General features: G+C 38.8%; 2 protein-coding genes across 3 annotated transcripts; both read left to right on the top strand.

The window, feature by feature from the left end:
* The first annotated feature begins 13,806 nt into the window (after positions 1 to 13,806).
* Positions 13,807 to 15,357, top strand: LOC131048287 (putative UPF0481 protein At3g02645). Its single transcript, XM_057982186.1, has one exon. The coding sequence runs from the start codon at positions 13,807 to 13,809 to the stop codon at positions 15,355 to 15,357; it is 1,551 nt and encodes a 516-aa protein (XP_057838169.1).
* Positions 15,358 to 33,066: 17,709 nt separating this feature from the next.
* Positions 33,067 to 195,199, top strand: LOC131048139 ((6-4)DNA photolyase). 2 transcript variants are annotated; one of them, XM_057982015.2, is made up of 14 exons: positions 33,067 to 33,785; positions 83,220 to 83,291; positions 91,074 to 91,154; positions 114,062 to 114,229; positions 114,391 to 114,462; positions 115,842 to 115,928; positions 116,151 to 116,249; positions 116,330 to 116,413; positions 116,511 to 116,597; positions 116,796 to 116,867; positions 149,182 to 149,295; positions 149,503 to 149,590; positions 149,731 to 149,826; positions 194,828 to 195,199. In XM_057982015.2, exons 1-14 carry the CDS (start codon positions 33,393 to 33,395, stop codon positions 195,019 to 195,021), a joined length of 1,707 nt encoding a protein of 568 aa, XP_057837998.1. In that variant the 5' UTR covers positions 33,067 to 33,392; the 3' UTR covers positions 195,022 to 195,199. The 2 variants fall into 2 exon arrangements, with proteins under 2 accessions (XP_057837998.1, XP_057838005.1); XM_057982022.2 differs by having other exon boundaries at positions 115,845 to 115,928.
* The last annotated feature ends 93,159 nt before the right edge of the window (positions 195,200 to 288,358 follow it).

Raw genomic sequence — 288,358 nt, forward strand, 5'->3', positions numbered from 1 at the left:
GATCAGTACATAACCAAACTCACAAGCAATGACCCAAATTGAAAAACATAATTCTTCTCTTTTGTCATCTTAATGTTTTTCAACAACAATTCTATCAGCAATTTACACAAGTTGAATGATTTGTTCTCTATCACAAGCATATGTGCCATATACACTGCAATTGTCAAGGTGGCACCTTCCCTATGTATGTATGTATGTATGTATGTATGTATGTATGTAAACCCCTAAAGCATGTGTTGGCATTAAATGTCAAACTAAAGATGATGTAATACAAGGCACATTTATCTTGATGAAATTGGATGATATGATAGAAGGCAAATTTATCTTGATGAAATTATTATTTTGGGACAATATGTACTTTGTCATCCATATGTTCATTGGGTCATTAAAAGAGGTGACAACATATTTAAGTCACTTTATGTGACTAGGTACATATATTATTTATATGAGAAAAGTGAACCCACCGAAGTGCACTTGGTATAAGGTAAGCATGACATACTTTTTACTAGGCATCTTGTTCGACATAACTCTCCATGGTTTATAAAGGCATTAACAAAAATGGAAATTAATCCCATAAATATTCCTCTTTGGTTTGTGTGGTATTTGGTAAAAAGGAGAAATCATAATCAAACCTCATTTTGTATTATCACTTTCAGTTCAAATCGTTTTCCTCTTGAGTTAAGGCATGACTCAAACACTTAGGGGATCGACTGTGGAAAGTTTTTTGACCATGATTAACATCCAGACTATGACTGGAAGTTTTCCTCTTCAAATCAAAAGCCATTCAATGATAACTTAGGTTATAGATGATTTGGATCCTTAATCCTTTTTGGTTTCAAAAAGAAATGAGTTAAGGGTTTGTTTTTCTTTTTGTTTGAAACAAGAAGGTTTTGGTTTGGAAATGTTTTGTATCTTTCATTTGTTTGTCTGAGTCCAAATTTGTTAGTTTGAGAAAATATTTGTTATTATTTGTGTTAAATTGTTTTAGTATAACTATTTTTCGTCTTGTTTATGTCAAGAGAAACATTAAAGGGGTTGTGTTCTTGCTTTCAAAAATCTATGAGATTTAGTTTTGCTTTACTCATATAATATGTTATCTTGTTAAAACTTCAATGTTTTCTTATCATAAATCTCTATTAGGGTTTGGTGTAAGTGAAGGGTTAAATGTGATTTTTCTTTGTTTTTTGGGTCTGGTTGTATCTAACCCTTGTAGGGTTTCTTTTTTTATCCAAAGACATTGTAAAGGGTTTTGAGTTTCATTATATTTTTTTATTTGATAAAGACAGTTATGGGTAGATAGTTTATCTTCTTTTCAAAGACATTGAACACTATATGAGATACATTGAAGATCTTCAGAAACAGAGAGTTGTGGTTTATCAAAAGAAAATTTATGTCTTGCTATCAATTATTCTGCAAAGAATTTTCACTGTCACAGTGACATCTTTTCATTTATATATTTGTTTTTGTGAACAGATTTGAGATATATTAGCTTCACTACATTGTATCACTATGTGTATCTTTTATATGCACAATTATGTTCTATAAGTGAGTAATCAGGCTCTTTATATGATATTATTGTGTATGTTTAAGTGTACACTTTGATGTATTGTAAGTGACTTATTTGAGATGTGTTGTACTATTGCTTCTAAATCTCAGTTGATATAAGATTAGAATATGCTTTGTAAATAAAAAGAGATGAAACTTTGTATGTAAAATCAAAACATTTATGTGAAAGTGGTATAAAGTCAGTGAGACACATTCTAATTGCTAGTGAGGCACATTTATATGTTAGTGAGACACATTGTAGCCAATGAGGCATTATAAAAGAACATATTTCAAATAAGTCAGTGAGGAAATTTCAAGTGGTTTTATTCCCAAGGAGGGTTTCCACTCATGACATATCACTATGTCATTTTCTTTTACATGATTTTCTTATTCAGCTATCCATATTATTTGCTCTATATTGCTCAAAAGGTCAAAGTTTTTAAAAATTGTTAAAAAGTGAAAATTTGTGTATGAACATTGATTCACCCCCCCTCAATATTCATTGTACTCCAACAATATATATATATATATATATATATATATGTATGTATGTATGTATGTATACATATATATATATATATATATATATATATATATATATATATATATACATATGTATACATATATGTATATATATGTATATATATATATATATGTATATATATGTATACATACATACATACATATATACATATATATACATATATGTATACATATATATACATATGTATATATATATATGTATATATATGTATACATACATATGTATACATATATATGTATATATATGTATATATATGTATACATATGCATGTGATGCTCTGCAAAAAGGATTAGAAAATCTGTTTGATGGCAACACACACAAGAGCACAAGAAACAAACGTTAGTGTTAGCAACAAAAGATTATCCTAAACAGGCATATCAAGAGAGATATTAAGCATGAAATAGAAAGCATATAAACATAGAATAAAATAGCTAATCAAGATGCTCATAGTTGCTCCTCCCTTGTTCCTCTCCTCTCCAAGTCCCAAATGAGTGTAGCTCTCAGCTTTTAGCACTAGCCATGGATGCCATATGGAGATTCAAGATGGTTGAATATGATAAGCAAATACTATGCAAGAGTAGATAGTGATGCTATGAAAAAGCTCTATGCTAATGCCAGTATAACAACAATACTCTAAATGCTTTTTTTTGCTTGAGGAGAAGGGTTCTATTTATAGAAGAAATGGGGAAATGAAGGGTTAAGATTGAATGGTTTAATCAAGGGCCAAGTTTGAAAGTTGGGGATCCATGTGCACAATTGGCACCAATAAAATGGTGACAAGTGTCAACATAGGATTGGGTTGAGAGAAGAGGTTGGAGGCATTAAAGGCTTGAGAAGACCTCATGGTTATCTAGAGGCTAAGGGTCAAGTCCAAATTAAGATTACCCACTGGATTAAGAGTTAATCCAAGGATAAACCTTTGTGCAAATGTTTAAGAGATAATCATGGTCAAAGCATTAATGGCCTGATGAGACCTTTAGGTTGGGTAGAGGTTGAGTCAAAACAAATGTTTTAACCATGTGGGAGGGTTTGAGGTAACCATTAATGGTTATTGGAGACTTTGGGGATTAAGTGGTTGAAGGTTGAAAGCCTTCAATGGTTATCAAAGACTTTGAGCCATTTAGTGGTTGAAGGTTGAAAGCCTTTAATGGTTATCAAAGACTTTGAGGGTTTGAGAAGTGACTTCCCTTTTGCTTAGGAATGTGACAAAGTTTAGAGAAGGGGTTAGGTTATTTAGAAGTGATTAGAAAATTCTAGAAGGGGTTTAGGCATGCAAGTGGATTTTGTAGGAAAATACAAGTGGGAGAAATTTTGGTATTTTCAATTAAAATAAAATCATTTATTTCAATTAAATGGTGTAATTTGCATTTGGATAAATATTCAAATAAATATTGATTTATTTAAATGAGAAAAATGAAGATAAAGCATTAAAATGCTTGAAGACTTTGAGGGAAACCATTAAAGGCTTGAAGACTTTTAAGGAAAAACCATTAAAGTCTTAAGAAGACTTTAAGGGAAGCCATTAAGTTTGAAGACTTTAAAGCCATCAAGTTTGAAGACTTTAAGGGAAACCATTAAAGGCTTAAGAAGACTATAGAAGGAAGCCATCAAGTTTGAAGACTTTAAAGCCATCAAGTTTTAATACTTTAAGGGAAACCATTAAAGGTTTCAAGTGGGTGAGGCTAAATAGGATTTTAAATAAATAATTTATTTAAAATAGTTGTGCAACTTGCTTTTGTAGGAAAATACAAGTGGGTGGAGGATAAAGGTGATTTAAATAAATTATTTATTTAAAATAATTGTGCAACTTGCATTTGTAGGAAAATGCAAGTGGGTAGAGGATAAAGGTGATTTAAATAAATGTTAATTTATTTAAATGTGAGAGGTGGGATTTTGGGGGATTTAAATAAATATTAATTTATTTAAATGTGAGAGAATATTTAATTAAATAAATATGATTTATTTATTTAATTAATGGTCTGAATTTGGTTAAGTGAATTAAATCAAATAAATTGAATAATTTATTTAATTAATAGGAGAAGAGGGTTAAGATGAATTAATTAAATATTAATTTAATTAATTATTAATTGATGGTTAAATAATCAAATAAATACTAAGTATTCATTTAATTAAGTGGATAGATTTATGTGACTACAGTATGTATACATGTATGTATACATATATATATACATATATATGTATACATATGTATGTATACATATATATACATATATATATATATATATATGTATACATATGTATATATATATGTATACATATATATATGTATATATATATGTATACATATATATATATATATGTACATATACATATATATGTATACATATATATGTGTGTGTGTGTATACATATATATATGTGTGTATATATATATACATATGTATATACATATATATAAGTATATACATATATATGTATATATGTATATACATATGTATATATATATATATATATATATATATATATATATATATATATATATATATATATATATCGATAATCTAAAATATTTATATAAATAGTACCCCTAATTCACTTTCTACTTGATATATAACATTTTTTACAACCTCAAAATTATTTCATAATCTATTTCTCTACCATTCTAAATTAATAATTTTACTTTATTCAAAATACATATAGATAGAGTTCAATCTCTATATGAGTATTAAGACTTTATCTCTAAGTAGACCTAAAAGTAAATAACAGTTGGCATGGGTTTGAAATTTTCACACATTACAACTTGATTTCCAACAATAGAACAGCGTGTGGATTTGTGAGGAAAAGAAATTAGACACTATATCATCTACTTCTAGTTTTATATTCGATAAACGTCATTGATTTTGGGTTGTCTCCTTGTCATTTCAAAAAATACCTGGTATAGGTTAAATACCATCAAATGGATGGCCTCTACCAAAAAATATTGCAGCTATATTTCCTTATTATTCACAAAATCTATCATCTGCAAAACAGTTGTTTCAAGTCTATGATGACAAAACCAAAACCACACAGAACTAAAAAGTTGTCTTAGGTTTCGCAAGTCTCCGACTCACCACACGTTACAACTTAAGTTATGATGAAAGAACAGTGAACATAGTGTGGATTTGTGAGGAAAAAATAATCAGTCACTATCTCATCTACTTTTATTTTTATATTCGATAAACATTATCGATTTTGTGGTCTTTCCTTGTTGTTTTGGAAAATACCTGTCCAGGTTAAAAACCATTGAATGGATGACCTCCAGTGAAAAATATTACAGTAATATTTCCTTATTATTCACGCAATCTATCATCTGCAAAATAGTTGTTTAAAATATATGGTAATAAAACCAAAACCATATAGAATGATGAATTAACGTATGAATTGATAAGCTAACTATGCATTAAGCCATAGTGGATTCCTCATTCTTAGATAATTTACAACAAGTCACCATAGGAGTTCCAACAGTTTTGGAGTCATCTAACCCAAACTTCTTTAGTAACTCCTTCACATACTTAGTTTGAGATATAAATATGCCTTTTCTAGTATGTGAAATTTGCAAACCTAAAAAAAAATGATTTGACCAATCATAGATATCTCAAATTCTTTCTGCATATCACCGGCAAACTTCATGCTCAAGTCATCATCTCCTTCAAAGATAATATCATCAACAAAGACTTCAACAATCAAGATGTTATCATTATCAATTTTAAAGTACAGATTATTATCAGCACCACCTTTATTGAATCCCAATTTCAACAAATATTTATCTAATCTACAATATCAGGCTCTAGGAGCTTGCTTCAATCCATAAAGAGCTTTCTTCAGTTTACATACCATGTCTCCATAATCTGATAAAGAAAATCCATCGGGTTGCTCAATGTAGAGTTCTTCCTCAAGATTGCCATTCAAAAAGGCAAATTTGACATCCATCTGATATAACTTGAAATCATTATAAGCAGCATATGCAAGCAATAGTCTAACAGTTTCAAGTCTGACCACCGGGGAAAAAGTCTCCCCATAATCAATTCCTTCTTTCTGTGAATATCCTTTGCAAACTAATCTAGCTTTATTTCTAACAACTTCATCGACCTCATTCAATTTGTTCCTGAATACCCATTTAGTACCAATTACATTCTTATATTTAGGTCTAGGAACAAGCTCCCATGTGTTGTTATTTTTAATTTGATCTAACTCTTCTTCCATATCTCTCATCCAATTTTCATCTTTGCAAGCTTCAACAACATCCTTAGGTTCAACTTTGGAAATCAAACATACTTCTTCAGCAACTAACCTTCTTCTAGTCATCACACCTTTATTTTTATCACCAATAGTCTAATTTTCTGAATGATTCAATCTTACATACCTTGGAGTCTTATGATTGTTTTAATTCTTAAGATGGACTACACTTCTTCACCAGCAGTAGCAACATCCAGATTAACAATCTCTACTGGATCATTCTACTTTGATTCTTCAGTCTAAATAGGGATGTTGTCCATCATCATATCCACATGCTTTGATATATTTTCCAAGGTTCTCATCCACCTTCACATTTGCACTTTCTACTATTTGTCTCAGTCTCTTATTGTAGCACTGGTAGGCTTTACTCTTTGTTGAATATCCCAAGAAAATTCCTTCATCACTCCTAGCATCAAAATTTGTTATGTCCTCATCTCTCTTGATATAACATTTTCTACCAAATACTCTGAAATATCTCACAGTAGGAACATGACCAAACCATAACTCATAAGGGGTCTTACCAGTATCACCTTTGATATGAACTATGTTGAATGTGTAAATAGCGGTACTAATAGCTTCTCTCTAGTAGATCTTCGAAATATTTCCTTCAATTAGCAAAGTCCTTGCAACATCAAAGATAGTTATATTATTTCTTTCAACAATTCCATTCTATTAAGGGGTTCTAGGAGTAGATAATTGTCTTCTAATTCCATGCTTCTCACAGAATGAGTTAAATTCACCGAAATAAAATTATCCACCTGCATCAGATCTCAGAAATTTCACCTTCAATCCAGACTCAGTCTCCACCTTAGCTTTGAATATTTTGAATTTGTCCAATGCTTCTGATTTCTCCTTCAAAAAGACAACCCACATCATCTTAGAATAATCATCAATTAGAAACATAAAGTATCTATCACCCTACACACTTCTAACATTTGTAGGTCCACACAGGTCAGTATACACAAGATCTAGCAATCCATCAGATGTATACTACTTGCTTTTGAAAGAAATTCCAGTTTGCTCACCCAACTGACATTCCTTAGATACTGAATTAATGAGCTTAACAATCTTAAGAAGATCTCTAACAGCTTATGTAGAAATGATTTTAATCATTAAATCAAAATTAAGATGACACATTCTCCTATGCCACAACCAAATTTCATCAATTTGAGTAGTCAAACAACTTTTCTCACCAGCATTCAAGTGAAAAATTTTACCTTGAGTCTTAGTTCCAGATGAAATCTCTATACCGGAGGCATTTAGGATTTTGCATTTACCATTCTTGAATTGTAAATCATATCCCTTGTCAACCATATGTCAAACACTTAAAATATTATGCTTCAAACCTTCAACATACAAGACATCATCAGTATTGTGCTTACCATCAAAAGAAATAGAACCTCTCCCACGGATCACACAGGCTTTGTCATCTCCAAATCTTACTATTCCACCATCATATCTTTTCATACTCATAAGTTTAATTTTATAACCAGTCAAATGATGTGAACAACCATTGTCTATCACCCATTCATCTCTTTCCTCAACTTCAGCAGCTAAAGCTTTCTCCTCAACAGGTACAACTAGTGGAATTAACAAGTACAGTTCCATCTTCCTTAATGAAAAGAAATACAACTTCATCTCCTTCAGATTCATCATCTCTAACTCCTTCATCAGCAACATAATAATAGTTCTTCCGATTTCTATATCTCTGGTTGGGCTTGTAAGACTTGTCATACTTCTCATGCTTCCCTTTCTTTCATTTCTATCATGCTTATCAAACTTATCATGCATGTCATACTTAGCCATTCTTTCTGGGAATTTAGAAGCAAAATGTCCTATCTTATTGCAAGAGAAATATTTCAAAGGCAATTTTCCATCATACTTACCATCTCCTTTAGGCAATCTTTGGGCAATCAATGCTTCAAGCTCATCTAACTCTCTTTCTTTCTCTTTCATCTCTCTTCTCTCTCTTTCATATCTAGATATTCAACACCCATCATGATCATACTTTTTCTTTCCAGATACAGATGTTGATTCTCAAAATTATATCTCAAAATTTCCAAGTGATTCGCCAAACTTGCTTAGCTCAAAAGCAACAATCTTTCCAGCTAGCATATCTCTTGTCATTGTGGTCACACTTTGGATCTCATCAATAGCTATAACTTTATGTTTATAAGCAGGAGGCAAAGATCTTAGCACCTTAGCAACAATTTCATCTTCTTCAAGGGTTCCACTAGCACATCTCATACCTAGGATGAGATCATTCGCCTTAGCCATAAAAGAGTGTATGTTCTCATATTCTCCCATCTTCAACATCTCATACTTTCCTTTCAAACTCTGTAACTTAATAACTTTCACTTTTTTATCACCTTCATACAGGATTTCAAGTTTCTCCCAGATCTCATGTGTGGTCTAAAGTTCCACTACATTTGTCATTTCAAAATCAATCAGGGCACTAAGAAATGCTTCCTTCGCTTTGATATTATGTTTAGCTTCCTTGATCTCATCAGCAGTAACCGGCCCATTAGGAGTAGAATAGGCATTCTTTGTAATCTTCCAGTAATCTTCTCCAAGGAATTTCAGGTGCACCTCCATCTAGTTCTTCCATATAGCATAGTTACTTCCACCAAATATCAAAATGTCCTTCTTAAAGATAACACCTGCAACTGCCATCCTAGATCTCCTCAAGCGGTTAAGCTTCTTCTGAAGGATCTAGCTTTGATACCAATTGTTGGCAGCAACAATGAAGGAAGACTGAGAGGGGGGATGAATTAGTCTTTACCAGATCTACTAAATCAACCATAAAAATAGATATAATAAACTACAACAATATTAAAGATAAGCAAGTTTAAAGAACAACAGACAACATCAAGATTTTGATGTGGAAAACCTGGTTAAAGGGAAAACCACAGTGAGAACCTACCCACAGTAAGATGATACTCTGAAGTAGTATGTGAAAATTTTATAATGGGGAATGCACATGCATTCAGGCACACTTCCTAGAGCTCATTGCTCAAATATAATGGCTCAGAAGACTACAACCCTCAAGGAAGTCTCATTGACTTACAACAAGATTTGGACTACAATCCGGAAGGAATGAACTAAAAAAAATAACATCTCCAAATGCCTGATTATAGTTCTGGTTAAGACTGCTACACCAATCTCTTCTCAATCACAATACCAAAGGAAGAATCACTTTATCGCACATATACCACTCTCTGATCATGCAGACACAACTTATACCCTAAATACATGAGTATATCACCTATATATACAATTCATCAACCTTAACAACAAGGTTAGCTAAACCCTCAACTCATAAATCCAAGATTACATCACACAATACAAAGATCGAGCATTAGACCAATATAATGATTTACATGGCATAACATGGGCCTAATTCAAAATTCCAAATGCACAACTCCATCAGAAATCACGCCACGATCTACTGCAACACGCTACACCACTAGAAATACCGCATAACATGACAATCATCACTTGCTCATGAAAACCACCAATAACTTGCACAATAATCAATGCAGATAATCAAAAAAAAATAGGACACAATTAGGAAACACCATCAATCACATTAGAATCATCAGTAACAACTGCACCAACACCACTTATAAAATCTTCAGCTGTCAACGTCTGAAAACTCAAGAACACAACCAATCAGTAACTGTCACGAAGAAAGATAACTTGCAGGGCACCAAATCAGGATCCTTGTGAAATGAAGATACACAAGACCATCCCAAACAATCTCCCAAAAACTTAGCACAAGATCTGATCACACTGGAATATACCAAAGGAAATACTGAACTCTACAAAGCACTGATCAGATAAACAAACTGTAAAACCTGATCATAAGATCTTCCCAATCTACAAACACCAGAGCAAATCATAGGAATATGTTGACATCAATGACAACAACATATCCTAGCACCAGCAATGACTAATAAACTCCAACAATATCCAACAAGACTATCTTCTAATAGACATGTCTACAATCCCTCGTGAGATATTATTTATAGATGTTTTATGTTTTTGCAAGTATTTATTTCATTTTATTTATATGATTTGAGTTACTCAGACTATCTACAAGATTTTTGATGAGTGACCTCATTGCCCAAAATCCTACATCCAATATTGTATCTTCTAAGCTCCCTACAAAATACAAGATAAACAATATTGTGATACTTGTTGCTCTCAGTCATGCTTGAGGATAAAGTAACCTAGATATTATGCTTTATAATCATGAGGGGTTGACCACTTATACTATTATTATTCATTCTCTACATTTTTCTTTAGTCATGGATAATGCTATTAACATGAGACTATTTGATCTGCCTGGTTATTCTAGTGTGATTGATTGTGGCCCTACTCAAATTGTTAATTCCAAGGTGCAAGCTCATCTTCTTATCTTGGAAATTCCAAGTCATGAAAATTCCATTAGTAGTAATTAGCCTATAGTTTCACTTATATGGTTAATACTTCTAGTTGATCCCTTGATATTGATTTTAAAATTTATTCTCCTTATAAATAGTTTGCAACCAAATTATTTTTGTTCTTTTTCAACTTGTGTGTGTGTGTGTGCGTGCACGCGTGCGTGCGTGTGCGTGTGTGTGTGCATGTGCGTGTGCGTGTGCGTGTGCGTGTGTGTGTGCATGTGCATGTGCGTGTGTGTATGTATGTATGTATGTGTGTATGTAATCCCCTAAGTCATGTGTTGGCATTAAATGTCAAACTAAAGATGATATGATAAATGGCACAATTATCTTGATGAAATTGGATGATATGATACAAGGTGAATTTATCTTGATGAAATTGTTATTTTGGGACAATATGTGTTTTGTCGTTCATATGTTCATTGGGTCATTAAAAGAGGTGACAACATGTTTGAGTCACTTTATGTGACTAGGTACATATATTGTTTATATGAGAAAAGTGACCCCACCGAAGTGCACTTGGTATAAGGCAAGCATGACATACTTTTTACTAGGCATCTCATTTGGCATAACTCACTATGGTCTATAAAGGCATTATGAAAAATGGAAATTAATCCCATCAATATTCCTCTTTGGTTTGTGTGGTATTTGGTAAAAAGGAGAAATCATAATAAAACCTCATTTTGTATTATCATTTTCAGTTCAAATCATTTTGCTCTCGAGCTAGGGCATGACTCACACAATTAGGGGATCGACTGAGGAAAGTTTTTTAATAATGATTGTTTTTTCTTGGACAAGTAACATGTGGGCTATGACTGGAATTTTTTCTCTTCAGATCAAAAGTATTTCAATGATGACTTATGTTATAGGTTTTTTGGATCCTTAATCATTTTTGGTTTCAAAAAGAAACTAGTTAAGGATTTCTTTTTCTTTTTGTTTGAAACAAGACTATTTTGTTTTGGTTATCCTGGTCTGGAAATGTTTTGTAGCTTTCATTTGTTTGTCTCGGTCCAAATTTGTTAGCTTGAGCAAATATTAGTTATTATTTGTGTTAAATTATTTTAGCAGAACTATTTTTCGTCTTGTTTATGTCAAGAGAAACCTTAAAGGGGTTGTGTTCGTGTTTTCAAAAAGCTATGAGGTTTAATTTTGTTTTGTTCAGATAATATGTTATCTTGTTAAAACTTCAGTGTTTTCTTATCATAAATATGTATTAGGGTTTGGTGTAAGTAAAGGGTTAAATGTGATTTTTCTTTGTCTTTTGGGTCTGGTTGTATCTACCCCTTGTAGGGTTTCTTGTTTTCTCCAAAGATATTATAAAAGGTTTTTAGTTTCATTATAATTTGTTATTTGATAAAGACAGTTACAGGCAGATAGTTTATCTTCTTTTCAAAGACACCAAACACTATATGAGATATATTGAAGATCTTCAGAAACAGAGAGTTGTGGTTTTTCAAAAAAAAAATTATTTCTTGCTATCAGTTATTCTACAAAGAATTTTCACTATCACAGTGACATCTTTTCATTTATATATTTGTTTTTGTGAACAAATTTGAGAGATATTAGCTTCACTGCTATCACTGTGTGTATCTTTTATATGCAAAATTGTGTTCTATAAGTGATCAATTGGGCTCTTTATATGATATTATTGTGTATGTTTAAGTGTACACTTTGATGTATTGTAATTGAATTATTTGAGATGTGTTGTACTATTGCTTCTAAATCTCAGTTGATATTAGATTAGAAGATGCTTTGTAAAGAAAAAGAGATGAAACTTTGTATGTAAAATCAAAACATTTATGTGAAAGTGGTATAAAGCTAGTGAGGCACGTCAGTGAGACACATTGTAGCCAGTGAGGCATTATAAAAGAACATATTTCAAATAAGCCAGTGAGGCAATTTCAAGTGGTTTTATTCCCCAGGGGGGTTTCCACTCAGGACATATCACTGTGTCATTTTCTTGTGCATGTTTTTCTTATTCTGCTATCCATATTATTTGCTCTATATTGCTCAAAAAATCAAAGTTTTTAAAAATTGTTAAAAGGTGAAAATCTGTCTATGAACACTAATTCACCTCCTCTCGGTATTCATTATACTCCAACAATATATATATATAATCTAAAATATCTATATAAATAATACCCCTAATTCAATTTTTACTTGATATATAACAGTTTTTTACAACCTCAAAATTATTTCATAATCTATTTCTCTACCATTCTAAACTACAAATTTTCTTTCATCCAAAATATATAGAGATAGAGATCGATCTCTATACGAGTATTAAAACTTTATCTCTAAGTAGGCCTAAAAGTAAATAAGAGTTGGCATGGGTTTGAAATTTTCACACATTACAACTTATTTCCAACAATAGAACAGCGTGTGGATTTGTGAGGAAAAGAAATTAGGCACTATCCCATCGACTTCTAGTTTGATATTCGATAAACGTCATCGATTTTGGGGTGTCTCCTTGTCATTGTGGAAAATACCCGGTACAGGTTAAATACCATCGAATGGACGGCCTCCACCAAAAAATATTACAGTTATATTTCCTTATTATTCACGAAATCTATCATCTTCAAAACAGTTGTTTCAAGTCTATGGTGACAAAACCAAAACCACACAGAACGACGAGTTGTCTTAGGTTTCGCAAGTCCGGGACTCGCCACACGTTACAACTTGATTTCCGACGATAGAACAGTGAAGAGAGTGTGGATTTGTGAGTTAAAAACAATTAGGCACTAGCTCATCTACTTTTATTTTTATATTCGATAAACATCATCGATTTTGCGGTCTCTCCTTGTCGTTTTGGAAAATACCTGTCCAGGTTAAAAACCATTGAATGGACGGCCTCCACCGAAAAATATTACAGTAATATTTCCTTATTATTCACGCCGTCTATCATCTGCAAAACAGTTGTTTAAAATCTATGGTGATAAAACCAAAGCCATACAGAATGATGAATTGACTTATGAATTGATAAATTGACTATGCATTAAGCCATAGTGGATTTCAGCCCAGAAGCAAACAAATCTAAATGGCCATTAGGAGCAGCTCTGCAATTCGAGTGGGGTATGACCTCACGATAAATGAAGAGGATATAACCGATGTATTCTCTTCTCGAATCTTCCGCGTTCCAAAGCCACTGCGAGACTCCAGCGACCGATTATACAGTCCACATCTTGTTTCCATCGGCCCTTTTCATTATGGGAAGGAGGAGCTGAAAGAAATGGAGAAATCCAAATCTGAGGCAGTTCGGAGGATGCAAAAGAGAATCGAGAGGGAAGATAGACCCATTTCTATTGGGACAATTGTAGAAAAAAGCATGGTGTACAAGGACAGGCAGATTAGGGAGTTCTATGGTGAACACATTCCCTATACTCCGATACAATTAGCCTGGATGGTCACCAGAGATGCCTGTTTTCTTTATGAATTTCTTGTTAATTATGCAAAAATGTATTCCAGTGGTAAGAGTCTTTATAAAGAGGAAGTGACTGAATTTTCGTGGAGGTATGATTCAGTTTTTGATGTGACATATCAGAATCCGACAAGAGAAAGAATCATGGATGATATACTTTTATTTGAAAATCAACTCCCTCTTTGGGTTTTGCAGCATATCCTTCAAGTTCAATTGGGTTCTAGCGATGCAGCCGACCAGAAGTTAGACGCCTTAATGGAATTGTTGCTGAAATCTGCGACACGACATAAAGTTTTTATGTGGTATACTCCATATTCATACAACATGTGTTCTCATGTCCTGGAAGTAGTCTACCACGGCATGGCTGGCGAGGATATTACTTCTTATAGTAGTACAGAAGCCCCAGAATTGCCGGCTTCACCTCGCAATCGCATACAAATCTACTTTGAGAATGGTTTTGATTTAATCAAAGCCATTTGTGAACGTTGGGGTAATCCCTCCTCAGATTCAAGCCATGGCATAGAAGTGAAGCTGGACCTTCTGAAACTGCCATCAGCAGTAGAACTCACACAACAGGGAGTAAAGATCCATCCAGTGTTGGTAGAAGCAGCAACAAAATGGGCATCAGGCTATCCAGCCATTCAGTGGATAAGATTTGATGAGGAAACATCAACGCTTTACTTACCACAATTGAGGGTAACCCCACAATCAGATTTAGTGCTAAAAAGCATTATTGCAATGGAAGTGAGCACAATAGACAGGTACCATCCAAGACCCATGACTCAGTTTGGTATATTTATGGATGAGCTGATTGATAGCGAGGAGGACGTTGCGGTGCTAAGGAAGGCAGATGTGATTAGAAGCTTCCTTGGAAGCAATCAACAAGTGGCGGATCTATTCAACTCTGTAGTTCAAGGGATTACCCCTATTCAGGGCTGCAAAGTAATCGATGATGTGAGAAGGGGATTGCATAGGTATACAAGAAGAAAGTATAAGATCCTGTGGAGTGAGTTCGTAAGTGCTTATTTCTCAAAGCCCTGGTTGGTTGCTGGATCCATAGCTGCCATGGCACAAGTGCTTAGGGAGTTCGTTGGTGGTTATTTTTCACTGCAATGGCTTCTTGTGGTTTTCATGGCTGTCTTAGTGTTATTTCTCCTCACAATGCAATAAAATGTCCTAAATCCCTCTTGTAACTTTTATAATTCCATACTATTGTCTTAGAGGGAAAAGATTCCAAAAAATGTACTGAATGCTTTTCAATGATTAAATTCTCATTGCTGAATTTAGCACATGGTTTCTTTGGGCCTTTATTCATGGTTGTGAACTGAAAAGTTATAATGGTGAAATTTGTATTTCTTATTCAAATTTTAGATTTCTTTTTCTGAATTTATAAATTATATATGATAGTTTTATGTATAATTGAATTTAGTTTTCGATCTATCATTTATTTTTATATGTAGACAATTTTATTTTTTCAATCATATCTTATTTATATCTACATATGAGCGTATACACTTCTCATTATGATTCATTTATTACACATGTTCTTGTACTTAATCTTATTATTCTATTTCTCATCTTCAAATTCACACTTTTTTGTTTTAGGTCAATCTTATGGTATGTAGGTGTGATCACATGACACTAGTCTTGCATTTACTTTTATACATTCATAACTGATTTTTAGATTTACACTTATTTATTTTAGGACGATCTTGCAACATGCAAGAGTGATATCATGCCATGTGCAATTGACCTTATAATTCAAATTTATGAATTGAATTCCTCTGTAATGCACTAGCCATTATGAGTCAACTTGATATATGTTTGTTTGATTAATTACTTTCTCTTGTTCTTAAAAACATTTAATATACACTAATTCATAAGCAAGAAATCAATTATCATTTGCATAATATAAGTACTTCAAGGATAGTCACTTTGGGAGCAATTGCTTTTAGAGCACTAAAAGGGTCTTAATTTGTATGTAATCACATTAAGGAATTCGTATAAGTAAAGAGTTTTTTATCATTTGCATGGCCATCAAGTATGTCCAATAAATAGTGTCAACTGGGATAAAATGACACCTATAATTCAACAATCTCTCTAGGGTATTTCACAATACCATTAGTCATTAATAGTAAGTTAAGAGCAAAGATCATGACAAAACAAGTTACATTTATCAATTGTTGGCAAACTTGTTTCTAATGATTTCAAATTATATACACGTGTCAAGTCATTCATATGAAAGGTCAAACTGATCTTGTAGAATGAAAACTAATTCACAAACGATGCTTTTTCCCTACAATGTTTATTCTTAGCCCAAAACATATTAAAGCAAAAATAATTATGTTCAATATTAAAATAATTAATTTTAACACTATATTACATTTGCTTTTCTACCATTATTCTTTAATAAATACATATATTTCCTAATGTTATATCATTGCATACATATCTTAAAATTCCCATGAGTAAGGAAGTTTCTATAGAAAATTTTATTTTCATTTGAACTTTAATGAAAGGTTTAGGCATGATAATAGTTTATGGGAATGTGTAAGCCACTTAACCGACTTCTAGATGGTGACGTAATACTTCACATGCAAGGTACTTAAGCGATAAAAATATGTGACAACTCATAAAGAAAATTAAAAAAAAAACATTTAAATATCCCTTCGTATGAATGTTTTATTATTACATTACATTAAAATAATGTCACCTAAACCCTCCCCTAGTAACGAGTTTCCCAGGTAAGCCCTGTGTTAGCAACAATTTTCCTTCTTTCCGTTCCCCTTAACATTAAAAAATGGTACGAAGAACATGGGCTTCAAACTTTACAGACATCTACATGCAATGTCGATCAAATTTGACGTTAAAAAACGTGTTTGCGCAACGGTCAGCGCAAGAGACGGAGAACGCATGCAAATTTTGCAGTTTTTTTAATTATGAATGCACCAATTAAAACAATTAACCTACACGACTGAGTAGAAAATTGTAATAACAATTTTTTTATTATTAAGAAGAGAAAACTAGGTGGATTCTTAAATGTTTTAATTATCTAAAACTTTGTATATATTCAAGATTGCACCAAATAAATATAATAATAATATATAATGTTTAGTGTCGATTTTTTAGAGATGTGTATTTAAGAAATCACATTTCAAGTGTCTATTAATTTATTGTTATTTAAATATATTTTGGAGAAATTATTGCATTGCGAAGGTTGACATTCCCGTCTTCAATCTATCTAAGTAGATAGTTTTATGACCTTGGAAAGTGTTGAGAACAAGAAAGTGTGCAAGTGATTTTTAATCCTTATTTCAAATATTCTTAAATATTTTTAGCATGATCATTAATATTTAAATGAATATACTTAAAGACCATAACATAACAAATTATTACATAAATATATAACAAGTCTATTCCAAATAATTAGTAAAAAAATATTATAAATTAACAATTTTAAATCTAGATACAAAGTGTACTTAATAAGATTACTTCTATACATCACAATAATTATCGAAGATATGTCTATTTTAGAAATCACATTTGTTGTCTATTAGTTTATTGTTATTTAAAAATATTTTCGAGAAATAATCGCATTGTGAAGGTTCACATTCTCATCTTTAAGTAGATAGTTTTATGACCTTGGGAGTGTTGACAGAGAACAAGAAAGCATGCTTGAGTGATTTAATTACAAATTTTGTCACAAGTCCAATTCTTTTTAGTCCTCTAATTCCAAATATTCTTGAAGATTTTTGTGATGATTATTAATATTTAAATGAATGTACTTAAAGACCAAAGCATAACAAATTATTACATAAATATATACCAAGTCTATTCCAAATAATTAGTAAAAAATATCATAAATCAATAATTTTAAATTTAGATTCGATGTCTACATAATAAGATTACTTTTATACATCACAATAATTATCTAAGATCGTATTATGGAAATAAGAGTTATTAATAAATTAAATATAAAATAGAATAAATTTAAATATAAAAATATAATTTAAAAACAAAGAGAATGAAAGGGAAAAGTGAATTTTTTTATAAAATAATGGGACATACTAATATACCTAGTATATTGTTAAATTTACCTCAAAAAAAATTAAAATCAAACAAGAACTAACATGGGTAGGGCCTAAATTTGATTATCAATTATTTTAGTCAAATATTTTTTTTCTAGTGACTATTATCTATTTAAAGTTGTCTTTCAAATATTAAGGCCTACTATATTTTTAAAAATTATATTTAATTATATAAAATCACTGAAAACACTTTCCTCTTAATTGTTACAATATTATTAAAATTATTCTTTTAAGTGAAGTCAAAAGATCTTAAATGAGTCCACTATGGGTTAAAAATCTCATTGAATGAAAGGGTTACATACCGTAAGGGATGAGACCAAAATCATGCCTTGAATAATTTTGGTACAATATATACCCCTTAGTCATTGACGTTTTGCTCAATAAATTTTAGCTTAAAGCTCATGATCGTGTATTAGATAGCTACATAATTATGTAGGTTTAATATAAAACTCTCCAAAAATTTATTTTTATAACTCAAATGACTAGATACAACTATACAACCAACAAATTTAACCATTACAATTTTATTTCCGAATTATATTACATTCATTTGAAAGAGATGAGCTCCTTTAAAGTCCATTTGTTTTCATTACATATATTTTGTGCCTACTTTTATTTTAATATTATATAAACATCATCATTTTAGGGGTTTCTCCTTTGAAACTTTGTTGTTTTATAAAATTCTTCTACCTATAAGTTATAAACCATTGAATGGTTGACCTTCACTAAAAAGTGTTGTCTACTAAAAGAATATTCAAATTTCCTTTGATAAAACCATATAGTAAGACTTGGGTTTTGTATAATTTTGAAAGAATGCATTAAATTTTGATTGTAAGCTCCAAAAAAAATTTTGGATAAGTTTTGATGAGGAGACATCAACCCTTTACTTACCACGACTTCAGGTAACACCATAATCAAATTTAGTAATGAGAAGAATTATTGCAATGAAAGTGAGCACAAAACACAGGTACCATCAACAACCAATGTATCAATTTGCCATATTTATGGATAAGTTCATGGATACACTCTAAGTTTTAATCCATCGCCCAAGCATGTGGGCCTTTATTTGTAATAGTTTGTGAAATGTTTGTATTTTTTCTATAATTTCTTAGTGGTGGTTAGTTTAAAGTGCATTATTTGAAATTTGAATAGACAACAATAAATATCTAATCATGTATAACAGTATTTAAAAAATAACAATTAATTATGTAATGACAATAAAGTAATAGGAGATATTTTTCATAGCAAGTCAAATTATGATATTGCTATCAAGATTCAATTGTGTAGTTTTCTTAATCAAACTCATTGACTCATGTTTCATGAGTAGTGGTTCACAAGAACCCATCTCTCATGAGAATGAATGGTCAACTTAGAACTTATTACATCTAGGTAATGTTCACAAAGGTGAAGTATTGGGCCTTCCTAGGAGGTCACCCATCCCAATGCTACTCCAAGTCAAGCGCACTTAACCACAAAGTTTCCTCCAAGGTTAAACCCACTTTATCTTTCAACCCCATTTGTAAAACCTTCAAAAAATGTTTTCCTTGTGAACCATTCATTATAGAGCCCCTTTAACTCATATATTGATAAGTAGGAGATATTTTCCACAGCAAGTCAAATTATGATATTGCTATCAGGATTCAACTATGTAGTTTTTTGAGTCAAACTCATTGACTCGTGTTTCATGAGTAGTAGTTCACAAGAGCCCATCTCTCATGAGAATGAATGGTTCACTTAACACTCATTGCATCTAGGTGATACTAACAAAGGTGAAGCATTGGGCCTTCTCAGGAGGTCACCCATCCCAATACTACTCTAGCTCAAGCTACCTTAACCACAAAGTTTCCTCCAAGGTTTATCCCACTTTAGCTTGCAACCCCATTTGCAAAATCTTCAACAAGTGTTGTGCCTTATGAACTATTCATTATAAATCCCCTTTAGCTCATCTATTAATAATTAGGAGATATTTTCATGAGAGAAGTGTTCTTGTGAACCACTAAGTTCATGCAACATGAGTCAATGAGTTTGACTCAAAAACTACATAGTTGAATCCTGATAAAAATATCACAATTTGACTTGTAGTGGAAAATATCTCCTACTTATCAATAGATAAGCTAAAGGGGATCTATAATGAATGGTTTATAAGGCACAACACTTAATAAAGGTTTCGCAAATGGGGTTGCAAGCTAAAATGGTTTTAACCTTGGAGGAAACTTGTAATGTACCCAACCGCATGGTACCCGAATTTTACCTTTGGCAGGTTTTCACTCTCAGCAAGATTACACTCTTGGCATACTGGATTACACTCTCAGTGTACTACACCTTCGGTGGGTTTCACTCTCGGTGGAACTACACCTTTGATAGGTTTTCACTGTCGATGGGATTACACTCTCGGCATACTACACCTTCGACAAGTTTCACTCTCGACAGGATTACACTCTTGGCATACTAGATTACACTCTCGACGTACTGGATTAGACTCTTAGCGTACTACACCTTTGGGGGGTTTCACTCTCGGTGGGATTACACTCTCAACGTACTACACCTTCGACGGGTTTCACTCTCGACAGGATTACACTCTCGACAGGATTACACTCTCGGTAGGATTACACTCTCAGTGTACTACACCTTCGGCGGGTTTCACTCTCAGCAGGATTATACTCTCGGCGTACTAGATTAAGCTCTCAGCGTACTACACCTTCGACAGGTTTCACTATCGGCAGGATTACTAATTGTAGATATTACCTCCATTGATAAGATTATTGTAGGTACGAGAATGAATTATCAACACAGAGTATACACCAACAACATGGAATGGCCAAGAACTAAATATTTGTAAATATATTTCCACACAATAGAGATAAATTTGATAATGAAGTACAAAGTGAAATATCAGAAATGATATCTCCAATGGCAGACTAGGGTGGTTGTTAACCACCGAAACTGCGATTACAGAATAGGGAGGATCTTTCACCTCTGAAACTGCAACAAAATGAAACTCCAACTAGAATTCACAAATACGAAGAAAACATCAAATTTACCATACCAACAACTATGTCGAACTCGGCCTTATAAAGAGCTCCAAGAAGTTTCTTGAAGGGTTACAAGAAAGCCGACAATAGTTTAGTTTTTTATTAATTTGGGCCCCTTTATTTAATAATTAAATTAATTAATTAAATAAGTCTTTTTGATATTATTTTAAATTTAGGATGACTTAATTAATTAATGTAATTAAGTCACTTTATTAAAATTGGGGACATTACGGTCCTCCCGACCCAAAGATTGCTTGCCCTCAAGCAATCTATAACTATCTACCATCTGACAATCTCTAGGATCCCAGACCATGCATGAATGTTGGTAGCTATATCTACTGACCGCGAGCACCACTTGCAAATCCCTAATCAGCTTGCGTTGCTCCACTCTGATATAAACATTGCCCTGCTTAGAGTTGAGGAATAACTCATCAAAATCCAACTTGCTTTCTTCATAAAGATGCCACTCACAAGGAGAGATGACAATCATGCACGCCTCATGCGCAACCGAAGGGTAAACTTTGTATTCAACCAACTGTAGAGGTTACTCTTGTAAGGGATCATTGCTAGAGTTTGCATCTCCATGAAGTTGATCAACCATTGTTGGCTTGACAAAATTCATACGAACATCTTCATCCTTGCAATTGTCATGAAAGTTTAAGTGTTCTCCACTTGAAGGGACAATTGTTGTCTCTGGCTTGTCCATATCCTCTTGTCGCTGGGGTGAACATGTGAACTTGTCTTCATCTTTCTTTGATTCTGATTGAGTTAATAATTCAGGATCCAACTCCTCTTTTATTTTCCTTGCATAGTACCTTTCAAAGGATTTGGTAGCCTTGATCTCCATAGGTTCACTTGAGTATTCATCAAAGATTCTAATAACCTCCTCATGTACAAGTATACTTTTTCCTATCAAAACTAGGTATTCTTGAAATGTCAAAAGATTCTTCCTCTTTTGATATTTGTTATACCACTTGGTGATTTTATTGGCAGCGATTTCATTATCCCTTTCTTCCATTTCTATAGTCATCCCAAGCATTCCATAGGCTGGCAGGATTTTGGCTCTAATACCACCGTGTTCTTCTTCTTTTGATATTTGTTATACCACTTGGTGATTTCATTAGCAGCGACTTTATTATCCCTTTCTTTCATTTCTATAGTCAATTTTGCATTCTACAGGCTGGCAGAATTTTGGCTCTGATACCACTATAGTGTACCCAACCGCATGGTACCCGAATTTCACCTTCAACGGGTTTTTACTCTCAGCAAGATTACACTCTTGGCATACTGGATTACACTCTCAACGTACTACACCTTCAATAGGTTTCACTATTGGTGGAACTACACCTTCGACAGGTTTTCACTGTCGACAGGATTACACTCTCGACGTACTACACCTTCGGTGGGTTTCACTCTCAGCAAGATTACACTCTCGACGTACTGGATTACACTCTTGGCGTACTACACCTTTAGCGGGTTTCACTCTCGGTAGGATTACACTCTCGACGTACTACACCTTTGGTGGGTTTCACTCTCGGCAGTATTACACTCTCGACGTACTACACCTTCGGCGGGTTTCACTCTTGACAGGATTACACTCTCAGCGTAATGGATTACACTCTCGACGTACTACACCTTCAGTGAGTTTTTCTCTTAGTAGGATTACACTCTCAATGTACTACACCTTCGATGGGTTTCACTCTCGACAATATTACACTCTCAACATACTACACCTTCAACGGGTTTCACTCTCGGCGGGATTACCAATCGTAGATATTACCTCCATTGATAAGATTAGTGCAGGTACAGGAATGAATTACCAACACAGAGTATACACTAACAACATGGAATGGCCAAGAACTAAATATTTGTAATTATATTTCCACATAGTAGAGATAGATCCGACAATGAAGTACAAAGTGAAATATTAGAAATGATATCTCCAATGACAGACTAGGGTGGCTGCTAACCACCGAAACTGCGATTACTGAATAGGTAGGATCTTGCACCTTCGAAACTGCAATAGAACGGAACTCCAACTAGAATTTGCAAATTCAAAAAAAACATCAAATTCACCATACCAACAACTATGTTGAACTCGGCCTTATAAAGAGCTCAGAGAAGTTTCCCGAAGGGTTACAAGTAGGCTGACAATAGTTTATTATTTAATTAATTTGGGCCCCTTTATTTAATAATTTAATTAATTAATTAAATAAGTCCTTATGATATTATTTCAAATTTAGGATGACTTAATTAATTAACTTAATTAAGTCACTTTATTAAAATTGGGGACATTACAAAACTATGTGGTTAAGCACACTTGAGTTGGAGTAGTAATGGGATGGGTGACCTCTCGAGAAAGCCCGATGTTTTACCTCTGTGAGCATCACCTAGATGCAATGAGTGCTACATTGACCATTTATTCTCATGAGATATGGGTTCTTATGAACCACTACTCATGAAACATGAGTCAATGTGTTTGACTCAAAAAACTACATAGTTGAATACTGATAGCAATATCATAATTTGACTTGTTGTAGAAAATATCTCCTACTTATCAACAGATGAGCTAAAGGGACTCTATAATGAATGGTTCATAAGGAACAACATTTCAGTGTGTGCAAGAAGTTTTTTTTCTTTTAGGCAAAAGTGGATAGATTTTTGGCGACTCTGTTGGGGAGTCAAACATCAAGAATAGTCACTTGAGCACGGGATATATAGGGTTGTCATGTGAGTTATCTCTGTTTTGATCAGCTTTACAGATATTGAAACTTGTGAACAGACTAGAGCAAAGAAGATACACTAGGTCTCAGAGGCGTGAGGGGATATTTGACCCAGTCTTCCAGGAATTGCAAAATCTAAACTTTCAAGCTTCCTTTACACCTAGGAGATGAGCCAAAAGAAGACATCCTTCCCCTTTTGCTCCATCTCTTGTGTCCCCTATTTGTCAAGCCCTAATATTGGATGGTGTTGCTTTACCCAGCGTAATTAACCCCAAACCTCTTAATATCATTCTTTCAATGGCCATTAACAATCCTTGGGGACCTGCAGTAGGACCACTAAATCTTGGTCTTCATTTGAATGCTTTACCTAAAGGAGAAAGGGATCATTTGCCCAAGTTTAGTGGTGATGGGAAGGTATCAATTGATGAGAATTTAAATGCATTTAATGTTGCGTGTGGTGTGATAGCAGTCTAGCATGAAGATGTGGCAGTAAGACTATGTGTGCAGACATTAACCGAGACAATTGGTTCTACCACTTGCCTAATGGTGTAATCATAAATTGGCAAGATTTGAAAACTAGGTTTGAGGCTAGGTTTAGGGTTGTTGAAGATGAGTATTCCTTTTTAGCTCAGTTGGCCCAATTAAAGAAATAAATTCCTAAGTCTATGAGAGATTTTGTGGCTAGGTTTGATAAAATTGTCCATAAAATTCTTACAAATCAGAAGCCTTCAGATGACAATCTGAAATGTTTCTTCATTAATTCCATGCCTTCATAAATAAGCTTCTTAATTCCGAGACAAAGAGTAGCAACTCTAGCCAATGTCAAAATAACGGTTGTTGAGTTAGAGGACGACTTAATTACTATTGGAAAATGGAAGAGAGAAGTTCAAGTAGCGGGTATCCAACTCTCTACTTCTTCAGACCCTGTACTACAAAGATTAATGAATGATGTCATAGCTCTCAAAAGATAATTTCCAAAGGCTATTTCTTCCTATCCACAACCTTATCAAGATATTCCAAGAAGAATTACTAATCAAAACAAGGCCTTACAATTGCCTCCAGCTCAGCAGAGATTGGCAATTGAAGCTCCACCACCTAAAGGTATCATGTGTGTTTTCCACCTAACTGATGATCATGATGGTAATTCTTGCCCATAATGGTGCAACATGCACAAATGATGAATACAAGAGGAGTAATAAGTGAGATTGGTCAAGAAGAAGAAATCTTCAAGCAACCTGGAGACTCTGAAATACACTTCCTGGAGTACGAATCAGATTCAGAAAGAGAAGGAGATATATTGGTGACCCTTGAAGATCCTTCTGGTGCAATCCTTACTAGGAATCAACGTCAACCTAAAAAATGCACGTAATCCAACATTTCCTAAAACCCTAGCCAAAGGTAAAGAACTTGTGAACCAAAACTTTGAAAGTGGTTCAAGAGTTCAAGAGGTTCAAGTACTAAAGTGCCCCTATCCCGATACTTCTTTTGATATTGTTGAATTTTTTAAGACTTCCAAAATTCAAATTTCCCCTGTTGAGTACCTTAGGTGGAACCCTAAAGAGTTGGATAAGTTAGTCAAATATGTATAGGGGGAAACCTCTCAGTTGCAACCTAATCAGTCATTGTTGGCCAGTCTTGAGTCCTCACAGGTTAGGAAGTGTACTGAACCTACAAAATCATCTAAAACTATTCCAAAGGTTTTAGCTAATGAAACAGATGAACTGCCTTTAGCATTAGATCAAAAGCCTGGACCTTTCTACATATCTTTGTTTATTAATGGTTATAAACTCAATAATTGTATCATTGATTCAGGGGCATCATTTAACATTATGCCTTCCGCAGTTGCCAAAGAATTAGGTCTTTACCTCACCAAAACTTTTGGGAAGTGTTATTCAATAGACTCAAAGCAGGTCCCTTTGTTAGGCCAAATCAAGGATGCTCAAGTTGCCCTAGCAGTACATCCTAGTAAAAGAGTGAAATTGACTGTTCTGGTAGTCGATATCCTTGCAAGTTATGGTATGCTGCTAAGTAGAACTTTTGTAAAGATATGGGAGGAGAAATCAAGATGGATTGGTCTCAAGAATTAATTCCCATGGGTAAACAAAAAATTGCCCTTCAACCAGAGCCAAAATCCAAATATACAATTTTTCCTTCTAAGGACCCAAAATCCCAAATATTGTATCAAGAATGTGATTTTGGAAATTATTTTCTTTTCTCTGATGGCATGAAGGAGACACCAAAGGATGTAGAGGAAATTTGTCACCTCAAGGATGATAAACCCAAGAGGACAAACCGATCCTCCAATACCTCACTTATACTGGTGCTAGTAAACAATGTAATTTTCCAATATTTTGATTGGTTAGCGAACAAAATGTATTAAACAAATGATAGATGTGAACAAAAAATGCTTTTAAATATATAAATAATAACCAATAACAATCATATTTGAGCATATAAATAAAAAATTATGAAACTCACAAGTCAATTTTATAAAAAAAAATTAGGTTTTTTGTGAATTAGACCTCTAAATTTATGTAATTTAAGTGTATAAGTGATGTATTTCATAAATGATTACAAATGTGAATTAATTAAATGCATACAAATTATATATTTAAAAAAAATCAAAATAATGGAAGCACTATGTTGGGTTCACCAAAAATGTAATGTGTGGAAATAGGTTCACAAGTTTATGCATGTAAAGTAGGAACTAGACCTAGTTTCGCAATGGTTACAATTAAGGATAGGGGTGAATCCACTTGGCTCAATAAAAAATCTAATTGAAAAGGATTGAGAACAATGTGGATTTGAGTCTCCTTGTTTGATTTGAAAATGAACTATGGAAAGATGTGAATTGAATGCAAGATCTAGGGTTAAAGGTATAAAATTGACAAGGATGAGCATGCACAAGTAGTTTCATATTTGACATGTATACATAAGTACAAATAGATAAAATTAGGAAGCTGAGAGGAACATGTGTTTGCAATCTAGGCCTAAAATTATGGGACAATACTTGGAGCGACCTTGTCCCTAGAGTGTTAAAGATGTGGGCAATAGTTATATTTCTAGAATCAAAATGTAGTCTTAAATGTTTCTCTAAAGTTTTGCCAAAAAGTTGTCAAACATAGGTGTGTTGGGTGATCTCATCCTCCAAATTTTGCCTCTACAAAAGCTAGATCTAATTGTCTCTATCTACTTTTCTTGAATCTACAACTACGTCTTCTGAACCTGTCACCTGCATACAATGGATGAAAAATTGTGTTGTTGGTAGGGATTTGCTTAGGTCAAACCCCGAGTTTAACCTAGTTAACCTTATAATTGAATTGAAGTGTAGAGTGTTCCTTTAAAAAGTCATAGAATAGATCTGAATTGAAATGTTGAAATTGGAACGTTATGCCTTGATGAATCTTTCTTTGAAGTCTTCATGCAAAGGTTGATGTTGTTATGTAGGATGTATTCATAATATCTTTATCATGGATGCCATATTGAATGCTTGAAATCTAAATACTTGACCTCTTCTTCACTACCTTGATAATGCTTGATTGGTTGCTCACTTGAATTTGCTTGATAGGAATTGAATTCAGAACTTAAATCATGTGGAGAGGATGTCTTAACTGAGGGGGTAAGGCTTGTTTTTATACCTCACCTCATGAAACATGTTTGAAATTTGAAGAAGGCCAACATGGGAAGGAAATTCTAGCCCGTATTCTTTTTATCGTTGTAGGGTCCAAAATTGGGCCCCTTTGAATTGGACAAGGGCGCTCGAGGTGCCATTATCTAACCTATCAAGACTGAACAAAGGACCATTGACCAAGTGATATGTGAAGATTGCAATTTGAAGCTGGAGTGAGAAAAATCAAACATGATCAAAGCACAAAATGCCACAATGCTAAGTGAGGCCTAAGTGAAGATAAAATTGTATAGGGATACAATTTGCGATGCAATACTACAATATCAAGATAAAATGAAAGTACGATGTGAGAAATATGATCAACATAGTCACACACATGGAGCATGCAAAACACAAAGGGTATGGCATCTAGGACTAGTAAGATTTGTAAAACTTACTAGTAACCATCTCAAAAGCTCAAAGCATGACATTTAGAACTAGTAGAATCTTCATGTTCTTACTAGGATTCATGTTAAAAACACACAAAGCATGGCCTATAGGATTAGTAAGATCCTCATATACTTATTAGGAGGAATTTTTGCAAGGAGTCACAAGGCTAGAAAGTTGTGTTATGTTATGATATCTTCACACTAATAGAGATTACAAGTCTGAATAAAACTCTATGTTTGATGGGTAGTCTTGGATAGGATATTGAAAAGGTTGTTGCAATAGGAAAAACAAGTTCATGGTGTGTGCATTTAGTGAAATGCATAGAGGAATGTATTCTCCCTCCTTAAAGTGATTGTGTATGCCAACCAACAACAATTTATTTAAGGTAGTATGCATTCAAAGACAAGCATACTGTAACAATGAAATTCCCCCACACATAGGTAGGTCAAGGTGACACTCACATACAAAACAAGAGCACATAAGGGATCCACATATATGGGGTTAGTATGCGCATAAGTTAAGTAATCTATATCAATATGATTGTTTTGAATTTATACCATCCCAAAAATAAAATGGAACTACAAGTACAAAGGAGGAAGAGCCCATAAGAAGGGACAAAGGGTCCTTTTAGGTCAACATGGAAGAGACCAAAAAGCTTCACTCTTTGCATCATACCCAATAGATAATACAAAATTGTATTTATGATATAAGATTCATACAACAAATAGAATAATTAAGATACAAATAAAGGAATGTCACAACAAGATCAATCTCTTTGTATCCTTGTGCCAATGGATCATCAAGGGTCATCCAAAGAGAACCTATCAAACAAAAGACATGCCAAGAAAAATATTACAATAATAGAAATTCTCGAATTGACAAATATTACATTAAATATGAAACCCTTAGCATGAAGTCTCGCAAAAGTATTGATGTTTCTTGGAAGATGCTAATGCATTCCTTCATCATGAAGAAACACATTATGATTGATCTTGAAGATGTATTCTTGAATGCTTCTTGCTCATTGAATGTAGATTTGTGCTCAATTGACCCAAATATATGCTTGATCAAATGCTCATAGGATATATTAAGAAGACTTAGAGTTTAAGTGGGAGGAGTTGTATTTATATCAAAATTTAACATTTTTGAATTTAATTTTTGGGGAGTGTCGACATCGGATAGCAATTTCCTACTACTTACAAAGCTAACGTTTATATTTTAAATTTTGGGGCCGAATCGCCTAACAGGGGCATTGGGCTCCTTGGCCCTTGCAATTCGAGCTTAGAAAATGGTTGTGAATAGAGGAACACACCAAGTTAATGAAAATGGTCCCAAAATTGAACATAATCAAACATAAATTAAGTACACATTAGGCATAGGCACCAAAGTGGGTCCAAACTAAGTGTGAAATAGTAAAGGGGTACAATTCAGTACACTACACCTTCAAAATATTTTTCCTCTCCATTTCAGCCCTTTCCTCAAACTTAATCATTATTTTTTTTGAATTTTTCCCTTATCACATCCTATCACTCTAGCCACTTTCAAATTACCTAAAACAACCATTATTGTCTTATTTGACCTTGTAGCTACCAAAATTTCCTTTCTCACTCACAAAATTTTACTTATCTAAAGGGTGCAATTTTTTTCCAAGTTCACTAGTAGATAATGAATGTTGGTGTAAATAGTATCATTTCATATATATTTAATAGTTAACCACTTCCCAATATGACCTATTAACATTGACTTAAGTTTACTTAGAGGTCATTTTGAGATGCATCTCACCTCATGTGGTTGAGACATGTGTACTCACCTAGTGAGACACCTCTAACAAAAGCTTATGCCAAGTTTCCTATACACTTGTCAAGTTTGTTCATAAGTGTCATCTATATGTAGGGGTAGTTAGTCATTGTTTTCTACCTTCTCCCTTTAGTTTCTTGCCTACATAAGCAAGCCTTCTATGTACATTTGAATCAACTCTTGCATAATATTATTTGGGTTGGTTTTTCTCGTTGTTTGTGGAAGCAATTTTAGTTTTTGCTTGAATATTTTGAGAACACTAACATGGTATCAGAGAAATCAAGCAAAACCCTTCCCCTATTTTGAGCTAATTACCCACCTAGCCTAATCAAGAGTTCCAAATAGAGTCATATTTTAGTTCATTGCTGGTTAGATATATATTATGTTAATATTCCATTATAAATTCTACCATATATTCATTGATAAAATTTACGATCCTTTTTGAAAGAAAATTCACATTTGAATCAACACATTAGAATGTGCAAGAATAATTGAGAGAGTAGAAGCTAAAGTTTGATATGTCGTGAGTCATGCATGGAAGAGTACCATTCCATTATAATGAAGTGATCACCATCCCACACCATTAATACCATCTACTTTTTAAACTTGGACACTTCTACATTGAATCTTTGATCATTAAACCTATAAGGCCTCCTTACAACCAATATTACAAATTGTTAATCTTTATTAGTGCTATAGCCTAGACTAAAAGGCTTGATTTATAGATAATGACCTTTGTTTTTCTACTTGTCCTTTTGAAACCATTATTTTTGGGTTACATCATACTAAGGGCCTTGACATTTATATTCCAAAGCAACACATAGCTGATTCAAATGTTCCTCACACTAGTATAAATAGTTCTGTTAGACCTAACTATGTTGCTCCCCTTCCCATACCTCATCCCTAGCGTAAACCTACACATATACCTAAGCCTCATCATAATTCTCAACCTCTTCTCTAAACCCAACCACAACCCAAACCCCAAAACAACCCTCAAAGGCTTAAGGCTAAAACAAAAGGACCTCCTCCACCTAGAATCATATTATGATTCGTCTTCCTTCCACACCGCCTCCCTTACTTTTCACTCCCAAAATTACTCTTCTATAACCTTCCACCTACCAAAATCATCCTCCCCTTAACCAAAACTCTCTAAGTAGTATTTTCTATAAATTATCTTACCATCCTTATGACCAAAACACAAGATTGTTACTTTTGATGGACTCTTAGTCACTAGGCTTTCTTTTCTCACCCTCATAGTTTCCTTTTAATACTATTATAACAAAACACATAGTTGTTTCTAAGGAATCACATATTGTTGTTCCTAACCTATCTAGTTCTTACTACCATGCCTTTTCTTGCAATGGTTGATTCATTTCTCCTCTCTTTTAAAGACATGATATTTCTTTTTACTACATACATGCCTTCTATTTATAGAAAGAAGTGAAATTATGTTTCAAATTTAAAGTATTTTGTACATAACTTGTGATAAATCATAAACGAAAAATGAAAATAATCTTAAGAGATGTAGACCATAAGATAAGATATATGTCGAGAAACCTTTGTGAGGAAAAAACCACACTCAAAAAGATCCAAAGCTTGTGCTAATCCTTAAAATGGGTTACATTAAGACAACTTCTCTCTTTGAATTCTTAAATAACAATTCATTATTACTACACCACATAAAATATCTTGGCCAACTTCCTAGACCAAGCTCCAACTAATAGTTCAGAATCATAAGATGAAACCATGTGATGATTTTGGAAACCATGTACAAGCCCAATAGAGGTATGCTGCCCAAATTGATTGGACTCAAAACACAATGCTTTATTCCTTACACATTGCTATTATTAGAACATAAAATATTTTACTACCTAAAACTTGGGCATCCAATTTGTCCTTATTCTTCCATACAATAGATGTTTCATGATAAGTTTTCTACACTATCCTCATGTTAGTCATGATTTGAATGAAACCTCCCTCTAACATGCTCTCACACGTAATAGTAGTCTATCATATGTAAATCCTATGGAGACTAGTCAAGATGCTCTTACACAGGTGAAATTGAAGATGATTGCCCAATTAAGTGTTGGGTCACATCACCTTAGATAGGTTGATAGGTATTACTTAAGAAAAAATGGGAAATAAGAACATGTCTATTTTGCAACAAAAAGATGATGTAGATTAAATGTCAAGTTACATTATGGAGTGCAAAATGTATATTGATGTCTCTATCAAGTATAAAGCAACTTGAAAACATACAACCTAATAACCTTACGAAAAGACAAAACTAACAAAAGAACAATTTTGTTAATCAAAACCCATAAAAAAATTAAACATAGAAAGGCTTCAATTTTTTTAGAGAACTTTTAAACATCCTTTATAGCTCATTGTTTTTTTATATTGAAGGAATGCAAATAATTACAATAAAAGATAGTCAAAAGATTGTCAAAGAAAGGAGAACATAGCAACCATTACTAGACACCCAAATAACTCTAGATATGTAGCCAATATAAACAACAACTACAAAAGGTACATAGCTATTACAAACAACCAATACAATGGTAAAACAACTCTAGTTTTGTAGCAAATACAAAAGACACTCAGCGATTACAAACAACCACTACATAATTAGAACAAACTAGAATTGCAGCCACAAAATAACTCTTGGAATGATAAAATCAAACTTGAAGAGTGCTCCTTAGGCCTTGGGCAATAGTGACCTTCCTTGTGTTGAGAAAAGTGCTAGCTTGAAGTTTGATTCTCTGAATTTGGAAGTCGATCTGTAAGTTCTTCTCAGCGTTAGCTTGTAGTTGAAAAAAATAGATGTCAGACAATAAAAAATGTTTGAATAAAGCCTAAGATATGCACCTTCCAAATGAACAGTTAGTTAAATTTGAATCTCCAAATATGAAACAAAATAATACGCTGACACCCTTTATAACTCATTTAGTAGGACTCTTCATTGGGTGAAATCTCTCTTTGCCTTTCAAAAATGAATTTCATCCCCATTTGAGAAAACAACGTCAAAGCAACATACCCTTCAAGATCGTGTGAAAATGACCTTATCCAAACGTCAATAAAATGAAAAATAAAAAATGAAAAATAAAGAAACAATTACATTACAAATTTTTGATTTTGAAAATTCTCTAGTTCCATTTGCTTTTTCAACGATCACAGTTTGCGGTTTCAACGATCACATCTATGCTGACATGTTTTCATCAAAAAAATTCTCTAGTTCCGTTTGCTTTTTTCAACGATCATATACCCATGTTATTTACTCCCTCGATCACAACTCGGAGTTCATTTATGGCTTTCACCCTCTTCCTGGTTCTCCACAGCCCACGTACCACAAATATCCACACCACAAATGGTGACAAATGCAATTCAGTTACTCTTCACATGCATTTACCCAGGGAAAACCTATTGTGGTGCGATCATTCCATTGTCCTCTGTCTTCCCACATTTTGATCCTCCCTAGAAAAGACTAACACTATTGTAAGTTGGGCGCATGCTCAACTCCGCACTGCTCAGACCCACAATAGCATACAAGCTTCCTTGGCTCCTTCATACCTGTGGGCATTCCGGTTTTGCTAAACAGAGACCAATGGAAGGTAATACTTTGATATGGTTTAGAAAGGGGCTGAGAATCCATGACAATCCTGCTCTGGAATATGCATGCCAGAATGCTAAAAATGTATACCCTGTGTTTGTTTTGGATCCATGGTTTTTGGAACCCGACCCCAGTGCTCCTTCTCTTGGGTCTACTCGCGTGGGTATCAATAGAATTCGGTTTTTATTAGAGTGCCTTGATGATTTAGATGGTAATCTCAAAAGAAGAGGATCTCGTCTGCTCCTGTTTAAGGGAAACCCAACTGATGTCATTCCACAGCTTTTGGAACAAGTAAGTTTACATGGTGATCAACTTTTGAAGTTCAAATCAGCAATGCGGAAATGCATTTTGTTTTGAGTGATGTCATTATTTATTTTCCAGTTTATATTACTTTACACCGAAGAATATTATTCTTAATTCTCCATGTTTTAAATTTTATCTATAAATAGTTTCTTGGTACTTTTCTGCGCTTCAGAGTTCTATTTGCTTTTTAGCTGTGCAATTTATAGTTGAGGTTATGGACAGCCTTTTAAGGTTTTTGGGTTAGCTTAAACCAAACTTCTATGATTTCTAAAAATTTATCACTCTCAAATATATCTTCTGATTATTGCACCATAATCTGGCATCATGTCCGCTAGAGTTTTAGGCTTTCCTATTGTGGCGAGAGGGATATAAACATGGGTGATGCTCTTTTGAAGTCCCTATCACCGATAGTCACAACTGTTTGGATAAAAGGACTTAATTCATAATGGTTTCTTTGCTTCCGAATTTTGTCACAAGGTGAAGAGCTAAAGTACTTTTCATGGTTTCAGATATCAGGATCTCAAGAACATGGGTACAGATAGTGTTCATTTTGAACATATTATCGCTTGATCACATGCGTGTTGCAGTCTACCTGGAAAGCAAGTTTTTATAATTGTTAAGAAATTTTGTCTGGTCTGAGAATGGTAGTTTTAAGAGTTGAAGGTCCATAGAGTCACTACTTGTAGGCACATCACAGCATCTACTCTAACAGTGAAGCCACTTAAGTCTCATTTAAAAATTCCCGCCCGGCAAGCACTATGTGAGGTAAACAGTCAGTGCCCAATTTTTGCAGGGTAATGTAAGCTCTACTTTTGGGAAGAGAACCATTTCATCTGGTAACTGGGGTAAATTGGAAATATATTATCACACAGATCGTATTGAATTTGCATTCAGCGTACTCAGTTGGCAATATTGGATTTAAAACAAAAAATACGAGAATGAAGGCCTTTCAGCCTATTCAACAGGTTCAGGGGTATGGAAGTACCACCGTTACGTTACCTCTTGCTTAACTCTTTAGAGTTAGGGGTACGGAAGCACCTCCGTCAGTCAGCCCTGATTAACCCAGAATGGATCTTTTGGCTGCTTGGCCTCCTTGTATGTAACGTATCATCCCCTCGACAACAGGATGTCTGATTGTTCGAAGTTCTATAGATCCTATTTATTCTATTTCATGCAGATTTAAGAATATATAGCAGATTGAATACTAATTTAGAAATATACATGTACAGACTTAATACTGTTTAGAAATGCAGTCTTAATACTGATCGAAATGCAGACGTAATGCTGGTTAGAAACGCAGACTCAATGCTGATTACAAATGCAGATTTAATACTGATTGGAAATCGTAGATTTAAAGAGTGTCATTCTAAGATCCATACAAGTATTATTTACATATAAAGCATCATGATCCTTAGTACACAACATACCACCAAAATAATAAAATACTCAGATTGCTGAATGGATGATATCTATGTTTCAGACTTAAGGTACGGAATGCCTTCTATCTCTTTTCCAGATACTTCCATCTATATCCCTCTGCATTGTTGGATATTGTCCTTAATATCTTCCCATCGGTGGTGTCTCCTCCAAATGGAACCTGTTTGTAAAGCATGTGCTACTTGGTCATCGGATTTCTTTTCATAGCTAATCTGTCCCTTCAAGATGTTGTTAGTCGTGCTAACTAATGGTAATCTGCTGTCTTGAATTAAAGAGTGGAATCGCACATCATTGGGGAAAGAAATCGCATATCTTAGGGAGTGATCAACTAACCAATGTCAGATTTCATTCTATAGTTCTGTCCTTCAAGTAGTCGATAGTAATCGTGCTCACTGATTGATGAAATTGTTATTCATGGTGCCGGGTAAGAGCAGACAATGGATTCGCTGTAGGGGGCATGACAGAATTCCATGTGAAGATCAATAAGAGGCTTCTTGCCTTGAAGGTTAGCAAGGGGGGACTTACTATGCTTTTTACATCCAGCATGTTGTCTCTAATAGTCAAGACACAATGCAATTTCCATGCGGGGTCCTCGTCCATCCCCAAGCGTCTCTAGTTTGAAAGGGGTGAAAGTGCAGTTTCAAAATTTCCTTGTCCATCTTTCCTTTGTTGTGGGTGGGTGTACATTTGTTGTAGCACTAGTGGTGGGTGTCTTACATCCTTTTTGGCACCTTCCTTTTATGGAAATTCTTTGTAAATAGTTTAAGAGAGGTCGTTGTTTAACTAAAGCTCACCCTCTCCATCATTAACAATATGCCTGGATTTGCCAGATTCTATTAAGGCCAAATAGTTGTCCTTCATCACAAGATACTTCTCTGTTGCCAAAATCCTAGCAATTAACGTTTGCTTCTTCGGCTCTCTTGATCTCCTTATCGCCACTAATCACATTCTTTGGATTTGCTATTCCCTTGTTAGAACTAGCATGACCATTGTATGTATGTGCACTTCCTTCACAAGGACAAGATACTTTATTTTTCATTGATAGTGCTTCATCAAGAAAGAGTTCCATCTAAACATAAGGATCATCATCTAATATTTGGCCGGCTAGATTGAAAACAGATTTGTCTACTACAGAGGATTTTGTTCTCATATTTTGCTAGGGGGTCCATTTATCCTCTACTAGCAAACTCTTCACAAGCTCTATGTTTGAATTCTCCACAATGGAGAAAATCAAGCATAGCTACTTTACAAACAATGGCCTATCTAAGGAGTCTCACCTGTCATTCCTCATTAATTCCTTGTGGCTCCCATTAGTTGATGCCTCACTTCTTTGTGCCAAATAGCAGTTGCCATCCTTGCATACAAAGGTCCACAATAAAAGAGAGCCTTATAATATTTTTGGTGAATGATATAATCTCCTTTCTTTTCTTTATAAATGGGAAAGCTATGCTATCATTTTGTTGTATAGGTGAGGAAATTATCAATTTTTAGAGTTTCTTGATAGTGGCTTTTCCTTAAGCAGTAAGTTCTCCAATTGTAGCTATTCATTTGTTGAGGTGCATGAGACACTTGAAAAAGCCTTTAAATCTGCTCTTATGTTAGCTAGTATGCCTGCAGGTTTGTTTGCTTCCCAAAAGCTATGTAGGAAGGAGTTAGTGTTCAAGGAACAGGCTACCCTTTGTGTCTCCTAAAGAATATAATTTGATTCCAGTTGACAGTTTATTCTTTGATCATTGCCTTGATCATCGGTAAATAATCACCTTCAAAAATAATGCTTGAGATATTGTGAAAATGTTCTAGCTTAGGCCTTTAATAAGCACTAAAGCTTCTACTTGATCATTAGAGCACAAGTCTACATGCAGTGCCGGGAACATAAAATTTTACCCTCTTTGCTAGTGACTTGACTTCTAATCCCATCTTTACTGGGATTCCCTCGAATGGCACCATAGAAATTGATTTACAATAACCCCTTAGAGGAGCAGACCATTGAGAGTTTCTCTTCCTATCCGAGGTTTTGTGTTTCCAATGGGAGATGATCATATTGAAAGATTATTTATAATTTTATACCACATTTTTAGGACATTTCAAATTTATCCTTGCTTGATTTGCATGGTGAATACTGGGAGTTTATAATTATTGTCCTTAATACTGATATAACAATGTTATAAGTGGTTAGATGCAAGGAATAAAATCAAATGTAGTCCATGTAATATGCTCTGTGGTATAGCTTTTTTGGCTTATTTGTTGTCCTTAGTAAATACTATCAAGTCCTACCAAAAAATTTACCTCACGCAGAGCAAACCATCTTGGTCTGTTGTTACAGTTGTGATAGCATGTGTAAGATCTATCTATATTAATGGTTGTATTTTGCAAGGAAAACTTTCATTGAAAAATTCATAAATTCAAGCAAACGATCGCACAGTTAAATAATAAGACAGATAAACAAGTATGCATTCCTCCATGCCCATAAGTGCAACAAAGACATGAGATTCTGCAGAGCTTCAGTTCCAAGAAACTCTTCAAATTACTTTCAAAGGGATTGAAATTATTCCTCATTTGCCATTTGGTAACAATAATCACCCAAATTCTCCCTCCTCTCCGTGTTTCATGCAGTGTACTGATAGTTCAGTGTAATGGCCCCAACTCAAATCAAAATGATTAGCAGCAGATTGGTTGTCCTTTACTTGGATTACCCAAGAGGAAAAAGGAGGAAGAGCATCATTGGGTAAGATATGGAACCTTTGGCTTGCTCGAAATTCTATTCTTCTGTTGTGTACACGTCTTTTAATGCAACTTAAGAGAACTTAAGTTATTTTAAGTCATGGGTATGCCTTTTTAGGCAACTAAAGTGACTCTAAGCCAAAGGACTTAAGTTGTCCCCTTTTTATGTACTTAAAGTGACTTTTTTAAAACATGTGACAAATTGCCAAAAAAGGGTGTACATCTGTTAGGAGCTGATAAGAGCATATTTTAGGGTTTTATTTTGGGCCATTGGATGAAGAGATGGAATTTCAAAGGTGGAGATTAATTCATCTTTTTAGGAGTTGTTATATAACTCCCTAGGGTTCATTTTGAGCTCATTATGTGATGAAGATTTTTGTTTATTGCTGCTGCATCTTGGCTTGAGGATTGAAATCCTTAAGTATCCCTTATTTCGGTGAGACATATGGGCTCTCCATAGTTAGAAGAGTGTGTTTCGGTGGAAGAACTTTGGATTGTGAAACCCTAGTGCATTATTATTTTTGGGCTGTAAGCATTCATTAGGTTTGGAGACTGTTGATGCGCTATTTAGGAAATCTCTAACACAGAATAAAATACTAAGTATTCTATACTCTCTTGAACAAAGAAACCTCATATGCTAAATAATTTGATCAAATGAGACAACTCCAAGGTTTACAATGCAAAAAATCGACTTTAAGTTGTGGATAGACTTAGTGATGTATGATGTGATATTGCTGGAATCACAAAGGGACTTACGTTTATGAACACTACCGGGATGTGGAATCTATGGTAACTCACTTGGAAAATAAAAGATAAAAAAGATAAAGGGTTGGAAAATCTAATCTAATTCTAAGGACAATGACAATAAACGATGATGCTTTGATAGACAGATTGCATAAAATTTGAATTCTAGGATTTGGAAATCAACTTAAATCTTCAATCTGGATTAGGAAGATTGTTCCAAGTTTAAGAACAAATCAAGAATTATTTAAGGATTTGAAATAATATCATCAAAACTTGAATCCATGAAATCTCAAAAACAATCTTCCATCTCACAAAAGCTTTGCATTCTTAATTGAAATCCATAAATCAGGAATTCCATGACAAGAATCCCATTATACATCATAAACTAGGGAATCCCAAAAAATTTCCAACCACGAATCTTGAACTCCACTCTCAAATGAGGATTTTGACTTGGATTTCCAAAATTCGAAACAGTACTTAGCATTTTTCACAATTCACCCGACCTGACCATACCTATTTGACTCAAGACTCCCTATCCTAGACTGACAAGACATATCCCTCTCATAAGCAAAAGGCTAAAACTGTCACCAAGCTATGACAACTAAACAAAAGCACTAAGATAACCAGTGAAAAAGACGGGTCCCCATTTGCAATGAGGCGATGTGTGAAAACGTCACAACAGAGACCAGTTTGGAAGAGAATCTCAGTGCGGAAGATTTAGATCTGGAATCATCTACAGCTGCAAACCATCAATTTCTGAGCACTTTGTAGATAGCTACTGAGAAGCACATTAAACAGACCTAGCATTGACCATTCTGGGAGCCTAGAGCCACTTTGAGGGTCAGCTAGGGTTTGGAAATCATTCTGATCCGGAGTTATTTTTGGCATTAAAATCTGCATATTTATCTCTTCTTTTTTCTCAGAAGTTTAAGGAAAAACATTGTCTTTCAGTTTTGAAAATTCTGGGCAGTAATGAGGGTTTTTGTTGTATTTTCCTAAGCTCAGAAATAATCTGATATCGATATCTTTTAGCTGCACAAATCAGATCTGAATTCTGATTAGAATTCTGGGTTTGAAATGAAAATATTTATATGCAATTAATTTCCAGATTTTGTACTCTAGTTTGCAGAAATTTTTTTGTTTTCTCTTAGCACCCCTATTTTGGGATATCACATTCAGTCTGCAACAAAGGATTTTTCTAACAAATAGGTATTGACACAAGCTTAGTGCAATCGTCTAAGGTATACTCAAGGATTTTCAGACTATCACCATCAAACGTTGACACCATCCAAGTTGATACTTGTCAAGGGACGCATAATAGTTGAAGTTAAGCCTACTCAAATTTCTAGTCGACCACACAAGGCACACTTACCAGCGGAAAGAGACTAGTGGTATGGATTAAGGATTCCACACAAATATATTCAACAAATCTTTCACTCAATCTAATAAACATGAACACAAATTCTAATCTAAAATTCTAATCTAACGTGGAGGAATTGAGAACCATGAATGCAAAGACAACATTTGAAGAGCAAAATCACCAACAATTGAACAATGATTTAGATTTAAGTAGCTACAACATATACCAACAATTCTACAAAAACTCTCTCTTACAAAATGGATGGCCAAGATTAAAACTAAATCAAGGGCCAAGATCATGCCAACAAAACCCTAGAATTGCCCTAATTAGGGTTTACATAAAAAATGGTGCCACCAACATATGGCCCAATAAAAAGATACCTAGTTATCAAATAGGGAATCGGGAATCTTCTAGAAGATTCCTCCCTACATCTCTCTCTCTCTCCTAGCAAACTCCAAGAATCTAGCCAATATAGAATCTAACTCCTCCATGGAAATGCTAGGTAAGGTATCTTGTTGCAAATCAATCATGTCCAATGAATCCAAGCAAGCGTCCAAAGTGTTCTCCCAATCTGGCATGAGCTTTTGCGAACTATGAACATGAATCAACAAAGAGACCAAATCATCTATTTGACTCTTCTTCAAAGAGTCCAACTGACAAAAATACATAAGTTTCATCTTGTCTCTTAATTTGGCTAAGTGTAAACCACTAGCATCACTAACATCAACACCCAACAACTCCTCAATTGAGGCAAGGATCTTCATCTGAATGTCCTGAATCAATCCTTCCATCTCTGTACAACTCAATTGGGCATTCTCATAAGTTGATTTCTTCAGGGCTAATGAACAATACCAGCCATGGAAATCGTATCTGTCTCCACTGTGCACAATGTTCTCGCTGATCAACGTGGACTTAGGAATCCTCTTCAAAGCTCTGAGGTGTGGAATAGTCTTCTCCTGAATAGGCCGAAATTCTTCCCAAACTCCCTCCAAATACTGGATTCTAAACATGAGCCTGTTGTCCTATCATATGCCTGGACAAATTGAGTAAGGAAATCATCTGCCTGTTTTCTTGTACTCTCAATCCACTTCTCCACCTCCGAGAGTGCATCTCTTGCTGCCACATAGTGTGAATGTAGTCCATGATCAACCACAATAGGGGAAATAAGGGTGGGATTCTCACGCCGTATCCCCCCAATATACTCTCTAAGTCTGATTTTCTCTTCTCTGTACTTTTCCTTCTCTTCAATTTCTCTATCTAATCTTGCACTGATCGCTCTAAGGTTATCACCAACCTCTTGAAACTCTTGCTCTCTTGTAGTACGACCAAGGGCAACTGAAGTAATCTTGAAATCCATAGGAGTAGCAATGTCCGTTGTCACACCTCCAATAGGAATAGCCACCTGCGCAATCCGCATTCCTGTCTCATCTCTAGCTACGTGCAACAAAATCTCAGCTCTCTTGGGTTCTTTCTCCTTATTGCTCCTAGCTAGGTAGTCATCAATGTTATCAATAGGCTGTACGTCTATCATTTTCTTACTTTTTTTCCATACTTTTCATCAGCTAATCAGGAATAGCGACCATCTTCATACCATCATCAAGACACATCTCAATCAAGTCCTCTCAGTGCCGAGATAACATCATTATCATCATCAGGATTACTCCTGGTCAAATCATATATCTCATTTCCCAAACTAACCTCCAAAAGGACAGTAGGGGATCCCGACTGATCATCATTCTCATTTGGTGGAGCAGATATCACTGTGGCATGTAACTCCTGAATATTCTTTGGTAGTATCACTGTGTTGGAACATTGCTGGGTTTCCTTATTCTGTTTTGTTATTTCAATTTTCTTAATTGATGAGACACTGAGAGGTGGTGAAGGAATGATAGTCTTTTGTTTCTTCTTCTTGACCTCCTCAATCTTCTTCCCTCTGGCCTTGACTCCTCCTGGCGTGTTTTTCCTTCTCTTGGGAGCTTGACTCTCTTCATCTACATGAATCCTGACATCACTGATAGTCCTCTGATCATCTTCGGAAGTAGATTCTTCCAAGTTCATCTTTTCATAAGTGAAGGAAACACCCATATCAACTAACTTATTCATCTGAATATCTACCCATGTACAGGAGAAACTCAAGACCTCTCTCATCAATACATTCAAATCAATCTCTTCTGATTCTGACCAATTAGGCAATAAGATTGCCTTCTTCATTTCATTTACATACTGTGGATGCGTATGATCCCTATCATCTAACACCTGATTAGGAATGAGGACAAGTCCACACTTCCTCATGAAATCCATTGACATTCTGGACCACATTTGTCTCTTTACTGCCTGCTTGTCCACTAGGTTGGACCACATTTGTCTCTTTACTTCTCTCCCCTGATCCTTCCAACTTTCTTATTTGGATCAAATCTTTCTCTTTCCGTGAAGGTTGCAAATCGATAGAATGCAAGCTCCTCACTCGCAATGCTGGCAGCTAAGGCAGACTGGCAAACCTCCAACATCTTCCCAACTGAAATAGGGAATGTCATCCCTGTCCTATGCTTCTCTCTCTGAATGGAATCAAACTCTAGAAGTTGTCTCACCACTTCCAACAAGATCATTTTGTCGGAAGGATACCTAGGAAGCCTGCAGGGTTCGGATTGAAACCCATGAATCCTAAGGTACGTGAAAATGGGAAACTGAATATACCACAATCCATATTTCTCTATTAGCTCTATTGTCTCCTTGGACAACCTCCTGTGGATTCCGCCTTGTAGCATTCGCGTGATGTACATTGTGAATACGTCATTCACTCTCTTATAGTCTTCAATTCTATACATGTTCAGCTGGGGATAACTCATGACTCTTGAATTGTCCTTGTCCATTCCCGACTTCACCTCTGCATATCAATCCTTTGTATGAAACAAACCGTGCAAGCAGGTATACCAAGTAGGAAGTCATGGCGAATGACTTGGACCGCTCAACATTCCTCAGCTGAAAACATAGTTTTAAGACTCGTGGACTCGGCACGGACTCACCACGAACTTGCGAGTCCATGGGACTCGCCAAGGACTCACGAGGCAAGTCCTGGCGAGTCCATCTGAAAGACTCGCGAGTCCTTTGCAAGGACTCGTGCGTCTTTGCTTGGACTCGCGAGTCTTTGATATGGACTCGCGTAGTCCAGAAAACACACCATTCAAGCAATAAAACTCAGTTTTTAAAATTTTTTTCCCCTCATTTGGCATTTTTGCTTGGTTATAACAGGTTTGTAGGGTTTGAAGGAGGAGAGGAAAGAAGATAAAATCAGAAAAATTGAGCTATATCAGGAGAAATACAAAGAGGAAGATGTAGTCCTCTCTTTAGTTTGTTCATTATTGTTTTTCACATTTGGAGTTGGACATATCATTATATGTAATTTTATAAACTTATGCTGCTATTATACATTTTAGAGTTGAAACTATGAGTATGAATGATGAAATTTCAAATATTGCGTGTTCATAGATCATATGACATGTGTATTGTTTCAATTATGGCTCTTATGTTCTCTAAATGCATTAATTTCTTTATGTTTTTTGTAAAACTACGGTTTTTTTTTTGCCGAGTCTTTCACGAGTCTTTCATGAATCCGAGTCCGAGTTCAAATTTTTGGTTTGTTGAGTCCGTGGCGAGTCTGAGTTTTAAAACTTTGGCTGAAAGTCCAGATTGTCACTTATGATTCTAGACCAATTTATCAACGTCCCTCTAAGACAATCCTGGATGAAGTAGAACATCCATCCATCGTATATTGTACCCTGCGACATCCCCATCACTCTGTTAAGCAGGAATACTAAGTCACTATATTCCTCTTTGAAGTCTGTGCACATGAGTGTCTTGGGAGCCTTGGAATGATGAAGCCTAGGCTTGATCATCCACTCTTTGTTTATTATATTCTTACACGCATCCATCTTCTTCGTTTACCGCTCTTCATATTCATCCTTAGTTGTATTCTTCATATCTGCTCCGCGTGGGATTCCAAACACTTCGGCAATTGCATCCTCAACAAGGTAGGCAATGACAACGCCCTTAGGAGTCTTGATCATTCGCGAGCGAGGATCATAACATTGTGTACACTCCAGGAGAAGCTCACTACATTGTATGGACTGTGGAAATCCAATGGCTTGAAAAATACCACTCTTCATAACGTTTACATATGCTAAGGAAAAAATCTGATTTCCGACTCCGAACATCCGCTGTCGCATCAGGTTCAGGCTTAGGAAATGCATGTTGGTATCCGTAATCTCCTTCCATTTGGATGACATCTTGGATTCTGGATAGAATCCAGTCTCTAGTATCTTCTGTTGTTCTCTTCTTTCCTTAAATCCGGACTTTGACATACCTGTACAAAGCTTGAAGTTAGAACTTAGGAAAAATATAATATTCTTAATAGAATTTCTGACTTCTTAATGATTTTAGGCTAATTAGGGTATGAAGTTAGAACTTAAGAAAAATATAATATTCTTAATAGAATTTCTGACTTCTTAATGATTTTAGGCTAATTAGGGTATGAAGTTAGGAAAATAGTCCACACTCTAGGTAGATCTTAACAATTTAAAATACAAAATGTGACAAGATTAGGGTACGAAACCCTCATGAAATCAACACCTCCTTATACTTAGAAATTTCGTGCAAATCATAGTGCAAAGGAGTATACCGGATCAAGAGTGACTAGGGAAAGGTGTGAAAGGTTGTGTTTTCACAAAAAATTATGTCTGAAGACACCTTCCGCAGTCAACAATGGAGATCGCAATTCTGAAGACAACCTGCAACTAAATAAATTAACCTCTCAAAACAAGTTGCAATCATTAAAAAATATGCACAAACTTGATAAAAATCAGTCTTGATGACGAAAATAATCAATCTTGGGAGCATAGGTATGGCCGGTAAAAGATAAGTTTCTGAGGACAAGCAGCCAATAACACAGTTGCAGACCTGAGACAGCCTTCCAATGGTCTGAAAATGATCCCAAAATGCCTCAAAAATGTCTCTAAATGCAAATCTCTATAGCTGTGGTTGGCTGGGCAATAAAAGTTAGGTCTGAAAATTGATGGACAGCCAACAATGGAGGTCGAACTAGCTGGAGCAATGGTGTCAAAATTCAGATCTGCAGTAACCTCAGCAAGTAGGAACAATGGCAGCCACCAAGTGTGAAGGGATCCACCAAAATATGGCATCAAACTAAAATCGAAATTTTCCAGCTATGGCGTCACCTCACACAAGTCTGAAAATGTCATCAATGGCCTTCAAATCTGTCAACTTAGGTCTGAGAACAGCAAGCAAGAATGGCGGCATCAACAAAAATCACCCAAGTTGGAGAAAGAAACTCCAAACACAAAAAATCGCCCTCCTTAGCAAAATCGCTACCTCACCAAAAATGGTGAACTTCACCAAAAATCGTGGCACTTGATCAACAATGGCAGCAACCAAATCATGTCGTCTAGTTGGAAAATGGAATGGCAATGGGAAAAAAATGGCAACAAGAAGAGTCTTCAACCAATCACTTTTCTTGAACACTTGCTCCAAAATCGCCAACTATGGAGAAAATCGCCCTTTGCACAAACACACTTGGCAAACTCAAATAATAAAATAATGTTGGACTCATCCCTTTAAACTTGCTTTCATCATCAAATCTCACCACACAAGCAATGTGGGATAAAACACTTGTTCTTATACTTGCTTGGGTAAAACTGATTTGCTTCTAGAAGATTGAAAACATTAAATGCTTATTGCAAATCATTTTTTAAATAATTATCGCCTTTTATTAAAAAACAATTAAATGGGGCTCATTATTTAAAATATTTCAATTTAAATCCAAAATGGGCCAATTGGGAAAATCGATGGTAAGGATAAAAATCCTCACAAAAATCACTTTAAAAATCATCAAATATCCCCTTAGGGGAAAATCGATATAAGTTAGGATGAAAATCCGGACTCAAAATTATCAAACGTGCATAAAAATGGGGCTAGGGAAAAATCGATCTCAGTGTGGAATGAAAAATTCCACTTAAAATTAAGTCATCTCACAAAAATACCCCTCTGGTGGAAAAACAACCTCAGTTTGGATGAAAATCCGGACTCAAAAAATCATGAAAAGTACTCTTAGTGGAAAATCAATGTGAGTCTGGATGAAAATCCGAACAAAAATCCTCAAAACTTGTCACAAAAGACCTGGTGGAAAATCGACCCAGGTGTGAAATGAATGCAAATGTCATCCGCAACCTTGTCCATATCTCCTTGGTGGAAAAACGTGGGTAGTCAGGATAAATCTTGACACTTAGTCAAAATTTAGTGCTTCCAGGGGAAAAATGACCCTAGAATGGATTCATAGTGGTGGAAAAATGGAGCAAGCATGGATTTCAGGGGAAATCCATGTCCAGTTTGGATTCTGAGAGGGGAAAACCATGAGTAGTCAGGAATATGAGGGGAAAAGCACCTCTAGTATGAAATTTTGACCTTTTAACCCTTAGAATATGGATTTTACTTCGGAAAATGATGATTTTTCCACTCAGAATCATTTAGAAACTTCAAAACTTAATAAAACTCAAGTGGACTTAGGCAAGTTCATCAGAAATTGGAGCGTAACACAAGGGAATTCATCGGAACAAAGTGCGAAATCAACTTGAATAATTCTCTAGGAGTGAAACAACTCCAAAAGGTCTGAAAACACCTTAGCACTTAAAATCACCAATGAGGACATTTAAAAACACATTAACGCTCCAAAAGGGTCAACACTTAGTGTTGCCGGGAATAATCATTATGTTATGTTGTCATATTATGTTTATGTTGTCATTGGTAATAATGAATTACGGCGGTCAGTTAGTTAGCCGACGGGTAGGTAGTTGGAGTCGCAACGGTTGTGTCGCACCCCTTCGACTGTTATATATTGCACTACCTTTCCTTCTTAGTAAGGGATCATCATGTTAGTCGTGTCAGATGTAATGTTATAAGCACTTGATGTACATGGACTGTTGAATTAATATAGAGACTGATTATTTAATATATTTCCATTATGTTCTGTGCATTTACTTTCTGCATTTAATCGTCACCCGAGAGGGCAAACATTTGGCATAGTTGCCTAGACGTACTCGGGAACGGAAGACGCGAATGGCGTACGGACACGATGGGCCTACCCATTGGTGAGGTAAACCCAGAGGCCGACAACGCCCGAACAGAACTTTACACAGGAGAAGACAGCGCAATGAGAGAATTCTCAATTCTGCTCCGGTAGCCATCAAACCTACGTCCGACGAGAGGTGGAAATCCCACCAAGTGCTGTGTGGACAGCGTTGGAGGTGCGGGATGGCACCAGACTAAGAAGGAATTGAACCTTGAATCTTCTATATTCAAATAAAAGTGTCATTGACACGAGTTGTATCTGAGGAAATGTATTGGGAATTATGGAAATGTATGGCAATTAATGCCCAATCTATTGAATAAAGATAGAAATAAAAAAGCAGAAACGAACGAGTGGGAGGCCGCGCAGAGGGCCTTGATTTTGGAGCAGCGAGTAGAACGGAGACGGAGGTTGAGGCAACTTGCCGAAGGACGACTTGTCGAAGGGTGGCCCGAAGGGAACCACGGAGGTGTCACGAAGGGTGCAGAGGCTGATGGAAATTTCTACGCGTCGCCAGAACACCGTAGGGCGCGGAGCCATTAAGAGTTTTTGGAGGAAACGAGGTTACGACGGAATCTAGTTGAGGAGACTCGGGATCAGTTTAGAAACTTATCCCTTACACCACAGAGTGAGGATCACCAAGGAGAGCCAGGAGTGGGTGCGGGCGACAACGGAGGGGAGGACAACTGTACGGGTGTAGGTGCCACACACGACAGGCAAAACACCGTACCTCCAGTCGCCCACACAGGACACACCATTGGTGCCACCAGAGGAAGCAGCGCAGGGTCACAGACACAGGCACAACCGCCCCCAGGAAGACGACCGGGGATGGCGAGTAAACAAAAATTGCCAAAGTTCACAGGGGATGGCAAGGAAGACCCCTTACGGCACTGCCGTACATGTGAAACCATTTGGTCCGCCAACGGAGTGACAAATCAGGATGATTGGGTACAGTAGTTCCCAGCCACGTTACGTGGAGTTGCCATAGATTGGTACTTCGATGTGGACAAGCAAAAAGTGGCCACGTGGGCCAATCTACAAAAGGAATTCACGGAGGAGTTTCGGTTGCTCCGTGATAACAATGAAATTGTAACGGAGATATACAGTACCAAACAAGGTACCAAGGAGACAATACGGGCATCCGGCAGGAGGCTGAAGGAATTGCTGGGAAAAATGGAGAGTCAACCAGTAGATGGGTTGAAAAAGCGATGGTTCATGGAGGGACTAAAGCATTCCCTCCGAAGGAAGATGAAAATCGTTCCACCTACATCATATGACGACGCCTATAATAGGGCGATGGACATAGAGAGCGAATACAAAACGTCAAAGAAGAAGAAAAGTAATAAATATTCATCTGACAATGATGAAGACTCTGATGAGGAAAGCAGCAGCAGTGGCGAATCGAGTATAAAGGTGCACGCTCTCCAAAAGGACATGGAACGAATGTTGAAAGAATTCAAAGCTATGAAGGGGAGTACAAGTAAGATTGAAGAAAACGACGTGTGGTGTACCGACTGTAGGAGTGACGGTTACACCAAGGGGTCCTGTCCCAAGAAGGCTTTCTGCGACATTTGTCAGATTGCGGGACATTTGACAAAGGAATGTCCCTACAATATGAAAACCAGGAGCCAACAAGTTCTCTTCATGCAAGAGTAGCCGGCCATCGGAACTTTGCAAACCAACAAAACGGCATCATCTGGAGGTTATCGGGACAACAGACGCGGCGGCAGAAGGAATAGCAACAATAACAATAACGGAAGCCGTATCCAGTATGATGCCAAGGGCCGGCCAATTATCCAATGTAGGGCTTGTAATCAGTGGGGGCACTTCGCCCGTGATTGCGCGAAGGAAGCCACCCCTCAGCACCTCTGCCGATGGTGTGGGCCAGGCGACCATGAGGACACAAATTGCCCACAGTCAGGGGTTAATCTCCTCAACATTGAGAAGGTTGAGAAGACTGGTGAGAAAGAAGTACTGGCGATCACCCACGCCTAGACGAAAAAAACCACTTATCCCGACCCCCGTACGAAGAAGGAGAGATTACGGGAGGCAAAGGCCAATATTGAACATGAGATGACAGCCGAACGACAGGACAACAAGGTGGCGAGTACATCATCCCGTATGGAATCGGAAAATAACATCATTGGCAAATCTTGCAGATGGAGGTGCCGATAAAGGTAAAAGACCTTCTAGACTCTATACCACAATTGAGGACTGCCATCCTCACCAATGTGCAAAGCACCGCATCGTCGAGTGCACCATAGGTAGGGGTTCTCGCCACCGCTTCGAAGAGTGCACCACAGATAGGGGTTCCCGCCACCGCTTCGAAGAGTACACCACAGGTGGAGGTTTCCGTTAGCCCTTCGACTGACCCGATGTTTCTAGCCTTGAGCAGTGGTAGACACCCAGCTATGGTAGAAATGGGCATCCTGGGAACCGTTCTAAAGGACACCATTGTGGACGAAGGTGCTGGGGTGAATGTACTACCAGAAGAGACATGGAAGAGGTTGGGGAAACCCACCCTGTGGCCATCCACATTTAATTTGGTAGGAGCCGACCAAAACGACATCAAGCCACTTGGCATATTGATGGCTCAGCAAGTGACAATTGGTACGCAGCCTTTCCTGTTAGATTTTGTAGTTATTCCCTTGACAAAGAAGGGCTATGACGCCATCTTGGGGAGAGCGTGGTTGATCACCGCGAGGGTAAACCACAATTGGAAGAAAAATACACTTTCCATGGAGAAGGGAGGGCGGAAATATACCATTGACCTACACACCCAAGATGTCGGCGAAGAGCTCGCTTCTTCCGACTCAGACTCAGAGGACTCTAATAAAGGGGAAGGGGGTCCCGATGAAAGCAAGGGCAAGAACGCGATGGAGCCGAATAGTGAAGGGGTGCTCGAATTGGAGGGATGTTTTGAAGATGAGGTATGCTCACTTAACGGGCTCTTCCATTGGCAAATGGAGGACTACAAACTTTTTCACTGCAACATATTGTAGATAGAGGAGCCTGCCGATTCGAAGGTCTTCCCTACCGTATATAGAGAATATAAGGAGGGGGAAGCTTGTGTGAGTGACACCATCGCACACCAGGAAGAACCCATCAAGTATCATGAGGTAAATTTGAATTTGAAGGAGACAAATCTGGGAAAGGCAAATGATCCCAAGGTCATCCTTGCTAGAGATGACTCGAACCCTGTGTGGAAGGCCGCAGCCTTCAAAATCTTTATTATTCTTCTTCTTATATACGGGAAGGAGACCGTGGTCCCTGTAGAATTTGTGGTTCCAGGTCTTCGGATGGACATTGAAAATAGATTGGCCACCAACGGGTACAAATTGAAACCCTACCACGCGAAGCGCGCAGGGGACCCGAGAGGCCGGACGGACACCCGAGAGGTTGGAGGGGGACCTGAGAGGATGGAAGGGGACTCGAGAGGCCGGGCAAGCGACTCAAGAGGCACAGGACCACAGCAGGAGACTCTCGAGCGAGGAAAACCGAGAAGGATGAAGGGTGATCCCAGCAGCATGGGACTCGAGCCGAAGACTCGACAATTAGATTATATATTAAAAAAGAAAAAAGAAAAAAAAGAAGGGCCGTACGGGTCCATACAGAAGTTGACCGTACGGCTGCAAAAAACAAACAAACTTACTCGTACGCCAAGTGACCGTACAACATGGAATTAAAAAAAAAAGGAAAAAAAGAAGAGAAAGAAGTCGTGGGGCCACCGTACAGTGACCACACCAAAGGTGGGACCACCGATGGTGGAATCACCGAAGGTGGAACCACCGTACGATGGTCACATCGACGGTGGATGCCACCGTGCGGTGGACACCCGCACGCCGCACTTGAAACCCCCACACCACGTAGCCAACGCAAGGAAAAAGGAGGCGGCCCGCGGAGGTGTCAGTGCTGTTGTTGACCGTTTGCATGGCCGGGGTGACATTACAGAGGAAACAAAAAAAAAAGAAAAAGAGGAAAAAAAAAAGACGACGACCAGGTTGAAAAATTATTCAATGACATCTGGAGCCTGGACACTAAAAATATTGGAGTGTAGAAGAAGGGTTTTGACATCATAAAACATCACAGAAATGCTGCGCGCCATGGACTTTCGTGTGGTTCTGGAGGTTGTAAATTGGTGTTGGCGGCGGGGGTGCTGCCCCTCGACCCCGCCCTGTACTGCTCGCACCTGGGGTGCTGCCCCCAAACCCCGCGAGGAGTGCTGCCCTAGACCCCGTGGGGGCGTTGCCCCTCGACCTCGTTGGGGGCGTTGCCCCTAGACCCCCAATTTATTTTTGAGCTACAATACACTTGTTGGAGTTGGGCAAAGGGCATTAGAGATGTCACGGTAAGTGTTGTGGTTGTCCGTACTGTGAGAAGGAAGCCTGAAGCTAAGCATTGGTGAGGGAAGGCGTTGCGGGTCCGCGCAATTGTATGACAACAGAGAGTTATTAAGTTCAGTTAGCAGCCTTTGGGGAGTGTGATGGAGGATTTGAGGTGTCTCCTAGCCTTTGTGCCAGCGGGTTGTGGCCACCTCTAGGCAGGATAGGTACGCTTTGAGGAACTTGGAGTATGTCTCGGCTAGACGTGAGGTTACCTTGGTGGATGCACAGAGGGCTCTGGAGGAGCTGACCACCAGGTTGGAGGCAGTAGTCGCATGAGATTTAGTTCAGCGTACCCAGGAGTTGGATGCCGAGAGGGCAGCGCGGGTGGCTATTGAGGACAAATTGGCTAGGGAGACAATATCATTTGAGTAGCAGTTGGTGGAAGTTGAGACTAAAAAGCGTGTTTTGCAAACAAGTTTGGTTTAGGCACAGGAGGCCTGTGATGTCAAAGGAAGCACTAATGGTGAAATCCGCACTTGACCATCGGATGGTAGCACTAAGGGTTTTCAGGTGAGGACGCAGCAGGTATATGAGTTCCACGCTCGACTAGCATTAGCAGTTCCTGTAGTTTTCTACCTTGGTTCTGTTTAATATCATCTCTATTTTGTATTAAGTCGTCCGGAGTTGACTTCTTTTCTTGGGGGGGATGATGTTGCCGGGAATAATCATTATGTTATGTTGTCATATTATGTTTATGTTGTCGTCGGTAATAATGAGTTACGGCGGTCAGTTAGTTAGTCGACGGGTAGGTAGTTGGAGTTGTGACGGTTGTGTCGCACCCCTTCGGCTGTTATATATTGCACTACCTTTCCTTCTTAGTAAGGGATCATCATGTTAGTCGTGTCAGATGTAATTGTAAAGCGGAAAATCACTGTCGAACCCTAGTTGGTCTCCCCTCTTCCAACTCCGAGGGGAGAGAAGGGAGGTTCGCTAGGATTCGATGGGTTTTCACTTAGGGGGAAGACTTTACATTCAAAAGAGGGGTTGAAACTCATAAGATCCAATCCCACACAATGTAAGATTGGATGCTAAATGAATTTCAAGGGTTAGGAAAGCAAGGCTACCCTCTTTTGTAAAGAATATTGATTAAGGAAATTAAGCTAAGAATGCATAGAAAGTCATAAAGATTCGCTTATAAACTGAGTTTAGGTTATAGGATGAAGCTGCGGACCTGGAATTAGCAGTAAAATGTCGATACGGCGCTGTCTTGCAAATTTGAGAAAAAGTTGTCGGGACGATGGCGCCCGGCGCCATGGTCCTCCGAAAAATCCGCGAAACGAAGGGGGATCGGTTCGTCTCTGCACAAGGATTCCAAATCTTCAATCTCAGCCGCGTACCTGCAACCTACACACAGAAAAGCGAAGACGATTGGGGGGTTAGGGATTAGGGGTTTGCCTTTAGGTCAAACCCCGGTTTTGGAATTAACCAAGAAATGAGCAAGAGCTGTAAATGTAAATGACTGTAATGTAAAACAAGTACTAATACCTTGTTCTAAGGATGTTTGTATCCTTATGTGCGAAGGTTTAGATGTTGTATGTTGTAGTATGTAGCATGTAATAAGTGATCTCCTCTTCAATGGTTGAATCCTTGACTTGAATGCAACACTTAGCCTTGAATGGAGACTTGAAATGATCAATTGCTTGAATGCTTGAATGCTTGAGTATAGTTTCCACGCCTTTTCCCTCATATCGAATGAAAGAGGAAAATGTAGTTTATATACTTGTCAATTAGGGCTGATAGACTGATTTTCCCGACCTTAGGCCGACCAGGGAAGTATATTTCCAAATTGCAATCAAAAAGACCCGATATCACTTAGGAAACCGGGCCCAAAATAGGACCCAGGGACCAGGGCGCTGGGTGCCATGGTCCTGGAGGACCAGGGCGCTGGGCGCCTTGGTCCTGAGGGACCAGGGCGCTGGGCGCTCTGGTCCCACCTCTGGGACAGCGGGGTGCAAAGGAGGTTCAGGCCAGGGTGCATGAAAAATGCAGTTTTCAGTGTCGTGAGCAAGTTTTGGGGTCTCCATTCAGGTTGCGTGTTGCGTCGCCATCGTGAAGACCGAAATGCAGTCGAAATTGCAAGTGTCGCAATTTTAGGACGCTACAGTAATGTTATAAGCACTTGATGTACATGGACTGTTGAATTAATACAGAGACTGATTATTTAATATATTTCCATTATGTTCTGTGTATTTACATTCTGCATTTAATCGTCACCCGAGAGGGCAAACACTTAGACAAAACTAGGGTCATTAAAATCTCAATTTTCACGTGCCTGATCCTATAACTTCAAAACCCCAAACGACACTAGACATGACCAAAACTCCGAGACTCGGGCATGAGAAACACAAAATTGCCCACTAAGCAGTCAAAATCCTAACCTAACAACGCAGAAAGCAGGAAAAGAGGGGGTCCCCGTTAGCAATGGGGCGATGTGTGAAAAGGTCACAACAACTCCCCAAGCCTAAATTCCTGTTCTGGATGTTCTGGGCACGGGATATCCCTCTCCCCACTCCCCCTGCTCTCCCCTCCACTCCCCCTACTTTATTAAATGAAACTTGGACACCCACTAAAATGGAGACGTCCTATATTTTTTTCCTAAAATTGGGGGCACCTTTGGTCGCAGTGACTTAGGTGTCTCCCCATGCCTGCACCTTTCAAACAGCAACAGAAATGTGGAAAGCTTTACATGAAATTTGTCAGACTAAGATCAAGCTTTCTCATGGGGAGCATAGGGCAGAGTGAGGAACCTTTTGATGTGTTTTTATGCAGTTCATACACAGAATAAAATACCAAGGTATCTTATCCTCTCTTGAACAAAATCTCTTCAAATGCTGAACTAAGTGATCACTTGAGGTGAGTCCAAGGTTTCTACTGTGGTGTCTTGATGTGTAGATAATCTCAATGGTTGATGTGATTGTTGGAACTTAGATCATCTGATATTGTAATTTTGTGACGCTTTTCTCCTAACTTGAACGCAAATAAAAAAAAAGGATAAAAAGGAGGGAGGGTTTAGAGAGACTAATCTATTCCTAGAATGTAAGAGACTATGAATGACTTAGTGAAATTCTACTAGACTTTGCTTTGCTATGCATACAGCACCTCTACAAAGCTAGTGCGATCTCCTAAGGCAAACAAATGATGTTCAAATTACCACCAACAACATAGACACCATCAATGTAAAGCATATCAATGAGTGAGTAGCAATTGAAGTTAAGCTCATAGAAAGAGTTCAGTTGACCATGCAAAGTATTTAGCAATCAGCAAAATACAAGTAGTATGAACATTCAAATTTCACCATTAATCATCCACAATAACTTCCATCTATATAATCAACATCAAAATAAATGTGAAGTCGAGACCATGCAAAATGTTGAATCAACACATGAAATTCACCATATCTTCAATGAAAATAATATGTTTCTTGCACCAAAGTCCTGGCAACAATCTCCTTTTCTTCTACTCTATTTATTTGCTATCTCCCTACTAACTATTAACCTTTACAAATGAGGAGAGCAAGCCTTTTATAGTGCTCTTAATACAAATGAATGGCCAAGATCAAATCCAAATCAATGGCCGAGATTGAAAGATAGAAACCTGTTGACGTGTATTTTGTACACCATCATACACAGAATAAAATACCTTAAGGCATCTTATCCTCTCCTGAAAAAAGTCTCTAACTGCTGAAGATTCGCATGAAGGATCAGTTAGGATGACTCCAATGTTCTGGTTAGTAGGGTCTCTACGTGTGGATAAGCACCAGTTGGTATGATGTGATTTGTTGTGTCCTCAAAGGGATCTTACACTCCGAAATTCCGAAATCTTACTAAACTAAGAAGCTTTTCAAAAAATAACAAAAGGGATAGGGTTTTGAAAGAATTTTAATCTAGTCTAACCCTAAGAATGACTTCGTGTGAACAAGACTTGGCAAGATTCAACCAATTTCAATTTTGCCATAAGATAACAACTCAATTGAAATTGATGCGATCTTCTAAGGTAACAAAATGATTTTCAATGCATCAAAGATCAAAGACACTACCACGAAGGTACATATCCAAGACACGATAATGATTGAAGGTTAAGTGATTCAAGGTATTCTCCAGTCGACCACGCAAGGCGTTCCTACAATCAGCAAGAAGCTAGTGGTTTGGATTACGAATCCTACCAAAGATCAAGTCTCACACTATGTCCTTCAAATTAACACACTACTTTGATTGAGCATGATTCAAGTAAATTTAACAACCATGAAGATAACCAAGAAAGTTGCAACAAAACACCATAACTTCAATATTTCATTGATTTCAAAGTCATCATGTACAACAATTGCTTGAATTCCTCTCCTCAAACTCAATCTTGCTACAAAAGTAAAATTGCTTCTAATTTTAATCTCTCTAATCTCTCAACTATCTCTATCCTCTATTACTCTAGTTACAAATGAAAATGAAAAATGAGGGTATAAATAGCATCCTCAATTACAATGAATGGTCCAGATTGAAAGTAGATCAACGGTCAAGATCATGACACCTAAACCCTAATTAGGGTTTGTTACAAATGGCCTCTTTTTTACTGAACAATATTAAATGCATAGCCAAATATTAAATTTGGCACAAAAACCTAGGAGACATAAACCAATGACAAATAAGATGCCATGTCATCTATAACAACCTCTCATCTAGAATCTTATTCCCTTTCCAATTCTCTTTTTTAGCATATGCAATGAATCTTGATACGATTCCTTCGACCTCTGCAATTGGAATCTCGAGAAGATTCTTCATACTTTCTTCCAAATGGATGACTTGATCGAATGCATCTAGAAGAGCTGCGTCCCATGAAGATTCAAGTTCCTTTGTTCTTTCAATCAGGAGCAAGGTGGCAAACATCTGATCATATTGCTCATCTGTAACATTAGCGTCCTTGCAAAAGATGACCTTGATTCTATCCTCTAATTCCTGCATATCCACATCTGTCTCGACCTCGATCCTTCTGCCAAGAATGGTACGAAGTACCTCAAATACTCTGTCCTGGATAGGATTGATCACCTCCTCAACTTGGCTACATTTAGTACTGATGTCCTCGAAGAGAACACTCTTCATATGGAGTAAGGTTGACCACTGAAGCAAACTGTGAGGTCCTCCATCCATGATCTTTTCTTGCGCTAAGACCTTCCTTGATGTGTGTTTAATTACTTTCAAGACAGGAATGATAACATCTTTGGTATGGGCAAATGCGGCTAATGTTATCATCAAATTGTGGATTATCTCAAGAACCTGGATAGCCTGATGAATAATCTTCATCATCCTTGTTACAAACTCTATGGCCATTGTATGAGATTTATCCATCCAAGTACTTGTACGCTGGACCATATTCCTGAATCTTTCTACCTCATTGATTGATTGAAGTGGAAGGGCCTGCATTGGTGATCTAGCTGGATCCTGACATCCTAAAGGTTCATTGATGTGACTGAAATATGTCCTCCATGCACCTCTCTCTCTCTCAAGCTTTCTATTCTTCTCCATTTCTTCTCTAAGCTTGTCCTTCAATGCTTCAAATGAATCGGTGGCATCATCCAACGTCTGCTCTGCTGTGGATGGTCCTAGCTCAAAAGTCTGTATATCATATTCCTCTGCTAGGATCTCACCTTCATATTTGTCTACTGCCGGTGTAGCTATCTGCAGTTTTCTGGATCCAGTCTCATCTCGAATCATCTTGGACATCTTGGTAGCCTTTCTCTTCTCTGTTACTTCGTGAGAACGTCCAACAAGGCTCTCTAAATCAATTGCATTGTCCTCGTCCTCTACTACAATCACCTTGGTTAATCTTTCCTCCAACCAATCTGGGATAGCCGATCTTGTCTCTTGAACTTGAATTTTCTTATGTATTATTTCTTCTTGTCTGGGAGGAGATGTCATTTCATTGTCTTCTTTATCTTCATCAAACTCATAATCTTGGAGAGATCCATCTGGTGACCCTTGCTGTGCCTGTCCTTCCTCCTGCCTGTCGTTCTGTACCATCGACTCCATGGATTCTTCCACTTGAAGTATCCTTTTCTCTTGTTGAGAAGATGTGCCGGATGAACGATCTCGGTTGGCCTCTTGTTTCTTCTTGGAAGATTCTCTCTTTCCAGGTCTCTCTTTCCTCTTCGAACCTCTTGGATGGAGATTGCCCTCACTGGCACATCGAAGGTTACCTTCACCTGAATTTCTAGGATTAGGATTGCCTTCACTCACACTAGCTCCACCTTCGGCTGGTTTCTCTTCCAAAGTGAAAGTCATAGCTATGCCTTGCTCTCTCAACTTCTGATGCTGTACGTCAACCCATCTGCGAGTACAAGACAAGACTGGAGCCATTAAAGCATCTAAATCCACGACCTCAGGCTCATTCCAATCTAACCTTATTGATTTGCTTTCTCGATCATAGGATGACTGGATATGTCTGCCACTGTCTTGTGCTTGGTCGGCCACTCTGTAAATCCTACATTTCCTGATGAAATCCAAAGGCAATCTAGAATGCATCTTTCGTTTCACTTCAAGATCATCTAAGAGATTCATCATGAAATCCTCAATTTGGTACTCATGCTTGAATTTCCTACCGACTGTCTCCTCTAAATGTCCATGTGGATCAAAGCTTTCCCTCAAAGCAAAGGTTGAAAAAGAATACAAGGCTAATTCCTTCTCTGCGTCATCCATGGCTAAAGCATTAGGACATACCTCAACTGAATTGCCCAAAATGATAGGTACTGGAACTCCATTCCCATGTCTGTGTCTGAATGCCTTCGCATACGCTGCCAACTGTCTTGTTACTTCAAGTAACACAATTCTGTCTGTCGGATATCTCGGCAACATGTATGGAGGTAAAGGACATCCATGCACTCTAATATAAGTAAACTTCGGAAATTGGATAAACCATGCACCGTACCTCTTGATTAATTCCTGTGCATCTTGAGATAATCTGTTGTGAATCCCACCTTGCAACGTCCTTGTGATGTTCATCGTGAAGGTATCATTAACTAACTTGTAGTGGCTCCCTGGCGGATGATGCAAGTAGGCATAGGAATCACAAGCTCTGACCTCACCGGGTCCTCTTCCAATCACTCCTCTGTGAGGTAGTCCTGCGTACTCAAAACTCTTGATCAATGCATAGATGACGTATGAACTCATGTGGAAGGACTTGGTAGCCTTGAGTCTCCTCAACTGTACGTCCAAGCAATGGCTAATCATTCTAGCCCAATGTATCGTACCTTTCCCTTGAACAATCACCTGGATGAAGTAGAACATCCACTTCTCAAAGTAGAAGGCCTGAGGGGCTCCTATAACTCGGTTGAGCATTGTGATCAAATCTCTGTACTCCTCCTGGAAATCAATCCTGTGCGGTGTGTTCGGGATCTTGCTTAGACGGGGACGGCTCTTGAGTAACCAGTTCTTATTAATTATGCTTAGACAAGCATCTGGATCATCTTCGTACATTGACCTGGCTCCTTCTATGCTCTTATATATCATGTCCCTGTGCTCTGGAAGATGGAAAGCTTCACTTATAGCTTCCTCTGAAAGGTACGCCAAAGTGTTTCCCTCATTGGACACGATCGTTCTGGACTGTGGATCATAGTGACGAGCACACTCGATCATCAACTCATGGCACCGAACAGCTGGAGGAAAGCCGACCGCCTTAATGATGCCACTCTCGATTATTCTCCGGGCGACAGGTGATGGCTTGCCAATGTAAGGGACCTCTCGAAACTTCTTCGTGCTGAAGTTACCCAAGTTAGTATCTCCAATGTTGCTCCACTTCGACACGATCTTAGTCTCCACTTCTTCGGTCTTCTGATCTTCTTTCATGAGAGCTGAACGTCTGGTGGATGCTCCCGCCTTCGAGGTCCCCATACCTACACAACATTTCACAATGAGAAACTAGATCTTGCAATATATAACATAGATTAGAGAATATTTTAGGAAACTTCATGATAAGTCTTAGAGTTATCATTTCCTAAAAAACGATTGAGCTAGGAATTCAAAATTCAAAATTCAAAATTTAAGCTATGACGATCTAAAACTTAAAACAATAAAACCAAATCGCCATACCTCACGAGAGAGCTAACTCTAGAATGCAAATGAATAAAATCGCCTAGGCAAAATTGAAGTTATATAGTCTTCAATGTGATCTCTCGTTCAAAATAGCAACTTCGCCACCTTTGATATGTCCTTGACGTAGTCTCCAATATCTTCTTCAAGTTCGCACAATATGAAACTTTAGATTTTCACCACCTTGGATAATCTTGGCGCCACCTTGCTTGAAATGAAATTCGCACTTGAACACAATTTCGCACTTCTCCCTTTGTCTTCCAAATCGCATGTGAAATGGCAAAAAAAAATGATAATGTGAAAATGAAGATTTTCACCCTCCTTTTATAGCGCTCACCTCATATTCTCCTTGAGGCCGACTTGGTAATTAAATAAGGCAATTTAAATGATTTATAAATAAATACAAGGGCCGACCTCCATAAAACAATAAAATACCAGCGCTCCCTTTGATTTTTTTATTAAATTAATACTTAATTATTAAATGCCTTCATTTTAATTAATAAACTTCGATTTTTTTTTTTTTACAAGGCAAAATAATTAATTAATACCAAGCGCAATATTTAAATGCTAATCAATTGAATTTTTTAATTTATCGAATTTTAGCATTTAAAATAAATTCAAAGAAATGTGTTTGAGCGCCAAAATTTTGAAGATGGGAAATACAAACCTCATCGCCCTGGTCCTTGACTGAGGGACAGGAGCGATTTTTGCATTTTGGGTCATTCTTCTTCACGACGGCACTTCAAGTTATATTCATTTGATAAAACACATCTCCTTGGACCTCTTCAAATCGTCAAGCCGTAAAAATCTTGCAAGGACAAAGCAATATTTGATTTTAAGCTCCGGTCCTTCACTGAGGGACAGGAGCGATTTTCTTCCTGAGGCATTTCCGTGTTCGTGAAATTCTTCAATTTATATTCAACGGAAAGATCACGCCTTTCTCTATCACTTCCATTTCAAAATTTATCTTGACCCTGCAGAGACAGTAAGATTTTTGAAAACGAGCTTCGGTCCTTCACTGAGGGACAAGAGCGATTTTGCTCCTACAGGCCAAAATATCAAGATTTCACAAATTTAATCACTTCACAAGGCGAAAACAAATCATTTCAAATGCCTAGGGTCAAAAATCAAAAAGGTCAAAATTTGGTCAAAATTAGTCAATTGGACAAAAATTCACATTTCATCTTCAACACTTAGACAAATTTAAGCTCTGCACTCAAAATTTCCAATTGAAAATAGACCATTTTGGCGAATTCATTGCATTCAAAATTGCATCCTACGAAAGGAGGCTCAAAAAGCTCTCAAAACTGACTGGATTCTGGCCTGAAAAGACGGCAATTAAAACCCTAAGGCTTGACCCTAAATCCAGACAATTGACTGACTAACAAAACCCTAAAAAACGAAGCGAAAGGCGAGCGAAAAACGAGCAAAAAGAGGGGGTCCCCATTTCAAATGGGGCGATGTGTGAAATGGTCGCAACATCTGGCGACACCACTGAGAAATGTTGAAAAACATTTGGGAATCAATCTTTCTAGAAGAAAACTCAAAAATCTCCCTCAACAAAACCAGGAGTTAAGAAACACTTACAAGAAGAGACCATCATATTGAGACAAAGTATCAAGTCCACAGTTACCCATGTGTGTGCAAATGCATTAATTCCCCTCAACAAGACAATCATGATCTTCAGGTTCCCCTGTGATAAGCTACGTAGTTTGTCTAGACCCCAAAAGCATCCTGGATAGAGCCTCGCTGCCAGTCAGACGTCTATAGTCCCGACGAGGTTATCGCCGCAAGCTCACGAACATTGCTCCATTACCAACCAGGCGTCTATAGCCCCGATGGAGTTACTCGTAAATTCCCTTTAGCCAATTTGATATTTCTTTTAGCTCATCTTTTTCTTTTGATCTTCTTTTTTTTTTATGTTTTCTTTTGATACTGCTTTTCAGTTCCGTCAATTCTTTTGGCTTGTGAGTAGTGAAACTCACTAGGGTTTGAGGATTGCGGTGGCGCTGAAGTTAGACTTTAGATTTTTCACTGATCACAGCTTCGCCTGGAAACCATAATGACTCGGAGATTATAAGTGTGTAAAGATATAATAACTGGAGGACAAAAATACGAGAGTTCAATAAGCTAATCTACTTCAATGCAAATACGTCCTGACTCAAAGCTTTATTAAAAGAAACTCCCTTCGTAATTCCAAAAGACCTCATGATTTTCCAAATGCAACCAACTACCTAGCAGGAAGTCAGAGCGTTACATAACAAAATCACCCAATTAAAAATGGATACCCCTCAGGAAAAAACAACTAACCTAAAACAAAACACCTAAACTAAAAACGAAAAAAGGCAAACCAAAACGAAAGAAAAGCAAACAAACGGAAAACAACAAAAGCAAACTAAACTAACTATGTACAAGGGAAGGCCTTGGGCATCTTAGGACTGGAAATAATGTTTGAGATACCTCCCATTGACAGGCAATGGGATGTCCTCTCCAGTTAAAGTCTGTAACCTGAATGCATTTTCTCCCAATATCTCTGAAATTTGATAAGGGCCTTTCCAAAGCTTATCAAACTTATCATGTTCTCCTCGTTTCTCATGCGCTTTGTCCCAATACAAGACAAGATCTGAGATCCGGAATGCTTTGACTCTTGCTTGTCGATCAAACCATCTTTTCACCACTCCTTGGTGTTTTGCAAAGTTTTCTAACGCTTGATCTCTCTTTTCTTCCAGGTTCATTAACTGCGTCAGTCGGGCTTGTACTGCATCAGTGTCTTCCATGTACTCCTGAATAAATTTCAAAGTCGGGATCCTGAGTTGCATGGGGAAGACTGGATCTTGACCATAAACCAGAAAATAAGGTGAAATGCCTAATGCGTTCTTGGTCCTGATTCTGTCTGCCCATAAGGCGAACCTTAACTGGGTGTGCCATTCTCTCGGACTTCTTTCTAGCAATTTCTTGATAACACTGAACAAATTCTTGTTGGTAGATTCTGCTAACCCATTACCCTGAGGATAATAATTTGATGAAAACTTAAGGGTTATTCCATATTCAAAAGCCCAATTTGAGAATCTCAATGATGTGAATGCCGATCCATTGTCGCAAACCAGCGCATAGGGACATCCAAACCTTGTGATTATATTTTCCTCCAGAAATTTGATTACAACTTCAGTAGAGCAAACTTTAAGTGCTTGTGCCTTTGACCATCTGGTACAATAATCTGTAGCTGTGATGATGTACTTGTGTTGTGCCGAAGATGCGGGGTTAATAACACCAATAAAATCCATTCCCCATTTGGCAAATGGTCTGGCTTCAATCACCGGATTCAGTGGCATAGCAGGATTTCTTTCTCTAAAAGCTGTGACTTGGCACGTGTGGCAAGTCCTGATGTGATTAAATGTATCTTTGAAAAGCGTAGGCCAGTAATATCCTGCCCTTAGGATCTGGTGAGCTGTAGTGAGGTTGGCTCCATGTCCGGTTCCAAACTTGGAATGGAAATGTTCAATTATCTGTTTTGCTTCATCTTTGCCAACACACCTCAGATATACTCCTTCGTGATTTCTGCGATATAAAACAGATCCTTGAAGCATGTAATGTTGACACTTTAACCTTAGTGCTCTCTTCTGCGTAGGTGTCATGCGAGCAGGACATCTGTGATTAAGCAGGTATGTCACAATATCTTTGTACCATTCATCATGTGTGACATCTTCTAATTCATAAACCTGCTGGACTAATCCTGGTCCATCAATTGCCAATGTCTGCGCCAAAGCTTGTCCTCGGACAAGTTTCATGGGCTGTATTTCAATATCAAATTCTTGGATAATGGCGACCCACTTACCTCTTCTTTCTCCTAATTCATTTTGCATGAGAAGAGTCTTGACTGCCGCATCAGGTACTATTGCATAAATCTTGGCCCTCAGGAGGTAATGTCTGAATTTCTTCACTGCTTTTACTAATGCGTATGCTTGCTTTTCAACATTGGGATATCTAAGCTCTGCATCTTTCAGCGGGGTACTCATAAATGCAATTGGATTCTCATCCCTTTCTTCACTTCTCTGGGTGAGAATAGCGGCACAAGTGTAATCAGAAGCGAAGGAATATAAATAGAAGGGCTTGAAATAATCAGGACTGATTAATACTGGTGCCTCTGTGATGGCTGTCTTTATTTCCTCAAACGCCCTTTTGGCTTGTGGAGTCCATTCAATCTTTGCGTCTTTCTTTAACATTTCATTCAAAGGTCTGACAATCTCGGCAAATCCGGTGATGAATTTTCTAACGAAGTTAATCTTGCCGAAAAATGACTTGAGTTCCTTCTTGCTTGCTGGCAAATTGATAGTGGATATGGCCTTCACTCTTTCAGGATCGATGGATATTCCTTTTTCTGAAATGACATGTCCTAAAAGCTTTCCTTCTGTGACTCCAAATATGCATTTCTTTGGATTAAGGGAGACACCGTATCTTCTGCACCTTTGGAAGACTCTTCTTAAGTCGTCCACATGATCTTCTCTTTGCCTAGAGAAAACTGTGATGTCATCCATATATATAACAATGCATTTACCAATTAAATCTCTGAAAGTGATATCCATAGCTCTCTGGAATGTGGCCCCAGCATTTATAAGTCCAAAAGGCATTCTCTTGTATGCAAATGTTCCCCACTTGGTGGTGAAAGCAGTCTTTAGTCGATCTTCGGGTTCGACTAGAACTTGGTTGTATCCTAAATAACCATCTAGAAAGGACATCATCTGCGATCCATTGACAACCTGCAACACTTCATCTAATGATGGTAGCGGATAATTATCTTTCTCTGATGCTCGGTTGAGATTTCTGAAATCAACACACAATCTGATCTCTCCATTTTTCTTTCTAACAGGTACCAGGTTGGCGACCCACGTCGAGTGTCTTACTGGGAAGATGATCTTGGCTGTGAGTAACTTCTTCACTTCTTGGTATATCAGGGGTTCCAATAAAGGATTAACCGGTCTTTGTCTCTGCCTGAATGGCTTGCTTCCTGGCTTCAACGAGATCGTGTGAGTGATAATTGCAGTGTCATAAGTCTTGAGATCTTCATAGCTCCATGCAATGACATCTGGGAAGTCCCTCATATTTTTCAAGATTCCATTTCTTTCAGTCGCTGAGCAGGACTTACCAATGAATATATTTTTAACTTGTTTATCATCACCTAGATTGATCGTGTCGCACATGTTTCCTTCCATGCTGTGGTTCTTCTTTTCTTTCAATTTGTCAGGATAAAAAATTCTCTCCAATTCTACCATTCCTTTTGGAATAGTGTTTGTCTTTAAATTCAGGACACCTTCGGCATCAAATTCCGCTTCTCCCACTTCATCTTCATCAATGATCTGTGTTAAGAAGACATCTGTGTTGGTTAAGAAGTCTAGAATGTGCTTGTCGTCTTCGAAAACTTGGAAGTTGGTAATGTTGTCTGGGACTGAGGGAACTGATACTAACTCGACTGTGAACTTCTTCAATCCTTCCATTGCTAATGGTATCAAAGAACTGGCAGCCTGTGCAAGGGAATTAGCCACTTGATTTTGATGTCTGTATATAGAATTGATATTGAAAGCTTCAAAACTTTCAATGAGATCCCAGACTCGATTTCTGTATCTAGTCAATCTTTTGTCATGGCAAACATACTGCTTCCTGATTTGCCTTATAGCTATCTCTGAATCTCCATATACTTGTAGTATTTTTGCCCCCTTTTTGATGGCTAATAATAGTCCATGAATCAAGGATTCATATTCGGCTACATTGTTGGTGCAAGGAAATTGTAATCTGTGAGCGGCAAGGTAGGTTTCTCCCGTTGGGCTAATCAATTCGAAGCCGGCTCCAGATCCTTGTTTAGATTTAGATCCATCGAACCTTAATGTCCAAATTTGATTTTCTTGATTTTCTATTTCTTGGCCTTCTTGTCTTTCAGTTGATGTATCGGATAAGGTTTCCTCTTCCATAGAACTCTCGGTCTCTGTAGAGCTTTCATTCTCTGGATCTTGAATTTCTTCCAGAATTAGTGTTTGCGGGGCTCTTTTATATACTTGCTCCAATGCAGTCTGGCATAAAGCACAAGATAATTCCGAGTGGATGGCATTGTGTATTCTACACCAATTTGGAAGAAGCAAATCTCAGACGGATGTTAGGTTGCCAAGTTGCACACTTTGCTGGATGTTTCTATGTACGAATCTCCTGAAATTTTCGAACATGCCTTCATCCTCTTGATCGGATCCTTGATCACTTTCGATGACCATCTCTGTGGACTCTATTACCCTTTGCTGGGTATCTTCATTTTGTACGTTTTGTATCATCAGGACTTCCTCCACTTTGGGCTTGTACGTCCCTAGGTCGGATTCTAAGAACAGAACTTCATTGTCTTCCCCATATTCAGTTATCATCAATCTCAACCTTGGAGTGCTATCGATCTTGATCTGGTTCGAGACTCCTCTCCATGGTAGCCACATGTGTGCGAAATCAGTTGACACATACCCATTCAATTTTCGTGACCAATCTCGACTTAGGAGCATCCCATATGAATCTGGAATATCCACTACTGATATATCTATGAAATTTTGGACTCTTGGGTCTGCGGCCAATTGCATATGTATGTTGTTTAATTCACCCATGACTGGAACTTCTGTCTTGTCAAGCTGAGTGACTTTTCTTTTGGTAGGAGCGGGAGTTATACCTAGTCTTTGACAAACAGCCAGGGGCATCACGTTACTTGAAGCTCCGAAATCATAAAGGCAATTGTGTAGTAATTTTCCAAATATTCTAACTGATAGCAGGAACGGTGCCGGTTCATCTTTTGCTTGGGAAGGGACTGAGGTCTCCTCGCTAGGTTCTTGATGTTTGACTTCATTAATCTTTGAATGATCGTCCTTTGCTAGACTCTCCTCTTTTGAGTGATCTGTTTTGTTTGAAGATTTTCCTTTCTTGACCACATTTTTCTTGATCGCTACTTCCTTTTCTGGAAGAACCAGGTTAGTGGTGAGGTTTTCTTTGACAGTAGGCTGAGTCCTCTTAGTCTCGCCCCTTTTAAGTAATACTTTTCCTTCCAACATATCTTCCTTTTTAGCTGGGAAGGTTATGGTTTGGACCATGCATTCATTTTGTTCGGAATGTCCTTGTGGATCGGCCTCCTCTTGGGTCACATTGATAGTGGCTTGAACATTTGACCTAGATTCACTCAAACTGTTGATTACTGCATCTTTGATTTCTGACACTTTTAGCAACTCGTAGAGTGGTAGACTCACTTTGACTTTCTTGAGTTCATCCAACACCAGTGCGGCCAATCTTTTCATTTCATTTCCCGTGGGAGGTGCAATATTCCTTTGTCTGTATTCTTGAGTATTCTGCGGGTACTCTGGAATGTTGCTGGCTTGGGGATCCGACGGAGTAGAGAAATTGTTTGGAGGGATCGATGTAGTTAAAGGTTCTTGGTTCCTTTGATTTCTGTGATAAACTCTTTGATTCACACCTCTTGATGATTGATGAAATACCTCTTTTATGCCTTCTACTAGGACACTGTCATTCAATGGTGGAAAATAATACTCTGAATCTTCTATAGGTCCATTTGCAGATGCAGGTGGGAACTGGGATCCCGGTGGTACCATTGGTCCATTAGCAGATTCTGGTGGAAATCTTCCATTTTGTGTTTGACCAATTTCTTCTTGTGAATATCTGCAGGTTTCAACAATCATGGCTTGACCGTACTGCGTGGTTGGAACAATTTCGTATCCTGTCGTGGGAGGATTTTTAGGTGGATTAGTGGTGCGCATCTCTTGTTGGAAAATGTCAGCTGCAATCTTGAATTCAGGACACTGCAACTCAGAATGTTGGTTCGTATTGTGGAGTCTGCACCAACTGGACAGGGCCGCCTCTGCTAGAAACACTTTGCTTGCAGGAGGATTTTCTTGACTCTGTGAATTTGGTGGGTTATCTAGTGGCGTCACCACATTTCCGTTATTGGGAGCTGTATTCCATGGTCTCCTCTGGAAACCTTGATTGTTATTTCCTTGATAGTTATTTCTAAATCCTTGATTATTGTTATTTCCTTGGAAATTTTGGTTGTGATTTATCCTTTGCATGCTTTGGAGTTGATTATTCTGGTTCCTCAAATGAGTCACCTCAGTTGATAGCCTCTTGACTTGCTCAATCAACTCTTTCATTTCGTCCTTTTCTTCTTGTGTCCTTGACGAACTTGTGGCATTTTGCAGTTACACAGGTTGTGCGGGTGGAGCTTGAGAAATTGGAGCTCCAGGGTGAAGGACCAACTGATTTGCCGGCTGTATATTCGGATATGTTGCTTGCGGAATTGGATTCATGACTCGAGTTTGGTTGGCCAATGCCGTACCAACTGCCTGCATCTGGTTAGGTGCTGCGACAGGTCCCATATGTAGTAGTGGCCCAGTGATATTTTGTCCCATGTGCTTACTTACTTCAATAGCTTTTGCATAGGCCGCATTTAGATCATTCGGAGTCGGGTGCGTCCTTACGAACATAGCAGTGAGATGATCTAAGGCTCCATAGTAAATTTCTCTCGGATCTGCAATGAGATAAGGAGGACGTAGCATCGTGTATTTGCGGTGAAATCTGTTGTTGAAAGAAGTGATAGGTTCATGTTCTCTCCTTCGGACCTCTACAAATTGTCTATATAACTCAGCTGGTGTAGTTGGGATACCAAATTTGGCAATGAATGCGTCTTTCATCGCGTCCCAAGTCCTGATGGACCCTGTAGGCAAATGAATGAACCAAAAGTATGCCTCTTCTCCTAATGAGTAGGGAAAAAGCCTACATGCCACATCTCCATATTCAATTTGTCTGTTGCGAAGAAGGTCCTCAAACATCTTGATATGATCTTCAGCCGTGCGATGGAAATCACTGACATTGAACTTGGAACAAAAATGCTCTAGATTCTTTGGCATATCATGATAAACTGCAAATTCCAATGGTGATGGATTGTTGACTAGCCAACCATTAAGTATATGAGGAGGAGGAGGAGGCGGCGGAGCTCGTTGAGCCATTGTACTCTTTGAAGCTGAACTTGATGAACTGGCTTGGCCCTTCGTTTGAGAAATTGCCTGGATACTGGATTGGATTGCCGCTTGTACTTGTTCTTGAAGAACTTGTGATGACTCAGGAGATTCTTCCAATCTTAGTTCGAATTCTTTGGGAGTGCCTTCCCTTTTAACTCGCTTTGCCTTTGAAGTAAACTGAAGTTCACTTAGATTCTTGATGCCTGGTGTCGACCTCAACAACCTTTGATGTTTCTCGGGCGAGAAAGAACCAATGCGATCCAGCGTGAAATCTTGCGAGGATTATTGCGGGTTCCTTTGATTGCGAAGTTCTCTAGCTACGACCCTTTGATGTTCTTCAGCTCTATCTTCCTCTTGTTCCAAGATAATTCTGACTCTGTTATACTCAACTTCACTTCTCCTTGCGTTCCACGCTACTTGATCCAATTCTGAAATGATATCTTCTTGAGTGTTACCTATCTGCAAATTCGGTTGCACTACTTGATTCAATCCTTCATGTGGCAACACCATTGTACTTCATGATTATGTTTGCAATGTATTCCTTTTCAAAATCTTCGGACTTTCGGACTTTCGGAAGTTCAGGCCCTCCTTCTAGCGCCAATTCTGTTGAGCGCAGGAGGAGGGACAAAAGTCCTGCACAACTCCTTGCGAATGTGATTATCTATGAACAACTTGATAATGATCGAGGCATGATAGTACAAGCCCTCCTTCTAGCGCCAATTTTGTTGACGTGTATTTTGTACACCATCATACACAGAATAAAATACCTTAAGGCATCTTATCCTCTCTTGAAAAAAGTCTCTAACTGCTGAAGATTCGCATGAAGGATCAGTTAGGATGACTCCAATGTTCTGGTTAGTAGGGTCTCTACGTGTGGATAAGCACCAGTTGGTATGATGTGATTTGCTGTGTCCTCAAGGGGATCTTACACTCCGAAATTCCGAAATCTTACTAAACTAAGAAGCTTTTCAAAAAATAACAAAAGGGATAGGGTTTTGAAAGAATTTTAATCTAGTCTAACCCTAAGAATGACTTCGTGTGAACAAGACTTGGCAAGATTCAACCAACTTCAATTTTGCCATAAGATAACAACTCAATTGAAATTGATGCGATCTTCTAAGGTAACAAAATGATTTTCAATGCATCAAAGATCAAAGACACTACCACGAAGGTACATATCCAAGACACGATAATGATTGAAGGTTAAGTGATTCAAGGTATTCTCCAGTCGACCACGCAAGGCATTCCTACAATCAGCAAGAAGCTAGTGGTTTGGATTACGAATCCTACCAAAGATCAAGTTTCACACTATGTCCTTCAAATTAACACACTACTTTGATTGAGCATGATTCAAGTAAATTTAACAACCATGAAGATAACCAAGAAAGTTGCAACAAAACACCATAACTTCAATATTTCATTGATTTCAAAGTCATCATGTACAACAATTGCTTGAATTCCTCTCCTCAAACTCAATCTTGCTACAAAAGTAAAATTGCTTCTAATTTTAATCTCTCTAATCTCTCAACTATCTCTATCCTCTATTACTCTAGTTACAAATGAAAATGAAAAATGAGGGTATAAATAGCATCCTCAATTACAATGAATGGTCCAGATTGAAAGTAGATCAACGGTCAAGATCATGACACCTAAACCCTAATTAGGGTTTGTTACAAATGGCCTCCTTTTTACTGAACAATATTAAATGCATAGCCAAATATTAAATTTGGCACAAAAACCTAGGAGACATAAACCAATGACAAATAAGATGCCATGTCATCTATAACAACCTCTCATCTAGAATCTTATTCCCTTTCCAATTCTCTTTTTTAGCATATGCAATGAATCTTGATACGATTCCTTCGACCTCTGCAATTGGAATCTCGGGAAGATTCTTCATACTTTCTTCCAAATGGATGACTTGATCGAATGCATCTAGAAGAGCTGCGTCCCATGAAGATTCAAGTTCCTTTGTTCTTTCAATCAGGAGCAAGGTGGCAAACATCTGATCATATTGCTCATCTATAACATTAGCGTCCTTGCAAAAGATGACCTTGATTCTATCCTCTAATACCTGCATATCCACATCTGTCTCGACCTCGATCCTTCTGCCAAGAATGGTACGAAGTACCTCAAATACTCTGTCCTGGATAGGATTGATCACCTCCTCAACTTGGCTACATTTAGTACTGATGTCCTCGAAGAGAACACTCTTCATATGGAGTAAGGTTGACCACTGAAGCAAACTGTGAGGTCCTCCATCCATGATCTTTTCTTGCGCTAAGACCTTCCTTGATGTGTGTTTAATTACTTTCAAGACAGGAATGATAACATCTTTGGTATGGGCAAATGCGGCTACTGTTATCATCAAATTGTGGATTATCTCAAGAACCTGGATAGCCTGATGAATAATCTTCATCATCCTTGTTACAAACTATATGGCCATTGTATGAGATTTATCCATCTAAGTACTTGTACGCTGGACCATATTCCTGAATCTTTCTACCTCATTGATTGATTGAAGTGGAAGGGCCTGCATTGGTGATCTAGCTGGATCCTGATGTCCTAAAGGTTCATTGATGTGATTGAAATATGTCCTCCATGCACCTCTCTCTCTCTCAAGCTTTCTATTCTTCTCCATTTCTTCTCTAAGCTTGTCCTTCAATGCTTCAAATGAATCGGTGGCATCATCCAACGTCTGCTCTGCTGTGGATGGTCCTAGCTCAAAAGTCTGTATATCATATTCCTCTGCTAGGATCTCACCTTCATATTTGTCTACTGCCGGTGTAGCTATCTGCAGTTTTCTGGATCCAGTCTCATCTCGAATCATCTTGGACATCTTGGTAGCCTTTCTCTTCTTTGTTACTTCGTGAGAACGTCCAACAAGGCTCTCTAAATCAATTGCATTGTCCTCGTCCTCTACTACGATCACCTTGGTTAATCTTTCCTCCAACCAATCTGGGATAGCCGATCTTGTCTCTTGAACTTGAATTTCCTTATGTATTATTTCTTCTTGTCTGGGAGGAGATGTCATTTCATTGTCTTCTTTATCTTCATCAAACTCATAATCTTGGAGAGATCCATCTCGTGACCCTTGCTGTGCCTGTCCTTCCTCCTGCCTGTCGTTCTGTACCATCGACTCCATGGATTCTTCCACTTGAAGTGTCCTTTTCTCTTGTTGAGAAGATGTGCCGGATGAACGATCTCGGTTGGCCTCTTGTTTCTTCTTGGAAGATTCTCTCTTTCCAGGTCTCTCTTTCCTCTTCGAACCTCTTGGATGGAGATTGCCCTCACTGGCACATCGAAGGTTACCTTCACCTGAATTTCTAGGATTAGGATTGCCTTCACTCACACTAGCTCCACCTTCGGCTGGTTTCTCTTCCAAAGTGAAAGTCATAGTTATGCCTTGCTCTCTCAACTTCTGATGCTGTACGTCAACCCATCTGCGAGTACAAGACAAGACTGGAGCCATTAAAGCATCTAAATCCACGACCTCAGGCTCATTCCAATCTAACCTTATTGATATGCTTTCTCGATCATAGGATGACTGGATATGTCTGCCACTGTCCTGTGCTTGGTCGGCCACTCTGTAAATCCTACATTTCCTGATGAAATCCAAAGGCAATCTAGAATGCATCTTTCGTTTCACTTCAAGATCATCTAAGAGATTCATCATGAAATCCTCAATTTGGTACTCATGCTTGAATTTCCTACCGACTGTCTCCTCTAAATGTCCATGTGGATCAAAGCTTTCCCTCAAAGCAAAGGTTGAAAAAGAATACAAGGCTAATTCCTTCTCTGCGTCATCCATGGCTAAAGCATTAGGACATACCTCAACTGAATTGCCCAAAATGATAGGTACTGGAACTCCATTCCCATGTCTGTGTCTGAATGCCTTCGCATACGCTGCCAACTGTCTTGTTACTTCAAGTAACACAATTCTGTCTGTCGGATATCTCGGCAACATGTATGGAGGTAAAGGACATCCATGCACTCTAATATAAGTAAACTTCGGAAATTGGATAAACCATGCACCGTACCTCTTGATTAATTCCTGTGCATCTTGAGATAATCTGTTGTGAATCCCACCTTGCAACGTCCTTGTGATGTTCATCGTGAAGGTATCATTAACTAACTTGTAGTGGCTCCCTGGCGGATGATGCAAGTAGGCATAGGAATCACAAGCTCTGACCTCACCGGGTCCTCTTCCAATCACTCCTCTGTGAGGTAGTCCTGCGTACTCAAAACTCCTGATCAATGCATAGATGACGTATGAACTCATGTGGAAGGACTTGGTAGCCTTGAGTCTCCTCAACTGTACGTCCAAGCAATAGCTAATCATTCTAGCCCAATGTATCGTACCTTTCCCTTGAACAATCACCTGGATGAAGTAGAACATCCACTTCTCAAAGTAGAAGGCCTGAGGGGCTCCTGTAACTCGGTTGAGCATTGTGATCAAATCTCTGTACTCCTCCTGGAAATCAATCCTGTGCGGTGTGTTCGGGATCTTGCTTAGACGGGGACGGCTCTTGAGTAACCAGTTCTTATTAATTATGCTTAGACAAGCATCTGGATCATCTTCGTACATTGACCTGGCTCCTTCTATGCTCTTATATATCATGTCCCTGTGCTCTGGAAGATGGAACGCTTCACTTATAGCTTCCTCTGAAAGGTACGCCAAAGTGTTTCCCTCATTGGACACGATCGTTCTGGACTGTGGATCATAGTGACGAGCACACTCGATCATCAACTCATGGCACCGAACAGCTGGAGGAAAGCCGGCCGCCTTAATGATGCCACTCTCGATTATTCTCCGGGCGACAGGTGATGGCTTGCCAATGTAAGGGACCTCTCAAAACTTCTTCGTGCTGAAGTTACCCAAGTTAGTATCTCCAATGTTGCTCCACTTCGACACGATCTTAGTCTCCACTTCTTCGGTCTTCTGATCTTCTTTCATGAGAGCTGAACGACTGGTGGATGCTTCCGCCTTCGGGGTCGCCATACCTACACAACATTTCACAATGAGAAACTAGATCTTGCAATATATAACATAGATTAGAGAATATTTTAGGAAACTTCATGATAAGTCTTAGAGTTATCATTTCCTAAAAAACGATTGAGCTAGGAATTCAAAATTCAAAATTCAAAATTTAAGCTATGACGATCTAAAACTTAAAACAATAAAACCAAATCGCCATACCTCACGAGAGAGCTAACTCTAGAATGCAAATGAATAAAATCGCCTAGGCAAAATTGAAGTTATATAGTCTTCAACGTGATCTCTCCTTCAAAATAGCAACTTCGCCACCTTTGATATGTCCTTGACGTAGTCTCCAATATCTTCTTCAAGTTCGCACAATATGAAACTTTAGATTCGCACCACCTTGGATAATATTGGCGCCACCTTGCTTGAAATGAAATTCGCACTTGAACACAATTTCGCACTTCTCCCTTTGTCTTCCAAATCGCATGTGAAATGGCAAAAAAAAATGATAATGTGAAAATGAAGATTTTCACCCTCCTTTTATAGCGCTCACCTCATATTCTCCTTGAGGCCGACTTGGTAATTAAATAAGGCAATTTAAACGATTTTTAAATAAATACAAGGGCCGACCTCCATAAAACAATAAAATACCAAGCGCTCCCTTTGATTTTTTTATTAAATTAATACTTAATTATTAAATGCCTTCATTTTAATTAATAAACTTGAATTTTTTTTTTTTTACAAGGCAAAATAATTAATTAATACCAAGCGCAATATTTAAATGCTAATCAATTGAATTTTTTAATTTATCGAATTTTAGCATTTAAAATAAATTCAAAGAAATGTGTTTGAGCGCCAAAATTTTTAAGATGGGAAATACAAACCTCATCGCCCTGGTCCCTGACTGAGGGACAGGAGCATTTTTTGCATTTTGGGTCATTCTTCTTCACGATGGCACTTCAAGTTATATTCATTTGATAAAACACATCTCCTTGGACCTCTTCAAATCGTCAAGCCGTAAAAATCTTGCAAGGACAAAGCAATATTTGATTTTAAGCTCCGGTCCTTCACTGAGGGACAGGAGCGATTTTCTTCCTGAGGCATTTCCGTGTTCGTGAAATTCTTCAATTTATATTCAACGGAAAGATCACGCCTTTCTCTATCACTTGCATTTCGAAATTTATCTTGACCCTGCAGAGACAGTAAGATTTTTGAAAACGAGCTCCGGTTCTTCACTGAGGGACAGGAGCGATTTTGCTCCTACAGGCCAAAATATCAAGATTTCACAAATTTAATCACTTCACAAGGCGAAAACAAATCATTTCAAATGCCTAGGGTCAAAAATCAAAAAGGTCAAAATTTGGTCAAAATTAGTCAATTGGACAAAAATTCACATTTCATCTTCAACACTTAGACAAATTTAAGCTCTGCACTCAAAATTTCCAATTGAAAATAGACCATTTTGGCGAATTCATTGCATTCAAAATTGCATCCTACGAAAGGAGGCTCAAAAAGCTCTCAAAACTGACTGGATTTTGGCCTGAAAAGACGGCAATTAAAACCCTAAGGCTTGACCCTAAATCCAGACAATTGACTGACTAACAAAACCCTAAAAAACGAAGCGAAAGGCGAGCGAAAAACGAGCAAAAAGAGGGGGTCCCCATTTCAAATGGGGCGATGTGTGAAATGGTCACAACAAAACCCTAATTAGGGTTTGTTACAGCAATTACATAACATTTAATGCTTGACCAATGATAAAATTATATTTTAGGACACATGTCCAACATTGAATTCTAACCAATAAAAATTAAGGTTAGGTGAGATAAATAATATTTGATGAATTGACACGTGTCACTTGCTCCACTCTTGGATGTATCAGGTTCAATGTATTTGGACGTGTTGATGAATGAAGGTGAGTTGTCACCACCTCAGCTACTTGCACGCCTTGTAACTCATCACAAGTGTGTGGTTGACTGCTCTTGACCTTGATCATTGTATTGAGGATTGATCTCCCATGCTCGCTGATGAAATTTTCCTCCTAAGTTCATCATCCTTGTAGTAGTTGCAATGCTTGATGTCATGATGTAAGGCGACCCCTATGTATTGCTACATAATGCGTAGAAGCCCTGGCCCTAATCATGATTTGCATTGGAATTGATGCCTTGACTTTCATCCCTGATGTTGCAACTTCCTCCTCCATGCCTTCTAGCCTTGCTGAAGTGTTGTGGAGAGCTTTCCTTCTTTGTTGCAATGTTTCCTTGAAATTCTTGCAGCTTGCTCCTTCACCCTCTTTTATAGTCGCCTGTAAAACAAACAAGGATAGCATCAAACACACGATATAGGCAGATTTGACCAACCTCTAATCTAATATGCATTCTAAATGATGGTAAAATGGTGACTTGATCTCTGATTTCCACATCTGATTCTGTAATGTTTTAAGGTCTGAGGCCTGATTTGAGTTTCTGATTTTTTTATGTTTTATGTCTGATCTGCCAAAGTCGTGGATTTGCCTTGGGCGTGGATTTTGGAGGGTCGTTTGAGTCCATGAATAGTCATCATCATTCAAGCTTGTAAACTCCAAGACTTAGTCAATTGATTCACCCTCATCATGTTGTTGATCTTCATTCTCCAAGTCAAGGATAAAGTGAGTGCATTGTTTCTCTTTCATTTCATGGATCAATCTTGCCATTTTCATGCTTGAGTTGTGGATTTTAGCACCTCATGGATGTGCTTAAGTCATGGGTGGATCTTCATCACTCACCTTCATCATGTTGATTTATCCATCCAACTCACTTCAAGGCATGTTTGTTATCACTCATCACGACATTGGGACCTTGCAACTTACCTTCATCTCTGCTTCCCATGATCCCTAAGTTATGGATTTCCTTAGGTCATGGATTTCCATAGGTCATAGATTTCCATGAGTCGTGGATTTTGGTGACTCAAGGACAAACTCATTGACCTCTACTTCAAGTTGATTGCTTCATTGTTTGTCTAAGTTGATCATTTCAATGCCTTTGTTTGCAAACTTGGAGGATTCTAAGGCTGAATTCAATTAAGTGCAACCTTTTCTCACCATCAACTCAATGTCACCAAGTTGTGGATTCTACCTAGGTGTGGATTTTGCTTGGATGTGGATTTCTGGAGGTGGTGGACAAACTCACTGTCACCTCTTAAGTTCAATGTTTTCACCAAGTGGGAGATAACATCGTTGTGCGGTTGACTTTGTGTTGCATTGCTTCTCATAATCATTCTAAGTATTGAATCATCTTCATCAAGCACTTCACCCTATGGTCGTGGATTCATGGACAAACTTGATCACATCTCTCCAACTCATCGATTTTGCCAAGTGAAGGATAACACTGCTGCAAGGGTTACTTGATGTTAACTTTCCTTGTCATAGCCACTCTAAGCATTAAGTCACTCAAATTATATGCCTCTTATTCCTTGAAAGATCGATCACCTCCTCTTAGGCATCAAGCCACTGAATTTGTGGATTTATGAAGATCATGGATAGATTGATCATCCCACCTCTCACTTGTCTTGAGCATTGAGCCTTTCAAGTTGTCGATTTGAGCAAGTTGTGGACAAATTGTGTCACCTCACCTCAAGGTCGGGGATTCCACCAATTCGTGGATTTCATGAGGTCATGGATTTGAGCAAGTTGTGGATTCCACCACTTCATGGAATTTTCAGTTTCATCCACGCTTATCTTTTTCTTGAAATCCACCTCTAGGAATACCTCACATTCCTTGATTGATTGCTCCACTTAAGTTCTATGTGATCATGACTTCATTGAGTTCATTCTTTGACATCCTCGCAACATGACACCGTTGACAACTTTCCTAACTTGACAACAACATTTTGCACTTCTCCACCACCTCATCTGTAAAAGTCAATTCCATTGCTCTACCATGTACTCCAAACACGAAACATGACTCCCTGACTTGACCACCTTCTGACAATCAAGGCACTGCATCCTCTCACAAGCAAAAGGTTAATGATTAAAGAAACTACTGCCAAGCTAAGCAACCTAAGCAAAAGAACTAACCTACGAGCAAAAAAGTCGGGGTCCTCATTTGCAATGGGGCGATGTGTGAAAATGTCACAACAAAACCTAGGTAGCCTTCCAAATTTAGTGAAGCTAAATTGATAGTGCCCAGCTGCTGAAATTTGTCACATGTGATTCCAATATATTCTCTTAGAAATTGAGAAGGCTCATTTCTTTGACAAATTTGAGTTGAACAAAAATTCATTCACAAACAAGTTGGTAAATTAAATCTTTGCTATACATTTTGCCATACAAAAGAATGTACATAGGAGGGCATCACTTATTAGAAGGAAGGAATAAGTTAAAAACTACATAGCCTTAATGAATGTGGTGACTTGTTGAAGGAAAAAGAAACTCGTGATATCATTTTATTGATTGTGGTGAAAGGCTCATTTGAATGCTACCTAGGAGCCTTGTTCTAAATGGATGTTTATGCAGAACACAGTCCTACTACTGAGAGGGGGGGCGGGGGGAGGAGTGAATCAGTAGTCGATACAATATTTAAACCTTAGCGACTCTTATAAAAACTTTAATGCTCAACTTGTGTGCAACTAAAACTGTTTAATCTTCAAACTGAAATCTGAAAGAGAATGTAATTGGAACATGAAAGCAAAGCATCCACACAAGGACAAAGCACAATATTTTACATGGAAACCCAGGATGGGAAAACCACGGTGAGATATGCTGCTAGGATCTACTGTCCTAATCCAGCCTCACAGTCAAGAAAGTTTACAAACTTTTAGGGCACCGACCCAAGGAATCACCAAATCCCTTATTCAAAGCACCAACTTCTTAGAGTCACAATTCAACATTCTGAGCAACAACTCAGTACATCTAAAATACGACTTTTATGAATGTAATATGTTCAAAACTACTACTGATTTCAACTTCGGTAGCACCACATTTTAAATATTTGAGACATCAGAACAGACTTTGAAAGTCTGATTATTAATAACCTCCACATATGCTATGTAATGTTGCTTTTAAAACTGAGACATGCAAACAAAATGTCTCCAGATAGAACACTGTCAACAATCACATTAATCTGCAAATTCAATCTGAAACGGTTTTGAAGAGAATGTACTGTTGAAAACAATGCTGTGATAAACCCCAATCTGTATTATACCTGATTCCAAAACTCCACACTATTTGTTTTCACACGAACCACAAGGACTTCAAAAACTTCTTATTACTCTTAAATCAATTTATATTGTGTACATGTATTTTATTGTAATTTTAGGAGCTTCTATTTTTACTTCTGTTATCGCTTGTTTCTTTTTAGAAACATTGATCTTTGTAATTCTATTTAATGATCTTCTCGATCATTTGTAAATCAATCTGTTTTTACTGAATACCATTGTATTATGGCATCAAGAGCCAACTCACTACACCATACACCCCGCAGCAAAACGGTGTTGTTGAGTGGAGAAACTGCACGATTACCGAAATGGCCTGGTCTATGCTTGAACACAAGAGTATTCTGAAGAAATTTTGGGTTGAAGCAGTTAATACTGCAGCCTATCTTTTGGATCGGTCTCCTACTGTGGCCGTGAAGAAGAAGACTCTGGAAGAGGCCTGGTCAGGCCACAAGCCCATAATAAGTCACCTCAAGGTTTTTGGCTCCACTGCCTTTGTTTGGATCCCTGATGCGAAACGCACCAAGTTGGATGCCAAGAGTCAGAAACTCATGCTCACTGGCTATAGTGATAATCACAAGGCCTATCGACTGATTGACATTGAGACAGATCGTCTCATCTTTAGTCGTGATGTGGTTTTTGATGAGGATCGAGGGCCATTTCAGCTCTATTCTCCAGTTGTGGATTCTGCAGATCAACCTTTGAAGGCTTCAGACTTGGGTGTTCGTCTTCCATTAGGTCCACCTGATGGGAGGGCTCCAACTGTTCTAACTCCTGCACCTTCACTAGTTCCTTCTCCTGCAGGATCACCTAGACATGCAGCTGCACCACCTGATTTTCCACAAGATATATCCGATCTTCTGTAAGATGACCCTGATCTTGTTGCACCTCTTGCATCTGATGTTGGCACTTCTACTCTCCGGCCTAAATGGTGGGCTAAGACACTTGCTGATCCTCATGATGATGAGCTCATCGAGGGTAGAACTACTCATAAAAAGAGCAAGCAACTTGATTATGTCAATTTTGCTCTCATGGCCAACATTCACAGTGTGTATGAACCTCAAACATACATAGAGGCGAAAGGGATACTTGAGTGGGAGCAAGCTATGGCGACTGAGCACCAGAGCTTGCTAAAAAATAACACTTGGGTTCTGTTAGATCTTCCTCCAGGGAAGAAACCCATTGGGTGCAAATGGGTCTATAAGGTAAAATACAAGGCTGATGGCACTTTAGATAAGTACAAGGCTCGTCTTGTTGCCAAAGGCTTCTCTCAGCGTGAAGGCACTGATTACGTGGAAACCTTTGCTCCGACTGCAAAGATGAGCACCATCAGATTAGTCCTAGCCATGGCAACTTAGTATGGCTGGAAGGTCCATCAAATGGACGTCAAGAGTGCCTTCCTAAATGGTGAGTTATAGGAAGAGGTCTACATGACACCTCCTGGATTCAAGGTTGCCGGTAAAGAACACCATTTGCTCACACTGGTGAAAGCACTCTATGGCCTGAAGCAGGCTCCTCGGGCATGGTACATGAAAATTGATAAGTACCTCACAGATCAGGGTTTCCAGAGGAGTCCATCTGACTCAAATCTGCATGTCAGGACTATTGGCTGTGATATCATCATTCTTTTTTATTTATGTTGATGATATGATCATCACTGGCAGCTCAGCATCTTTGGTTCACGGAATCAAACAGAATTTATGCCAGTCTTTTAACATGACCGACCTTGGGCTTCTGCACTACTACCTAGGTGTTGAGGTTTGCCAATAGTCTCATGGCATCTTCATTTCTCAGTCCAAATATGCTAGGGCTCTGCTAGACAAGTTCAGAATGCAGGACTGGAAACCTGCATCTACACCTATGGAGAGAGGCCTGAAGTTGTCGACCAAATCTGGTTCTCCAGTTGAGAATGCATCCAATTTTAGGCAACTAGTGGGTAGTTTAATATATCTCACCTCCACTAGACCTGATCTGAGCTATGCAGTCAGCCACATATCCCGCTTCATGACAACTCCTACATCAGAACATTGGGCTGCAGCGAGGCGGATCCTACGCTATGTCAAGGGCACTTCAGACTTTGGTATCCTTTATGGACGAACCAAAGATCCCAGACTCATCGGTTACACAAATTCGGACTGGGCAGGCTCTGTCGATGACAAAAAGTCTACATCCGGATATGTCTTCAGTTTGGGCACAGGTGCTATCACTTGGATAAGTAAGAAGTAGCAGGCTGTAGCTCTTTCCTTGACTGAAGTTGAATATTGAGGAACAGTCAAAGCAGCTTCTGAGGCAGTTTGGCTTCGCCGGATGCTTTCAGACATCCAATTGTCTCAAGCCAATGCTACACCCCTCTTCTGTGACAATCAAGGGGTGTTGAAACTCGCAAAGAATCCAGTCTTCCATGAGAGAACCAAGCATGTTGAGCTTCACTGTCACTTCATCTGCAAGCTGGTTGACGATGGATCCGTGGATTTGCAGTATATTCCTACAGAGGACTAGACTGCAGATATCCTCACCAAGTCCCTACTTCCGGATAAGTTTGCTAAGTTTAGAGGGCTCCTTGGTGTAGTAGACAGATTAACCATTAAGGGAGGGTACTAAGATATTATCCTTATTTGTTTATTTAATGGTTAATCATGTATTTTATTGTAATTTTAGGAGTTTCTATTTTTACTTCTGTTATCGCTTGTTTCTTTTTAGAAACATCGATCTTTGTAATTCTAGTTAATGATCTTCTCGATCATTTGTTAATCAATCTGTTTTTACTGAATACCATTGTATTATGTACAGCACTTGAAAATCAAACTTTTAAAAACAACTTCTTTCTTTCATGTGTTTCAGGCACACTCACTCATATGCATCTTTGAAATAGACACCAGTATATAAGATAAGTTTGTACATCAGACCTTAACCGAGTTAGTTGACAGTTTTAACATCAGTTATAACTGTTGTCTTAGTTAAGACAAATAGCCTCTTATTTACATTCGATATTCTTCTCAAACAAGAAAGAAAAGCCTTAACTGTCGAAGACAGTTAGGATCTGATATATCTGTCTTAACTGCTTTTCTCCTTAATTAGTCAACATTCACAGGTCTGCATTCACACTGATTTGAAGAGACTAAACAAGAAATCATGTACAGGAGACGTGTTCATGAAAGATTGCGTTCTCAAAACAGAGTAAGATACTGTGACAATTTGTTTGTGTTGTGATACACAATCAGTAGTTCAGTTTTGTTCATCATACTAACATTCTTTATTGTTTGTATTTGCTTAGTGGGTCCAGATCAAAGAACAACAAATCTGCAACAACAGACCTGCAAAAAAATGGGAGACAAACAGCAAAACCCCACAATCGATAGTATGTACTTTGCCAAGTAAAAAACCTTTCGAACTGATTCAAACTAATTCCAAACTAATTCTCTGCAAGTATATGAATGGAAACATAATTGACATCAATGACAAACAATACTGTCAACAATTTAGTCAATATAAACCACTGAAGTGTGAGATGCTGCCGATAAGAACAAATCCTTATTCTACTCTTTTTGGAGGAGAGAGATTAAACCATTCAATAATAACTTTCTGTTTAATGATGTCTTCATTGTGTCCATGACACTAGACAAACTTACAACATGTGATTTAAATTAACTGATATCATAATTGAATCTGTTTTAGACTGACTTTGCACAGGCTCATGTTAAATTTTTAGTAGATATATTCAAATGTTCACATTTTTAACCAGCTTCTTTTAGTTTGTTTAAGTTATTTTAAATTTATTTGTCTTTGTATGAATATCTAAAAAATGGCTTAAAATTAAAATATGTTAAAAAATAACTTAACCAAATTAGAAGAAGCTGGTTAAAAATGTGAACATTTAAATATATCTACTAAAAATTTATCACGAGTCTGTACAATGTCAGTCTAAAACAGATTCAAATATGATATTGGTGAATTTAATTGCTTGGTGTAAGCCATCTTCCTGCCATCCCCAAAATCTGGGAAAAATTTGCCGCACATGAAATCCGTCTTCCTGAAAATTGGAGAAATACTGGAGTTTTCTGAATAATGTGTTGCACATGTTAAGAATTCTCTTGTAGCAAGGTTCAATTCAGGATTTCTAATATTACAAGAGGAATGGACAAACTTTAATGTGATTAAACACAATTGAAACAAAAGATTTTGAGGGATGGTTACATCTATTGCCTTTTGTTGTGTGATTTTCCAACAGGATTTTAGAGTTAGTCCTTGAATCCATTGAGTTTATATGATTCACTTATTTTTTCTCTAAAAAGGTATGCTCCATTTTTTTTTGAAAATGCCATCTAATATCTAATTTACCTTTATTTTTGTTTGCAGTGGAGCATCCAGAAGTTGTGTTTTGAATTTGACATAGAGCCGTATGCACAAAAAAGGGACAACTGTGTTAAGGTGTGTGTACTCTTGGTTTTTATCTTTTCATTTTATGTCTTTTAGGAAGCCTCATAATCTATTATTCTATTCCTGCTAAGCCATGTGTTAATTTATACAAACTGTTAGCCTGCAATGCATAATATTCTTTTAGCTTTCTTGTTTGTCATGTATAGTGTACCTACAGGATATCTTGTACTTTGGAGAAATGCTTGACATGGTAAAAGCAAAGTGTTGATCAATATTATAATGTTTTAACTAGGCTAAGCAGTTGAAATAGAAAATATTAAAATAAAACAAATAAGAAAATGATGAAGCAAAGTGTTGATCTCTTCAAAAATTGATGGAAATTTGGGATAGGAAAGAAATCCTAGGATAATTATTTGAGGCAGTCAAATAGCTCTACATTTGGTCAATGGAACTTATGGTGGGAAAGGAATGCTAAATTTTCTAGGAAAAATAGCTAGATATTTTGGCCATGAGGTTCGAAATTTGGTGAACTTCAAAAAATTGTAAAAAAATTGCTGAAATTTGCCTGTTGTTCGTCTGATGAAGGGTGTAATTTTTGAAAAGCACACAGAAAATACTAAGAAGGGGACGCGGTGGGGGGGGTGGTGGTGGTGGTTAATCAGTATTTTAAACATTTTTAAAAACAAGAAACCACATAGAGAGAGCAAACATCAAGATGCAAACACTGAATTTCACGTGGAAAACCCTTTTGGGTAAAAAACCACGACACACAATAGCTTTCATTAACAAAATGGGCACCAACCGAGATTACACAAGTGAGCACCAACCCTCCTAGAAGCACCAACTCCGTTCAGATTTTTACTACAGATAGTAGATTGAAATTAACAGCATTAATAGCATACATTAATCCTCCACCAGTTTTGACTCCAAGGTCAAGCTTTAGCAGCAAAGTAAGTGATAATCCATATGAAGCACTTCAAGTATCCAAGACCCCCAAGAATGTAGTTCGGTTTTCTTCAGCACAGAAAGAAAAACAAATGTTTGATCAGCTAGACTCCCATTATTGCATTCGACTTCATTACCATACCTGACTCAAAACCATGATACAATAATTTTCTGTCTTCTTTGCTAAATACAGTCACTTAACATCATAAAACAAACAAACTTCAGAGCTTTTTAGCTGAAAAAAAAATAGTTATGATTTGCCTTCTTTTTACATGCCTCAGAAGCATTGCATCAAAACAAAAACGAACTCAGCTGAATTAATAGAAACTTATTTTCTTATTTTTTAAAACCAGACTGTGCGAACATAGAATGAAATAATCGCATGTGCCAATTGACGCACATTCTCCTAGCATAATCTCCAATAAGTATCAGAAAAAAAATGATAGTAAAAAAAACCTATAATATCCACAATAGAAAAACACTATAGGCAAAAAGAAATTCATCCTATCACCACTGCAGCAAGAATCCAAACATACACAAAAAATGTATATTCCAAAAGGAATCTCTGTTCGATTCATCAAGGCAGAAGGGCATACAAAGACTTGAAGCAGCCCCACTCACGCCATTGCACAAAAAATGGGGATAAATTAATTTCCGACTCCGTCCAGATGATGGCATACCAAATATAACGCCATGTTGAAAAGACCATTGCAGCCCATTAATAAGTTAAACGTGCTTCTTTTTATCAGCTGATTTGAATATTTAACCTTCAAAAATGATGTGGCAGATACTGCTGACTAAGCAAGTGAAGTGGACAAGTAGCGAGCTCAAGTTGGCACCCAAGCAACTCAAGCACACAACCAAGTAGCTCAAGTAGGTAACCAAATAGCTCAAGTAGGCAACCAAGTAGTTCAAGCACACAACCAAGTAGCTCAACCAGGTAGCCAAGTAGCTCAAGCACACAACCAAGTAGCTGATGAAAATTTGATGGATAATTAGTAGCTTGACTAGTATTTCATTCCAATTCTCTTTTCAACAAAGCTTTGACATCAATGACAAAATAATCAATAATTTTTTCTATAAATAAATTTAAAGAGAACAATTTTTAGGGTTTTTTCTTCATGTTTTTAATGGTTTGTGATTCACCAAGGGTTTCAAATGAATCTGAATTCCCCCGTAAAGAACCAAATTAAAAAATTGTGAGCCCTTCTTGACCCCTTTCCAAATTGCAATTAAAATTAAATTTTTTTTTTGATAAACGTCATGCAAATGTCAACCCTATGCCCTATCCGACAGACTAGTGGCATCATCAAATGTATTGTTAAAGCATTCCCATCATTTGCAACAGCCAACTCAGGTTTGTGATTTCTTTCCTGCCCGCAAATGAGTAATTCATTAGAATGAACTTTATTATTTTAATATTTAATAAAAATCATTCTTAAATTTATTAATATTATATCATATGTTCAAAATTTATTTGATATATATGTATATAATTTAATTTTGGTAGTTATTTTTTTATTAATATATATATATATGTTATGTCTTTGATATTTTAAATTAATTTATAATTTTAAACTATAAATATGGATATATGTATAATCTAATATGTTCTTGTATAAGTGAGCCTAAATAGAAATATTAAACTATTTGAACAATTTTGTGGATATATTATTTATATTTAAAAAAAAATTAAGTTTATATAAAGCAAATTTGATGATGAATTTTTTGTCGATTTTTTTTCCTTTGTCAAACTTAAGCCAAATTTTATTGTTGTCAGACATGAACTTGAACTTGAACCTTGTGACATAGGAACACATCATGGGCAAAAATAGAAGCTTTCATTCTTGAAATAATCAATTTATGGGAGGAGACATATGAGAAGGAGGGCAAAGATCATATGGAAACTAGCAAAGGAAAAGTTGCCTCAGATTCATTAGAAGGGAGATCTCCTTGATAATTGGATAATGCAGAATGGAACTAAAAAGCCAAAGTAAAATGGACAACACTGCCTTAGAAATTAATCAAGCTCAACTTTGATGGGGTGGCAAAATTCATGACTTGTAAGGAGGCATATTTTGAGATCATGAAGGCCAATATTGCTTATGCTTTTGATCTAGGAGAAGAGACAACAATACTACAGATGCTTTGATACATTTGTTTGGCATCATGATTTCCAAGTAGAAAGGTTGGAAGAATATAAATGTGGAAAGATATCCCAAAATAATCATTAAAGTGGTCAAGAAAGTGGTACCAAAGTCATCAAAATTCGACAAAATTAATAAGGAGCTTAAAAAAATTGGTGAAGTTGTAAGAGAAGTTTTAAATGCGAGAAGAAAATGCAGTGGCATATTTAACAACCAATAGAAGTCTTATTCAATATGAACGAGAAAAAATGGTAATGAATTTTTGGCCTTGTAATTGCTTCAAATTATTAATGATTGGAGATTGTCAAAGATCATGAAGTAATTCAAGATGAATAATGGAAAGAGATTAAAAAAAGGTGACAAGTGTTGTTATGTAGCTAGGTCGGATCCCTTCTAGGGCCGACCTAGTTCACCTAAGTGCTAAGTGGCCTTTGGCCTTAGCAATTTGGGATATGTTTAACTGGGCCTATTTGGGCGATTGTGTAATATATTATAATAGGGTAGGCCCTATTTGGGCACACCTAATATGTAACTTGTAAAGTGTTATTGGTCAAGTCCTAACCGATGTAACTTGTGATATTGGTTTGACCCTATAATGTAACTTGTGAATTTGTAATTTGGTGCCAAAGCCGACCTAGGCATAAGGGTTAAGGGCATGTATATAAAAGAAAGGTGACTTGTAGTCACAAGTGCATTAAGTTGTAAGGAAAATTCATCTCAGAATCTGCGAGTTCCTCTAGCAGTGATTAGCATTTGCAAGTCATCTCTAAGGCAGCGAATTAGATCTTCCAGTCAACAATCTGTTTCCAGGCTGAGCGAATATCTTGCTAGGTCAGCTGAAGTCATTCTAGGCTGCCTAACCTGCTATAGGCTACCGAATCTACTGCAGGACATTGAATCCTTGAGTTAGCTGTGCGACATCTTCCAAGTGCAAGCTCAATCCATCAACAAATCATATTTTGGGCATCATTATTGGATTGAGATCAGAATCAAGGTTCAGATAAGTAGGGTTTCGTTGCTTATGTTTTGTGCCCTAGTTGGGCAAGGTTGTAATCTGGCTCTACCTTATTCTAATCAAATATGAGATTCTTTGTTGTTGGGTTTTTCCTCCAAGAGGGAAGTTTTCCTAGGGTATCATCGTGTTATGTGTTTACTTTACTTTGCATTCTTATTTTCTGTTAATTTTAGCAATCAGATGCTAATCGCTCCTGGAGGAACTCGCAGAATCAGAGATGAATTTTCGTTACAATTTAATGCACTTGTGACTAGAAGTCACCTTTCTTTTATATACATGCCCTTAACCTTTATGCTTAGGTCATCTTTGTCACCAAATTACAAATTCACAAGTTACATTATAGGGTCATACCAATGTCACAAGTTACATCGGTTAGGACCTGGCCAATAACACTTTACAAGTTACATATTAGGTGTGCCCAAATAGGGCCTGCCCTATTATAATATATTACACAATCGCCCAAATAGGCCCAGTTAAACATATGCCAAATTGCTAAGGCCAAAGGCCACTTAGCACTTAGGTGAACTAGGTTAGCCCTAGAAGGGATCCGACCTAGCTACATAACAACACTCCCTCTTAGCTAGGAAGGATTCCTTCTAAATGACGAAGTCACACAGTGACTACTACCATGGCTACTCCCATGGATGAGACACACCATAGCTACTCCCAGAGGGTGAACAAACTCATCATGGAACGTCTTCCATGATACCCACCATACCTACTCGCAGAGGGTGAACAAGTACACCATGATACCCGCCATACCTACTCGCAGAGGGTGGGTCCACCATGACTATTCGCAGAGGGTGGAATGAGGGCTCTAATCTTAGACTTCTCCCAGAGAAGAATGCAATACCACCATGCTTACTTGCAGAGGGTGGAATGAGGGCTTTCACCTCAACCTTCTCCCGGAAGATTGCCTTAACCGGGGGCTTTCACCTCAATCTTCTCCTGGAAGATTGTCTTAACCGAGGGCTTTCACCTCAATCTTCTCTCGGAAGATTGCCTTAACCAAGGATATGGCTTCCTCTGAAGCTGAAACAACAAACAAGATCTCTCTGAAGCTGAATACAACAAGCTCCCTCTGAAGCTGAAAACAACAAGTTCCCTCTGAAGCTGAACCTGATCATAGTATCACCAACTAAGCTATGTCTCTTAGTCTTCAGCCTATGATGCTTCCTCACAGGATGTCTCAAAACCTTCCTCTCTTGAATACAATCATCATCTTTATGCTCCTCAGTTCGTCTTGAAAGCATTTAAGCGAGGTCACTAATAGTTCAAGACTATCATACATGATTCACTATCCAATGAATTGATAACAGCATGAAAAATTCAAAAAATACTTATCTCTTATAAGTTAGTTTCTAACATAACCATCCACTTAGATCACACTGAATCATCTGATGATGGCTGTGTGGCCCTCGCCATCACTCAGAATCCATTCTCATCCATAAGCACTTCATAAATACCCTCGCCACAAGAGTGTGAATTTAGTTTGAAGTCTGGACATTGCATGAAATTAGCAATCAATAGTTGTTCATCGTTTCCCAGTTTGTATGAGTAGAGCGATAAGCCTGATAGAATTGCATTCATGCTAGACTTTTTCAACACTTCTCTGTGCTACCTGCTCTGATTTCTCAGTCTGCAAAAAAAAGGATACAGGATCTACCTTCAAGCTGTTAGGCTTTATAGAAGGAACCCGCTTTGATACCATCTTAAGACATGGACCAGCTAGGACTCGAACCTAGGACCTTCCATACACTGCTGGAGTGCTCTACCATTGAGCTACTGGCCCCTCTTGGACCAGTCCATCGTCGGTCCGGGTGTGGCTTATTTCCAACACCAACAACAGGATGAGCACCCATAAATGGTAATGAGGACATATGATTGACATAATAAGAGATACATGAAAAAGATTACAAAAGTTAATTCACAAAAGCAGTAAAAGTGCTAACATATGAATGGATGATAAAACTTCAAAAACATTATTTAGTAAGATAGTAGATAGTACTGTTTTATGGTATAGTACCGTTGAATGGATGAGAACATTATGTTTCAAGTAGCTGATTTCACTAACTTAACTGATCCATTTCTGGATCAAGTAATACATGCTAATGTACTGTGTGTTGGCCATTTTGTATTTTGGCCTCATCGCTGCTGTTTTCTGATTTTACTGAATTGCATTTTGACAGTTCAAACAAAATTATAGATGGTAGTATTATTAGACATAATGTATATACATTAGACATAAGGCACTCAGTGTTTATAAAGTTGAAAAGATATATATGTTAATATGTCTAATAAAGTGACACTATTTAAGCTACAGCTGATGTAATTTCCTCCCTCAATAATAAATAAATGCACACACATTCCAATATGTGCCTCATGGAGTATTCACTCATTAACTCATTATATTTTGTTTTTTTTTATAAATATTTTTCTAAGTTACCGGTTCGAGTTCGGATTTGGGTACGGATTCAGCAAAAAAAATAATTTCTTGGGTACGGGTACGGGTTCGTCCGCACACACACACACACACACACACACACACACACACACACACATATATATACACATATATTATATATATGTTCAATATATACAATCCATACAAAATTAAAATATACAATGTGACTTTCCATACATAAATGATAAATGATAAATGATAAATCCATAATTGCCAATGCCAATAAATATTCATATATCGCAAATGTAATCAGTAAACTAATATCTAAAGTCTAATATCATATTGATAATTTGCAAAAAAGATAATATTCAAGTTTCAAGTCTTTTTTAAAAAGTCATAAAGGGGCGAATTAGGGTTTTATTATTAAAAAACTATTTTAAAAAGTCTTTTTTTATTGTTTTTTTGACCTGTGGGCCCCGTTTTTGGGAACCCACAGGCCTAGGTTCACGTGGGTCCTCCTAGGTTCCCTGTGGGTCTTGCCCGACCACCTGGGAAGGACTCGGGTCGAACCCAGGTCGAACCCGGGCCGAACCAGGACCGGGCACGAACTAGGACCTGGACCTGGTGCATTTTCAGGAGAACCTGTAGCTTAGATATTTTTTATTGAATGGTCAATCCACATTAGTCAAATGTTTATATGAACTTTATTTATCTGAAAAAAAAATCTCGTTATATAATAGTGATGTGGGGAGAAGTTTAGCCTCTTGATAACTATAGGTAGTATTGTAAGTTAGGTTATTTGTTGAGAGTTAAAAAAAAACATTCATCAAATTGAATGCATTCATGTAGTAAAGAAAAGAAAAGAAATCTTATAAATATCTTTTCAATATTCACCCATGACCCAGGAAAGGTTAATAGGATCCAGAATAGGTTTCATAGAAATCAATAAATAAGGAATCTGTGATGCAATTTGTATTGTAGGCATGCTAATTGAAGTTCTTTGCATTGTGGTCTAGTAGTTAGTTGGAGCTCTTACTGCATTATTTATCCTTGGAAGGCATGCTCCTAGCAACACCTTTGTACTTTTTAAAAGTAGTTTACTAACCCATGGTAAATTTTGATTTGATGTTTCTTGGTTATGTCATTGTGGAAATTCACCTAACATTGTTTAATTGTAATCTAAAAAAGCTTTTCTAATGTCAGGATATATGGTTTTCCTAGTTTTTTAAAATGTAAAAGTACTTGAAATTGCTTTCTATTGTCTCGTAGTGCATGCCTCATTTTATTTGTTTCACAATCAAGTTGAGCTATTGTTTTGACAGGAATATGCATCAAAGCTTGGAGTGGATGTGTTCTGTCCTGTAAGCCACACAATATTTAGTCCAGAGGAAATTATCAAAAAGGTAGGAAACTATATACGTGCAACAATCAGGGCAAAAACTCAACTCTCCTTCCGAATGTTTTTAGAGGTTTAAATGGTATGAATGAGTATGATGTTTCCTTCTAAGACCTTAAAGTAGTATGGAAACTTCCTTTGAGGCATGTGATTGCTTGTTCAGACTTGTATGGTCTCTTGTAGAATTGATGTGTAAACAACAAAGCAATAGATAGGTTTGTATATCCATAATTTTATTGAAATGCATTGAAAGTAGCCTAGATAAACTTTGGTTAGTCTTCTGAATTAAGTATGAAATTATCTTATACTTTGAATTCATTGTAAGTTACACATGTTGCTTAATCTCATTGTTTTTGATGAGCTGATCTTTCCATGATTTTTCGGAGGATATGAAAGCTGGGAGAAATTTTCAAGACAAGTTGAACATCTGTTTGTGGTGAAAATTAATCTTCTTTTGCATTCGAAAACAACTTTTGTGCTCTCAAAGTCACCAGACTTGTTAAAAGTTGGTGAATGTCTTACTTTTTTTTGGTATTTAGAGGCAGAAGATGAATTGGTAGAAATCTGGTTGAACTTTTCTCATGAAGACTGACATATGAAATGGCAATAAGTGCCAAGTATAAGCTTAATTAGTTCAAATTTCTGAGAAACATTCCATGTTTAGTAGATTGAGAAAACTGAATTCCTCAAATACCACAGTGGCTTGTTTCCATTTACTTAGATAGCTTGTGATTGTTGAATGTAAAGACAATGGGAGAGCCTTTGTGATATGGGAGTTTTTGAAGAATTTTTTTAATTTGAGTGGAGAAATTTTCAAAGGAAACACATTTGAGAAAATTTCATCTTCCAAAAATCAATATTGAGTGTGTTCTTCAATATTCTGTCTGACACTGCACCTCTGTAGGTTGAATCTCGCAGAGAGCTTTCTTCTATACTCAATTAGTGATGATTGATCGTCTCAGCTAGCATAGGTTAAGAGATTTCAGTAGTGCCAAAGTATCTTAAAAATTCTGTCTAGGTGTAATAGAATTCATTATTTTTCATAAATAAGACGGTAAGATTTAAGAGATAATGTGATCAGATATAATGAACAAGGAGTAATAGATATCTTAATGCCATGTTTTATAGCCAATCCAGCCATTGTTGACACTCTAAGATAAAATGCTGAAATTATTCACTCTAAGATTGTTTAATGGAGTATAAAATGATTTACTTAAATGCTGAAATGATTCACAATAATTATTGAGATGATGTATGGATGTTCATTATTTTCGGGTAACAATATATATGCATCGGGTGCTTATCAATAATCATGTGACATTTGTCATTATATGTCACATGCCGCTTAATGCTTTTCATATACTGAGATACTTTGGATCAAGTTACCTCATCCTATAGGAAAGACAGTTGCATTTTGCAAGTCGTAAAAATATATTCATTTGGCACCAAAACTTGAATATGATTATATGTTCACATTCCTAGTGAAATTTTATGCAATTTTAAAGAAACGACATTTTGTTTCAAGTTTGTATGTAAAAGATATGATCTTTGGCAGGACCTAGAATTGTCAACAATGGCATTTTCATAATTAACATCGATGAAAGTGTAATCGCAAGGGCAGTTTTTTAATGAAATGGGTGGAGTTGTATGCAAAGATTTGGCCTTTAAAAGTAGGAACTAGAAGTTGCAAAAATGGGGATTTCATAATTGACATTGGCAAAAAACGTAATTTCAGGGGTGGTTTTATAATGAAATGGGTGATTTCATACATGATGAAAGCATAATTGACATAGCTTTCTGTTGTGACGTATTCACACATCGCCCCATTGCAAATGGGGACCCCTACTTTTTGCTTTCTAGGGTTTGTTTTCAGGTCTTTTAGGGTTTTGTCTGTTAGCCTTCACATTCTGAGTGTTGCCAGAGGGATCACTAAGATAGAAGGCTCTATTTTAGCTAAAGGTGAGTCAGTGGATGCTTTGGGTTAGGGTCATCTTTGAAAGTCTTCCTTAGGACAAGGTTTTGCTCTTGTTGCTAATTGTGTCTTGTTTGAGTTTGAGGAGGTCAATGAAGCTTGGTGAGTGAATATCATCTTTGAAGATCCGAGTTAGGTCAAATTGGTGAGTGATGAAGTCTGGAATGTCATCCAGATCTTCAAATGTCCTGAAATTTGGCTAAGTCTGGAATGTCATCTTGATCCTGAAATTTGACTAAGTTTGGAAAATTGAAGAATCCTCCAAAAACTAGATTTTGCATTATAACTCCTGGAGGTTCGAAACCACTCTCAAACATCCTGACAGTATATACATCCTGACAGTATATATGGAATATAACTTAAAGTATAAGAAAGAAGAAAGATAAATGTTATATTCCATATATGAATCCTGACGGAGAGACCAAAATGTCAAATTTCGCTCCTGACCCTTCCAAACGGTCCAGAGAGAATTCCTTTATAGGACATTCTACTTTGGTCCAAACTTAGAACTAACTCATTCCTAGGCATTATTGAGGGCAAAACACTTATTTGGAGTGAAGAAATATGAAAATGAAGTCAGGATTTGAGCATAAGGAGGAATTTCGCTCCTGACCCTTCCAAAGGGTCCAGAGCGAAATTCATATGAGACACTTTTTTCTTCACAAAGCCTTGAAGTGAATGCTAACTTGGATTGGAGGATGATCAGGAGAAGCCTAATAAGTTATATCCAAGCCAAAGAAGGGAGGAAAAAGGTGAAAATGAGCCTAAAATGAGAATTTCGCTCCTGACCCTTCCAAAGGGTCTAGAGCGAAATTCACTTTTCCTCTATTTTGCTCTTTGATATGACCACGTTTTGGATTTTTTAGGCATGGTTGAGGAGGCTTTGATGCATATTTGCCTTTGAGAAGAGGTTTGAGGCGATGAAGTGGTAGAAATCAACCCAAAAGGAGAATTTTACTCCTAACCCTTCCAAAGGGTCCAAAGTGAAATTCCCTATAGGTCCTGTCCTTGGCCTAGGTCCAGAGCGAAATCCTTAGTTTGACCCCCTATCTTGCCTAAAATGATGAAAACGACCTTGTCTTGAGCTAGTTTGATGGTGGACTCGCTTAAATGTGGAGAAAGGAGCTTGAATTTGATCAAGTTTGAAGGAGAATTGGATGGAGGAAGTGGAAAAATCAACCAAGAATGAGGATTTCGCTTTTGACCCTTCCAAAGGGTCCAGAGCGAAAATCCCCACAGCTCTCATTTCCTTCCTAGTTTTGGCCAAGTATTGGTTTCTAAGGCATGTTGGAAGGTGGATCGATATGTTCTTGCCTTGAGAAGTGGTGGAAAGCATTGAAAGATGAAGATTTTGCCTAAAGGATGAATTTCGCTCCTAACCCTTCCAAAGGGTCCAAAGTGAAATTCTTTATAAACCTCATTTGCTCCCTTGCTTAGGCTACAAACCTTGTTCCTTGGGTGGAGAGTGATGTATTTTTGCCTTCCAGAGAAGATTGGAGTTGAAAAGATGAAGAGTCGAGCCTAGAGTAGGAATTTTGCTCCCGACCCTTCCAAAGGGTCCATAGCGAAATTCCTCAAAACCACTCTTTTCTCTCAGTTTTGTGCCAAGTCTAGTGTGGATCAAGGTGAATTAGCATTGAAGATGTCCTTGGGCATAACTTTGGGTTGCTAATAATCAACAAACGTGAAGGAATTAAGCAAAAACTAGGATTTCGCTCCTGACCCTTCCAAAGGGTCCAGAGTGAAAATCCTAAAACCTATTCTATCTTCCAAAATTTGTGCCAAGCCAAGCCTAGACCAAGGTGAGAAAAGTTGGGAGATGCCCTTAGGATTGCCCTTGGATGGATTTTGACCACAAAAAATGAAGATTTTGAGCTAGGACAAGAATTTCGCTCCTGACCCTTCCAAGGGGTCCAGAGTGAAATCCTAAATAGGTCATGTCCCTTGCCATGATTTTTAGCGAAATTCTCCTTTCTAGCCATTTTGAGGGTCAAGCAAGTGTTGTCATGTTGAGAGTAGGATCCAAATGGAGAGTCAAGGTAGAACAAAGTGAGAGCAATAGAGCTAAGTAAGGGAAATCAACCTAAAAGGCAAATTTCGCTCCTGACCCTTCCAAAGGGTCCAAAGCGAAATTCCTCAAACTACCTATTTTCTCCTTGTGTGAAGCCAAAACATTGATTCCTATGGTGTGGTTGAAGGTGGAGTGAGGTATTCTTGCCTTGTAAGGTGAATTGGAATGAAGAAAATGAAGGATCAAGTCTAAAAGTTGAATTTCGCTCCCGACCCTTCCAAAGGGTCCAGAGCGAAATTCTCAATTTCACCTAATTTGCTCATAATGAAGGTCAAGTTGTGGATTCCTAAGCTTTGGTGAAGAGGAGGATAGCGTATGCTTGCCTTGGAAGGCATTCTAGAGTAGAGACATGATGGAATTTGTCCTAAAATGCAAATTTCGCTCCTGACCCTTCCAAAGGGTCCAGAGCGAAATCCTTAAAAACTCCATTTTGCTCCAATTTTGCATCAAGCTTGGTGTTAGTTGAGATTGAGGGCATCCTTGGGCATGCATCTAAGCAAGTATGGTCACAAAGTGAGAAGAATTTGAGCCAAGAATGCAAATTTCGCTCCTAACCCTTCCAAAGGGTCTAGAGTGAAATCCCTAAGTGGTCTAGTATTTTGCCTAGGTCCTTGAGTAAAACCTTGCCCTGGGCAATTTTGGAGGTGAATGACTTGATCTTGGTGGAGTAATGTTGAAAATGAGGTCCGATTGAGCAACTTTGTCAAAATTCGCTCCTGACCCTTCCAAAGGGTCCAGAGCGAAATTTTTATAGGGCCTGCCCTTGGAGAGGATATTGAGCGAAATTCCATTTTGATGTCTTCTCATTAATGATTTAAGGTAGAAAATGCTATATTGAAATGAATATGTCATTTGTGTTTAATCATCCTTTGGTTTTTTTTGCAGATGGGAGGAGACCAAGCCAAGACAAGGATGACCTATTCCAATCCATCCTCATCAAGGACATTCCAAAAGCATAAAGGTGGACTCAAGGTGTTTTGAAGCATTGAAAGACTACAAGTGTTCAAGAAATTGCCCAAAACTTTCACTTCACCACACTAAGGAACCACATGATGACAAAGAAAGGAGTTGCCAGCACTTTAGGGCGAGATATGCTACTCGAGAAGGAACACTTGACAATGAGGAAGCCTCATCAAGCATATGGGAGTCAAGGAGGTACGCTTTTCATCAAAGTACATCAAGGACGAAGGAAGATCAACCAAGGCACAAACGTTAGACAAGGTGGCATCCTAGTCATTTTGCCTCCAGTTGGTTTGGTCCACCTGAGCATGTCCAGATTCAATGTACCTCATTTAAAGGGGACGACACAAACTTCGAGGCATCTACCCCTGGATCCTGTTAGTTCTCAAATATTGAATGTAATTTTCTCATTGGCTAAGGAAGTTTGTTGTAACAAACCCTAATTAGGGTTTCTATCTTGTAATCCTAGCCATTGATTCTAAGTCAATCTGAGCAGTCAATTTGTAAAGGGCTCTCTATATAAAGCCTTGGCTCCTCATTTGTAAAGGATAATAGTTAATAGTCGGTGAATAGTTAGCTAATAGTGAATAGTCAGAGAGTAAGAAATAGTTAGAGTAGAGTAGAAAGAGAAGGCAAAGATTGTTGCCAAGATATTGTTGCAAAAGACTTGTAAACTTCATTGAAGGAATGGTGAATTCTATGGGTCGATTCAACAATTTGCATGGTCTCTATACTTCTCAAATTTGATTTCATGTTATTAGGTGAATGGAAGAAATTTGTATGATCAACGGTGAAATTCGTATATCCATACTACTAGCGGTTTGTTGATTGCAGACTTGCCTTGCGTAGTCAATTGGAATCATTCAGCTTAAGCTTAACTTCAATTATCGCTTCTTCATTGATATGCATCAACCTGACGGTGTCCATGCTTGTAGCGGTGATCTAAACATCATAAAGCTTTCCTCAGAAGATTGCACTAATCTTGTGGAGATGATCCTAGGATGTCAAAGCAAGACTTAGTTAGAATTTCATCAAAGGTCATTCATTGCTCTTACGTTCTTAGTTTTAGAAATAGATCCCGTTCCAACCCTTACCCTTTTTCCTTTTTTTCAAAATCAAGGGCCAGTGAAATTCCACGTTCTAGTAATATCCAAAGCAAATCAGATGTTCAGGTCGTCGATAAGTCCCCTTGTGATTCCAGCAAAATCACATCGTATCGCAAAAAGCTTATCCACACGTAGAGAACCTACATATCAGAACCTTGGAGTTACTTCGATTGATCCTTCGGCGAGATCTTCAGCAGTCGGGAAACTTTTTTCAAGAGAGGATAAGGTACCTTTAGGTATTTTATTCTGTGTTTGGTCATGTACAAAAGACACATCAACACTTTCATAATCAATACTTGTTGAAATGTGTGATTTTGCCTAAGTTAAAAAATGTAGATTTTGTAATGAATAGTCATTCCTACCTCTGAATCCTAATTTGAAAACATAGAAAATATATTGGAAGTCTTTGAGGACTTTTTAAAGATCATTGAGGATCTAGAATAAGCAAGGCAATAAGAAAATTGGTTGTTGTACAATTCTGGAATCAGCAGAGAGGAGGTAATTGTATGTTGTTGTCGGGAATAATCATTATGTTATGTTGTTGTGTTATGTTATGTTGTCGTCGGTAATTATGGGTTACGGCAGTCAGTTAGTCTTCTCGAAGGGCAGTTGGACACGACGGTTGGTCGCACCCCTTAGGGTATTATATATTGTATACCTTTCCTCCTTAGTAGCATTAGGATAGTCAATCTGGGTGTGATGTTATAAGCACTTGATGTACATAGACGATTGAATTAATACAAAGACTAGTTATTAAATATATTCTCATTATGTTCTGTGCATTTACTTTCTGCATTTAAACTTTTACCCGTATGTGGCAAACATCTGGCGCCGTTGCCTAGACATACTCGGGAAAGGAAGGAGCGGATGGTGTACAGACACGATGGGCCTACCCGTCGGTGAGATTAACCCAGAGGTTGACGATGTGCAAATAGAGCTCTACGACGGAGAAGACACTGCAATAAGGGAATTCTCAATCTTGCTTCAGGTGGCCATCGAGACCTACGTCCAAAGAGAGGCCATGGAGGTTGATGTCCCAACAAGTGCCATGTGGACCGCACTGGAAGTTAGCCCCGCAGCGAATCGGTTGATAAACCACCTCCCCCGGTTGCTTGCACAGACATCACTGGCACAACGAACTCGCCTGGAGGAGATTGCTCGTGAGGAGCGACACCAACAAGTCCTCCAATAGTACGAAGAAAATAGTCGTCGCTTGGAAGCGGAGCGTGATGGCAAGAGGCCAAAGGGAAATTGAACCCTGAACCTCCAGGAGGAATAAAGAACACTCGACACTTTCATGATGGTGTTGTACTACTGACAAAAATTGTATTTGACGGGATGAATTAATAAAGAAGTGTTCTATTTTTTATGTGTTGTTATTTATGAAGATGTACGGGAATTAATGCCTAACTTATTAAATAAGGATAGAAATAAGAAGGCACAAAGTGAGGAGTGGGAGGCCGCACAGAGGGCCTTGATTTTGGAACAAGTAGAATGTAGACGGAGGTTGAGGCAACTTGCCAAAGGACGACCCACCGAAGGGTTGCCCAAAGGGAACCAAGGAGGTGTCACGAGGGGTGTAGAAGCCGAAGGAGATTTCTACGCGTCGCCAGAACACTGTAGGGTGAGAAGTCACAAAGAGTTTTTGGAGGAAACTAGGCTACGAAGAAATCTGGTCGAAGAGACTCGGGATCAATTCAGGAACTTATCCCTTACGCCGCGCACGAAGGACCACCGAAGGGAGCGAACAGAGGATGAGGGTGAGAATGAAGGAGAGGGCAACCGTACGACTGTAGGTGCAGAGGAGGCACAGGCACACGACAGACAAGACCCCCTCTTGGGACCCATCACACCAAGCATGTGGGTACAAAACACCGTACCCCCATTTACTCTAACAGGCAACATCGTCGGTGTGGGAGGGAGTGGTGCGTGTGCACGACAGACACAACCACCTCTGGGGACACGACCCCAATCAATGGCCAATAGGCAGAAGCTGCTGAAATTCACTGGCGACGGGAAGGAGGATCCCGTAAGGCACTGCAGAACCTGCGAAACCATATGGGCGGCCAATGGTGTCACGAACCAGGTCGAATGGACGACGCAATTCCAAGTGACATTATGGGGAGTTGCCATCGACTGGTACTCGGATATTGATAAAACTGCAGTGGCCACATGGGACACGTTGCGGAAAGCCTTCGACAAGGAGTTCCGCCTACTCCAGGATGATAATGAAATAGTGGCAAAGATATATAGTACAAAACAAGGACAAAAGGAATCAGTTTGTGCCTACGGAAGGCACTTAAAGGAGCTAATTGGGAAAATGGAGAGTTAGCCGGCCGACGGACTCAAGAAGAGGTGGTTCGTTGAAGGCCTGTTGACGTGTATTTTGTACACAGCCTAACACAGAATAAAATACCTAAGGGTATCTTATCCTCTCTTGAGAAAAAGTCTCTAACTGCTGAAGATTCGCATAAAGGATCAGTTAGGATGACTCCAAGGTTCCTTTTAGTAGGGTCTCTACATGTGGATAAGCTCGCCGTGGTATGATGTGATTTGGTGGAATCACAAGGGGACTTACATTTGGTGATTGAATTTCCGATCTACTTTGCTAGAACACAAGCTCTTACTAACTTAGATTAAAAAAGGAAAAAAAGGAAGGGGGGTGAAGAGAGGATCTAATCCTAATACTAAGAATGTAAGAGCAATGATTTGATTTTTGATGAAACTCTAACTAGGTCTTGTTTTGACATCAATGGAACATCTACACAAGGCTAGTGCGATCTTCTAAGGGAAGCTTTATGATGTTCAAATCATCACCGCAGGCATAGATACCATCCAAGTTGATGCATATCAATGAAGAAGCGACAAATTGAAATTGAGCTTAAGCTGAACGACTCCAGTTGACTACACAAGGCAAGTCTGCAATCAACAAACTGCTAGTAGTATGGATATACGAATTCCATCATCAATCAATCACATTTCCTCCATTCATCTAATCATCTACCATCTAAGATTGAAGACTCAACAAGAAACCATGCAAATTGCAAGAAAACGACATATTTCACCATTACTTCAATGAAAATGGAGTTTGTTTACAATCAATGGCAACAATTTCTTGCCTTGTCCTCCTATTCTACTCTAATTGCTATTCTATTTCTATCTTCTAACTATTCCAACTATCTCCTAACTCTCTAGCTATTGCTAATTAGCCTTTACAAATGAAATGCCTGGGCTTATATAGTGCCCACAATACAATTTGATGGCTTAGATCAATTCAAGATCAATGGCCAAGATTTTACAATGAAAATCCTAATTAGGGTTTGTTACAACCATTACATAACATTTAATGCTCGACCAATGATAAAATTGTATTGCTTGGACACATGTCCCTTCTAGAAAAATCAACCAATGGATAGCCGGGGTAGGTACATCGGAGTTTGTGCCACCTTCCATGAGTTAAGTACATTGAATCTGGACATGCTGAGATGGACCTCACTGATTGGAGACGTGATGACTAGGATGCCACCTCATCTGACACTTGTAACTTTGGTAAATATTCAACTTGATGTTGTTGAGAAGCTTGCTTTAATTAATTCATCTGGAATTATTTGCTTCTTCAACGAGCCCTTGTTCTAACTCCCTGTGTCCTTGATGTGCAGGATGATGATGTACCTCGTCTTGGAACGCTGGATTGAAAAAGGTCGCCCTTGTCCTTACTTGATCGTCCTGGCGAAGGCTTGATTTTCCTTGAAGAGATCTTCATTTGATGCCTACACAACATTTCAAAATTAGTACCATGATTTTGCAATACATAACATAAATTAGAGAGCAAATTTTAGGAAACTTAATGATAAGTCCTTTATTAATCATTTCCTAAAAATAACGATTGAGCTAAGAAAATTCAAAATTCAAGCTTAAGGCAATGATGATCAAAATTCGAAATTAAAACAAGAGATCTTGCCATACCTTACTTAAGAGCTAACTCTAGAATGCAAAACAAGGAATTTGCCTAGGCAAAATCAAAATTAGATGGCTTCAACGTGATCTCCTGTGATAAGGAACGTCCTCTTTGTTAATTCGCCACCCTTGGGGATATCTTTGATGTGTTCTTCAATGTCCTTGGCAAGTTTGCTCAAGTGGAAACTCGAACTCCTTTGATAATGCTTGTACCTTCCCTTTGAAATTCGCTCCTCCCCCTTGAATGATCTTGGCGCCTTCCTTTGCTTGAAATGACTCTAACACACAACTCGCACTTCTCCTTCCAAGATCGCATGTAAGATGGTGAAATGATAATGTGAAAATAATGATTTTCACTTCTCCTTTATAAGCGCTCTCATCATAATTACCATATAGGCCGACTTTGGAAAAAAATTAAGCAATTAAAACGATTTTTACATCAATAACAAGGCCGACCTCATAACCTTAGCGCTCCTTTTGTTTTTTTTAATTAATTAATAAATAATTAATTAAATGCCTTTATTATTTAAATTAATAAATTTCGATTTTTATAAAGGCAAAAAATAATTAATAAATATCAAGCGCAAATTTTAAATGCCATTTTTAATTAAATTTGCAATCCATCGATTTTAGCATTTAAAATAAATTTAAAGAAATGTGTTTGAGCGCCAAGTTTTTGAAAATGAAATAATACGTACCTCATCGCCCTGGTCCCTGATTGAGGGACAGGAGCGATTCACCATTTTTGTCGTGATCCTTGCAATTTCCACATTCAACCTCTTCATTTCTACGTTGGATTTGCCATGTTCGTTGAGTCCTTCGAGCTAGATCGACTTGCATGTGTGAATGAGTGCCTTAGGATGTATTATCGCCCTGGTCCCTTGGAGAGGGACAGGAGCGATCCTCATAATTTCTCCTTAATCTTTGTGACTTCGAACTTTAATCTTTGTTGTGATGGACAAACAATGCTATTCTTTCGTTCCCCTTTCGTTCCACTTGAATTCTACAAGGCATTTAGACATTGAAAGGATCATCGCCCTTGTCCCTTGGAGAGGGACAGGAGCGATCCATGTGTCTTGGCTCAAATTACTTCGTTCTTGATCTTAACTCTACGTTCATCATCTTCCTAATAGCATCTTTGACGTTGCCTATCCTTGCCTTGTCATGATTTTGATGGAACATGAAAGATTTTATGCAAATCGCTCTGGTCCCTTCCTGAGGGACAGGAGCGATATGAGTTCCTTGGCTTAATTGATAGCATTTTGACGTTTGGAACTTTTGTAAATCACCTTCAAATGACACCTTAGACCTCTTAAGACCTTGCAAAACCTTGACCCCACGTGATTTTGGCATGAATTGGCCAATATAATAAACATCGCTCTGGTCCCTTGGAGAGGGACAGGAGCGAACTTCAACGTTTGAGCTTGTCCTTGTTTCGACCAACTTGCAATCACTTTCATATTGTAAGATGAAGTCCCTTGACCCTTCTTAGCCACTTGGTACTTGGTAAATTTTCAAAATTTAGAGCCTCACAAGGATTTCGCTCTGGTCCCTTGGAGAGGGACAGGAGCGAACTGGGGTATTTCATTGCAAATCCTTCGATGTTGGCGACCTTTGTAACTTCGTGCTTGATTGAAATGTCTTGAAATGTCCTTGCCACCTTGTTCTCCGTCTTGGAATGTCTTGAACTTGAATAAGAAGCAATATACTCATTACATCGCCCTGGTCCCTTGGAGAGGGACAGGAGCGATCTTGCTCTTGTAGGCTTCACTTGACTTCATATCCTTCAAAAATTATATTCAACGGATTCGCAATGTTCCATTCCATTCATCTATGCCTTGGGATCCATCCAAATTGGGCAAGAAAATCATCTAAAACAAAAATCGCTCTGGTCCCTTCCTGAGGGACAGGAGCGAACTAGGACGTTTTGGTCCCTTGTTGGCGTTTCATAATCTTCAATTTGTCTTAAACGCGTTCATCTCGCCTCCTTTCTTGCCTTCAAACATAAAACTTGCTTGATCTTTGCCCAGATTGTACCTTATGAAGAATTTCGCTCTGGTCCTTCAGTGAGGGACAGGAGCGAATTTGACCCTCTAGGCAAAAACTTCATCATTTCATTGTTTTTGATCAAGTCTGGATGCTCTATCATGCTCATTTCGTCCTTCACCATGCCTTTGATGTCTCGATTCGTCCAAACAAGGTCAGGAATGGCTCAACTTAGCATTTTCGCTCTGGTCCCTTGGTGAGGGACATGAGCGATTCGCCTTGGTCCCTTGGAGAGGGACAGGAGCGCTTTTCGCTCTGGACCCTTGGAGAAGGATACGAGTGAAATTTGACTTTTCGCACTCTCTATCAGGATAATTTTTATGGAATATAACATTTAAGTATAATACTTTAAGTTATATTCCATATATACTTTCAGGATGTTTGAGAGTGGTTTCAGACCTCCAGGAGTTATATTGCAAAATCTAGTTTTTGGAGGTTTTTTCAGTTTCCAGACTTAGTCAAATTTCAGGATCAGGACATTCCAGACTTAGCCAAAATTCAGGATCAGGACCTCACTCAAGCCGGACTTGCTATCCTATTGATCTCCCCGACAGCACTCAAAATGCAAAGGCCAACTAACAAAACCCTAAAAGACCTAAAAAGACAAACCCTAAAAAGCAAAAAAAAACATGGGTCCCCATTTGCAATGGGGCGATGTGTGAAAACGTCACAACAAGGCCTAAAACCCAGTTTGAAGAAGAAAATGAAGATAGTCCCTCCGTCATACGATGACGCATACAATAGGGCTATGGACTTAGAAAGTGAACAAAACGTCCAAGAAAAAGGGGAAGTCCTCTGAGGAAAATGACTCTTCCTCTGATGAGAGTGGTAACGAGGGTCGAAAAAGAAAGTGACGGCCCTGCAGAGGGACATGGAGCGTATGATGAGGGAATTTAAAGCGATGAAAGGCTCTACTAGCTAGACCGACGCAAATGTGTGGTGCACGGAGTGCAAGGAGGAAGGACATACGAAGGGTACATGCTCGAGGAAGGCCTTTTGCAAAATTTGCCAAGTAATGGGACACTCCATCAAGGAGTGCCCATACAATATGAAGACCCAAAATACGCAAGTGCTGTTCACTGAGCAGGCCACAACATCTGCACCAGCGGGTATGACCCAACAAACCAACACAATGACATCATCTGGAGGTTACCGGGACAACAGACGTGGAAGTGGAAGGAATAACAACGACAATAACAATACTCGAAGCCGTGTCCAGTATGACGCCAAGGGCCGACTAATGATCCAATGTAGGGCTTGCAATCAGTGGGGGCACTTCGCCCGGGATTGCACGAAGGAAGCCACCTCTCAGCACCTCTGCCACTGGTGTGGGCCAGGCGACCATGAGGATGCAAATTGTTGGAAGCGAAGAGTAAACCTTTTGAACATCGAACCCACGAAGGTAGAAGTGTTGGCAATCACAAGGGCATAGGCCAAAAATGCCACATATCTCGATCCTTGCACGGAGACCGAGAGAGTGCGGGAAGCAAGGGTTGAGATCACAATGGAAATGGCCGCACAAGGACAAAGTAGCCAGGAGGCCACAAGCCCATCACGGACGAAGGGAGAAGAGAGAATCCTACGGCAAATATTGCAAATAGAGGTACTCGTGAAGATTCAAGACCTCCTTGAAACCATGCCGCAGTTGAAAACGGCTATCTTAAACTCCATACTATTGTGACCGTTTCACACATCGCCCCATTAAAATGGGGACCCCCTCTTTTTGCTTTTGTTTTGCCTGTTCTTCTCTCTGCTTTTAGGGTTTTGAGTGAGTGAGTTGTCTGGGCTAGGGCTAAGCCTTAGGGATTTCTTTTGGATATTTTTCAAGCCAAGTCCAATCAAATTTTGAAAGTTATTAAGCGTCCTTCTAAAGGTTGATTATTGAAGTAAGATAAGTCTTGTCAGGAAAGTCAGATGGGTCTCAGGTTAATCAGGGTTTTTTTTGGGTAAAATCCAAATTTTATCTAAGTGTTGGCATTTTGAAGGGGGAAATTGTGTTTTTGCCTAGGTAAATTTTGATCAAATTTTGGAGACAAGATGATGCTTGAAACTAACTGATTCCTGGCCTTGTGGATGACCTAACTCTGCCTTGTGAAATGATTGGAGACCTAAATTTTGAATATTTTAGCCAGAAAGGACAAAAGCGCTCCTGTCCCTCGCCAAGGGACCAGAGCACAAATGTTATTTTATGCATATTTGTCACTGACTTTTCTATTTTGTTTTGGGTAGGGTCTCCCGGAATGATAATTGGACATGACTTGATACTTTTGAAGATTTTTGAAGGCACAAGAATGTTGAATTCTAAAGGTTAAAGGAAAAAGTGCTCCTGTCCCTCTCCAAGGGACCAAGGCGAAGTGCTCCCGTCCCTCACTGAGGGACCAGGGCGAAAAGACTTATTTGAGCCATTCCTGGCCTTGTTTGGTTAAATTGAGACATCAAAGGCATGGTGAAGGACGAAATGAACATGATAAAGCATCCAGACTTGATTGAAAACAATGAAATGATGAAGTTTTTGCCTAGAAGGTCAAAAGCACTCCCGTCCCTCACTGAAGGACCAGAGCACTTTTCTTTATATGCACAATTTTAGACCTTTATTGGACGCTAACTTCTATTCATAGCATGAAGTAAGATGAAATCTTCTCTAGCAAAGGAATTTCGAGGTGGAAAGTGAGACAATTTGGCTTAGAGGGCAAAAAGTGCTCCCGTCCCTCACTAAAGGACCGGAGCTTGAATTTCAAATTTGCACTGCCTTTACAAGATTAAAGTGATTTTATGGTTTGAAGAGGTTAAGGGAAGCATGTTTTGTCCATTGAATATAATTTAAGCAGATCACAAAGGAGTAAATCAACCCAAATGTGAAAAAGTGCTCCTGTCCCTCTCTAAGGGACCAGAGCGATTTTCCAAAAAGTGTAAATTTCCTGCAAGGCTAAGGCAAGTTTGTGATTGAAATGAATGGAAGAGGACATGATTAGCCCATTGAAGATAATTTGGAAAGCTAGCAAAGGACGGATAGGCTTGAAATTGAAAAAGTGCTCCTGTCCCTCACCAAGGGACCAGAGCGCAAAACATGTTATCTTGCCTTTCTCACCAATTTTGGACAAATTGAGGCCAAGGCGCAAGTTTGAAAAAGTGTTTAAAATGCTTCGAGGTGGAATTGAGATGCAAGAGTTGTAAATTTTGATGACAATTGACAAAAGTGCTCCTGTCCCTCACTGAACGACCAGAGCGATTTTCAAAAAGTGCTCCCGTCCCTCTCCAAGGGACCAAGGCGAAATTTCCAAATATGCCCATTTACCTTACATTTTTTAAATGCTATTTTTGTTTCCAGGACTCAAGAAGGAGTGGGGAATGATGTTCTACGCCTTGAGGGTAATTTGAGGTTGATATGATCAAGAATTTGCGCAATGGACTCAAAAGTGCTCCTGTCCCTCACTGAAGGACCAGGGTGATTTTTATAAAATTAACAATTTCCCTCCGAGATTATGCTAAGGCAAAGTTGAGCAAGATTGGAAAGGTCTTCTAAATCATGATGAACAAAGGTTTGACTCCAAAAACTTGATGATCCTAGGCCAAATGCAAAAAGCGCTCCTGTCCCTCACTGAAGGACCAGGGCGAAAATCTCTAGAACATCAATTTTGCCTTGAAAAAACGAGTTAAGCATGCGTGGATTGAACGAAAGGGATCATTGCTAACCCCACAATGCAAATTGACAATTAAAAGATGAAGGATAAAGGGAAAAAGTGAAAAAGTGCTCCTGTCCCTCTCCAAGGGACCAGGGCGAAAATGTCCTAAGGCACGTTCCTTCCAAAGGTCAAGTAAAATTAAACTCAAGACTCCAATTAAAAATGCCATTTTAAAATGCCTAGATGAAGTTTTGAACGTAAAAAGTGAGGAATGCAAGGTTTAAAATGCAAAAGTGCTCCTGTCCCTCTCCAAGGGACCAGAGCGAAGTTATTGGCATTCACTTTTTTACCATGCTTGGGCGTTAACATTTTCCAAATCGCATTAGAGGCTAAATTTGCCAACTTCGAAATTTTTGAAAAAAGAAAATTAGTTAAATTGGCATTTAATAAAAAACGCATTGATATTTAATAATTAATTTTAAGCCTTAGAAAATCGATTTTTTTATTTGGTATTTCACCTCCAAAAAGAAGCTCACCATGCAGCTGAAAAACACATTATATGGATATGATATTGTAAGACTAAGAATATCTTATAATCTTAACAAACTTAATGGTTGGCAAAATAAAGAGATTGTCAAAAGTTTATAGAGTCTACCTGGTTGAATTGTCTTTCTGCTTTGTATAGCAGCCCTAGAAGAGAGAAAGCCCTTAGCATGCTTGTACATTTCCAGCTCTATCGTAGCCGCATCAAATTTTTCCAAGTCAGGAAACATTTTTTCCATGCACTTGAAGAAGCCTTGTTTGATCTCAGCATCAATTTCCAGGAAGTCAGTCTTATAGAATAACAGAGGATTGAGAAAGTATCCTGCAGCATGGAGAGGAGTGTGCATTTGTCCATCCCATCTCCTATCAATTATGTCCCACAATGGCATATACTTATCCCTGTTATTTTCCAACTTACTCCTTATCACCTCCTTGGCCCTATCCATGGCCTCATACACATATCCCATGGGGGGTTTATCTCCATCCACTAGTCTCAAGACTTTTACTAAAGGCTCTGAAAATTCTACAATTTGTTCAATAGATTCCCAAAATGTGGTAGAATACATATACTCTGCCACTGCTATTTCATTTGCTTGAGTTGTGAAATCAGACTCCATCCACTCAGCTGAAACAAACATTCGCCTCAAATTACCTTTTTGTTCACATGATGTTTGTAATGCAAGGAAATATGTTGCAAATCTTGTCACTCTTGGTCGAACTAGCTCCTTGCCTCCTGTGAAAGAGCGCATTATAGCCAAAACCCTTGTGTGATTATAAACAAATTTGGTAACCTTGTGAGCTTTTTGAAATGCCGCCTTAACCCATTCAATTTTTCCAATGTCCTCTAGGGTTAGAACAAGGCAATGTGCTGCACATGGTGTAAAAAACATGGAAAGATATTTATCTGTCAGAAGTCTCTCTGCAGCAACACAAGCAGCAGCATTGTTTGTGATAAATTGAACCACATTTTGTGGCCCTACATTCGTAACTACCACGTCATACATCTCAAACAATGCATTTGTGGATTTCATCATATGAGATGCATCCACAGATTTCAAAAAAACAGTGCCAATCTCACAAGAGACAAGGAAGTTAATGAGAGTTCGGTTCCTTCTATCTGTCCAACCATCAGACATGATGCTGCAACCAGTTCTAGCCCACTGCAATCGATGTTGTTTAACAACATCTTGAACATCCTCTACTGCATCTTTCAGCATACCAACCCTCAATGATTCATAAGATGGGGCTTGAAACCCAGGACCTACAGCTGCAATAGCATCTACCATGGGTTGCCAATATGGATTTTTGGAAGCATGGAATGCCGTGTGAGAGGAGTACCAATAATTAGCAATTGCCTTCTTTGCTTGTTCAGTGACAGTTTTCCTCCATCCTATACTCTCCAAAGTGGTTTGTGATCCTGGTGTGGTACAAGGTTGGAAGAAAGCATTAGTGTTTCCTCCACTTGTGTTTGGTCCACGTGCTATAGAATTATGTGTCGACCCAGATTCCTTGAAACTCTCATCTTCACCATCCTCACCCAAATCGTGCATCCTAGGATTTGTAGAAGTAGAACCTAGTTCAACCCCAATTCTTGCCTTTTTGGCCTTATTCTTAGCAATCCCTTCAAGAGATTGCTCTGCTTGATACGAGACATCTGCAGGGCATTTTTTGCATATCTCGGTGTTATTTCCTCGTTCTTTTGACAAATGCCATTTGAAACGATAAATTCCACCACCGATCTCATCTTGACACCAATTGCACTTGACCTTCGTGCTACCAGGAATTGTTGTGCAATGTGTCCACGCAAAGTCTTTTAGACGTGGCATTGTGATGAAGAATCAATTCTGCAAAGACATTACACTCGGTCTTTAATTCTTTGGGATCTAGGGTTAGGTTTGTGTATATTAATTGCATTTGTATTTCATTGACATGTGAAATTGGAAATCTAAATGTAATTGAATTTCAAGATTGCAACAACTTAAGATATGTAATTGAATTTCAAATCCCAAACTGAATTCAAAGAGATATACCCATATGAAAGAAAAAAATGTTAATATTGTTATATAGGAGTAACTCTTTTCTAACTTGCTGACCTAAAAAAATCCATAATCCATAATCCAAGACCTCCAAAAATCCCTAACTAGCCTCAGAAAACAATACAATTAGATGTCCAATACAAAGCTAAACTAGTCTCTTAAGTGCAACAAACGAAGAGAAGACAAATAGTTGCAAGCATAGACTTAGCGAATAGCCATTAAGGAAGATAGCACTGTTGCCATAATGATATTTGGTTTTCAGACAATGGATGCAGTAATCATAAGATAGGAAATAGAGATATGTTTGCTCCTCTAGATAATTCTGAGTCGGAAGTTAAATTGGGAAATGATAATAAAGTGTTTGTAATGGGCAAGGGTGTCATTAATCTTTTTAAAAAACATGTTGAAACAAGATTTATACAGTATACTGTATTTTTAATCAACATTAGAAATCAACTCTAGTTGGTTTTGGATGCCTACATTGGAAGCATTAGTTTTTACTTGTTATGCAAAGGAATTAGTGTTTTGCCATGGGCCATTTTCAAGTATAAGCTGGATACCATACCGCAGTTAGGGTGAAGAAGGAAGAATGTGGGTGTTCCTTACCAGCTTGGTGATCTTGTATGTGGGGTCTGCTTTGAGTAGTTTTGTGTGGCAACAAGGATATAAGCTATGACGACTTACTTTAAAGACAAGCATATTCAAAGGTTTGGGTGTCTCAAATAATTATTCCAGGTGTGGTATTTTGCCTTTATTTCACACCTTCCCTTGCTCATTAATTCTGAAATGAAAGGGATTGCCCTGGTCTTTGGAGTCTATGAGTTGAGCAAATCTTGCAATGTGGATAGGCATTGAAGATTGGTAAGCTAAAGCAATAAGGAAAGGTCTGTTCGAATCTTTTGGAGGCATTTTTTCAGTCTGCAACATCATTTTTCTGGCTGCTACAGAAATAGGGAAACTCACTAAAACCTCTGTAGACATGAACAGCACGGAGCACTTCCATGGTACTTGTTTGGTCATTGATAATAGGCATATTGTTAATGGATAAATATCTTCAAAATTGAATGTGTTTGAGTTTTCCTTTGTCTGAGTAAAGTGGCAAGTTTACAAGGGGTTCGTGTTTATAAGCTTAATTGCAAACGATACAATAGTAAAGTGGATACAAATCTTGAAAAACAAGCATCATCATCTTGAAAAACTCAGTCACTCACAAGAAGACAATGGATAAAAATCTTCCAAAATTGAATGTATTTGAGTTTTCCTTTGCCCGAGTAAAGTGGCAGTATTAAATTTAATACTGTATTTTTAATGCATACTGTGTAGCTAAAGTATTTTTATGTCGTATTTTAAAGTCTTTTTAAGATAATGAGCTACAGATTTTAATGTTAATAAAAATACTGTAAAATACACAGTATTCATTAAGTTTATTTTTAATGTATACTGTGTATTTTACTGTATTTTTATTAACATTAAAATACGACTTAAAAATACTATAAAATACATTAAAATACTATAAAATACATTAAAATACATTAAAAGAACTATAAAATACGTTAAAAATACTATAAAATACATTAAAAGAATTTTACAGTATACAATAAAAATATTGTAAAATACATTAAAAATTAAAATACTGTGTTGCTCGGTAAATACCAAATAATTTATGAGCTACACAGCATAAAAATATTGTGTACCAATACGATAGGGTGGCCCGGTAAATACCTGGCTCCAAGAAAATGCGGCTCTACTAACTCGCGTTGACCAAAGAAGCGTCGACCAAAGAAGCTTTGCATGGAATACACTTTCGCGTCGATTAACTTATAACATTTCCTGGCAGATTTGCGCACCTGTTTTCGCGGTTTTAGGGTTTTTCGTGCGGGATTTTCTATCGTGGGGTTAGTCATCGAATAGTTGCCGGTTTTCATCGTTTTTTTGCTCATTAATCGTGGCAAAAAATTGTTGAAAATTGCGAATTTAGTCAACAATTTTTACATCGTGATTTTTTGGAATAAATCGCCCAGACAGCCGATTCCCGATTAATCAGGTATAATCAGGTTTTTTTCCCGATTACTGTTTCTATGATTTGAATAAACACATGATCCTACCAAATTAATACTGCTAGAAATAGCCACTGAGTTGAGTTGTAGAATCCCTGCCAAAAATAGCACTACCAAAAATAGTACTTACTATAAATAGCATACTGCTCAAAATAGTAAGTATTTCCAAAGTGATTTTTACCACATTCTGAGCAGCTGCCAAACTTACTAAAATAGTAAGTCTCGAAAAGGTCCTCAGATTGGTTTGCATGTTATACCATTGTAAAGCTCACAGAAAACCCAGAAAAACTCAGAGAACTCAACTGCTTCTGCCTCCACTTACTAAAAATAGTAAGTCAATCAAACTCCATAAGTTGCTATGCATGTACCCTCACTGCGAAGCTTTCTGAAAATCCAGAAGGAATCCATAACCCAAACTGACAAATTCCAACATGCAAGCCTTCGAAAATGCAGAAACATCCTCCCAGAGGTAAGAAATCCTAATTTTTGCGTTTGACTAGTCTACAGGTCTCCAGAATAGGCTAATGGTCCCCAAATCAAACTAGAGCGGAAAAGGGGACATTACAAATTCTCAATTTTAGGAAGTAAATGAGCCAATTCTCCTCAAAAACTATACAAACATTTGGAATGTTGGCAAATAGGTATTTAGCTAAGTTACCGGATTCTTCTAGTTTAGCTTGGGTCCTGGTATTGGTATTGTTCGGGTATTGGTATAGTTCAAGTTCTTCCTAGGTACATCTTGGATTCTTCCTGGGTACTTGGGTTCTCTATGGGTCCTGTGAAGAACCCACAGAGAACCCAGGCATGTAGGAAGTACCAAGGCCCGTACCCAAGCATAGTTTCACAAACTAAAACCTCAGTTTCACTCCCACAACTTTGTGACAACATTTTTTATCAGAATATGCCAATAGCCAAGCAATTAAATATCATTTCAGTTGCTTTTGCGAGCTATACATATGAAGACAGGGTTAGTAAACTTTTTATCAGCAATACTGAGATTGATTTTAGTTGATTTACATTATGCATACGTAGTAGTTGTTTGCTTATGTTTTGTGAAATCACTTTCCTTGTGTTGTTAATGATTTGGCATTCTATCAAATGTTTGAAAAATGAAATTAAACCAGCTTCTACACTTGACACAGCTAGTGTTAGTGGCAATCCAATTGATTGTGGTTCAAATGAAATTGAAACAAATGTTGATATTGACCTTGACCCTTCTGATGAAGAAAATGAATATTAAAATCAATTATAATTTGAATTTTCATTGTGTAATGACATTTTGAAACTTGAGTATTTTCGTTTTTGCAAATTATGAATGAGATATCAAAATATTCTTTTTTTTGATATTTATTGCCAATTATGGATTTATCACTCCTTGTAGTTACACAATGATATAGTCTATAATGTTTGAACATACATACATACCCATATCCGTACTCATACCCAAAGAAATTTTTTTTGCCATATCCACGAATCCGTACCCGTACCCGTACCCGAATTGGTAACTTAGGTATTTAGAGACAGCTTGTGAATTGAAGAGACGTATGATATAATGGTTCAAAGTCTTTTATGGCTGATTACTGTTTCCATGTGGTTAGGTCTATTTGGAGAGAAAGGGATAATTAATTCTCACTTTTATAAATATTCTAATCTTATTATGGAACAAATGCACTTCGTCACCCAAAATTATAGAGCTATATAATACTTGATGGATGAGTAAATTGGGATAGAAATATTTGACTTCTTTTTTGAAAATTCTATATTATTTCTTCTCTTTTTCATTTCAAATGTTTATAATTTTTTATCGACACAAAGCATGCAGGGATCAGGTAGCAGTAGTTTATATACATTGACTATGTTCATTTGATTCAAGGCTTGACTTTTGTTTACTCTTAATGGGTTCAATGGTATTTACTATTTACGTATGTCCCCAATTAGATGATTTCTATTTTCTCTCAATTAGTGCATTTTGTTTTGAACGTTTGGTCACTTTCTTTTGCTTTGTAACAACCATTTATTTCATCAAAGAATGGCGGAAAACCACCATTGACATACCAGTCATTTATAATGTTTCAAAGTCTTCTATGGCTGATTACTGTTTCCATGTGGTGAGGCCTATTTGGAGAGAAAGGGATAATTAATTCTCCCTTTTATAAATATTCTAATCTTATTATGGAACAAATGTACTTCGTCACCCAAAATTATAGAGCTATATAATACTAGATGGATGAGTAAATTGGAATAGAAATATTTGACTTCTTTTTTTAAAATTCTATATTATTTCTTCTCTTTTTCATTTCAAATGCTTATAGTTTTTTATCGACACAAAGCATGCAGGGATCAGGTAGCAGTAGTTTATATACATTGACTATGTTCATTTGATTCAAGGCTTGACTTTTGTTTACTCTTAATGGGTTCAATGGTATTTACTATTTATGTATGTCCCCAATTAGATGATTTCTATTTTCTCTCAATTAGTGCATTTTGTTTTGAACGTTTGATCACTTTCTTTTGCTTTGTAACAACCATTTATTTCATCAAAGAATGGCGGAAAACCACCATTGACATACCAGTCATTTATTAAGCTGATTAGTGGGGCACCACATCCCCTTGGTGATGGGCCTTCATCACTTCCTCCTATTGATATTGATGATTCAAAGGCACTGACACTACCAACACTCACAACCCTTGGTTTCAAAGACATTTCTCAGGTTCTCTTTTTTTCCCTTAAGTTTAATTTCATGCTTCAATTTAAGCACATATCTTTTCATCAAGTTTTATTCATTTTTGTGAGACATTTTCAAATTATGAACCCTGAAATCATAAAACTTATAATTAACTTTGAAGTTTTTTCTTTTCGTTGAGGTAATAGGAAGATTTTACTCCTTTCCATGGTGGTGAAACAGAAGCATTGAGGAGGTTGAATGAATCTCTACATGATAAGGTAATGACCATTTAGTTGAATATGCCTTGTTTAATCTTGTTTTATATAACGTTTAAGCTTTATGAGGTATGGTTGTAACTAGGTTCAAGTGTTTTGATGTTAGAGTCACAAGATTATACACTACTTTAAGACTGCATGGAATTGATAAACTATTTCAATAATGTAAAGTTTGGTTTAGAAAAAGGATAGGTTGAAACAAATATTCCTTTTTTATTTAATTCTGGTTCTCTTTCATTTCTTGAGGTCTTCTTCATAGTGCTTTATCTGACTATTTAGTTGCTGGAACCAAAAAATTGTAGATATTTCTTGTAGAGATTACTCAAAGAGTCTTTGATGTATAATTGCCAACTTGATTTTGCATTCAGTCAGTTCATCACATAGATATTGAATTGACACTATTGTTTTCTTGATGACATTCTGCAATGATTTATTAGACTTGTTCACGAAGTTCAAAAACCACAAGTTGCAAAAATACACAAAATGTTACAATACATTTGCAAGAAATTCTACACAAGTGTTGTGACAAAACATTCTAGGGATAATAGAAACCCACTGGAAAATGTCTAAATGTTGATTCTTGGGAATGGGCATCCATCATAGAGTACATCGGTTGGTAATGACGATGACAAAGATGATGACTATGATGAAAGCAACTTTTAACATCCATTAGGCCAAATTCGTATCTAAAACAAGCCAAGTTTGAAGACAAGACCCATTCATTCCGAGTGATCTCCACAAAATGTGATTTTGTAGCTTTCTTTGTTAATGCCAACCTTTACAAGATTTATTACTGTTCACTTTGAATACTAGAGGTAACCTGCCAAGAAAACAAATGACATTAGATTGGCTGGTTGAGTCCTTTGCTCGAAACTAGCAGGGAGATTAAGTTTTATGATGGCAATTATACCAGTTATTTAATTTTTTTTCAAGGAATGATTCAGTTTGTCCTTGCTTTCAATTTTGGGGACTAGGCCATTTGATGATGATATTCTTCTAACTTATATCACATGCTTTGCTTAGGGTATATGAGGCTATTTTCTCAGTTTTGATATTACTTAGAGACAAATATATGTCTTTTGATTCATAGACAAATTAAAATGATAAGATCTAAGATGTTTGTCCAATCATTACTCCAACATAGTGAAGAATCTTACAAAAATAAAAGTTTAAAAAATGTTATGTTCTTTTATCTTTGTTTCTAGCGAATGAAATTATAATATTATATCCAAAACTGCTTTGTTATAAAATGGAAGATATTTATATTGTATTTTCCTAGAATGAAATCATATTTAAAGTTAAAGTCCACTTTTTAGGTATCCTTTTGGTAGATTTTAAGTGAATTATTTATCCCATGTTCGATTTGTTCCTGTTTTATGAAGAAGTGGGTAGCAGAGTTTGAAAAACCTAAAGGAGATCCAACTGCCTTCTTGAAGCCAGCAACAACTGTTTTGTCACCATACTTGAAAGTGAGTTCCAGTTACAAGTTTCTACAAATATATTCCTTTCAAATTAAGTAGAATAGTTGAATATGTTATTGTAATTTAAAGTTCTTTGAAATATTGTCTTGATAACAACAAGATATATGGTTGATTCTTCTGCTGTGGAGTGATCAGTATTTGGTATTGGATCTCCATATGAATATGCTAGAGGATGTTTTTAATCAGTACGAAAAATTGAATATTTTGCAGTTTGGTTGTCTTTCTTCAAGGCTATTTTATCAACGCCTACAAGAAGTGTATGGAAAAGTGAAGAACCATACACGACCTCCAGTTTCCCTGGAAGGACAGGTCAGGATTTCTCCCTTAAGTACTTTATTCAAAAATGAATTCTGGTTCATCTTTGCAATAAAAAAGAACTAGTCTTGTAGTTGCTATGGAGAGAGTTCTTTTACACAGTGGCGTATGGTACACCCAACTTTGAGCATATGAAGGGGAATCCAATTTGCAAACAGGTAATTTTACTAATGCTTCTTGGTATTCTTCATAGATTTTTGTTTCACATCGTTATAGCAAAAAGAAACAACTGCATAATTACAATGATTTGGCTAGATTCCTTGGAATGATGATGATCACCTTCTTGCTACTTGGAGGGATGCTCAAACTGGTTATCCATGGATTGATGCGGTCATGGTCCAGGTAAAACAAGCTGGGATTTCTATTATGCATTAAGTTGAATCCATGCTGTTCTTTTTTTTACTAAGTGTATGGAGAAGAAAACATAAAAATAATAATGAATTGAGACTAAAGAAAAATCTTATTATAATTTTAGTTCTTCATGCCATCTATTTTCCGAAGTTCTTGAATTTAAGAGATGCACTTTTATGTTTTCTACAGCTTCGGAAATGGGGATGGATGCATCATCTTGCTCGTCATGCAGTTGCATGCTTTTTAACTCGTGGTGATTTGGTAAATTGTTAACGCAATTGGCATCACAAAATCATTTAGTTTATAGTTAATATTCTCCAAAATTCGAATTAGCTGTATTTTAATTTCTAAAATTTTTTTAATGAAAGTTTTCGCCAAATATTTTATGTTTCTCAATGACTGAACCTGTCAAATTATTTCTATGACTCTGAAAAGCTATGTTACACATAAAAGTGTTTCCTGTCTCAAAAGCATCCCCATCTCCTTTTTCCCATCTCGGATATATGTGAAGGATAGGAATCATTTTCTAGCTGTCACTTCATAAGTTTTGTTCTATACGTGTTTCGATGTTGAATGTACATGCTTGTAGATTCTTAATACATTATATATTTTTTGTTCATATATATGTGGAAAGCTTAAAACTTCTATATCTATTTTATAAGCAAATTAATTATATTCTATTTAATTATTATCATACAAGTATATGTGTGGAAAGCTTGAAACATCTACTATAGGTATCTTATAATAAAAAAAGTTATATTTTACTGAATTAAGAGCTCACAAGTATAAACATTCAAAGTTTAATTGTAATGGAAACCTATCCCACCATCTCCATCTCCCAAACTCTTTTTAAGATAGGCTTAAGTTATGTGTAACATTTTCTGTTGGGAGTTTGAGAAACCAAAGATGGGTCGGGAAAATGTGTCATATCCCCTTTTCTAATAACTTCCTTTGAGGTTTCGTAAGCCCCTTTCCCACTTCCTCTGGGCTTAGGGAAGTAATGCTAGGGAAATGATTTTATAACCTTTGAGTTATGCTCTTTATGCCTTTATAAAGGGACTACTTAAAGTGTTTTATTAGAGTGGGTTCTTTGTGATGAAGTTTTTTACAAAGTGGTGCCTGGAGATGGGGTATTTTATAATTAAAACAAAAGTATATTAATCCTTTAAAGTTGTGGTAAAAGAGGTATTTTGAGAATTTGAAAAGACTTCTTTCGGATGGAAAAGCTAGATGCACAAGGGGTTATATAAGCAAGGATTTTGGTTAAAGGATGTATGCTCTAAGTTACTGAAAGGATGTATGCTCTTTGTAAGATAGGCTTAAGTTATGTTTAACATTTTTTGTTGGGAGTATGAGAAACCAAAGATGGGTAGGGAAAATGTGTCATATCAGCTTTTCTAGTAAGTTCCTTTGAGGTTTCGTAAGCCCCTTTCCCACATCTTGTGGCCTTAGGGAAGTAATTGTAGAACACAGGGGTACCACTGAGAAGGGGGGAGGGGTGAATCAGTAGTACACAAAAACTTCAATCTTTCTTAAACAACTTAAATTTTTAACAAGCTTCAATCTAAAAATTGAAAAACATAAAAGAGATGCACAATAATAACAATATGCAAAATTTACGTGGAAACCCAGGATGGGAAAAACACGGTGAGAATGCTGCTAGGATATACTGTCCTAATCCAGCCTCACAATCTATACTCCAGTTACAATGTTTAAGGGCACCAACCCTAAGGAGTCACCAAACCCGTCTATAAGTGCACCAACACTTTCAATCCAAAACCTTTGAGCACCAACTCAAGTTTTTGTGGCACCAACCACACAGTACATTACAGAAGTTCAACTTCACAACAATTACAGATTACAAATAGCAATCTTTAAAGCTTTCAACAATATTGATATTGTATGGAAAATTTATCAATCTTCTAACTTCTGAGTTCCTGTATATTTAGAAAGCATCAAATATAAATGGCATTCTGTGATTAACATATCATATAGAGGTCTGTTTGGTGTTGTTCTTAATCAGTACATAGCCTCAATTATTCCTCTTCCTGTGATTCAACTTAGAACAGTGATTAAACAAACTGCATTTCATATGTGAACAATAACAATATCTGTGCTTTGACAGAAAATAAACATATACTTCTGAATTCAAACCTGTATACGATTCCTTAAATAAAACAGTTCAATGATACAGCAATCTGAATACTATCTTTTCTTCTATGAGAAGTAAAGATACCTGGATCACAACTTTGAATAATACTCACAGTGCTAATACAAACATAGATTCGACTAGCTATCCACGACCTTGATCACAGCCTTTGAATGATACTCACTGTGTATATATAGACAAAAAAACACAGAGCTGATCGACTGTCCACAACCTTGTTTACAGCATATGTTTTTCGAACTTTGAACATGTGAAAATCAGATTCACTGGTAAAATATCTTAGTTCATATTAACTGGTAAAGATTACAATTTATAGAAACACAAAACATTGTAGAAATTAATGATATTACCTACCTCTATCTACCTAATACTGTAGATACATTAATGAAATCTAACAACCTAAGTTGACCATTAACAATATAAGAAATTATTATTCTAACACCCTCCCTTAATGGTCAATCTATCAAAAACACCAAGTTGCCCCCTGAATTTTACAAATTTATCCGGACTCAGAGACTTGGTGAGAATATCTGCAGTCGGAACATACTGCATTGAACTGATCTATCTTCTACCAGCTTGCAGATGTAGTGACAATGAAGTTCGACATGCTTGGTACGTTCATGGAAGACTGGATTTTTGGCCAGTTGGAGCACCCCTTGATTATCAGTATACAAGGGAGAAGGACCTGTTTGTGGCATCTGCATGTCAGAGAGCATCCTTCGGAGCCAAACTGCCTCACATGCGGCCTTGACTGTTCCCCGTTATTCGGCTTCGATCGAGTAAAGAGCCACAACTTGTTGATTCTTGCTGCTCCAAGTGACGACACCAGTACCCAAATTGAATACGTACCCAAAAGCGGATTTTTTGTCATCCATTGATCCTGCCCAATCTGAGTCAGTATAACTAATCAGCTTTGGATCGTTGCACTTGCCATACAAAATGCCATAGTCTGAAGTGCCTTTCACATATCGCAGCACTCGCTTCGTTGCAATCCAATTATAAGCTTTTGGGGCTGTCATGAAGCGAGAGATGTAGCTGACAGCAAAACAAATGTTAGGTCTAGTGGTAGTGAGGTAGATGAGGCTGCCTACTAGTTGCCTGAATTCGGTTTCATGTACTGCAGGTGAATCAGACTTGGTTGATAACTTCAACCCTTTATCCATAGGTGTGGAAGCAGGTTTACAACCTTGCATTTGAAACTTGCCAAGCAAACTGCGGGCATACTTGGACTGTGAAATAAAGATATTGTCACCAGTCTACCACACTTGGACACCTAAGTAATAATGGAGAAGCCCCAAATCTGTCATGTCAAAAGCTTGGCACAAGTCTTGTTGGATGGCTGTGATCAAATGTGCCTAATTGCCAGTAATGATCAAGTCATCCACGTAGACAACAATAAAAAGGATATCATCACTGAAGAGTTTGACATACAGATTAGTGTTAGAGGGACTGCGCTGGAAACCATGTTCAACCAAATACTGATCAATCTTAAAATACCAAGCCCGAGGGGCTTGCTTCAAGCCATAGAGGGCTTTTACCAGTCTGCAAACCTGATGTTCCTTACCAGGAACCTTGAAGCCAGGAGGTTGAGTCATATAAACTTCTTCTTGCAACTCTCCGTTGAGGAATGCACTCTTAACATCCATCTGGTGAAGTTTCCATCCAAACTGAGCTGCAATGGCGAGAAGAAGACGAATGGTACTCACCTTGGTAGTAGGAGCAAAAGTCTCCTCGTAGTCAATGCCCTCCTGTTGTGTAAAGCCCCGAGCAACCAATCTGGCCTTGTACTTATCCAAAGTACCATGTGCATGATACTTGACTTTGTAAACCCATTTACAACTGATAGGTTTCTTCCCAAGAGGCAAATCAGAAAGAATCCAAGTGTTATTCTTCAGAAGACTATGGTATTCGGACTTCATTGCCTTTTCCCACTCAGGAATGCCTTTAGCCTTGGAATATGTCTGGGGCTCATGGATGCTGTGAATGTTGGCCATAAGTGCAAAGTTGACTGTATTCTGTTGCTTTCTCTTTCTGCGAGTGGATTTGCCCTCAATAAGCTCATCATCATGAAGATCTCCGATAGTCTTGGCCCACCACTTAGGCCTGAGGGTAGAAGTACCAACATCTGGCATTGGAGGAACAACATCCCCTGGAGTTTTTGGAACAAAGTCATCTGGATGCGAATCCTGTGGAAAATCAGGTGGTGCTGGATCAGTAGATTCCTCATCATGGGAACCAAGAGGAAGACAAACACCAACATCAGGAGTCTTCACAGATTGAGTCGCATGACTAGGAGTAGTAGAAGGCATAAATGGACTAGTAGTCTCATCAACCACAACATCACGACTGAAAATGAGACGATCTGTCTCTACATCAATCAACCTGTAGGCCCTTGTGGTTGTCGCTGTAACCAGTAAACATAAGTGTTTGGCTCTTTGAATCCAGCTTAGCACGCTTAGTGTTTGGAATCCATACATGAGCCATAGAACCAAAGACTTTCAAATGGCCCACTTTAGGCTTGCGTCCTGACCAAGCTTCTTCAGGAGTCATCTTCTTAACGACATGTGTAGGTGACCGATTTAGCAATGTAAATTGCTTCAGCCCAGTATTTCTTTGGAACATTTCTATGTTCTATCATAGAATGAGCCATTTCAGTAATGGTGCGATTTCTACGTTCAACTACACCATTCTGCTGAGGGGTGTATAGTGTGGTGAGTTGGTGTTTAATGCCATGTGTAGCACAAAATGTAGAGAAGTCATTGGAACGAAACTCCCCCCCATTATGTGACCTTAAAGTGACAATCTGAGAACCAGATTCTTTCTCAACTAAGGCCTTAAACTGCTGAAATGTACTGAACACATCTGATTTATTTTTCAGAAAATACACCCACATTTTACGACTGAAATCGTCAACAAATAACAAGAAGTACCTCCAACCAGTTATAGATGGAGTATTCATTGGCCCACATACATCAGCGTGAACCAATTGAAGGATCTTGGAGGCTCGCCAAGAATCACCATCCGAGAATGGTGTCCAATGCTGCTTCCCAGCTTGATAGGCTGCACAAACTCCATGATTTTGTGGTTGGATCTCAGGTAGACCAGCAACCAAACCCTCCCGATATAACTGAGATAGATAGTGCACGTTGAAGTGCCCATAATGCTGATGCCAAAGTGTTCTGATGGATGTACTCCTAGCAACCAATGCATGCTCTTGAAAATCACCAGAATCAACAAGTCTATACAAACCATGATCTTCAAGTCCCATAGCGATTGTAGTACAAGTCTCCCTATCAACATTGTTGATGGAGGAATTGAAGACAATATCTAATAGAGGAGAATGCCTCATGATCTGACTGATGGAGAGGAGATTATGTTCCATGCCTGGAACATAGTAGACATCAAGAAAAATTAAATTTCTACCTCCTGAGTGAATCTGGACAGTGCCCTTACTAGCAATTGTGTACTCTTCTCCTCCTCCGAAGATTATTGAATTCGAAAATGGTTCAAATTTCGTGAACCAATCTCGACGATGAGTGAAATGCCGCGAAGCTCCTGAATCAATATACCAGGCAGAAGAGTGTACTAGATCTGCTGTTCTCTTGGCCATAAAAGCATAAAAAGCAGATTCTTTCTGCTCAGAGTGTTCGACGACATTTGCTTTCTGTTGAGACCCTCCTTACTTCTTTTGTTCAAAAGCCAATCGAATTCGATACTCGGCCTTCATGTGACCAAACTTGTGACTGTCCTGAGAAGAACCAGAGCCTTTCGACTGAGAAGATTGAGCCTTACCTTTGTTCTTAGCAGAAGATTTAGCAGAGAACGCTTGCTCCGTGGAGGGAGAACTTGTACTGCTTTCAAACTGTTGTCACCACTGATCTTGCTATAAAAGCTTGTTACAAAGATCAGAAAACTTCAAATCGACGTCAGTGAAAGTGATATTGATTATTTCAATGAAATGCTCATACAAGCATGGGAGACTTTTCAGAGTAATGACCACCATATCTTCTTCCTCCATTTTTCGACCAATAGCTTCCAGTTGGTCACAAATATCCTTGATCTTCGTTAGATGCTCCTGAAGAGATGTTTTCTCATCCATCATGATCGTGAAGAGCATATTCTTAAGAAGGAATGCTCTGCTCTTGTCAGAGGTTTCATGAAGACTCTTCAAATGATCCCATATTTCTTTCGCAGTTTTGCTGGACGGTACCTGAGGTAGCTGCTCATCAGTAACAAAGAGTTTGATGAGCATGACGGCTTCCCGGTTGCGCTCATCCCATTTGTCCTCATCTTTTCCGGCAGTGTTTGGACGTTGAGACGTGCCTAGAACAATTGCATCAAGACATCGGTACTAAAAAATCGTCATATTCGTCAAAGATCCCATCACGTACCTCGAGGTCGAAGTGGTGAAGGCACTAATTCCAAGGCACAAAAACTAGCAGATGAAAACAGAGGGTTTTTAAAAATTCTGCAAGTCGGATTCAAAGGTAGAAACTGAAACCCTAACACGGTTTTCGAGGCAAAATTTTTTCAGAAGATCCGGAAAAATTTGATAACCTAGTTTAGATCTCAAAAAACCCATAAAGAGTCTGCAAATAAATTTTTTTTCTGATTTGAAACGAAGGAGAGAATCTCAAAACCCTAGCACAGTTTTCTAGGTAAAATTTTTGACTGACCCAGAAATCCTTGCGAAAAACCTAGAAAGAATCTGCAATCAGAATAATTTTTCTGAAAATGAAGGGTCAAATCTGTGGGCTCAAAAAACAAGGCATGGAAAACGATGCACCCAAAAAAATCCGACGACAAACCAATTGAGCTCTCGAAAAACCCACAACAATTCAAAAAATTTCTCCTTGAAATAGAGGGTCAAAACCCTAGGCGAAAAAAATCTGCAGACCTTGAAAAATCTTACGGTGACCCAGTTGAGGTTTCGAAAAACCCACCAAGAATTTGCGATTGAAAAAAACTTTCGCCTTGAAACAGAGGGTCAAAACCCTAGGCGAAGTTGTAGAAACCTGTTGTGACGTATTCACACATCGCCCCATTACAAATGGGGATCCCTACTTTTTGCTTTCTAGGGTTTGTTTTCTGGGTCTTTTAGGGTTTTGTCTGTTAGCGTTTGCATGATGAGTGCTGTCAGGGGGATCACTGGATAGCAGGCTTTGCTTAAGTCAGGGTGAGTCCGCGATGCTCCAAAATTAGGGTTTATTTGAAAGTCTCCCTTAAGCTTAGTTTCTGCTCTTGTTGCTTATGGTGTTAGGAGGTCATTGAATCTTGATGAGGGAATTTTGTCTTTTGAGGGTCTGAGTTGAGCAAATTTGGCTAGGACATGTAAGGAAATGGATCGAGAATCTAGCCTAGGGCAAAGTCGAGTGGAAAAGGAGGTGAATTAAGCCTAAAGGAGGAATTTCGCTCCTGACCCTTCCAAAGGGTCCAAGGCAAATTTCTCCACAAGACACTCCACCTCGACCCGAGCTTTGAGCTAACCCTTTCTAGGTTTGAATGAAGGAAAAAGCACTTGTTTGAATGAGGAGATGTGAAAATGGAGTCACGATTTGAGCTCAAACATGATTTTCGCTCCTGACCCTTCCAAAGGGTCCAGAGCGAAATTCATGTAAAACCCTATTTTCTACAAAAATTGGAGCTATATGTTGACCTAAAGGATAAATTGGCATGGTCATGATGGAAGGAAGCCTAGCAAAGTGTGTCCAAGGTGTGAAAAGGAGGAAGCAAGTGAAAAATGTGCTCAAGATTAGAATTTCGCTCTTGACCCTTCCAAAGGGTCCAGAGCGAAATTCATATTTCCTCTATTTTGCTCCTTAGCTTGACCAATTTTGTAGACTTTTGAGACATAATTGAGAAGGTTTTATGCAACTTTGCCTTAGAGAGGAGATTTTAGACCTTGGGATGATGGATTCTAGCCTGAAGGGTGAATTTCGCTCCTGACCCTTCCAAATGGTCCAGAGCGAAATCCTCCATTTTGCCTTCCTTTGGCCTAAAACCAATTTTGACTTTGCCTGGGGCCAGTTGAGTGATGGGTTGCCTTGATTAGGGTGGAAGGAAGTTGGTTTGATCAAGCTTGAGGGAGGATTGGATGAATAAAGTGCTAAATCAACCTGGAAAGAGGATTTCGCTCCTGAGCCTTCCAAAGGGTCCAGAGCGAAAATCCTTATAACACTCATTTCCTTCCTTGTTTTGGATAGGTGTTGGTTTCTTAGGCATGTTGTGTGAGTCTTGATATGTTCTTGCCTTGAGAAGTGTGATTGAAAGTGTTGAAAAGTGAGGATCTTGTCCAAGAATGTGAATTTCGCTCCTGACCTTTCCAAAGGGTCCAGAGCGAAATTCTTCTTAAGCCTCATTTGCTTCCTTGTTTAAACTACCAACCTTGTTCCTTGGGCGTATTTGGAAAGGAAATGACATGTATTTGCCTCTTGAGGTGGTTTTGAGATGAAAGGAGGTGAGAAACTAGCCAAGAACATGATTTTCGCTCCTGACCCTTCCAAAGGGTCCAAAGCAAAAATCCTTATACACCTCAATTTCTTCTTTGTCCAAAACAATTTCCTAGTTTCTAAGGCATGTTTGGGGGTGTCTTGACATGTTCTAACCTTAGGAGGTGAGTAAAGGTGGATGATATTAAGATTTTAGCCAAAAACATGATTTTCGCTCCTGACCCTTCCAAAGGGTCCAGAGCGAAATTCTTGAAGGCACTCATTTCTCCCTTAGCCAAAGTCAGGATCTTGGTGGAGATGCAAGAAGAATGACCTATGTTTGCCTCCCAAAGAAGATTAGGGTTTGAAAAATCAAGAATCAGGGTCAAAACATGATTTTCGCTCCTGACCCTTCCAAAGGGTCCAGAGCAAAAATCCTTATAGCTCTTGTTTTCTTCCTTGTTTTGGCTAGGCGTTGGCATGATGGGGGATGAATTGGTATGTTCTTGCCTTGAGAGGGAGTTGGATGATTTTGAAGATCAAGATTTTAGCCTAAAAGAGAAATTCGCTCTTGACCCTTCCAAAGGGTCCAGAGCAAAATTCATCATAAACCTCATTTGCTACCTTGTTTGGGTTTAAGACTTTGTTCCTTAGGTGGAAAATGATCTATGTTTGCATCCAAGAGAAGATTGAAGTTGGAAAAGTGAGCAATCTAACCCAAATCATGATTTTCGCTCCTAACCCTTCCAAAGGGTCCAGAGTGAAAATCTACCTAGAACTCATTTCCTTCTTTGTTTGACCAAATTTTGATATCCAAGGCATGTTGAAAGGAAGAATGGACATGTTGTTGCCTATGGGAAGGTTTGAAAGCGATGAAAGGTAGAGATTTTGTCCTAGAAATGGAAATTCGCTCCTGACCCTTCCAAAGGGTCCAGGGTGAAATTTCACTAAAACCACCCTTTTTTCACAATTTTGGGCCAAGCCTAGTGCAGACTAAGGTAAGTTCAAGAAGGAGAAGTCCTTAGGAATGACTTCAAGTTGCTAAGAAATCATTGAAATTGAAGGAATTGAGCTAAACCAAGATTTTCGCTCCTGACCCTTCCAAAGGGTCCAGAGCGAAAATCCTACAATCACCTACTTTCCTTGCAAGACAAGTCAAACTTTGGGTTTTTATAGCTTGGATGAGTGAGGAGTATTTTCTTGCCTTTTGATGTTGATTCAAGTTGAAAAGATGGAGGAAGAAGCCTAAAACAAGATTTTCAACCCTGACCCTTCCAAAGGGTCCAGAGCAGAGAAACGAGACTTGCCCGAAATCGCCCAAACTCGGCGAGTCCGAGTCCGAGTCAGGCCAAACGAGTCCCAAGGGCTCGGACTCGGACTCGGCCGAGTCTGGAGAGTAAACTCGCCAGACTCGCCGAGTTGGCGATTTTGGCTCAAAATCGCCAAACTCGGCGAGTCCTGAGCCCCAGACTCGGCTACTGGCTGGGTTAATAAAATGACCAAAAAAAAAACATTTTAAAAAGTTTTTTTGGAAGGGCGAAATTTGACATTTTGGTCTCTCCGTCAGGATTATTTTATGGATTACTTTAAGTTATATTCCATATATACTGTCAGGATGTTTGAGAGTGGTTTCGGGCCTCCAGGAGTTATATTGCAAAATCTAGTTTTTGGAGGATTCTTTAGTTTTCCAGACTTAGTCAAATTTCAGGATCAGGACATTCCAGACTTAGCCAAATTTCAGGGCATTTGAAGATCAGGATGACATTCCAGACTTTATCACTCACCAACTTGACCTAGCTTGGACCTTCAAGAATGATACTCACTCACCAAGCAAGACCCAATTAGCAACAAGAGCAAAACCAGGCCCTAAGGAAGACTCTCAAAGAAACCCTAATTCAGACTTGTAATAAGTTTTTTTGGCCTCACGGGGCGCTGCCCCTCGACCTCGCCCTGTATCGCGACAGGGAGTGTGCACCCACCTTGGGGGCGCTGCCCCCAAACCCCCGTCGAAAAATATGGGGGAAACTGCGTCGATAGAAGTAGAGAAAATTTAACCTCCGAGTGACATTGATTGGATCGACTAGGTAGATATAGAGGTTGAGACTGTAGCCATGGCAAAGGAGGAGCGGAGAGCACGAGCACAGACAGGAGATTCAGAGGCAGATAGTGACACGGATGTTCCTGATGTTGGTGAGCATGGCATGGTGTCACGGGGAGCGGCTATGGCAGTCGAATCATCCAGGACCTACCTTAGACGCCTTCGTAGGGGGCTGGGGCCGGAGAGTGCAGGCTCCTCTGAGCCATAGACTTGTAGTTGTATTTACCTTTGGTATTTGTATGAAACATTTGATGATGATCATATGATGACATGGATTTTTTATTCCATGAGTTTTGTAATATTGTATACATTTGACAATATTTATATATCTATGTTTGTTATTTTCTTCAGCTATAATTTGCGTTTATGCTTATGTGGTTGATGTATACTTGTGTATGTAATCAAATGAGCCTAGTTTGATGATGTTATTGTGTCTTTAAGGTGTATTCAATAAAGGGTGTCTGAAACAAGTTTTAAATATTTAAAAATCTCTAAATTTCTTGAGTTTTTCACTATCTCGAGTCCAGTCGAGTCTGGAGCCGAGTCTGACGCCGAGTCCCGAGTCTGAGTCCGAGTTGGCCTTGCCGAGTCCGAGCCGAGTCTGAGTCCCGTTTCTTTGGTCCAGAGCGAAAACCCTAAAACCATCTTTTTCTCCAAAATTTGTGAGGTCAGGCCTAGACCAAGGTGAGAAAAGCTCTATGGATTGCCTTGGACAGATTTTTGATCACCAAAAATGCAAATTTTGAGCTTAAACATGAATTTCGCTTCTGACCCTTCCAAAGGGTCTAGAGCGAAATTCTGGATAGGTCCTATCGCTGGCTAGGTTTTTGAGCAAATTTTCCTTTTTAGGCCTTGTGAGAATCAAACAAATGTTGCCAAGTTGAGAAGTGGATTCAAAATGAGGGAGTCTAGATGAGTTGAAATGAAGAAAATGAAGTTGAGTGTGAATAAGCAAGTAAAAGGTGAATTTCGCTCCTGACCCTTCCAAAGGGTCCAGAGCGAAATTCTTCAAAACCACTATTTCCCCCTTGTGTCAAGACAGGATTTTGATCCCTAAGGCATGAAAAGATTGGAGTGAGGTTATTTAAGCCTTGCAAGATAAGTTGAAAGTGAAGGAGATGGAAAATTAAGCCTAAAAGGTGAATTTCGCTCCTGACCCTTCCAAAGGGTCCAGAGTGAAATTCACAAAATGTCATGTTTTCCTCCAAGATAATGTTGAGCCAAGTCAGTGATCAGGGTGGATTTGCCTTAGAAGAGATTGTGAGTGAGAGAAGGGTGAATTTTGACCTAAAAAGTGAATTTCGCTCCTGACCCTTCCAAAGGGTCTAGAGCGAAATTCCCAAAATCACCTAGTTTGTCCATGATGAAGGTCAAGTTGTGGATTCCTAGCCTTTGGTGAGGAGAAGGATAGCGTATGCTTGCCTTGGAAGGCATTTTGGAGTAGAGACATGATGGAATTTGTCCTAAAATGCAAATTTCGCTCTTGACCCTTCCAAAGGGTCCAAGGCGAAATCCTTTGAAATTCCTATTTTTTCACCTTGTTTGAGCCAGGCAAAGGGCTAGTTGTGAGATTATGATGAAAAGAGGTCTAAATTGGGCAAAATAGCAAGTTTCGCTCGCGACCCTTCCAAAGGGTCCAGGGCGAAATTCTTATAGAGCCTGTCCGTGGAAAGAATCTTGAGCAAACTTCATTTTGATGTCTTCTTGTTGATGATTTAAGGTAGAAAATGCTATGTTAGAATAAATATATTATGTGTCCTTAATCATCTTTTGGTTTGTTTTGCAGATAAAAGAAGACCAAGCCAGGACAGGGACGACCTCTTCCAGTCTAGCATCACCAAGGACGACCTCTTCCAGTCCAGCATCATCAAGGACATTCCATAGGCAGAAGGGAAGACTTAAGGTGTTCAAGGAATTGCCAGCTGCCTCCAAGACCTTCACTTTGCCACACTAAGGAACCACAAGATGACAAAGGAAGGTGATGCCAGCATTTCAAGGAAAGGTACACCATCCATCTAGCTCATCAAAGACAAAGGAGGTCAAAGCAAAGGTCTGTTGAAGAAGCAGATAGTTTCAGAAGAGTTAATTAAAGTTAGCTTCTCAGCATCATCAAATTGAACATCAACCAAGTTACAAGTGTCAGACAAGGTGGCATCCCAGTCATCACTCCTCCAGTCGGATTGGTCCACCTCAGCGTGTCCAGATTCAATTTACCTGACTCATCAAAGATGACACTAACTTCGATGTACCTACCCCGGTTATCTATTGGTCGAATATTCCAGAGAAGACATGTGTCCAAATAATGCAATTATTTCATTGGCCAGAATTGAGTTTGTTGTAACAAACCCTAATTAGGGTTTTCATTGTAAAATCTCGGCCATTGATCTCAAACTGATCTGAGCCATTGAATTGTATTGAGAGCATTATAAAAGGCTCAAGCTCTTCATTTTGTAAGGGTTAATAGTTAGTTCATAGAGGTTAGAATAGCTAATGATTAATAGCAAATAGAATAGCAATTAGAGTAGATTAGGAGGAGAAGGCAAGAAATTGTTGCCTAGATTGTAAATGAACTCCATTTTCATTGAAGTTAAGGTGAAATGTGTTCTTTCTTGCAATATGCATAGTTTCTTGTTGAATCTTCAATTTTAGATGGTAGATAATTAGATTGAATGGAGAAAAATTGTTGAATGCACTCGCGTGGAGGCCGCCTAGTCCAAACCACTAGCCTCTTGCTGATGGTAAGTGTGCCTTGTGTGGTCAATTGGCATGAATGAGTTTAATCTCGAGTCGCTACGCGTCTATTGTTCATGCATTAACTTGAATAGTGATCAGTGTCCGATGGTGTAACGATTTGAACATCTTCGAATTCCCTTAGAAGATCGCACTGAGTTGGTGTCGAATTGTTCAACCTAATGGTGAGACCCAGCCCAGTAGGACTCCACCTAGTCATTCATCCATCTTCTTGCATTCTAGGTAGTAGAGTAGACTTCCTGAACCCTGCATCTTTTGCCATTTGTTTGTCTTCCAGTTAGTAAATAGGACTTGTGATTCCAGCAAATCAGACGTTCAGGTCATCGAGTGTAAGTCCCCTTGTGATTCCAGCAAAATCACATCGTATCGCGAAGAGCTTATCCACACGTAGAGAAGCTACATTTCAGAACCTTGGAGTTACTCCGATTGATGTTTACCCTCTCGGGTGAATAACTTAAGACATAAAGAACATAACGCAGAATAATGCCGTAAATATCAGACAAGTGTAACAGATGTTCTATTCATAATAAGTTTGTTTTACAAGTTACATTCCGGAGTATAAAAGGGTACCGAGGGGGTGCGAGCGCCAACCGTCGCACCGCAACTTCCACCCCTCGGTTGCCAACTAACCAAAACAATTACACATAATTAACTAATATTATTTACTAATGTTATTCCCGTGTACAAATAATGCCGCCAACATCATCCCCCCCAAAAAGAAAAGTCGTCTCCAGGCGACTTACAAAAATGGGGATAATGCAACCTATACAAGATATCGGAAAGACTGAGGGGGCTGAGAAAGCGTCCCTGAAGTAGAAGTGTGAGATGGCGGTGTCTGGGCTGCCAAGCGGGAACGAAGCTCGTACACCTGCTGAGTGCGTGCAGCCACATCCCGTTCCGCCACGAGGACCTTCTCTAGAGCTGTCTTCACCATGTGTGCTGCCTCCAGTAACTCCTTCTCCTTGGTATCCACTGCCGCCGTCGCGCAGGCCAATCGTGTCTGCTCGGCTGCCAGGCGAGTCTCTACCTCTGCCTTCGCTGACCGGATCTCAGCCGTCTCTGTGCGGGCCGCCTCTAGCTGTGCCAACAACTGCGCCCTCTCGGCTGCCCATGAGGCCTGCTGACTGGCCACCTCGCTCTCCAATGCTACTCGGGAAGCCTCCCTGACTGCAGACTCCTGCTGTGTGCGCCTCAATGTATAATAGGCATCCCGATAGATCTGCTCAATCTCGCGGACGACTGCCGTCACCCGACTCTCCACAATGGGCTGACGTAGCCTCCAGGCCTGGAGCATCTCCGCTGTCTCCGTAGTTGGCCACCCCTGGGACTCAAAGCAGGTAGCGAAGGCTGTCGGGCAGTCCACCCGCATAAACTGTAGGACCTGCTCTAGCTCCACCGCCACCTGCTGCAATGCTTGCGTCTGCGCCGCGACCATCACCCGCCGACCCCTTGTAACCATATCAGCCATGTCCGCGAGATAAGTCTCAACATCCTCTCCCACCTGTGCCGAAGACTGGGAAATCCTTGGTGGAACGGTCACTACTGTAGCCTGCTGCGAAGGTATCGCCTCCGCCACCGAAGGTGCACCATCTCCTGGTGCCTGCCCAGAGGCGACCTCCCCTGCCTCGTGCCCAACGGTGAGTCCATGTGCCTCCCCTGACGAGTCATCCAAGTGGACTACCTCCGCTCCCGTCTCGCGATGCGGTGAAAATACAACAGCTCCCTCCGGCTGTGCCAGTGTCATCTGAAACCGCTGTGTGAGCCAGCTTTGCATAGCCTCGAGGTCAGCACGCATCTCTGTGACTGGGGGAGGGGTCGTTGTGGTCGGCTCCTCCAACAACGAAGCAGAAACAGTCACCACGGCGTCACCACCCACGACCTCCAACCGCACGGGAGGCTCGGTAGCCTCCACCTCCGTCGGCCCCTGCTCGACCACTACCCGGTGCGGTGACTCCTCCGTCCCTGACTCTGCCATGTCCTCGGTAAGTGCCGCTGTGGCTGGGCCCGACGGTGCTCCTTGCTGCTCGTGCTGGAGGGGACCCAATGTAACAGGCGTATGGCTCTGCTCGAAGGCCAGAATACAAGTGCCGCCTACTCTAGATGCTGGCACAGTCGTGCCCATCGGTAAAAGAGGTGGGGCAAACCGGACGCGTACAGGCTCCTCCGTTGCCTGATTGCTGTCGTCCTCCTCATCTTCCTCCTCCGAATCCTCCGTGCTGCTGGACTCCCTCCCGCTGTCGGGCTCCCTTGAGGCCGAGGCCGTATCCACCGCTCGTTTCCGCTTCGCGGAAGAGTGCTCAATGTCCAAGTGCTTCCAATACATTATTGGAGGCTCTCCCGCTGCCGTACCTCCAACTCATCCTCTGGCACGACTTCCCGCATGGCCTCCAGGAATAACCCTATAGCATAATGAGGCATGTAGAATGTGCGATGCTGGAGCGTCAGAAACTCATACATACGCTCTGCCAGTAACGCTGCCCAGTCATACACGATGCCATTCATCAGCATAATCTGCGGGAGAGCAATGTCCGACGCCCTGCCCGACCTTGTTAATCTGCTCTTGATAACATCCATGATGCACCTCCAGTGGCCCTCTGCAACAAAAGTCTTGCGGATTCCCCAACTCTTCGTGGCTCTAACCACGCTGTCCAACTCCGTTGTGGTCAAATTTCGGGAGACTAATTTAATCCACCGCTCCTTCTCCTCCTGTGTCATCTTCTTGGCCTTTAGGTCTATTTTCTTGCCCTGGCTGCCTGGAATGCCAAATACCCTCGTAAAATCCCTCGCTTTGAAGGATATAGTGACATCCCTCTGGAGGTATTCAAATGTGCTGGTGCATGTATGTCTGTCGAAGGTGTCCACCATGAAGCGTAGGGCACCCTCGTACTCCCGGATAGGGAACACAGGCATCCGGATAGCCCACTCTACCTGTGCCTTCCGGAGGTTTTGCTTTACCAGGTCATTATCGGGGGTATCCTGCCACCATTTGCGGCATTCCAATCCATTCAGGCCCTCGAAAGTAATATTTTGTGGCGTCACTGTGTTTTTCGCACTTGCGGCAACCTGTGGTGTTTTCTGTTTTTGTTTTTGCCGAGCGCTGGCATCCATGGTGCCGCCTGCAACACGCACTCCTGAAGCTAAAATCCTGATATTGCTACCTTTATTCTTCTGGCTACTGCTGGAAGAAGCGTGCAGCTGTTTCTTCCAACTCCTCTTCCCGGTTGAATCCATCGATCTCCCGGTAACTGATTTGTTTAGAAAAAATCCACCCTCCGTAACGACCCTTCTCTTTTTGGCTGCTGCCATGCGGCTGGTCTACCTGTGGCTCTTATTCTTCCCTTTGTGGCTGCTGCGCAAACCCTTGCTGTGGCTGCATGGAATTGTGCGGACTTGGTGTGGCCGTGCGGTGGTAACTACCTCCAGAAAAAAACGCACGACACTCCTCCCGTTTTCTATGTTGGCCAGCGTCTTCTTTCCTTTTCCCTTCGGCGTGGTGTCTCCCTCGGTGTGCAGCGTTTCAATCTTGCGTGGCCTTTTATGTGTTTCGCGGCCTTCGGTGGTGTGCGGCGTTTACCACCTTGGTTCTCTTCGTGCGCTGCGCGGGGTGTCTCCTGTTTCCCTTCGGTTGCATTTCCTTCTTTTCCCTTTGTGCGGCGTTGTAATGAAAAACCTTTCGTTTGGGCGGCCTTTATATTCACGCGGCCTTCGGTGGCTTCCACCGTCGGTGGTTCCACCGCACGGTGGATTCCACCTTCGGTGGTGCCACTTGCGTGTCCACCGTACGGTGGTCATTTTTTCTTCTTCGTTTTTTTTTTTTTTTTAATATATATTTTTTTCAAATTTTCGTATATATATATATATTTTCAAATTTGCTAATTTTTTGGAGCGGCTGACTGATTGGGGGTTCCCGAGTCCCTCCGTTCGTGATAGATTTTCAGTTTCGACCCGTTGTTCGCGTCTGGTATCTCCTTCCCATCCAGCGTCCATAACTTTATCGCCCCGTTCGTGTTGACCTCACGTATTCGGAAGGGCCCTAACCATCGGACTTTGAATTTCCCCGGTTTAATTTCGTTCCTCCCGTTGAATTTTAACACCAGCTATCCGGGAGTAAAATTCATTCGCCGGAGGTGCTTGTCGTGCCACACCTTCCGTCTTTGCTGGGCTGTTTCTGTCACCCACTGAGCCATCATCCTTCGCTCGTCCAATTTGTTCAACGCGTATAGCCTCTCCCTCAGGCTTTCCATGTCGCCAAGGCGATTATCGATGGCAATCCGCAGACTTGGTACCATGAATTCAACTGGCATCACGGCTTCTTGTCCATACATCAGCTGGAAAGGAGTTTGTCCAGTAGTTACTTTGTAGGTCGTTCGGTATGCCCAAAGTACTGACGGCAGGTGCTCCTCCCAGTCATCCTTCTCGACCCCGCAAGACTTATATATCACTGACATTATTGCCTGGCCATTGGCACGTGGGTAGTACGGACTTGAAAATGAGTGAAAAATCTTGAAGTCTGATGTCAACCGGTGTATGACATGGTTCACGAAGTGGCCTCCCCGGTCACTGGTCAACTGAATAGGTATACCGTATTGCGTAATGATCTGTTCATAAATAAACTTCACTGTGCTTACTGCCGAATTATCCTGGAGGGCCCTTGCCTCCACCCACTTGGTCAAGTATTCTGTCGCAACTATAATGTATCGGCACCGTCGTGCGCGACTGGCCTTAAGAGGGCCCACAAAGTCGAGTCCCCATCGCTCAAAGAGTTCTTGTGCATGCGACGGGTTGAGGGGCATGAAGTCCCGCTTCAGAGGTTTGCCCGCTCGCTAGCAAGTGTCACACCGCACGACCCACTCCCTAGCGTCGTGATATACCGTTGGCCACCATAGTCCTGCGAGAAGCACCTTTCGGGCTGTGGTGTCTGGACCCATGTGTCCACTTGCGGGCCCTTTGTGTGCCTCCCTTAGTACACTCGAGACTTCTTCCTCCATGACACAACGCCTTAATATCTGGTCCGGCCCCATCTTGTAAAGTAACCCGTTTATGAGTGAAAAAGTCCTGCTCCTTAATGCGAGTTTTCTTCGTTCCCCTGGAGGCATGCCCTCCGAAAATCGGGACGTCGATAGGTACTCTCCAATTGTCTTGTACCACGAAGGGAGCACGGCTATTTGGAACAAGTGTGCATCCGGAAAATCATCATTTACTCCCTCTGGAGGTTCCCTCGACTTAATCCGCGACAGCTGGTCGGCTATGACATGGCTTCGCCCTGGTCTCACCACAATTAAAAATGTGAACTCCTGTAGTAGCAATAGCCAACGACTTATCCTCCCCTGGATAATGGGCTTGTTTACTAAATACATGAGTGCCTGGTGGTCTACGTAAAATGTGAATGGTGTGGCCAGGAGATAATGACGGAATTTTTGTACTGCATAGACCATACCGAGGGCTTCACGTTCTGTGGTACTATAGTTTTTCTCCGCCTTCGAGAGCAATCTGCTGGCAAAATAAATGGGGTGGTCTAGCCCGTGTCCTCCTAATTGGGCTAAGGTAGCCCCGATGGCATAGTTTGAGGCATCTACGTGAACATGGAATTCCTTATCCCAGTTCGGGTATGCCAGTATGGGCGCTGCCATCAACCTTGTCTTCAGCTCTTCGAAGGCCTTTCTCTGTGGCTCTGCCCAACTGTATGGTTCCCCTTTCCTTGTCAATTGATCCAACGGGTGGGACACCTCCGCGAAGTTCTTGATAAACCTCCTGTAGTACCCCACATGACCCAGGAAGGACTTTACCCCTATGACGTCCGTCGGAGGCTCCATTTCTACTATTACCCGAATCTTGTCCGGGTCTGTTTTCAATCCTTCTTTACACACAATGTGTCCCAGCAATCTCCCCTGTGGTACCATGAATCTACATTTCTTCGGGTTGAGGGCCAATCGTGCCCTCCGACACCTCTCTAAGCACTCTCCCAGAGTTTTTAAGTGGATGTCTTGTTCACTGTAAATAGACCAATCATCTAGGAATGCTTTGAAGTTCCCCACCGACATCCTTTCGAAAATGTGCAGGATGATGCGCTGAAAGGTGGCAGGCGCATTGCATAGACCGAAGGGCATTCGGTTGTATGCGTACACACCGTCCTCCACCACAAAGGTTGTTTTCAGCTTATCTTCCTCCGTGATGGATATCTGGTTGTAACCAGAGAACCCATCCATGAAGGAATAGATTTCGTGTCCAGCTACTTCCTCCAAGATGCTGTCTGTGAAGGGTATGGGAAAGGGGTCTTTAACGGTGACAGCGTTTAGGCATCGGAAATCTACACAGATCCGGATCTGATTGGCCTCTTTCTTGAGGGAAATCACAATGGGGGACACCCATTCGCTTGTTTGCACTCTGAAGATTATGCCCACTTCCAACATCCGCTCAATCTCGTCGTTCATCCGTACAGCATAATTTTTGTTCATTCGGTACGGCCGCTTCCTCACTAGCTGGGCTCCTGGTACTAATGTTATTCGGTGCACACATAGCTCTGGGGGCACGCCCTTCAAGTCCTTGTATGTCCATGCAAAGACATCCTTGTATTCCAGGAAAATTTTGAAGGCTGCGGCCTTCAACACTGGATTCCAATCATCTCCGACCAGGATGATCTTGGGGTCACTTGTCTCCCCGAGATTCATTTCCTTTAACGTGGCTTCCTGATACTTAATAGGCTCCTCTTCTGGAAATTGGTGTGCCGGCGCCTCATTCACTGCTGCCTCCCCTTCCTTATACTCGCCATATTCTGGGGGAAATATCTCTGGTTCTTCTTCGATGCTCAAGACATTGCACGATGGTGTAAATAGTTCATAATCTCCCATTTGCCAATGGAAGAGGCCATTCAAGGAGTCCCCATCGTCCCCTGAGTAGGCCTCCAGTTCTAATACCCCTTCATCACTGGGCTCCATGCGGCCTCTACTTCCACCCTCCGCTAACTGGTGTCCCTCGGACTCCGAGTCGAAGGAAGAGGCTAACTCCTCGCTCACCATCTGCGTACGAAGATTGATTACATACTTCCTCTTGACATTTTCCAAAGAAAGGGTATTCCTCTTCCAGTTATGGTTCGCTTTCGCTGCGATGAGCCACCCCCGCCCTAGGATGGCGTCATATCCCTTCTGCTTTAAGGGGATTACGACAAAGTCTAGCACAAATGGCTGCGTGCCGACCATCACCTGCTGGCCCATGAGGGTACCAATGGGTTTAATCCCATGTTGGTCTGCCCCTAGTAGGTTGAACGTAGGGGGCCATAACGTAGGCTTTCCCAACTTTTTCCATGTCGCTTCTGGGAGTACATTTACTCCTGACCCTCCGTCCACAATCGTGTCTGTTAGGGTGGTCCCTAGTATACCCATTTCTACCACCGTCGGGTGGTGTTCGCTGTTGACTACCAACAACATGGGATCAATCGCGGGACTAGCGACTTCTTTAAACGCGGGGTTGGTTGTGGGGCGTACGACCTCCTTCGTTTGTACTTGTGGGGGTACAGAGTTTAAAATAGCCGTTTTTAGCTGCGGCATACTCTCCAAGAGGTCTTGAATTTTCACCGGTACCTCTACCTGCAAGATCTGCCGTAAGATTTCCTCTTCGCCCTTCGTCCGTGGTGGACTCGTTGTCTGGTGACTGTTTTGTCCTTGTGCGGCCATCTCTTTCGTGATCTCGTCTCTGGCCTCCCGCACTCTCTCGGTCTCCATGTGGGGATTTGGGTAGGCAATCTTTTTAGCCTATGCCCTTGTGATTGCCAATACTTCTGCCTTCGTAGGTTCTATGTTTAGAAGGTGTACGCCAGGCTTTGGGCAATTTGAGTCCTCATGGTAGCCTGACCCGCACCATCGGCAGAGGTGCTGAGTGTTGGCTTCCTTCGTGCAATCGGGGGCGAAGTGTCCCCACTGATTGCAGGCCCTACATTGAATCATCGACCGGCCCTTGGCATCGTACTGGATTCGGTTTTTGTTGTTGTTTCTTCCGCTGCCGCCGCGTCTATTATCCCGGTATCCTCTAGATGATGCCGTCGTGTTAGTCTGCTGGCCTGTACCCGCTGGTGCGGATGTTGTGGCCTGCTGTGTGAACAACACCTGGTTTGGGCTTCGGGTTTTCATATTGTATGGGCACTCCTTGGTGGAGTGTCCCATCATTTGGCAAATCTCACAGAATGCCTTCTTTGGGCAAGTACCCTTTGTGTGTCCATCACTCCTGGAGTCTGTACACCATACTTCAGTTTCTTCCGTCTTACTTGTACTCCCTTTCATGGCCTTGAATTCTCTCAACATTCGTTCCATGTCCTTTTGGAGCGCGTGTACTTTTTTACCTGATCCGCTACTGCTACTGCTCTCCCCGTCAGAATCTTCGTCATCGTCCGATGAATATCTATTACTCTTCTTCTTTCTTGATGTTTTGTACTCGCTTTCCAGATCCATTGCCCTGTTATAGGCGTCGTCATATGACGTCGGAGGTACAATCTTCATTTTTTTCCATAGAGAGGATTTTAATCCTTCCACGAACCATCGTTTTTTTAAGCCCTCAGCCGGCTGGCTCTCCATTTTACCCAAGAGTTCTTTCAGCCTCTGACTGTATGCCCGTATTGTCTCCTTAGTACCTTGCTTGGTACTATATATCTCTGTCACAATTTCGTTGTCATCACGAAGCAACCGGAACTCCGTGAATTCCTTCTGTAGGGTAGCCCATGTGGCCACTTTTTGCTTATCTATAGCGGAGTACCAATCTATGGCGACTCCTCGTAACGTGGCTGGGAACTGCTGTACCCAGTCATCCTGGTCTGTTACTCCGTTGGCAGACCAAATGGTCTCACATGTACGGCAGTGCCGTAAGGGGTCTTCCTTGCCGTCCCCTGTGAACTTTGGTAACTTTTGTTTGCTCGCCATCCTTGGTCGTCTTCCTGGAGGCGGTTGTGTCTGTGTCTGTGGCTGTGTTTGTGGCCCTGCGTTGCTACCTCCGGTAGTGTTGGTGGTGTGTCCTGGAGGTACGGTGTTTTGCCTGTCGCGTGTGGCACCTACACCCGTACTATTGCCCTCCCCTTCGCTCGGACACGCTCCTACTCCTGCCTCCCGTTGGTGATCTTCACTCCGTGGTGTGAGGGATAAGTTCCTAAACTGATCCTGCGTCTCCTCGACTAGATTTCGCCTTAACCTTGTTTCTTCTAGAATTTCTTCGTGGCTCCGCGTCCTACGATGATCTGGCGACGGGTAGAAATTTTCATCGGCCTCTGCACCTTCCGTGACACCTCCTTGGTTCCCCTCGGGCCCCCCTTCGGCAGGTCGTCCTTCAGCAAGTTGCCTCAGCCTCCGTCTACGTTCTACTTGCTGTTCCAGAATCAAAGCCCTCTGTGCGGCCTCCCACTCGTTCATTTCCGGTTTTCTATTTCTATCCTTATTCAACAAGTTTGGCATTAATTGTAACACATCTCCTTAACTCTCACTTCTTTAAATCAAAACATGTCTTTATTAATTCATCTGCTTAAGTACAACTCGTGTCAATGACACTTTTATTTGAAAATAAGAGGTTCACATTTCAATTCCCTCCTGGCCTGTCGCCATCTCTTTCCGTGTCTTGTCGGTTGTTCTCTTCGTATCGTTGCAGGATTTGTTGTTGTCGCTCTTCCTGGGCAATCTCCTCCAGGCGGGCCTGTTGCGCCAGCGATGCCTGTGCAAGCAACCGGGGGAGGTGGTTCATTAACCGGTTCACTGCCGGGCTAACCTCCAGCGCTGTCCACACGGCACTTGGTGGGATTTCTGCCTCCGTTGCTTCTCGTCGAACGTATGTCTAAATGGCCACCTGGAGCAAAATTGAAAACTCTCGCGTTGCCGCGTCCTCCCCTGTGTACAGTTCTATTCGGGCGTCGTCGGCCTCCGGGTTTACTTCACCAACGGGTAGGCCCATTGTGCTCCATCCGTGTCTTCCGTTCCCGAGTTCGTCTAGGCAACGACGCCAAATGTTTACCCTCTCGGGTGAATAACTTAAGACATAAAGAACATACCGCAGAATAATGCCGTAAATATCAGACAAGTGTAATAGATGTTCTATTCATAATAAGTGTGTTTTACAAGTTACATTCCGGAGTATAAAAGGGTACCGAGGGGGTGCGAGCGCCAACCGTCGCACTGCAACTTCCACCCCTCGGTTGCCAACTAACCAAAACAATTACACATAATTAACTAATATTATTCACTAATGTTATTCCCGTGTACAAATAATGCTGCCAACAACTGATCCTTTGGCGAGATCTTCAGCAGTCGGGAACTTTGTTCAAGAGAGGATAAGGTACCTTTAGGTATTTTATTTTGTGTTTGGTCGTGTACAAAAGACACATCAACAAAACCCTAGGTTGTTAAAAAACATGCAGATTTTCTGAGAAAAACAGGTTCCATGCCCTAGCTCTGATACCATGTAAAAATCAGATTCACTAGTAAAATAAATATCTTAGTTCATATTAACTGGTAAAGATTACAATTTATATAAATACAAAACACTGTAGAAATTAATGATATTACCTACCTCTATCTATCTAATACTGTAGATACATTAATGAAATCTAACAACCTAAGTTGACCATTAACAATATAAGAAATTATTATTCTAACACAACACAGTAACTTTCTTTTTGAATTTTGAACTCGTAAACTTTTCATCTAAGTCATTCACCTTATCATTCTTAACATCGAACTCCAAATCATATATATAGAGTGAAAGCAGTTTGAAGAAGTTAGAACCAACCATAACAATCAAAACTGCTTCCAAATGATCATAACTGGCAATCATAACTATTTCAAACTATCAAAACTGTGATCTCTTTTATGTATCAAATATAGAAGATTAATTTTGTTCAAACTTGGAAGAGAAGAAAATAATGTTGTTCACACATAACTAATAACTGATAACCACCACTTCAGGTATAACCCAACAAGAGAAGTCTTAATACAATTTTAGTTTGAAGTTAACACAGTTATAACAGACTTCCAACTCCCTAACTGCTTTCTTCATCATGTCTTTTTATTCTTCATAACCGATGAATCCAATAAACAAACAAGAATCGCTGTTACCAGAAAACATAAATGTCTGTGCAAGATTCAGATTAGTCTTCATTATTCTTCATGCTAGTCGTATTGATGCCATACAGATGTGATGATTATACTTTCATTCTTCCAATCTCCTATAATAATCTTCACTGCATATCATTCAAGAGTCTCCCAGATTTCTCCATAATCTCCAGTTGACATTGTTTGGCCTGATATTTAGCAGAGGTCCATATTACACGACTATCCATTTTGTAAGTAATATATACTTCAGAAATACGAGATTACATCAGTAGGATATTTCTGAAAATATAAAATCTTGTATGTTCATTCAAAACCTAAATATCAAAACATTTGTTCAAACATTATGTGGTCTTTCTTTGTGCAAACCGTGTATGCAGTCTGCAATCTTTTGACATCAATGCCAAGCAATCTAGCTGTAAGGCTAGGGAAATGATTTTATTAGAGTGGGCTCTTTATGATGAATTTTTTTACAATGTGGGTGCCTAGAGATGGGGTATTTTATAATTAAAACAAAAGTTTATTCAATCCTCCAAGTTGTGTTGGAAGAGGTATTTTGAGAATTTAAAAGAATTCTTTTGGATGGAAAAGCTAGATGCAAGGGGTTATATAAGCATGGATTTTGGCTAAAGGATGTATGCTCTAAGTTACTGGTCTGATTTTAGGTTTAAGGGTTTGGTTGTGGTTGCGGTCAAAGTTTTTTTGGGGTTGCGTTCATTTTGGGTTTGCCCATACAAACACACACATAAAATTAATTTATTAATTTTTATATATAAATATAAAATATGAAATATATAAAGTATAAATATAATATGTATTAATATATTACCTCTCACGAAATTCTTACTCTTGCTCTTCATTAACTCCCCCTTTCGAGGACTTAGATGAAATTAGAAGCAAGGATAGGGTGGTTCCCTGACCCACTTGAATGCAATTATTTGTTGTGCTTGCTCATCGGCCTATCTCACCACACTCGCTTCTCACTTCTTTTGGAGAATTTAATTGCATTTGGTGACAAGGTGTTTGTGGAAGGCTGGCTAAGAAAATCCCTCTATTGTGTTCACATTTAGACTATGGAAAATGGGATATCTATGGAAGTTTGTGAGAGTATTTCAATACATCCTTGGTCGTCACAGATTTCAATCCACCTTAACCTAACAGGAGAAGATTATCATATGGAGTGTAGAAAATAGAGAGCTGCATAAGCAATTATTGGCAAAACTAGAGTGGAAGTTAATGATGGTTTTAATAAAATGTTGATTGATAGGTGTTGGCCAAGCATTCGATTTTGCCATCTGGATGGTGGATTTCATGGTTAGTCTTAGCACAAGTAATGTTCATAATTGCGCAAGACTTCTATCAAACATGATAAGGGGATTCCTATCCCTGAAGAAAAAGGTTTTCTACATAACTCAGCATATCATTGCTTTCTTCTTCGATGCCCTCTTCACATAGGTTCTTGCTGATAAATGAGGTAAGCTTTAGCCAATCCCTTGGTATGATCCTTCATGGCCGATTGCATCCTATTGGATCACAAGAGATATTTAGGGCCCAACAAGGGAAGAGGTACAACTCGCAATAAAGAAAAGGGAGTACAAGGACGTGTTAGGAGAAGGTGAAGATAACTCTAAAGATAATTATGAGTCCATCAAGTTGTTCTGATCCACATCCGTGACCATACCTAGGGACACTTCCATGACATACCATGTTTATCTAGCTATTAATGCTCTATCCTTTGTTCCACTTGATATTTGATCTAGTGGAGGGCATTCTTGTTGGTGACACTACTACTTCCTCCACTCTAGTCACATTGTCTATAGAAGTCACTTTGCCTAGGGAAGTCTCCTTTCCTTGGAGAAGACAACTTGCCCGTAGAAGCCACCTTGCATGTGGATTAGATTGATAGCTGGTTGAAGCTACTTGGACTTTCAGTTGATGTTCAAACATTCACTTCACTTGGTTCTCCAAGGGACATGGCCGAGGGATTGAGTAGCAAGGGACAAAGCAGCTAGTGATGGTTTAGTTGCCCATTGAAACTGCTTAGCCTTGCCCTACATAGGCAACTCCACCTAGTGTCAATTGCATCCAAGAGGAAGGTGATCCTTTCCATGCACAAGAACCAACTTTTGCTACATAGGAGTTACCCATGGTCGTTCTAGCCGACTCGCCTTTATAGGAATATAATTCTAACAATTCAAAGGTTATCATCATTGGTATTTCGAAACTTAACAAAGAGGGTCCCTTGGGAATGCTTTAGAAGTACATCTAGGACTTGAAGCTCATGGAAATTATCACATCCCCAAATTTTACATAGAATTTCCTTTCAATTTTGGGAAGTTTACTTTTAACTATCATAGAAAATGGTTAGTGAATTTACAATGAGTGTGAACATAAGTTTGTCTATGACAAGATGAGATGTCAATTCATATTCATATGGTCTAATCAGGTGTTTGTATTGACCAAGTGTTATCCAAGAGAAAGGGTCATCGAGACAGCATCTTCGAAGGAACAGAGAGAGTATCGTTTGGGAGAGGATTATAGATGAGTGGGAATTGTGTCGATGCCATCTTGAATCTTTTTGAACACTGAACTGATAAAGGATTGAGTAAGTACTTTGGCCTTTAGTTTTGAGTCTTATCCTTGTTTTGGGTTATCACAGAACCCTAATGTCGGGCTAGCGTTGAGTCATAATGCATGGTCTAGAGATCATCTTTGTTGGTATGATCATTCCGTCAAATGATCATACCTATTATAAGAGTAAAATGTGTACGTTCATGTGTAGATTAAATACACCTATTGTTGTGTCTATATGTTTTGTGATTATGTCATTTCGAACATATATATGTGTGTGTGTGTGTGTGTGTGTGTGTGTGTGTTTCTGAGGCAGGATTAGACAAGGGAGGGACCTCTGTTCTTCTTATCAGTCCATTCATGCTGTTGGTGGGTCACTGATGGGTGGGTTGTGGGAATAGAGGCGAATGAATGGATTGGGATCTGGGAGAAGGAAACGACGATGAAGGCATGGTTCATCGAACCCGTTACGAATAAAGGTCGGGGACTATGAGCCCGATAGTGAACCATCAATCGAGTCATCGGTCAATTCCTCCCCCCCCACCCCTACTATTCTAAGGCAAGATAGAGAAAGATTCTATACATTACATGCCCACCCTTATTAATTAGTGCCTACTGTTCTAAGGCCTTTCCAAATAGTAGGGGCCCTCAGCTGCCCATAGAATTTTAGGGGGAACCCCCCCATTATATGTTACATAGAGAATCTCCTAATAGATAGAGAGGGGCCCACCCAACCTACATTGCTGCAGGGCCGGATTGGAATATAAGGGTCAGGTTGGGTTTAGAACAGTAGTTCCCGGGATTATTGTAAAGGGGGGGCTGTTTCAAATTGTTTGAAGGAGCCTATAGATAGCTGGGGAACCAATAACTTGATTTAGGGGCTACATTGGAATTTATGGAGGGGGATTAATAAACAAAAACACAATGAAAAAAATTGGTTTGTTAATCATGTTGACCAAATAACCAAAATATGGGTTCCAATATTCCATAAAAGGAAAATAAATGTATAATTTTGATTAACATCTACCCTATTAAATAGGTATTGAAAGTGGATTATACTAATATCCACATGACTTACTTTAACTATCACAGATCCCCTTGCATAAATTTGTTTGCAAATAAATTCCACTTAAAAAGTGGTTATCACATATCATGTATATTAATTTGATGTTTACAATCCAAGTCCAGTTCCAATTTTGGTACTGGTCCTTGTTTACAATATCCTCATCAATTTGGAAAGTCTTCCCTATTGTAACTTGATGTTTACTTGTCATCTAGAAGATGACTTTTTCTTTTGGGCGGATGATGTAGTTAACATACAATGTCTATCATTCTGTTTCGATAATATTGGTTATCTGAATATGTAATAATTGTTCATATTAAGTGTTTGTTGACTTTAGATAGTTATAAGTGTAAGTTGGTTGATGGTTGTGTTAGGAAAACCGGTGGACAACTGAGAGGGGGGGGGGGGGTGAATCGGTTGTCAACAAGATTATGAAATTTTAAGCACTTAAAACCTTTTATCGGAATGCATAAACCAAATACCAGAGTATCAGATATATCAATTAAGCACAACCATAAATCATATAACATTTACCATGCATCCACAACACATAACACCAAGATTTGTACATGGAAAACCTGGTAAAGGGAAAAACCATGGTGGGAAACCCTACCCACAGTCAGATGATACTTTTGCAGTAAGTATGTGATTACAATAAGGGGCCTGCACATGCAGGAAGGCACACTGCCTAGAGCGCACTGCTCATCACTAAGGAGCCTCACTGACTACAAGAAATCTTCAGACTACAATCCGGAAGGAAGATTGAACTGCAAGAATAGCATCTCTTATGCCTGAGTACAGTTCCAGTTAAGCTCAATACTAGAGGTCTTAAATCTCTTACACAAACCCAATTCGATCACCTATGATCAACTAAAACCTCTGCATATGATTACAACTTTATTTGCAGACAGATAATCCCATAACCATAACCATCCTATGATCCACAAAGATATCTTACATCATATTTATACAAACCCTGGACCTAAACAATTAGGTCGGCCACCTAAAAGATAATACAATAAATCCATTACATAAATCCACAACCCAAGTCGGCCTAAGGCCGAAACAACATTATCCAATCAATAAATCCAACCAGTAACGCATCGGGAGCATCCACCAACACGTTACACAAACCGGTCCATAACCTAGAAGTCAATAGCACAAAATAGCACCGGACCTAAAATAGATCGCCACAAGCCAACTGCAACACCACCGATCAATTGGAACAGGAACAAGATAACCATCAGCATCCTGAGAACCTTCTAGAAGCCGCACTAACACCACTTATCAAATCCATCAAAAGATCTTCAACAAAGCTCTGCCGGTAAAACCTTTATCGGTAACCAAAAGGCTTACTAGAACATATGATAGCTTCCAGATCACCGAATCCCGAACCAACTGAATGTGATATGCACATGAATGACCGAACCAAACTATATACCGGAGACCAATCTCCTGATCATCACCATAATCTAACGATTCTACCGGAACCCGGTAGACAACCAAATAAGATAGTGTTGACATCAATGACAAACATCAATGAAACACATAATCAATTCCTTTATATTGCCAACATGTTGTGTTCTCCTTGGCAACCGCAGATCCTTTAAGTAGATTGTTTATTGTCAACAAAAGTAGTATTATCTAGTTGGATCAAGTCTAGTCCTAGCTGACCATCTCCAGTTTTCTTCTATATCATTGCCATATCTTTTATTAATTCATAGATTTATTTTATCTGATAGAGCAGTAGACAAGACCTTGGTAAGAGTTGTGGGATATTTATCTTGTGATTGAAAGTTTATGTTGACCACCATATTGTCCTTCCTACTTGGGATGATAGATTGGCTAGTAATTCCTCTTAAGTTTAAATTCATCATCCATAAAAAGGTAACTTATTGTTGGTCAACAAAACCGCAATTGCAAGTGGCTATCTTTGTAATACATACTTTTCTGCTGCCTTTTGCTGAGGTTGATTATTAAGCTTCTTACAAAAGGTATTAGTTTATATTAGTATTTATAGATTGTTGGAGAACCCTGAGGATTCTCTTACTGAGAGAGAAGCACATTTAACATGGGAAGAAACTCTATGAAGTCCATATGCCATATTGCCAATAATTGATATCAGAAGGAAGGAAATGCACGTTATTTTTAAGGTCTTTCTTTATGATATTAGCAAGCCACATGGCAACCATGAGTATGGGTCAATGCTTAGGGGAATCGTTGATTTATTTTCCTTTACAATCCATGTGTAAGACTTCATAATGCTTAAATTGAAACAAAGAATCTCAATGTTTGATGATTGATGTGAAGAAGTATGGCGGTATTGGGTGAAGCAATGAGTTGGCCTTGCTGAGTACCAATGTGGAAAGTCTTTTCTCTTCTTGGCCACAACCACTATTCTTGGTAGACGGAAGTGTTTGGTTCAAATCATTGGGAATAGGAGGTGAGAGGATGCCATTGACTGCAATGTGTTTGAACTTTGGAGCCATCCAAAGTGACATCTATAACTCTATTTTTTTTTGTGTGTGAATCTGCATGGGTTGCAAGGTTGTAGTCTGCACTGTGTCATTGGAGTATCCCTTTTCACTAATTTTAAGAAGAGAAAATTCACGGTGTTAATGTTATTGGGAATCTAGAAAGCTTGAGAGGTGGTACATGCATGTTTCTATTTAAATGCATCAAGATTTATGTAAGAGTGATGGATCATAGTATTATAATGTTTAGTTTCTAATATCAAAGAATCTGAAAAAAGGTATATTTTTCTTGTTGCATCTATCAAGTTATGGGTTGGTTTAGTGTTTTTGAAGTAGTGCTTGTGTTTGTAAGGGTTAAAACGTCCAATACTATGTTTAGTGTTGAATGTTCTTGACATCTCTTTGCCTATTGTTAAACAACAAGAATACATGCTTTGATTTGATCTCTACTGATTAGTAATTATGTGTTCTTTGTAATTTGGATATATGTTTTGTTGTTTAATGTGCAATTGAAGATGCATTTTCATGTCTGAGGTGGGTTATTGTGGTGTTATTAGGATAATTTCAATGTAACTATTTATGGTGGTACAAACCAATTGGGAAGTTTTTTAAATCAATACCAATGGAGACAAAATCAATAAGAGATTAACTAACATGAAAATCTGCTCAGCATTCAAATAAGTAATTTGCATCCCCACAGTGGATATGATTCTTCTGTGGTAGGACAAAACATTCTGACTGAAATTGTATAAATGGTTAGCCAAGGCTTGAGAAAACAGTTGTAGAAGTAGAGTGGATTGTTAGGGAGGATGACCTATGTAGTCTACCTGAGTGCCTATCCTTAAAATTCCCTGCAAATGTTGAGGCCTTTGTTGTGTATGGAGTCTCTTGTGTCTTCTGTAGAGAGTCTTAGTAAAGAGATACTTGTGTGCATGTATGTTTGTCAAGTCTGGTAGGAGTATACTCAGAGGCTGTAGTTGACTCTACAACTTTCTCCACAAAATTGCTCTCACATCTATGTCTTCCTCTGCGGTTCTCCTTCCAGCTTACCAAGTTTATCAACTTGACCTTGTTACCGTATTATACTAATAGGGGTTCATAGATCTGCACAGAACATTACACATATGGTTAGCTCGACTGTACACAACAGTGACATCAGTCTTGCAGTACATAATAATGGCAACACGTATGGTTATGTTGATCTCACTTCTTAAATGCTTAAATTTTTATGTTAGTGCATATATGTATGCCATCAAATGTGACTCTATTGTTGTTTTCATGTTACATTACAAACATACTTGATGTGGGTGAAATACATCACCAGCAATGGATAAAGGGCAACCAGACAAATATGCCATGGTCGGTAAGGATTGAGATGCTCTATTAAGGGAGAGGGCTTTTCAGTCTTGACATAACATTTCAATTGAGTTTAATAAAGTTCACTGTTTCTTATCATATTATGCATTTGAAAGAATTATCAGACAGAGCAAGAGAGATACGTGGCTGTTATGTACTCATAGTTTGTTGTTCAGACTCTGATTGACTCCTCCTAGCTGGGAGTAAACCAGTGTTTGCCAGCATCCTCTGCTTATGAATATCTATCAATGGTTAAGATTTTTTGTTGGGACTTGAAAGCTTTCTGTGGTAGCACAAAGGGGATAATCTTACACATATACTGCCAGAAAAAGGGGTTACACATTGTTTTGATGCAAGCACTCCCTTCTTGTTAAACTTTGGTGCTGTATCTTTACTTCCCAAACATGTTTTTCAGTAGTCTGACCTCTGATATTCATTCCAAAGGCTTGAAAATAAAAACATTCTTCAAGTACATTAGAGGAGCAGATTTCTAAGACCAGGGAGGGATGCCTGTTCAAGGTTTTATTTCCACACATTTGAGTCAAAATTTTGAAGTTCAAGACAGGCACTGATTTGTTTTTTTTGCTTTCAGTTTGTGCACTGGGAGAAGGGACGAGATGTCTTTGACAGACTACTTATAGACTCAGATTGGGCAATAAATAATAGCAACTGGATGTGGCTGTCCTGTTCAGCATTCTTTTCTCAGGTTTGTTCAACATGCATGTGAAACTAAATTTGATTAAAGTTATTTCCAAATATAAATCTCTATGTATCTCATAAACTCAATTTTGAGCTGTATTTTTATGTTTCTTAAAACAAACTTATTAACTGTATTATAATAAGGATCTATCTTGCTTAAAAAATTGACACATTATTTTCTTTTTCCTGATAACATTGATTTGTAATCCTGCAGTACTATCGCATATATTCTCCAATTTCTTTTGGAAAGAAGTATGATCCCAATGGTGAATATATACGACATTTTCTTCCTGTCTTGAAAGGTGAGGCTTTAGTCCCTTATTTTATTGAAATTGCACATTTTGTTGTCTTATTTATTAGTACATCACATTCTCAAGGCATATACTTTAATGCTAGGTACTGGTTTGAGATGTCTGATTTGAATTTTAAAATGTTGTGGCAGATATGCCGAAAGAGTATATATATGAACCCTGGTCTGCACCACTTGAAGTTCAAAGGAAAGCAAAATGCATCATTGGCAGAGACTATCCTGAACCTGGTAAGTGTTTCTATTTGAAGCTAAATTAGTCAGATCTGAAATACTGCAATGAAATCAATGAAAACATTCATATAAAATGCTTAAATCTTGTAATTCCAATAGCTGGGATATTGGCTTACTTTTCAAAATTTAAAAGAAAAATTCAAACCTGAGCATTTTTGGATCAACTAGATTCTGCTGTCAGCAAGGTTAGAACAAACGATAGTTTGGATATGAACGATTAACAATTAAATTCATTTACTGGTAGCAAGCTGAACAATTTACAATTTATGCAAAATTCGAAAATAAATAAGTTTACTCCGGTGGCAGGTCTTACAATTTACAGTTTATGCAAAACTGGAAGAAAAATATGCTGACTCTATTGGCATAAGAAAATTATGTTGATTCTAGTGGTATCAGAAAAATATGTTAACTCTAGGTGGCATGCCTTCTAGAGCAATGCATAGAATTATCCAATTGGAAATAAGAAGTGCAGATCTTGGTGCCACCCAATCTTTGTTACAATGTCAATGCAATTATGAATGGGGAATTTGACCATAAACTTTCCAAAATCCACTTTTAATATCAATGTAAAACTATCATGTCCGTTTCTCTAGCGTAATGGTTGTAGTTTGAGAAATCTACATATTTGTTATATTTTATTTGTATTGTAGTCGGCAAGATTAGTTTGTCTTCATTGGTTGTATATAGTTACTCTTGGTAGTTGCCAACATTTGGAAGTTCTGAGCACCCATTGGCTAGTTTATATACATTTATTGTATGAAAATTCCTTGAACTACAGTTGTATAAGTGCATATGAATAAAATACATTGTGATATTTTTCGGCTATTATTGTTATGAATTTATTATAGTAGTTGGTATTCACCTATCTTATTTACTCTTATAGCCATTGGGATAGAAACCATTTGGCGTATTGCCTACAAGAAGTTGAGTTGACTTACGAATTTAGGTTGGTGAAAGTGGCTGGATAAATGGGGCAGCTAGGAGAACTAGTGCAATCTGATGAAGAAAGAGTAGACGACCTTAGACAAGATCTCGTACATATGTGGGACATCCATCAAGAAACATGTAAAGAAGGAAGCTGAGAGGAGACAAATACCATAGGATGAAATTTGGGATAATTTGAAAGTAAATGAAGTAGGAAACTCCGTGATTCACTGTCGAAAAATAAACAGCACCATGTAGCTCATCTAATAGCTCATCAATCTTGGGAATGGTGTATTTGTTCTTGATTGTTTTCTTTTTCAAGGCATGGTAGTCAATGCACATTCTCAAGATCCCATCCTTCACCAAGACAACAAAAGAAGCAAAGGGACTCGAACTAAGTTTGATGTGCCCCATGTTTAGTAACTCCTTTATGGCCTTCTTAATCTCATCCTTGAACTTCTTAGGGTATCGGTAAGGAGTAGTGGTAACTGGCTTAGACCCTTCCTCCAACTCAATCATATGCTCAAATCCTCTATTTGGGGGTCTCCTTTGAGGGATCTCATTGAAAATCAAATTTGTCTATCCAATATTTTCTGACTATCATCCTGATAGTGCTTAGGATTGTCGCTAGAAGCCTTGGTAGATATCAAACATGAGGCTGCCCAAGCAACATCACCATATCTAAAAATGCTTTCCATCCTCTTAGCTGAAATGATCCTGGGAGTGCTATTGGACATTCCTCTTAAGACTATCTTTTTGCCATTGACGTTGAACTTGAACTCCATTTTTTTTTGAAACTCTGAGAATAGTTTCCAAGGGAATACAACCATTGAATGTCCCAAATAGCATTAGTATCTCGTTAGTCATCCATGTAGAAATCATCAGTAATAGTTTAGTTACCTCGAGTGATGCTCAACAGTGGGACCCTTTGTAAACGTGCAATTTGATATCCATCTGCCACCAGAACATTAAATCCCTCATGATCCTTAGTTGGAAGACCTCTCCTCGCAACCAATGCAGAGTATGAAATTGTGAGTAGCTCCACTATCAATTAACATTGACACATTGTCCTTGCAAGACTCCATGCATTCTGAAAGAGTTGAATTTAGGTGTCCCAGACATAGTGGCAATTGTTGGAACAATAGAAAAGATGAAGTTTGCTATAATCAATGTCAAGAAAGCAAGCAAGACAATTTTTGTCATTGATGTCAAAGGTTTGATGATCAAATTGTCATTACTATCAGAGTCATGTCAAGAAGATATATTAATGAGATTGTCCGTTTAATCATCATTAATGCCAAAGGAAAAGTGATATATATCTTGTTAAGGCCAAAGGCCACTAAATCATGAAACAAGTCAGAAAGACAAGAAAAGATCTAGAAATGGCATTTGAAGTCTACAAAGAAGTTAGACAACATAAAGGAGAGAAGAAGAGAACAAGGATAGATTGACACTCTTTAAAGTGTTTGATCAAAGGCATTAACGAATATGATAAAGTAAAGCGATACTATCAAGGCAATGTCTATTCTACAATGAGTCAAGCTCCTCCAGTATATGTATATACTTCACACCGAATGTTTGATAGAAAAATTAAAAGTTGCGATTGGCTGATCCTCATCTTAACAACAATGTGGGAAATAGAAGTGATTTATTTTGAAGTTTAAGGCAGCAATGGAGACATAGAGCAATAGTGAAGTGATCGATGCTTGTTAATGTAATCATTATATTGGTCAATTCCCATACAGCCATAATGTTTATAGAATGGTGAATTCGATTTGTTCTATGAAGTGCTTGTCCTTGTTTGAACAAGATCATTAAAATTACAACAATTTGAAAGAAGAATTATCTACTTTGGAAACGGTTAAGGCAAGGGGCAATAATCTATTATGGTCGACTTATTTAAGAGCAGCAAAAGAAAGACTCATCACAATAGGCAAGTGCGGAGGATTTAAGTTGTCAATTTGTTTAAGAGATAACAGTCGATTTCATGTATGCAATAATTTAATATGCTTTGCAACATATATAATTTGTTGACTGACTAATATATAGTCTATCAAATTCTTTACATAGTGAGTTGACCACCTTTTGACGTCCAGAAAGAAATCCACACAGCAACTATATTACGGAGGACAAAAGAGCAGCAAATCTTTGAGAAGGAATGTGATGTCCCCAAACTGAACCTCATCAAATATTTTTGATATTGAGAAAGCTCCTTGTATTATCTTTATAATGAAGTTGATGCAATTGAAACCAAAGATTTGAGGACAATGTATTACTATTAATAATGGTCAAGATTATTATCACATTGGTCAGCTTAACCAATAAGGGATTCATATTAAAACAGTATGATCATACAAGGAGATCATTTCTTCATTACAGTTATGGGGCCACCAAACCCCTAGGGAGTAATTGTGGGAATTTGGAATTGCTTGGAGCGATAGTGAAATAGGAAAAGGTTATCAATGTATGGTGAATCGATAAGAATGATTAAAGTTATTGGTTACACAAAAGATAATAAACAATAATTTTAAACACAGCAATTTCAATGATGTTAGGGGTAAAAACGTATGTTAGTATGAATAATAATTATAAGTGTGTTATGTGTGTTTATGTTTTGCTGTTGCCGAGAGGTTCCCATCGGGTAGTTGGGAGTTGGTGACGGTTGGCATCTTGGCCAACCATTGGGTCTATATATTGTTAGGATGGAACCTCGGCAGGAGAGCATGTATAGACAATTCTGGACATTGGAATAAAGATATAACTTTCTGGTCTAATTATCACCATTTGTCATTTATGTTATGATATGCAATTGTTCTATTCCATGAATACTTGGTACGTGTAGGGAATACTGTGTTATCTGATTATTCACCAACTATACATTTAGGACTAAACATTTTGGCGCCGTTGCCTGAATAAACCTGGAGATAACTATGGTGGCAGGCGGAAGCGATTGATGGGCCGACCGTTTAACCAGCAATTAATTGTCGTGGACAACGACACGCACGAAGAGAGTATTGCGGAAGAAGAATGAGAGGATCGGTTGACAGCGGACTTGCTGGAGTTGTGGGACGTGTCGGTCACGCAGTACGTGCAGCGAGAGGCTTAGGATAGAGCCGTCTCGAAAGGCATGGTACGTGGTGAACTCACAGTCAGCACCCCCGTCTTTGACTTACTCGGGAGCATTCCAAGGTTACTCGCCAAAAATTTGATTGCACGTCAAGACCAAAGAGAGGAAACGGCAAAAGAACTTCGGTGGCAACAAGTCCTCTGACGGTACGAGGAACGGAGTCGTAGGGAGGAAGAGGAGAGAGAGGCCAGTCGGCGCCGTACCTCTGGCACTTGATGCCCCTACGGCCCAACAAAGACAAACGTACCACTGCTACCGAAGGAGTAAACGAGGGAACTGTATGGTGATCCCTCCGCATAAAAGAACAGGCCAACAGGAGACGGCGACTAGAGAAGTTGCCAACTCAAGGAGTCCGGAGAAACACGACAAAAGTCGGAGTGTGAGTCGGAGTCGTAGTCGGGAGAGGCAAAAATCGTGTACGTGGAAGGAGTTGGCCGAGGTCGCCAGGAACCTGCCACTTCCAGACGTAGCGGAGGAAGATCTTGCTGACCAGGCCCCACACTCGACATCAAGTGAAGAGGACTTCGGAACCAAATCACAAAGCACCCAACCGGAATCTTCCAAACAAAGAGAGGAGGCGGTACGAGACCTGCGCGAGGAAATCGCCACGATTTTTGAAGCAACGCTGTTCGGCATAAAAAACTTGTCCTTGTCAGAGGGCATCAAAATAGGAAGATCGGATCTGCAAACTCCGGGAAGGAGGGACTATAGAAGTGAAGGGGACCAAAGCCCGGTTGGCAGGGGCCCAACTAGACTAGGAATGCACGGCACCGTCCGGACACATAGTATCTTCCCGGCATATAGCCAATTCCAGGCACTGCATAAAACCGCTCAGAAAAGAACGATGGCAAACACCCTGGAGAAACAAAAACTTCCAAAATTCATGGGCGACGCGTCAGAGGACCCCGTACGGCATTCCAAGACATGCGTCACTATCTGGGAAGCAAACGGTCAGGACGACCAGGACTACTAGGTGAAGGCATTTCCAGCCACCTTGCGAGGAATAGCTATTAACTGGTACACAGACCTTGATGCTTAGTATAAAACATCCTGGAGCAATCTGAAGAAGGCTTTCGAGGAAGAATTCAAACTCCTACGAGACGACAACGAGATTGTGGCAGAAATTTACAACACTAAACAAGGAAAAAACGAAAGCGTACGCGCATATAACAGACGGCTGAGGTAACTACTAAACAAAATGGAGAACCAGCCGACAGATGGCCTCAAGAAGAGGTGGTTCGTGGAAGGATTGGTACCATCCCTTAGAAGGACGATGAAAGTAGTTTCTCCGCCATCATACAATGAAGCATACAATCGCGCCATGGATATCGAAAGTGAAAACAAGACATCCTGGGGAAAGCGACGGACCAGCGATGGTGACAGTATGGACGACGACAGCGACGGAGGATCAAAAACAGTGCAATCACTCAGCAAAGATATGATGAGGATGATGAAGGAGTTAAAAGGTGACAAAGAAAGTAGTAGGGAAGGGAAAGAACTATGGTGTATTAACTGCAAGACCGAAGGGCACACTAAAGGAGGTTGTCCTCGTAAAGTCTTCTGTGACATTTGCCAAATAATGGGACATTCCACCAAGGAATGCCCATACAACTTGAAGGCACGGAGCACACAAGTGCTCTACGCCCAACCCGACCAAACCACACCACCAGCAACACCTCCAAGGCCAACAACAAACCCTGACGCCTCACCCGGAGGGTACAGAAACAATCGGTGGGGGAACAACAGGTCCAATAATAACACACCAAGGAGCAGAATTCAATATGACGGGAAGGGACGACCCATGATTCAATGCATGGGGTCACTTTGCCTGAGAATGCCAAAATGGAGGTGATGGAGGAAGTTTGTTGTGTAGATGGTGCGGTCCAGGGAATCACAAGGACATAGATTGTCCAAAGCAAAAAGGGGTGAACATGCTTGATGTAGAGGGATCAAAGGAAGACGTACTGGCAATCACAAGGTTACAGAGCAAGAAAGCCATGTACCCTGACCCTCGCACAGAAAAAGAGAGACTTCAGGAGGCAAGGGCGGATATCCAGCGGGCGATGGCTGAGGAGCGGAGGGCCTCGCACCTGGCCGCCGATACGCCGGTCTGGTAGGAACCAGGAAAAACTATCCTCAAGTAGATGTTACAAACCACAGTACCCGTACGGGTGTACAACCTTTTGCAGATCGTGCCACAGATAAGGATGGCTTTGACGAATATAACCACGGACACTACCCCTGGACAGGAACACCAAACGGTGGCGGATCCATGTAGTATAGGCCCAGTGAAGGAACCTGGTACGGATGCCATGAATCCTATGCTACTCGCGGTGGGCGCTGGGTGGAAACTAGCAGTAGTAGAGATGGATATAATGGGCCAGAAGCTTACTAACACCATTGTTGATGGCGGATCCGGAGTCAACGTACTACCGGAGGATACCTGGCGAAGCCTGGGCAAGCCTACCCTCTGGCCACCAACCTTCCACCTGGTCGGGGCCGACGAACATGGTATCAAACCCCTCAGCACCCTCATGGCACAAAAGGTGGTAATCGAGACGCAGTAGTTCCTCCTAGATTTTGTAGTCATTCCGTTGGAAAGGAAAGCGTACGACGCTCTTCTAGGAAGGGGGTGGTTGATCATGGCTAAAGCTAACCATAACTGGAAAAGAAATACGCTTTCAATCGAGAGTGACGGCCAAAAGTATGTAATTGATCTCAGGAATGAGTCCGTCAGCGAAGGGCTCGCATCATCAGACTCCAATTCAGAAGATTCCAATCGATGGGAGTGGGGCTCTGAAAGAGGCAGAGGTAGAAAAGAGCCCGATGAAGGAGTGCTGGAATTAGATGAGTGTTCGGAGGATGGAGCCAGTTCGATGGCAGGTCTTTTCCATTGGCAAATGGAGGACTATGAGGTTTTCCACCCGGAATGTCATATGCTACAAATATGTGAGTTAGGAGAAGCAAGCGGGGGGACGGAGGAACAATCATTCCCCCCAGAGTATGGTAGATATCAAGAAGGAATGGCAAGAGTGGATGACACGCTAGCACACCAGTTTGAAAGGGATAAACCCATCAAGTACGAGGAACGAGATGTGGAGAAGATTAATCTACTCAGGATTCACAAACATCTCACGAATGCGTATTTCAGAGACCCAGTTGTGTGGGTACGGGTCTCAGGATATTGGAAAAAATGAGCGTCGTATGAAGGGGCTCGGGAAGGGTACGTTGCATATGACATCGACGAAGAAGCAGAAGCCCGGAGGAAAACTGAGAACCCGCCTAAAGAAGGGGAGCCGAGAGACCTAGAGGAGGAACTCAACCTGGAAGAATATGGGGCAACCCTAGGACCATGTTTAAAAATGGTACTGAAGACAGAGGATCTATTTGTCATCGCGTCCAGGGCAGGCGAGATGGAGGCCGGACCTAACTCATTATATCGGGTGATTCCCAACCCGGCTGGACCACCGGAGATCAACAGAGAGAGTAAAATGGTACCACCAATACGGGGACTGATACATTGACGACCGCTACAAGGGTGTGGGACCCGCGCCACTTGTGGACAAAATATGGGATCTGGAATACATAGGGACCTACTGCGCCCAAGAATGCTACAGAAGATTACCGCATGTGTGTACATGGTTGCACGACTCAGAAATAAAAGTGAGGACACCCAACAATACACCAGGAGTGAAAAGAGGAACAATGAGGAAAGAGACCCGGAACTAAACAAGAAATGGAAGGAGGATAAGACGAGGAATGTCGAACCAAGGAAGGAAGGGAGGAAAGAGCAAAGTAATAGGCCAACCAGAAGGAAACAAAGGAGACAGGGGAACTTTGCAACAGGAAAAACAAATATAGTAAACTGGCTAGGGACTTGCAGGAGGTCAGCCAGAGAGCACAATCAGGCCAAAAGGTACTTGGGCAAATTAAAGGCGCGGAAGCTAATATTGAAAAAGCCGTACCAGATGAAAGAAACAAGACGACTAGAAAAACTAGGGGCTTGGAAGGGTGAGGAAGAGAGGTACTGGAAGAAAGCAAGTAAGTTCGGAACTCAATCAGCAGGTAGGAACAAATTAAAAAACCAGGCAAGTAGAAGTAAAAATAATAGGGAAAAAGTAAGACTGCTGAAGAAACAATTATTTTATATTAAATTGATAAGGCATTTTTACCTAACCCTAATTCTGGCAAAGGGAAAAGCTTATAAAAACCCCCACAAAGCCTCATTAGACACAACGCAGGATGATGGACCTGACAGACAGACAAGACTGGGCATACGAAGGGAAGTAGTGCACCGTACGGATTAGGGAAATGCTGCAAGGACAGAGACAACAGTTAGGAGTACGTGTACAGATGCACAAGGGGGGACAATTCCGCATAGTGCACGGAGTGAACGATCAAGAGGGCACAAAAATCTGAAGGCTATATCGTACGATGTACGGTGTGCAGGAAGGAGTCCACAGCGCAACGCAGAGGTCATACCATACGGTATACAAAACTCATCGGAAGGGGAGCACAAGCATGACACAGGCTCCGTACGGTGTACGACATACAGGGACTGGAACTGGACCAGGAAAAGCAGACCAACTATCGTATGAGTACGGCTTAGGAGAAGCAAGGCATTGCCAACTGGTATTACCGTACGGCGTATGGAGCTACTGTACGTCCATAACCTTCGAAGACAACCCCCACCGTACGGTGTACGACCCATTTCCACCAGCACGTACAGAGCAAAGATATCCGTACGGCAACAAGCAGTGATAGTTGCCAGACAGACATAGGTATCTGTACGGCCAATAGCATCCGTATGACAATTAGCATCAACCCCACCCATAAGGCAAAATCCATACGGCGTATGACATCAGTCAGGCACGCAGGGAGATCCGTACAGCGTAAGGTACTAGGTGGACAGGCAGAGATATCGGTATGGTAGGCATTCAATAGGACAAATAAGGAGGCCGTACAACAAGGAAGCGAAAAGTGACATAATGGGCCGCACCAACTGGCGAGACAATCTGTCAGGCGGTTATAATACCGACTCAGGAAGGGGTATGGGCAGAAGAGCAGAGAAAGGTAGTTGCCGTACAACCATGACTGCCACAGAGCCGGCCAGCAGCAGGAAAACCAGGAGCAGACTGAAGGCAACGAAGGACTCAGAGGAACTCATAGCCGCAAACGTAGCATTCGAGAGTGTGATTGGCAGTGAATGCCGTACCTGGTGGGAGGAAAACCCTCCAGACCATGTGATGAAGGAATCGCTTAAAAAAGCACAGGTCGACCACACTGTGCAGATGCCCATATTTAACATTAAAGAGTTTGAGCCAGTCCTACGGACCATGGTATCTAGGTATAACCCTCACGAACGAGCTTCGGTCATCCAGTTTCAAGGGCATACAGTGCGGGTTTCATTCAAACCTGAGGATTTCAAGTGTGTATTTGGCATACCGGATAGAGGAGCCGATGCTGCCAATGCAACCAAAAACCTTACCAAAGAAAAGAAAAAATGGTTGATACACCTGGTGTGCAAAGACGACCTTACAGAAGAACAGTGGAAGAGCGCCTGGGTCGATAGCAGAGGGATGAAGCGTAGTTTTATCGCACCAGGAGAGTGGAGGATGTTGATGGACCTGGTTAAAAGCTGCCTGACAGGGGCCAGTCGGGCTTCAGATATTGCCATATGGATGATTGGGTTGATGAACGGGATTAGATGCAGGAAAGTGTACAACTGGGGGCAACTCCTGATAGAACGCATTCACGACTTCCTGGGATTAGAGCACAAAGCATTCTACATGTGCCATCATGCCATCAGTTTGTTCCTAGATGCAGTACGCCTACAAGTACCGCCAGAGGATTGGGGGATGTTTGAGCCTCAGGGACGGGTAGAACCAAATAAACCCACTATGTACTACTACATTCACCTCGACATCCTCGGCGACACAACGCAGCCCACACAGAAGAGGAGGAAGCTAGACACTTCTGTGGAAGTGGAAGAGGTTAGCAGTGCTGAGGAGTCCGAGGAAGTGGAAGAAACGGAAGAACTGGAAAGTGGGGATGAAGGGTTCCATTTGTCGGAACACACCACCGTAGAGGAGGAGGAAGCAGAGTCGTGCCAGCAGGAAGAAGATGAAGAAGAAGAGCAACAGGGGGGATTGCGGGCACAATGGAAGAGCACGAGGGTAAAGTTTACGCCCTCAAAATTAGCCTCGGCACACCTGGTACCTTTAGGAGGCGCTTGCAGTCGCTAGCCTCGTAGGAGATGTACGACCCATGGGGGTACTATTCCAGAAGATTGGGGAAGGGGAGCCGCCGGCACAATGACAAGTATCCTTGCCACAGATCAGTTTAGCCGTATTGGCAGCAGAAACTAGTACAAAAACTGGTACGGCAGCAATAGAAACTGGTACCGCAAAAACTAGTACGATGGAAGCAGGAACTGGTACAATGGCAGTAGAGACCGGTACGACGGTAGCAGGAACTAGTACGGCAGTAACGGGGACTGGTACGATGGCAGCAGAGACTGGTACGACATCAACTAACTTAGAGGCAGCCTTGGATACTATGACAGATGAGGATATAGACGCTTCGCTGGATGGATGGCTAGGACAATTTGCGCTCGCCCCACACCTTCCCCCCTCCCCCGCACCACATAACATGACCATCAGGCCAGGCGTGACTCCAGATAGAGAGGTTATTGTCCCAGATGAGGGAAGACCTACGGATCAAGAGCAGCAGGGAAAGGACGAGCAGAGCAGTGGTGTGGAGGGGACTCTCATTGGACTCCATATCACACCACCTGACCGAAATGACCCAACAGGCTCACTCAGCTGATTCCTGGCGGAGCTACAAGGACTCTCGGATGTTGCACGCGGCATGGCTCAACTTACTGGACAGATGGAGGCCGGTAATTCAGTGGACGCTACACAGCTGTGTCATTTTATGGCCCAGGGGTGCAAAGATGAGTTCACGCAGCATCTTGAGCAGTAGGGATGGCCGGATAAGAGTACACTTGAGATGATTCAAAGATGCACCCACAGGCACTTGATAGAAGGCTCAGGCACCTTAGGCACCACCTTCCGCAGTATGGAGGAAACTTTCCGAGAGGTGTACTTACAGATGCGGCAACATCAAGCGGAGAAAGAGGCCCAATAGATGTACATAGTAACCTTGGAAAAAGAGAGCAGGAAGCAGACGGAGTTGGCCACAGTTGAAAAGAGCTTGAGGAAGGAGATGGAAATGCAAATGACTACATGTGAGGCCCACTGCAGCATACAGGCAGCATGCAGGAGAAGGCGGCACAGGCATTGGCAGCCCAGGTGGCGGTGCTCACTTCACAGCTGGAGCAGAAAGATAAAAAGCTGATGGAAGCTGCTCACATGGTAAAGAAAGCTCGGGAACGACAGTTAGTGGCAGAAAAGAACCTGAAACTCCAGGCTGGACAACAACTTCCTACCGTGACCACTACAGGGACGCCTCCTCCCTCTTCTTGGTCTTAGCTATGTTTTATTTTCTCTTGTCTGAGTCATCTGGAAGACGACTACGTTTTTGGGGGGGCTAATGTTAGGGGTAAAAATGTATGTTAGTATGAATAATAATTATAAGTGTGTTATGTGTGTTTATGTTTTGCTGTTGCCGAGAGGTTGCCGTCGGGTAGTTGGGAGTTGGTGACGGTTGGCATCTTGGCCAACCGTCGGATCTATATATTGTTAGGATGGAACCTCGGCAGGAGAGCATGTATAGACAATTCTGGACATTGGAATAAAGATATAACTTTCTGGTCTAATTATCACCATTTGTCATTTATGTTATGATATGCAATTGTTCTATTCCATGAATACTTGGTACGTGTAGGGAATACTGTGTTATCTGATTATTCACCAACTATACATTTAGGACTAAACAAATGATAAATTCATTCTGCAGAGATGAAAATATAATCGTGCAAGTAATGAAGTAAACCGACACCCTTTATCACAGATGTGATCTGCATACCAAAGCAATCTGTATATACAGCAAATAATGTCTCATGGTGCGATACTGTTGGTCACAATCCAAACAATCATATTATTGCCAATGATAATCAGCGATTATCATAAAGAAGCAAGCAGTAGAGATCTGGATTGATTAACAATAAATTTTGAAGAGGTGCGATATTAGGAAATATTAATTAATCATTGACAAAGGGTATGTCTATTCCCTAAAGATACAACCATTCGATACCAAGGATATTTAATGAGGATTGATATCATTTCCAATTGGGGACATATTCAGAAACCTTTATCTCTTATTTTGCATCACCAGCCTTTGGCATGTTCCGGTTGCATGGTTTGGAGGTAATAATCAGAGACCACACTATCGATCATATCAGATTAGATCAGAACTGTTGTTAAGATACAAGCAGTAACGTCTGTGTTCTTGATGGTATGCATCAATCCATGAAGGCAAATGACAGAATCTATATGGTAGCGGATTCTATATATGAGGGTTAATGATAAGTGTAAAAGCAACAATACAAACATCAGCTATTAAGGAGTTTAATATTTAAGGCAGCATTTAACATCAACATTTATTAAAAGAAACACGATTAATCTAATATGAAGGTGACAAACAAATCTAAATGCTGATCGATGTGCATCTCCAAAAGGTACGATTAGGGAGATAATGTAGTTTGACTTGTTAAGAGAGAGATATTATTAAGAAATGCAATATGTAATGCTTTCAAGAGGTACGATTTAGAAGGGATGCAATTGAATAAGAAGTAATATCTTCTATTCAAAGAATGTGACGGTTTGATTAAAAAGGCATATATATAGAGATTGGGACATATATTCCAATAGAGGAATATGAAGAAAATATAGGGAAGACTGATAAAGGGTGGCGTGTAAATAAATAAAAGGGAAATCAAATACATACACGAGATTTAGAAGAAAGATATATCTGAGAAGTTTGCATCAGACCTGCGAACAAATATACGAGGAAGCGTGTAACAGAATGTTAAGAGAGATAGAGAGAGGTAGAGATTGTAATTATATTGTGGCAGATTTGTGATCAGACTTATATTATATTTGGGAAGGAATGATTGCAGATTGAGAAGAGATTTTGTGGCAGACTTATAACCAATTTGAGAAGGTTGCTGTACGGCTAGGGTGCCGTCGGGTTCATTTCAGTAGTAGGGTTGTCGTACGGCTGGGGTGCTGTCGGGTACTTACAGTGGTATTAGAGCCAGGTCTAGGCTAGGAGCCTCAAGCACACAAGAGGTGTGGCTTAAGGGGGGGTGTTGGTGTTGGAAATAAGCCACACCCGGACCGACGATGGATTGGTCCAAGAGGGTCCAGTAGCTTAGTGGTAGAGCACTCCAGCAGTGTATGGAAGGTCCTAGGTTTGAGTCCTAGCTGGTCTATGTCCAAGATAAAGGAGACGATTCTGAAGGAAATGCATGATTCTCCCTTGGCCGGACACCTGGGATACTTGTAAACCTACAGACAGGTCTGGGAGAGGTTTTCTTGGAAGGCACTTAAGAACGACATTCTGCAATACGTGCGGGAATGCTCCACCTGTCAGGAAAACAAATCTGAGTACACCTTATCCGCTGGACTGCTACAACCATTGCCAATCCTCGACTAGAAATGGGATAGCATCTTGATGGATTTCATTACCGGGATTCCCCTAGTGCAAAGAAACGATTGCATCTTCATTGTGGTAGATCGTTTGACCAAGTATGCCCACTTCTTTGCTATCTCCACCGGATACCAGGCAGCTCAAGTGGTTCTTTTGTGAGATATTCTGCCTACATAGTCTTCCGTAGAACATAGCGAGTGACAGGGATCCCGGAACATCACAGTGGTATGAAGAACATGCGACTAACATGAGCATTGTTTTTCAGGAAGAGCGGCATCTACATAAGAAGAACCTATTGCAGATGAGTTTTGAGATTCCAGACTATCATTGGGAAAGGACTGATTGGCATGATAGCTTGGGATCCGAGCATCGATGTGTTTGATGATTGGCTTCAGAGGGATCTTGGCGACTCCGAGCATGTCAACTTTTATATCAGAGTGGAGCAGAGGACGTTGGAGGGAGATTTACTCTTCTCGCTTACTTCCATGTATGTACACATGGTCATGTTGCGGCATGGAGATTTCAGATATGGCTATTGGTGTTCGCGCTTGGTTTGGGACCTTGGATCTCCGCAGCGGGCAAACTGTTTGATGACGGATTGCTTGAGAGCAAGCAATCTTTGGGCAACGAGGATTTGTAATGTCCCCAATATAATTAAATAATATTAATTATTGTATGGCCCTAAATTTAATAATAAAATCTTTCGGGCCCCCTTTTTATTTTTTAGTTAAGTTTATGTTTGCCGCGTCGGCTCGTTTGTATCCCTTTGGGATCTTGGAGCCCATATATATGGCCGAGTTAGTCTTTGTCGTAGGTATGCGAATTTTGGTATTGTTCATTATATGTGCGAATTCCAGTAGGAGTTTAGCTTGTCTGTCATTTCAGAGGTAAGAGATCCTCCCTACTCGGCATCCACAGTTTCGGTGGGAGTTCCTCCTCACCCTATTCTGCTTCTGTCCGGAATCTGTGTAATCTGTTGTAAGATCATTATCAATATAATTTCTCTTGCATGTGCGGATCCTCAGATTATTTCTTCAGCAAGTGAAATCTCTTGCGACTGGAATATTTAAATTCTTTCCCCTTTCTCTGTACTATCACTTGTGTTGGGCGTATGGAAGGAGGGTCGTACTGTGCCGGGTGTACGGTGTATTGGTCGTACGGTGGATGTTGGTTGTGTTGTTCGTATGGGGTGGGCCGTACGGTGGAGGGGTGTCCGTACGGTGAGGAGGGTGTCGACCATACGGGGAGGTTGTGGTACGATTGGGGTGTCAGGGGTCCAATTCAGTGCTCTCTGCTGTTGACCGTATGGGTGGGTTACCGTACGGTTGGGTGTTGTCGGTTTCTTTTCAGTAGTAGGGTTGTTGTATGGCTAGGGTGTCGTCGGGTACATTACAAGGACTTGGTAGGAAGACAAGGAAATTCTTCCTAAGGAAAGGTGGACTTCATTGTGTCCAAGGAATTCCTCGTGTTTAGAGCTAACTTCATCTTCAATTGGAAATTTTTCGTCTTTGCCTAGGCAAACTTGGTGTTGGGGCAAGGAATTGCTTTTGTGGATAGGCGATTGCAGTGATTTGAATAGGGAATTCCTTGATCCAAGTTCCAAACTTAGTCAATTTTCATGATATTTTGGAAATTTTCAAGGTTGCATGGGTACGGGGGTTCTTGGAGACGTCGGGTACTGGTACTGGTACTGGTACGGCTATTTTTTCAAAATAGGAGACGTGGGTACTTGGAGACGCCAAATTTTTTTTTTTAATATAATTTAATAATTTATAGAAAATCTGAAAATCTGATGACATTGGACTTTCAAAACAAGAAATAACATTAAGTATTAACTATTAACTATGAAGTTTAGGATCAAAATGCCATACAATCATTGTGTCATAGTTTCAAACTGATTAGTGATAGTGATTACATATTGAAGATAGCTTGATAAACAGCAAGCTGATACGCAAACCAAAAACTGAAAGCAAAAATCAGAAATTTTATATTTATAATCTACTCTTCTTCACCATGATCATCCATATCAAGGTCATCAGCTATGAGGCTCTCCAAATAGTCATCACTCTCGAATTCGGGTTCCTCTGATGGTAGAATAACAGGGGGTAAATCAGCTAGTCCATCTGCTTCAACCACTTCATCTACAATGGCTGCAACGTCTCCATCAGGTGAAATTTGATCCCATTTTGCCAAAGGACCCTCATTGTATCCAGGATCTACACGAGAGAGAAGACGAAGTGAGCTATGAATGTACACCAAGTTCTCTGCTTTCTTTGATCCTAATCGGTTCCTCTTCAGTGAATGAATGAACCCATAAGTGCTCCAATTTCTCTCACAAGATGAAGAGCTAGCCACTTGTGAGAGTAATCGTATTGCAAATGATTGCAATTCAGGGGCTTCACTTCCACGATTCCACCACCACTCTATAGGGTCTTTCTTTACTTTCATATCATATATAGCTTCCACAGAAGCAAAATCACCTTGCCCACGTGAAAACTTATTCCATTGAGTCCTCATAACTGAAGCTTCCTCACCTCGGCCATAAATCTTTTTAACTGCAGCCCAAAAGCCCTTCATTACCTCTCTATCCTGATGTGGAGCTCTCTTTTTGGTCACTTCTATATCATACCATTTAGGATTAAGGGCATAGGTAGCACAATGAAGAGGTGTGTTAAGTTTGTTCCACCTTCCATGTAACTTTTCTTCTATCAAAGGATATAGAGAAATATCTTTTGCATCAGTTATCTTCTTTACTTTTTCACACATGGAATCTATTGCTTCATAAACCTCTCCCAAACATGCCTTATCTGAATCTGCAAATTTGATCACCTCACATATGGGCTTAATAAAGTCCACAACAAACTTAACATCAGCCCAAAAATGCTCATCAAGGACCATAGCTCTCACCTCAACTGCAATATCTGATGTAGATTGTTTCCAAGCTGCCCATGCATCACTAACAACCGTGGAACACAAAGCTCCTTTGACTTCACAAAGACGGTCAAGAAGAATGAAGTAAGAAGCAAAACGTGTGTCAGCAGGTTTGAGAAGTTCCACCTTGGCAAACTTACGATAAATGGCTTGTGTATGGTGATGGTTACATATGAACATTTGTATCTTTCTGCCCTTCTCTATGAGATCTGAAATCCATTGGAACTTGCCAATATCCTTGAGAGCATTATTTAATGAATGCACACAACATGGTGTCCAAAATATCTGCCTGTACCTCTTTTGCACCAACATGCCTGCTGCTTTACAAACAGGGGCAGCATCAGTAACAACTTGGACTACATGTGATGCCCCCACCTCCTCAATGCTATCACATAGCTGGCTATGAAGAAATTCTGCATTTTTTTCTTGCCCTGAACAATCTATTGCCTTCAAAAAATAAGGCCCTTTGCTACATGTTACCATGATATTAAGTAGTGGACGATTCCTAGCATCTGTCCACCCATCCATCACAATACTACATCCTTCTTGAGCCCACACTCTTTTCAATGGTGCAGTTTGTTCCTCTAATCGACTTTTTTCTTTATCAACAAGAGTAGTGCGAAGCTTCTCATACCCAAGTGGTTTATAGCCTGCTGGTGCATTATTGATAGCACGAACCATCTCTTCATAGAATGGAGAGCGAGCCACATTGAATGATATTCCATTTGCATAAAAGAATCGTCCAATGGTTGCATCAACTGCTTCTCGTCCTTGCACATCAAACAATCTTCCAATGGGGTTTGCGCTGCCAATGTGTGGTCTTTTGGGAGCCGGTTCAGTTGCTAAACCTCTAGAAGTCACATCCACCTCTGACTCTCTATCATGACTGTAAGTTGTAGTAGCTGCCCCTGTTGTTGAAGCATGAGAGCTTCGCATAACAACTTTCCCATCAGCCCTTTCCTGTTCTCTCACAGCATCATATCTTTCACACTCATTTGGACAGCCTTCAACACCATTACATGGCAAGTGGAGGAAATGAGCCTTCACCCTCGTGTAGGTACCTTTCCATCCCAAATTACAAAGTTTGCATTTGATAGTGGCTGTTCCACCTGATCCTTTCGGCCCTGGAACACGATCAACATACTTCCATAGTGGGTACAACCCTTGTCTTCCTCCACCTGACATTTTGAATGCTCAATCTGAATAAAAAATTAAAGTTTAAAATTAAAACAAAAGAATAATATGATTATAATTTTTTTTCTTACTGCTCAATGTTCATACTTAATATACTTGAAAATAAAAAATGAAAAATATTATTATTGCACTAAAAAATGAAAACAAAATTGCACTCACAGTATATAGTATATACTTGAAAATAAAAAATGAAAAATAATAAAATAATAAAATATACTGCATCCAATGGCGACTCACATTCACATTCAGTAAAATTGAAAACAAAATTGCACTCACAGTATATTAAGATTGGACATTCATAGTTAATAAATTAATAATATTAATTGTGAATGTTCGATACAGATACAAATACACTCACATTCACAGCATATAAAATTATAAATTTAATATTGCCTTCCACAATAACACAGTATTCAGTAGCCTTGTGTTACCAGGATTCTGAAAATCTTCAGCTTTGTAAAGCATGTATTTAAAAATATTTAATGGTGGGAAAGCTGTTTTTATGCTTTTTCTTTGTAAAATTCGTGCCAAATTTCCTGTAGTCCCTAGTATTTAAGGGTGGTTCACCTATTATTTCCTTCAGTTAATACAAGGACTCTGTTTTGGTTATTGGTTTGCCTCTTGCTTTGTCAAATGTCCCTATAACTAGTTACCTTCAATAACCCAGAGGGGCATTTCATGTCTTTTTTTAAACGCTCATTGCCTCAAAATATACCCCACCTGCCAGTGGTGTGTTTAGTGTTGCCATCTTTTTAAAAGGATGATGATACAGTGTTCTCTAAAGGTAGAGGTTTGCGTGCAATAATTTCCCATAACCCAATAAAGAGGGATACATCTCTTCTCCTTGCAAATAAAGCATCTCTGGTGAATCCATCTCTCTGACCTCAATTTGTTAAAAAATTTCACCCTTGAGAATGAAAAACATGGGCCTCAAGTAAAGTTCTACCATCTTCTCTGTTTCATTGTCTGTGACATTTCTAATATTTTTATGGTGTTATTTGGAATTCAGAACCCGTATGAATGGTTGAACTACATTGCTGATTGCTTTAATAAACAGCTAGATTGTATTTCAGTGAGCCTCTAGTGTTGACAAGATGTTTCAAAGGAACCCTTTCCTCGTGAATTTTTGTAGAGATTTAATAAATTTATAATACATTAATAATTTAATAATTTAATTATTAATAATTTAATATTATAAATATAAATGTAATTGATATAATTAATAATATATTAATAATTTAATAATAAATAATAAATATTAAATATATTAATATTATATTATAAAATAAAAATCTAAAGTTTAAAAATGGCAAAAACACAGACTGAAACCAGAAAAATAAAATTCGAAATTTTTTAGACAATACTGTGAAAAATATAAAATCGACGAAACCCAGCAAAATGCCAAAAATGGAGACGAAACCCACAAAAAAGGGTAAAAAATTGACTGTTTTAACGCCAAAATGGAAGGCAAAATGAAAAAAACCTGTTGTTTTTGTGGTAAACGCTAAACCCTACTTGCAAATCGATGAAACCCGTGGCTGCAAACCGACGAAATCCGGAAATCGGAAACGAAAAAAACCTGTTGTTTTTGTTCGCCGCGACGCTGCAAACCGACAAAAATCTGTTCGCGTTGTCTTTGACTTTTTCGTTGTCGTATGTGTTATGATGCGCGATGTTTAGGGTTTTTTTTAAGTTTTTTTTTTGCGTTTTTTAATTTTTTAATTATTTTCGGCCTGGAGACGTCGGGAGACGCCTTGCCGGCTCCCGCCCACGTCTCCTGTAACCGGAAATGCCTCCAATGGCGACTCCCACACGGGATACGCGAACTCGTATCCGGTTTGGGTCTCCAACGGTTTAGGGTGCGTTTCCCTGCAACCCTGGAAATTTTCCTTTGGATTCAAAAGTTTATTTTGGATTAATTCTCCTGACTTGACATTTCTCTTGACTCACTGACCACCTGTGACCCTAAAAAAGAAAAAAAAAGCAACTTTCTATTTTTTAGGAAAAAGAAGACCGAAAAAGTAGGTTCCCGGATTGGCCCCAAAATGGCAGAAACAAAACTTTCTAAATTTGAAAAAAAGCCAAAAAGGAAAATTTCCTAAAAATAGGAAGTTATCAGAATTGACCTCGAGAAATTTCGATTCTACTCCTTCGACTTATTTGGGCACATCTGTAGCATCAAAATGCTCTTTTGACCGTCTCTTCACATCACTGATTTTGGTGACTCCAAATTTCAAAAAATTGACTCATTTATGAGGTTAGAGACCTGAGACGAAACCTTAAGATGCCAAAACACTACCCTAAAAAGTGAAAACAAAGGGGTTCCCATTTGCAATGGGGCTATGTGTGAAAACATCACAACATCTAGTGCTACCTCGAACAAATGTTCCTAAACATTTCAAAGATGAAGACTCAATCCACACTTACAACGTTTGGAAAAGTCAACCCAACCTATCTAATGACTAGGAGACATACTTAAAAGGGAAGAAGAATCCCGCATTGGATCAAGGCACTTAGTCTTTGATTACCCAGGTGTGTGCAAATGATTCATTCCAACTCATAAGAACATTATGATACTTAGAATCCACTGTGACAAGCTACGTTAGTTGCCCATACTCCAAAAGCATCCTGGATAGAGCCTCGCTGCCAGCAAGCGCCCATAGCTACGGCGAGTTTATTGCTGTAATCTCATGAATATTGCTCCACTGCCAACCAAGCGTCCATAGCCCCCTATGGAGTTACTTGCATGTTCCCAAAGCCAAGTGTTTTGATATTTCATTTCTCTTCTTGATTTTCTTTTTTCTTCCTCTTTCTTTTTTATTTCCACATATTTCCCACACCTTGGCTTGTAAGAAATGAAGCTCACTTGGGTTTGAGAATTACAGTGGTGTTGAAGCAGAATTTTAGATCTTTTCACTAGTCACGACTTCACCTAAGAAACCACAATAACTTTGAGTAATTCATTAAGTATGTAAAATATAGTAATTAGAAGGTTTTAGTATTGAGACACAATAGGTGATTCTCTTCCGAGTCAAGTACAAATCCTAACCAAATGATAAAGCTAGAAAAGAACCACCTCAGATTCTAATAACTTTATGAATAGATATCTAAGAAACAGACCAAACATAAGATCCAAGATGTGCTAGCGTGTGAGAAAACAACACAAATGCCTTTCTCACAAACAAAGAATCCCACGAGGACACCTAAACTAAGCAAACCAAATAACCAAAGCAAACTAAACTAAGGCAAAGCAAATTAAGCTGAAGCAGATCAAACCAAACTGAACCCCTGAGCCACCTAAGAACTTTGAGCGAAATGACTCAAGGCAAATCAAGAGCAAGGCTCGACAAAACCACTAAACTAAAACACACAAAAAGAAAGCCTATTCTAAAACTAAACTATGTACAAGACTTCTAAGATGGACACAACTCAAAAAGACTTAAGTATATACATGATTTCTCAAACTGTGCAAGAGTAACAAGGCATCGGTCACAGTTTGAAGCCTTGCAAACTTGTCCTTAAATTCGGAGAGACAATCTCTCACTTTGCAACTCTCATATTCAATCAAGACCTCATGCAAAATTATCAATTGTGGCAGTTCATTGGGACCGTGATCAATCCAAATGCAAGTTGTTCTTCCTAAATCTCCATAATCAAATTCACAACAACTTTCAAAATTAGGATTCTTTCAAAATTAGGATTAAGAGTAGGGAAAGAGATAACCTAGTGTTTTTTGCATTCAAATGGGGACTCTTGCTCGTTCTCCACTATCACATCATAAGTGAGAACATCAGTTGCTTTAGGAGGTTGCCATTAGTGGTGTACAACTCCTCGAGCATTTATGACATGTTGATTCTCGCTCACTTTAAATAGTAAGTGTGTGAAACTAAGTCAAACAAAGGCCAATTCTAAACGAAACTGAGTTCCGGAGAAGAGATCGCTCTGCCAACTACCCACGAGGACCCTCTAACCATCGGCTTTAGCCTACAAGGGCCAAAATAATAGGCTAAACCATCAAAAACAGGAAAGAGCTAAGAGGGGACATTACAGTCTTCCCTCCCTAAAATTGCTTGTCCCTAAGCAATCTCCACTGCTCATAAAGAAAACCCTTTGAGGGATCACTCCATCTGGGTCCCAAGGAAGGTACTGCGTAATGTCCCTGATATCACGAACCAACTCCTGTAACACCAACACCAATGGCACTAATGATACCTGCCGAACCAAATCATTCCCAATTGCCGGTGTCACTAGAACATAAATCTCATGAGGAAGCAACTTGGAGTGCTGACAAGGTTTGCTTCTGAACTCTGCACCATGCAAGTTGTCATACACACTGTCTAGCACATGCACCGCTGAACTGTACATCTGAAATAGTTCATGTACATGAGGATCAAATGTAAAATTGTACACACTCCTCACTATGAACACTTTGCAATACTCATTAGCGAACTCTGACCGGAACCCTGATGTCCAAGAAGGATCCCACAAAACACTGTAGAGTTTCCAACAACATATTCCTGGATCCCAAACCCAGAATGGAAGTTTGCCATGCCTAATATCGTTATACTTCCACTGCGCTCTTCTGTTTCCAACCTCAGCATGCCTTAAATTTTGTCTGCACCTTGAAGTTAACCATTTTATCCTCTGAATGTGCAATTGTCTTACTAAAAATAGAAAGGGTCCCACTCTATGTAACTCTAACTTACTATAAATAGTAAGTAATGCATACGGAGTCCTGGAGACCTCAAACGAAAGCCAAAACTGCTAACCACTGAACATTGGAGATGATACAAGCCTCAAAAGACCTTCTAACCATCCTCATTATCCTATGAGGGTCAGAATAATAGGCTAATCATCAAAAAATCCATGTCTGCTAAAATGGGGACATTATAGTCCACCCCTCCTAAAATTGCTTGTCCCCAAACAATCTCGTATGCAAATAAACTCCACCCGGATCCCACGTGAAGACTTGTGCAATGTCCCTACCGTCACCAAACAACTCCCGTAACACTGGCACATCAAGCTGTTCCTGCTGAATCAACTCATCCTCGCCATCAGGTGTCACTGGAGTAAGAGTCTCGAGTGGAGGCAACTCATAACACTGATCTTGGTTGCTACCAAACTTGGCACACGATATGCGGTCATTCAAACTGTCCATCACACGTGTCACTAAACCTTGCATCTAATATAAATCATGTACATGAGGATCAAATGTGAAGCTGTATGCACTCCTCACCATGTACACTACTGAAAACTCCTCTACGAGTCCTGTTTGAAATCCCAATGCACTGCTAGGATCCCAAACACTACGGTCATTGCTCACCTCAGGATTGGGGTCGTGAGAGTGATCAGCATCTATCTCGAAGAGTGGATTATCACATGACCATGTAGTGTCTATCTCAAACAAGGGATTGTTCACAAACTGAACAACTCCTCCATGCTGATCCAAATCATACCATTCCGAATCCCTAGAGCCATGAGCAAACGGGAACCCCTTCTGAGTCTCGAGTGGAGGCAACTCATAACACTGATCTTGGTTGCTACCAAACTTGGCACAAGATATGCGGTCATTCAAACTGTCCATCACACGTGTCACTAAACCATGTATTTGAAATAAATCATGTACATGAGGATCAAATGTGAAGTTGTATGCACTTCTCACCATGTACACTGCTGAAAACTCCTCTGTGAGTCCTATCTGAAATCCCGATGCATTGCTAGGATCCCAAACACTACGATCATTGCTCACCTCAAGACTAGGGTCGTGAGAGTGATCAACATCTATATCGAAGAGTGGATTACCACATGACCAAGTAGCGTTTATCTCAAACAAGGGATTGTTCACAAACTAAACAACACCTCCATGCTGATCCAAATCATACCATTCTGAATCCCTAGAGCCATGAGCAAACGAGAACCCCTCCTGAATGATCTCATGCTTTATCTTCTTGCTCTCTTCTTTATAGAGAGAGATAGAATGCAAGCTCCCATCCGCAATTCCCCTCAACACATAAGTCCTGTTATTCATTTCAAACTCCATTTTCAATTTAGGTACGTTGAGGATAAATATACCTATGTCTTGGAGCCATTTCATGCCCAAGACTACATCTGCTGCACCCATATTGACCACATAAAAATCAGCTTCTAGCTCATAATCATTCAGCCGTAAGGTCAAATTACCTATCCGTCTGGTGCACATGAGGGTATATCCATCTGCAACTTTGACTCTAAATCCATTGAAATCCTCTGTCTACAAACTACATTTGGTCACAAATTCCTCATCAATAAAATTACACGTTGCTCCAGTATCAAGCAAAGCAATGCAACGCTATCCACTAACTGTTCTTCTGAATCAGAAAGTAACCTCATCTTGCTCGTCAACAAATAATGCCATAGGAGATAGATTCCCATTAGGCTCTAACTCTGTTGAAGCTTTTCCACCCTGATCATCCCCCAAAGTAGCTTGTTGATCTAAGATTTCAGCATCTGAATCCTCATAATAAGCCCACAGTACGCGATTTGCCTTACCCTTAGGCCTCAAAGGGCAGTCATGCTATCTGTTGTAAGGCTCTGTAATGTCCCCACTTTAGTAGTTGACCAAGTGTGTGTGCGTTAGCCTTGTTCTACATGGTCCCGAGGGCTAACGAAGGGTTTAAGGGGATCCTGGAGTGTTTTGGCCTAGTCATTTCCAGTTTGGGCCAAAACGAAGTTGATTTACTCAGTTTTAGGCATACTTACTATTTTTAGTAAGTCAGCAGGACATAGTGGAGGCCAGTTTTGGTGTTTGGATTTGATACTCCTTGGTGAGAGTTTTCCGACGAGCTATCACTCGCATTATTCGGAGTCCGATTGCTAATACATTTTAATGCCTGAAGTTTTATTAAAGTAACATTTAATTTAATTGTAAAATATTAAAGTGTTACTCTAATATTTATTTTATGGGGATCTGTTGACGTGTATTTTATACACAATCATACACAGAATAAAATACCTAAAGGCATCTTATCCTCTCTTGAGAAAATAGTCTCTAACTGCTGAAGATTCGCATAAAGGATCAGTTAGGTAGACTCCAAGGTTCTTTGATGTAGGGTCGCTACGTGTGGACAAGCTCCAGTGGTATGATGTGATTTGCTGGGATCACAAGGGGACTTACATGTGATGATTGAACTTCCGATCTACTTTGCTGGACACCAGCTCTTACTAACTTAGATTAAAAAAGGAAAAAAGGAAAGGGGAAAGAGAGGATCCAATCCTAATACTAAGAATGTAGGAGCAATGACTTGATTTTTGATGAAACTCTAACTAGGTCTTGTTTTGACATCAATGGAACATCTACACAAGACTAGTGCGATCTTCTAAGCGGATCTTTATGATGTTCAAATTATCACCGCAGGCATAGATACCATCCAAGTTGATGCATATCAATGAAGAGGCAACAAATTGAAATTGAGCTTAGGCTGAATGATTCCAGTTGACTACACAAGGCAAGTCTGCAATCAACAAACTGCTAGTAGTATGGATGTACGAATTCCACCATCAATCAATCACATTTCCTCCATTCATCTAATCATCTACCATCTAAGATTGAAGACTCAACAAGAAACCATGCAAATTGCAAGAAAAACGACATATTTCACCATTACTTCAATGAAAATGGAGTTTGTTTACAATCAATGGCAACAATTTCTTGCCTTGTCCTCCTATTCTACTCTAATTGCTTCCAACTATTCTCTAACTATTCTAACTATTTACAACTCTCTCTAATTGCTAATTATTAGCCTTTACAAATGAAATGCCTGGGCTTATATAGTGCCCACAATACAATTTGATGGCTTAGATCAATTCAAGATCAATGGCCAAGATTTTACAATGAAAACCCTAATTAGGGTTTGTTACAACCATTACATAACATTTAATGCTTGACCAATGATAAAATTGTATTGCTTGGACACATGTCCCTTCTAGAAAAATCGACCAATGGATAGCCGGGGTAGGTACATCGGAGTTTGTGCCACCTTCCATGAGTTAAGTACATTGAATCTGGACATGCTGAGATGGACCTCACTGATTGGAGACGTGATGACTAGGATGCCACCTCATCTGACACTTGTAACTTTGGTAAATATTCAACTTGATGTTGTTGAGAAGCTTGCTTTAATTAATTCATCTGGAATTATTTGCTTCTTCAACGAGCCCTTGTTCTAACTCCTTGCGTCATTGATGTGCAGGAAGATGATGTACCTCGCCTTGGAACGCTGGATTGAAAGAGGTCGCCCATGTCTTGGCTTGATCGTCCTGGCGAAGACCGTCCTTGATCCGGCTTGATTTTCCTTGATGAGATCTCCATTTGATGCCTCTTTGAGAGCTTAACTCTAAAATGCAAAATGAGGAATTTGCCTAGGCAAAAATCAAAATTTGAAGCCTTTGACTTGATCTTGAAGGATAATGAACGTCCTCTTTATTAATTCGCCACCCTTGGAATCTTTGATGTGTTCTTCAATGTCCTTGGCAAGTTCGCCTAACTTGAAACTTCAAGTTCGCCTCTCCTTTGGATAGTAGTTTCGCACCACCTTTGATTGAATTCACTCCTCTTCTTGAATGATAATTTCGCCCTTCCTTTGTATGAAATTCGCTCCTCTTTTGCCTTCTCCAAGTTGCATATGAGAGATGATAAATGATGATGTGAAAATGAAATAAACACCTTCCTTTATAGGCGCTCACCTTCATATTGACCTTAGGCCGACTTTTTGCAAAAATAAAGCAATTAAAATGATTTTTGAATAAATAACAAGGGCCGACCTTCATAAAATAAACTCAAGCGCTTCATTTGATTTTTTATTAAATTAATAATTAATTATTAAATGCCTTTATTTTTAATTAATAAATTTCGATTTTTTACAAAGGCAAAAATAATTAATAAATACATACCATGCGCTATTTAAATGCTTTTAATTAAATATCGATTTTTTTCTAGCATTTAAATAAATTCAAAAAATGTGTTTGAGCGCCAAATTTTGAAGATGAAATAATACATACCTCATCGCCCTGGTCCCTGGCTGAGGGACAGGAGCGATTCATTACCTTGGTCATGATCCTTGCATATTTTACGTCCAAGGTCTTCATTTCTACGTTGAATTTGCCATTTTCCTTGGGATCTTCGAACTTGATTGACTTATCCTTGCGATTGAATGTCCTTTTGTAGTGATATCGCCCTGGTCCCTTGAAGAGGGACAGGAGCGATCCATGTCTTTCTTCATAATCTTAACAACTTTGAACTTCAATCTTCGTTGTGATGTCTTCCAAACGTCGTCCTTTACCATGTCCATCCTCGCCTTGCCTCGACTTTGAAGTAGTATGAGTGTTTTTGATGGGATCGCTTTGGTCCTTGTCCAAAGGACAGGAGCAATATGAGCTCTATGTTCATTTTGGTGATTATTTTACGTTTGAAATCTTCGTGTATCACCTTCCTATCATACCATGGATCCTTCAAGACGTTGCGAAACCTTGACCTTACGTAAATCTCGCATGAATTGGCCAATATATCCAATATCGCTCTGGTCCCTTGGAGAGGGACAGGAGCGAACTGGGTCTTAGAGTGCAAATCCTTTCATTGTGACGACCTTGGTAACTTGTGCTCGATTGAAAATGCCTTGAGACGTCCTTTGCCTCCTTGTTCCTGACTTGGATCGGTTTTGAACTTGAGTGAGAAGCAATATATTCACTGTATCGCCCTGGTCCCTTGGAGAGGGACAGGAGCGAACTTGTTCTTGTGGTCTTCATTTCACTTTGCTAGCTTCCAAATTTATATTCAACGGGTTCATAATGCGTCCTTCCATTCATCCATGCCTTGAAATCGGTCGTAACTTGGCGAGAAAATCATCTATAACAAAAATCGCTCTGGTCCCTTCCTGAGGGACAGGAGCGAACTTAAGCATTTTATTGTTTTTGATCAAGTCTGGATGCTCTATCATGCTCATTTCGTCCTTCACCATGCCTTTGATGTCTCGATTCGTCCGAACAAGGTCAGGAATGGCTCAACTAATCATTTTCGCTCTGGACCCTTGGTGAGGGACACGAGCGATTCGCCTTGGTCCCTTGGAGAGGGACAGGAGCGCTTTTCGCTCTGGACCCTTGGAGAAGGACACGAGCGAAATTTGACTTTTCGCACTGTTTATCAGGATAATTTTAATGGAATTTAACATTTAAGTATAAGTGACATTTCTTATACTTTAAGTTATATTCCATATATACTTTCAGGATGTTTGAGAGTGGTTTCAGACCTCCAGGAGTTATATTGCAAAATCTAGTTTTTGGAGGTTTTTTCAGTTTCCAGACTTAGTCAAATTTCAGGGTCAGGACATTCCAGACTTAGCCAAATTTCAGGATCAGGACCTCACTCAAGCCGGACTTGGTTATCCATGTGATCTCCCCGACAGCACTTCAAGTTATATTCATTTGATAAAATGTACCTCTTTGGACCCTTTCACATCGTCAAGACGTTAAAATCCTGCAAGGACAAAGCAAAATTGGATTTGTAGCTCCGGTCCTTCACTGAGGGACAGGAGCGATTTTTCCCCTGGGGGCATTTCTGTGCTCATGAAAATCTTCAATTTATATTCAATGGAAAGATCTCGCCTTTCTCCATCACTTCCAATTCGTAATTCATCTTGACCCTGCAGGAATAGTAAGATATTTGAAAACGAGCTCCCGTCCTTCACTGAGGGACAGGAGCGATTTTGCTCCTACAGGCCAAAATATCATGATTTTACACATTTTATCATTTTACAAGGCGAAAACAAATCATTTCCAATGCCCAGGATCAAATATCAAAAATGTCAAAATTTGGTCAAAAATATCCAATTGGACAAAAATTCACATTTCATCTTCAACACTTAGACAAATTTAAGCTCTGCATCAACATTCCAATTGAAAATTAGACCATTCTGGCGAATTCATTGCATTCAAAATTTGCATTCTAGAAAAGGAAATTCAAAAAGCTCCCAAAACCGACTGGATTCAAACCAAAACCCTAAAAAAGCAAAGCGAAAACGAACAAAACGAGCAAAAAAAACATGGGTCCCCATTTGCAATGGGGCGATGTGTGAAAACGTCACAACAGGATCTATACCCAAGGGAGACATAAGTGAATATTTTAATATATGTTTTATATTGCTCATCTTTTATCCCACATTGCCGATGAGAGTTGAGTCGACCCTTGGAAAAAGAATAAAAGAAAGCGTTTTTGGCTTCATTAGATATGTTGAATATGAGAAGAAATTGATGCATGAGTTGTAGACCCGTTCTTGGCATCAGAGGACGTCTATCCTCTCTTGTGACATTCTAGACGTCATTCCCCTGGGGTTTGGCCTTTGGAATCCATTGCTACCAGCTTCATTATCAGGCAGTTTGGGCACGTTTCTAGCTACAGGCAGATTGGATGTCTTGCTCATAACTTCTTCTCCATTTGGCCGATGCTTATGCCACTTTGAGGGGATGATATATGAAGACATTGGACTGACTGAAGATAAAATATTACTGTAGCAGCCGCGTCACTGTAGCAGCAATGCACTGTAGCAGCCGCGTCACTGTAGCAACCGCGTACTGTAGCAACGTCACTGTAGCATCTTGTTAGCAGCAGCCTAATGCTATGGCTCAGGCCATCACTCTTTGAAAACAATATTCATGCCATTCTATTGCTGGAGTATTTAGTGAGTTGTTTCATTGCCAATATTGCACTTAATCTGAAAATCATTATAAATACAGTGTGCTGGTTATTTCAGTGGTGTGTTTATGCTTTCATTTTCATATTCATGTTACATGCATAGATCTTTGTTAAAAGGGCACAAAAAAAAAACAATACAACAAACCATTCCGGAGTCATAAGGGTTGTAACACAAAAACAGAGAAATTAGGGATTGCAAGCAAAGTGTTTGACGGAATTACTTTATAGCTGTGATTTCATTTAGAAGTGGATTTTGGGGTAACCATTACAGTGGTATCAGAGCTATAAGTCCTGCCATTCTGTGGAGGTCTTACAGAGACTTTGGAACAGCCAGATAGAGGGAAAAGTGTTTGACAAAATATCAAAACACTAAAATCAGAAATTAATGAATTAAAAAACATGCTAAGCATGTATGTTTAAGCATGCAACAAGGGCCTTATAACTTCCGCCATACCAAAGCAAGACAAAATAGAAATTTGAACTCACAGAGCGAGCAGTCTAGTTCATCCGTGCAGGTGGACATAGAATCCAGTCATACAGACATAGAGGAGATATTCTTTGATCAGGACAACAGTATGGGTGACCGAGATGATAGGAATATCGGTCCAGATTAGGGAGAGGTAATGTTCAAACAGGGTACATTAGAGCAAGGGCAGCGTATGCAACAGGAGCAGAATAGGCGAATGGACATGATGTTGCAGCTTATGGCTAGACAGATGGGCGTCAATATTAATCCAGGTGATGCCAACAATGGAAACAATAACAATGGGGGAAACGATAACAATAGGGGTGATGATAATAATGGAGGCCGAGGCAACAACAATGGCCCTGAGAATAACATTAATGGTAATAATGGACATGGCAACAATGGGAATGAGGCGGATAACTTTAGACACATTGCACGCCCAGCTCGAACAGCGAGCTCGAGACCTCTTCTACCCACCTTCCCACCTAGGGATCCGGTTCAACCAGTGAACGAACCGCAGATTACTGAGTTACAGGGTCAGTTCAGGAGGGACTGGGAGGCCAGTGGACTCGAGTTTCAGACAGATATTTCCCTCAGAGATTATATGGACTTGAGGATGAGACATATGCCTAGAGTAGGAGGGAGGAATCAAAATTTTGAGCTGAGAAAGAAAGTTGGAAAACTTTCCTTGCCTTATTATGATGCTTCAGGGAAGATGACCACACGAGCTTGGGTGCAGAAGGTAGATACATACTTGCAGCTAAATCCTATGCCTGAGGATGAGGCTATCAAGTATGCGGCTATGCATTTGGACGGCGTTGCGCATGAATGGTGGCATCATGGCATGGTGACTCTGGGGCATAATCAGATTACATCCTATGAGGAATTCATAGAAAGATTGATTGAGAGATTTGACACTAGGGATCCCGAGTTACATTTCAAGGAGCTAGCATAGTTAAAATAGTCAGGTTCTGTGGATGCTTACATCGCTAAGTTTTAGCGTTTGTCTGTACTTGTTACTGATATCTCTCCTAGGAGATTGGTGGTGTTATTTTGTGATGGGCTTGCTGATCCATTACGTGGTTGGGTGAAGGGACATGATCCACTCACCTTAGCAGAAGCAACTAAAAAGGCACGAGATTTAGCCCCTTCGGTATACAAAGGAAAATACCATTCAACAGATTCTTCCTACTGCAAGGACAAGACAAAAAACCATTTCAGAAAGAGTATAACAAACCCAAAGAAGGATCAAAAGGACTAGACAGTGAAACCTTGAATGAACTTCGAAAGAAGAAACTGTGCTTCCAGTGTAGAGAGCCTTGGGACTTATCTCATAAATGCCCTTTCAAGGCTAAGGCAAATCAAATGGAGTATTTTTCAGCAGAGGAGTCAGAGTCAGAGGGGGAGGATCAGCACTCCGATTCAGATGAGGATAACACGATAGAGGAGAGCAGCATTCCTAAGGATGATAGATCGTTGGCACGCTTGATTGGGGCCCAAAAGGCAATCACATTTAAGGTCAGGGGTACTATTCAGGGGCAGAAAGTGATATCTCTCATTGACACTGGGGCTACGCATAACTTTATAGATACACAGTTGGTAGCCAGGAGAGGCTTATAGACAGAGGAGCATGATGGTTTTAGAGTCATGGTGGCTAATGGCCAAAAGCTATTATGTACTCAGAAGGTTTCAAATCTTCACATTAGATTTGGAGATGGCTATGAGTTGGAGGATGATTTCTATGTCGTGGACATGGGAGATTACGACGTCATCCTCAGTATGACATGGATGACATCACTGGTTGAGTTCACTTTCAACCTAGCGAAGTTGGAAATGAGGTTTCAGCATGAGGGTAGGACTATTGTTCTCAGGGGACTTTCAGATGGGAGTTGCAGGGTAGTCTCTTTGAGGAGAATAGAGAGACTTTTTCGGCATAATGACATAGAGTGGGCAACAGAGTGCTTAGTTATGCCATCTTCACCGGAGCCTCGGGTGAAGAGTCATCCACCAGATATACAGGAGATTCTTGACAGACATGCCAAGGTATTCAGTGATATTCCTCACGGGGTTCCTCCTGACAGGGGTGCAGAGCATGTTATTGAGCTCGAGGAGGGAGCCAAACCAGTGATGATCACTCCCTATCGTCATCCTAAGAAACATAAAGATGAGATAGAGAAGGCAATTAAGGAATTGTTGGAAATGGGGCACATCAGGCCTAGCAAAAGCCCCCTTTGCTTCAGCTGTAGTTCTGGTAAAGAAGAAGGATGGGACAATGCGCATGTGCATCGATTATAGGGCATTGAATAAGAAAACAATAAAAAACAGATATCCCATTCCTCGGATTGATGAGTTGATTGATGAATTGCATGGAGCATGCTTTTTCACCAAAATAGACTTACGGTCTGGATACCTGTTGTGACCATTTCACACATCGCCCCATCGCAAATGGGGACCCCCTCTTTTTGCTTGTTTTTCGCTCGTTTTCGCTTTCGTTTTTAGGGTTTTGTTAGTCAGTTAGTTGTCTGGATTTAGGGCCAAGCCTTAGGGTTTTAAATTTTGCCTTTTCAAGCCAAAATCCAGTCATTTTTGAGAGCTTCTGAGCTTCTTTTCTAGAATGCAAATTTTGAATGCAATGATTTCGCCAAAATGGTCTAATTTTCAATTGGAATGTTTATGCAGAGCTTAAATTTGTCTAAGTGTTGACCGTCAATATGAATTTTTGTCTGATTGAATATTTTGACCAAATTTTGACTTTTTTGAATTTTGATCCTGGGCGTTGGAATTGATTTGTTTTCGCCTCGTGAAGTGTTAAAATGTGAAAAATCTTGTTATTTTGGCCTGTAGGAGCAAAATCGCTCCTGTCCCTCAGTGAAGGACGGGAGCTCAATCTCAAATATCTCATCATCCTTGCAGAGTCCAGACAAATTTTACGTTTGAAGTGATGGAGAACGGCAAGATCTTTCCATTGAATATAAATTGAAGATTTTCATGAGCACAGAAAGGCCTCCAGGAGGAAAATCGCTCCTGTCCCTCAGTGAAGGACCGGAGCTACAAATCAAATTTCGCCTCGTCCTTGCAAGATTTCGACAACTTGATGATTTGAGGACGTCCAAGAGAAGATGTTTTGCCAAATGAATATAATTTGAGATGCAAAAACGAAGGAGAATGACCTATATTGACCAAATCGCTCCTGTCCCTCTCCAAGGGACCAGGGCGAAGTACCTTGTAGCTCTCGTCCCTCTCCCAGGGACCAGAGCGATTTCCTTCATTTTGCAAAATCCAGACAAGGGTCAAGGCAAGTTTACGTTCAAAAACAAAGGAGAACATGAGGTGAACGCATTGAATATAATTTGAAGATTTTTTTGGACGTCCATACCAGTGTTAAATGCGTAGTTAGCTCCTGTCCCTCAGGAAGGGACCAGAGCGATTTTTGATATAATTGTTTTTCTTGCAAAGTTACAAATGATGTCAAGGCATGAACGAATAGAGGGAAGAAGGACGAGTCCGTTGAATATAAACTTGGAACCAGGCAAAGCGAGATAGTGGCCACAAGGGAAGGATCGCTCCTGTCCCTCTCCAAGGGACCAGGGCGATGATGATGATAATACTCTCTACGCAAGTTCAAGGTCGTTCCTCCAAAGTTCAAGGCCGATCCAAGTCAAGACGAAGGGTGGCGAAGACATTTTAAAGCATTTCCATCAAGCGCAAGGTTGTAAAGGTCATCACATGGAAGGAACGTGCACTCTAAGACCCAGATCGCTCCTGTCCCATGAGAAGGGACCAGAGCGATACCTACATAATGGCATAAATTTCAAAAGGCGAACAAGTTTCGAGCAACCAAGAAGGTCGAAAGGACATCATTTCACGTAATGAAGATGATGGCAAGTTGATAAAAACAAGAACAAGCACATAATAATGAACTTCGCTCCTGTCCCTCAGGAAGGGACCAGAGCGATGTTAGATGTATTGATCATTTTCAGGCAAAATTTATGTAAGGACAAGATTTCGCAAAGTCTTAGATGGTCCACGGAAGGGTAGAAAGGTGATGCATGAAGATTTCAAACGTTAGATAATCACCAAAATGGACCTAGGGATCATATCGCTCCTGTCCCTCTCCAAGGGACCAGGGCGATTTGCTTTGGATTCCTTGTTTCGCTTCAAGTTTAAGCTAAGTTAAAGATTCACAAGGTTATGCAAGGTCCATGACATCGTTTGAAGATAATTTGCAAGGGTTTGAACGTCTAAACATCGCCAATTAGTGTAAAAGCCCCATATCGCTCCTGTCCTTTGGACAAGGACCAAGGCGATACTATCAAAACACTCGCGTTCCTTCAAAGATCAAGGCAAAGCAAGGTTAGGAAGTGTAAGGGACATCGTTGGGAAGACGTTGCAAAGGAGATCGAAGTTTAAAAGTCACCAAGATCAAGGAGAAATAATGGATCGCTCCTGTCCCTCTCCAAAGGACAAGGGCGATGATCCTTATAACATCGAAGGTACCTTGCAAAAGCGAGTGGGACGTGCGTGGAATGGACAAGCGATGATATTATTCGCCTTACAATGGAAGTTCGAAGGTCAAAGATACAGGGTGAACGTGAAGACATGGAGATCGCTCCTGTCCCTCTCCAAGGGACAAGGGCGATGTTAGACAAAACACATGACATTCTTTGAAAGTCACGTTAAGACAAGGACGCACAGGATTTTAAATGGCATTTGGAAGATGATACAAGGAGAGGATCGTACGAAAATGGAGAATTTCAAGCCAAAAACTTAGGATCGCTCCTGTCCCTCTCCAAGGGACCAGGGTGATAATGGTCATAAAATGCATTTGCTCGCACGAGAAAGAAATTCAAATTCGAAGGACCACCAGATGATCGATTTGGAACGTGGAAATGAAGGAGTTGAACGTTGAAAACGCAAGAATCATGCCAAAGATGGTGAATCGCTCCTGTCCCTCTCCAAGGGACCAGAGCGATGAGGTACGTCCCTTTATTTTCATATTTTTGGCGCCAAATTAAAACAATTCGAATTTGCTTTAAATGCTAAATCAATTTAAAAAATTGAAAATTCATTTCTATTTGGCATTTAATATGGCGTTAATCTTTATTAATTATTTTTTGCCTTTATTTAAAATCGAAATTTGCAAATAAAAAACGCAAGGCATTAATAATTAATTATTTAATTAATAAAAAATCGAATTGGAGCGCTCATTTATGAAGGTCGGCCTTGTTATGTCATTGCAAATCATTTAAAAATCGTTTATATTTTACCAAGTCGGCCTTAGTAAATGGAGAGATGCAAGCGCTATATATAGGGGGGTGAAAACTATTATTTTCACATCATTATTTTATCCTTCTACATGCGAATTGAGGAAAGCGAAGATAGTGCGAATATTATCCAAGGTGGCGTAGACACTTCAAAGGTGGTGCGAGTTTCATTCATCCAAGGGTGGCGCGTTTAGTGCGATTTCAAACCAAAGGTGGTGCTAATATCATCTTGTGTGGAGTGCGAAGTGTGTTTGAAGAGGTGTGAATTCCATCCAAGGTGGCGTAAGCAATCAAAAGGTGGTGCGAACTTGAAGACCACGCCAAAGTACGAATTTGAAGATCCATTTGAGACCACGTCCAAGGCGATAATTGAAGATCACGTCCTGTCCAGAGGTGGCGAAGTCAATTTTGAGGAGATCATATTGAAGATTACTTTATACCTCAATTTTGCCTAGGCAAATTTTGTTTTTGCATTCTAGAGTTAGCTCTCTATCGAGGTATGGCGATTTAATTGTTATTGTTTTATTCATCTATCGTCATATTTCAAGTTTTGAAATTTTGAATTTTGAATCTCTTGGCTCAATCGTTGTATTTTAGGAAATGATAACTCTAGAGACTTATCATGAGATTTCCTAAAATTTATCTCTCTTATTTACGTTATTTATTGCAAAATCTAGTTCTTATAATGAAATGTTGTGTAGGTATGGCGACCCCAAAGGCGGGAGCATCCACCAGTCGCTCGGCTCTCATGAAAGAAGATCAGAAGACCGAAGAAGTGGAGACCAAGATCGTGTCCAAGTGGAGCAACATTGGAGATACAAACTTGGGGAACTTTAGCACGAAGAAGTTCCGAGAAGTCCCTTACATCGGCAAGCCATCACCTGTCGCCCGGAGAATAATAGAGAGTGGCATCATTAAGGCGGCCGGTTTTCCTCCAGCCATTCAGTGCCACGAGTTGATGATCGAGTGTGCCCGTCATTACAATCCGCAGTCCAGGACAATTGTGTCCAACGAAGGAAACACTTTGGCGTACCTTTCAGAGGAAGCCATAAGTGAAGCCTTCCATCTTCCAGAGCACAGGGACATGATATACAAGAGCATTGAAGGAGCCAGATCAGTGTATGATGATGATCCAGATGCTTGCCTAAGCATAATCAACAAGAACTGGCTACTTAAGAGTCGTCCCCGTCTGAGCAAAGTACCGAACACACCGCACAGGATTGATTTCCAAGAGGAGTACAGAGATTTGATCACCATGCTCAACAGAGTCACAGGAGCACCTCATGCCTTCTATTTTGAGAAATGGATGTTTTACTTCATCCAGGTGATTGTACAAGGAAAGGGTACAATACATTGGGCTAGGATAATTAGCCATTGCTTAGACGTACAGTTGAGAAGACTCAGGGCTACTAAGTCCTTCCACATGAGTTCATATGTCATCTATGCCTTAATCAGGAGCGTTGAGTACGCAGGACTACCTCACAGAGGAGTGATTGGAAGAGGACCCGGTGAGGTCAGAGTTTGTGAATCCTATACCTACCTGCATCATCCACCAGGGAAGAACTACAAGTTAATCAATGATACTTTCATGATGAATATCACAAGGACGTTGCAAGGAGGGATTCACAACAGATTATCTCAGGATGCCCAGGAGTTCATGAAGAGGTACGGTGCTTGGTTCATTCAGTTTCCCAAGTTCACTTACATTAGAGTGTATGGATGTCCTTTACCTCCATACATGTTGCCGAGGTACCTGACAGACAGAATTGTGTTACTTGAAGTAACAAGGCAGTTGGCAGCATATGTGAAGGCATTCAGACACAGACATCAGAATGGAGTTCAAGTACCTATTATTTTGGGTAATTCAGTTGAGGTATGTCCTAATGTCTTAGCCATGGATGACGCAGAGAAGGAGTTAGCCTTGTATCCTTTTTCATCTTTTGCTTGGAGGAATAGTTTTGATCCACATGGACATTTAGAGGAGACGGTCGGTAGAAGATTTAGACATGAGTACCAGATTGAAGATTTTATGATGAATCTCCTAGATGATCTCGAAGTGAAACGAAAGATACATTCTAGATTGCCTTTGGATTTCATCAGGAAATGTAAGATTTACAGAGTAGCCGACCAAGCTCAGGACAACGGCAGGCACATCCAATCTTCATATGATAGAGAAAGCAAGACAATAAGTTTGAATTGGAATGAGCCCGAGGCCGTGGATTTAGATGATTTGATGGCACCAGTCTTGTCTTGTACTCGCAGATGGGTAGACGTTCAGCATCAGAAGTTGAGAGAACAAGGCATAGCCATGTCTTTTACTTTGGAAGAAAGGCCAGCCGAAGGTGGAGCCAGTGTTAGTGAGGGCAATCCTAATCCTAGGAATTCAGGTGAAGGTAACCTTCGATGTGCCAGTGAGGGCAATCTCCATTCGAGAGGTTCGAAGAGAAAGGAAAGATCAGAAAAGAAAGAGCCTTCCAAGAAAAAGCAAGGTGCCAACAAAGATCAAACACCAGGTACTTCTTCCAGACCAGAGGATAGAACAATTCGAGTGGAAGAATCCATGGAATCGATGGTACAGAATGATAGGCAGGAGGAAGGACAGATGCAGCATGTTTCATCCGATGGATCTCTCCAAGACTATGATTTAGACAATGATAATGAAGTGACATCTCCTCCCAGACAAGAAGAAATGGTACATAAAGAAATTCAAGTTCAAGAGACAAGATCGAATATCCCAGATTGGTTGAAGGAAAGATTGACTAAGGTGATCGTAATTGAGGACGAGGACAGTGCAATTGATTTAGAGAGCCTTGTTGGACGTTCACATATGACAACAGAGAAGAAGAAGGCTACAAAGATGTCCAAGATGATTCGAGATGAGACTGGATCTAGAAAACTGCAGATAGCTACACCGGCAGCAGACAAATATGAGGGTGAGATCCTAGCAGAGGACTATCATATACAGACTATTGAGTTAGGACCATCCACAGTAGAGCAGACTTTAGATGATGCCACCGACACATTTGAGGCATTGAAGGACAAGTTTAGAGAAGAAGTAGAAAAGAATAGAAAGCTTGAGAGAGAGGTCGGTGCATGGAGGACTTATTTCAGTCACATCAATGAACCTTTGGGACGTCAGGATCCAGTTAGATCACCATTGCAGGCATTACCCCTTCAATCAATCAATGAAGCAGAAAGATTCAGGAATATGGTCCAGCGTACATGTAGTTGGATGGATAGATCTCACACGGTGGCCATTGAGTTTGTTACAAGGATGTTGAAGATCACCCATCAGGCTATCCAAGTTCTTGAGATTATTCACAGATTGATGGCAACAGTAGCTGCATTTGCCCATACCAAGGACGTTGTCATCCCTGTCTTGAAAGTTATAAGACACACATCCAGAAGAATTTTAGCACAAGAGAGGATCTTAGAAGGTGATTCTCACAGTTTGTTTCAGTGGTCAACCTTACTCCATATAAAGAGTGTTCTCTTTGAGGACATCAGTGTTAGATGTGGTCAAGTTGAGGAGGTGATCAATCCGATCCAGGACAGAGTATTTGAGGTACTTCGTACCATTCTTGGCAGAAGGATCGAGGTCGAGACAGATGTGGATATACAAGAATTTGAGGATAGAATCAAGATCATCTTTCGCAAGGACGCAGATGTTACAGATGAGCAGTATGATCAAATGTATGCCACCATGCTCCTGATTGATAGAACAAAGGAACTTGAACCTACTTGGGACACAGCTCTTCTAGATGCATTTGATCAGGTTATCCACTTAGAAGAGAGTATCAAGAATCTTCCCGAGATTCCAAGCACAGAAATCGAAGAAATCGTGACAAAATTCATTGCATATGCTAAGAAAGAGAATTGGAAAGGGAATAAGATTCTAGATGAAAGGTTGTTACAGATGACATGACATCTTATTTCTCATTGGTTGATACCTCCTAGATTTTTGTGCCAAATTTAATATTTGGCTATGTATTTAATATTGTTCAGTAAAAAGGAGGTCATTTGTAACAAACCCTAATTAGGGTTTAGGTGTCATGATCTTGTCCATTGATTTGCTTTCAATCTGGACCTTTCATTGTAACTGGGGATGCTATTTATACCCCCATTTTTCATTTCATTTGGAGTGAGTTAATAGTCGAATAGTCAGATAAGAGTGAAATAGAGAGATTAGAGTTGTAAGCAATTTTTATTTTGTAGCAAGATTGAGTCTTGAAGAGAGAAATTCAGGCAATTGTTGTATATGATGACTTGGAAATCAATAAAATATTGAAGTTATGGTGTTTTGTTGCAAATTTCTTAAGTTATCTTCATGGTTGTTGGATGTACTTGAATCACGCTCAATCAAAGTAGTTTGTTAATTTGAAAGACTAAGTGTGAGATTTGATATTTGGTAGGATTCGCAATCCAAACCACTAGCTTCCTGCTGATTGTAGGAACGCCTTGTGTGGTCGACTGGAAAACATTTTGAGTCCTTAATCTTCAAGCATTTTCGCATCTAGGATATGTACCTTCGTAGTAATGTCCTTGGTCTTTGATGCATTGAAAACCATTATTACCCTAGAAGATCGCACTAATTTCAATTGAGTTGTTATCTTATGGCAAAATTGAAGTTGGTTGAGTCTTGCCAAATCTCATTCATGCTAAGTCATTCATAGGGTTAGGCTAGATTAGACTTTCTTAAACCCTGTCCTTTTTTCATTTTTTGAAAGTTCCTTTTAGTCTAGTAAAATCTTCGAGCTTTGAATACGTAAGACGCCTTGGAGGAAACAGCAAATCACATCATACCACTAAAAAAGCTTGTCCACACGTGGAGACCCCACTAAAAGAACCTTGGAGTCCATCTAACTGATCCTTTTTGCAGATCTTCAGCAGTTAGAGACTATTTTCTCAAGAGAGGATAAGATGCCTGTCGGTATTTTATTCTGTGTATGATTGTGTACAAAATACACGTCAACAATACCATCAGGTCAGGATGAGGGCAGAGGACATTGAGAAAACTGCCTTCCGATGTCACTATGGCCACTTTGAGTTTATGGTTATGCCATTTGGACTAACCAATGCACCCGCAACATTTCAGAGTTGTATGAACCAGGTATTCAGGGAGCAGTTGAGGAGATTTGTCTTGATCTTCTTTGATGACATCTTGGTCTTCAGTAAGACCTGGGAGGAACATTCACAGCATTTGGAGGAGGTATTATCTATCCTAGAGAGAGAGTCTTTTTATGCCAAGGAGTCTAAGTGTGAGTCTTTTTATGACAGAATTACTATACCTTGGGCATATTATTAGTGCAGATGGAGTTCGAGTAGACCCCGAAAAGATTAGAGCTATAGTTGATTGGTCTACTCCTACGAACCTCACACAGCTTAAGGGATTCTTTGGTCTTTGTGGATTCTACAAAAGGTTTGTTAAGGGTTTTTCACAGACGGCAGCGCCTTTGACAGATCTCACCAAGAAAGGGGCCTTCGTGTGGACAGGGGCAGCACAGAGGTGTTTTGAGCATTTCAAGCAGGTAATGTCTTCATGTCCAGTTCTAGCTCTACCAGATTTCACGAAGCCTTTTGAGCTTCATTGTGATGCATCGGGTGATGGGATTGGAGCAGTATTGATGCAAGAGAAGCATCCCATTGCATTCGAGAGTAGGAAGCGCCGGGGAGTTGAGAGGAGTTATTCTGTCTATGACCGGGAGATGTTGGCCATAATGCATGCATTGGCCAAATTCCGATCATATTTGGTAGGTGGGCGTTTTGTGATCAAAACTGATCACAACAGTATTAAATACTTCATGAACCAGCGTGATCTTAATGACCGGCAACAAAAATGGGTTACTAAATTGCAAGCTTATGACTTTGACATAGAGTTTGTCAAAGGTAAGAAAAACGTGGTGGCTGATGCCTTATCTCGGAGACCTCACTTATGTGCTTTGGCAGAGATTTCAGGAGATTGGAGATTTCTTAACTCCTCGTGTGTCTCCTCATCCACCATGGTCGCTGATTTCTTTTTCTTATCAGCAAATTGTTGAGGACTCTCATTGTTTGTGGAAGGTACATCTTTATGTAAGCTCTTGCTTTTTGGGGCTGCAAGTTCCATGCTCCTAGCCTTTTTCATGGCTTCCTGCAGTGATGGAGGGTCAAAAGCTTTAACCCAACCTCTCAAAGGTTCTAGAAGACCCTCAATGAACAACACAATCAGTCTTTGCTTAGAGATATTGGTAACTATGACAGATAATCGTTGAAAGTCCCCAATTTAGCTCTCTAAGCTCCCAACCTGCTTAAGCTGAGCAAGCTCTCTGAAATATGATTCTGGATCCTTTTTATCAAAACGTTCAACCAACCGATCAACAAACTCTTGATATGAAGTGATGAGGTTATGGTGCAAGGTGATGATTCCATTATGCCACCAATCATTTGGCACTCCATCAAGATGCAATGTAGCGAATTTGATTGCATCTCCTTCTGTCATAGGCTATAAATGGAAATAGGTATCTAACTTGTGTATCCAGGATCAAGCTGTGACCTTCCCACTTCCATCGAACAATGGTAAAGTCAACTTGCTAGTAGCATATTCCAGATCCTTGTTTTGATTTTGTGGCCTCCTGTCTTGCCTGGCTCTAGCATGTTCCCTTTTCTGAGTCAAGAACCTGTCAAAGTTCAAATGTTCCCTTACATCTGGTGGTAATAGGCTCCACTCGTCATGCACTATCATGACGTTGTCTACAAACACTGCATCATCATCCTCCCCTACACCTCCTTCTTCAAGCTCATCTCTCAAGAAAGTTGGCCTAATAGGCCACTCAACTGTGTGTGTAGGAGTTCTATGAGCCCTGCGAGTACCCACCACACTCTTGTTATCGTCTTGTTCTTGATTCTGCCTCCTAGGATTAGCCAACTGCTGTATGGCTGTTGTGAGCTGCTGCAATGTATCTGCTATAAGCTGCTGCCCATCTTGTAATCCTCTCATGGTTGCCCTCGCTTTTGCAGCCTCATCACGTGGTGAACTATTGTCTCTTCTGTCACCCATTCTGGCAACCTATTCAAGAGGTCCTGAGGATGACCCTTGATGAACACCAATCTAGCTAGAGGTTGTTTCCCCTTCAAGGTATCTGTGGTGGATGCCAATTTTTTCTGTATCCCCTTTGATAGTACCTTCTTTCTCTGTCACTCGGTTGCATTAACAAACCGATTCAATCCCACAAGATGGTAGGAGACCTCTCTGATACCACTGTGAAGACCCCTTTGTCCTCTGAGCTAATATTCTGTTGTTTGGTTTGCAATTGGGGTTTGATTTGGTTTTGTAATTTCTGATTTTATTTGCTTTTTGAGAATTTTCAGATATGATGAATGTAGAATATAGACAAATGCTCATACACAACTAACTTCAATTCAATTGCATATATAATTACATTAAGTTTATAGAAATAGCATATTTCTAACACTCGAAACCCTTGAACTATTTATAATGAAAAAAAGCAATTACAAATGGAATGATTGGAACCTGAAATTCTGATTCGAACTGCTGCATAGATTTTTCCTTCACTCCAAAAGGCTGCAATTGATTTCCTATAGCAGGCCGCTGCCCCCAAGATTATTTTCAGAATTTTTGAATGCCTCTAATGCAAAATTGCCCAAGCCCTGGATGGTACAACTGGGTGAGGAGTGTAGCTGGGCTGAGAAGAAAAATTATACGGCCTGTAGCAGCTGTAAATGTTGACAATCCTTATATAGTGAATCTGCTATTGATTCAATTCTTTCTCCTCCTTCAATTGATGAAAACTTGAAGAAATACTTTGCAGTTTAAGCACAATTTGGACTCCTGATGTGAAGTCCTCGTGTAGACCAAATTCAGAAGATATTTCACTTCCTCAAATGGTCACACACTGAAGATTATCCATTCTCCAATGGGCGATTGCACATTGAAAACCCTACTTTCACTTGCAGAGAGAAATTCATGAAGACAAAATGCAATAATGATGCCTTGGTTCGATTTCCAAAGATTTTTATATATCCGCCATGAAGGGGGTCGAATTTCTCCTAAAAAACACAATTTCAACTCATTAAACATTTTTAATGTTGGCATAATAATTTAATTTCAACCCCTTGGCCTAGGCACCTCACTTAAATAATCAATTGGCCCCTTTTTAATGATGCAAAGACCCTTTCTTTATGAAATATTAATAACTTTATAATATAATATTAAATTCTTTTTTATAATTAATTATTAATAAAGTGTTCACTTTATTAATAATTAAATAATCATAACTCTCCAAATAATCATTATTTCTTAATTTTGTCTGCACTCGGAAGTTAACCATTTTATCCTTTGAATGTGCAACTGCCTTAACTAAAAATAGAAAGCCCCCCTCTATGTAACTCTGACTTACTATAAATAGTAAGTACTGCATACGGAGTCCTGGAGACCTCAAACGAAAGCCAAAACTGCTAACCACTGAACAATGGAGATGATACAAGCCTCAAAAGACCCTCTAACCATCCTCATTAGCTTATGAGGGTCAGAATAATAGGCTAATCATCCAAAAATCCATGTCTGCTAAAATGGGGACATTACACTTGGCCTTAGATCAGTGATGAATGTGAATTACCATTTAAAGATGTTGTACTGTGATTCCTTAGTATAGGAGCTGGTTGGTCTGGTATGGATTTTTGTTAAGCAAGAATCTTCCTCTATAAGGGTGACAACAATTTGATGGGGCATTCAAAGGGCATGATATAGATAAGATTCTAATTGAACAATACATACGTGGTATTGACAACCTTGATAAAAGTTGTAAAGATGGTACATATTCCAAATTTTGGAGTTGAGTACTGATCTAAGACCAAGGTTTAAAATTTGATTAATTTGTTTTTTCCATTTATAGGGCGGAGGTTGTTTTAGTTTGGCATGGTGAGGGATGCAGTTAATATTGTAGATTTATTCTGTTAGTAGAGGGAGGTACTAGTAGTAGACCTGAATAATTTTGTATTATAGAGGCCACCTAGCTTGTACCTAAACTATTTTGATCTTTTCTTAGGACCAAAGTTCTAAATGTACAGTATGTATTAAATCAGCTAATGTTGAGCTCTTGAGCTGATATTTAAAAATGCAATTTTTGCTTGCACCTGAATTTCTCACGAATAATATATATAACAAAGTTGTAGCTTTTGAATCTTAAATATGTACTCTTAACATTCAGTCAAATTATTCCCAGTCTTCTTTATCTGTAGGTATCTGCACCCATATTCAAATTTGTGTGCAATAACATGCATGCATACTCTGTGCCCACATGTATGGATATATACATCCACGCCCAATCATGTATAGATTGATTGCAAATTACACATGGACACAATATTTACATGGGTATATGCTTACGTGAGATGAATAGCTTTCTCATGTGCATTTCTAATGTGGTCTTTATGTCAACTTCCAAAAATTATACTCTATTTTTTTGAAAACGCTTAAATTGAAGCTTTCTTGGGTTCATAAGCTAATATTTCTAATGGAAATTTTTTATATCCAGGCTAGTTTCAGTTTTTTTAATTTTGCATGCTTTTGAGATATTTTGTTCTTCCTAAGATAATTCTAGTTGTACTTATGAGAGGTTAAAATCTTGTGGCCTCGAGCTAAATTATCTAACAAGATTATTTTTCTGCGTGTTCTCCATTTTTTTTTTCCTTATTTTTGCATACTTCTGAGCTATATGGAATTAGCTAACGTTGATAAATCTTCTTCCTTTCTATAGTGGTTGCCCATGTTGAAGCAAGCAAAAACTGTAAAAAGAGGATTGCAACAGCATATGCAAAAAGTAAAAGCATTGATGGGAAGTTAAATCATGTCGAATCACTGTATATGAAACAAAGTTCAGTTAGGGAAAACGATGACGCAAATAAAAGGTCTTCAAAGAAGCAGAGACAAAAGAAGCTGACAGATTATTGATAATTGTATAAGTGCATGGTTTAGTATATTGTAATGCTTATGGTGCATTGTATAATACATGTACTAGGTTGCTTATTTTCAATTTTTTATGATTACCTTAAGCACGTTGTCATTACGTATAAGTTATAGCTTTATTTAAGCTTCGTCCTTGAATTCTAATGATAGTTCACATTCAAAATTCTTTTTCTTTAAATAAAGAATGCAGATGTCGTCAAATATGGAAAAATGTGATTGTTTATCTTCGCTAATCTGTTCAAATTTGTTAATCTAAAATTCGCTCCATTTTTGTTGGACTTAGTAGTATTAATTTGACTTGTCCCGAAAACATATTTGTCCTCTTTATTTCGATTTTTTTTAAAAGGGGGGTAAAAATTTATTCAACACAGAGAAGTACAGGGAAGCAAGAACAGAACATTACACAACTCTATCGTCATCAACTAACTGCTCCAACATATGAGACAATTTCAGTGATAATTCCCCTCTATCCACAAGATTCCAACCTTCACTTTGATTAGAAGCCCATTTGGCCAGGCAGTCTGCTACTCTATTCCACTCCCTAAGAATGTGAGTAAAAGCAACAGGTTCCAAAGAACTACACAACTTTAAAATCTGTCTAATAACCAGGGCCAAGTGCCAATTAACATCATTGAACTGTTGTTCATTCAACAGAGTCACCACCACTTGTGAATCAGATTCACAAATAATCCTTTTCCAGTCAAGAACACAACTTCTGTCCATGGCATACAAAATGACAAGAGCCTCCATATGATTATTTGTATAAAGACCTTTATAAATTGAAAAGATAAATTGAACAACACTAGAGCTATCACACCCTACACCATCCCCTCGAAGAACCATCAATATTTATCTTTAAAACCCCCCGAGGAGGAGGGTGCCATCAACCCATCCAATTAATCTTCCGCAAAGGTTGCCTGCACCTATTCCTCTGAGCCTATCTATAGCCCACTCCAACAGAAGGATCATCTCTCTGAACAGAGTAATTGAACCGATTGTAAATAGCAGCATCTCCAGGGTCCACATCTCCAACAATATCACACTTTACCGAAACAGTCTCACGAAGAATATGAATAATTTTCCACCTCAAATGTTGAACAACCATTCTAGTTTTATAGTTAGACTGTTGGCTGTTTATAGTACAATGTTACATTATTTGTCTCTGACTATAGCAATCAGTTGTGGCTATTTTCTTGTATTGAAACTTTGCAAACAAAAAATAAATAACTTAAAATTTTGTCTAATTTTTATCATCAGCTGAGAGTAATTTGATTTTCCTGGGTCTGGCTGGAAAACGAATTAAAAATTAAAAAATAGATATCTGCCTTCAATCTTGGTAATTGCTAGGAAAAATAAATGCCACTTGACTATCATAGGTGTCAACCGGTGATACAGGTGTATTGCAAGCGAAGGCCAAGTGGCCATGCCTTCAATCTTGGTAATTGCTAGGAAAAATAAATGCCACTTGACTATCATAGGTGTCAACCGGTGATACAGTTGTATTGCAAGTGAAGGCCAAGTGGCCATCTGTCTCAACCTGATGGAAAACTATAAAAAAATACAAGAGTTGCACTTCAAATAAGGCTGTTATGAGTATGAAATGCTGGGGAAGTAGATTGATGATGTCAATTCTTCGGCAAGTTGTAGAATAAGAAGGTATTTGTCGCTCTGGTTGAGCATGTTATCAGATCCAGATATCTGTTGCTGGTGTTAATATTAGCAGTTGAAGTTCAATTGGGTTTTGCTAGTGCTACTCAAATGCAAATGGGTTTAAATTTGAGTAGCTAAAATCCAAATGGGTTTACCTTTTCAGTCAAAATGCTCGAGTTTGTAATGTTCCCTACTAGGTTTAGGTATGTTTCAACCATAATTAATCTATTTCAATATACTTAAATTAGATATATTAAGAGAAAATTCCACCCTAGCAGTTGAAGTTCAATTGGGTTTTGCTAGTGCTACTCAAATGCAAATGGGTTTAAATTTGAGTAGCTAAAATCCAAATGGGTTTACCTTTTTAGTCAAAATGCCCGGGTTTGTAATGTCCCCTACTAGGTTTAGGTATGTTTCAACCATAATTAATCTATTTCAATATACTTAAATTAGATATATTAAGAGAAAATTCCACCTTAGCATGAATCAAATCAGTGATATTCTGCAGTTCAATCAATTAACTATCAATTAAGAAATTGTTCATCTATCATACATCCATAGTTCTTAATGCAACCCCTAATTGGGAATGCCCTAATTTAACCCTAAATTGTAATGTCCCCTTTTGAAATTTATGTAATTTAATCTTGAGATAACAATTCTAACTTAAAGTGAGAGTTATAAATCTTGCCGTAATAATCTAACAGGCTTTCAATTTTAACAGTGAAAATTCATATAGTTTTCCATTTTACTTATAAAAATTAAAATGGTTTGCACTTTTAGTTGTTAAAATCCGAATGGTTATTAACTATAGCAAGCAAGATTCAAATAGTTTTTAATTTTAACAGTGAAAATTCAAATAGGTTTTGCTTGATTCGCAACATTATTTTGGGTTCCTGCGTTTTAATACAAATAGGTTTTGTAATTGGGAATCCCTTTTCTCTGAAGCATATATTTGTAATTACCATTATTTGCTCTTTTAGAGTCAAAATTTCCAGTCATGGTTATGCTTTCTTTGAGCAGTGGAATGTTATTTTTTCCCATTAAAAAATAGGATACAAATCAGGGCATTCGGTCAGTTAATTAAATCCATACTAGTGGCTTTTTTTGGCTTGAAATTTCAGGCTTAAGCAAAAAAACTAGGGAATTCATATAAGCCAGTCAAGAATATTTCATTGCTCATAGAAATGAACAACTTAGGTTGGCGTTCATGGAGGCTTCTTAAAAACAGAGCTGAAGTTGCTAATATTTTTAAGGAATATTTTTTAAGTTGATCGTCTTATGAATTTTGTATTGCAATTCAGCTTAAAAGTTTAAACTCCTTAATGTAAGTTTAAGGAATTGGTGATACCATGAAATTTGTAGTGCACTTCATGTAAGTTTAAGGAATTGGTGATCACATGAAATTTGTAGTGCACTTCAGTTTATGAACACTCAAAAAGTAATTAAATAAATTTTATTTTTATTTTCATTCTAATTTTTTGGGGGGAGATAACTATGATTGCAAACAATATTCCTAAATTTGTGGGCAAATTGTCCCATCCCATTTTCACTTCCTCAAATATGTAGGCCTAAAATGTAGGAGTTTCTATTTTCTAAGAAAAGATTCCAAATAATCCTGTAGCCCAAAAAAATTTCTTCATTAGACTTCCTCTTCCTTAAAAATAGTAAGCCTAAACCCCCATATGACCCTTGTTTTATTGTCTAAAACAATAAATAAAATAACTACACTGAAAGCGTGTCTTTTATGAAGTTTACCAACTCATTTTGAATATCAATGGTTCAAATGATTTAAAATGCAGTGCAGGACGTTAAATTTTCCGTTTCTCATTTTTATTTTTCATTTACTATTTTATTTGTTTTTGTTCCTGGTTTTTCCATGTCCGCTCTTCAATGTGGAACCGGTTTTCTTTAAAGCACATAATTCATATGGTAGTGGTTGTCATTTGTTATTCCATGGTACCATGTGGATGCAGCTATTTTGGCTCCAAAATGTTATATTCGTATGTCGTGTTATAACATTATCGACAATCAATCGCGCGAATGTTATATAACACGACATACAAATATAACATTTTGGAACCAGAATAACTATAGCCATACCATGTAGCCCCTCCATCTAATGGTGGACATTCTCTCCCAGTCAAAACTTCTCATTGACGACTCCTCTTTCTATGTGTCGGCCATCAATGGTTGAAATTAATTTAAAAATACAAAATCCTTGTGTTCAAATCTGATCGGATAATAGGTTATCTACATTGATCTAGCTAAGTTATCGATTTTATTTTTCTTTTCGGAGAGGATTCAATTCACTTGTACAAAACTCAATACATTAGACAGTTTTCTCATTACAAATGACTGCTTTTAATTAAAATTTATTTAATAATCCTTATATATACTTAAATGATTCAACTTGCGCTAATGTCAATACCGACGCATAATTTTTTTTTTTTTTTTAAATGCTACATGCCATAAGCTAAAGATGATCTAAGCATTTTAAGATATATTAAGTTGAATTATTATTAGTATTAAGTTATAGGTGGTAGAATAAAGTTAGTCTCCCATTAATTATACAAATACTCTTAATAACATGCTTTCACATTAAAATGTGTTATTTCCCAAAAGTTAATAGTCCTATTCACTAGAAAACGGGCTTAGACTATTTCTATGCTTGTTTGAACCTATTTTGATTTAGTTTTGTAATGCCCCGCTAGGAACCTCGAAGGAAAACCCACAACAAGGGTGAAACAATTTTTTTTTAAAAGTATAAACATCATAAGTGCATTTACACAATATGCACGATAACACAAGTGAAAGATTTACACCAGAATTCTTTAAGGGTTACCAATGAAGAATTAACTTCAAGAATAAATTCAACAAAATCGTAAATCCACATATGCATCATTAACTCAATGATCACAAGAAGCCATAAACAAATAAAGATTCATCATAGCAAGATTGAAAGGATACAACATAATTTCCACTTCAATAAGCATTTACTAACATCATCAAGGAAACTGATAAAAACATCCAAACATAAGATGACATTGCTCTTCCAATACATAGCTTCTCAATAAACATTAAAGATAGATCTCATCCAATTACAAGGTTACATAAGATCAATATTACAATGATACAATGACCACATAGGTCTACAATTACCAATAATCTTCAAAACATGGGATGACGCATGAGTCACGAACCATAGGGACACCTGCGATGCCAATCCTCGCATGAAGGTACAAATCCGAACATCCGATGGGAAGTGGCACTACCACCCGACCATGTAATTCCCAAATGGAATCACCCTACCATGCTAGGAGATAGCTGGGGACCCTCAAACAAGCATAAGTATGACATGGTTGACAAAACAATATGACTCCATGACAACACAATAAAACTCCACAAGAATCTAGGTGACTCAACTTCACAAACACAAGTGAACTGACATCCCAAAACACAAGTGAACCAAATGAGAGAGTGTCATCGCATAACTTAAGATGGTTACCCTAGTACAGCCTCCATAGGTCTCGACTCACTGTCCTGGTAATCTCTCCCAACCGTCCGGTTCCAACTAAGTCTCATGCGGATCCTACCAGCCTTTCGTGAAAACAAGGTGGTTGGTTTGCCATTCCAGGCCTTTTTGTAACATTATGAGCCCTGTACTAGCACTCACCTATGCACGTGGAACAATTATCTTTATTAATGTTATGATACTACTCACCTAATCATTTCATTAGATTATCACTTATTATCTGACTTTCGCAAGGGTAACTTGCTCAAAAGCCACTCTCTCAAAGGACACTAAATAGACAAGGTCACTCCCCGAGGACCCTATGGCGAAGCAGACAACCATAACACCACTTTCAGAAACAAGTGGTCAAACAAGGACATACTGACTCTTGGCTAACCATAAGGCAAAGACACTACATGGTTACGACAACGAAGCCAACACACACACACACACACACACACACACACACATATATATCACTTGGTCAAAGGTACCAATTACACCACCATAGGATGATTGAACCATAGACCAAAATATCACAATAAACACTTACAAGGACAACTAAATACATCAAATCCACACTCAGACAATCTTTGAAAATATCAGCATCATAAACATTTGCAACATCATTGATTGAAAATTAAATAAAACACTCATTTCCAGCAATCACATCTAATCAATTTCCAAATCAATATTCTAAATATATACCCATTTGAATCTCTAATTCATGCCTTAATTTTCATTGATAAATTTATTAACCACATAATAAAAATCACATGAAAATCACATTACATCACACAAAACCACTTCAAACATTCCATTTATAAAATTTAAGTTCTTAGCATTAACCGGTTTGGATACTTGTGAGGGCTCAAAACCAAGCGGGGGTCAAACCAACCCGCGGTTGTGCTGCTGCCAGGGCAATAGACACCACTTACCGGTAGTGCTGCTACCAACTGGTAACACTGCCACTACCAACCGGTAACACTTACCACTTCGAACCGGTGACACTTACCTCTTCGAACATTCCATTTTTAGAATTATTTCACGGGCACACACATACAGTGCCAATTTCCAAAATTTCAAGGAAGAGTTTACCAGCAAGGTAAATGGTGAAATTAAACACACTGGAAAGAATGACTAACCAAAACTTGACAATTTAGAAACAAGGAAGCACCCAACCAACCCAATCTAAAGTTCATTTTTTCAAAAGAAGAGGTAAAGCAAGAAATTGATTTCCAAGAACAAAACACACATCAGATAGAGAAATGAACCATTTCTTTCCTATAAGCAACCATATGATTTAGGATTCACAAAATCAACAACCATAGGCATTCTTTCTTCCATTTCAACATTCCAAAAAGAATCTACAGATAGAATACATAAATTTCCATACATAGGAAGCAAACTGAAAATTTCAAAATAAATTCAAACCAGAAGGGAACCTCCAACCTTGAAGCAATTAGTAAGCAAAAGGTATGAAGCAAATACAGTCTTGCAACCAGTACGAATTTCCAGCTCCTCCAAGGAGTTTTTTCAGAATTTTCTCTCCAAAAATCTTCTTCTTCTTCTGCCGTGAATCTCTAGAATGGATGCCCAAAAAATATCTTTTAACCCAAGCTTCTAGGTTAAAGTTTTTCATCCAATCACATTTAATTATTTTAAAACTAAAAGGCAATCAGATTTATTTCTTTCTCAAAAATAATAATTCTTTCAAATGATTAAATTAAAAGTCCAAATGGAAAAATACAAAAGAAAGCTTTTATTTATTTCTTTTTCCCTAAATACTTCCTTCAACATAAGCATTTAACCTTTTGAAATGGCTAGGCAATTTATTTATTCCACAAAAATATTAATGCAACTTTACACAATAAATTAATCCATTTAACCATTTAATCTAGCAATTCATCAATTTAAATAAATCAATAATCATCTATTTAAATTAAATAACCATTTAAATAAACAGAAACACGCAAAACCAAGACAGATCAAATGACAACTCTCAAATGACCAAACCAAGGCACCATGACACACAGAACAGCCAGACGGAGAAACACAACCGACTGACAACACTCACACGAGTGTAACTGTGGTCAAGCTAAGGTACAACAACTATCTCTTCCACTCCCATCGGATATATAAGGCATGCTCAAACCTGTAAAACCAAGTGGAGTCAATACCCCGTACCTACCCAGTACTAGTACCTGCAATGTCTTGCACCAAAGAACCACATGTGCATATAGACCAATATATATATATATATATATATATATATATATATATATATATATATATATATATATATATATATATATATATATATATATATATTCAGACACGACACGCACACCGATGAAGAAGAATTGTGACATTCCCTGTCTCACCAGAGTGAGTGAAGGAAAATCATCCATTTGCATCCCAATACACTTGCAAACACACAAGAAATAAATAACGCATCACAATATAAAGGAAAAGTGTCAGTCCATGATAATGATCCATAAAAATAACATTACTCATAAGCACTAAAATACTGCATAAAATCATACACCATAAATCTAGATAAATCATGAAATAACATCGCATGAAATCCGAATCAATATACAATAATGTTCCATAGAACAGTCACTGAAGTAACTCAAAACATACAAAAGAGGCTGATCGAGGATGGGTACTACAAGTTTTTTCCCAATATAATATTTAGTATTTAAATGGTGTATTTTTATACTGGAGTTGGGTTTTTATCTTATATGGATTTGACTTAATATCTTAAGAATTTTTATTTATTTATTTTGTGATTTTTAATTTAATTCAAGATTGTGTTTGTAGTATTCATTTATTTTTTCAAAAGTAAATTCAATTATAGATTTTAGTTGATTCAATATTAATTTGTTCTTATACTTTGATTTAACCATTAAAATTAAAATTTGAATTGTTAATGTGTATTTTAAAATGATACATGCCTAGGTTTTTTTAGTCATCTAAGGATCATATTGCAAAAAATATTTACAATCATGCACCTACATTGTTGCTTCAATTTATGTATTCATAAGAATAGATAGATAATAATTTATATATTTTTTGGTATACCTTTAATCACATCAAACATTATAGAATTGGTCTAAAGAGGTTTAATAAGACACAAAATGGGAAGATGGTTAACTTCCCTTCCTAGAATAACAATCTATAGGGGTTCTTTTAGTAATAACTTATTGATATTATCATACACACACACATTTCTAAAGAAAATATTGATCCGGATTATGGATTTAGATGACAACACCTAAGTGAGAACCTGCGGTGTTGTGGATGAACAAGATAATACAAAATTGAAGCAAGCCAAAAAGTAATCTATTCCATTCGAAAATCCAACATATAGAAGTTCATGAGATTCCAAGGGTCACAAAAACCCCTTGAGAATCGAAGTCCAACAATCACATTTGTTTATTACATAATAAAATCTAAAACTATGTAATTTTTCAAAAAACTATATAAAATTTGTCCTAACTTTAACTAGGCATAACTTTCTGCACGAGACTCGAAATTACGATCCGTTTAACTCATTGGAAAGGTCTCCAAGAGTTGTAGACAAATTTTTGAAAGAGCATGCCTATCCATGTTTTTTATGCCGCTTTCAAGGGCTAAAAATGCCTTGAAGGCCTTCAAAAATGCCAATTACTAACATATAGACAAACTAAGAAAATATATAATAATATTTTTAAATTTTATTCTGATCAAATATGCATAGAATTCAAGACCATAAATATAAGTATAAACAAAATTAAACAACAATATATCTAAATATATAATTTATTCTTATAAAAATATATTTAATAAAAAAATTAAAACAAAAATATAACATAGTAGTTAGTAGCACTTCCGGCACGGACATGATAAACAAATAAAATAATACCAGGTTAAAGTTTTAAATGCAAATAACACGTGTAAATGGAACAAATATTAAGACATTAAAAACATCATTACACAAAAAGCATCGGGTTTATCGGTATCTTCTGCGATAATATTTTCCTTCGTTATTGTATTTTTATGTTGTTAATTATTATGTTTCATTGAAAATCGATAATAGTTTCCTTCGTTTTTGTATTTTTATGTTGTTAATTATTATGTTTCATTGAAAACCAATGACAACCGGTTCCAAATTCACGGCTGGTGAAAAACAAGGGATGAAAAACTACAGAATGGCATCAATTTCAAATCCGACTCCATTATTCTATGATGCTTATTATCTTTTTCTCTATGGCGCTTCGAAGAGGAACCCTAATATTGTTAGGGGAGTTATGTTTCTTAGTGATAGTCCTTGTGTCAAATTTGTATTCTTCGACCAATAAATATGTTGAAGCTAAAGGTTTGATATTGGGGATGTCTCTTGCATATGAAGGGAGATGCAATAATTTGAAAGATTTTGGAGATTCCAATCTAATTATAAAACAAAAATGGTTTACCTCATTGTTTCTATCTATCCCTTCTCACTTTCAATATATATATATATATATATATATATCTATTTGTCTTTATCTCTCTACCTCTATATATCTCTATCTCAATCTCTCTAATTCTTGAACCTTCTTCTTTATCTCTTTCTACCTCCCCCTCTCCTTTTGCTTCTCCATCTCCATCTCTATCTTTATCTCTTTACCCCCTTCTCTCTCTCTCTCTCTCTATCACATTCTCTTTCCTCTCTATCTCTCTCATTCTCTTTCCTCTCTATCTCTCCCCCTTTCTATTCATATATCTTCCTCTCCCTTCCTCTCTCTATTGCAAATATTTTATTTTAGTTGCTTTGAAGCTATCGTTTTTCCATTGACACATTTATTGCACAAACAACATAATTTTTTAAAATGGTCTACCAGTTGACCTCATGTATTACACAAATGTATGCAAAAAACATACCATTTTTTTTAATTAACCTTCTATACCTCTTCGGCATACCCATTGCACACCAAGGTGCAATTGCTAGTTTATAATTTAATTGGGTGCAAATCAATGGCTAAATTGATATTTTATTCCTATTATAAGGCATAATATATGTATGATTTAATTAAGATGTCTAGCTTTGAAAGGTGTTGAAGTATATAATTTGAATTTATTAAGAATTATTTCTTATTAAGACAACAATAATGAATCTTTTGGCGATTGTTTGAAATGATTGAAAGTGTAGATTCTTCCAAAGATTTATCTATCACTGTAACACTATTTTTTGTAGGTTTGATTAAGTTTGTAGGTTTTGACTAAGTTTTCTGGCCCTAATCATAGTTTAGGAGCTTTACAACAAGTGGCAACTCTACAAATCTAGCTTCTTAATCACCTTTTCATCACACTCCACACTTTTACTCTCCATTTCTAACAAATATTGATCATGTCAATCGGGAAAAAGCTTCAAGAAGGAAGAAACGAGAACGATGAATAACAGTGTGCAAACCCTATCTCATTTGGATTCTTTGCAGGCGGAAGTGGTTGCCAATCTGGCAAGCTCTACTGACGTTGAAAGTCTATTTCAATTGGTCAATGTTTCTTTAGGAGATCTCTAGGAAAACAATTCAAGAAAAACGGGGTATATGAAGAACGGTGATCTTGTTGCTTGCAGGGAACTGCTTACTTCGATGTCTCCTCCTGCAATGACACCAAATGATTTAGTCCAAAGCCATAACTGAGAAAGATAATGGGAGTCAAAACAAAAATGAGATTAAAGTCTGAGGCAAGGTTAGCAAATAAGAGTCAAGCGTTGGAGTCCAAAGCTAAGATGGTTGCTAAAGCTAAGGCGTTTGCGACTAGGCAAGGTGGAGGACTTTCTGATGCAAAAGCTGAAGGAAAAGCCCAAGCCTACGATACAAAACTTGAAGATCTAGACATTGGTGCCCCTATTGACATGAATATGGAGAAAGAAAGTTTTGCAACATGTGCTGATCCAGATGAAATAATGTCAGATGACCCTCTAGGTAAAACCCTAGAAATTCAGCTCCTTGATGACATTGTTGAGGTTATTCCAGAATATCAAATTAAAATTGTTATTTTATTTTTTCTACGGGGAGTCCCCTATGAAAATGAATTTTAGAAATGGGCTCAACAAAACTGGGAAAGTAGGGGACGAGAGATTGAAACACTACGAGGTCTTGGAAAAGGGTATGCGTCATGCATGTTTAAGTCAACAAATCATGCTCAAGTTGTTTTGGAATATGACACTTGGCTCATCTGTGGGCAAATCTGCTACCTACAAGCCTGGACCTTTAATATTCATCCCGAAGGTCCTTCTCATTCTCATTATCCTATGTGGATTGAGTTGCCTTTCCTCAATTTAGCTTTCAAACCATTCTTAAAAGATATTGTGGCCCAGTTGGGGAGGGTAATCTGGTACAAACATAGTGCTGATAAATTTTCAAGCCTGCAAGTTCACCCAAGGGCTTGTGTGGAGGTAGATTTAAACAAACCTTTGCAGAGAACATTAAACTTTTCGACCTAGGTTTCATATTGGATCAACCACTAGCATACTTGAACAAGCGGGATGCTTGTTTTTACTATCAAAAGGAAGGTCATTTGATCTGCAAATGTCTTATTAGGAAGAATAAGTCAGCTCAGCCGTCCTTTAACTCTGTTTCGACCAATGGTCATTTATCCTCCAACAATGCTTAGTCTATTGTACAACCATCTGTTCATCCCATTTCTTCCCTAGCTTTAGTCATGGCTAAGTCTCCTATTTCCTCTTTCCCTCACATTTCTTTTGTTGCTCTTGGTCATGTCAAATGGATGGACTTTTGTTAGGAAGAGAAAAAAGTCACCTGTCTCTTACACTTCTTTACCTTTGCCTTCTTCTCCTAAGGCTCAAGTCACTTGCCCTTCTGCGCATTGACCATCTCCCAAGCTATGTTCTAATTCTCCTCGCTTTTCATCCCCTCAACCACGCTCTCCTGACTCCACCCCTTCCTCTTGCTCTTGTCAACGTTCTAGATCTCCTTCTAAAGAGAGTGCAACCAAGGTTTCAGAATTGAATCTTGATAACAATTTCAGTGCGCTAGCCCAAGCTGAGGACTCTTCTTATCCCCATCATGAACTTTAAGATCCTTTGTGGAATGTTTGAGGGATTTCTCTCCCTCCTCATAAGTATAAGGTGAAGGATATGGTTACAAAAAGGAACCTAGATGTTATTTTTATCCAAGAAGTTAGAATCTATAGTGTAAGGCTCGATGCTTCATTATTGAATGTGTGGAAGAATGCTAGTTTTTGCACACATCCCATAATGATTTTTTTTTTTTTTTTTGGGGGAGGGTGAGGATGGGGGTGGGATTTCAATATGGTTGAACACTCTTATGATCATATTTGGACTAAACAACTCTTTCTCCGTCATGAAGAATTTGATAGCCAATTATTATGTTGTAATTCTTTGGGGGTGATAGACCCTATTCATGATAAGTTTACTAGTCAATCAATAAGCTGGTTTACTTGGTCTAATTGTAAAATGGGAGAGGACAAGAAATTGAGCAGCTTGGATAGATTTTACATTTCTCCTACCTTACCATTGATTCGAGATTCTGAGGGGTTGTGTGTTCAAGTGTATTTTTATGCCACTCTTTCTAATCATTATCCTACAATTTGTAACATTTGTTCATCTCAAACCTCACATATTGACCAATCTCTTTCCTTCAAGATAAATGTTTCCCATTTTAAAAACCTTACTTGTTTAGCTTCTCTTAAGGGGATTTGGAATTCCTTTCCTCAGCTAGTTGAAATGGAGTCTTGGATTGACTGACGGTTTGCTGTCATTACTCAATGCAAAAACTTTTTATGTTCATTTGGTAAAAAAATGTCTTGGCAACACAAATGTAAGGAGAAATATCTTCAAGGAAAACTCCTTAATGATGATCCTTGCAACATTAGAATCCAAACTGCTATTTTTGTTACAGAAGATCAATTGCGTAAACATGACAATTATAAAGGACAAGGGGCTAAAATCAGATCTTCATTGGATAAAAGAAAGGAACAAAGACACTAAATAATTTTTTAAATATCTCAATTATAAACACAAAAATAAAAGAATTGGAGGGATAAGGGATGAATTTGATACTTTTCAGACTAATTCTTCTCACATATGCAATGCTTTTAAACATTTTTATTAAAATCTTTATAAAGATAATCAATGGAAAGATATTCAACAAGCCCTGGAGGATATGGTTAAAAAGTATATCCTTAATAGAATACATGCTGATTACAGTCAATATATGGATAAAATCTTGACATTAGATGAGTTGGAAAAGGCTCTTTTCTCTATGGCCCCTTATAAATGTCCAGGTAGCGATGGGCTTTTGATGAAGTTCTATCAAGCTGTGTGGCAACACATGAAGGAAGACTTTTATTGTTTATACTTAAAGGCTTTTAAAAATGGTTTGTTGGGCCCTGTTATCAATGGTGGTATAATCAAGCCCCTTCCTAAAGGAAAATAGGAAGACTCTCTCCAATTAGTGCCCCATAAACTTGCTTATCACTTCTTCTAAAATTATCACAAAAGCCCTAGCTATTAGGATCAAACTAGTGGCAAATGAATTGTTAGATCTAAACAAACAGGTTTTATTGCTGGCATATTTATTTCATATAATCTTATGTTAGCATGGGAGACTTGTGAATGGGCTCAACGAATAGGACGAAATGCCATTCTGATAAAACTTGATTTTGATGAAGCTTATGATATAATTAGCTGGAGTTTTATTCTTTAAATGCTTCAATGGTTGGGTTTTGGTCCTAAATTTTCAAGCTCATATTCAAATGCTCTTTCAAGATCCTAATGCTCGAATTATCATGAATAATATTATGGTAGATCCATTTCCTTTACAAAGATCTATTCGACAAGGTTTTCCCCTAGCCCCATACCTCTATGTCCTTACAGTTGATGCTCTGGGATATTTACTTTAAAGTGCTAATAACATGAAGTTTATCTTTACTCTTGGTAATGTAGTTGTTACTAATTCTCATTATGCTGATGATAGACCATTATTTTTACAAAATTCTGAAAAAAAAGTATTTCCAATTTGATGGAAATATTGGAGTTGTATTGCACTATTTCAGGTTCTAAATTTGCACTTGCAAAAACATAACTTCTGATGGTTCAAAATGACCCTATCCCTCATTGGATTCCTTGAGAATGAAAGCAAATTAAACATGGGGAAATTATGGGGTATCTTGGTATACCATTTGGCATTGGGTTGTCTCTCTCAAACATGTGGAATTGGTACCTTAATAGGTTCAAGAATAAGCTCTTCAATTGGGCAATACATTTCTATCATTGGCTGGAAAAATACAAGTGACCAATAAAATTTTTCTTACAACACACATTTACTACTCTTCATGCTGGATGCCTTCAAAGAAGGGGTATGAGGATTTAATCAAAATTATTCATCATTTTATTTGGGCTAAATGTGACGATAATTTATATCCACTTCATGGATTCGGTGTATCCAACCTAAACACAAAGGAGGCTTGGGACTCATAGATCCAAGAATACGATGGTTTTGTTTGGCTACCAAATGGATTATAAGAGTTGTCCATGGGGATGAACCATGGAATATTCTTATACAAAATCACATTAATCTTGCTACTATTAAGGGCAAATGGCAACATGAGGGATGGTTAGATAAAGTTCTTCATGCCTCCTCAATTAAGGCCTCTCCTCCCCTCCAATCTATTTGGAGGGCTTGACAACATACCTATCACCTTTTAAAATGGAGGAATAACTTACTTCAACATGGATTCAGTTTGTCCACTTCATCTATTTGGTGGAATAAGCATATTCTTTATCAAAATCAACCCCTTGCTTTATGCTTTCCAAAACAGTCTTATGCCCTCTTTGTTTATTGCTATATCTAATAAATCAAATAAAATAAATAATATACATGACACACATACTAGACACAATAGTAAAATCTCTTTATTCACACATGAAATTAATATAGAGAAGGAGACCATAGATGGTCAACCAAGGATTACAATTACCCTGACTATTCCATACTACCTTCCTTGGTGGTACACAACATATTTAAAGGACTCGATGGTTGTCAAGAGGAACACAACAATTGACCAACTAACACATTAACTATCAAGAGACAACCCACTTAATACGAACAATTAATACATTGGCAGATAACAAATATTATCACATGTAACAATAGGCATTTTATGCCAACTGCATCATCCCCTCCAAAAGAAAAAGTCATCTTCTAGAAAAGAAGTAGGCATCAAGTAATATCCAGGAAGACTAATGACAAGAGTGTAGACAATGACTTAGACTGGAGAACCTTGACTTGTAGTGCACCTACCAAATCAAATGGGGGTTTGCAGGCAATGCCCCTTGTGGGTGTCTGGAGCAACTCGGCGAACGAGGTCAAGGGGTAGCGCCCTCGTGAGATCACGAGGCAACATGGAACTCCATGACACACATCATTTTTTTGATTTTTTAAGATGCCGAGAATAATGTTCAAGAAGCCAAAAAATAGAGATTTCATGCCAAACTTATGATGTAGAAGTTGTTGAAGCCCTAGAGGATTGAACTTATGATGATGTAATTGCCACACCCAATGGCATGACCACACTACATTCCTGCCAAGATGTCGTCGTGCTACTGCCAAGTGACACACAATTTACCAGACCCCTTACTTGTATGAACCACTTGATGCAGGGTAACTAAATACTGTACGGTAAAACCAAAATTGTCTTTCATATACTATACAACAAAACTAATGGGTTTGCCATTGAGTGCTTCCATATGTCGTATAGTAGAGTTGAAGGGAATCATACGATGCATCTAGTTTGGATGCCATATGGTAGAGTTAAAGAATATCGTATGTGTGGTCAATGTCGTATGTCGTACGACAAGGATGCTACCAATGTCCATATGTCGGTTGGGAGGGTCTATACACCATACGACAAAATTGAATTCTGTTGTGCATTTTGTACAATGTACGATAAAGACAAAGATCGCTGTGAAGAGAGTCGTACATTGTATAATAGAAGTACGAATTGATGTGTGAGCTCAAGCCACTATACAGAAAATGTTGTATATGATGAATCTCATACGAAATAATTATTCATACGGGACAAATGCCAAGGGGATGTTGTACATTTAGATGCTAAGGGGCCAAGATGCCAGACTTCGGTACGAGTTTTGGAATAATGAGCTTTGTGTTGAAACAACCACCTTGTCGTACGTGAAAACAATACCAATGAAGCCATACAAAATTCAATGGACATGATTGTACGGTTGCATTCCATCACTATGCGGTGTGGAATGAAACAAACTGCTATTGTATGGAATAGTAGGGAGTTTGTATGGGTGCAAGATGAGACTGTTGTATAGGTGCAAAATGAAACTGTCGTATAGGTTCAACCTGAAATTGCCATATGAGGAAGTTGGGAGTATGATAGTTAATCTTCTTAGAAGTTTCCTCGTAAATTTCCTATAATGTTGATTTTCCTTGACAACTACTTATACACTCCACATTACATATTTTACACTTCATATTCTTAGATTTATCCTTCATAACTTTACATGATTTCATCAATTTCTCTTCACCAAGAGTTGCAGCTTTAAGAAAATTATATGTTAGCAAAAATACCGTGTAGACCTCCTTTTGCCAATGGAATAATCCATTGAAGGAATGTGTTTCATCCTCAACAATCTTCCAATTCTAGTACCCCTTCATCATTCAGTTCCATCCTCTTCCTTCCTTCCTTCCTTCCTTCATACTCCACTCTTAGTCTTCAGACACTGAGTTTGAAGATGTCAATTCTTCACTCACCACCCGATTCCTCACATCAATGACACGCTTCCTTCCTTGATTCTCAATAGAGAATGTCTTTTGCTTCCAATTGTGATTTGCCTTATTTGTAATCAACCATCCCCTTCCAAGGAGTGTGTCGTATGCCTTTTTTTGCAACTATATGACTACAAACTCCAAGAAAAAATGTTGCATTTGAATCATTACTTTTTGTGCCATCAATGTTCCCATTGGCTTGATGCCATGTTGGTTGGCACCTACTAAGTTGAAGCTTGGCGACCAAAGTGTTGGCTTCTCCAAACATTTCCGAGTGTCCTTTGGCAACACATTAACTCTCGAGCCCTTGTTGACAATGGTATTTGCTAAGTTTATGCCCATTATCTCCATCTCGACAACAACCACATTCCTCTCGATGCTCACCATCAACAACATTGGATCACTGGCCTCATTCCCTTCAGGTGGTGGTTTTCTCATCAGTTCCTCCTCTTGTGGATTACATTGTTTCTGGATGACTGTGTCGTCATTGACTGTGTTGGCAATTGCCATTCTCAATTGTGACATAGTTTGAAGAAGGTCTTCCACCTTGTTGGGTATGGTTGTTTGTAGCACCCGCCGAGCTATGTTCTTCTCTAACTTCCTTAATAATGTACCTACAATTCTATTGGAGGTTACTTATTCCTTTGCAAACACTTCTACTTTGTCTTCAACTTCTTAGAGTCATTCCTTCTTCGTACAAGCATCTCAGTACATTGCCTTCTTCGTCTGTGTTCTCATGATTGCCAAAGATACCTCGTCTTGTTCCTATACATCCAACACATTAATATCCTTGTTCTTTAGGCAGTTGGTGTCTTCATGATTCTGGGGTCTTGTTGTGACCATTTCACACATCGCCCCATCGCAACTGGGGACCCCCTCTTTTTGCTCGTTTTTCCCTCGTTTTTCGCCTTCGTTTTTAGGATTTTGTTAGTCAGTCAGTTGTCTGGATTTAGGGTCAAGCCTTAGGGTTTTTATTTTTGTCTTTTCAGGCCAAAATCCAGTCGTTTTTGAGAGCTTTTGAGCTTCCTTTTCTAGGATGCAAATTTTGAATGCAATAAGTTCGCCAGAATGGTCTAATGTTCAATTGGAATGTTGATGCAAAGCTTAAATTTGTCTAAGTGTTGAGAGTGAAGTGTGAATTTTTTTGTCCGATTGAATATTTTGACTAAATTTTGACCTTTTTGATTTTTGATCCTGGGCATTGGAAATGATTTGTTTTTGCCTTGTGAAGTGATTAAAATGTGAAAAATCATGTTATTTTGGCCTGTAGGAGCAAAATCGCTCCTGTCCCTCAGTGAAGGACGAGAGCTCATTTTCAAATATCTCACTATTCCTGCAGAGTCAAGACGAATTTCAAATTGGAAGTGATGGAGAACGGCGAAATCTTTCCATTGAATATAAATTGAAGATTTTCATGAGCACAGAAATGCCTCCAGGAGTAAAATCGCTCCTGTCCCTCAGTGAAGGACCGGAGCTACAAATCAAATTTTGCCTTGTCCTTGTCAAGTTTCGACGACTTGATGATTTGAAGAGGTCCAAAGGAGGATGCTTTACCAAATGAATATAATTTGAAGTGCTAACACAAAGGAGAATGGTCCAGAATGCAAAGTTCGCTCCTGTCCCTCTCCAAGGGACCAGGGCGAAGTACCTTATAGCTCCCGTCCCTCTCCCAGGGACCAGAGCGATGTCCTTCATTGGGCAAAATCCAGGCAAAAATCAAGACAAGTTTACATCCAAAGGCAAGGAAGAGCGTGAGATGAACTCATTGAATGCAAATTGAAGATTTTTAAACGTCCACAAGGGTCCCAAAATGCCCAGTTCGCTCCTATCCCTCAGGAAGGGACCAGAGTGATTTTTTGTTATAATTAATTTTCTTGCCAAGTTGCGGACGATATCAAGGCATGGATGAATGGAGTAGAGCATGACGAATCCGTTGAATATAAATTTGGAGCCCGACAAAATGAAATGAAGGCCACAAGAGATGGATCGCTCCTGTCCCTCTCCAAGGGACCAGGGCGACACAATGGTTATATTGCCTTTTACTTAAGTTTGAAATCGATCTAAGTCAAGACGAAGGGTGGCAAGGGCATTTTAAGGCATCTTCATCGAGCACAAGCACTTAAAGGTCATCACAATGAAGAGATTTGCACTCTAAGACCCAGATCGCTCCTGTCCCTCAGGAAGGGACCAGAGCGATATCTCTATAATGGCATAAATTTCAAAAGACAAACAAGTTTTGAGCAACCAAGAGGGTCGAAAGGACATCATTTCACGTAATGAAGATAATTGCAAGTTGGTAAAAACAAGAACAAGCACATAATGATGAACTTCGCTCCTGTCCCTCAGGAAGGGACTAGGGCGATGTTGGATATATTGGCCATTTCATGCAAGATTTACGTAAGATCAAGGGTTTGCAAGGTCTTAGAGGGTCCATGGTGCCTTTTGAAGGTGATACACAAAGATTTTGAACGTAAAATGATCACCAAGATGTACATAGGGACCATATCGCTCCTGTCCCTCTCCAAGGGACCAGGGCGATTTGCCTTGGACTCTTCATTTTGTTTCGAGTTCATGCCAAGTCAAATACTCCACAAGATCATACAAGGTTCGAGACATCGTTTGAAGATCACATGCAAGAGTCTTGAACGTCCAAACATCGTCAAACATACTAAAATGCTCACATCGCTCCTGTCCTTTGAACAAGGACCAAGGCGATCCCATCAAAAGCACTCATAATCCTTCACAGTCAAGGCAAGGCGAGGATAGACAAGGTAAAGGATGGCGTTTGGAAGACATCACAACGAAGATTGAAGTTTAAAGTTGCTAAGATTATGAAAAAAGACATGGATCGCTCCTGTCCCTCTCCAAGGGACAAGGGCGATGATCCCTCTAAATGCCCAAACACCACATGCAAACAAATGGAACGAGCATAGAAGGAACGAACAAAGATGTTATTCGCTCTACAATGAAGGATCGAAGATCAAAAATGCGAGGTCTACGTGAAAACATGGAGATCGCTCCTGTCCTTTGGGCAAGGATCGGGGCGATGAACACCCAAAGGCACTTATGCGCACATGCAAGGCAATCAAATTCGAAGGACCCATCAAAATGATCGATATTGAACGTGGAAAGGAAGGAGATGAACGTTGAGAACATGGCAAAATCATGGATCGCTCCTGTCCCTCTCTAAGGGACCAGGGCGATGAGGTACATCCCTTTCATTTTCATAATTTTGGCGCCAAATAAACATTTCAAATTTTCCTTAAATGCTAAGTTCGATAAAATTGAAAATCCTATTTAAATTAGCATTTAATATGGCGTTGATCATTTATTAATTATTTTGCCTTTATTAAAAATCAAAATTTATAAATTAAAACGAAAGGCATTTAATTAATCATTAATTAATTAATAAAAAATCGAATTGGAGCGCTCATATATGGAGGTCGGCCTTGCTATTTAATTAAAAAATCATTTTAAAAAATTGTTTTATCTCCAAGTCGGCCTAAGGGCATGGAGAGGTGCAAGCGCTATATATAGAGGGTGAAAACTATTGTTTTCACATCATTATTTTTATCCCTCTACATGCGAACTAAGGAGAAGGAAGGAAGTGCGAAGTGTGGGGTGTGAATTCCATTCAAATCCAAGGTGGCGTAAGCAATCAAGGGTGGTGCGATATTTGAGGACCTTCATTTGAGCAAATTTGAAGATCACACCAGAGGTGAACTTGAAGGTCACATTGAAGACAAAGGTGGCGAAATTGATTTCTTGAGGAGATAACGTTGAAGATCATTCATACCCCAATTTTGCCTAGGCAAATTTTGTCTTTTTGCATTCTAGAGTTAGCTCTCTATCGAGGTATGGCGATTTGATTTTTATTGCTTTATTTATTCATTGTCATATTTTAAATTTTGAAGTTTTGAATTTTGTATTTCATTGCTCAATCTTTTTGTTTTTAGGAAATGATAACTCTAGAGACTTATCATGAGGTTTCCTAAAAACTTTATCTCTCTAATCAACGTTATTTATTGCAAAATCTAGTCCTTATAATGAAATGTTGTGTAGGTATGGTGACCCCGAAGGCGGGAGCATCCACCAGCCGCTCAGCTCTCATGAAAGAAGATCAGAAGACCGAAGAAGTGGAGACCAAGATCGTGTCGAAGTGGAGCAACATTGGAGATACAAACTTGGGGAACTTTAGCACGAAGAAGTTTCGAGAGGTCCCTTACATTGGCAAGCCATCACCTGTCGCCCGGAGAATAATAGAGAGTGGCATCACCAAGGCGGCCGGTTTTTCTCCAGCTATTCAGTGCCACGAGTTGATGATCGAGTGTGCCCGTCACTACAATCCACAGTCCAGGACAATTGTGTCCAATGAGGGAAACACTTTGGTGTACCTTTCAGAGGAAGCTATAAGTGAAGCTTTCCATCTTCCAGAGCACAGGGACATGATATATAAGAGTATTGAAGGAGCCAGATCAGTGTACGATGATGATCCAGATGCTTGCCTAAGCATAATCAACAAGAACTGGCTACTCAAGAGTCGTCCCCATCTAAGCAAGGTACTGAACACACCGCACCGGATTGATTTCCAGGAGGAGTACAGAGATTTGATTACTATGCTCAACCGAGTTACAGGAGCACCTCATGCCTTCTATTTTGAGAAGTGGATGTTTTACTTCATCCAGGTGATTGTTCAAGGAAAGGGTACGATACATTGGGCTAGGATGATTAGCCATTGCTTAGACATACAGTTGAGGAGATTCAGGGCTACTAAGTCCTTCCACATGAGTTCATACGTCATCTATGCTTTGATCAGGAGTGTTGAGTACGCAGGACTACCTCACAGAGGAGTGATTGGAAGAGGACCCGGTGAGGTCAGAGCTTGTGAATCCTATGCCTACTTGCACCATCCGCCAGGGAAAAACTACAAGTTAGTTAATGATACTTTCACGATGAACATCACAAGGACGTTGCAAGGTGGAATTCACAACAGGCTATCTCAGGATGCCCAGGAATTCATAAAGAGGTACGGTGCTTGGTTCATTCAGTTTCCCAAGTTCACTTACATTAGAGTGCATGGATGTCCTTTACCTCCATACATGTTGCCGAGGTATCCGACAGACAGAATTGTGTTACTTGAGGTAACAAGGCAGTTGGCAGCATATGTGAAGCCATTCAGACACAGACATCAGAATGGAGTTCAGGTACCTATTATTTTGGGTAATTCAGTTGAGGTATGTCCTAATGTCTTAGCCATGGATGACGCAGAGAAGGAGTTAGCCTTGTATTCTTTTTCATCTTTTGCTTGGAGAAATAGTTTTGATCCACATGGACATTTATAGGAGACGGTCGGTAGAAGATTTAAACATGAGCACCAAATTGAAGATTTTATGATGAACCTCCTAGATGATCTTGAAGTGAAACGAAAGATACATTCTAGATTGCCTTTGGATTTCATCAGGAAATGCAGGATTTACAGAGTGGCCGACCAAGCTCAGGACAATGGCAGGCACATTTAGTCTTCCTATGATAGAGAAAGCAAAACAATAAGGTTGGATTGGAATGAGCCCGAGGTCCTGGATTTAGATGCTTTGATGGCACTAGTCTTGTCTTGTACTCGCAGATGGGTAGACGTTCAGCATCAGAAGTTGAGAGAACAAGGCATAGCTATGTCTTTTACTTTGGAAGAGAAACCAGCCGAAGGTGGAGCAAGTGTGAGTGAAGGCAATCCTAATCCTAGGAATTCAGGTGAAGGTAACCTTCGATGTGCCAGTGAGGGCAATCTCCATCCAAGAGGTTCAAAGAGAAAAGAAAGGTCAGAAAAGAAAGAATCTTCCAAGAAAAAGCAAGGTGCCAACAAAGATCAAACACAAGGTACTTCTTCCAGACCAGAGAATAGAACAATTCGAGTGGAAGAGTCCATGGAGTCGATGGTACAGAATGACAGGCAGGAGGAAGGACAGGCACAACATGTTTCATCAGATGGATCTCTCCAAGACTATGATTTAGAAGAAGATAATGAAATGACATCTCCTCCGAGACAAGAAGAAATAGTACATAAAGAAATTCAAGTTCAAGAGACAAGATCGAATATTCCAGATTGGTTGAAGGAAAGATTGACCAAGGTGATCGTAGTTGAGGACGAGGACAATGCAATTGATTTAGAGAGCCTTGTTGGACGTTCACATGAAGTAACAGAGAAGAAGAAGGCTACCAAGATGTCCAAGATGATTCGAGATGAGACTGGATCTAGGAAATTGCAGATAGCTACACCGACAGTAGATAAATATGAGGGTGAGATCCTAGCAGAGGATTATGATATACAGACTATTGAGTTAGGACCATCCACAGCAGAGCAGACAATGGATGATGCTACCGACACATTTGAGGCATTGAAGGACAAGCTTAGAGAAGAAGTGGAAAAGAATAGAAAGCTTGAGAGAGAGGTCGGTGCATGGAGGACATATTTCAGTCACATCAATGAACCTTTGGGACGTCAGGATCCAGTTAGATCACCAGTGCAGGCATTGCCCCTTCAATCGATCAATGAAGCAGAAAGATTCAGGAACCTGGTCCAGCGTACATGTAGTTGGATGGATAGATCTCATACAGTGGCCATAGAGTTTGTTACAAGGATGACGAAGATTATTCATCAGGCTATCCAAGTTCTTGAGATAATCCACAAATTGATGGCAACAGTAGCTGCATTTGCCCATACCAAGGACGTTGTCATCCCTGTCTTGAAAGTAATAAGACATACATCTAGAAGAATTTTAGCGCAGGAGAGGATCTTGGAGGGTGATTCTCACAGTTTGTTCCAGTGGTCAACCTTACTCCATATAAAGAGTGTTCTCTTCGAGGACATCAGTGTTAGATGTGGTCAAGTTGAGGAGGTGATCAATCCGATCCAGGACAGAGTATTTGAGGTACTTCGTACCATTCTTGGCAGAAGGATCGAGGTCGAGACAGATGTGGATATGCAGGAATTTGAGGATAGAATCAAGATCATCTTTCGCAAGGACGCAGATGTTACAGATGAGTAGTATGATCAGATGTTTGCCACCATGCTCCTGATTGATAGAACGAAGGAACTTGAACCTACTTGGGACGCAGCTCTTCTAGATGCATTCGATCAGGTCATCCACTTAGAAGAGAGTATCAAGAATCTTCCCAAGATTCCAATCGTAGAAATCGAAGGAATTGTGACAAAATTCATTGCATATGCTAAGAAAGAGAATTGGAGAGGGAATAAGATTCTAGATGAAAGGTTGTTACAGATGACATGACATCTTATTTCTCATTGGTTGATACCTCCTAGGTTTTTGTGCCAAATTTAATATTTGGCTATGTATTTAATATTGTTCAGTAAAAAGGAGGTCATTTGTAACAAACCCTAATTAGGGTTTAGGTGTCATGATCTTGTCCGTTGATTTACTTTCAATCTGGACCTTTCATTGTAAATGGGGATGCTATATATACCCCCATTTTTCATTTCATTGAGTAATAGATAATAGTGTAATAGAGGAATAGAGTAAGAGTCAATAGTTGATTGTAAGAGAGATTAGAGTTAGAAGCAATTTTATTTTGTAGCAAGATTGAGTCTTGAAGAGAGAAATTCAAGCAATTGTTGTACATGATGACTTGGAAATCAATAAAATATTGAAGTTATGGTGTTTTGTTGCAAATTTCTTGAGTTATCTTCATGGTTGTTTGATACACTTGAATCGTGCTCAATCGAAGTAGTTTGTTAATTTGAAAGACTAAGTGTGAGATTTGATATTTGGTAGGATTCGTAATCCAAACCACTAGCTTCTTGCTGATTGTAGGAACGCCTTGTGTGGTCGACTAGAGAACACTTTGAGTCCTTAATCTTCAATTATCATTGTGTCTTGGATATGTACCTTCGTAGTAGTGTCCTTGATCTTTGATGCATTGAATACCATTATATTACCTTAGAAGATCGCACTAATTTCAATTGAGTTGTTATCTTATGGCAAAATTGAAGTTGGTTGAGTCTTGCCAAATCTCGTCCATACTAAGTCATTCATAGGGTTAGGCTAGATTAGACCTCTTTAAACCCTATCTTTTTGTTATTGTTTGAAAGTTCCTTTTAGTTTAGTAAAATCTTCGAGCTTTAGAATGCGTAAGACCCCTTGGAGGAAACAACAAATCACATCATACCACTAAAAAAGCTTGTCCACACGTAGAGACCCTACTAAAAGAACCTTGGAGTCTACCTAACTGATCCTTTACGCGAATCTTCAGCAGTTAGAGACTATTTTCTCAAGAGAGGATAAGATGCCTATTGGTATTTTATTCTGTGTATGATTGTGTACAAAATACACGTCAACAGGTCCACACCATTTTCACAATAGTTGTATGTTGTCTTTCTTATTTTGGTAGTCTTTCACAAAGTGTCCCCATTCACTACATTGTCGATATTGTATAATAGGATGTCCTCTAGAGTCATACTATATTTGATTTCACCCTCATTGATTTCCATTGCCATTAGGCGATACACTCTATGGTTTCAATGGGCTAGACTCTCCATGTGTGAAGAGTACTTGCGTACTTATAGTCTTCCAATTATATGGATAGTCCTTTATTGAATTACCCATCACTTGACAAATCTCACAAAACATCTTTTTATGACAATTACCTTTCAGGTGCCCCTCAATTTTTCATTCAATACACCATGGTTCAATACTTTCTTTATTTGTTCCTTTCTTGACCTCCAATTCTTTCATCATTTTCAACATATCCCATCAAAGGGCTTATACGATTTTGGATTCTTTATCACTGCTAGCTTTGGTGCTCTAGTCATTGTTGGTCTTCCTCTTCTCTCGGGAGGATGTTTTTGTTAATTCTATGAGGATCCAGTTAATACTGAGAGGAGGGGGGGTGAATCAGTATTAAGATCAATTTGATTCTTTAAACCCAAATCAAACTTACAACAAATCCAACTTCATTTACCACATATGCCAATTCATTAAACAATACCGGTAATCACTGATAAATCTCTGATAAACTGCTATAACCAGTGTATTCAGAAATAATGAATAAACTAAAGATAATCAATAACATCACATGGAAATCATTCCACACATGAACACCATATTTTTGAAGTGGAAACCCAAATAGGGAAAACAACATGGTGGGAGTTAGTACCCACAAATATTTGTACTCTTTTGAAGTACGCCCTATTAGGAGCTTACAATACGTCCTGTTAAGAGCAGACCCTGTTAGGAGTCACCCAGTTAAGGGTTTTAGATGTGCAACTCGGTTAGGAGCTTAATGATCTATTAGGATCAACCTCATGAGAGGATTTACCACTCTTTTTGAGAGCTACCTTGTTAGGGGATTTACAAGATTAAGGCCTATCAGGCCCTACCCGGTTAAGGGATTTAATCTACTGTAATTGTTAAAGAACAACAGTGAAAAAGTGATGTGTTACTTGCACTTCTCAACTTGCTAAATCAGATCCAGTTATGCTCCACTATCTGCAACTCTCAGGTAGATCTCACTCTTCTTTGGTATGACTTCACACTCTTCTCTAAGACCACTGACACAATAAACATCAACTAAGCCAACATAAATAATGCTCTCCACTAGGTCGGCCACTAAACCCTAAATTACATCATAGATCATCACAAATCTTTACAAATCATTACAAATCATCATATGGATCAATACAATCGATTACAAATTAATATCAACCATTGAATGATCATAAGTCATCACGACAAGTTGATCTAGTACAAATTCAAACCCTTAGCTCATTCCGCTAAGCACTTTGCACATTCCCAAGAAATTTGCTCTCCAAATATGCCAAAACATCTTTCAAACATTTCATGCGGTTTGTGTCACGTTATCATCAACATGTAGAATTGATGTTGATCACCGCCATACCAAAAATCACTACTGGTTTTATGATTCCTTCATGGTTCTAAAACCCTACTAAAACTCTAGCAAAAATTCATTAGGAATTAGAAACATGCCTTCCGATAGTAATCACAAGATGCGGTTCCAGTCAGATACACATTACCATGATAAAAGCTTACATTCCAAACCAAAAATTACCAATAATCACCAATCATCCGCTTCAAGTAAAACATCTTTTCATATACCGGTTAAAGTTCTATTTCATAGTCTTATTTATATTGTCGGTAAACTTTGTCTCCGGTAGACTAAATCACTTAGATGACAAACCAAACATTAGATAACATCATTAATCATTAGTTGCCATCAATGACAACACAAATAACTGATCGAGTCATCTAATCACAAAATCTCAATCTCTTCATCATAAATAGTCTTCTATCCTCTACTGGTTTAGTCATCAATCTTTAACTGCATCACCTCATCTGCATCAGTTATGCCAGTCATGCCAATAATTTTGTTTTCACTGTCGATGTCCATCGCCCAATTGTAAGCATTGATGTATGAGGATGGAGGAACAAATTTCATTTTCCTCCTGATAGATGGAACAATCCCTCCATGAACCACCTCTTCAATCCATCAACTGGCTCATGTTCCATCTTGTTCAACAATTTTTTGAGCCTCTGATTGTAAGCACGTACACTCTCATTTTTCCCCCATTGTGTATAACAGATTTCAGCTAAAATCTTGTTGTCATCCCTCAAGAGTCTAAACTCCTCCTCAAATGCCTCGGTTAGTTCACTCCACCCAGCCTTGTCCTTAACGTCTAGATCTGTGTACCAGTCAATAGCAATTCCTCAAAGGGTGGTGGGAAATGCCTTTAGCAAGTAATCGTGGTCATCTTGTCCATTCACCTCCCATATCATTATAGATGTTTTACAATGTCATACGGGTCCTCTCATCCATCTCTTGTGAACTTTGGGAGTTTTTGCCTCTTCTGGGTATTTTGGTTCTGTAACATTTTCCTCTCTTGGAAGGTACCATGCGTGTTCGACCAGATTGGACCATCTTTCTTTCCATGTTCCCATGCCTCTCTTACACTCTCAGCCACACACAAGCTCTCTACGCATCCACCTGCGTATTATACACATTGGTCACCTTCATTTTTATTCTCTCTCTTCCTTGGACTCTTTGGATCAGGCCCCCTATTCTTGGTTCCTCGATGAGGGGCAAGTTCGTGCAATTTGGTTTCTCACCTATTTACTCCCTTGTCTGCCAAACCTGGGTGGACTGTTCCAACAGTTACATTTTGGTGCTTTCCCTGCACTCTCAGCCACACATATGTCCTCTACATGTCTACCTCTAGTGTTCCCAACACTCTAGGTACTTCCAGGTGTGTCAAACTTGGGTGGACTATTCCGACTGCTACGTTCCAATGCTTTCCCTACACTCTCAACCACACACACATCCTCCACATGTCCACCTCCAACATCCCAACACTCTATGTACTTCCAAGCTTTGACTCGTTCTTATGCTTCCTCCAGCCAAGGGTTGAAAAATCACCTAATCACTTGGTCTTGACCACCCTGTGGCCTCTTCTCACCTTTAGTGGGGTCTACGAGCATGAATCACTCAAGGCTGACCTGCTTTCATTTAAGGCAATGATGCCAAAATTTTTACTACCATATCGAATAAATCAAATAAAGGAAATAATAAACATGGCGTGCATACCAAACACAATAGTAAAATATCTCTTTATTCACACATGAAATTATTATAGAGAAGAAGACCAAAGATGGTCGGCCAAGGATTACGATTAACCCAACTATTCCATACTACCTTCCTTGGTGGTACACAACATATTTAAAGGACTTGGCGATTGTCGAGATGAACACAATCGTCAACCAAATGACACATTAACTACTCGAGAGAGAAAACCCACTAAATATGAGTAATTAATACAATGACAGATAACAAATATTATCAAACATAACAATAGGCATTTTATGTTGACTACACTCTTTTAAAAAGGAGTCTATATGCTAGAGATCTTTGGAATTTTCATTCTATGACATGGTGGTTATGGTATTTTGTTAAAGATCAATACAATCTTAACAATAAATACAATTTTTTCTTGATCTTTGTGCAATCCTTGGTTTCGCTAGAGTTGATTATGAAATTATTCACCTCGTCTCATTGAAACTTGATTGGTTAAGGATGTCGTCTTATCCTTTTCTTTTTTTTCCACTATAGAAGGTTTACTTGCAATTGCTTCCAAATTTTCCCTTGAATTCCAAATGGAATTGCAGGTTCAATAAAATAATTTGGTCTAAATTATTTGCTCAGATATGGAAATCATAAGCCCATTTAGATGCTCAATTAATTGCTTGGAAGATTCTACATTCCAAATTGCCTATTGTAGACAGGCTGAAATGTATGATGGTCCAAATAGTTAATTGTCCATTTTGTCAAATGCAAGAGAGTGTAAGACATGTATTTTGGGATTGTCAATTTGTGAAAAATAGTCGAACATGGTTTTTAAGGACTCACTAGGTGTTTTTTTATCATAAATTAAACTAGAAAGAAGCACCTCTTGGTAGGGAGCTCCATACTAATACTTTTGTTGATGTTGTCAGACATGTTATATTGGTTCATATATGAAAATACAAGTGTAAATCTATTTCTAATGATCAAAGTGTTCACCAAGAAGCTGTCTTTCTAGGGATTTTCTCAAACATTTTTTAATTCTCTAACGTCTCATTTTTCTCAACTATAGGCTGAGGCTGAGGAGAATTTAAGGATTGATTTCCAAATTCAACATATCAAGCTTCAGGTCAAACTTTTGCTCAATACAAGGAAGGTTGCCATGACACTAGGCTTAAAGTCTTCTTTACATGATGATTGCTAATGGATCAAGTTATTATTTCTTCAACTTCTATGTTGTTCTTGTTTTTCTAGATTTTATGCTTCCATTACATTATCCTTATTGTTATAGATATGATGTTTTGTGTTGCTACACTTTTAGCTACTAGTATTCTTATTGTAGTTTCATTTGACAGTATTTCAATAGTTTTTCTATTGTAACTTTTTGGGTTTTTTCAATATAAAAAAATACTAATAATGCCAGATGTACTTATGTCCTCATTATGATTCTCTTAAGCTGTTTGGTTGATTTGACATTATTTTTATAGAAATACTTGTCAATTTTTTTGGGCCTGATCATTGGTTGGTATCTTTGCAACATCTTGTTGTAGACCTACACCTATTTCAATGACTCTATATTGGTAATCTCATTTTATCATCTTATTGGGATTTCATCTTTCTTAAACCCCATGCTCTAATAATTTCTTTGATGTGCCTTGTCACCCAACATCTTATACAAGAACTAAATATTTGAGATTGATACATAATAACTAATAAGTTACTAGTATATTATGTTGGCCATTTGGATGAATTGATTATGTGTTACATTGATGTCAACACTAGCTATTTAGATGCTTTACCGACACCCTTTTGGTCTCGGTAGGTTGAGTAGTTTCTAGTTGGTTTGGATCCGACATGATCTGATAGGCTCCGATATGGTTTGGTTATTGAATTAGCTTATTCATAATACTCATGTTCATATTCAGTCAGTTGGTTTTGGTCTGGTGATTGGATACTATCCTGTTTTGCTTGGAAGCTTGGCTTGCGGTTTCGTAGAGGGTTTCACCGGCAGAGATTTTGATGAAGATCTTTGATGATATTCATAAGTGGTGCTGGTGCAACTTCTGGTGGAGATTCAGGATGCTGTTGATTATCATATTCGAGACTTGGCGGATGGAGATCATTGCTTTAGCATGTGGACCTATATTGGGTCCCGGTTGATGTAGGTTATGGACCGATTTAATGAAACGTGTGGATTGGACCTCTCGACGTGTTTCCAGGATGTCTTATGTGTTGGATATTATTTGTTTGGTCGAAGGTCGATATGTTTTGTAATTATGTAATTGGTTTATTGTCTCATAGCCGACCTGATTGTTTATGGTCGAGGGTTTGTATATATAGATGTAAGATCTCATTGTAGATCATATATGAGAATGAGATATGGAGATGTGATGTGCGAATAATGTAATATCATTCAGGTAGAGGATTTGGTCGATCATTAGAGATAGAATTGGGTTTATGTAAGAGGATTTAGTCCTCCAGTATTGAGCTTAACCGAAACTGTACTCAGGTATAGGAGATGCTATCTTTACAGTTCAATAACTTGTTCGGATCGTAGTTTGGATTTCTATGTAGTTAGTGAGACTCCTTTTGTGACAAGCAGTGCGCTCTAGGATGTTGGCCTTCTTGCAAGTGCAGGCCCTTCAATTGTAATTCACATACTTACTGCAGAAGTACTATATGACTATGGGTAGGCTTCCCACTATGGTTTTTCCCTTTACTGGGTTTTCCACATACAAATCTTGGTGTAATGTGGATGGTATTTATTCTTTGATTATTATTTATGCTTAATTGGTTTAATTGATATTCTGGTATTTGGTTTAAGAATTCTGGTATTAATGTTTTGGGTTCCAGTATTAAAGTTTTAATTGCTAAATGTTCTGGTAATCTGTGACAATTGATTCAACCCCCTCTCTCAATTGTCTTCCAGCTATTTGAACTATCTAACAATTGGTATCAGAGCTTTGGTCCTCTCTGCAAAAAGCTTAACTGCTTGAGGAAGATCCTATGGCATCTAAAAGTTCAAGTTCATCTAGATCATCTAGATCTATCTTTCAGAGAGATATCCCTAGGCTTGATGGAACAAATTACACAATATGAAAGATTCAGATGGAGACTCATTTGAGATATCTTGGCAAGGAAATTTGGGAGATCACATAGAATGGTGTCACACCTTATAATCTGACATCTGGCAATCCTCCTTCAGCAAACTTGGTTAAGGAAATTGAGAATGATTGTAGAGCAAGAGAATCCCTCTTGTGTGCACTTTCTGATCAGCAAATAATGGGATTAACCGACAAATAATCTGGAAAGGCTATATGGGATAAGTTGGAGACTCTTAATGAAGGTGACCCTATAGTGAATATTGCAAAACTTGATGGTTACCGGGTGGGATATGAAAACCTGAAGATGGAAGAAGATGAAAGGATTATTGCATTCATGGAAAGGGTAAATGAGATTGTTATGGAAATTCAATGTTGTGGTGGAACTCTGAGTGAAGATGAAATTGTTTCTAAAGTTTTGAGAGCCCTACCACCGACTTACAAGATGAAGGCTACTGCTATTAATGAATTCAGAACAATGGCTAATACATCTCTCAACAAAGATACCTTGGTTGGAAAACTATCTTCTTTTGAGCTTGAAGAATTTGGACCTTCTGGAGCTATGAAGTCTGAACTTGCTTTTCATCCATCTGCATTATCAACCAGTAAGAAAGATTGGAAAGCTTTATATGAAAAGGAATTGGATGATATGAAGAGAGAATATGAAGAATTTGAGCAACTTGAAGCACTATTTGCTAGAAGAGTACCTAAAGGACCGGTAGGAAGTAAGAACAATACGAATAATGTTTATTATGTTGAAGTTATAAGACATAATCTTTTGAGTGTAGGAAAATTGGTGGATAAGGGATTTCAATTACAATTCAAGGATGGAAAATGCAAAATCATTACTAGATCTGGTTTGGAGATTGCAACCGGTACACAGATAAAAGGTAATATATTTCATTTGAATTCCGGTGAGAAAACACGTTTGATCACACAAATTAATGAGAGTTGTCTATGACATAAAAGGCTATGTCATGTGAATTTTGATTACATTGTGAAGATCAATTCAACTAAGGTAGTTAGAGATATACCTAAGAATGTGAAGCCCTATAATCCGATATGTGAAGAATGTCAAATGGATAAATAGGTCAGAACCTCTTTTAGGAGTATACAAGATAAATCTAATGATGTTCTTGATCTTATTCATACTAATTTGTGTGCCCCTCCTAGAGTTAAAAGTTTTCAAGGCGATAGATATTTCATGCTAATCATTGATGATTATTCTAGGATGATGTGGGTTACTTTTCTAAAGGAGAAATCTGAGGCATTAGAAAAGTTTAATATCTTTAAGGATAAAGTGGAAAATGAGAGGAGATTGAATATTAAATGTTTGAGGTCAGATCATGGTGGAGAATTCACATCCGGTGAGTTTAATAACTTTTGTGAGAAGCATGGTATAAGGAGACAATTTTCCGCTCTCCGGACACCTCAGTAGAATGGAGTTATGGAAAGGAAGAACAAAACTATCTTGGATGCTGCTAGAACAATGATGATGGAAGCTAGTCTACCTCATATCTACTAGAGAGATGCAGTGAGCACATCGATTTATACATTCAACAAAGTACATATCAAAGGAGAAACCGGTAAGACACCTTATGAATTATGGTTTGGCAACACACCTACAGTTAAGTATTTCAAAATATTTGGTAGTAAATGTTATATCAGGAGAGATGATATCATTGGCAAATTTGATCCTAGATGTGATGAAGGCATATTTCTTGGTTATTCTAATGAAAGTAAAGCATATAGATGTTATAACAAGAGATTGCAGATAATTGTGGAGAGTGTTAATGTCAAGGTGGATGAGTTGAATAGAGGTCAAATCAGAGTTTATGAGAAGAAACAGTCGGTGAAAATGATTATATCTGAACCGGTAGCACCATTACCGGAACAGAGTTTTGAACTAGTTACTCCGATAGTATTAGGAAATTCTATAATAACTGAAGAACAGGGAAGATGAACAGAGACTCAAAAGACTCCTAGGTATGTGAGATTGAATCATTCAAAAGATTAGATCATTGGGGAGAAGAACAATGGAGTAATGACAAGAAGAAGACTGGCAACTAATGAGGTATGTTTAATTTCACAAGTTGAACCGATATCATTAATTGAGGCATGTAAAGATGAATATTGGTTGAAAGCTATGGAAGAAGAATTAGATTAGATAGAAAAGAATAAAACATGGACTTCGGTTCCCCAACCTAAAAATAAGAATGTTATTGGAACTAAATGGGTTTTTAGGAATAAATTGAATGAAGATGGTCAAGTTGTAAGGAATAAGGCTAGATTGGTTTGTAAAGGATATTCTCAAAAGGAAGGAATTGATTATGGAGAGACTTTTGCACCTGTAGCTAGGATTGAAGCTATAAGATTATTTCTTGCCTATGTTGCTGATAAGAACTACAAGGTTTATTAGATGGATGTTAAGTGTGCATTTTTGAATGGGGATCTTGATGAAGAAGTTTATATTGAGCAACCTGATGGTTTTTCACTATAAAATGATACAAACATGGTTTGCAGGTTAAGGAAAGCTTTATATGGATTGAAATAGGCACCTAGAGCTTGGTATGAAAGGTTGGATAAATATCTTTTGAAGCTTGGTTTTACTAAAGGTAATACATCTCTCAACAAATATACCTTGGTTGGAAAACTATCTTCTTTTGAGCTTGAAGAATTTGGACCTTCTGGAGCTATGAAGTATGAAATTTATTTTCATGCATCTGCATCATCAACCAGTAAGAAAGATTGGAAAGCTTTATATGCAAAGGAATTGGATGATATGAAGATAGAATATGAAGAATTTGAGCAACTTGAAGCACTATTTGCTAGAAGAGTACCTAAAGGACCGGTAGGAAGTAAGAACTGATGCCCTCCTAAATGGCACAAGGTTAGTCTAAGATCAAAGAACACAAAACACACAAAGCATTAGCGTTAGTCAATCTTGTAAAGCGGAAAATCGCGATCGAACCCTAGTTGTTCTCCCCTCTTCCAACTCCGAGGAGAGAGAAGGGAGGTTCGCTAGGATTCGATGGTTTTCACTTAGGGGAGAGACTTTACATTCAAAAGAGGGGTTGAAACCCACTAGATCCAATCCCACGCAATGCAAGATTGGATGCTAAATGTGTTTCAAGGGTTAAGACAGCTAGGCTACCCTCTTTTGTAAAGAATGTTGATAGAAGAATTAAACTAAGCATGCATAGAAAGTGACAAAGATTTGCTTATAAACTGAGTTCGGATTATAGGATGAAGCTGCGGACCTGGAATTAGCAGTAAAATGTCGATACGGCGCTGTCCTGCAAATTTGAGCAAAAGTTGTCGGGACGATGGCGCCCGGCGCCACGGTCCTCCGAAAAATCCGCGAAACGAAGGGGGATCTGTTTGTCTCTACACAAGGATTCCAGATCTTCAATTTCAGCCGCGTACCTGCAATCTACACACAGAAAAGCGAAGACGATTGGGGGGTTAGGGATTAGGGGTTTGCCTTTAGGTCAAACCCCAGTTTTGGAATTAACCAAGAAATGAGCAAGAGCTGTAAATGTAAATGACTGTAAAACAAGTACTAATACCTTGTTCTAAGGATGTTTGTATCCTTATGTGCGAAGGTTTAGATGTTGTATGTTGTATGTTGTATGTTGTATGTAACATGTAGTATGTGATATGTGATCTCCTCTTCAATTGTTGAATCCTTGCCTTGAATGCAACACTTAGCCTTGAATGGAGACTTAGAAGGAATGCTTGAATGCTTGAATGCTTGAATGTTTGAATCTTGCTTTCGCCTTTTTTCCATCTACCCAAATGAGAGAGGAAAATGTAGTTTATATGCTTGTCATTTAGGGCTGATAGACTGATTTTCCCGACCTTAGGCTGACTAAGAAAGTTAATTTCCAAATTGCAAACAAAAAGACCCGAGCCCCTTAGGAGACCGGGCCCAAAATAGGACCCAGGGACCAGGGTGCTGGGCACCCTGGTCCTGAAGGACCAGGGCGCTGGGCACTCTGGTCCCACCTCTCGGGACAGCAGGGTGCAAAGAGGTTCAGGCCAGGGTGCTTGAAAAATGCAGTTTTCAGTGTCGTGAGCAAGTTTCAGGGTCTCCATTCAGGTTGCGTGTTGCGTTGCCATCGTGAAGACCGAAATGCAGTCGGAATTGCAAGTGTCACAATTTTAGGACGCTACATTTAGCCCCCACTTTAGCGGGAGTATGTATGCTCATACTTCCGGTAAAGTACAAGGAAACAACATTGAAAGACTTTCACCACGTCAAGGAGGCAAGATACACCCAGCCCCCAGTGGACTAAGGATCTTACGACTTCGATTGACAAAGTAAAAGGGAAGATCGCGAGGAAGAACCATGACTGTCAGTAGTAAGGCTCCCTCACTATGAGTCATGCAAGAAAGATATCAAAAATTTTCAAGGCAAGGCTAAATTTGCCAAGAAATTTTCAAGTATCTTGAAAAGATATGAACGGGATGTATGCCCCCCTACGTTAAAGCGATCGCACACGCCTCACCGGGGGTGATTGTTTTAACGTAGTGATACACATAAGAAATGAGAAAGGAAAGGAGCACGTTATCGCAAGGATTTAGCCCCCAAGTGTGAGATAAACCCAAGGATAATAGACACAAAACACAAAGCACGAGGTGACTTCGCTTTCCTCGGGGTCAGTATGCTGTATGATAATTCATGTATATCATATGTATGTATGCATAATTGTTCTTCATTCCCCAATCAAGGAAGGTCACCTAGAAGAAGGGAACACATGTGTCTTTTGAGTCAACATGAGAGAGATCGAGAGATCTCAATGCTTTGCATCGTCCTCTAGTAGACAACACTAAGGACAACAAATAGAAGAATGAGAATAACATATAGAAGAAGTAACACAAGAGAGGAGGAGAGAATCTGCTATGCTAATGTAACTAGTCTAGCACGTCATCTACCCCCCAATCTTGCTGATCAATGTTTCGGGAAGGCAGGGAACACGCTAGAGGAGGAACATCCAACACAGCAGATGGAGCTATCACAAGATCCAAACAAGGGCTATGTTCATGTCCCGAGCCACATTGTTCTTGTCTAGGAGCTAGGATAAGTGCTTTAGAAAATTCATTAGATAAATGGTTATCAACATCAACAAGTTCATATTCACTATCAGAAGCAAGAGGAGTAACATTTTCATCATGAATAACATTTTCATCTTTATCATCATCAAGATTTATAAAAATAGGATCTTTAACTCGCACAGGATCAAGACCATCATGCATCTTATGTTTAGGAGATTTAGGCTCAATGTCTGGCTGAGGAGAAAATGGAATAATGCTTGTTCAAGGTGTGTTTGGAGATAGCAAAGTTTGAGCTCTAAGACGACGCTTTCCCCGGCGTTCACGTGTAGAACGATTTCGTCTAGTCTTAGTAGGAAGTGGAGAAGATTGAGGAGGAGGAATGTTCTCATCCTTAGCACTTGGGTGTTTAGGTTGTGGTCTCTTAGGCTGGATAATAGGAGAAGAAGAAGGTCTCTTCTCTCTATAAAAAGAAGGAGGAGGAACTGCTCCATATAAAGGAGGAATATTTGGTTTAGGGAGAAGACCAAGTCCATCATGACGAGGAGGTATAGGTCTACTCTTAGGAAGTTTATTAGGCATAGACATAGTCACATCCATAGGGATGGGTTGGGAATCTTCTTGAGGAAAGACATTAGTTTTATCTTTCAAAGGAAGAACTTCCTTCTCAAGAATGATAGGAATGTCAAGTTTAGGTGTTCTAGGTTCACTTAGAGATAGGATCATATCTATTTTCCACTTTTGATAAGATTTGAAAAGATGATCACTTGGCGGAGGAAGGGATTGGAATTGTTTAGGCCAAAAGTAATCAAGAGGAACACTAGAGGTTCTTTCAGCTGGTTTAAAGAGGCTATGATTGACAGTAACAATTTCACCATTATGGGGAAATTTCAAACACTTATGAATAGGAGAAGCAATAGCTTTCATGGAAGATAGCCAAGGATAGCCAAGCTTCACATGAAATTGTTCGGAAGATGGAATAATAGCAAAGTTCACATCAAGAGATTTGTTATGGACCTCAATAGGCAATGTAATAGAACCAATTGCAGGAGAAGAAAATGCATCAAATAGTTTCACAATCACATCTGTTTTGTCATAGATCACTTGATTCAATTGCAAAGTAAAAAGGAATTCTTCAGTAATAACATTAATCATGCACGAAGGATCAATAAGCACTCCACGGCAAGGTGTATTCTTGACTTTTACAACTATGTATAAAGGACCATCAGGTGCCCTAATGGTTTCACTGGAATCAAATGTGATGGAAGGTTCTTTAGGGATTTCTTGCTACTCTACAAAGTTAATCACATTCGGAGTCATAGACACAAGACCATCAGATGAGAAAGAGGAATCATTAGCCTCAATTGCATTAGAGGTATGAGAAGGCAATGGATCAGTGAAAATCTGAAGATTTTGGTTAGGAGGAGCTACAGATGTATTGCCTTTATCATTCACTCCAGAAACAGAAATAGTATTATTATCAATCAAATCTTGAATTTTACCCTTTAAAGAAAAACATTTTTCAGTATCATGCCTAGGCTGACGTTGAAATTGACAAAAAGATTTGTTATCAAAATAAGGTGAAGTAATCTTTGCAGGATCAATTTGTCTTATAGGAGGAAGAGTAAGCACATTTTGTTCCAATAACTTATTCATAATACTATGCAATGATTCATTCAAAGGAGTATACTTTCTTTCTTTCTTGAAAAATTTAGAAATAGGAGGCACACCTGATGCTGCATTCACATTGTTGTTAATGATGTTTTCATTGAATTTGATGGAATCTCTGTTTGGTTTAAACTTCCCAAATGGTTGTTGACTGCTATCACCCTTATCACTCGGAGCCATAGGATGTGATTGTTCCATTTGACTCACAGTCAGTTGATAATTGTGAAGAGTGGCGCACAACTGTTGGAAAGAAGTAAACTCAGAAAACAGAAGTTTGTCTCGAATATCTTTTTGTAAATTAGAAATAAAGATTCTTTGAATATCATTGTCAGGTACTGGAAAAGAAATTTGAGCATACAAATGCTTATATCTACCAATGAAATCAGTCACTTTTTCTTTAACACCTTGTTTACAATGCATTAAATCAATCAAAGTAACCTTAGGACTTATATTGTTTTGAAATTGTTGAATGAAAGCATTTGCAAGTTGTTCGAAAGAAGTAATAGAATAGGAAGGCAATGAGCAATACCATTGTAGGGCTTTGTCTCTTAATGTTCTAGTAAACAGTTTTGCAAGCAACCTTTGGTCATAAGCAAAATCAGTACAAATTATTTGAAAAGTCTTAACATGTGTTAGAGGATCTCCTTTACCATTATAAAGTTCCAAATGCGGGATTTCAACATGTTTAGGAGGGATAGCTTGAACAATGTCAAGAGAAAGTGGGCTTGCAACATCAAATGTGGGCACACTAAACTTAGATTGATTCATAGAGACAATTTGTTGCTGTAAAGAAGAGACAGTTTGTGCTAGATTGTTAATGGTCGCTTCAGTCGAAGAGTTCATATTAGATGTGTTAGATTGAGATGGAGGTGTTATGTTATTGAAAGAAGGTAAAGAGTAAGGTGGTGGGACCCTATGATAATTAGTCATAGGAGATGATTGGGCAGGAGGAACACTACAAGGAGGAATGGATTGGTGAAACGAATTGCCCCCTTGCATCATGTTCATTTGTGGTGATATAATAGGCACACTCATTGAAGGAATGAATGAAGAAGTCGGATTTAATGAAGGAAGAGGGTTAATTGAAGAGGAAGGGTTGCCCCCATGACTGGTGATCATAGGAGGAATGTCTTGTGTTGAAGTAGTCATTATGTTTGATGTAAAGGTAGGTATGCTAGCAATAGAAGTCATCAAAGGAATAGAATGATTGAATTGTGTAGGAGGTTGTGTATAACCTAAAGTTTCGGCACAACTCTTCATAGGCATCACGTTTGAATTCACAATGTGTGAAATACCACGCAAAATATCAATTCCATTCTTATCACTTTGAAGCATATGTTTTAGACCCTCAATTAAAGGAAGAGCTTAACTATCAGGGTACTCTTGAGACATCCATTGTCGAAAATCGTCAAATTGGTTATCCAATTTTGAAAGTTGTTCTTCAGAAACCTCATGGAGAGCTTCTTCATCATTAAGAGGATTAGAGGAATTACCCATGTCCTCGTTAAAAGGCTATTTAAATTAGGTTCCATCTCCTCAGTAGTTAAACTTCGGAAAGACTTAATTCTACGGCTTCGTCTAACGGGAATAGTGTAAGTAGGGCTTATTGTTGTAAAACTCATGCACTAGAAAGAGAGAGAAGATTTTGATTTTAGAGGTAGCAATTTTCAGTAAAATCAGCCAATCTTCTGGATTTAAGCTGTTAAATGCAATCACAACAGTCTCCCGAAATTTCAGAAAAAATGCTCGGGACCGTGGTGCCCGGAGTGCAACACGGTCCTTGCAACTTTTTTCGAAATTTGCAGGGATGAAAGGTATGATGATTTTAGAGCTAATCTGAAAAAATTGAGTGATTTTACGATCTGTAGATAGGCCAAATTAAAGTTGCAATCTCGAAATTGAACCCTACCAAGATTGTCGAAAAATGCAAAATTTGAATTTTGAAAAAGAGAGGGAAACTAAAATTTTGAATTTTATGATTTTAGAGGGAATGCCAAGAGCAATGCAAATTTTGAAATTTGAAAATTGACTCAATTTCACGCAAAATTCAATTTTGAAAGCGGAAATCAAAGTTGTTGTAATTAAGCACTTAATTTCAAAAGTCACAAAATGCAAGAATTTGAATAAAGCACTGAAATTTTTAATGAATGATAACACACTTTTCAGATTTAGGACAGTAAGAACACAATTTTGACACAAAATTTCAATTTCAATGATTTTTAAATGTTTAGAAGCCTTAATCCAAGCAATCACAAGACCAACTTTGACTGTAATTTTGAAGGTGTTATAATTGATAAAATCAGCCAAAATTTTGGATTTTAGCAGGAAAATACAGTAAGATCTTGCTCCCAAAATTTCGAAAAAAATGTCGAGGACGATGGCGCTCGGCACCACGGTCCTCGCAACTTTTTTCCAAATTTTTAGGGATGAAAGATATTGCGATTTTATTGCGGAATCCAAAGTTACAGGTGATTTGGAGATGTTTTGATCAGTGAAATTGTCGGACAAAGGTTGAATCAAGAGGGTTTCAAAAATTAGGGTTTTGACACTTAACCACTTAATTTTCAGAATTAAAGCACAAATATGAATTGAAAATTTGTAATAGAAGGGCAGATCTGAAACAGGCATTAACATTTAGACATTTCGCAAGTTCAATTACTAAAAAGAAATTTTAGGGTTTTAATGCAATCACCTCTAAAATTTTGCAAAAGATCAAACATGGAAATGTAATCAATTTTTTCAGATCTAAGCATGAAAAATCAGAAAGGATGTTCACGTCGGGTTCACCAAAATGTAAAGCAGAAAATCGCGATCGAACCCTAGTTGTTCTCCCCTCTTCCAACTCTGAGGAGAGAGAAGGGAGGTTCGCTAGGATTCGATGGTTTTCACTTAGGGGAGAGACTTTACATTCAAAAGAGGGGTTGAAACCCACTAGATCCAATCCCACGCAATGCAAGATTGGATGCTAAATGTGTTTCAAGGGTTAACATAGCTAGGCTACCCTCTTTTGTAAAGAATGTTGATAGAAGAACTAAACTAAGCATGCATAGAAAGTGACAAAGATTTGCTTATAAACTGAGTTCGGATTATAGGATGAAGCTGCGGACCTGGAATTAGCAGTAAAATGTCGATACGGCGCTGTCCTGCAAATTTGAGCAAAAGTTGTCGGGACGATGGCGCCCGGTGCCACAGTCCTCCGAAAAATCCGCGAAACGAAGGGGGATCTGTTCGTCTCTGCACAAAGATTCCAGATCTTCAATTTCAGCCGCATACCTGCAATCTACACACAGAAAAGCGAAGACGATTGGGGGGTTAGGGATTAGGGGTTTGCCTTTAGGTCAAACCCCGATTTTGGAATTAACCAAGAAATGAGCAAGAGCTGTAAATGTAAATGACTGTAAAACAAGTACTAATACCTTGTTCTAAGGATGTTTGTATCCTTATGTGCGAAGGTTTAGATGTTGTATGTTGTATGTTGTATGTTGTATGTTGTATGTAACATGTAGTATGTGATATGTGATCTCCTCTTCAATGGTTGAATCCTTGCCTTGAATGCAACACTTAGCCTTGAATGGAGACTTAGAAGGAATGCTTGAATACTTGAATGCTTGAATGTTTGAATCTTGCTTTCGCCTTTTTTCCATCTACCCAAATGAGAGAGGAAAATGTAGTTTATATGCTTGTCATTTAGGGCTGATAGACTGATTTTCCCGACCTTAGGCCGACTAGGAAAGTTAATTTCCAAATTGCAAACAAAAAGACCCGAGCCCCTTAGGAGACCGGGCCCAAAATAGGACCCAGGGACCAGGGCGCTGGGCGCTCTGGTCCCACCTCCCGGGACAGCAGGGTGCAAGGAGGTTCAGGCCAGGGTGCTTGAAAAATACAGTTTTCAGTGTCGTGAGCAAGTTTCAGGGTCTCCATTCAGGTTGCGTGTTGCGTCGCCATCGTGAAGACCGAAATGCAGTCGAAATTGCAAGTGTCGCAATTTTAGGATGCTACAAATCTAAAACTAAAACATATGAAGGCATTCCAAAAGAGACACTAAAAACATGCTAATGTATCTAACTAAAGAAGTAAAGATAATGAGACATCTCCAACTATCTCTTAGCATGATATTAGCTCCTTCTCCCTTGTTCCTCTCCTCTCCAAGTTCCAAAATAGTGTAGCTCTCAGCAGCTTTTTGCACTATGGATGCTTATGGAGGATTGAGATTTGTAGTATAGCTCCAAATATGAAATGAAAAGCTATTTTTATGCTAAAATGAAGTATTTTAACCAAAAAGACAAGATTTAGTTATGCTATGCTAAATGCTCTCTAAAAATGTCTATAGTCTAAATGCTTACAAGTTTTCAGGGTTTGGATTATGAACGAATGGGGTCTATTTATAGGAAAAATGGAGCAATGGATGGCCAGGATTGAAAGGTTTAATCAAGGGTCAAGCTTGAAAGTTGGGGATCCATGTGCACAATTGGCACCAATGGAATGGTGACAAATGTCAACATAGGGTTGGGTTGAAAGAAGAGGTTGGAGGCATTAAAGGCCTGAGAAGACCTCATGGTTATCTAAAGGCTAAGAGTCAAGCCTAAATTAGGATTACCCACTGGATTAGGAGTTAATCCAAGGATAAACCTTTGTGCAAATGATTAAGAGATAATCATGGTCAAAGCATTAATGGCCTGATGAGACCCTTGGGTTGAGTAGAGGTTGAGTCAAAACAAATGTTTTAACCATGTGGGAGGGTTTGGGTTAACCATTAATGGTTTTTGGAGACTTTGGGGATTAAGTGGTTGAAAGTTGGAAGCCTTTAATGGTTATCAAAGACTTTGAGGAATTAAGTGGTTGAAAGTTGGAAGCCTTTAATGGTTATCAAAAACTTTTAGACGTTGAGAAGTGACTCTATTTTGCTTAGGAATGTGACAATATTTAGGGGATGGATTAGGCTAATTAGGAAGGGGTTAGAAGAATCTAAAAGGGGATTAGATTTTTGCAAGTGGATTTGGTGGGTGAGGGAAAATAGGATTTTATAAAAATAAAAATTCATTTATTTCAATAAATATGTGCAAGTTGCATTTGTAGGAAAATGCAAGTGGAGTGGGGATAATGATTTAAATAAACGTTTTATTTAATTTATTTAAAAGAGGAAAAGGGGATTTAATTAAATAAATAGATTTTATTTATTTAATTGATTGGAATTGGATTTAATGAATTAATTAAAATAAATTGAATAATTTATTTAATTAATAGAAGAATGTTTGGGGATGAATTAATTAAATATTAATTTAATTAATTGATGGCTAGTGCATTTTTAATCAAATAAATACGAAATATTCATTTAATTAAAATGGACAGATTTATGTGACTACATTTGCCCCTCTTTGAGACGGTGCGGTTTATTGCATCGTTTCAAAGAAAGAAAAACTGGTGTAAAGAAATGCCCCATAAAATGTAAATTTAATGGGTGGTATGCCACCTCGAGAGATGGGCTGAAAAATTTCGAAAAATCGGGCGATCTCTCGAAAAAGAATGAAAATTGGCAGGGTGGTAGAAGAGAAAAAGTTAGGCATACTGGAGAAAAATAGAAGAAAACGGGGGGAACATGGAGAAATGGGGGGCTCGGGAAGTTCACGGGGACCACAGCAATGAGCGGGGCGAAGTTACGGTGACGGCGGGGGGGTATAAATGGGGTGAAAGGGGGGAAAATAGGATCATTTATGACCGCGACCATTTGAAAACGAGAGCTCTGACAGTGATATTTGGAGGAGCAAGGAGGAGCTACGATGTCGTTTTCAATTACCGAGCACCGATTCGAGCGAGTCCGACGGTTCCAGCGCCCAGCGACTACGGACCAGCGGTACGCAAATTCGAAAACTCACTTTTCAGGCATTTTTAATATGTTTTTAGCTGAGTCAAAGTCAAGTCGGAGCAAGAGCGCTGGAACTATAGTTTTAGCGCTTTTGCTCCATGAATTAGCGCTATTGTGCCGCAATAGTGCTATTGTAGTCTGGTTTGAGCGCTTTTGTATGAATTAGCGCTAATGCAGGTAAGTTGTAGCGCTCTTGACCAATTAGCGCTATGGTAGGGTTAATTGAGCGCTATTGACATGTAATAGCGCTATTGTATAGCGGATTTAGCGCTTTTGGTTTTGTAGCGCTTTTGTATAGCTTTTTGAGCGCTATTGATGTTGTTGTAGCGCTATTGTGTATAACTAGCGCTATTGTAGATAAAATAACACTTTTGCCTTAGGATAACAAGATGCCCCAGTTTTGGACAAAATAAATCTCCTGATGCCTAACGATTGATGGATGGTGAGGTGAAGTGGGAGTTGTTTTGAACCATAGCAGCCCGATGAGACTTAGGTCATTTGCTAGGATAAATGCCTATTGAAGTCTAGGCGGCCATGATTGCTTACCTGTTGAGACCCGAAGATACTTGATCAAAGTATCTGATGATAGTCTAGGTTTAAACTTAAGAAAGTTTGATAACAAAACAACTGATGGTGGTTGGATGAATGTCTATGTGTAGGAGGATCTGCGCGTGTTACAGTTACACGAGCGCCACCCTGCGACACAGGGATTGCGAGATCGGTTGACACAGATAGAGATAGACTGTATTGCAGCTACTGGCCTGTACGAGGTGATGCACATGCCCGTGATTCGGATGAATCACGGTCTGATCACAGCATTAGCAGAGCGATGGCACAGTGAGACATGTACGTTTCATTTAGCCCAGGGAGAGATGACGGTGACATTGGAGGACGTGTGGCGTATCCTTCAGATTCTGATTCGGGGAGAGCTGGTGACATATGATAGATCCTGGGGGACGGTGTCTTGTCAGAGGATATTTGATGAGGATGTATACATTGATGATGGCTCGATCGCATGGGAGGATATAGCGGCACTATATGAGCCCCTTCCAGCAGTATTGTCAAGGATCGTGGGAGGACTTCTGTGTCCAGATAGGCGGTCACATGGATTGGCGGTGGGATGGGGACAGGTGATCGAGATGATGATGACTGAGGGGACCCGATTTGCCTGGGGGCCGTGCGTGTTAGCGCACATGTATCAGGAGCTACACGAGGTAGTGTACCGGGGGAGAGGCTCTCTTGCAATGGGCATGACGCTGCTGCATGTGTGGGCATGGGAGCACTTACCAGTGACTCAACCAGTGAGTCTCAGATTCTGAGCCGTGGACCAGCCATACATGTTGTAAAGCGAAAAAATCGCTATCGAACCCTAGTTGCTCTCCCCTCTTCCGACTCCGAGGAGAGAGAAGGGAGGTTCGCTAGGATTCGATGGTTTTTCACTTAGGGGAGAGACTTTACATTCAAAAGAGGGGTTGAAACTCATAAGATCCAATCCCACGCAATGCAAGATTGGATGCTAAATGAATTTCAAGGGTTAGGAAAGCAAGGCTACCCTCTTTTGTAAAGAATGTTGTTAAGGAAATTAAGCTAAGCATGCATAGAAAGTCATAAAGATTCGCTTATAAACTGAGTTCGGGTTATAGGATGAAGCTGCGGACTTGGAATTAGCAGTAAAATGTCGATACGGCGCTGTCCTGCAAATTTGAGCAAAAGTTGTTGGGACGATGGCGCCCGGCGCCACGGTCCTCCGAAAAATCCGCGAAACGAAGGGGGATCTGTTCGTCTTTGCACAAGGATTCCAGATCTTCAATTTCAGTCGCGTACCTGCAACCTACACACAGAAAAGCGAAGACGATTGGGAGGTTAGGGATTGGGGGTTTGCCTTTAGGTCAAACCCCGGTTTTGGAATTAACCAAGAAATGAGCAAGAGCTGTAAATGTAAATGACTATAAAACAAGTACTAATACCTTGTTCTAAGGATGTTTGTATCCTTATGTGCGAAGGTTTAGATGTTGTAGGTTGTATGTTGTATGTTGTAGCATGTAGTATGTGATCTCCTCTTCAATGGTTGAATCCTTGTCTTGAATGCAACACTTAGCCTTGAATGGAGACTTGAAATGATCAATTGCTTGAAAGAATGCTTGAATGCTTGAATGCTTGAGTATAATTTCCATGCCTTTTTCCATCATATCAAATGAGAGAGGAAAATGTCATTTATATACTTGTCAATTAGGGCTGATAGACTGATTTTCCCGACCTTAGGCCGACCAGGGAAAGTTAATTTCCAAATTGCAAACAAAAAAACCCGAGCCCCTTAGGAGACCGGGCCCAAAATAGGACCCAGGGACCAGGGCGCTGGGCGCTCTGGTCCCACCTCCCGGGACAGCAGGGTGCAAGGAGGTTCAGGCCAGGGTGCTTGAAAAATGCAGTTTTCAGTGTCGTGAGCAAGTTTCAGGGTCTCCATTCAGGTTGCGTGTTGCGTCGCCATCGTGAAGACCGAAATGCAGTCGAAATTGCAAGTGTCACAATTTTAGGACGCTACACATGTTTATGTATAGTGGCATGATGAGTCAGCCCCACTTGGGGAAGTTAGAGTGGTGGCGGCGAGCATTGGATGACCTGGATGCAGTGATCTGGCGGCCATACTTGGAGTGTGAGCCATGGGAGGATGATGCGGAGGCACTACTGTATTGCTTCATGACCCGATGCCTCATTGGGAGGACCTCTTATCATGTGGAGAGACAGGTGCCAGAACGGGTGATGAGGTAGTTTGGACGGCAGCAGGGACTACCTAGCGGATCAGGGGAGTATGCACGAGTGATCTGAGAGCGGTATGCATGGGGTCCAGTGCTACCGTATGATCAAGCACTGGCAGAGTTTCGGATGCTACAGGCGAGGCCATGGGACCTACGACCGAGGGTCATGGATGCAGGGGTTACAACAGAGTATACACAGTATCGGGGAGTGCACCCGATCCTGCGGATATCAGACCCAACAGAGTCGATCCCATCTTTTGAGGATGAGAGGGGACGAGGATGGAGAGCAGGAGGCCGAGGAGGGGGAGGAGGAGGAGGAGGAGGAGGAGGTGGTGGTGGAGGGGGTGGAGGAGGAGATGGAGGAGGTGGAGGTGGTGGAGGAGGTGGGGGAGGTTTGGGGATGCCGAGACAGCGGAGAGGGAGAGGTGGATTACTGCTTCAGATATCACAGGGTCCTTTGATGCAGGGAGGAGTGCAGCTGAGTGGGAGGGGGATGGAGAGAGAGATCCCGATGGATACAGGTGCAGGAGAGGGTGGTGCAAGGGAGGGACCTATTGGAGGGGGTGATACAGGTGCAGCAGCCATGGACATGGGGGAGGGAGATACTAGGGATCTGCGGGATCATATGATAGGTTATTTGCAGACCCGGGTGGAGAGATTAGAGGCAGAGGTAGCAGCTAGGGATGTGCAGCTATTTGCACGTGAGTCAGAGCTAACAGTGGTGCTGCGGGAGAGAGATACGGCGGTGGAGAGATTGGCGAAGCTACAGGAGAGAGTGCAGACTGGTGCACAGGGGCCTTCAGGGGAGATTATGAGGGAGATGTGGCGAGCTTAGGCGGAGATAGATTATTGGCGGGGGTTATATGAGCAGGTGGTACCGATCAGCCAGCGAGCTCTTAGTTACTCACAGATGCGACAGGCCAAATCCGAGCGATTGCAGAGGATGCAGAGCAGTGGGGGTGTGATGGGTCCTCTACGGCAGGAGAGATCAGGGGATGCAGGAGGGAGTGGGGGTTCGATGAGGCCTCCACGGAGAGATGGATCAGGTGGGGCAGGTACCAGTGGTGGAGTAGGTAGGGGTGGTGCAGGTACAACATCTGGCCAGAGCGGCATTTGAGAGAGCATCTTTGCATCTATGTATTGTATCTTTGTCTATTCATGGACTATATCTTGGATGGCTCTTGGTAGCCGATTTTTGTAGACTTCATTGTACTCTGATATATGAGATGATATCTATGAGGAGATCCCATAGTTGTGATGATATGCATGTGATTATGTATGGATGTTTATGCATGACGATGATTTATTGCTTAGATGTATATGTGTACATGTATGCATTTGATGAGATGTTTCTTTTTATGCATGTTTTTATGATGTTGGATACTGACATATAAATGCAGGTTTATATATATGATGTATTTGAATTTTTTTTTTTGATGTAATGCTTTATGTATGGAATGCCATGATGAGGATATATGCTTATGCTTGATGCATGAACAGGATTTTTGATGTTTCCTATTGCGATGCAATGATAAGATGATTTATGTGATGATGTTAATGTAATGGTTAGATGAATGATTTTATGTATGGATATGCATCTAGATGTGTTTGAGATGAATGTAATATGGAGAAACAAAATGTAAAGTACAAATGTTTATATGATGATGCCTAAATGAATGCAGATGGATAAACAAATGTAAAGTACAAATGTTTATATGATGATGCCTAAACGAATGCAGATGGATAAACAAATGTAAAGTACAAGTGTTTATATGATAATGTGTTTTAAATGAATGCATACGGATAAACAAATGTAAAGTACAAATGTTTATATGATAATGCCTAAATGAACGCAGATGGATAAACAAATGTAAAGTATAAATGTTTACATGATAATGTGTAGAATGAATGCATACGTAAAATGGATATATGAGATGGTATGAACCAATGTTTTGTAAACAAATGGTCTTATGAATCTAAAATGCATTAAATATGAAAGTGGGATGATACTATAACTAATATTTGTAATAACTGTACCTTAATACAATTAAAAAGAGGATAATGAATGCGATGTGAAATGAATCCTAAAATGAGCATAATAAGATACTTAGTAATGAATGAATGCAGCTTTTAACTATAAAGGAATGAATGCAAATGATAAAATGATGAAAAGTTTAATAAAATGATAATGGATAATTTACACTGGATGAAATGCTTAGTAAATGATTAAAAACAACCAAAGACAAGTTTGATCCCATGAATGAATCTAATTATTTATGATTGATGCAATGATGAAAATGATTTTGTTAATGAAAACTAATGTCAATAATGAACTATATGCAATGTTTAAGTTTTTAAAATGACATGAATGGACGTAATGCAAGATGCACATATATGTAATGATGATATGACCATGAGGAATGCAAGGTTTTGTAAGACTTTGCGTGATGCATTGATGATGTATCAGAGTACTCGGTCGTGATGTGTAGCCAAGATCAGCTTTTATTAGTCATTTTTGCATGTAAAAGCCTACATATGAATGAATGAATGGATGGGTGATATGCAATGGAATGCAAGATATAAACAGATGAGGTGAAATGACGATCCATAGTGCTCTATTTTCATCATTGAGCTTTAAAATGTTGGAAGAGAATACAAGCATCTTGACATAATGATTCAAGATGACCTGAGTATTTCTTTCATGGATTTTAATATAGCAAGTTAATACAAACGACTTGATATAAGGGTCAAGTCGACCAGAGTATTGCTTGCAGAACAGACAAGGATTATCTCCTTTCATGCATGACTTGGATCGTCCTCCTTGATCTTAGGCTGATCAGATCCTGAGACAAGTTCATACCGTACTAAGAAAACAAAACCTTTATCCAATTTTGGAGGAAGAGGAACCAAAGAATGAGCATTGTACCTGCAACCAAATAGTATATATACATAAAGAATAAAGAATAAGAATCCTTGGTAATGGTTCATGCCCATATGGTCGAGGTATACGCTGTAGTCAGCAAGCCGTAGTGATCTATGACTGCATTTTGCATAAGATCACGTAGCTTAGTGAACTTCCCACGTAGACACCATTAGTACATGCCCCAGAACTTCATCGGAAATAATGCGCAAATGATACAAAACAATGCTGAAAGATTCCGATATAGAGAAACAAAGGATTGTACTCACAAATCAATCAAGTATTTGATAGCCTAACAGAATTTTCTTGTCAAAGAAAATGTCATTTTGTCTTTGTTTTGATAAGGAAGGATGCATCCTTGTTGAAAGACAGGTTTGGATTGGTTGAAGTCGATTGTGTTGGTTTGATTGGTAAATGGTCAGTGTGTGAGTAGTTGTTTGTCAATGTTTATTTGGTATCTGATCGGATGACTATGTACAAGGTGTTGCCATGTTTTTGTGGGATTTTTGATGGTTTCTCGATGTTTTTGGATTTTGTGGAATGATTTTGAATGTTTTTGGTATTTGGAAAGTCACTTTTGAATGTTTTTGGATTTTGTGAGACATTTTTGAATGTTTTTGCCAATGAATCACCAGTAATGTAGAATCCACTTCCATCATCTAGATTGTAAGGGCATTGCCCCCAAGTTGGACATGATTTATGAAAAAGAGGGATGCCAGACACATGAAGTACTTTCTTGGATTATAGATCAAATAACAAGCCATGGTTAGATGGATGGATGTGTGTATGTATGAAGGTGATCGCAATGAGCCTGATAGATACTGGAGCCATTGCCTTTATGAGTGGCGCCTGTTTGCCAGGTTTTCGCCATCGCACTTACCCAAGGTGCCACCGGAGTGGTTGTTCACCGTTTGGATGTATGATTTTTCTTTACTTTTTTTGAATGTTTTTGTATTTTCTTCAGGACATTTTCTGAATGTTTTTGGTATTTTTCTGATATGCAGGGGAGCCTGATGTTCTGTACACCTTAGGTATAAAACCGTTTGAGGTGCATGCTATTGATTGGATCTGCGAGCGGTTCTCCTTCTGAAGTAGCTAACTGATATGCCCCGGACCCAAACACAGCAGTGACAACATATGGGCCCAGCCAGTTTGATTCAAACTTGCCTTGATGTTCTCTGTTTGGTTGGTTGCGAGGATTTTCTCAAAGAACAAGATCACCTACCTCAAATGTACGAGATCTAACTCGGTGATTGTAGTTTCTACTCATGCGTTGCTGATAGGCTTTGAGATGATTGTATGCAGCTTGTCACTTCTCATCTAGTAACTCTAAGTCCTGAAGACGGGATACTTTGTATGCTTCATCATTGATGAGATTGTGCAAGGAAACCCGTAAGGATGGTATCTCGACCTCAATAGGTAAGATAGCTTCTGCACCATAGACCAATGAGTAGGGAGTTGCGCCTGTAGGGGTCCGAATGCTAGTTCGATAGGCCCATAATGCTGGATTTAATTGAACATGCCAATCGCGACCGGCATCATTGACTGTCTTCTTTAGGATTCTCAATATGTTTTTATTGGATGCTTCAGCCTGACCATTGCCTTGTGGGTAATAGGGAGTGGAAAAGCGGTGTTGGATATGAAATTTCTCACAAAGTTCACGGACATCCTGATTTTTGAAAGGAAGACCGTTATCTGTGATGATGGACATGGGCACACCATACCGGCAGATGATGTAGTTGAGGATGAATGAGGCGATCTGCTTGCCGGTGACTTGGGTAAGTGGAACAGCTTCGATCCACTTGGTGAAATATTCGGTTGCGGTGATAATGAATTTATGGCCGTTGGATGAAGATGGATGAATCTTACCCACAAGGTCAAGGCCCCATTGACAAAAAGGCCATGGTGTTGTGATTGGTTGCAGTTCCTGTGCTAGTGCATGGATCAGGTTGCCGTGAACTTGACATTTCTTGCATTTCCTGACAAAGTAGTAGGAATCCTTTTCCATAGATGGCCAATAGTATCCAGCGCGCATGAGTTTCTTGGCTAGTGACGGACCACTTGAGTGAGTCCCGCAAATTCCTTCATGTACCTCTTCCAAAGCCTTTGTTATCTCATCTTGTTCCAGACATCGAAGGAGAGTACCATCAAGACTACGTCGGTATAGGGTTTCGGCAATAATGGTATATCGAGCAGTTTGGCGAATGAATGTTTTACGTTGGTTATTTGATTGGTTAGGAGGAAGGGTGTGATCACGGAGATAGGTGTAGAACTCACCGTACCATGGGGATTCAGAACCAACAAGGCGACATATCATTTCAGATTCGGGGATATCATAAGCGGGGATCCAAAGCTGTTCTACCAAGAACTCGTAGCGTGTTGAATTCTGTGGAAGATCTAGTAGAGATGCGATGGTAGCCATAGCATCACCAGCTTGATTCTGATCTCTTGGTATCTTCTCAAAGGTGATAGTAGTAAATGATGTCTTTAGAGTGTCCACCATTTGCTTATATGGCATGAGTTTATCATCTTTGGTCTGATATTCATCAGTTGCTTGTCGAATGACCAGTTGTGAGTCGCCATATACTTGCAGTTCTTGTAATTTCCATTATATGGCTAATCTAAGTCCTGTGATCAAGGCCTCATACTCTGCTATGTTGTTTGTGCATGGAAATGTGAGCCTGTAAGACTTCGGAATGCTATCACCCTGAGGTGTGATAAACAGAATGCCTGCCCCCGAGCCGTGTCTAGTGTATGAACCATCAAAATATAGTTTCCATGCCTGTGCTTCTGTGATCATGAATATCTCTTCATCTAGAAAATTGGAAATGAGAGGATGATCGCCTATGAGAGGTGCATCGGCCAACTGATCTGCAATAACCTGACCTTTGATAGCTTTACGGTCTACATACTCGATGTCAAATTCACTTAGAATCATTACCCATTTGGCCAAGTGACCTGTCAATGCTACTTTGCTAAGTAAGTACTTGAGTGGATCAATCTTTGCGATGAGTTGTACCTTGTGCGTCAACAGATAGTGCCGCAATTTAGTGGCTGCTAAGATTATTGCTAGGCAAGCTCACTCAATAGGTGTGTAATTGAGTTCATAGCCAACCAGTGTGCAAGAGATGTAGTTGTAAAGTGGAAAATCGCTGTCGAACCCTAGTTGGTCTCCCCTCTTCCAACTCCGAGGAGAGAGAAGGGAGGTTCGCTAGGATTCGATGGGTTTTCACTTAGGGGAGAGACTTTACATTCAAAAGAGGGGTTGAAACTCATAAGATCCAATCCCATACAATGTAAGATTGGATGCTAAATGAATTTCAAGGGTTTGGAAAGCAAGGCTACCCTCTTTTGTAAAGAATATTGATTAAGGAAATTAAGCTAAGAATGCATAGAAAGTCATAAAGATTCACTTATAAACTGAGTTTAGGTTATAGGATGAAGCTGCGGACCTGAAATTAGCAGTAAAATGTCGATACGGTGCTGTCCTGCAAATTTGAGAAAAAGTTGTCGGGACGATGGCGCCCGGCACCACGGTCCTCCGAAAAATCTGCGAAACGAAGGGAGATCAGTTCGTCTCTGCACCAGGATTCCAAATCTTCAATCTCAGCCGCGTACCTGCAACCTACACACAGAAAAGCGAAGATGATTGGGGGGTTAGGGATTAGGGGTTTGCCTTTAGGTCAAACCCCGGTTTTGGAATTAACCAAGAAATGAGCAAGAGCTGTAAATGTAAATGACTGTAATGTAAAACAAGTACTAATACCTTGTTCTAAGGATGTTGGTATCCTTATGTGCAAAGGTTTAGATGTTGTATGTTGTAGTATGTTGTAGCATGTAATAAGTGATCTCCTCTTCAATGGTTGAATCCTTGACTTGAATGCAACACTTAGCCTTGAATGGAGACTTGAAATGATCAATTGCTTGAATGCTTGAATGCTTGAGTATAGTTTCCATGCCTTTTCCATCATATCGAATGAAAGAGGAAAATGTAGTTTATATACTTGTCAATTAGGGCTGATAGACTGACTTTCCCGACCTTAGGCCGACCAGGGAAGTATATTTCCAAATTGCAATAAAAAAGACCCGATATCACTTAGGAGACCGGGCCCAAAATAGGACCCAGGGACCAAGGCGCTGGGCGCCATGGTCCTGGAGGACCAGGGTGCTGGGCACCCTGGTCCTGAGGGACCAGGGCGCTGGGCGCGCTGGTCCCACCTTCGGGACAGCAGGGTGCAAAGGAGGTTCAGGCCAGGGTGCATGAAAAATGCAGTTTTCAGTGTCGTGAGCAAGTTTTGGGGTCTCCATTCAGGTTGCGTGTTGCGTCGCCATCGTGAAGACCGAAATGCAGTCGAAATTGCAAGTGTCGCAATTTTAGGATGCTACATTTAGCCCCCACTTTAGCGAGAGTATGTATGCTCATACTTCCGGTAAAGTACAAGGAAACAACATTGAAAGACTTTCACCACGTCAAGGAGGCAAGATACACCAAGGCCCCAGTGGACTAAGGATCTTACGACTTCGATTGACAAAGTAAAAGGGAAGGTCACGAGGGAGAACCATGACTGTCAGTAGTAAGGCTCCCTCACTATGAGTCATGTAAAAGAAATACCAAAAATTTTCAAGACAAAGCTAAGTTCGCCAAGAAATTTTCAAGTATCTTGAAAGGATAGACAGGGTGTATGCCCCCCTACGTTAAAGCGATCGCACACGCCTCAACGGGGGTGATTGTTTTAACGTAGTGATACACATAGAAAATGAGAAAGGAAAGGAGCACGTTATCGCAAGGATTTAGCCCCCAAGTGTGAGATAAACCCAAGGATAATGAACACAAACACAAAGCACGAGGTGACTTCGCTTTCCTTGGGGTCAGTATACTGTATGATAAGTCATGTATATATCATATGTATGTATGCATAATTGTTCTTCATTCCCCAATCAAGGAAGGTCACCTAGAAGAAGGGAACACATGTGTCTTTTGAGTCAACATGAGAGAGATCGAGAGATCTCAATGCTTTGCATCGTCCTCAAGTAGACAACACTAAGGATGACAAATAGAAGAATGAGAATAACATATGGAAGAAGTAACAAAAGAGAGGGGGAGAGAATCTGCCATGCTAATGTAACTAGTCTAGCACATCATCTACCCCCCGATCTTGCTGATCAATGTTTCGGGAAGGCAGGGAACACGCTAGAGGAGGAACATCCAACACAGCAGATGGAGCTATCACAAGATCCAAACAAGGGCTATGTTCATGTTCTGAGCCACATTGTTCTTGTCTAGGAGCTAGGATAAGTGCTTTAGAAAATTCATTAGATAAATGGTTATCAATATCAACAAGTTCATATTCACTATCAGAAGCAAGAGGAGTAACATTTTCATCATGCATAACATTTTCATCTATATCATCATCAAGATTTATAAAAATAGGATCTTTAACTCGCACAGGATCAAGACCATCATGCATCTTATGTTTAGGAGATTTAGGCTCAATATCCGGCTGAGGAGAAAATGGAATAATGCTTGTTGAAGGTGTTTTTGGAGATTGTAAAGTTTGAGAAGCAGCTGCTTGAGCTCTAAGACGACGCTTTCGTCGACGTTCCCGTGCAGAACGATTACGTCTAGTCTTAGTAGGAAGTGTAGAAGATAGAGGAGGAGGAATGTTCTCATCCTTATCACTTGGGTGTTTAGGTTGTGGTCTCTTAGGCTGGATAATAGGAGAAGAAGAAGGTCTCTTCTCTCTATAAAAGGCAGGAGGAGGAACTGCTCCATATAAAGGAGGAATTTTTGGTTTAGGGAGAAGATCAAGTCCATCATGACGAGGAGGTATAGATCTACTCTTAGGAAGTTTATTAGGCATAGACATAGTCACATCCATGGGGACGGGTTGGGAATCTTCTTGAGGAAAGACATTAGTTTTATCTTTCAAAGGAAGAATTTCCTTCTCAAGAATGATAGGAATGTCAAGTTTAGGTGTTCTAGGTTCACTTAAAGATAGGATCATATCTGTTTTCCACTTTTGATAAGATTTAAAAAGATGATCACTTCGCGGAGGAAGAGATTGAAATTGTTTAGGCCAAAAGTAATCAATAGGAACACTAGATGTTCTTTCAGCTGGTTTAAAGAGACTATGATTGACAGTAACAAATTCACCATTATGGGGAAATTTCAAACACTTATGAATAGGAGAAGCAATAGCTTTCATGGAAGATAGCCAAGGATAGCCAAGCTTCACACGAAATTGTTCGGAAGAAGGAATAATAGCAAAGTTCACATCAAGAGATTTGTTATGGACCTCAATAGGCAATATAATAGAACCAATTGTAGGAGAAGAAAATGCATCAAATAGTTTCACAATCACATCTGTTTTGTCATATATCACTTGATTCAATTGCAAAGTAAAAAGAAATTCTTCAGTAATAACATTAACCATGCACGAAGGATCAATAAGCACTCCACGGCAAGGTGTATTTTTGACTTTTGCAACTATGTATAAAGGACCATCAGGTGCTCTAATGGTTTCACTAGAATCAAATGTGATGGAAGGTTCTTTAGGGATTTGTTGCTGCTCTACAAAGTTAATCACATTCGGAGACATAGACACAAGATCATCAGATGAGAAAGAGGAATCATTAGCCTCAATCGCATTAGAGGTATGAGAGCTATGAGAAGGTAATGGATCAGTGAAAATCTGAAGATTTTGGTTAGGAGGAGCTACAGATGTGTTGCCTTTATCATTCACTCCAGAAACAGAAATGGTATTATTATCAATCAAATCTTGAATTTTACCCTTTAAAGAAAAACATTTTTCATTATCATGACCAGGCTGACGATGAAAATGACAAAAAGCTTTGTTATCAAAATAAGGTGAAGTAATCTTTGCAGGATCAATTTGTCTTATAGGAGGAAGAGTAAGCACATTTTGTCCCAATAACTTATTCATAATATCATGCAATGATTCATTCAAAGGAGTATACTTTCTTTCTTTCTTGAAAAATTTAGAAATAGGAGGCACACCTGATGCTGCATTCACATTGTTGTTGATGATGTTTTCATTGAATTTGATGGAATCTTTGTTCGGTTTAAACTTCCCAAATGGTTGTTGACTGCTATCACCCTTATCACTCGGAGCCATAGGATGTGATTGTTCCATTTGACTCATAGCCAGTTGATAATTGTGAAGAGTGGCACACAACTGTTGGAAAGAAGTAAACTCAGAAAACAGAAGTTTGTCTCGAATGTCTTTTTGCAAATTAGAAATAAAGATTCTTTGAATATCATTATCAGGCACTGGAAAAGAAATTTGAGCATACAAATGCTTATATCTACCAATGAAATCAGTCACTTTTTCTTTAACACCTTGTTTACAATGCATTAAATCAATCAAAGTAACTTTAGGACTTATATTGTTTTGAAATTGTTGAATGAAAGCATTTGCAAGTTGTTCAAAAGAAGTAATAGAATAGGAAGGCAATGAGCAATACCATTGTAGGGCTTTGTCTCTTAATGTTCTGGTGAACAGTTTCGCAAGCAACCTTGGGTCGTAAGCAAAATCAGTACAAATTGTTTGAAAAGTCTTAACATGTGTTAGAGGATCTCCTTTGCCATTATAAAGCTCCAGATGCGGGATTTCAACATGTTTAGGAGGGATGGCTCGAACAATGTCAAGAGAAAGTGGGCTCGCAACATCAAATGTGGGCACACTAAACTTAGATTGGTTCATAGAGGCAATTTGTTGCTGTAAAGAAGAGACAGTTTGTGCAAGATTATTAATGGTAGCTTCGGTCGAAGAATTCATATTAGGTGTGTTAGATTGAGATGGAGGTGTGATGTTATTGAAAGAAGGTAAAGAGTAAGGTGGTGGCAACCTATGATAGTCAACCATAGGGGATGATTGGATAGGAGGAACACTACAAGGAGTAATGGAATGGTTAAATGAATTGCCCCCTTGCATCATGTTCATTTGTGAAGATGTAATAAGAACACTCATTGAAGGAAAGTACGAAGAAGTTGGATTGAATGAAGGAAGAGGGTTGATTGAAGAAGAAGGGTTGCCCCCATGACTGGTAATCACAGGAGGAATGTCTTGTATAGAGGTAGCCATTATGTTTGATGTAAAGGTAGGTATACTAGCAATAGGAGTTGTCAAAGGAATAGAATGATTGACTTGTGTAGGAGGTTGTGTATAACCTAAAGATTCAACACAACTCTTCATAGGCATCACATTCGAATCCACAATATGTGCAATACCACGCAAAACATCAATTCTATTCTTATCACTTTGAAGCATGCATTTTAGACCCTCAATTAAAGGAAGAGCTTGACTATCGGGATACTCATGAGACATCCATTGGTGAAAATCGTCAAATTGGTTATCCAATTTGGAAAGTTGTTCAATGGAAACTTCATGGAGAGCTTCTTCATCATTCGGAGGATTAGAGGAATTACCCATGTCCTCGTTAAAAAGGCTACTCAAATTAGGTTCCATCTCCTCGGTAGTTAAACCTCGGGAAGACTTAATTCTACGGCTTCGTCTAACGGGAATAGTATAAGTAGGGCTTATTGTTGTAAAAATCATGCACTAGAGAGAGAGAAAATATTTTGAATTTAGAGGTAGCAATTTTTAGTAAAAACAGCCAATCTTTCAGATTTAAGCTGTTAAATGCAATCACAACAGTCTCCCGAAATTTCAGAAAAAAATGTTCGGGACCGTGGCGCTTGGAGTGCAACACGGTCCTTGCAACTTTTTTCGAAATTTGCAGGGATGAAAGGTATGATGATTTTAGAGCTAATCTGAAAAAATTGAGTGATTTTACGATCTGTAGATAGGCCAAATTAAAGTTGCAATCTCAAAATTGAACCCTATCAAGATTATCGAAAAATGCAAAATTTTGAATTTTGAAAAAGAGAGGGAAACTGAAATTTTGAATTTTATGATTTTAGAGGGAATGTCAAGAGCAATGCAAATTTTGAATTTTGAAAATTGACTCAATTTCACGCAAAATTCAATTTTGAAAGCGGAAATCAAAGTTGTTGTAATTAAGCACTTAATTTCAAAAGCCACAAAATGCAAGAATTTGAATAAAGCACTGATATTTCGAATGAATAAAAACACACTTTTCAGATTTAAGACAATAAGAACACAATTTTGACACAAAATTTCAATTTCGATAATTTTTGAATGATTAGGAGCCTTAAACCAAGCAATCACAAGACCAACTTTGACTGTAATTTTGAAAGTGTTATAATTGACAAAATCAGCTAAAATTTTGGATTTTAGCAGGAAAATACAGCAAGATCTCGCTCCCGAAAGTTTGGAAAAAATGTCGGGGACGATGGCGCTCGGAGTGCAACACGGTCCTCGCAACTTTTTTCCAAATTTTCAGGGATGAAAGATATTGTGATTTTATTGCAGAATCCAAAGTTACAGCTGATTTGGAGATGTTTTGATCGGTCAAATTGTCGGACAAAGGTTGAATTAAGAGGGTTTCAAAAATTAGGGTTTTGACATTTAACCACTTAATTTTCAAAATTAAAGTACAGATATGAATTGATAATTTATAATAGAAAAGCAGATCTGAAGCAAGCATTAATAATTAAACATTTCGCAAGTTTAATTGCTTAAAAAGAAAATTTAGGGTTTTTATGCAATTAACCTCTAAAATTTTACAAAAGATCAAACATGGAAATGTAATCAAGGAATCAATTTTCAGATCTAATCATGAATAATCAGAAAGGATGTTCACGTCGGGTTCACCAAAATGTAAAGCAGAAAATCGCTGTCGAACCCTAGTTGGTCTCCCCTCTTCCAACTCCGAGGAGAGAGAAGGGAGGTTCGCTAGGATTCGATGGGTTTTCACTTAGGGGAGAGACTTTACATTCAAAAGAGGGGTTGAAACTCATAAGATCCAATCCCATACAATGTAAGATTGGATGCTAAATGAATTTCAAGGGTTTGGAAAGCAAGGCTACCCTCTTTTGTAAAGAATATTGATTAAGGAAATTAAGCTAAGAATGCATAGAAAGTCATAAAGATTCGCTTATAAACTGAGTTTAGGTTATAGGATGAAGCTACGGACCTGGAATTAGCAGTAAAATGTCGATACGGCGCTGTCCTGCAAATTTGAGAAAAAGTTGTTGGGACGATGGCGCCCGGCGCCACGGTCCTCCGAAAAATCCGCGAAACGAAGGGAGATCGGTTCGTCTCTGCACCAGGATTCCAAATCTTCAATCTCAGCCACGTACCTGCAACCTACACATAGAAAAGCGAAGACGATTGGGGGGTTAGGGATTAGGGGTTTGCCTTTAGGTCAAACCCCGGTTTTGGAATTAACCAAGAAATGAGCAAGAGCTGTAAATGTAAATGACTGTAATGTAAAACAAGTACTAATACCTTGTTCTAAGGATGTTGGTATCCTTATGTGCAAAGGTTTAGATGTTGTATGTTGTAGTATGTTGTAGCATGTAATAAGTGATCTCCTCTTCAATGGTTGAATCCTTGACTTGAATGCAACACTTAGCCTTGAATGGAGACTTGAAATGATCAATTGCTTGAATGCTTGAATGCTTGAGTATAGTTTCCACGCCTTTTCCATCATATCGAATGAAAGAGGAAAATGTAGTTTATATACTTGTCAATTAGGGCTGATAGACTGACTTTCCCGACCTTAGGCCGACCAGGGAAGTATATTTCCAAATTGCAATAAAAAAGACCCGATATCACTTAGGAGACCGGGCCCAAAATAGGACCCAGGGACCAGGGCGCTGGGCGCCATGGTCCTGGAGGACCAGGGCGCTGGGCGCCTTGGTCCTGAGGGACCAGGGCGCTGGGCGCCCTGGTCCTGAGGGACCAGGGCGTTGGGCGCTCTGGTCCCACCTCCGGGACAGCGGGGTGCAAAGGAGGTTCAGGCCAGGGTGCATGAAAAATGCAGTTTTCAGTGTCGTGAGCAAGTTTTGGGGTCTCCATTCAGGTTGCGTGTTGCGTCGCCATCGTGAAGACCGAAATGCAGTCGAAATTGCAAGTGTCACAATTTTAGGATGCTACAGTAGTATACAGTACACTCTTTGCCTTCTGCATCATGTTGTGCCAATAATACACCTAATGCTGTATTTGTTGCTGAGATATAAAGTAACAACGGTCTACTTGGATCTGGTGGCATCAACAATGGTGGATTCATGAGATAGTCTTTAAGTGCCTGAAATGCTTGCTGGCATCTGTCATCCCACTGAAAGCGGATGTTCTTGTGTAGCAGATGTGTAAATGGGTGACACTTATTAGCCAATTGTGCAATGAATCTTCGGATGGATTGAAGTCGTCCTTGTAATGTCCTTAGCTGACTGATATTCCTTGGTGGTGGCATGTCCATTATTGCCTTAACCTTTGCTGGATCGACCTCAATGCCTTTGCTTGAGACAATGTATCCTAGAAGCTTCCCGGAGGTCACTCCGAAGACACATTTCTTTGGGTTGAGTCGAACATGGTATTGTTCCAGTCTATCAAAGATTTGATCTAAGATGTGGAGATGTCCATCTCTAGTGAGTGATTTTGCTAGTAAGTCATCCACATAATCTTCCATCATAGTATGCATCATGTCATGGAAGATGGTGGTCATTGCTCGTTGATAGGTCGCTCCTGCATTCTTGAAACCAAAAGGCATTACATTCCAGCAATATGTGCCCCAGGGACATGTGAAGGCTGTCTTATGTTGGTCCTCTGGTGCGATTTTTATTTGATTGTATCTTGAAAAGCCATCCATGAGTGAAAGCATGGCATGTCCTACTGTCAAATCTACTATGATGTCGATATTTGGTAAGGGGAAGTCATCCTTAGGACATGCTTTATTCAGATCTCTGAAGTCTGTACAAATGCGGATGCCCCCTTTTGGTTTGCCAACTAGCACAATGTTGGAGATCCATTCTGCATAATCAATTGGTCTAATGAAACCAACATCCAAGAGTTTCTTGAGTTCTGTTTTGACTAGTACGACAATCTGAGGATGCATCTTACGAAGCTTCTGCTTGATAGGTTTGGCTCCTTTTGCTACTGTGAGATGATGCATAACTAAATCAGGATCAAGCCTAGGCATGTCTGCATATGACCATGCAAAGTTGATCTGACGCTTCTGGAAGAACTCTATGAATTGAGGCTGTTCCTCTGGAGTGAGAAGAGATGCCAGATGTATGATATGAGGGTTTTCAGGAGTCCCCACATTGTATTCTTTGGTCTCCTCAATGAGGATCGTTGATCATTCCTGTTGTGTACTAGCAGGGAGAATGTCAAACCCTTCATCCTCAGGCGCCTCAGAGAGGTTTTCACCGTTGGATATGCTCTTTCTTTTTACTTTTGTCGGATCAAACAGTGCCACAGTGTGGTTTTCACTGGAAGATCCATGTTTTAATGTTATATTTTTGCAGCTGAAGGGTTTGGCATCCACCCCGAAGTATGCTGCGCTATTAAGTTGAATGGCAAATCCAGCTTTGTGATCCCCGCTTGGTAGATTATCCCTTAATTCCAAAAAGTCAATGATAGCCTCATCGTTTTGGAAGAGGTCAAGACATGGGGGATTTGGTTGGTTCCATTCAATGAGTTCAGGGTGGATAATGGGCATTACTTCATCGATTTTAGTTAAGTGCGGGAGATGTATCAGTGAGGGTTAAGACAGTGTGGTGGAGGTCGTTGATGGTACTCTCCCTGTCAGAATCAGGCGTAGGATGAGATGTAGGGTCTGTGGAAGATGTTTCCAGCTCAGGTACCCAAGTGGTCTTTATCTGTGCTTCTCCGTAAACAGGAATGTCTTTGCGTGGCGGAGGTGGTGATGTGTCTTCCTCATCTAAAGTGTTAAGCTATATAGAATCAAATTCCCACTCATGTGAGTCGGTCTCTGAATCACTTTCCAGCATCCGATTGCTATACCATACTGGGATGTCGCTGGGGTTGAATACTGCAGGCATGATTGGTTTACATACCTTTGTGGTGATCAGTGCTGCAGGAACCGTGATGGGATTTAAAGGATTTGTCATTGGAAGTATCGACAGTGTTGATTTAGTGGCTTCTGTTGGAACGGCTGGTGCCATAGATGCTGCTGCAGGTTCCAATATAGTTGCTGCTATGAATGGTTTTAGTGATGTGATGACTACTGTGGATGGGATTACTGGTTCGATTGGTGGGATGTTTGGTACTGGTGATGGTTGCGGTGGAGTTGCAAGCCTCGATGGGGCAGTGGCAATATTGCTTGATGGTGCTTTGATTATGAAAGGTGTCCTCTTTGCAGTAGGTGGGCAAAATGGTTTGCTAGGTTTTCCTTTGAATCTGAGTTTAGGAAGGATCTCTTTTTCAAAGCCTAGGCCAGTATTACCTTTGGGCTTGAACTCTGGCAGCAGTGGTTGATTTCATCCTTGTTTGCAGGATTCCAAAGCACTCTGACCATCATACCCCATTCTTTGCATAATGAGGAGGCCTTTACCATACTGTTCCGTAGGAAGTGTAACTTGCGGTTTGTCAGTGGTGATGGGATCTTTATAGATCCATTCCGCTAGGTCCTCATCTTGTGTCTCTTCCTCTTGACTCTTTCCAAGGATGAAAGGCGTTAAGGCACATGCAGGCGTGATTAGTGGTTGCTGAAGTAATTGCTGTGGTTTACCATGCGTTCTAGGAGAGGTGGGCATTTGTCCCACACAAAAGAGTTGACTTAAGTTATATTCCCCGGGACCTTCCTCTGCGACTTTCATTTTAAGATTTTCTTGCTTGGGTATAGGGGTGTTCGAACTGGCAAGAGAGACAGGATTTACATATGATGTGGAAGAAATAGCTTCCCTATTATTAGGAACAGTAATCTCTGGTTGATGGCTGATATTATGGCAAAATGCGAAGGGATTTGCATCGCCCAGGATTGTGATCTCTGCACCATTATGTGGGAACTTGATACATTGATGGTAGGTAGATGGAACGGCTTGCATGGCATGTATCCAAGGTCTCCCTAATAATAGATTATATGGCAGTGGAAGGTCCAGAACCTGACAAATGATGTGCTTTACCACAGGGCCCACTCGAATGGGTAGTACCACAGCTCCTTTGGATGAACGCTCTGCATCATCATAGGCCTTGATGGTGATCTTCTTGCGAGGATCCACTGATTCTATTGCATATCCCAATGCTGTGACCAATTGCAGTGTACAAATGTTTAGGCCTGCTCCATTATCTATCAAGACTCGCTTGATCCTGTGTTGGTTGATAAATCCTTCAATGTGGAGGGAAGCATTATGAGGTTGTTGGAAGGAAGAATTGTCACTTTCAGAAAAAGTGAGACAAGGTGATGACTTTAGATTTCCAACCATGGCTTGAAACTGGTCCGTATTAAGGTTTGTAGGGACTGACGCCTCTTGGAGTGCTTGATCCAAGATAGTTTTATGAGATGGTGATAGGCGTAATAGCTCTAAAATGGATATGAGCGCAGGGGTTTTATCTAATTGTTCCACAAGATTGTATTGCTTTGGGGCGGAGGTGGTGCCTTGTGGAGCTGCCTTGATGGTGACTTTGCCGCGACACGTAACAACATTGCAATTGGAGGTGGGATTTTTGAAGGTTATAGTTGCAATTTGTTCACTGGCATCATATAGGTGATTTACAGTGTAGTTATACGCAGCCTGCGTATAATCAGTGGTATCAGTGCCTCGTCGGGAAGTGGAAGGACCCCTTTGATCTTGTGATGGAAGTGGATTCTTGAACATCAGATGATCATTATTTGTTGTTTTTGGGTCATGTCCTTCAATCTCAATTTCTCCTCGATCAATAAGATCTTGAATGAGATCTTTCAATCGGTGACAATTACTTGTCTTGTGTCCTCTTCCTTGATGGAACTCACAGTGTTCAGTATCTCTCCACCATGCTGGTTTGACTTGAGGCTCATAATTCGATAACTTAGGTAGAGTGATCAAATTCTGAGAAAGAAGTTGTCGCATCACTGTTTCAATGGGTTCCCCTAAGGGAGTGTATGTGCATTTTTGTTTTTGTGGACGAGGTCTTGGTTCATCATGAGATGTGATGCGACCTTGATTAGGAGGAACATTTGTGCTATTTTGAGGTGGAGGATTTTGCCCTGCAAATCGAACCACAGGTTGTATATTTTGGATAGTTCGAGCATCCACAACCCCATCATTAACGATATTTTTATTCTTGTTCCAGAAGTTTGGTTTATCACTATTGAAGCGCGGGTGAGGACCATCTTTGGGTTCATTAAAGATTTTGATGAGTCCTTTCTTGATGAGTGCCCTTTCACATTTTATATCCTTGGTGATCATATTGTTAAAAGAGTCTGTGTCTTTGACATCCAGGTGAAATTCCATTTCTTCGTTTAAGTTGGAAATGAAAATTTCCACTAGTTCTCGTTCAGGTAACTGAAGAGAACGTCTGCTAGACATTTGGCGCCATCGTTGCAGGAATACTGAGAATAGTTCACCTGGTTTTTGTTTGGTGTTGCATAGGTCAGCCATGGTGATGTCGCGTTCAATATTATAAGAGTAATGAGATAGGAACTTCTGGATGAGTTCCTCAAATGTTCTAATGCCACCTGGTAGTCGGGAAAACCATGATGTGGTTGTTCCTCCCAAGCTTTGGGGAAAAAGGCGCATTAGGTATGTGTCCTCATAAGCCACTTCAAGACAAGCAGAATGAAATTCTCGGACATGATCATGGGGATCCCCCTTCCCTCTATATTTTTCGAATTTTGGTGTTTCGAATCCTCATGGAAAAGGTGGCATATAAAGATTCCTATCAAACGGATAGGGACAGATGTCGTTAAGTGAAAATTGATTGGTCTTAACACCAATATGAAGTTGTTGGGCGAGATTCTCAACTTGTTGCCGCAACATCTCCATTTCATTTGGAGGAGGAGGTGGTGGATTACCTCGAGGAATGTTATATCTGATGTGATTTCTACCTCTTTCCTCCTCATGGCGACTTTGTCTTTCTGATGCTTGTCGTAATTGAGCAAGATCAAAGTCAGAGGGGAGTTTGGCTCCTTCTTGAGCGAGTTTTAAGAAGTGAGCATCCGCATTGCTCCTGAGAATTTCATCAAACAATCTGTTAAAGTGAGGGTTATGCTGAACCCTTTCGATTGTTGAAGGAGTGGGACTACTTGGGTTTTCATCATTTACATTTCCTCCAAGTGCTTCTTGAAATTCATTGAGGTTGTCCTCTTCTTCCTCAATTTCTATTTCTCGTTGCCTTGATCGCGATCGGGTTTGAGCCATTTTGTTTGCAAGTTTGTGTTTGAAGTTGATTGAAGATGATGATGAGTTTGTTTTGATGAAAGATGGATGATTAGTGGATTGTATGATATGTAGATCTCTAGCACTCTAAGGTAGATGTAACCGAAATTCCTTCTTTAAATTTCTTGCTTGTTTGAGGAGTTTTGGGATGTGATAAGGTGTAGAGAAATCTGAGATGTGTTACAGATTTTGACTACCTAGCAATGAGAGGATTCACTCATGAACTAGTTTTAACCTACGCAGATGTGTCTCTTAGGATGAGCTTATCCTAGATGTAGAAACAATCTAAAAGGTGATGTGTTGTATTTGATTCAAGCAATATCAAAAAAAGGGATCTTGGGACAAGAACCTCTGAATGTTTTGAGAGTTGGAACGGATTTTGATGATGAAGTGATGATGAATGAGTAAGATGATGGATGTTTTGTTTTCAACTTTCAATAAAAACTTTGTGTTACAAATGGAACAAACTCTACCTCTTCCCTTTCAGGCATTGGTGGCACTTCTCGAGCTGTGTTGTAGGTGATACAAATGTTTGGGAAGAAATTGGGATTAATCTTTCCTCCTTGATTTTTGTGATAACTCAGAGCTCTATATTGCATAAAGGCTCTGTGGTTCAATGATTCTGAATCAAACTCGTTTGTTTTACCTTGAAGGTATAGACGCATGCGATGTAGAAAGACTCTATGTGAGACAGAAATCTGTCTATTGAGATAGAAGAATTTCCTCCTTTTGATCAAAGCCTTTGAGCTTAATGGTCTCCTTTTCAAGTTGATATTCTGGTGACACTTCTTCTTTCGCAAGATGTGAAGAATGGTCATAAATTTTGACTCTTTGTTTGTTTGTACGTTGTTTTTGGTGTTTTTGGTTGTTTTTGAGAAATGTTGCATGAATACTTTGTTTTTGGGATTGATTTTCTGACTTTTTTTTTGACAAGAAAACAAAGCAAGCACACAAACACAAGAATGTTGCCTCAAAGGCACAAATGAGTATGGGTCTAGATCAACCCAATTCTTGGACTTGTTTTTGACTCTTCCTTTAGATTTATTTTAAGGTGTAGTTCCAAAGCCTGAAGTCAGCTCAATTTGCTGTAGGTCTGTAAAACGAACACTCTTCAAACACTTTTTATCCCTAAGGTCAAATGGCCAGTTGTGATAAATTTAGCCCACATCTTGATATTTCTTCGACTTTGGTACTACATACCTTATGAATCCCGCCGTGGCAGGTAAGGATGTGATATACTAAGTCTTGCACGAGCATAACAAATAGATGATCTCTATGATGGGGGAGTCACCACTTTTATCAAGCCACAAGTGACTTTTCAAAAAGCTATGTTTCTACTCAAGGAAATATGTATGGTGAGTATCTTGGGAGCAAAACCTTCTATGCTCTTGCACTAAATTATATCTCAAATATCCTCAATCAATAGAACAGGTGGGCTACTACTTAAAGGTGTTTAGTCATGTTCGATGGCTTTGGACATAAGTTCATTCTGCAGTGACTCACTTAAGAGCCTTGTAACTGGTGGTGGGGCCCATTTGTCCTTTCAGCCAGTTACACTGTAGGAACAACTATACCCAAGGCTACAGCTTTCGCTCTCACTTGATTTCTATAGCGGCTCGAAGGATTTACCGCTTGAGGTCGTTCCCAAGAGTATCGATCCCTTGGCAGGCCTCTCTTAAAAAGATAAAATTTTGAGTGTTACTAACACTTTTCTCTTGCACCTAGGACCACGAGAGCCAAGGGAGAGGATAGTGTGTGTTAGAAGTAGGTCCACTCGACTGACTTTTTGCACAAGTGTGCCAGATACGTAAAACACTTGTTCTTTTTAATCCAGCATTTGCAAAGATGTTTTAACTATTTGGAGATGTTGCTCCAACAGTCATGGTGTTCTTTTTAACTTCAAGGCAATATGTTTTGTAATCTAGAATTTGAAAGTCCTGGTCAACTTAATGAAAAACACGTTTTGCTTGAAGGAAAATTTATTTTTGCCAAAAATCAAAACAAGTGGATTGTTCTTTTTTTACTGTACCAAATTTTTGAAGTGTGGATTGTAAATTTTAGGTCCCAATTGATGCAATGAAATCAAAGTTGTGTTGTTAATTTTAAGCACCAAAAGGAAAATGAGGCCTAACTAGAAAACAATGAAATTTTTTTTTTTTTTTTTTGCTTTTAAGTTCTTTTTAAGCACTAAAAGGACAATTTTGTGATTCTTTTATAGTGAGTTGTTTAACCTGCATGAACAAAAACAAGTTAGTAAAAATTGGTGTTCATGGGGGGGGCTTCCACAAGCCTAAAATGTTCAATTTTTCAGTTACAAGTCAATTTAGACGACACTCTGTCGCAATAGCGCTAGTCTGTGTTTTTACAGAAGTGCTAATTTACATAATAGCACTAGTCTGCGTTGAGCAGAAGCGCTAATTTAAACAATAGCGCTGAAGGAATAGAAATGACAGAAAGACAGAAGCGCTATACTTTTCCCAATAGCGCTAGAAGAATCCCAGAAGCGCTAAAACAATTTCAATAGCGCCGAAACTTTCACAATAGCGCTATTTTAACAACAATAGTGCTAAAATAAAAATTGTCGGTAGCGCTAGAACGTGTTCAATAGCGCCGAAGCGCGACCTATGTGGCAGTTTCAACAAGAAAAAATGTTAATTTTCAAAAACATAATCAGAAGGTTGCGTGTTCGATTCACGTCGGGTTCACCAAATGATGCCCTCCTAAATGGCACAAGGTTAGTCTAAGATCAAAGAACACAAAACACACAAAGCATTAGCGTTAGTCAATCTAAAACTAAAACATATGAAGGCATTCCAAAAGAGACACTAAAAACATGCTAATGTATCTAACTAAAGAAGTAAAGATAATGAGACATCTCCAACTATCTCTTAGCATGATATTAGCTCCTTCTCCCTTGTTCCTCTCCTCTCCAAGTTCCAAAATAGTGTAGCTCTCAGCAGCTTTTTGCACTATGGATGCTTATGGAGGATTGAGATTTGTAGTATAGCTCCAAATATGAAATGAAAAGCTATTTTTATGCTAAAATGAAGTATTTTAACCAAAAAGACAAGATTTAGTTATGCTATGCTAAATGCTCTCTAAAAATGTCTATAGTCTAAATGCTTACAAGTTTTCAGGATCTGGATTATGAAGGAATGGGGTCTATTTATAGGAAAAATGGAGCAATGGATGGCCAGGATTGAAAGGTTTAATCAAGAGTCAAGCTTGAAAGTTGGGGATCCATGTGCACAATTGGCACCAATGGAATGGTGACAAATGTCAACATAGGGTTGGGTTGAAAGAAGAGGTTGGAGGCATTAAAGGCTTGAGAAGACCTCATGGTTATCTAAAGGCTAAGAGTCAAGCCTAAATTAGGATTACCCACTGGATTAGGAGTTAATCCAAGGATAAACCTTTGTGCAAATGATTAAGAGATAATCATGGTCAAAGCATTAATGGCCTGATGAGACCCTTGGGTTTAGTAGAGGTTGAGTCAAAACAAATGTTTTAACCATGTGGGAGGGTTTGGGTTAACCATTAATGGTTTTTGGAGACTTTGGGGATTAAGTGGTTGAAAGTTGGAAGCCTTTAATGGTTATCAAAGACTTTGAGGAATTAAGTGGTTGAAAGTTGGAAGCCTTTAATGGTTATCAAAGACTTTTAGACTTTGAGAAGTGACTCCGTTTTGCTTAGGAATGTGACAATATTTAGGGGATGGATTAGGCTAATTAGGAAGGGGTTAGAAGAATCTAGAAGGGGATTAGATTTTTGCAAGTGGATTTGGTGGGTGAGGGAAAATAGGATTTTATAAAAATAAAAATTCATTTATTTCAATAAATATGTGCAAGTTGCATTTGTAGGAAAATGCAAGTGGGGTGGGGATAATGATTTAAATAAACGTTTTATTTAATTTATTTAAAAGAGGAAAAGGGGATTTAATTAAATAAATAGATTTTATTTTTTTAATTGATTGGAATTGGATTTAATGAATTAATTAAAATAAATTGAATAATTTATTTAATTAATAGAAGAATGTTTGGGGATGAATTAATTAAATATTAATTTAATTAATTGATGGCTAGTGGATTTTTAATCAAATAAATACGAAATATTCATTTAATTAAAATGGACAGATTTATGTGACTACATGAACAATACGGATAATGTTTATTATGTTGAAGTTATAAGACATAATCTTTTGAGTGTAGGACAAATGGTGGATAAGGGATTTCAATTACAATTCAAGGATGGAAAATGCAAAATCATTACCAGATCTGGTTTGGATATTGCAACCGGTACACAGATAAAAGGTAATATATTTCATTTGAATTCTGGTGAGAAAACATGTTTGATCACACAAATTGATGAGAGTTGTCTATGACATAAAAGGCCGTGTCATGTGAATTTTGATTGCATTGTGAAGATCAGTTCAACTAAGGTAGTTAGAGATATACCTAAGAATGTGAAGCCCTATAATCCGGTATGTAAAGAATGTCAAATGGGTAAATAGGTCAGAACCTCTTTTAGGAGTATACAAGATAAATCTAATGATGTTCTTGATCTTATTCATACTAATTTGTGTGCCCCTCCTAGAGTTAAAAGTTTTCAAGGTGATAGATATTTCATGCTAATCATTGATGATTATTCTAGGATGATGTGGGTTACTTTTCTAAAGGAGAAATCTGAGGCATTAGAAAAGTTTAAGATCTTTAAGGATAAAGTGGAAATTGAGACAAGATTGAAGATTAAATGTTTGAGGTCAGATCATGGTGGAGAATTCACATCCGGTGAGTTTAATAACTTTTGCGAGAAGCATGGTATAAGGAGACAATTTTTTGCTCCCCAGACACCTTAGTAGAATGGAGTTATGGAAAGGAAGAACAAAACTACCTTGGATGTTGCTAGAACAATGCTGATGGAAGCTATTCTACCTCATATCTACTGGAGAGATGCAGTGAGCACATCGGTTTATACATTCAACAGAGTACATATCAAAGGAGAAACCGGTAAGACACCTTATGAATTATGGTTTGGCAATACACCTATAGTTAAGTATTTCAAAATATTTGGTAGTAAATGTTATATCAGGAGAGATGATATCATTGGAAAATTTGATCCTAGATGTGATGAAGGCATATTTATTGGTTATTCTAATGAAAGTAAAGCATATAGATGTTATAACAAGAGATTGCAGATAATTGTGGAGAGTGCTAATGTCAAGGTAGATGAGCTGAATAGAGGTCAAATCAGAGTTTATGAAAAGAAACAGTTAGTGAAAATGATTATATCTGAACCGGTAGCACCTTTACCAGAACAGAGTTTTGAACTAGTTACTCTGGTAGTATTAGGAAATTCTATAATAACTGAAGAACAGGGAAGAGGAACAGAGGCTCAGAAGACTCCTAGGTATGTGAGATTGAATCATTCAGAAGATCAGATCATTGGGGATAAGAACAATGGAGTAATGACAAGAAGAAGACTGGAAACTAATGAGGTATGTTTAATTTCACAAGTTGAACCGATATCAGTAATTGAGGCATGTAAAGATGAATATTGGTTGAAAGCTATGGAAGAAGAATTAGATCAGATAGAAAAGAATAACACATGGACTTTGGTTCCCCGACCTAAAAATAAGAATGTTATTGGAACTAAATGGGTTTTTAGGAATAAATTGAATGAAGATGGTCAAGTTGTAAGGAATAAGGCTAGATTGGTTTGTAAAGGATATTCTCAAAAGGAAGGAATTGATTATGGAGAGACTTTTGCACCTGTAGCTAGGATTGAAGCTGTAAGATTATTTCTTGCCTATGCTGCCGATAAGAACTACAAGGTTTATCAGATGGATGTTAAGTGTGCATTTTTGAATGGGGATCTTGATGAAGAAGTTTATATTGAGCAACCTGATGGTTTTTCACTATAAAATGATACAAACATGGTTTGCAGGTTAAGGAAAGCTTTATATGGATTGAAATAGGCACCTAGAGCTTGTTATGCAAGGTTGGATAAATATCTTTTGAAGCTTGGTTTTACTAAAGGTAATGTTGACAGTATTTATATTATAAGGTCATTGATGATGATACACTTATTATTGAAGTATTTGTTGATGATATTATTTTTGGAGGTGAAGATAAGTTGTGCATGGAATTTTCTAAGAACATGGAGAATGAATTTGTGATGTCTGTGATTGGGGAAATGAAATTTTTCTTAGGTTTGCAGATTACTCAAACTGACAAAGGTATTTTCATCTGGAAAACTAAGTATGCTAAGGAATTGTTGAAGAAATTGGGTATGGGAGATTCTAAATCGGTAAGTACTCCTATGCTTACAAGTGAGAAATTGACAAGAAAATATGTTTCCACGACGGTAAATCCTACAAGATACAAATCTATGATTGGAGGTCTACTTTAATTGATCCAGACTAGGCCTACCATAATGAATGTTTTTTGTATTGTATTGAAATATTTTAGAGTGATCCTAGAGAAAATCATGAGAGTGCGGTGAAAAGGATTTTTAGATACTTACAAGGTACATCAGAATATAGTTTGTGGTAGCCCAAGGATGATGACTTCACTTTATGTGCATATATAGATGCTGATTGGGCTGCAGATGTTGATGACCAAAAAATTACTTCCGCTGGAGCTTTCTTTCTTGGAAAGAAGTTGGTTTCATGGATCAACACGAAACAGTCATGTACCTCTTTATCTACTACTGAAGCTGAGTATGTTGCGGTTGCTACTAACTGTATATAGGTTTTATGGATAAAGAAAATGTTGAAGGATATCAAAGTGCATTGCACTGGACCGATAGTTATTCACTGTGATAACTCTGCTGCTATTGAGATATCAAAGAATCTGGTATTTTACTCTAAGACAAAGCACATATTTATCAAGTATAACTTTTTGAAGGAGAAGGTGGAAGCAAATGAAGTTAGATTGGTTTATGTGAACACTAAAGAGTAGATTGCAAATATTTTCACTAAACCTTTGCCTAAGGAATCATTTGAGTACTTCAAAGATAGATTGGGAGTTTCTGCCTCTCTGGTAGAAACTTGATTGATTCTTTTTGGCATCAGTCCGGTATGCATTATGAAAGATATTGTTCATTCTGACACTGATGTGGGGATGCTACTACTTAGGGGGAGTAGTCAGCTTTGTGATTCAATGGTTTATGTTTTTACTTTGATATTTATGTCAGATTTTTGGCATTGATGTCAAAGGGGGAGAGATATTGATGTGAAAAAGAAAAAGAAAACTTAAGGAGTTATATACATTAGTGGGAGAGATATATATGTAATTCAGAGCTTTACAAAGATATCATTCATAGGGGGAATTTTGTCTTTGTTTCAAAACTTCATTGCTATATCTTTATGTGGGAGATTGTTGGGTGTCTTCCATTGGGGGAGACTTGTTTGGCATTTTTTGGTACTTAGATGTTTTTCACATCTAGTGTTGCCATCAATGCCAAATGGGGAGATTGTTGGCCATTTGGATGAATTGATTGTGTTGCATTGATGTTTTTTCATTGATGTCAACATTAGCTATTTGGATGCTTTACTGACACCCTTCTGGTCCCGGTAGGTTGAGTAGTTTCTGGTTGGTTTGGATCTGGCATGATCCGGTAGGATCTGGTATGGTTTGGTTATTGAATTGGATTATTCATGATACTCATGTTCATATTCAGTTAGTTGCTTTTGGTTTGGTGATCGGATGCTATCCTGTTTTGCTTGCGGTTTCGGCGAGGGTTTCACCGACAGAGATTTTGATGAAGATCTTTGATGATATGCATAGGTGGTGTTGGTGCAGCTTGTGGTGGAGATTCAAGATGTTATTGATGATCATGCTAGAGACTTGGCGGATGAAGATCATTTCTTTAGCGTGTGGGCCTATATTGGGTCCCAGTTGATCTAGGTTATGGACCGGTTTAATGAAACGTGTGGATGGACCTCTTGATGTGTTTCAGGGATATCTTATGTGTTGGATATTATTTGTTTGGTCTAAGGCCGACATGTTTTGTAATTATGTAATTGGTTTATTGTCTCGTAGCTGACCTGATTGTTTATGGTTGAGGGTTTGTATATATAGATGTAAGATCTCATTGTAGATCATATATGGGAATGGGATATGGAGATGTGATGTGAGAATAATGTAATATCATTCAGGCAGAGGATTTGGTCGACTGTTGGAGATTGAATTGGGTTTATGTAAGAGGATTTAGTCCTCCAATATTGAGCTTAACCAGAATTGTACTCTGACATAGGAGATGCTATCTTTGCAGTTCAATCACTTCTTTGGATTGTAGTCTAGATTTATATGTAGTCAGTGAGAATCCTTTTGTGATGAGCAGTGCGCTCTAGGATGTTGGTCTTCCTGCAAGTGCATTCCCCTTAATTGTAATTCACATACTTACTACAAAAGTATTATCTGACTATGGGAAGGCTTCCCACTATGGTTTTTTCCTTTACCGGGTTTTCCACGTACAAATCTTGGTGTCATGTGGATGGTATTTATTCTTTGATTATTGTTTAAGCTTAATTGGTTTAACTGCTATTCCGGTATTTGGTTTAAGCATTCTAGTATTAATGTTTTGGGTTCCGGTATTAAAGTTTTAATTGCTAAATGTTTTGGTAATCTATGACAACTGATTCACTTCCCCCTCTCATTTGTCTTCCGGTTATTTGAATTGTCTAACATATTATTTGTAGTAATAGTTTGCGGAAGATTTTTTTAATTTTTTTATTAATTTAGTCACACTTCAATTTCTTAAGGGAAATTAATCTTGTATGTTGTGATTGTATGGTCATATTTTAGTGTATGTTCTTTATTTACACCTTTCAATGGGTGATCTTGGAGATCAAAAGCTTAAGCTTTTTTTTTTTTCATTTTATCTCAAGAAATCTAATTGAGTGTTTTTTTCTTGCATTTTGTGTGATCTTGGATGAGCAAACATGATTAGATAATCCTTTTAGGTGCTTTGTTTGTCTAGGGATTCGATCACTCTATCATTTTAATGGAGTATAAAAAATGGGGGCAAATCATTTGAAGATATGTATTTTGAAATAATTTTTTTTGTTGAAACTAGGCCTCTAAGAACTTTATACCATGGGGAATTGAAGAATGATTGGTTAATTTTTTCTCTTGGATATTTGACATTTTCTGATATTGTCTAGTAATTTTGGCTTCATATGACCCTATAGTACATTAACAATACACTTAACAATCATCATTCAAACTAGTCTAAGGCTAATTAACTATTCTTTCTTGTAGTGCAATGTATAGAGATCACATTGAGAAGTAACAACATACCCAATTTTTTGTGATGGTAGTAGGTCAAGGGTAAGGAATTCATAAGTTCTCTATTTTTTATGGTGTGATTGAAACTATTGTCACTACAAGTTTAGGTCCTTGAAAAGGGGTTGAGGCTACCCACTCCTCATAAGTGGTATATCTATTAGCATACAAAGAATAATACAATTGTGAATAATAATAATAGGTTTTTATCATGCTTGTTGTGTCTTCACTATTGAGAATCATACATCCTCTAGTTTAAAGTACTTAACATCCAAGTCCTTTAAATTCTTATTGAAATTGTTTGTTTCAAATGTTGCCAAAGGTCAAGTTTTCCAATCCAATCCAATATTCCACATCCACCCGATCCACTACCTTAATCATCCCATCCAAATTATTAAATCCAATTGATATCTTTGATCCCTTCCATCTAACCATCCCTTTAATTAATCTAATCAATTTTCCAACCCATCCTACTTATCTTTCTTATCATTCTAGTCCTAGTTAATCCCAGGAATTAAGATTTCTAATTATATTAATCCAAATTTAAATCCCTCCAATATAATTTTTCATCTAATATTACCATCCATCTAATCAAATCCATTTAACTAAATACATAATCTAATCTCTAATCCTACCTATTCATCTTACCTCTTCTTTCTAATCATCAATCTCTAAGCCATAAATTGACACCAAATATTTGTCATGCCCAAAATCAAACCATCAAATCAATGCTTCCCTGAGAATTTAGACTAGCTCAAGCAGGTAGTCAAGTTCCTTATTGAGAAACTCAATCTATCAAATCCATCAAATGTATTATTCCAATTCATCCTCAAAATGATTCAATTTCATCCTTGAAGTTTTCATCTAAGGTCCTAAGTTAAAACCTTGAAAGTCCAAGCCAAATTTCATCAAAACCAATAATTTTTTTTTAAGTCCATAGGTAGGTGAATTTGCTACCTAGTTAACCAATTTTTGCACTAAATCATTATTTTTCACCTAAGCCATTTCACCCTTTAGTGCATTTGTATCATCTGGTGGTATATATAGTCTAAGGACTATCGATTCCTTCCCCCTTCAAATAAATTTTTTACAATCATAACTACTGAAACCATCTAAAGTCACATCATCTGACTCAGTAGCAATCTTAATCATGAATCCATTTTATTTTGATGAGTCCCCTTGTCATATCCATCCATTTAAAAGAATGATGATGATAGTATTGTTGATCAAGATAAGTGTGGAATCGGTCCCCTTGATGACATCATCATAAGAAAACTTTCAAAAATGATCCACCACTTACTAGTCCAAAATCTAATGCCTTTCAACCAATAATTGGCTAGCACAAGGTACCTTGTTTCATCTATATTCATAGCCATTGGTCACTCTTACAACACATTTGACAAGTGAAATCCCTCATTTTATGAGGTTCCTATCACCTCTACCATTTATTCAAATTCCTTATACCATTATCCACCCACCCATGCACTTATCCTCCATGTAATCCTAAACCATCCAAACCATTCTTTTTGATATTTTTCCAAGGACTAAGCCCAAATTCCAACAATGTGAAGTTATAGTACCCAAATAATCCAAGGCTATCTACATAGATTGATGAGTGTACCACCCACCAAACAATTGTCATTTCCTTAAAACATTTAACACCATTCAACCCATCAAAAATATCAAATCCCAATACCTTATCTCACCATCTACCTAATGAAAGAACTCTTAACTCCTCCCCATCCCCTCATCAAAAAAAATATAACCATGTTAAGATATTGTTCCAAATCATGCCAAATCATCTCTCTATCCCAATTAAGATCCTTACATCTTATTGTTGCATTTTATCAAAGAAATATAACACATTATTTTGCATTAAATCACATGTGGCATCTTTGCAAAGTATCTCATAAACACAAGTAACAACATCATATATGTATGAAAATATCTTTTATATAACACCACTAGAATAAAATGTGGTGTACAATAACATGTCTCATAACCCTAAAAATGATGGCTAGAAAAATCCGTGGGTTCTGGTGGTGGTGGCCATGAAACAAATGGATATCTATATGATTCTATAGAACATGAGTGATTCCTAGAGCTACTCCATGTCAATAATCTTTGGAAAAAGCCTTTAAGCTCCATTGCCTCTACCATGACACTCATATACTAACACTGCAAGTGATATCTCTTATCTTGCACTTGATCCACCTCAGTATGAAGGGAATTTAGATGAGAGAAACCTACCATTCTCTCCCCATACGCTACTCTTAGTTATGCCATTGTCTCAAAGATTTCCATGTACCATCTTAGCCACATAGGTCATTTGAAACCTATGGGTGAACCCACAATAGTGGGTTACACTTTTTTGGACAATTTGTTTTTACTTTTTTAATCCAAAACAAAAAATTTACACCTTTCAATCGAATATAATGTTCGATTGAACAAAAAATTGCGTTCGATCGAATGTAGTGTTTGATCAAAAATATTTTACGAGTTTTTTTTGTAATTATTTTATATGGTTCTATTGAAAAATTACCTTTTGATCAAACCCTTTAATTAGGGTTTTATTGTTTTAAAAGTATAATTGTCAAACATGGCAGTTACTATCATTTTCGATGGCCCCATCGATCATGTGAACCTTGGAACCTCTGAATGTGCAATTTCTTCACCCATTCTTGCCAAAAAAACATTCTTGGTTGGTTATTTTTAATTGTTTCTTATTAAATTTATAATTTTATAATTTATATTTTATTGTAAATACAGTGGTTTATATGTATATATATATATATGTATATATATGTGTATATGTATAGTTAGAAATTATATATATATGCACATGTGTATACACACATAGACATATATATATATATATATATAGAGAGAGAGAGAGAGAGAGAGAGAGAGAGAGAGAGAGAGAAAGAGAGAGAGAGAATGTCCATCACCAAATTTCTCCCCATGTTTGGGGAAGGAACATCCATTAATATTCCCTATAAGACACACACACACACACTCTAGATCCCCTTAAGACTCTCTCTCACACACTCTCTCTATCGCCTTATGAATCTCTCTCTAGATCTCTCTCACCCTCTTATCTCTCTCTCTCTCTCCCCCCTTTTTCTATATCCCCTTAAGACTCTCTCTCTTTAGGTATTTTTAGTCTTTTGACCCTCAAGACTCTCTCTCTCTCTCTCTCTCTCTCTCTCTCACACACACACACACACACAAACACACACACACACACACACACACACACACACACACACTCTTTAGGTCTTTTTAGTCATTGAACCCTTAAGAATATCCCTCTCTCTCACTAGGAATTTTTATTCTCTCTCTCTCTCTCTTATTTGGCACACATGACCATGCTTCAAATTTCATGCAATTACTCAAGAATTTAAAAGCATATCTTAGATCTACTAGTATGAAATTGATGCATGTTTATGATTCAAATTTATGAAATTTATGCATGTTACACATGTGTTTATATGATTGATGCATGTTATGTTCTCATGTGTGATGTATTAAAATTGTTTAGATCTACTACTATATGAAACTTATTGCAATGTTTATGATTCTGAAAGCTAGTTTTATATTTTATCAAGATATCTAGATTTAAGAGTAGATTTAGAATTTATTAAATGGAATTAAGCACATATATTTAAATAGTATATAATTAATTTGAATGTATCTAGTACAATTTGTTGGGAAAATGGTGTCCCAACCTTGCATTTACATGAGGTTACTATTTATAGTAAGTTTTCATTTGATCACTAAATGGTGTAAAATTCTTCCCAAAGCTTTTGGTTGGCTAGATAAGCATGCCGATAAATTTTCGTCGGAAGATCATAGCTAGTTTTGAAGATATTAAAGTTTTCATTTTCGAAGGGTGTGATGAAAGGTTTAAATTTAATTTTGAGGACTTTCGAGGCACCAAAATACTCTAAAAAGTGGGCGTAAGTGGCTAAAAGGGTTACCATAGAGCACTTCACAAGTTTTCCAATGCTTCAAATGGTTATTCAATTGGACACACAATGAACAAGTTATGGCCTTTGGAAGTTTGGACTTCTGAAATAGGAAAATATAAAATGCATCTGACACATAAATGATCTGTAAAAGGGAGGAACATATGTTGATGTGTGTTTTGACACATCATAGGGAATCTAGAATGGAGATAAGGTTGACTCTACTTTATTGGGAGGTTTTAGCCCATGGTTTTGTAATATCGTTTGACAGTTTCTTATATTGTATCTCCTATATATGAGGTGTGTGAGATAGATGTTGTGTAAGAGTCTTATGGCTATTGAGTTATCTCTTAATCTCTGATTAATGGTACTCCTATGAAGATTTTTCTCTGCATGTATATTGTAATCTATTATTGATTGCTAAATAATATATTGAGCTAATTTTGAAGTGTGGGGTTTTTCTCCCGAAAGGGTTTTCCCCACGTAAATCACTATGTTGTGGAATGCATGATATTATGTTTGTTTCCATTAAGTTTTTGTAACTTCGATAATGATCTGTAAAATTTTTACATTACTCTTCTCTCAAGGTTAGTGTAGGAAGTTGTTCTGCTACTTAACTTCCTTACAAGTGGTATTAGAGCCTGATCACCTTAGGTTTTAGTTGTGGGTTTTTTGAACTAATCTAGATTTGAGTGGGAGCTTGTGCAGAAGATAATTTTTGATCTTGTTGCAGGAATTTTCAGTTGGCAAGTTCGTTAGGGAGAACATAGGTGGATAATTTAATGGTAGTAATTTTGAGATGTGGAAGTTGAAGATGGAAGATTTGCTAATATATTGAGATTTCTGGGATGTCATTGATGCGAATGTCTCAAGACCTGTAAATCCTACTATGGCTGCTCAGTATGATGTTATGGATTGAAAAGTCAAGGGTCTAATCAAATTTTGCTTGTAGAATCTATTCTAATAAATATACATGAAGAGAAATCTCCAAAGAAGTTATGGACTAAGCTTGGTGAGATGTATCAAGCCAAATCTTTATTAAATCAAATTTTCTTGAGGAAAAAATTGTATTCCTTGAAGATGGAAGAGGGTGGATGAATTGCAGACCACTTGGAAGAATTTAATATGTTGGTGACTCAATTTGTATTTGTTGGTGTTAAGATGGATGAAGAAGAGAAATGATAGATCTTTCTTTGTTCTTTGCCTAATTCGTGGGATTCTCTTGTTATGGCTATCCGTAGTACTTCTATTGTTTTCAAGTCTTAAGATGTGGTGGATTCCTTACTTGGTCAGGAGATGTGGAGGAAGGTATCTATCAGTTTGAAGGAAGCCCTAAATATTTGTGGAAGACCTAAGGAAAAAGGCAATAAGAATGAGAAACAGAATAAGTCCAAATCTAGAGGGAGATCTAAGTCTCCTAAAAAGTCAAAGTCATTTGTTGGAATTGCGATAATTCAGGTCACATCCATAAGGATTGCAAAGAAGAAAATATGAAGAAAAGAAAGAAGTTTGATTCTGATTTTTAGTCTGAGAAGGAAGATGGTGATGCATTCATTGTAGCTTTGGCTACTTATGCAAGTAATGATGCATGGTTAATTGAATCAGGTGCATCTTTTCATATGACTTCCAATAAAGATTGGTTTTCTAAATATGAAGAATTTAATGGAGATAAGGTGTACTTGGGTGATGATTCACATTTAGACATTGTTGGTCAAGGTAAAGTTAGAATCAGGTTTCTTGATGGTAGAATAAAAATGATTAGCGGTGTGTTGCATATCCCTGGATTAAAAAGAAATTTATTATCTGTGAGAAAACTGATAGATGTCATTGTGCAAGTAGTCTTTTTTGATGCAGGATGTAAGATGATTAAGGGTGCTAAGTGATTTCTAGAGGTGTCTTGTTCAACACTTTGTATAAGCTAGAGGCATACACTGTTGAGTGTAATAGCACTTCTATAAAAAGTAAATTTTTGGATACTTCATCGAAAGATTTGAGGGTTTCACCTTTAGCAAATGGAGATGGATTTTGGGTGCCTAAAGGTTCTCTTTCTTCTGAAGCAAAGTTATGTGCAAAGAAGACTATGTTATAGCACTAGAGACTTGGCCACATTGGAGAAAAGGGTCTAAGGTGTTGGAATACAATAACACTGAGAGGGGGGGGGGGTGAATCAGTGTTATACTAGAATGAATAATTTTAGCCTTATTAAAACATGCATACACCAACTGGTATACCGGTACATACAAAATTGAAAGAAGTAAAGCAATCGATAACCCAATCACATAAATGAGAAACATAACACACAAAATTATACATGGAAAACCTCAAAGAGGAAAAATCATGGTGGGATTTGTGACCCACAATATCAATCCACTGGCCATATGAAGAAATTTTACAAAATATAAGGGGGCTCATACTTGCAAGAAGGCTTACTGCCTAGAGCACACTGCTCAATCACAAAAGGAGCCTCACTGACTACATATAAATCTAGACTTCAATCCGGAGAAGTGTGTGAACTGCTAAGATAGCATCTTCTATGCCATAATATAGTTCTGGTTAAGCTCTATCTGTTCTGGTCTGAAACCCTAAACCCTTTACCGGAATAACCCTTACATAAATATCCTCACATACATGATCTCTTTGATATATCTCGCATCATATCACATCCACATCTTCAATATCATTACAATACCTTATCCATATCAAAATGATCTAATCCATTTGACCTATATACCCTATACAACTTATCATGCCTTATGTCGGCTTACAAAGATTATTACAATATCAAATTACATGTTGGATAGATAACATAAATACATGAATATCAAAATCAATTGTCGATGTCAGAACCAAGAGATGTTGGCCTCCAATACTGATAACCATATTCTAGACCATGTCGGCCTGCAATGCTGGTAACCAAAGAAATCCTTCTATCCCGCTGGTGCTGATGTCAGTAAAGTGCCTGCCGATCCACCACTGAACCAAAACATGAAGCAAAAACAATATACCATGTTTCCATCAATGAAAACATAGTGAAACCAACCAATTGAGTGTCAATTGCCAACAATCTCCCCCTTTTGCATTGATGGCAACACTCATGTGAAAAATGGTCAAGGTTTCATCTATCAGTTTCATCCTGCCTGCTCCTCCTGAACTGAATATTCATCAATGCAAAATGCTCCATACTCCCCCTAATGTATACAACTCCTCTTTTTCATTTTTACATCTATATCACCCCCCCTTTGACATCAATGCCAACAAAAATATCAAAAAGAATGTCAAAGATCCAAAACTGTACAATGAATGACCCAAAATATCTTACCAGAGCTTAACAAATTTGAAATTTTTTGGATAAGCCTTCTCCAATAGCTCAAGATAAGTATCCCAAATAGATTTGAAAGTGTCAGAAATAGATACAAGTCCATTTAGTATATGTGCAAAGGAATTTTTCTCATTTAACTCTGTCAGTGTGGGCTTCCCAACCATATCCATACATTCCTTCTTGTGTACACTGAGTGAATCCAACTGAGGACTCACTAAGCCTCTAAGACTTCTGGCTCTTCTTATGATTTTGTCTTTTTCATTCTCAAGAACAGAAATTTGGGCTTCCAAAACCAAAATTTGACCATCAATGGATGTAGTCAATGAATTTAATCCATCAAAAGAATTAGCTATACCTGCAATTTTCTCCTGAAATTCCTTAATCTCTTTATCCACATTAACTGTAAGTATATCCGTGTTGCAACATACTCTGTATATATTTGTACACTGCTTCAAAGAATTATCTATCAACTTCAATTTCTCATCAATCTTCTTCTTCTCAGATTCAATCAATCACTTGATCAAAAGTAGCTCTCGTAGCCTGTGTGAACTTCTCTAGTGCTTGCCTATTTGAAATCTGCTGCAAGGATTGAAAATCCTTTGAAATATGCCCAGTAATTGTCTTAAGCTTGCCAGATGGGCTCGCTTCCATGTTAAACTTGCAATCCAGGACTATTTCGTGTAAAACAATGATTAACTGATCAATAATCCCTTTATCCATAGATCCCTCCTTCATTAATTTCTATGCAGTCATCATCACGAGTTCAGTAGGACTCATCATGGTTATGTTTTTCTTTACAACCTGCGAGGTGTCAATTGACAACAATGATGGACCAACTACCGGTTCCCTACCAAATTCTCCTTTCTTTTCCTCTGATGATTTATCCTTAATAGTTTCCTCACTTACATAGGTGGCTTCGCCACTTGGTGCAATCTCTGTAACTGCCGGTTCCCCTATAGGAACTATAAACTCAACCTGTACATTTGTATCCGGAGGACAGTTATCCTCAACATTAGTATCTTGTACAATATCAACCTTTTCACTTTCTGTATTTGCCGGTGTCTCAACATTTGTCTGTACATTTGTATCTACCAGGGGATTGATTTCCACTATCCTAATGTTCTTCAAAATTGAGGGTGAAGTACCCATAATACCCTTTCCTTTTCCTTCAACCGAGATGTCTGCAATATCTATCTTTGATTCTGGTGAAGTAAAGAAACCTCTGTTCTCCTCAAAGAACTTAGCCCATGCCTTTTGAGTCTCCTTGATTATCTCATTTACCCATCTTAGCATAAGACTGGTTATTCTATGTTTGCTGTTAAAGACCTTTCTATCTGCCACCTCAAGTGTCTTATCCATTTCTTCTAGAGTATAGAAACACAAAAAGATAACAACTCTTGAATTTTAATATGCTTGTCTTCCTATATTGCCGATAACCTCCTAGCATCCAACATATCATATAGTTGTGATGGTATTTGGTTTTCAATTTCTATCAAGGCTTTCTTATAAATATCCAAATATAACAATACTGCCTCCTCTATCTCTCTTTGTTCAACATTATCTAAATGATCATAGTAAAACTGTACATTCTTTAAAATGCCATCCTTAGTGATTTCATCTACTGACTCTGCACAAGTTTTTGGTGGAATGATAGTTACATTACCAGATTGAATAGCCATGTCGATGCCATTCTTCTTCTTCCTTTTTGCAGTACCAGATGGAGCTGAAGTGGTTACTTTTGGTGCTTTCTTATGTACCAGTAACTTAAATGTAACCTTCCTAACTAGTTTCTTTTTATCTTCTACCTTGGTTTCCTATGCTTTCTTCCTTATGACCCTCTTGAAAGCCAAGGGTGTATCATCCTCAGATTCAAACTCTGCTATAACAGGCTCAATGTGTACTTCTGGGTCCTTCCTCTTCCTGCCTTTCTCTAGGACATTATCAATCAATGCTTTGATGGCTTGTGAAACCTTCTCAACAATTTTTCTTGCTTTTCCTTCCTACTTCTCTCTCTTCTTTCAGTTGAACTCTATTTCAACCTCTTGTGTCTTTTTCTTTACAGTACCACTGGGATTCTCAGCCTCATAAATAGGTGCATCAATCAACATTTTTGCATAAGCATCAAGGATCTATGCATCAACTTCATAGCCCATTTCCTCAATCCAAATCTTCTGGGGTTTAACCGCTTCCATAAGTGTTTCAACTTTCTTCACCATGAAGCATATGTCAGTTGAATATCTTTCAACAATATGCTTAGGAACCCTTTCCCTAGACTTCATAGACTTTTGGGATCCCTTAAAAAATCCCCATACCTTATCATCTCTCTGACTTCCTAAAGTAGCAATTGACTATTTCAATTGTCTTCCTACCGAGATATCAAATGCCCACTGTCTCTTCCCAAAATCGGGAGTGTCATTCATGAAAAATAACATTAAGCAGACAATTAAGTTTCCATAGCAGAAAGTTCCTTTCTTTTCACCTGTAATCTTTCCTTGGTTTATCAATAGTTCATCTAACATCCAACCACATAGATCCAATTTCTCATTTTCTCTCATCATTTAGTAAGCTACAAAAATGCAGGAGCTAGAAATAGAATTTAGACAGTTTTATTGAGTTACCTTGTATCCGATGATCATGCTACTGAATTTGATGTCTGTGTCGGTAATAGTGCTTATTCTCATAGATCTCCTGTCTGATGTCACACTAGTGATTTTGTTGACATAATCATTAGAAACCTTCTTTTCTAGATGTTGCCTAACTTGAGGTAAACCAATGATTTCCCTGATGGCTTCCTTGGTGATCTTGTAAGGTCTATCCAACTAGATAAACTCCCAATGTACTCTTCTCAAAACATACCTTATGATTTCATCTTTGAATTCTAGAATGTCTAGAATGCCGGTAAATCCTAAGTCTTGAATGTGCTTGTATGCTAGTTTAACATTTCCAAAATCTCTCATAAGCTCGCTCATGTACATGATCTTTATATTAGATGTACCCAAATCCTCAATGTGACAATGTATGTATGCCCTAATATCTTAAACATAAACAACTCCCTTTGGAACACAAGAAAATGCTCCAACCGAATCTTCCAGGGTAGCCACATGTGGATACCGCTTGAAAATTGGCCTAGGGTGGTCCTTGACTTCTACTATAGTTAGATTTGCAACAAAGATAGGAATATATGATGATCTCACTTCCATGTTTAAAGATAAATACTTGTTAATCACTTTCGGTGAAACCCTTAACAAATTTTTCCAGTCGTCAGTGAAATCACTCAAGAAGATATTTGATTGCACTAAAATGCCTTTGATCGCTCTGAATCACTTTTAATCACACTAAAATCACTCTAAATGCAAGGTGATTAAAACTAAAGTGAATTTGACCTTTTATCCTCCAAGAAAAACCCTAATCTTTCATTGACATCAATGACTATCGGTGAAAGATACCAGATCTCGAACAAAACATCTCCATGCTGGATGAACATCTCTAATGTCTAGAACATCTTCTAGAACCTCTTCCTGGGGCATATGCAACATCTTCATGAATTTTTCCTACCCCTAAGGCACCTGCCATAGTTACCGAATGAGCTACCTGTCGGTGCAAGAGCAACCTTCTCTGCCAGCTAAGTAACCGGTGCATTCTCATCCACTGATTATTCTTCAGTCTTCCCGACCCATCTTTGGATATGATCTTGCCAGATTTCATTGATCTTCTCTTTCCCTTTCTCATTTGATCCTGTATTACCAACTAGTGGATTTCTTCTTCTACAAAATTTAGCAATATGATCAATCTCATTACATGCATAACATGTAACATTGTTCTTTTGAATTGCTTTTCTAAAACTAGTGAAATTGCTTGACTTGCACTGATTAGCCATATGTCCAAACTTTCCACATGCATAGAATTTAACATTCATTCTACAATCTTCTATCTTATGACCATACTTATTACATTTAGAACATTTACCAGGAGCATAATCAAGGTTCTGATTTTCTCTGTTTCTACATTGCCTAGCCATGTGACCAAATTTATTGCAAACAAAACATCTACCATTAAATTTATAAGAATTAAACTGCCTTACCGATGCCTTATGGTTTTGATCTTCATTAGCAGTACCGGAACTCTATCCTTGCTCAAATCCAAGTCCACTGGAATCTCCAATCTGTCTTTGTCTCTTCAATAAATCATCTAGTTGTGCTGAACTAATCTTGAATTTTTCTTTATACTCACTTGCAGTAGTTAGATCATCTTTCAAAATTATCATTTGTCTCTCAAGCTCTTGTTCATTACTCTGGGATTGTACTAAATCAGTTCTCAACATATCATTCTCATGAACCAACCTACCACATTCTTCAAATTTGTTCTTCAGAGATACAATAAGTTTTTCTTCCTTTTTCTTCTGGCCTTCAATCTCCTTAAACATCCTCATAGTTATAGATTGCATTTCATTTCTCATGACCATGTTCTCCTGACTTAGTTTTTGACATTGTTCCTTAAGTGCATCTTTCTCTTCATCATCTTGATTTTGAAAAAGTTTCTTCCTCCTAGCTTGAATAGATGATAGCCTCTCTTGTAGGACAAGAATTAATTCCTTAGAAGAATTCAATTCATCTTGTAGCTTCAAGTTCTTCAACCTTTCAGTATCATAATCTTCAAGTGCCATCTCAAGTTGCTTCTCCAAGTCCATATCCATGGATTTCAGATTCAGGATCTCCCTCAAGCTGTTAAACTTCCTCCAAGGCACAAGGCTCTGATACCAATTGTTGGAATCCAATAACACTGAGAGGGGGGGGGGTGAATCAATGTTATACCGAAATGAACAATTTTAGCCTTATTAAAACATGCATACACCAACCGATATACTGGTACATACAATATTGAAAGAAGTAAAGCAATCAATAACCCAATCACATAAATGAGAACCATAACACACATAATTATATGTGGAAAACCTCAAAGAGGAAAAACCATGGTTGGATTTGTGACCCACAATATCAATACACTGGCCATATGAAGAGATATTACAAAATATTAGAGGGTCTATACTTGCAGGAAGGCTTACATCCTAGAGCACACTGCTCAATCACAAACATATAAATCTAGACTTCAATCCAAAGAAGTGTGTGAATTGCTAAGATAACATCTTCTATGCCAGAATACAATTTTGGTGAAGCTCTGTCTGTTCCAGTCTGAAACCCTAAACCCTTTACCAGAATAACCCTTACATAAATATCCTCACATACATGATCTCTCTAATATATCTCACATCATATCACATCTACATATTCATTATCATTACAATACCTTATCCATATCAAAATGATCTAATCCAACTAAACCAAAATACCCTATACAACTTATCATGCCTTATGTCGGCTTACAAAGATTATTACAATATCAAATTACATGTCGGCTAGATAACATAAATACATGAATATCAAAATCAATTGCTGATGCCAGAACCAAGAGATGTCGGCCTCCAATATCGATAACCATATTCTAGACCATGTCGACCTGCAATGTCGGTAACCAAAGAAATTCTTCTATCCTGTCAGTGCCGGTGAAGTGCCCACCAGTACACCACTGAACCAAAACATGAAGTCGAAACAAGATACCATGTTGCCATCAATGACAACATAGTGAAACCAACCAATTGAGTGTCAATTTCCAACATAAGGACCTTGAAAAATAAAAACATTGTTGAAGGTTTGAATGATTGTAATCTTGAATTTGATTTCTGTGAGCATTGCATTTATGAAAAAAAATTGCGTTCAGTTTTACTCGAGTTCTCATAAATCTTGTGGTGTTTTGGATCTTATTCATTTTGATGTGTTTGGTCTTATAGATGTTCCTTCCATTGGAAAATCCACATATTATGTGTCATTTATTGATGATTTTAGTAGAAGGAAATCATTATACTTTCTAAAGAGTAAATATGAAGTTTTCAATTGTTTTAAAGAATTTAAAGCAATGGTTGAGTTGCAGACTAGAAAGAAAATTAAATGTTTGAGGATTGATAATGACAGTGAATTTTGCTCTAATGTTTTTGATAGATTCTGGAAAGACTGTGGCATTAATAGACAAAAGACAACTCAATATTCTCCATAGCAGAATGGAGTTGTAGAAAGAATGAACACGGCATTGATGGAGAAGGCTAGGAGTATGTTGAGTGGTGCTGGTCTAGACAAAAAAAAGTTTTGGGTTAAAGCTCTTGCCACTCCTTGCTACTTGATTAATAGGTCTCCTACATCAACTCTTGTTGATAAAACACCCATGAAAGCATGGTCAGGTCACAAGGATTCATTGAGATATCTTAGATTTTTTGGTTGCGAGGCATATGCACATATCTCAAAGGAGAATCAAACAAAGTTGGAGAACAAGGTTGTGGTATCTTCATCGGTTATAGTTATGGTGTAAAAGGATACAAGGTTTGGGACCCTATTGCACAAAAGGTAATTCATAGTAAACATGTTATTTTTAGAGAAATTAAGTCTCCTTCTATTATATTGCAACTAGAAATGACTAAGTAGGAATATGTGATTCAATTACCTTCTATGCCTGAAAGAGTCTAATGAAGACCACTTGATAGGCAAGAAGTTGAGGAGAGCTCATCTAGCTTCGAATCTTCAGAAGAGGAGGAAGAACCTCCAACTCATCTTGTTCAAATCTCTACAAGATATAGAGAACCACCTAAAAGGTATTCACTTGATAATTGGAGATGTATTTTTATTTTGAACACTAATGTGGATGAACCTAGATCTCTAGAAGAGGCATTGGGTATGAATGAAATAGAATACTGGAAGATTGCCATGAAAGAAGAAATTACAACTTTGAAAAAGAATGATACATGGTATCTTGTACCATTGCCTAAAGGATAGAAGTCTATTGGTTGCAAATGGGTTTTCAAGAAAAAGATTGGTTTAGATGGAAGCATTGAGAAGTATAAAAACAAGGTTGGTTGCAAAAGGCTACTCTCAAGATGAGGGTGTTGATTATGGTTAGATATTTTCTCCTATTGCAAAAATGACATCCATTAGATTTTTTCTTTCTATTGTTGCTACTTATGATTTAGAGGTTGAGAAAATAGATGTGAAAACTGCTTTCCTTCATGGTGATTTGGAGGATGATATTTATCTAACATAGCCAGAGCATTATGTGGTGAAAGGTAAAAGTAATTTGGAATATAAATTGAAGAAATATTTGTATGATCTCAAACAAATTCCTAGGATGTGGTACAAGAAATTTGATACATATGTGTTGAGTTTGGGATTTGAACGTTCTAAATGAGATTATTGTGTTTATTGTAAATCTGATGGTGATAATTTCCTATACATTATAATATATGTTTTTGATTACGTGAAAACATGTTTTGAAGGGGTACTAGAACCTTTTATAGTAAATTAGAAAAGAGATAAAACAAGAAAGGCCCAACTAGAAAGAACATAACAACAAACAGAAACAACTGGCAGAAACAAAAAGCCAACAAGAGAACCAAAAGTAACAAAAGGAAAACACAACGACACCAAAGGGACAACCTAAAGCATAGGACGATAGAACTAAGATAAATTATAAAGAAGCTCCACAACCTCTTTCTGTAGCTGAACCATAGAGGCAACAACACTCTTGAGATCATCTAGTTCCTCAGCTTGCTGAGCCATCTTTGTCATATTCACCTGGGTTCTTTCACCAGGCATAGCAGCCACACCTTTAGGGGTCAATTCCTTGTTCTCAGAAATATCCAGTGTATTCTTTTCTAGCTATATTTATTCTAGTTTGATAATCAATACTCTGAAATTATCTACTGACGCTTTCAAAATTTTGTGGCTTTGTTCTCCTATCTTCTTTAGGGTTTCCTCATGAGTGTAAACCCTCTTTTCTAGCTCATTGAACCTAGCCTCCATAGCCTTGAATTTGGAACCATAAGCCTCAGTAATAGCCTCCATATCACTGATGGCTTTTGTTAATTCCACTAGATTATCAAGCAAAGAACTGAGATTACCTGTCCTGACAACTTCCAGAATGTCTATTTTCTTTGAAGAGGCCTCCTGTTTAGAATTCAAACTTTCAATCTCTGAGTAGACCCATTTTATAATGTTATAAAACTCCATCACCCCATTCTTCACAGTGAGATGCATAGCTATGGGAGAATCACTGTTATCCTTATTGAAGTCTAAAAAATCAATATTGTCCTCTAGGGTTTCCACATCAACAATTGTGACTTTGTCTTTAGTAGGCAAAGTCTCCCCTTCCGCCACATTCTTTTCCTGTTTCTCCACACCATAAATCCATCTATTAGGAGCCAAAGGAGGAGAAGGGGCCTTTGATGTACCAACCTCCTTCTCTAGGCTGATATCACTGATAGTTGGACTGCACTTAGTTTTCTTCTTAGGTGGTGGGGTGGCATTTTTACTATTAGTCTCCATACCATCATCATCCTCGTCATCTTCTTCAAACCAGCTGTCTTCCTCCTACACCTTTTTCCTATTTCCCTTAACCCCTTTACAGGAAATATTTCTACCAGACCCAAAAGCCATATCTTTATCCTTCCCCTTTTCGGTTCCCTTAGCAGGGGTATCCATGTCAAAATCACCTTCCAACTTTGTATCACACCCCTCATCTTCATTATCATCTGAGATCTCTGACTCCTTTTCCAAGGTGGAAAACTCAGTGATAGAGTGTTGAACAGAGGTGGCCTTAACATGAGTATATAAAAGTAACATTAACCATTCATGCATGGGAATATTAATATCCAGGCTAGCCCTAAAATCCTTTATACTAGTGTTCAAGGAACAATACGGGTAGAAAGGAATTGACACCATATCTTTGTGGCAGAAGTGATTCAAGAGCACAAAATGGTAGCCATAAACATGAGAATATCTACCATCAAGAGTGACATATTGCATCACAACAAACAAAATCCATGTCCATACATTTTTAATCACCTTCGGCGAGTAATAGGTCTTGCTAGATTTCACCAATTTGGCTTTCTCAGAGTCTTCCTTTGGGAACCGCTTAATAGCCACCTCTATGAGCTTTCTATCCCTAAAAAAATTTTTGCCCTCCATTGACATCCTAGTAACTTCAACAATCATTCCTTCATCAATTTCCACCTTCCTTCCACCTATGGTGATTCTTCCCTCCTTTGAATTCTTCTTGAATAACCTGGTAACAGTGGGTTTTTGCCAAGAATTTGCTCCATATACCATGTCATTTTAGTAGCTTCCAGAATAGCCCACACTGTCGGCTTCTTCTTCCATTCGTCATAGGTAAGCGGTTCAATCCTTGTCCTGTTGCCTCCCATTGTATCCACAATAGAATTTATCACACCCTTCACAACACAGAACATGACAAAAACATGGGCCAAAATATAGAGAATAGGAACACTTGAAAAAGAAATGGACACCCAAAAGGTATGTAAGGTCTTGTCCTCATTAAATGCTAGCTCATCCTTCAAGTGCCACCCTTTACGATTCATTATAGAAACTTTCATTGATAAGTATGTTGTTGTCATCACTTATTGCTCCCTCTTTGCCATGCAATCTGTTGTAAATGATTATGGCACAGGCATCATTAGGAAGATCCAACTCACCTCTCCAGTAGATCATTTGATCGGCTTGAAGAATTATGTTGGCAGCCCAGTGAGCCATGGCATTGATCTCTCTATAACCATGTGAAATAACACACTGCTCAAAGGAGTTAATTATCTTCTTGGTTAATGATATAATATTTTTGATAGTCCATGATGTGGGGGAAAGACCCTTAAGCCATCTTATGATGTTATTTGAATCTCCCTCAAGCCAAAATTTTTTATAACCCAAAGTTTTAGCAAGGGTAAGAGCTTGGTAAGATGCCATGACTTTGACTAAGTGGTTGGTATGAGATCCCATGGGGAATGCCACCGCCGCAATACAATAGCCAACTTCATTTATTATTACTCCCCCACACCCAGCTGACCCTGGGTTCCCCTTGGCCACCCCAAATAGTGCATTATATGTTGATGATATGTTATTCATTGGTAAAGGGAAAGGTATGATTTCAAAACTAAAGTCTCAACTTGCTGCTAAATTTGAAATGGCTAGGCTAGAGTATGTATGTGAATTATTTAGTTTTACAGAGGTTCAACATACAAGATTGTAGACCATTATGTGTTCCATTCATAGCTGGGATGAAATTATCTATTTTAGATTGTCCTACATCTCCATCATAGATGGAAGACATGAGCAGAGTGCCTTACCAGAGTGCAGTTGGAAGTTTGATGTATGCTATGGTCTATACTAGACTAGACATTGCCCAAGAAGTGGGAGTTATTTCCAAATATATGTCTAATCCTGGCATAGTTCATTGGGATGTAGTCAAAAGAGTATTCAAATATTTGAAGGGTACCTTAGAGTATTCTTTGTGTTATCATGGTAATTTGGTTGGAGACATGATTTCCCTTGATATTCATGGTTTTGTGGATTCAGACTGGGCATGTAATATTGATAGCAGAAGGTCCACCGGTGCTTATGTGTTTAATTTATTTGGTGGTGCAATTAGTTGGATGAGTAAGCGATAGGTTTTGGTT

The sequence above is a fragment of the Cryptomeria japonica genome, chromosome 7 (assembly GCF_030272615.1).
Source record: "Cryptomeria japonica chromosome 7, Sugi_1.0, whole genome shotgun sequence".
NCBI lineage: Eukaryota > Viridiplantae > Streptophyta > Pinopsida > Cupressales > Cupressaceae > Cryptomeria > Cryptomeria japonica.

What these genes read in the sequence shown, in the direction of transcription:
- LOC131048287 (XM_057982186.1), top strand. Translation starts at nt 13,807, where the DNA reads ATGGCCATTAGGAGCAGCTCTGCAATTCGAGTGGGGTATGACCTCACG.
- LOC131048139 (XM_057982015.2), top strand. Translation starts at nt 33,393, where the DNA reads ATGCTCAACTCCGCACTGCTCAGACCCACAATAGCATACAAGCTTCCT. An exon ending in TTCCACAGCTTTTGGAACAA is followed by an intron (nt 33,786 to 83,219) that starts GTAAGTTTACAT and finishes TTTTGTTTGCAG; the next exon opens with TGGAGCATCCAGAAGTTGTG. An exon ending in CAGTTTCCCTGGAAGGACAG is followed by an intron (nt 116,250 to 116,329) that starts GTCAGGATTTCT and finishes CTAGTCTTGTAG; the next exon opens with TTGCTATGGAGAGAGTTCTT.